At 50.4% G+C, this 280543-nt stretch overlaps 6 protein-coding genes, 2 long non-coding RNA genes and 3 other non-coding genes across 18 annotated transcripts in view; 5 read left to right on the top strand and 6 right to left on the bottom strand.

Annotated features, from left to right (window-relative positions):
* FAF2 (Fas associated factor family member 2) overlaps nucleotides 1-46836 on the bottom strand; it is a 49712-nt gene extending 2876 nt beyond the window's left edge. Inside the window, exons 1-9 of one of the 4 annotated variants that reach the window (XM_053663413.1) lie at nucleotides 46719-46836; nucleotides 15218-15286; nucleotides 10549-10683; nucleotides 9467-9543; nucleotides 7094-7220; nucleotides 5333-5418; nucleotides 5134-5225; nucleotides 2642-2819; nucleotides 571-781 (exon numbers count right to left, since the gene is read on the bottom strand). In XM_053663413.1, coding sequence (XP_053519388.1) covers nucleotides 571-781; nucleotides 2642-2819; nucleotides 5134-5225; nucleotides 5333-5418; nucleotides 7094-7220; nucleotides 9467-9543; nucleotides 10549-10683; nucleotides 15218-15286; nucleotides 46719-46781 — 1038 coding nt within the window. In that variant the 5' untranslated portion in view covers nucleotides 46782-46836. Of the gene's footprint in view, nucleotides 1-570; nucleotides 782-2641; nucleotides 2820-5133; nucleotides 5226-5332; nucleotides 5419-6915; nucleotides 7055-7093; nucleotides 7221-9466; nucleotides 9544-10548; nucleotides 10684-15217; nucleotides 15287-46718 lie in introns of all 4 variants that reach the window. The other 3 variants (XM_037164010.2, XM_037164011.2, XM_037164012.2) reach the window with 3 other exon arrangements.
* A 13921-nt stretch (nucleotides 46837-60757) lies between these two features.
* On the top strand, nucleotides 60758-60864 carry LOC119062979 (U6 spliceosomal RNA). Its single transcript, XR_005085079.2, has one exon. It is a non-coding gene; the product is annotated as a U6 spliceosomal RNA (small nuclear RNA).
* A 2604-nt stretch (nucleotides 60865-63468) lies between these two features.
* Nucleotides 63469-81491, top strand: CLTB (clathrin light chain B). 2 transcript variants are annotated; one of them, XM_037164017.2, is made up of 6 exons: nucleotides 63469-63857; nucleotides 68779-68825; nucleotides 75721-75838; nucleotides 76029-76140; nucleotides 77898-77951; nucleotides 80999-81491. In XM_037164017.2, the coding sequence occupies exons 1-6, from the start codon at nucleotides 63686-63688 to the stop codon at nucleotides 81168-81170; spliced, it is 675 nt and encodes a 224-aa protein (XP_037019912.1). In that variant the 5' UTR covers nucleotides 63469-63685; the 3' UTR covers nucleotides 81171-81491. The 2 variants fall into 2 exon arrangements, with proteins under 2 accessions (XP_037019912.1, XP_037019913.1); XM_037164018.2 differs by lacking the exon at nucleotides 77898-77951 and having other exon boundaries at nucleotides 63476-63857.
* LOC128627103 (uncharacterized) lies at nucleotides 68030-71211 on the bottom strand. Its single transcript, XR_008391222.1, has 3 exons — nucleotides 71126-71211; nucleotides 70647-70719; nucleotides 68030-68942 (listed from the first exon to the last, which is right to left on the bottom strand). It is a non-coding gene; the product is annotated as an uncharacterized LOC128627103 (long non-coding RNA).
* Nucleotides 81492-83600: 2109 nt separating the features above from the next.
* Nucleotides 83601-84570, bottom strand: HIGD2A (HIG1 hypoxia inducible domain family member 2A). The gene is made up of 2 exons (XM_037164021.2): nucleotides 84360-84570; nucleotides 83601-84017 (listed from the first exon to the last, which is right to left on the bottom strand). The coding sequence occupies exons 1-2, from the start codon at nucleotides 84511-84513 to the stop codon at nucleotides 83851-83853; spliced, it is 321 nt and encodes a 106-aa protein (XP_037019916.1). The 5' UTR covers nucleotides 84514-84570; the 3' UTR covers nucleotides 83601-83850.
* A 7362-nt stretch (nucleotides 84571-91932) lies between these two features.
* Nucleotides 91933-92331, bottom strand: LOC119052713 (60S ribosomal protein L36a-like). Its single transcript, XM_053663409.1, has one exon. The coding sequence runs from the start codon at nucleotides 92307-92309 to the stop codon at nucleotides 91989-91991; it is 321 nt and encodes a 106-aa protein (XP_053519384.1). The 5' UTR covers nucleotides 92310-92331; the 3' UTR covers nucleotides 91933-91988.
* Nucleotides 92332-99528: 7197 nt separating this feature from the next.
* On the top strand, nucleotides 99529-223967 carry TRRAP (transformation/transcription domain associated protein). 4 transcript variants are annotated; one of them, XM_037164016.2, is made up of 71 exons: nucleotides 99529-99833; nucleotides 103489-103649; nucleotides 104054-104103; nucleotides 114681-114791; nucleotides 116241-116345; nucleotides 117307-117390; nucleotides 118709-118765; nucleotides 120070-120195; nucleotides 120892-120969; nucleotides 121150-121238; nucleotides 122267-122363; nucleotides 123101-123239; nucleotides 125998-126076; nucleotides 127664-127898; nucleotides 129198-129564; nucleotides 129654-129751; nucleotides 130381-130575; nucleotides 131442-131633; nucleotides 134345-134510; nucleotides 136111-136367; nucleotides 138176-138376; nucleotides 142422-142573; nucleotides 146667-146866; nucleotides 148307-148524; nucleotides 148627-148824; nucleotides 149406-149666; nucleotides 150122-150283; nucleotides 152358-152454; nucleotides 153774-153895; nucleotides 154202-154372; nucleotides 158629-158697; nucleotides 162715-162834; nucleotides 163038-163157; nucleotides 163667-163831; nucleotides 163925-164106; nucleotides 164307-164505; nucleotides 165000-165128; nucleotides 167902-168168; nucleotides 169372-169578; nucleotides 170301-170459; nucleotides 170578-170712; nucleotides 171603-171713; nucleotides 173040-173186; nucleotides 174999-175212; nucleotides 175768-175893; nucleotides 177111-177257; nucleotides 177960-178159; nucleotides 178718-178839; nucleotides 179159-179372; nucleotides 183926-184105; nucleotides 185812-185958; nucleotides 187098-187217; nucleotides 187651-187938; nucleotides 188068-188205; nucleotides 188841-188953; nucleotides 189377-189512; nucleotides 192589-192780; nucleotides 198007-198202; nucleotides 198795-199060; nucleotides 199632-199732; nucleotides 205856-206057; nucleotides 207269-207433; nucleotides 208825-208915; nucleotides 210155-210354; nucleotides 211026-211287; nucleotides 212621-212846; nucleotides 213624-213841; nucleotides 215042-215226; nucleotides 219175-219378; nucleotides 219465-219659; nucleotides 222905-223967. In XM_037164016.2, the coding sequence occupies exons 2-71, from the start codon at nucleotides 103550-103552 to the stop codon at nucleotides 223187-223189; spliced, it is 11550 nt and encodes a 3849-aa protein (XP_037019911.1). In that variant the 5' UTR covers nucleotides 99529-99833; nucleotides 103489-103549; the 3' UTR covers nucleotides 223190-223967. The 4 variants fall into 4 exon arrangements, with proteins under 4 accessions (XP_037019911.1, XP_037019908.1, XP_037019910.1 ...); XM_037164013.2 differs by lacking the exon at nucleotides 99529-99833 and adding an exon at nucleotides 100868-101092; XM_037164015.2 differs by lacking the exon at nucleotides 99529-99833 and adding an exon at nucleotides 101421-101510.
* On the top strand, nucleotides 103772-103975 carry LOC128627176 (small nucleolar RNA ZL1). The gene has a single exon (XR_008391337.1). It is a non-coding gene; the product is annotated as a small nucleolar RNA ZL1 (small nucleolar RNA).
* On the bottom strand, nucleotides 139862-139998 carry LOC119062981 (small nucleolar RNA SNORA21). Its single transcript, XR_005085081.2, has one exon. It is a non-coding gene; the product is annotated as a small nucleolar RNA SNORA21 (small nucleolar RNA).
* Nucleotides 223968-244906: 20939 nt separating the features above from the next.
* On the bottom strand, nucleotides 244907-246506 carry LOC128627093 (uncharacterized). The gene is made up of 3 exons (XR_008391193.1): nucleotides 246050-246506; nucleotides 245065-245203; nucleotides 244907-244965 (listed from the first exon to the last, which is right to left on the bottom strand). It is a non-coding gene; the product is annotated as an uncharacterized LOC128627093 (long non-coding RNA).
* A 7054-nt stretch (nucleotides 246507-253560) lies between these two features.
* Nucleotides 253561-276688, top strand: KPNA7 (karyopherin subunit alpha 7). Its single transcript, XM_053663267.1, has 10 exons — nucleotides 253561-253626; nucleotides 255427-255555; nucleotides 261371-261453; nucleotides 261876-262144; nucleotides 263489-263571; nucleotides 267518-267781; nucleotides 269167-269400; nucleotides 270832-271014; nucleotides 274124-274270; nucleotides 276615-276688. Exons 1-10 carry the CDS (start codon nucleotides 253561-253563, stop codon nucleotides 276666-276668), a joined length of 1512 nt encoding a protein of 503 aa, XP_053519242.1. The 3' UTR covers nucleotides 276669-276688.
* The last annotated feature ends 3855 nt before the right edge of the window (nucleotides 276689-280543 follow it).

The raw sequence follows: 280543 nt of genomic DNA, 5'->3' as shown, positions 1-280543 counted from the left end.
CAAGAATCAGGAACGAGCGAGTTCGAAGCACTGTCACTGCATCACACGCACTACTTATCGACTGCACTGGGGTAGCTCTCTGTTTGGAATAAAGGGAATGGCAGGACACTGCTCCGACCAGGTGCTAACACGTCACGAAGGAGACCGCGAATGCCATGCCGAGTGGGCCGACCCTGCTACTAAGAATGAAGAGTCAGAAATCGCTGCTGTGAATGAACAGCACTGTGAACTGTTGATTACCTAGACTTACTTTTCACGAAACGGACCACCTGTCTTGCCTTTTATTCACTGTTGTAATTTTTTTATTAAAACTTTAAAATAGTTTAACGAAAATGTAGTAAATACAGCCCTGGCTGGTGTGGCTCAGGCACCATCCTACAAACCGAAAGGTCACCAGACCAGTTCAGTTCTGGGGTGGGGCAAGTACCTGGGCTGCAGGTTCAGTCCCCAGTAGGGGCGCGTATGGAAGACAACAGTTGACGTTTCTAACATCACGGTTTCTCTCCCGGTGCCCCGTCAATAAAGATATCCTCGGGTGAGGGTTAGAAAAAAAAAAGGGAACAAAAGGACCTGTTTGGGAGTGGTCAGGAGTAGAGACAGGCGCATTACCCGCCGCCGCCTCTCCTCCGCCAGCTTCTGCTGCTTCACCTCCTCCTCCTCCCGCCGCTTCTGCTCGCGCTCCTCCCGCTTCTTTCTCTCCTTCTCCTGGTCGGCCCTGAGGGAGGCCAGGTAGGCCTCGTCCTGCTGCTGCCGCAGCACCTGGGTCTGGTTCCGCTCCTCCCTGCAGACAGACGGGAAGCACAGGAAAGAAGGGCGGTCTGAGTGAGCTCTGGGTTCCTCAGACCCAGAGGTCTGGGGTTTGGGGGCCAGGCAGTCCAGGCAGAGGAGCGGCCCCCACGCCCTGGAGGGCGGGCTCTGGAGTGGAGTGCGGCAGAGCTGGGCCCAGTCCTCTCTTCTCCCAGTTTAAGTGACAGAAAAGGAAATGGTAAGGTTTTCCTTCCCTTCTAACTTCGTTGTTGAAATCAAACTTTTTCCCAAATTCTAACTCTAACAAAAGAAACATTATTATTGTTATAGCATGATCATCAGATCATATTTTACAGAAAAATAACCCTTTGGGCTACTACATTTTTGTGTATGTTGCTTTCATAAAACCAAATGCCACCCACACCTTAGAAGATTTGAAAAATGTAAAAACTTCTTATTCAGAGTTCCACCAACCAGAGAAAAACTAACATTTTTCTGTATTTCCTATTTTTTTTCCAAAACAATTGTGTACAGCCCTGGCTGGCTGGGTGGATCGGGTGTTCTACAAACTGAAAGGTCGCTGGTTCGATTCCCAGTCAGGGCACATGCCTGGGTTGTGTACCTGGCCCTCTGTTGGGGGAGTGTGAGAGACAACCAACTGATGTTTCTCTCACACATCTCTCTCCCTCTTTCTCCCTCTCCTCCCCTCTCTCTAAAAATAAAATCTAAAAAAAAAATTATGTACGTAGGAGTGTATGCGCCTATATAGTTAATATCACTATTTTTTAAAGAGCTTACATTTTTTAAATTTCTATTTATTTAGTCCTGGCTGGTGTAGCTTAGCAGATTGAATGCGGGCGTGTAAACCAAAGGATTGCTGGTTTGATTCCCAGTCAGGGCACACGCCTGGGTTGTAGGCCAGGTCCCCCGTAGGGGGCACATGGAGGCAACAACACACTGATGTTTCTCTCCCTTTCTCCCTCCCTTCCCCCCTCTCTAAAAATAAATAAATAAAATTAAAAACAATCCTTTAAAATTTCTTCTATTTATTTGGGGGGGGGGGAAGGAGAGGGGAGAGACATCGATGTGGAAGAGAGACTGATCGGTTGCCTCTCACATGCCCCCAACTGGGAACCTGGTCTGCAACTCAGGCATGTGCCCTGACTGGGAATCGAACCAGCAACCTCTAGGTTTACGGGCTGGCACTCAATTCGCTGAGCCACACCACCAAGGCTATTTAATTTTTGTATTGTCTTTTTTTAATCTGCACCTAAGGATATGTTTATTGATTTGAGAGAGAGGGAGAAAGAGAAACATCGATGTGAGAGAGAAACGTCAGCTGCCTCCTGTAGGCGTCCCGTCTGGGGACTGCACTTGCAACCCAGGCATGTGCCCTGACTGGGAATTGAACCCGCAACCTTTCAGTTTACTGGACGATGCTCCAATCAACTGAGCCACACGACCTGGACATGTCTATGTAATTAAAAGAAAAGATAACAGAATGTTAAAAGTGGTGGTAGGATTATGGGTGATTTTAAATTTCTTTTCTATGAAATTTTCCACCATTAATGTACATTACTTACGTATTGGGGAGAAGAGTTACAATCATTCCTCAGTTTTTACATTTCAGCTCTTCTTATCAAGGCTCATTCTAAATGACTACACACACACGTAAACATATACATATATATATATTCATTCTTGAGCACAGAACCCTCTCTGTATTTTGATTCATATTGCTAAGAATGAGAGTCAGATGGAGTTATTTATGTCAAAATATATAAACATTTTAACACTAAATGGACAAGGGCTTTTAAAGTTGCCCAAGAGAGAAAAGCCATGACTGTGGAGCCCCAGGCCAGCTGGTCTCTCGGACAGAGAGGACGCCCCGTACCTTTCCAGGCGCTCGGACACCAGGTAGGTCTGGTTTGCATCCATGATAAACGTCAGCTGGTTAATGAGGTCGTCGGGCTGAATGAGGCCTTCCAGCCGCCCCACCACAGTCATCCTTCGGTCCTTCAGCATGATCATGGCCAGGAACGGGTAGGTGTTCTCCCGTAAAGCCTGTGAAACTGTCAGGAAAAGACCCGACCGGTCAAAGGCAGGACTTTGGGAAAAACAGGTCAAGTCTCTGACTTTCCACCACAAGCGAGAAAGAACTGCTTTGACCCCAGCTGGGACAGAGGGAGGTGTCATTTCTCCTCTGCCTCTTTTCTGATTAGTCTCTTAATCTTCTGTCACTGCTGCTGATCTTACACATCTGTGTCCATGCTCCCAGGTAATGACAATAGAACAGAAGGGGCTTTTCCAGTGGGGGGGCAGTTGTCATGATGGTGCTAGGGAAGGCCGTGGAGTTCAAGGACAATGTCTATTCGATGGGTAGGAAAGGTTCGGCAAGACTCTGGCCACCGCTCAGGACAGCCCTTCGCTGTGTAAGGGGCCTAGCCAACAGGGTACGAGGCCGTGAGTCTCAGCCTTATGCCGCTGGTACTGACCTCCAGCGCCACCCCCCCCCGCCCCCCGTCTTCTTCCGCTCTCATCCTGGCCCCACCTTTTACCAGGTCTTCTTTTAGCCAACAACAACAACAACAACAAAAAGAGCTAGCTTTTCGGTTTCAAAGGCATTTATTTAGAAAGCAGGTCTTCTCCCTGGCTGGTGTGGCTCAGTGGACTGAGCGCCAGCCTATCATGGGTTCAATTTACAGTCAGGGCACATGCATGGGTTGTGAACCAGGTCCCCAGTAGGGGGTGCACAAGAAGCAACCACACACTGATGTTTCCCTCTCTTTCTCCCTCCCTTCCCTTCTTTAAAAATAAATAAATAAATAAAAATTTTTTTAAAAAGCAGCCCTGGCTGGCACAGCTCAGTGGATTGCGCGTGGGCTTGCAAACTAAATGCTTGCAGTTCGATTCCCAGTCAGGGCACATGCCTGGGTTGCAGGCCAGTTCCCAGCAGGGGGCGCATGGGAGGCAACCATACATTGATATTTCTCTCCCTCTCTCCCCTTCCCCTCTAAAGCTAAATAAATAAAATCCTAAAAAAAAAGCAGGCCTTCTAAATAACCAAGACTTTACCACAACAAACTTTTACTTATGATTTTCCTAAAGTTTGAAAGAAGAGATTTTATAGATTTCTGTAAAAAATATCCTTAGTCTCTGCCCTGGCTGGTGTAGCTCAGTGGATTGAGCGCGGGCCTGCGAACCAGACAATCGCGGTTCAACTCCCAGTCGGGGCACATGCCTGGGTTGCAGGCCAGTTCCCAGCAGGGGACGCACGAAAGGCAACCATACATTGATGTTTCTCTCCCTCTCTCCTTCCCTTCCCCTCTAAAGATAAATAAATAAAATCTTAAAAAAATATATATATATCCTTAGTCTCCTTCTGTCCTCCACCCACCACCCCAAAGCCATATCGGAAGTGCAAGTGTAGTGCTGCAGGGACTAACTCACCACCAGGCAGAACCTCTGCCGCAGCTTTGGTTTTCGGGACCCAGCCCGGCCACTGGTGGCCTGGTATATACACTCGGAAGCTGCTGAGCAGAAGCAGCTGCAAAGTGACTGCGCTTCCCTCCCGGGGAGCCTTTGTGTCGCACACTGACTCTCACACTACACACCTCTGGGGAGAGTTATTATCGGCCAAGAGCCAAACTTTCTGAATTCCTATCAAGGTCTCAAACAACTGGGCGTTGTGCAAGAAGCTCCATTAAAATTACCGGTGGTGATAAACCTAATAAACCTTTAACAAACCTTCAGTAAAAGCCCATTAAGATGAAAGGCAAGCTGCTGGCCAGGATGGGGTGTTTCTGAAACTAAAACAGGCTCTGGCAGTGGTTAACTGTAAGGAATGAGCTAGGTTGGGGGCTGCGATGAACAAAGTGTGGGGATCACGAGGTCCAAGTCAGCAGCTGTACAGCACTCACGGGGTGCAGAGCACAGCACAGGGAGCACAGCCAATTTTAGTAACTGTACGGTGCCAGGTGGGACAAGACTGATTGGGGATCACAAGTCATGTGCATGTCTCACCACTGTGCTGCATACCTAAAACTAATATAATATTAAATGTCAACTATAAGTGAAAAAACATTTTTAATTACAAATAAATAGACAGACACAGAATGGGCCAGAGTCTGAAAGACCCGAGCTGGTCCCAGCACCTGCTAAGTGGTGACCTGGGGCCTGAACTCTCTGAGCCTGTTTCCCACGCCACCAAGTGGAGGCAGGACCACTGGGTGGCTCGGGACTGCGGAGAGGGCGAAAAGAGACAATGTGCAGATAGCAGCCAGCACTGTGTGCCGCAGACCCAGCATGAGGTAATTGGCAAGTCTTTCCAGATTATTCCAAAGACACCCCAACCACCACACCATGAGGAAGAGAGCCGCCACTTACCCCTGTATCCCTCGGGCTTGTTTGTGGAGCACGCCCAGAAGAGCATCCTGGTGTTGATGAGAGAGATCACTTCGGGGGCACAGAGGGTGTTGCTGCAGGGAGGGATGGAAAGGCCGTGAGCAGGGCCTGCTGACCTCGAACCCCCAACCGGCAAGGGAGGGACTGAGGCAGAGAGGCAGAGCGCGGCCGGCCCACTCACCGACAGAAGCCATCGGAGTCCTGGTGGTCGTCCCCGTGGAGGTAAACCAAGAGAAAGCGGAGCTCCCGCTTGGCGTCGTTAAGTGCCTGCAGGACACACAAGACCATAACGGTGACCACTGGGCGTTTAACTAGGCTAAGGGGCCTAACAGGCACATTGAGGAACAAAGGAGAAATGAGGAAAAATGGTGAGCCAGACACCAGAGTTGGGTCCCAGCTTCATACCCATGGGGCTCACCTCCCCGTCAAAGCCCAGAGCAGCACGCTTTAACGAGAACAGTTTAGTGTTGTTAGGGTTTAAATCATAGCAGGCACCTGAGAGCAGACAGCCTGACAGACAAAGGTCCCGACAGACCAGAGTCAGCTGTTCCCGGTGTAAAGGAAGATGGAAATGGGAGTGTCTGACCGCGTGAGAAAGGAGGCAGAGTTCTGCCACTTTACAGCTTTGACAGCCTCGTAAAGGAAAAGAAATGCTGTGAAGATGACCCAGGCCACACACCAAGCAGGGTGGAGGGATCTCCAAAGTCAAGGCTGTAGCGTCCAAGATCCTGTGTGCGCGCCTGCGTAATCCTGAGCCCCACTCCACTCCACTAAGACTTCCCGAATGGCCAACGGTGGCCTGCCTTCAGCATTGCAGCAAGAGAGGGCACGAGAGGTGCCTGTCCCATTCAGCTTCCCTGACCCTGAGCACAATGCCTGGCACACAGTAGGTGCTTCATACTTGTCGAGTGGGGTGGGAGCAGCCAGTGCGGGAGAGTGCCCGCGAGAAAAAGCAGACAGGAGAGAATCAAACCAAGAAGTGAGAGTGAGCATTTTTCTCTTTCTCTCGCTAGAGTCGGGAACCCTGGCAGCTACAGAATACAACCACCCCCTGGCCTGTGCCCTCAGCGTTATTCCTGCATTTTCTCCAACAAACCGGACACGTGCTCAACACCCAGAGAACCTTCACTTTCACCCCGAGATGACGAGTGAAAAGTCGGGTGGCGTGGGCTAATGAGACGCACTGCCCTGAGTCTACGGCCTGTGATGCCCTCAGTCAGCTATGAGGGTCAAAGGAGAGACTTCAGGCTCTGCCTTCAAGGGTCTTCCCGCCTGGCGCAGGGGAGGGGACACAAACGGCTGATACACGGGGAAGAACAGGACGTTACTGTAAGAGTAAAGTCAACGCTCTGAGAGCACAAAAGGGAAAGACTGCTGTTGTGAACTGCAAGGCAGGCCAGGGGGGGCACAGCAGTTAGGAAAGAGCGTACGGAGGGAGTGATGGGAGCTGCTGAAGGATGGGTAAGACTCCAACAAGCAGAAGTGGGAGGGCAGCACTGCAGGTGGAGGGCACGGCCGAAGCAAAGGCAGAGGGGAAAGTAGAGATCTGTTCAGGAAATGGCTTGGCTGGCACACCAGGCACTGGGGAGATGAGTGACACAGGGCAGATCTTGAAAGGAGGCGTGCAGAAAGGGCCTCTGTGCAGGCAGGGAAAAGCCACTGAGGGTTTCTCGGGCAAGAATAACGCGATCAGGGCGGGGCTACCCTCTCCCTGTGGACAGAGTCGTGTCAACAAAAGGCATCTCCGTCGTTTGTGGCACTGACCTGGCTGTACGTTCCCTGGTAGAAGACAGGGTGTGCCCTCCCATATTTCTCTTCAAAAGAGTGCATAAATGAAACAATGTCCCCAACGGGGTCAGTGACCCGGCTGCGAGGGTCGGGCCGTATAAAACGAAGAGCAAACCTGGGGAGGAAGGAATAAAGGTCACGTGAATCGGCTTACTGTAGTGCACACGGAGCGGCCCGTCTGCAGAGATCCCCGTCCCGGCATGGCAGCAGGGGGGCGGACCATCACACCTGCGAGGACAGCCCGGCTCGGAGCTGCCCAGCAGCAAGTGTTGCTCCATCTCCTATTCAAGAAGAATGTGAACTACGAGGGTTATCAGTTTCAACACTGGCCTAGACCAGTCCTGAGCGCTTTCTGCACAAACACTTAAGTCAGCAGACTCGGGAAGGTTAGACACAGTATCCGAAACGCTCCGAGGCCAAGCTGTGTTCCAGACTCTCTGGACCGACGCTGTCTAATATGGGAGATGAGGGGCTGCATGCATTTAGATTAATCAAATACAGCACAATGAAGAAGTCAGTCACTGCAGTCACACTAAGTGCCCAGCAGCCACACGTGGTTGCTGACTGCCACACTGGGGGTTCAGTGACAGAACGTTTCCTCCATCTCGGAAGTCCTGCTGGATGGTGCTGGCCAGGACAGAACTGTCTCTTGGTCTTCCTACTTGCCTCTCCCCCTCCATCTCCTGGAATTTTGAATTTTTAGGGCACTTGCCCAAACTATTCCAATTACTGATGGGAACTTGAGACCCAACTTGCAGACATGACTTACTTGCTCTTTCAAACGGCAAGTAAGTTCTGCTTGGGGCTGCACGGCCGGCAGGCCTGGGGCCCGGCAGCCACTGTCCCGTCGCTGTGCTGTGTGCACTGAGCATGCGCCTGGAGGATAGCTGCACTAGAATGAGCAGCACACGCCACGCGTACTTTCCCCCCAGGAGGACAAGCAACACCCACACACCTGAGGTGACTGAACTGTGACACAGGCCTTATCAAATCTCGAGCCAATCCCGACTCCCGTGCCCTCCAGCTCCCTGCGTGTATTCAACTTCACCTGGAATTTCTCCTGACTAACCAAATCAAACTGGTTGGCACAAACATTCCAGAGCAAATGAAAAGCAAATGCGAGAATCGGTGTAGGGGCAAATGAACAGCGAGGAACGGAGTCTAAACTGTGGATGGGGAGCGCACAGACAACGGGTCACAGAATGGTGCACCTGAAACTTACACGTCTTGTTAAGCACTGTCACCCCAACAGCTCTAATTACAAACGAAGCTGTGTATGTGGGTAGAAACCCTTTGGAAGATGAATGTTTGATAACCTTCTTTCAAGTTAGGCATTTTAAGGATTATCTTTCTAGCCTTTAAGTTTCATTTTGATGAATGAATGGTTAAGGCTTTAACTTTTTTGTTCCTCACTACAATGTATTCCCTGGCCTAAATAATTCAGGACAATCAACTTAAAAAACAAAACAAAAACTGGGGGTGGGGGGGTGACAGGTCAACTCAGTCTTCATGGGGATTTTGAAGGTTTTTATGTGTCCGTTCTTAAATGAAACAGGGAGGGAGAGAGGACCTACTAGTTAACTGCAGACAGGTCAGGACTCTGCTGAAGCAAGAAGCCGCTGAGCGAGCAGCTCCAGCCACACCCAGTGGCCGAGGCACGGGGTGCCGGTCTTACCCTGCGCTTCTGCAGCTGCTGGGCCCTTGCCTCTCAGGCCTCCGCTCCCTATAGCGAGGCAAAGGCCCTTCCACATCTGAGGGCGGTGCAGGCTGCCCTGTGGGCCAGGCCAGACCACAGATTTTAGCTGTATCTGTTGGCCTGGATTCTCATAAACATTTTAGGTCCCCTGAAAAGGGATCATCTACTACTCAGCTCTAGACCAGACACCCCAAGCCTGACGTGCCAGCAATCTGGAACCCTGGACAACTGACCCCTCTGCAGCGCCCAGTGCTGATCTCTCTACATGGCACATGAAGGAAGCGGGAAGGAAGGTGAAGGTGTGAAGCAGGGGTGTCTGTGCACATGGAAAGGCTCCACCATCAGCAGCCGTGGGTCACCTGGACAGAGGGGGTCATATAGCAACGTCCCCCTATATGGGAGGTGAAGTTCGTGAAAGAATCTGGGGAAAGAGAATAATCTCAGAATAGGAGACTCAGCTGGGATTATCAGCAGTCAGGTGGAGTTACAGACGGTTCAGGGTTGAGGTTACGAGGAGGGGGAGGCTCACAGATAATGGTGGTTAGAAAGCAAGGGTGTGAGGATCACCTAAATGCTGAGGTGACAAGAAAATGTAGGTAAACTGACTCTTGAAAATGACACGCAAGACTACTTTAAAACAATCTAATTTCACATTTGTGGCTTTGTCTGAATAATTTAAACCATGCCCATGCTATTTAAAAAGGCTGGTGAGGACGAGTCCTCGGCCCAGTGACAGACTGGTGAGTCACGCCGAGAGCACCTGCCCTGCTCTGCTTGCTTCGGCTGCACATCTACCTGCTGCTGCCACCACAGAAGCACAGAGGTACGTACCTAAATATATCCAGTATCGTGTAATAGGTGAACCGGAATGGCAGCATTATCAAGTAATAACCCCATCCGAGCAGCCCCTGAAATTGAAAAGCGAAGGTAAACACGATTCACTCATTCCCTATCGCCTTACAAAACGGCCAGTCCCACTTTTCACCCCGTTCTGCCCTTCCCCAGACGTCTCTCTCTGCAACGTCGTCCCCTCTTCCTGGCCAATGACCTGCCACCTTTCCTCTCATTTCCTCTGACACTGTCATATTTTTCTTTTATCACAGTTTTCGTACTAAATCTGCTTCAACATTTTTTCCTGCAGCTACTTGTATCAGTGGTCAAGCTCAACTGCAAGTTCTCCTCCAGAATCACAGTCTCCCCTTTTTTAGGCTTACACACGCAAATGCGGCACACAGAAACAGCAAGGAAGATCACCACTATTACTACCTTGGATATCTGTGTACAACTGAAAATTACATTTGCCACAGTTTTAAATCTCTATATAGCTGCTAATCTTAGTAATAACACTAACTATTGTTTTAACAACACTGACTACTGCTGCTGCTATTAACTAGTATACGTGGAGAGCTCCGCCCAGTACACAGAGCCTTCCTCACACATCACGCTGTGTTAACCTGGACCCTCCCAGTGTCGGGCAGGGAGCTCTGGAGCCTCAGGGCTGACCTCAGGGCTCCAAACACTGAGCCCAGCCGAAAACAAACTGGGAGCCCCTAGGCATATAGGGTGCACACAACTGCTACAGCAGTCTGCCCTTCCCCTTCAGAATACCCCCAACAACTCCTTAGAGACAACATTTAAAAACACTGTCAATTATTCCACGAAAAGATATCATGATGAAGGTGCAGAAAATGCTTCAAATAACTGGCAACGGATGCCCCCGCCCCCAAAATGGGTAGTTACTGTATCAATTCATTGAAGAATCAAGGAAAATAAACAACCCAACAAATCTACCAAGGCACCAGGTCTAGCTATACATTCTGAGTATTTCTTCCACTCCATCACACACAGATCAGTGTAACCAAGTGAACGGACTTAAGAATAAAAGGGGAAGTTCCCGTTAGGAAACAACTTGCCCTTGGCTGTGGTCTTGAGACCACGTAGCTGTAGATCCTGTGGTCGGCGGTGTTCACCTGCAGGGGTCGAGATGGAGGGGGGTTGAAAACACTGGGTACGCCCTCTTGCTCATTCAGTCTGTCCTGCACAGCAGCCTGGGAAGGGAAAAAAGAGCAGGAAGAATTCCAGTGATGATCCAATACACTAAGATGAGGAGATAAGGCAACTGTGCCCGGTGTTATAAAACAGGGGACTCGGGTAGGGCATCTTCTTGGGCCTTTAACTCGCTCTGGAGGGAGGCAATGTGTGGCCCCCGCTCCAGATTTCATGCCCAACAAGAGTGAAAGGGACTTTCCAGAGGCCCCATGGATACAGCATGCACACTGTCTGTTCAGACAGCATGTGTTTGTGGGTGGCTGGGACACGCGTGCTGCACTGGGGCGCCTGTAGAGAGCCACCCCCGAGAACATGATGCAGACCATGTCCCTGGGGCTGTGCCTGGAATGGCTGCCTGGTGCTGTCTGGTGCAGGGCTTGGCTTTGGGGCAGGGAAACGGCTGGACCCCCGCTCTACAATCTTGTTTCTGGGCCTGTTTGCTCAGGCGCAAAATGAAAAAATGTTATTTTTCAGGGTTGATTTGAAAATTTAATGAGATGACCATACATAAGGATCCTTCTTAATTCTACCCCTGAAAATGAATACTTGTCCCAGTGTACTAGAATGCTGGCCTGAGCCAAAGGCAAGTCTGGCCTTTGCTTTTGGCTTCTGGGAGGTGATCTATGTCCTACCTGATCAGACTGACTCTGATACTGAATCTTAGGGTGGAGACTTTGGATATGCAGTACCAGGCAACCTGGACCCAGAGCCAAATCACACAGGCACCCGAGCAAATCAGTGATGCCGATGTAATCGCACCCCAATGCAAACTCCGGACACTGGAGCCGAGGTGAGCTTCCCTGCCTGCCAGCACTCAATGAGCACTTCACACATTTGTGCCAGAAGGGTAACGTGTCCTCATGCCATGAGAGAGGAGCAAAAGACTGTGTTTAGAAGTCAAGGCTCTGCCATGTGTCTCTTTAGCCGACTCTAAGCCACATCTGTTCCCTGTAATGAACTGTAACTGCAAGTGTGACAGCTTTCGCTGAGCTCTTCTAGAGAGTCACCAACCCGAGAGGGCTGGGGGGCTCCCTGAACTTGCAGATGCCATCTGAGTGAGGGTGGTCTTTTGGAGGACTTCTGTGCCCTCTGACCTTGGCTTTAAACTTACAGTGTGGCTAACTCCAAGTAGTCCTACAGTTTGTTTTCGAGTATTAAGGAACAATCCAGTGGTGAAAAAAGTCTTCTGATAAATGGTACTGGGACAAATGTATATCCACAGGAAAAGGAATCAAGTTGAAGCCCTAAATGGCACTACAGCGGTACCTCGGTACTTGCATTAATTCGTTCTGGAGCTCACAACGAGTGCCCAAAACGACAAGCACCGAACTGTCCGCGAGCTGTGTGGGACTGGCACGTGGGCCTGTTTCATCTCGAGAGGGGCACCGAGTGCTGGAACCTATTTTTCTTGTCAAAATGTAACCCGTACAGGGTTGACGAATTCTTAAGTTGACCAGTACCAAAGTATGACTGCGTAAGAAATTAACTCAAAATATATCAAAGACCTAAATAAATATAAGGGCAGACACTAAACTCTTAAAAGAAAATATAAGTGACGATCTTCATGACCTTTGACTAGGCGATGTTTTCTTAGATGTCGCCCCAAAAAGAGAGCCAACAGAGGGAGAAGCAAACTGGACCTCAGAGACAAACACTGTCACGCACCGAAGGACACTGTCAAGACAGTCAAAAAATAACCCAGAAAATGGGAGAAAGTATTTACAGATCGTGAATCTGATATGGGTCTGGTGTCTAGAATACATAAAGAACTCTCACAACTGATCATCAAAGACGACCCAATTTTAAAATGGGAGAAGAACCAGAACAGTCATTTCTGCAAAGAAAATAAACAAATGACCAACAAGCAACATGAAAAGATGCTCTACATTGTCAGCCATCAGAAAAATGCAAATCCAACTCAGAAAATATACTTTAACACCCTCCACAAATACTGGTGAGGCTGTGAAAAAACTGGAATCCTCATGCACTACTGTTAGGAATGTAAACTAGTGTGGCCTCTTCGGAAACCGTCTGGCAGTTCTTCAAAAGCTTAAACAGTTACCATAACTCCCACACTAGCTACGTACCCACAAGAAATGAAAGCATATGTTTCTGTGAAGCAAAATGCCAGCACAGAAACTTGCAACATGACACTCACTGCAACACTGTTGATAATCACCTAAAGGGGGAACAATCAAATAAATGTCTATCCACTGAGGAAAGAACACAGATATATTCATACGAGGGAATATTACTTGGCAATAAAAAGATATGAAGTACTAATACATACTAGGACATGAATAAATCTTTTACTTATGTTTTTTGATACATCTTGAAAACAGTATGCCAAGTGAAATAAAGCAGACACAAAAGGACAGATACTCTCTGACTCCATGTACAAGAGGTATTTAAGAAAAGTTGTATCTTGCCCTGGCTGGTGTGACTCAGTGGACTGAGCACCAGCCTGTAAACCAAAGGGTCGCTGGTTCAAGTCCCAGTCAGGGCACATGCCTGGGTTGCAGGCCAGGTCCCCAGTAGGGGGCATGTGAGAGGTACCCACACATTGATGTTTCCCTCTGTCTCATCTTTCCCCTGTCTAAAAATAAATAAAATCCTAAAAAAAAAAATCGACACGAGCAACATCAGTTGGTTGTTTCCCATATGCACCCTAACCAGGGATCATACCCACAATGCTCTGGTGCACGGGATGGCACGCCAACCAACCACGCCACGCAGCCAGAGCAAAAGTCGACTTTTAAAATGTACTTTCAGGGATGGGAGTAAAAGACAGGAAACTACTTGAACAACAATTACAAAAATAAAATTTTAAAAATAAAGAAATCATGATAAAAATTCAGTCTTAAATGTAAGAAAGAGAATAATTAACCAAGTTGTAAAAAATCAAGAAGCTAAAAAAAGAACATAAACATACAAAAACATGAAAATATATTAAAGATAGATTTTAATAAGTAAAAATACAAAAAAGGAACTGATAAATATGAGGTTTTTTCCATTAAAAAAAAACCCAAATAAACAACAAAAAAAATAAACCAGTCTCCAGCAAGAGTTCTTCAAAAAAAGTAAAATGACCATTAAAACACAGAGGAGGGGTGACAGAGCAGGCAGGAAGAGACAGGCTACGATGTACAGTCGATCCTAAAGACCTTGGAAACCTCCAAAAGGAAAGTATTTTCTATGAAAGCTTATCAAGAAGATGGAGGAAACAGATTAGGAACGATGAGGGAACATGAAAAAGCAAAAGGCAGAAACGAGTGTTCGAATGCTTTCTTCCATATCTATGCTATTTACACATCTCAGCTCATTTTACCAAGTCACTTTATAAAGCCAGCATATGCCTGAAATGAAAATCTAACAGGAAAGTATCGGACAGAGCAACATCATTTCCTCTGCCTGCAACTTATTTCACCCCAAAGTTTTGCATTTAAGCATCAGCTCAAATATAACCTCCTCATGAAGTCCTGTAATTGACTACCCTATTTAAAATAACTTCCCAGACCCTGCTACACGTCTTACACCATCTTACTCACAGCATTTGTTACAAACTGAAACGATCTAGGGTTCAGATCTAGGGTTCAGTTCCACGTGAGAAAGGATTCAGTCTCATTCACTGATATGATGCCAGAGACTAAAATTTAATTGCTCAAACCACTAATGACTACTCAAATAACTAAATGTCACTTAGGAATTTATATATTTCCATAAATCTAGCACCCTATTCAAGCAACATACCATAACTGAAACAGTAATTTCAATAGAGATCAAAGGGTGTTTGGTAAAATTCAACATCCACTCTTAATATAAACTACTGATATGCCACCGATGAACGAACAGCGCACAGATATTTACTGGGCGCTTCCAAGGTACTAGTATCAGCTAATTTAGACGCAGAATGTACGCCAGTGAGTAAACCCAGAAAAGGAGGCCTCTGCCCCCGTGACGCTTGCTCTCCAGTGGGTCTCCCTCAGAACAACCTCCGTCACAGTGACAATGAGACACACAAGACGTTACAGTGAAGATAAGATGTTTGTTATCATCCTTACTGACTGACATTGCTCTGAAGATCTGGTCAGTCAATATTCAAATAAAAGAAAAGATCCATATGCTGGGGAAAAAATCGCCGTGTTTCAGATGACACAGTTACCTAGAAAATACAAACACACTAAAAAATATGTTTAAGAAAAGGTTTACATTAAGGTATCTGGTTAAGACGAAATGTGTGTGTGTGTGTGTGCGTGCACACATATACATAAGTTTCCTTAAAGAGCCATGTAAAAAAAAACCACAAAACACAACAGAGAGCGGCACTATATTGAGGAATTTGGTCCTTACCTTTTCCATGATTTTATTGCATGAATTCTGGTCATAAACCTTCACCTTTCTCATGTTTTCATTTTTATAGACTTAGCTGTAAATCTTAAAAATGAACCCACTGGGAGAAGAGACCCCAGGAGAAAACGCAGGTCTGGGAGCCGCACCAGACCTGGAGGGAACGCGCCGAGCGCCCCGCCTCACCTCGATGTTCCAGCTGTGCTGCTCCAGGGCGCGGCGGCACTGGTCCATGGACTCGATGCCCGTCAGGTCCTGCAAAGGACAGACACAGAGGGTCACTCGGGGAGAAGCCGGCGGTGCCCTGCAGGTGCTTTACCCTCTCGGAGTGCTCACGAGGACCCCTGGGAATGACACTGAGAAGGGCCAAGTGCAGCAAAGCCTCGCTGTCCAGAGCTCCTCCACCCAGTCCCAGAAGAGGTCATCCCACAGAACAAAAACACGAAAAGCCCTTGTCTTTCTAAAATTCCTTCTCTTTTAAAACTTCAAGGCTGATTAAGCCCTGGCTGGTGTAGCTCAGTGGGCTGAGCTCGGGCCTGTGAGCTAAGGGATCACGGTTCGATTCCGAGTCAGGGCACATGCCTGGGTTTCAGGCCAGTTCCCAGTGGGGGACACATGAGAGGCAACCACACATTGATATTTCTCTCCCTCTCCTTCCCTTCCCCTCTAAAGATAAATAAAGTCTTTTAAAAAAGGCTGATTAAAATTAATATTCTCTCAAATTCATGTTTAAAATTATAGATTTCTTCAACCTCCAGGTCCAGCAAAATATTCTTCAATGCTAAGCAACTGTTCTGTTTATAATACATAATGATATAACAATGCTGGTTTCCTGCAAAAACAGAGTGACTTTGACTTGCGTCGACCTTGGGGTGTCTGACCCAAGGCCGCATGCAGCCCAGGATGGCTATCAATGCAGCCCAACACAAAATCATAAATTTACTTTAAACCTTGTCTTTGCTCATCAGTTTTCATTAGTGTTTGTGTATTTAACGTATTGCCCAACACAACTCTTCTTCCAGTGCAGCCCAGAGACACGAAAGCTTGGACATCCTGTACCTTAGAATATGAACTGTGCATAACTTTTCATTAAAAAGTCTGCAATTCAGGTGCTTCCCTACAATAAGTATCTTCTCCACTCTTCTCCTTGGACTGTTCTCAGCTTTCACTTTGTATCTGACCCAAGCTCCTTCTCTGGCTCTTCGGGCGTCCCCACCAACCCAGGAAGTTCCCGAAGGACTGTCCCTGGTTTCTGACTCTCTCCGCCTCTGTCCCCGGCGATCTCATTTACTCCTCAGCCTTCAGCCACCCTCTCTACTCAGACGAGCCCTCACTTAATTCCTCGACCCACCATCTCTTCTGAAGTTTAGGAGCACTCCGACAGCCTATTCAATATTTCCACCAACTGTGGCGTCAGTACCTCAAGCGTATCATTAAAATCACTGTGTGTTAACACACAGCCACCTCCCCGAATACACAGGCTAAGACGACACCTGAGGTCTCAGCCTCAGCTCTGAGTGCCATCCCTCCAATTCCACACTTCAGCAGTGATCAAGTTCTGACCTTTTTTGTAGTACATCTGTAACCACATTTCCATCTCCACAGCTACCATCCTTTTTTTTTTTTTTAAGACTTTTACTTATTTATTTTTAGAGAGAGTAAAAGGAAGGGAGAAAGCGAGGGAAAGATACATCCAACAGCTGCCTCTCGCACGCCCCCTACTGGGGAACTGGCCCACAACCCAGCCATGCGTCCTGACTCGGAATTGAACCAGTGACGCTTTGGTTTGCAGGCCAGTGCTGAATCCACTGAGCCACACCAGGCAGGGCTAAAAGAAAACTTTTTTAAAAAGAGGTTATAAACACTGTAGGAGATATCAGGGTAATTGCACATCTTCAATATACTGAAATACTTAACCAAATTGGAAAGCAAAACCCTTGTGTGAGTCGTGAGTCAGGGTGAGCTGGGAGCCTGACCGAACAAGCCTGCTTCCAGTTGCTGCTGAGGAGTGTTCCAAACACACACTGGGAACACGTCGGTAAACGCTCGCTGACCCGGTATCCCGCATATCTGGGATAGAGATACAGTCCCTGCGCTCATTCAGTTTGCGTCCTACTGGGGAGAGACCGACCAAATAAACCACACACCCAGGAGCAGACACATGAACACAGTCGGAGGCTAAGGGATTCCTTTGAACTGGGTGCTCAAGGAAGGCCTCTCCGAGGAGAAAATGTTTCAGCAGAGGCCGAGATGATGAAAGACACAGGTCTGGACACTAGAAAACATGCAGGGAGAGCGTTTGAGACAGAAGGACAAAGACGCAAGCACACTAGATAAATGGATATACAGCACCATGCCTCTGTTAAAACCCACTGAACTTTATAGCAGAGTGAACCTTAAAGTCTATAGATTTTTTAAACCTTTCAGAAATTCATATGATCCCAGGCAGACCATTACGAAAGAACCTAATTGTATTACAAATATATGAGGGAACCGCACTGAAGGTGCTGGTGCTGGTAGGGTTGCTGGCCTGAGTAACCTGGGAAATGTGTGGGGTTCGCAAGAGTGCAAGCCAAAGAAGCACTGTTCTCTAGCTGTGAGTTTGTTTCCGATGGGTTAACCTGTAAGCTACTCTATCAGTCATCCATCTATCCAACTATGGGAACTGAGTGATTGAGTAAGCAGAGAGCGGCCAGTTTTCTCACTGTGGAAAGTTACAGGTAACCCACGAGAGGCTAGAATGATGCATGTGGTGATGGGTTAGGGCTGGAGACATCTCGATTAACACGTTAAGCTTAAAATAAATGGTTACATACAGAACTAGTGAGCTTAGTAACACACGTTAGGTCCTTGCTGCCAGCTGAGAGGGCTTATAAAACAACATGGACCTGCAGCAAATAAACGTAATGCCCACACCTCGGTTTGTAATACCACTGTCCAAAACAAGGAACCAGGTTCCTGGGAGAAGTGGCCACTTCTAGGGCTGGGGCAGGAACCAGACGAGACAAGTGTGGAGAACCTTGTAGCGCCAGAACTGCCCACAGGAACAGAGCAGTGGTGAATTATAATTGGAGCACAAAGAAACACCCGTGGGCCACACTGGTGCGACTTGACAGTGCGGAGACCTGGCGAACTAGCTCAGCCAAGCAATCAATCAACACCACAGGCACAAATCACACTGACGGCAGGGCCCTTCTTCAGGCGGAGGTAAAAGCACTTCACCTCTGTGGTCCTCCTCCCTGAAGCCATCACCTGGCCTAACCACGGGAAAAACGATGCACAAAACCCAACCACAGGGCCTTCTATGAAACACCTGACTGGCACCCCCAAAGCTGCCCAGGCTGGCGGGAACAAGGGAGCCTGAGGAGCCTTGACCACTAAATGGGACGTGGTGTCCCAGAACAGAGGAAGGCCACTAGACGACACAAAGGAAATCTGAACAAAGCATGGACCTCAGTTAATATTAACACATCGATATTGGCTCATGAACTGCGGCAAATGCACTGAACTAAAAACGCAGAATGTTAGTAAGACTGGCTGTAGGGTACATAGGGAGTCTGTGCACTACTTCTGCAGCTTTCCTATAAATCTGAATCTATTATAACATAAAGAGTTTATTTAAAAAGTAAACAAAAAAAATCAAGGGAGGGGAACTACTTCTGAGACAAGCCTGGCACGCTGCTGGACAAGGTCTGAGAAGTGGGCAGGGAGAAAAACCTACTGCCTGCAGGGAACCTGCCGCTGTCCACCCAGAACCCCGCCCTGAACGGTTTAATCAAGTTCTCTGAATGTGCAGCCCAGGCCCAGGCAAATTTCCTCCTGGGGGACAGGAAGTGACACCATTGTGAATTTGGGTTTTTTTTTGGGGGGGGGAGGTGCAAGTCTCAATTTTATTTGACCTTTTTTTAACCTTATTTTTATCTTTGCTGCTATGACAGTTATCATGACCATGAGGTTTTCTTTTCTTTCTTTCTTTTTTTTAAGTCACTCTGGTTCCTTTGCGAGGAATTAGCATGAAAAAGAGCAAGACACCAGCAAGGAGACTGTAGGAAAGAAAAAAGAGAAAAGAGTGGTGGTTGGGAACAGGGCGGGAGCAGTGAAGCGGGAAGACCAGCATAGATCTGGGGTGCACTCTGAAGGCAGGGCCAACAGGATCAGACGGCAATTTAAATACACAGGGGTGGAAGAGAAATATGAAGACGGACTCATTGGCTTGAGCAAATGGAATGAGAAAACCCACTGAAATAACTTTGCTTATCTCTGTGGGAAAACTCTGTTTCTGGTTAAGGAAAGTGCTGTAAAAGACGGGGCTGAGATGAGTGCATGATTATGTCATAAGGCTGAAGGCACTGAGTGGGCACCGGAGGCCCGACCTCAATGCTGGCCCGCAGGATGGCCAGTGATCCATTCAAATGGTCAAACGGAAATCGCGGCCCATCAGGCACTGTCTCCAACAGCTGTACTCTTGAGAGCTTGTTCAGAGGTTCTAGCAGGGGAGCGCAGCTGCTCTGTACCCCTAACTGAAGGCCGTCCTCTTTGATTGAGCTTCGACCGGGATGCGCATGGATAGGTGAGGGAAGAAGGGGACATCTGCCTAGCCGGCCCAATCAGCCGAATCAACCCTGGCATCAGAGGGGTGACAGATGTTGCAGCCTGATTGACCTCACATCCAAAACAGCTGTACTCTTAACTCTGATAGGGTTGGCTACCCAGGTTTTCTTTAATTTTTGTGTTTTTTAAAAAACCTAGTGTAAACTAGGTAAAGAAAGTTTGAATACTAGAGAAAGGGCAGAGAAGGGGGAGGTTTCCTTGTGATCTCAAACAGGGTCGGCCAAGATTTCATCTGTCTTCTCCCACCGATGGTTCTGGCAGGGCTAGGTGGGCTTCAGCATCACCCGAAACAACTTTGTTAGATTGTGCTCTGACCACTGTCATATCCATGTGCAAAAACTTAACAAAATTGAGCAATTTTTGTGCAGCTATTTTAATATTAATGGAAGACAATAAGCAACATTCTTGGCATATTATGCTTTCTTATTTCAAGAAAGGTAAAAACACAAAAAGATTTGCGCAGCGTGTGGAGGTGCTGGGACTGATCAAGCGTGTGAAGTGGTCTGCGAGGTTCCTGCTGCAGAGTTCTCACCGGATGGAGCTCCAGTCGGGCAGACCAGATGCAAAGGGCGATCAGGCCAAGACACTGAGGACAACTCACACTGTACTACGGGGAAGATGCTGCCACGTGCAGAAGACCCAAATCAATGTTACCAGTGAAAAATGAAGAATGTGTCTTCTATTTCACAGAAAACACCAGACAGACTTTCTGGCCAGCCCAGGACAACTAGTTCACACCTCAGTGTGTCTTTTCCGGCTCCCTGCAATCCAAGGAAAGTCCAAGAAAAGGATTTAGGTTGTTGATTCAACCTCCTTTCCAACATTCCTTTTTTAACTTTGTTCTAAAAAAATATATTTTATTGATTATGCCATTACAGTTGTCCTATTCCTCCCCTTCATTCCCCTCCCCACTGCATACCCCCCCACCATTCCCCCCTTTAGTTTATGTCCACATGTCTTAAGTTCTTTAGATTCTATATTTCCCATACTATTCTTTTTTTTTTTTTTTTTTTTTAAAGATTTTATTTATTTATCTTTAGAGGGGAAAGGAAGGAGAGAGGGAGAGAACTGGCCTGCAACTCAGGCATGTGCCCTGACTGGGAATCGAACCGTGGTTGCTTGGTTCCCAGGCCCGCACTCAATCCACTGAGCTACACCAGCCAGGGCTATATTTCCCATACTATTCTTGCCTTCCCACCTACTTTCTACCTACCGTCTATGCTACTTATTCTCTGTACCTTCTCCCCCTTTCTCCTCCTCCTACTCCCCGGTTGCTAACCCTCCATGTGATCTTCTATGGTTCTGCTCCTGATCTAGCTGTCCTCTTAGTTTGCTTTTGTTTTAGGTGTGGTTGTTAATAACTGTGAGTTGGCTGTCCTTTTACTATACATGTTTTTTTATCTTCTTTTTCTTAGATAAGTCCCTTTAATATTTCATATAATAAGGGCTTGGTGATGATGAACTCCTTGAATTTGATCTTATCTGAGAAGCACTTTATCTGCCCTTCCATTCTAAATGAAAGCTTTGCTGGATAGAGCAATCTTGGATGTAGGTCTTTAAATTTCATGACCTGGAATACTTCTTTCCAGCTCCTTCTTACCTGGTAAGGTCTCTTTTGAGAAATCAGCTGACAGTCTGATGGGAGCTCCTTTGTACGTGACTGTCCCCTTAGGTCTTGCTGCTTCTAGGATTCTTGCCTTCATTTTCATCTTGGCTAATGTAATGATGATGTGCCTTGGTGTGTTCCTCCTTGGGTCCAACTTCTTTGGGACTCTCTGAGCTTCCTGGATTTCCTGGAAGTCTATTTCCTTTGCTAGATTGGGGAAGTTCTCCTTTATTATTTGTTCAAATAAGTTTTCCACTGGTGGCTGTTCCTCTTCCCCTTCTGGTACCCCTATAATTCGGATGTTGGAACGTTTAAAGATGTCCTGAAGGTTCTTAAGCCTCTTCTCATTTTTTTGAATTCTTGTTTCTTCATATTTTTCTTTTTGGTCATTTATTTCTTCCTTTATTTCACTCCCTTGATTTGAGTCCCAGTTTCCTTTCCATCACTATTGCTTTCCTGTGCATTTCCCTTCATTTCAATTAGTTTAGCCTTCATTTGTTCCTCTAATTTGTTAGTAAAACCAGCCAGTTCTGTGAGCATCCTGATCACCAGTGTTTTGAACTATGCATCTGAAAGTTTGGCTATTTCTTCGTTGCTTAGAGTTATTGGCTCTGGGGCTTTGAGTTCTTGAGCCATAATGTTTTGATCTCTTTGTGCCTGTTACTTATGAGGCGCAACTCAGTTGCTGGGTTGTGACACTGTATGTGGGGGCGGGGTCAAAGAGGAGCAATGGCGGTCCCCTTTGCTGCTTCCCGCCGCTGGGGCCTGCGTGGTCCGTCTCACTGCTCACTCCTTTGCCTGGTTTACCAGTCTGGGTGAATGATTCGTTGTTATCGGACTTCCATATAGTTCAATTTTCTGTGTTTTGATTGCGTTTTTTTTACTAAAATTTTGTTGTCTTTATACTTGGTTGTGCGGGGAGGCACAGTGTTTCCACCTATACCTCCATCTTGGCCGGAAGTTTAACTTTGATTTTTTAGGAAACATTTTATTTACTTTTAGAGAGAGGGAGAGAAACATGGATCCGTTGCCTCATGTGCCCCCCACTGGGGACCTACTAGGCACATGCCCTGACTGGGAATGGAACCCGAGACCTGTCGGTTTGCAAAGATCTGTGGGGTGATGCCAAACCCACTGATTTACACTAGTCAGGGCTCCAAACCTTTTTTTTTTTTCTTTTTTAACTATAAGGGGAAATGGATATTAGGCTCAGCTTCTCCTTTCTAGACTGTAAGCGCTGTAAGATTCCATTCACCTCTGCTTTTTGATCTCCGTGGGACCTCCGGTGTTTTCTGGCCTGGCATGGGAGCCCCCCTCCACAGTGAAGGTGTGGGGAGCTTCATTTTCTCTGGGAGGCTCCTCTCTCCTGGATACGTACAGTTTAAGCACTCTTGGTATATCGAGTACTCGTTTCTGCAACGGTTTTTATAAGCATCTACTGGCTATATAACATTCCAGTCAGCTAAAATAATGTGTGTATATAAATGTTACAACTGCTTATTTTCCTGTATTAAAATGCCACTTTGATGAACATTTCTGTTTATAACATTTCTCTACATATAGGATTATCCTCCTCAGGATTCAGTTAAAATTATCGGCCAAGGAATACACATATTTTTAAAGTTCCTGATACATAGTGACAAAATGTACTTCAGAAGACTATTCCAGTTTACAGTGGATAGGGCTGGTTTGGATGGAAGTTAGAAGCTACGTGTCTTAATACCCAGCCCCACGTTAGTGCCGACGGGTTTTGCGATGCTGACTTTGTTCGGAAAGGACATAGCACTCTGGCTGGAGATGCTGCCCTCATGTCACTGCCCACTATCCTCAGCAGTCACACACTGAGCTCATCAGTACGAGGGAAGAGTCGCAGAACAGGCAAGACGAGATGTTTGTGAGATGTTTGCTTCGGTGCCCCAGTGCTGGTTTCACGCTCCTCCCAAATGCATTTCTCCAGGCCATCAGCCTCTTCTAAAAGGACATCTCTTCCAAGAGGGTCTGTTCACCCCACACCTCCAGGACCAGTGCAGCGCCTCAGCATGCGGCACAAAGATGTCTGAATAGATGAGTCTGCCCTGCCTCACACCAACCCCAGTGTGTGTTTAACTCTTGCTCTTTTCACCATTGCTCAAGCCTTCCTGTTTGGTGTCCAGAACGATGCTGTTCATCCGCACCACATGTTCCTCAATGATGCTGAGATGTGCCAACATGCCCATTATCAATTCAGAGTACCGCCACCCTGAAAAGGGGTGCCATGGGAGCACCCGTGCCAATTCAGGTGCACACAGCGAGTGCTCGATGGCGGCTACCTGATCCGCAGCTCTCCTTACAGCCAGGGCTGCTGCACTGAAGTCCTCTGAGATGGCATCAGGCAAAACAGCGGGGTCTGCCTCCTTCCAGGCAAGTGCGTCCAGCACAGTCTCACTGAGAAATACTGCCTGCTCCACGATGACGTGACCTCTCCTCTCCCCTGAACTGCTCTCCCAAGGAGTCAGGTAATACTGCCTTAGTTACAGCAATTTACACAAAGGGCAACTGGCAGCATTGTCAGTGGGCAGTACTTACCTTTAGGGGAAAAAGTGCCCCGAACCCCAATCGACCTTGAACGGGTGAGATGCACAGGGGGGGAACTGGAGGAAGTGCATGAACGTCTGTCTCCATGGCCTTCTCTTCCTCCAGCCTTGGTCTCCTTTCCTCCTCTCCCAACTTAGAGATGAAGATGTCAAACCACGTGACCACCCACCATTGATCTCCTTTGCTAGAGTACGGTTCATGGACAGCATGACAGACAATACGGTGCTGTAACCGGATGTCTCAGTCGACTCTTGGGACAGGGATGGGTGAGCAGAGGGATCACCAGACTGCTTCACTAGGAGCGCTTGTCTTCCCAGGCCTCATCGGTTCACACCAGCACTGCAGGAGTCTGGTGTGAAGTCTCGGCTGAGGTCTGAGCACTCCCTACGTTCTAGTTGCTCTGTGGACTCCAGCCTGTTGAGAACGCACATTTTTACTTGTTTTCAGTCACTCCCAGAGGGACAGCTGGCAAAACCAAGGATTTCTGTTCTCTCCTGCCACAAAGGCAGCTTTGCCTAATGCAGTCAGCAGCGCGCCCTCTCTGGTAGTGCCAGGGAAATGAAAGCTGAAGTCCCTTCAGGAAGGAAAGAAATCACACCTGGGCTCTGACCTGTAATTAAAACTCTTAGACTCAGATCTTTACTATTCACATTTAATTACTGATTTACCAAATCAAATACTAGCAGCTCTCATTCATTAACTACCCATCACTATGTAACAGACACAGTAAATAATACAGCATTTATGCTCACAACTAAGAAAGCCAAGGATTCGGGAGGCTTTGCACCTTGTGTAAGAATATCTCTGTCCAGAATAGTAAGTGGTAGAATGAGACTGAAACCTACAACAACCACCTCTGAAGTCCAGGCTGTTTCCACTGCCACATTGTGTTGTGTTATTATTTGGTTCATTCACATTAGAAAACAAAAGTTTTCAATAGATTTTCAATAAAGAATATTTCAGACTTCCACCAAGATGGAGGCGTAGGTGGAAACATTGTGCCTTCTCACACAACCAAGTTTAAAGACAACAAAGTTTTAGTAACAAAAAACACAGCAAAACACAGAAAATTGAACTATACTGAAGTTCGACACAACAAACCCTTCAGCCAGACTGGTAAGAGGGGCGGAGCCAGAGGCTGGCGGAGCAGAGTTGCACAGGAAAACTCGGCCAGACCAACACAGGTGCACAGGTGGCAGTTGGCAGATCCCAGGTGTGGGGTTGCGACAGGCAGACCCAGTGAGGGTGCAAGGTGGCTGGCTGACTGAGGTCACACATTCGCGTGCAGATAAACCAGGAAAAGGAACAAGCAGTGAGACAGACCACACAGGCCCCAGCAGCAGGAAGCAGCACAGGGGAACCCCACTGCCCGTCTCTGACCCCGCCCCCACATACACCGTCACAACCCAGCGACCTGGGCGGCCCCTCCCTGGTGAACCATCTAAGGCTCCCCTCCTCATACTTAACCAGCTCGAACAGACCAAAACATGGCTCAAGAAGAACTCAAAGCCCTAGAGCCAATAACTCTAAGCAACGAAGAAACAGCCAAACTTTCAGATGCATAGTTCACAACACTGGTGATCAGGATGCCCACAGAACTGGTTGATTTTAGTCACAAATTAGAACATATGGAACATTAGGGACATATGAACTTTAAACTAATTGAAATGAAGGGAAATGCACAGGAAAGCAATAGTGATGGAAAGGAAACTGGGACTCAAATCAAGGGAGTGGACCAGAAGGAAGAAATAAATGACCAAAAAGAAAAATATGAAGAAACGAGAATTCAAAAAAAATGAGAAGAGGCTTAGGAACCTCCAGAACATCTTTAAATGTTCCAACATCCGAATTATAGGGGTACCAGAAGGAGGAGAGGAACAGTCACCAGTGGAAAACTTATTTGAACAAATAATAAAGGAGAACTTCCCCAATCTAGCAAAGGAAATAGACTTCCAGGAAATCCAGGAAGCTCAGAGAGTCCCAAAGAAGTTGGACCCAAGAAGGAACACACCAAGGTACATCATCATTACATTAGCCAAGATGAAAATGAAGGAGAGAATCCTAGAAGCAGCAAGACCTAAGGGGACAGTCACCTACAAAGGAGTTCCCATCAGACTGTCAGCTGATTTCTCAAAGGAGACCTTACAGGCAAGAAGGGGCTGGAAAGAAGTATTCCAAGTCATGAAATCCAAAGACCTACAACCATGATAGCTCTATTCAGCAAAGCTTTCATTTAGAATGGAAGGGCAGATAAAGTGCTTCTCAGATAAGATCAAATTCAAGGAGTTCATCATCACCAAGTTCTCATTATATGAAATGTTAAAGGGACTTATCTAAGAAAAAGAAGATAAAAAAACATGTATAGTAAAAGGACAGCCAACTCACAGTTATTAACAACCACACCTAAAACAAAAGCAAACTAAGAGGACAGCTAGATCAGGAGTGGAACCGCAGAAATAAAGATCTCATGGAGGGTTAGCAACAGGGGAGTGGGAGGAGGAGAAGGTACAGAAAATAAGTAGCATAGATGGTAGGTAGAAAATAGATGGGGAGGGCAAGAATAGTGTGGGAAATATAGAATCTAAAGAACCTGAGACATGTGGTCATAAACTAAAGGGGGGGAATGGTGGGGTAGGGTGGAGGGGAATGAAGGGGGGAATAGAACTGTAATGACATAATCAATAAAATTAATTTAAAAAAAAAAGGAAAATTTCAGCCCTGGCTGGTGTAGCTCAGTGGATCGAGCGCGGGCCTGCGAACCACACGATCACGGTTCGATTCCCAGTCAGGGCACATGCCTGGGTTTTGGGCCAGTTCCCAGCAGGGGACTCATGGGAGGCAACCATGCATTGATGTTTCTATCCTTCTCTCCTTCCCTTCCCCTCCAAAGATAAATAAATAAAATATTTTTTAAAAAAAGAAAATTTTAAAGGACTCTTGGTCAAGACGGTGGCATAGGAAGCCAGGGCTTACCACATCAGAATTACAACTAAAATATAGAATTGTCACAAAGAACCATCAGAAATCGAGTTGAACAAAAGTCTGATAACTACAGAATTAAAGAAACTACATCCATTCAGACTGTTGGAGGGGTGCAGACATGGACCAGACTGGTCCCACGCCCAGGTGTGATGGGTAAAAATTCAGGAGGGATGTCTTGGGAGCAAGGACCCCCAGTCCAGGATTCCAGTGCCAGGAAGAGAAGACCCCAAAACTTCTGGCTGCAAAAACCAGGGGGGATTCAGTCGGTGGACGAAACTGCTGGAGCCCAAAGCAGTTCCTCCTAAATAACCCACACACAGTCTCCCCTACTCAAGACTCACTCCCTCTGAGCTCCAGCACTGGGGTAACAGCTTGAAAGGCATCAGTGGGTATAGGGAGAGAAACTGAAGTGTATTAGGGCAAGCAGAGGCCACTGCCCCTTTTCTAAACCCTCCACACACAGAGCCAGTAGACTGGTGCCACATCTGAGACTCCATCAACCTGGCTAACACTGACCCACCCTGGAGAGCCCCAGAGACGCTGCCCCACCCAACTTACAGGCCCACCTGAGCTCCTTTCCCAAATGAATGGCTGGTCTGGGCTCTTGCTTCATAGCTTCCTAAATCCTCTCAAACAAGCAACAGCTGGCTTCAGTGAGCCCCAGGCCCAGCACTAGCAGCAGCCAGCCTAGATGCACAGCTTAACTTTTCCTGGGAATCTCCAAGCCCAGCACAAGTAGCAGCCACCTCAGACTGGCTTACAGCTCAGGCAGGGTGGCCTTAAGACAGAACACAGGTCGGGGCTGACCTTGGCCTGCACCACCCAGGAAACCCCAGGGCCAGCACAGCCAGTGGACAACTACAGACCATGTTGGAGTGCCTCTACCCTGCCCCTGCACAGCTGATCCTCCAAGGAGAGTGGGGGTTGGTGGTCAGTGGTCACAATCAGTCCTTGCAGCTGACTGGTTTGGGTAAATCCCTCCCATTGATCTGCCAACAGAAACCAAGGTTCAACTACAAGAGGAGGAAGTACTCAGCCCACACAAAAAAGGTGCATCTCGAGTACCCAGCCTGGGTGATAGGGGAGCCTGTGCCACTGGACCCTACAGGACACCTACTACATTAGGCCATGCTACCAAGACATGGAGTCAAAGCAGGTCTACCTAAGACATAGAAACAAACCCAGGGAGGCTGCCAGAATGAGGAGACAAAGAAACATGGCTCAAATGAAAGATGAAAACTCCAGAAAAAGAACTAAACAAAATGGAGATAAGCAAGCTATCAGATGCAGAGTTCAAAACACTGGTTATAAGGATGCTCAAGGAACTTAGTGAGGACATCAGCAGCACAAAAAGCACAAAAAGATGCAGTCAGAAATGAAGGATACACTAGGTAAAATAAAGAACAATTTACAGGGAAATAACAATAGAGTGGATGAAGCTGAGAATCAAAGCAATGATTTGGAACATAAGGAAGCAAACAACAACCAATCAGAACAACAAGAAGAAAAAAGAATCCAAAAAACCCCTGAGGATAGTGTAAGCAGCCTCTAGGACAACTTCAAGAATTCCAACATTTGCATCCTAGGAGTGCCAGAAAGACAAGAGTGACAACAAAAAATTGGAAATCTATTTTAAAAAATAATTATGGAAAGAAAACTTTCCTAATTTGGTTAAGGAAACAGGCACGTAAGTCCAGGAAGCACAGAATTACTAAAATTCTAGGTATACCAAAAATTTTATTTTTACTGATCTGAGAAAAAAATGTGTAATTTTGAGTCACTCACACCAGATGGCTACTGTTGTGCTGGCCATGGCTGTTTTTCAACTGGCCAATCTAAGGGAAAGCAGGCTGTGACCCTGACTGAACAGTCAGGTGTTGCACGATTTAAAAATTCTTGTGGCGCACTGGTTTAAAAATTGCTGTTTTAAATGTTTGGAAAGGTCCTGTCTTCAGCTAAAAAGAAAAGTTAAGTTCACAACTTCACACAGCAGGAGGTCTTTTAAGAAAGTACACTATTTACTGGGTTGGCCAAAAAGTCCATTTAGTTTTATTTTCCATGAAATAGAAGACACATTTTTCATTTTCACCAATAACTTTATTGATTTGAATATCTTGAGTACATTGGCTATTTCCCGCTATTGGCTTCCAGTGGGCAGAGCCAGGGATGCTGCTAAACATCTTCCAATGTATAAGACCTATACACTGCCCTACAGCAAAGAATTATTTGGTCAAAATGTCAATAGAAACTTCACAAATCACTTTTGACATGTTCGATCAGTCACAGCAACTTCTCCATACACCAAACAAATCAGTTTAGCTCAGATAACTCATAAAGAGTTGCGGCACCCTGGCTGGTGTGGTTCAGTGGCTTGAGCATGGACTGCCAACCAAAGGGTTGCCTGTTCGATTCCCAGTCAGGGCACATGCCTGGGATGCAGACCAGGTCCCCCAGTAGGGGGCATGTGAGAGGCAACCCAATGATCTATGTCTGGCACATCAGTGTTTCTGTCTCTCTCTCTCTCCCCTGCTTCCCCTCTCTCAACAAACAAACAGAGTGGTGGGCACACAAAGCAATGATACAGATCATGTACCGCAGAAATGTACACTTGAAACCTATGTGATCTTAGCAACCAGTGTTACCCCAAGAAATTTAATTAAAAACTGTAATTTTTAATTAGGTCAATAAATACCATTTCTCATAAAAAAGAAGTGAGGCTTCATGGAGCCACGCTGACTCCAGAGCTCAGGGGAAAACGCACAGGACGAGTCTGACATCACGTCAGAAGCGAAAGCAACGTGAGAGTCCACTGGCGCCATGAACGCAAGCAAAACCCCTGGGAGGGATAATAGGAGGCTCTTACAGATTCGAAAGACAAATCTGTTCTGTATCAGGAAGAATAAACTGTGTAAATATTAGAGTGTTTGAAAACAAACAAACGAACAAGGTCATGGGGAACTGACCTAGAGAAAACCATGACTGCCGGTCTGAGGGTCAGTGAGAACCGCAGCAACGAGTTCCAACACACCCATGAAATGTGTGTGAGTTCAAGCGATCACAGCAATATTCGAGATTCTAAGAACTTAACTGGTTAGTTATGGAGGACGCTAGGAAACCAACTCATTGTTTAAAAACTAGTCATTGAAAGCATCAAATGTTTATCTGGCCTTTACTATACAAACTATAATTCAGTGTAACTTAACAGGTGAGGGAACATGTATCTTTATAAAGGAATCTGTGTTAGTAAATAAAGAAAGAGCCCTCGCCAGTGTGGCTAGGTGGACTGACCGCCAGCCTAGGAACCAAAGGGTTGCTGGTTTGCTTCCTAGTCAGGGCACATGCCTGGGTGGCAGACCAGGTCCCCGGTTTGGGGGCAAGCAAGAGGCAACTGCACACTGATGTTCCTCTCCCTTTTTCTCCATCCCTCTCTAAAAATATAGAAATAAAATCTTAAAAAATAAATAAATACAGTATTTTTTAAAAAAAGGAAATGTTTAAAAAAGAAAAAGACAAAAGAGAAAGAAAGCCATCATTTTATATGTGAAAGGGCTAGGAAAAGGCTAATGAAACGTAATGTATTATACTAAGCTGGTGGAAAGCATGTTTAAAGACATTACTGAACCTGCAAGCTAAATTTGAATTTTTAAGTAAGAAAACTACAAATTTTAATTGTCAACACTTTTAATTACCAAACCACAAGTTTAATTCTGTACATTGAATAATATCAGACAAATTCTCTGCATGTAAAATCTTTTCTATATATCCTTTTTGAAAAGGACTTGCAATTCTTCAAGTATATTTTAGAACACTTGGTATTTCTTATCTGCTAACCTCCAATTAAAAAAAAAAGACAGCAACATTTTTACAAATTCTCAATTCCAACTTTATTAAATGTTCCCCAGGAAAATAAAGAGAACTATAAGGGGATATGTGAACTGGTAGAGTGGTAGTTTGTATAAAGCACTTTACATGCGCTGCCTCACTTAATCCCTTAAAAAACCCAGGGTACTCTTTCATAATAAATATTTAAACTCAGAACACAAGCGACCTTCTCCACCCTGAAAAAGGGCATCTAAAACACAGCTAACATAATAATGGAGAAAAACTGAATGTTTTCCCCCTAAGATCAGGAAAAGTTAAGGGTGTTTGTTCTTGCCACTTCTACTCCACATAATAATAGAACATTTATGCAAAAAAAGAAAAGGGAAATCAGATTAAAAATAATCTACTCATAGATGACATGATCTTGCACAGAGAAAATAGTTAATCTACAAAAAAAACTGAATGAGTTGAACAAGGTTGAAGAATCCAGGGTCAATATACAGAAGTCAGTTATATATGTCTACACACTAACAATGAACAATCTGAATCTAAATTAAAAAACATTTCCTTTACATTATCATCCAAAAGAAAATATGTAGGAATAAATTTAACAAAAGAAGTGCGAGAGACTTGTATACAAAAAAACACAAAATACAAAACACAGAGAAACAAAAGATGACTTACAAAAATGGAAAGACTTCCTATGTTCATGGATAGGAACATTTAGTATTAAGATGACCACAGACCCCGTGGTGACCCAGAGTAAACAGTCTCTAGCAATATGCCAGCTGCCTCCTTGTGGAAATTTACAAGGGGACCCTGAAATTCACTTGGAAATCCAAAGGATGCAGAACAGCCAAAACTATTCTGTAGAAGCACAAAGCTGGAGGACTCTGTGCTTCCTGACTTTGCAATTACTCCACAGCTGCAACTGTCAGAGAGCACGAGGCTAGTAGGAGGACAGCCACAGACCGAGGTGGAGCAGTGAGTGCAGACACAAACCCTCGGTTAGAGCGAGACAACTTGTAACAATGGTTCCAAGGTCATTTGATAGAAAATAATCTTTTCAGTAGATGTTACTGGGAAAACATGCCCAGATTGGTCTGGGTCAGTGGACTAAGTGCCAGCCTATGAACCAAAAGGTCACTGGTTCGATTCTCTGGGCTGCGGGCCAGGTCCCCAGCTGGGGGCATGTGAGAGGCAACTGATGGATGTTTCTCTCTCTTGCTCCCTTCCTTCTAAAAACAAATGAAATCTTAAAAAATTATTCATAGCCAAATTAATAACAGTCAAACCATGGAAACAATCCAAATGGCCATTAGCTGATGAATGCATAGACATAATTGTGGTTTTATCCACATGACAGAATATTATTCAACCACAAACAGGAATGAAGTACTAATATGGGCTACAACACAGATGAACATTGAAAATACTGTGCTAAGTGAAAGAAGCAAAACACAAAAGGCTATATAGTATAGTATATGATTCCTTTGATAAGAAATGCCAAACCATAGAATAAAAAGTAGTGGTTGCCAGTGGTTAGAATGAAAGAATGGGGAGTGGCTGATAATGGCAGAGGAGGGAGGGAGGGAGGGAGGAAGGAAGGAAGGGGGAGAGGGAGGGAGAGAGGAAGGGGGAGAGGGAGGGAGGGAGGGGGAGAGGGAGGGAGAGAGGAAGGGGGAGAGGGAGGGAGGGAGGGGGAGAGGGAGGGGGAGGGAGGGAGGGAGGGGGAGAGGGAGGGAGGAAAGAGGGGAGGGAGGGAGGAAGGGGGAGAGGGAGGGAGGGAGGAAGGAGACAACAATTACGAACATAGTTTAAAAAATAAAATGGCAATTAACACATATCTATTAGTAACCACTTAAAATGTAAATGGCTTAAATGCTCCAATCAAAAGATACAGGGTAGCAGAAAAAAAAAAAGAAAACAAGACCCAATATACCTTCAAAGAGACCCACCTCAGAATGAAAAGATACACACAGACTAAAGTAAAGGGATAGAAAAAGATTTCATGCAAATGAAATGAAAAAATAAAGCTGGGGTGGCAACACTTATAACTGATGAAATAGACTTTACAACCAAGGCTATAGTAAGAGACCAAGACAGACACGATGTAATGATGAAGGGAAGGATCCAACAAGAGAATGCAAACTGAGTAAAGATTTTTGCACCCAGTGTGGGAGAACCTAAATACGTAAAGCAATTCTTGATGGACATAAAGGGAGAGACTAACAAAAATACAGGCACAGCAGGGGATTTGAATGGATAGATCGCCCAGACAAATCGACAAGAAGATGAAAGCCTTAAATGATAGACTGTATCACATGGATTTAATTGGTACCTACAGATCATTTCAACCCAAAGCAGCAGAATATGCATTCTTTTCAAGTGCACATGGAATATCTGCTAGGACAGACCACATGTTGGGACACAAAACAAGTCTCAATAAATTTAAGAAGGCTGAAATCGCATCAAGCATTTTCTCTGATCACAATGGTATGAAACTAGAAATCAATCACAAGAAGAAAACTGAAAAATACACAAAGACATGGAAGTTAAATGACATGGTATTAAACAATAAATGGGTCAACAATGAGATCAAAGAAGAAATCAAGATACCTTGACACAAATGAAGACGAGCACACAGCAATCCAAAACCGTGGGACACGGGGAAGCGGTCCTAGGAGAAAGTCAGAGTATGACAGGACCAACTCAAAAAGCACGGAAAATCTGAAATAATGTAACTTTACATTTAAAGAAGCTTGAAAAAGAACAACAAAGACTAAACTGAGTAGAAGGAAATAAGATCAGAGCATAAATAAATGAAGTAGAATCTAAAAAAAAAAAAAAAAAAATCCCAAGATTGATGAATCCAAGGGCTGGTTCTTAGGAAAGATAAAGACTGACAAACCTTTAACCAGACTCATCAAGAAAAAAAGAGGACCAGAAATGAGACAAGACAATTAACCACTGACATCAAAGAAATACAGAGGATTGTTAAGAAAATATGAACACACACATGCCAATAAACTGGAAAATTTGGACAAAATGGTTAAATTCCTAGAAATATACAATGTTCCAAAACTGAATCAGAAAGAATCAAGAGAATCTGAATAGACAGATAACAATGAGTGAAACTGATACATTTGCTACACGTCACCAATACTTCTTTCTAAAAACATGTAAAAAAATATATAGGGTCCTGGCTCAGTAGCTCAGTTGGTTAGAGCACTGTCCCAATATGCCAAGATTTTAAGTTGGATCCCTGATCAGGACACATACAAGAATCAACCAATGAATGCAAAAATAAGTGGAATAAACAAATTGACCATTTTTTCCCCTTTCGTCAATAAATAAAAATTAAAAAATTCTCTTAAAAAAAATATAAACACATCCTGGCCAGTGTGGCTCAGTTGGTCATAGCATCATCGTACACCAACAGGTTGGGGGTTCAATTCCCAGGAAGAGCACATCTCTAGGTCAGGGGTTCAAGTCCCAGTTGGGAGCTTTTGGGAGGCAACTAATTGATGTCTCTCTCCCCCCAACCCTCATCCTTCTCTCTTTAAAATCAATAAACATTAAAAAAAATTTTAAATACAAACATATAAAGAACTCCTAAAATTTGATAAGAAAGTGTCAAATAATCCAACAGAAAACAAAAAATGATAGGCAATTTACACAATAACTTAGACAAAAGCTCAATCTCCTCTCTAACCAGTCATGGAATACTTGCATTATTTTTTTAAAAACAGAGGCTGATAAGCCAACCCTCTCACTCTTATGTCTGTAATCTTCCCTATCTGGAATAGCTTAAAATGAGTGTTTGCATTAGCTGTTTGAATTCAACTGACTGCAAACCAAAGCCAAACACTGCCACTGCCAGTGGAGATGCAAATTAAAATGAGAACTTCTAAAATTTCATCAGACTGACAAAAACTGAAAAGGATACCATCCAGCACTGAAAGAGCGTGGGGAAACAGCCCCTTGAGAGCTGCCAAGAGTCCCTGGAAGGTAGTCTAGCAGTAGCTACGAAAATGCACAAGTACATGCGCTTTGACCCAGTTACGCTTCGCTCTGGGGACTCTGTCAGACAGAAACAAACCCGGCTGCGTCCTGGGATTCTCCGAACACCCTCGCCAGTTCTCACCTAAACCTAGCCTCTCCCTGAAGACGCTTCTCCCCCAAGGCCTCACTCTCCATCCTCCTCTCTCATCCGTGGGTTTGGAGTGATAGAACTGCCCTCCCTGACCATTCTCACTTCTGGGTCCTCATCTCCCCTTTTCCTTAAGAAGTCGACCTTCCCGTAGCGGAGAGTAAGGAGAAGTACCACGAGTGATGAGGTCCAGAAGTAGAATCACACCTCTGGGCTTCCTCTGCTGTGTTCTTTCTTAAAACTTCCACGAACATTGTAACAACCACGTATGGTGTCAGACGGGTACTAGATTTATCAGAGTGATCCCTTTGCAAGTTATATAATGTCTAATCACATCTTAATCACATAATAGAGTATGTCAAGAGTAATTAGAAAATTTAAAAAATGATTAAAAAAACAAAACAAAACAAAACAAAAACCCTGCTGGTGCTGGCCAAGTAACTCAGTTGGTTAGAGCATCTTCCCCAAAGTTGCAGGTTCAATGCCTGGTGAGAGCACATAACGATTAATCAATAAATGCATGAATAAGTGGAACAAAAAAATCAATGTCTCTCTCTCACCAATCCCTCTTCCTCTCTCTCTCTAAAAATCAATAAACAAACAAACCCTGCCACATAACTTTGCTGCTGGCCCCACTCACTCACCTGCGATTGAAAATAAATCAACACTTAAGAGTCAGAGAGGCAGTGCCAGGAGGCGGCAGGAACAAACCCGGAGTTCTGTGTTCAAATCGAAGCTTGTCACTATTAACCACGGGTAAGTTACCTACTGATCCTAGTTTACTCACCAATATGAGACCTACACCATTTGTTTATTGGGAGGAATCAATGATACAGTGTATCTAGAGCATTTTCCAAAAAAAGTAAACACCCAATAAATGTTTAAATGACATCAAAACTAAAAACACCCTCAAATCTCAAAATCTCATCAGCACCTTTCCTTGATGGGACCATCTACTCACTTTGAACCCCTGCCTTCCACGCTCAAGTGCGGCTCCGGGACTCCTGTTATTCTCTCCAACTCTGTAAGTGTCCTGGTGACCTCACTATTTCCACAAGTGTTCTGATACTTTGGTCTCTCAATTCCACATCTACTGCTCCCCCATTCACTCCGAGGGTCAAACCCTGGACCTCACTGTTACCAACTGCCCCTCCGCACCCGCCCTCCACACCCTTCTCTTTTTGACATCCTCCGTCTAACGCCCCCCACGCCCCCACCCCCTCAATTCTTCAGCACTGCCTGGTCCTACAACCCACCGACCCTCAGCTCGCCTCCTGCCCTCACCCCCATCTGACTCATCACAACTCCACAAAGATCAGCACCACTCCTTGCACACATCCTCAATCCCTCTGCCACGCTATCATAATCATATCCCACCAGCTGAACCACAGTCTTTGAGAATTCCGAATCTCTGCCTACCGTGCACCTGCACCCTCGCAGCCGAAGGAGGCTTGGTCTTACCCTATATGATGTACGGCCGCCAGCCTCAGGTGGATGTGTGATGCTGCCAGGCCGTCACACCAGCTGCCCAGCCCATTCGCTCCTGCTCTCCTAGAGGACCACACCTTCTCCTTCCTCGAGCTTCCAACACCGCCTCCATCCTCACACTATTCTTTTTTTTTTTTTTAAGGTTTTATTTATTTACTTTTAGAGAGGAAGGGAAGGAGAGAATCATCAATGTGTGGTTGCCTCTCGAGAGTCTCCTGCCAGGAACCGGCCTGCAACCCAGGCATGTGCCCTGACTGGGAATCGAACCATGATCTTCTGGTTCACAGGCCTGCGCTCAATCCACTGAGCTACACCAGGCAGGGCTCTCACACTATTCTTAGGTTATGATCTTGCTTCTTATTTCACAGAAAAAAATGATCTAAAGTTCCAACCCTCACATCAACTGATCTACCCGCATCTGCCTGTGAGCGCCATCCACTCACCTTTTCTTGCACTGTGGACAAACTCATCTGTGCTCCTGGCAAAGGCTAGCCCCTCTTCTTGTCTGGTACACCCGGTCCTGTCCCCTCTCACTGACTTAAGGATACCACAATAGCAATTCTCCTTCCTCTGTGTTGAATTTTCTCTTGCTCATGTGTGGGTTTTTTTTTTAAAGATTTTATTTATTTATCTTTAGAGGGGAAGGGAAGGAGAGAGGGAGAGAAATATCAATGTATGGTTGCCTCTAGTGCTTCCCCTGCTGGGAAATAGCCTGCAGGGAACTGGCCTGCAACCCAGGCATGTGCCCTGACTGGGAATCGAACTGCGATCCTCTGGTTCGCAGGCCTGTGCTCAATCCGCTGAAGTACACCAGCCAGGGCTCATGTGTGCTTCTCATCAGCACACAAACATGCTGATATTTCCTCCAAATTAAAAGAAAAAAGCAATCTCTTCCCCACTCCAGCTTCTGCCTAATCTCTTTCCTCTTTATAGAGCAAAACTGGCAGAAATCTCTAATTTCTCGTGCTAGTCTCTCTTTAACTCACTCCAATCAAGCCCTCACCTCCCTAACATTCCAACAAAACTTCTGGTCAAGGTCACCAATAACACCACCGCCCATTTAAATTGGTCCAGTGACATTCTTCGAAGTCTTTCTAGCACAAATCACACCCCTAAGACAAGATTTGATTTCTTAAAGTGGAGTGCAACCCCAAACACTTGCTAAGCACTAGGTGCACAATCCTCATCTCAATAATTTTCCCCAAAGATATCTTGTTTAAAAACTTGTATTTATTGAATTTACAGAGAGAGAGAGAAAGAGGAAGGTGGAGAGGAGAGAGGCAGGGGGAGGGGACAGAGAGAGACAGACAGACACATCAATTTGTCCCAGTAACTGTGGATTCATTGGTTATTAGAAATTCCATCCCACCCAACTTGCGTGGCCCACAAAACCTGTGACTTTTCCGTATGAATGGCTGGTCTTACCTCTTGTTTCACAAGTTCCCAAATCCTATCAAACAAGCAACAGCAGGCCTCAGGAAGCTCCGAGCTCCAGTACCTCTTGCTAAGTGGTCCCAGGCCTGGCACTAGCAGCAGCCAACCTAGATTCATAGCTTGGCTTCACTTGGGAATCTCCAAGCCCAGCACAAGTAGCAGCTACCTGCGGATTGCTTTATAGCTCATCCAGGGTGGCCTCAGAGCCTCAGACAGAACACAGGTGGGTGCTGACCTTGGCCTGCACCACCCAGCAAACTCCAGAGCCTGTCCACCCACTGGAGAGCTACAGACCATGTTGGAGCACCTTTACCCTGCCCCTGCACAGCTGATCCTCCATGGAGGGTGGAAGCTGATGTGGCCAGTGGTCACAGCCAGTCCTTACAGATGACTGGTTTGAGTAAATCCTTCCCACTGATCTACCAACAGCAACCAAGGTTCAACTACAAGAGGAGGGAGTACTCAGCCCACACAAAAAAGGTGCATCTCGAGTACCCTGCCTGGGTGACACAGGAGGCTGTGCCACTGGACCCTACAGGACACCCACTACATTAGGCCATGCTACCAAGACATGGAGTCAAAGCAGGTCTACCTAAGACATAGAAACAAACCCAGGGAGGCTGCCAAAATGAAGAGACAAAGAAACATGGCTCAAATAAAAGATCAAAACTCCAAAAAAGAACAAAATGGAGATAAACAATCTATTAGATGCAGAGTTCAAAACACTGGTTATAAAGATGCTCAAGGAACTTAGTGAGGACATCAGCAGCACAAAAAAGATGCAGTCAGAAATGAAGGATACACTAGGTAAAATAAAGAACAATTTACAGGGAAACAACAGTAGATTGGATGAAGCTGAGAATCAAAGCAATGATTTGGAACATAAGGAAGCAAACAACAACCAACATAGTGATGCCAGAAGGAGAAGACAGCAAGAAATTGGAAATCTATTTGAAAAAGTAATGAAAGAAAACTTACCTAATGTGTTGAAGGAAATAGACATGCAAGTCAGGAAGCACAGAGAGTCCAGCACGAGATGGACACAAAGAGCCCCTCTCCAAGACATGTCATAAATAATATGCCAAAGGTTAAAGTTAAAAGAGAGACTCTTAAAAGCAGCAACAGAAAAGCAGTTAGTTACCTACAGGGGAGTTCCCAGAAGAATGTCAACTGATTTCTCAAAAGAAACTTTGCCAGCTAGAAGGGATTGACAAGAAATATTCAAAGTCATGAAAGTAGAGGTGGCTGGGGTCAGGGGGAGTGGTGGGGAGAGAATGGAGACAACTGTGCCTGAAGAACAATTAAACACATAACATACATACATACATATGTATGTATGTATATACATACGAGGGGAATAAAGCAAAGTCATAAAAGGCAAGAACCTATAGCCAAGATCACTCTATCCAGCAAAACTTTCATTTAGAATCGAACAACCAGTAAAGAGCTTCCCAGACAAGAAAAAATCTAAAGGAATTGATCATCACCAAACCATTCTATATGAAATGTTAGTACTTATTTAAGAAAAAGAAGATAGAGGACTTCCGCCAAGATGGAGGCATAGGTGGAGACGCTGCGCCTTCTCACACAACCAAGTTTAGAGACAACTAAATATTAGCAACAGAAAACACAGCCAGAACACAGAAAACTGAACTTTTCGGAAGTCTGTTAACAAGAAATTCTTCAGCCTGACCAGTAAGAGGGGCGAAACCAGCAGCTGGCAGAGCGGGGTAGCACAGGAAAACTCAGTCGGAAGGACTCAGGTGCACGGAATCCAGGCACAGGGTTGGACCTAGTGAGTGACCGAGCGAGCAAGCGACCAAGCGAGCGACCGTGGGGGAAACAGCAAGGGTGCAGGGCTGCGGGTAGACTGTGGTCGCACATTTGTGCGCGGATAGACAAGCGAGGGAGTGGGCGATTGGACCGGAACCCAGCGGGTCCTCACAGCAAGCAGCAGGGAGGGCGCCGCCATTTCCCTGCTCTGACCCCACCTCCACATACAGCTGTCATACCCAGCGACCCTGAGTGGCCTGGCCCTGGTGAACCACCTAAGGTTCTGCTCCTCACCCAGTGGCACAAAACAGCAGAGGGGGTCACCATTTCCCCGCTCTGACCACACCCCCACATACAGCGTCACAACCCAGCAACCTGGGAGTCCAAGGCTCCACTCCTCACACTTAAAGGGCGCGAACAGACCAAAAATGGCTCAAGAAGATCTCAAAGCCCCAGAGCCTATAAATCTAAGCAACGAAGAAGTAGCAAAACTCTCAGACGCACAGTTTAAAACACTGGTGATCAGGATCCTCACAGAACTAGTTGATTATAGCCACAAATTAGACAAATATATGAAGTCGAAACTAATTGAAATGAATGGAATTGCACAGGACACCAATAGCAATGAAAAGGAAACTGGGACTCAAATCAATGGAGTGGACCAGAAGAAAGCAAATAATGGCCAAACAGAAAAGAGTCAAGAAGCAAGAATTCAAAGAAATGAGGAGAGTCTTAGGAACCTCCAGGACATCTTTAAACGCTCCAACATCCAAATTACAGGGGTACCAGAAGGGGGAAAGGCACAGCCACCAGTGGAAAACTGATTTGAACAAATAATAAAGGAGAATTTCCCCAATCTGGCAAAGGAAATAGACTTCCAGGAAATCCAGGAAGCTCAGAGAGTCCCAAAGAAGTTGGACCCAAGAAGGAACACACCAAGGCACATCATCATGACATTAGCCAAGATTAAAATGAAGGAGAGAATCCTAGAAGCAGCAAGAGCTAAGGGGACAGTCACCTACAAAGGAGTCCCCATCAGACTGTCAGCGGATTTCTCAAAAGAGACCTTGCAGGCAAGAAGAGGCTGGAAAGAGGTATTCCAAGTCATGAAATCTAAAGACCTACAACCAAGATTGCTCTATCCAGCAAAACTTTCATTTAGAATGGAAGGACAGATAACGTGCTTTTCAGATAAGGTCAAATTCAAGGAGTTCATCATCACCAAGCCCTTATTATATGAAATGTTAAAGGGACTTATCTAAGAAAAAGAAGTTAAAGAAACATGAACAGTGAAAGGACAACAAACTCACAGTTATTAACAACCACACCAAAAACAAAAGCAAACTAAAAGGACAGCTAGATCAGGAGTGGAAACATAGAAATGAAGATCTCCAGGAGGGTTAGCAACAGGGGAGTGGGAGAAGGAGAAGGGGGGAGAAGGTACAGAAAATAAGTAGCATAGACAGTAGATAGAAAATAGATGGGGGGGCAAGTATAGCATGGGAAATATAGAATCTAAAGGACTTGAGACACATGGTCATAAACTAAAGGGGAGGTAATGGTGGGGACGGGGGGTAGGGTGGAGGGGAATGAAGGGGGGAATAGAACAACTGTAACAGCATAATCAATAAAAAAATAAAAATAAAGAAAAAGAAGATAAAAACTATGAACAATATAATAGCAGTAAATACGTATCTATCAACAAGTGAATCTAAAAAACAAGCTAAGCAAACAAGAACAGAGACAGAATCATGGATGTGGAGAGCGTTCTGAGGGTTACCAGATGGGAGGATGGAGGGGGATAACAAGTGAAGAGGTAAGGGGATTAAGAAGTACAAATAGGTAGTTACAGAATGGGCATGGGGATGTGAAGTGCAGGACAGCAAATGCAGTAGCCGAGTAAGTATTATGCATGACCTGTGGACATGAACCATGGTGTGCATATAGCCTGAGGGAGTGGGGCATGCTAGGGAAAGCGGGGGTAAAGGGGGAAAATTCGGACAAATGTAATAGCATAATCACTAAAATATAATTTTAAAAAAATTTTTTAAAGGAAAAAAAATACATGAACAGCTCTAGCTGGTGTGGCTCAGTGGACTGAGTATTGGTCTGTGAACCGAAAGGCTGCCAGTTCGATTCCTGGTCAGGACACATGCCTGGGCTGTGGGCCAGGTCTCCAGTCAGAGGCGTGCAACAGGCAACCCAACTGATGTATCTCTTGTGCATCAATGTTTCTCTTCCTCTTTCTCCTTCCCTTCCCTTCTCTCTAAAAATAAATAAATAAAATATTTTTAAAAAATACATGAACAGAAAGCATCATGTATTTTTTCCTTTAGGTAATAAAAACTCTGATGAAACCAAGAGGGAAAATTTTCAAAATGAGTTTGATTCTACAGCCTGGAGTTCAGGCTTAATTTTCTATAATTTAAGAGACCAAAGCTCAGACCCTAATATCCATTCATAGGGAAAGAAATGTGCCCTGGCTGGTGTAGCTCAGTGGATTGAGCATGGGTCTTCGAACCAAAGAGTCACCTGTTCAATTCCCAGTCAGGGCCCAGGCCTGGGTTGCCAGGCCAGGTCCCCAGTAGGGGCTGCGCAAGAGGCAATCACACACTGATATTTTTCTCCCTCTTTCTCCCTCCCTTCCCCTCTCTCTGAAAATAAATAAATAAAATATTTTAAAAAAAGGAAAGAAATTCCTTACTCCTGTACAAGCCTCTACTGGCCACGCACAGAGCTCCTTAGTCCCTTCTCTCTGTCATGCCATCCGTCTCCAGCTGTTTAAACAGCAACCTGAAGGCAGCAAACCAAGGCTCCAGAGCAGCCTGCTGTACTTGGAAATTTGGGAAATGAACTTCAAGAAAAGAAACCTCCCCCCATACCCTCATCAGTTCTCCTTAAAACCTATTCTAGCCCTGGCTGGTGTAGCTCAGTGGATTGAGCGCAGGTCTATGAACCAAACAACCGCGGTTCCATTCCCCCAGTCAGGGCACACGCCTGGGTTGCAGGCCAGTTCAGCAGGGGGCACACGAGAGACAACCATACACTGATATTTCTCTCCCTCTCTCCTTCCCTTCCCCTCTAAAGATCAATAAATTTTAAAAAATCTTAACCCCTACAACCTATTCTAGCTCATTTGAAACAGCTTAAAACAAATGTATTCAAAACTGAATCAGTTCCAAAATAGGAGAAAAGGATAACTACAAAAATCATGAAAGGCAGAGAACAGACTAAGCATGATAAATATACTCTAGGGAATTCTAATCAAATCACATGTCATAAAGTAAAATAGAAGAAATTCTAAAATATTTTACTTTTGCTGATTTCAACACAGCAAATGCTCCCACTCATTTTCTGCTCCAGTCCCAGGCTCTTTGGGAGCATTGGGCCTTGGTGCAGATACGACCACATCTAAGAACCACACTACACACAACCAGTGGGGAAAATGGAACAGAAATGGCACCCAGAAACCCCAATCACAAAGATACAAATCTCTTAAGGGGTAGACCCCATGCCCCTGAGAACATGTGCTTTGCCAAGAAGCACAAGAGCCTGCAGGAGATGCGGGCCGACCACACCAAAGCCACGAGCGCACGTGCCGAGGCTCTCAGGCCCTCATAAAGCCTCAGATCCCAAAGGGCAGCAGCTGCGGATCCCAATCAACTTGCCTGCATCGCTCTCCCCAAGCTTGGGAACCACTCTCCCCTGGCCCTCATCACCAAGGGTCTCAGGCTCTGCTGGCCAAAGTCCGAGGCCAAGGCTCAAATCAAGTTGCAGGCTGCAGTTGCACGGCTGCAGCTCAGGCTCAGCCTCCCAGAGGTACCCAGGCCCCCACAAAGTCTCCACGATTGAGGCCTCTGTCTGCCCAAGTGAAGACATAAAGACTGGTATGACCTCTGGGCTGCTGTCTGCACAGAGCTGCTGTCCTCCTGTGCTATTTGTACAGATAAACCTAAGATGGAAAAAATCCACAAAAACACAAAAAACTAGCTCCAGCAGTACTAGCTCCCTATTCTCTCCTGACCCCTGTGGAGGTTTGAAGTACATGCTCCGTGATGTTTGTTAGTGAAGCAAACCTGAAACCTAGCGTTTATGTCACCCCCTACCTGAGAAAAATTTTGACGGCTTCCTGTGCCTACAGATTAAAATGTAAAATGCTGTGCACAGTTTTCGAAGGCTTTGGGAGGCCCCTGCTCCAATGTCTCTCTCAAATCTTGTCTTCCATTTCCAATTCTCTAAGGCCACCACAACAAACACACTCTGTCCCCCATGCCTTGATTGAGCTATCCCCTGAGCTTCTATCACCCTCCAGCCCACCCCCTGTTAAAAGTCCTATTCCTCCAAAGTAGCAAAGTACAGTGGAAAGAGGCCAGCCTGGGTGTCCAGATGCTGACCAACTAGATTTCTAACTCAACTCCACCTCCACTCCTTACTAGCTTAACGAACTAAAGCGAACACTTCAACATGTCTGTTCACCTCGGAGCAGGCACACTACCTAGGGCTCCCTGTAAGGCTACTGCTGTGGCTTAAGCAAAATGGCTGTGACCTGTCTAGCATCACGCCGAAGGCATACCAGATACTCCACGGTAACTACTGAGCCATCCTTCCCCACTCCCAGCCCCTTCCCTGAATTCCCACTACACTTGGTCTATACCACAGCACACTGTCAGCACTAATAAAACTTCGGGACACTCATTTAGATCGGTATCTGGCCTCTCCATTAGATTATAGACAAGATGGTTACAGGTGTGGCTTTCTAAATCTCGGCCACTTACTTGTGCAACTTCCTTGACCTCTCAGAACCTGTTTCTCCATCAATAAATTAAATGGAGGTTAGCACCTCACAGTATAATTAAGAGGTTTAAAAGAATTCACGTACATCAAATCCCTGGCATATTGCCTGGCACCTAGTAAGTTTCGAAGAATGTATAATGACCATCTAGATGATGAACGTGACCCAGAAACTGCTTAAAGAACACACAGATGTAAAACTTGCCTGCCTTATTAGTTCCAATTTCATTAAGCGATCTTACTACAACTTCAATCTGTCACTCCCCTCTTACCAATACAGCTGTCTGATGAAGACAAGAATGGAGGTTCCTAGCATTTGACTTGAGAAATGTACCACATATTCATGCTCTTCCAGGGTCAGACTGAGTTCAGCAGGATGCACAATCCACACCACGTCATTGCATATAAACATGGGACAACCCTGAAGAGTTGTGGGGGGTACAATGGTCTAAATAAAACTCTGAAATTAGTGGTCTACCAGTGGAAGCTGTTGATTCATTCTGATTCTGATTTGCTGTTAACCTCAAAGTCGCTACTCAAAAACTCCAAAGGTCAACTAACTTCCATTTTATCTACTTCTTTTTTTTTAAATATTTTATTATTTATTTATCTTTAGAGGGGAAGGGGGGAAGGAGAGAGGGAGAGAAACATCAATGTATGGTTGCCTTTTGTGCGTCCCCTGCTGGGAACTGGCCTGCAACCCAGGCATGTGCCCTGACTGGGAATCGAACCGCGATCGTGTGGTTCGCAGGCCCACGCTCAATCCACTGAGCTACACCAGCCAGGGCCATTTTATCTACTTCTAACCCACCGCTCAATTTTTCATGCGTTTTCCATTTTATACTTCCATTTTATACACTTCTAACCCACCACTGAATTTTTCAAGCGTTTTTCCATTTTATACACTTCTAACCCACTGCTCAATTTTTCAAGTTGATGTATAATTAACACACAAGATCTTGCCCTAGCTGGTGTAGCTCAGTAATTTGAGTATGGGCTGCAAACCAAAGCGTTGCAGGTTCGATTCCCAGTCAGGGCACAAGCTTAGGTTGCAGGTCAGGTCCCCAGTAGGGGGCAGTCTAGAGGCAACCACACATTGATGTTTCTCTCCCTCTTTCTCCTTCTCTTCCCCCTCTCTAAAAAATAAATAAAATCTTTTTAAAAAAAAGATCCTATTAGTTTCAGGTGCCACTGCTCAACTGAATAGGGACAAAACCCTCCAGAATTAATTACAGTGAAATCTAATCAAGGCAATTACAGAAAAGTGAGAACTTGCTAAAATAAAAAAGGCATACACGAGCTGTATAGCACACAAGTCAAGGGCTCCGGGAAGGTTCTGAAAAGACGAACAAAAGCGACACCACCACTTACTGTGCGACCTGCGCACCTTCCTTCTTAAGCCTCATAACTCATCTGTAACATAGGGATTGTTAACAGTATGGATTTCACAGCGTTGTATTAAATGTGATAATGAATGCTAAGTATTTACATCATACTCAATAATAAATGGTATTCTAACTAGGAGTGCCTGAGCACTAAGATTCTTAGTAAATAATTGCTGACATTAATGAACATTTAGCACATTTCATATTAGGAAATAAGTATCACTAACTTTAATTCTTAAGTTAAATAATAAGTAACAACACTGTTTGGGAGCATTTTATGTATCACAAAGCCCTTCGGGCATTTTATAAAGTCACTTGATCTCCACAATATCTTTACGGGGGGTAAACATTTAAAAAATACATATTTTAAAAACAAGGAAACTGATACCCATCAGGGCAACAAAGAGTCAAGGTTACCCACCCTAGTGGCCGCCTCCACCTAATTATCCCCGAAGTTCTTAACCCCACTTGGAGATTCCTGCAAGTTACCACCACAAGCACGGTCAAGCACGTGAGTCCTGGAATCAGCCCAGGGTCATAAACCGCGCCAGAAACCACTGACGACTTTTACGTTGCATTTGTTTCCTCACGTAGTGTCCTCCCACACCTTTAGGGCGGGGGCCGGGCCTGCACCCCCCACCCCGATCCCCCAACACAAGACCTTGCATCCAAGATGCCCCGAGTAAATGTATATGGAAATGGCAAGGGAAGCTGGTAGTTTTTCCAGAGACCTGAAATGAGCCCACTCCATGGTTGGGATTAAGCATCCAGAGTCGCTGGGTGGAGAGGGTCCAACCTGAGAAGCATGGCTGAAGACTGGCACCCATGGGGACGCCAGGGAAGCCGAACCGCCGAGGGAAGAGAGGGAGGTGGCTCTGGCAGCAGCCACCGCCGAAAAGCAGGGGACAGACAGGCTCCGGGGCAGCAGGGCAGTTGGCGTCTGGGGGGGAGGGGCCGCCAGATGGTCTGAGAAGAACCCCGGGCCCACTCTCAGGAGAGTTCGGGGTCCTCTAGAGGTCCACTCCCCAGCCCGCGGTGGCCCTTGCTGCACCGAGCACTCGCTGCTACCTGAAACTGCAGCAGCTTCTCTGTCTGCTCCTGGGTTAGATCCCGTTCCTCCGGCGCCGCCATTTTGCCGCCGCCTCTACGCTTCTGACCCGTCCGCACCGTCACCCGCCGGAACTGATCTCAGCGGCAACCACGTCCGGTCGCTGAGCGGCCGCCGGCGCGCGACCGCGTCTGCGCGTGCTGACCCCGCCGGGGGCGGTGGTTAGAGTAGCGGTGGTTGTTCGCGCCGCCAGGGGGCGCCCCTCTCGGGCAGATCGCGTACACGGTCGGAAATCGCCAAAGGCCAGTAGGTACCAGTCGCCTTGAGAATTTCGGCGAAGACTGGATCGCTAGGGAGCCAAGACTACTGAAGAGATCGCCAAGAGCTGAGCAGTCCCGAATTCCATCGAGAAGCTCCGGAAATCCCCGAAAGCCTCCCCGCTGTTTTCCGCTGTTCCCTAACCATACCCTAGTGAGTTCCGATATTCCTGAATGTTTCTTAGGAAATGGTGACCTTTACGACATATTGGCGGTTTGAGGTTTGATTCCTGCTCCGACAGTTCCAAAAGTTCCTGCCACCTCTCAAGAAGTTCCGGAAGTATCCGAATACTGGTCAGGCATTTCCGACGCCGCCTTCCAGCCAGAAGCAGCTGGAGACAGTTGCCGAGGGAAAATCTCAGCTTTGAGGTGGCTCTCGAGGACTGTTTGGACTTGGCTACCAGGATCTTTGATATTCAATGGCGCTACCAGCCTTGGGCAAAGCTTTCCGTCCAACGCCGTAGGACTCTGCTCCTGTCTTAGGCCTCCCGTCCCACTGGCCCACTGGGGGGCTTCCCTGTGACAGGCCGGCTGAAGGAAGGCCTCTGGACTGAGATCAGGAGACTTGGATTCAAGGGCTAGTGTCCACCCTGCAAAGTGGACATCCTTGGGCAAACCATCTTCTCTCTGGACTGCGTTTTGCCATTGGTGGACTCAGGTTCCCCAGTAGCCCTGACAGGCCGCCTCAGTACAGACCCTCACCCTTTGCAAGGTCCTAACCTGCCTTTTGATGCCTACCTTTCTCTGCACTGTCCTTGTGCCTTCCAACCTGCCACCTCCCTTTTTTGCATTTCTGCATCTTCTGCCATCTGTCTCCTCTGGCCACTGTCCAGAAGGCCTTGGCGAGGCAGAGGGGTCTGGGTCAGGTGCACACTTTTCCACAGACTCCTGTGTTCTGCCCCACCACTGCCCAAGTAAGAGGGTTGCCCAGGTGAGACAGGACAGGTGTTGTGAAAGCCAAAATCCTGGGATAAGCACGTTAAGGGAGGGAAGGACCTCTGTTTGGGCTACTTCTTCCTTTCAGGCCTGGATCAGGTCTTACCGGGTCTGCACAAACTTCACAACGTTTCAGAATTGTTCTCACACATTTAAGGTAAAATTGGAATTAAATAACTATGTCTTTAAAGAACTGATTATATCAGCCCAGGCTAGTGTGGCTCAGTGGATTGAACCCCAGCCCTATAACCAAAGGGTCACTGGTTCCAGTCCCAGTCAGGGCACATGCCTGGGTTGCAAGCCAGGTCCCCAGTAGGGGGCGTGGGCAACCACACATTGATGTTTCCCTCTCTTTCTCCCTTCCTTTCCCTCTCTCTAAAAAGTAAATAAATAAAAATCTTTTTAAAAAATGTATCACATCAACTCAAAGCTCAGGGGAGATGTGGTACTTTCCAACATCTCCAATAACGCAGATTCAGACGAACTTGGTGAGGCATGACCGTGAGATGCCTTCTGGAGAGGTTGCCTAAAGCTGATGATGTAAGGTGTGCTCCTTCAACAGGCCTACCTCGTTGTGATGGCAAACACCACTGGGTGTTCTTCACTTCTGCAAAGATGAACCTTCTTGGTCTACATTTCTGGTTTTTTCTTTGAGTACAGACATAATTCCAAGAAAAATTTTACTTTTTTTCACTCCACCATAGGACTTTGCCTCACTGCGAGGCATACATGATGGCAAACTTGAAAGTCCCTTTCCTGTCGAAAGGTGGTTTCTGCTTTTAGCTGCAGCCAGTGGTTTCTGGGGAAGACCAGTACTGTCAGAACCTCTCATTTTTAGAGAGCCCCTCTAAAAATCTGCAGGTGAAATCTCCCCATTTTAAAAGAGTGACAACTGAAGTTTTTAGGAGAATTGCTCTGTCATTCGGCCATTGTTGCCACTTTTCAGCCCCTGAAGCAGCTGCCATCCTCGTGGCCTCCTGTGTCATGGAAGAAGCCAGTCCTGGAAGAAACCTAAGATATAGTTGATAAATTCAGGATGAAGCATGTGGAAAATGTCATCAGTTCTTGGCTTGCCCTCTTCTTTCAGTTTTTTTTTCCTAACTTTTATTTTGCCTTTTAGGTTGGCGCTATCTAACCAAACTAGAATGTGAGCCACAAGTAATTGTAAATTATTCAAGTAGCTGCATTTAACACAGGGGAAATTAATTTTACACTTGATCTTAGCCAAAAGGCTGAGAAGTGATGGGGGAAATTAATTTTAGTAATATATTACATCCAGAAAAATTTTGTGTGCTGTTGAGCTCCAAAATGAATACACCAGTTAAAAAGGACTCCTAGTGGCTCACTGGGCTCAAGTTTTCAGAGTCTAGTAGCCTTTGCTAAACCTCTTGCGCTGTCTGCACGGAGCCACTTGCCCCCTGGATTGTTTCCTGCTGCCTGGGACAGCAGGAAATAATCCTGGGAGAAATAGTAAAGATTGGGAGCTTGTAGTCAGCCAGCAGGCCGAAGACCTGCCCCAGCAATCCAGGCTGGGCAGCTAGAGCTTCATTTGCATCTTTGTCACGCAGTCTCAGGGATTGCGTTCCCAGGAACCAAGGACTGGGGTTGGGCGCTGTTCTTTTTTTTTTTTTTTTTTTTAAGATTGTATTTATTGGACTTCCGCCAAGATGGAGGTTTGAGGTGGATGGGCCTTGCCTCCTCTCACAACCAAGTTTAAGGACAACTAAATATTAGCATCAGAAAACACAACCAGAACACGGAAAACTGAACTTTTCGGAAGTCCGCAAACAACAAATTCTTCGGCCCGACCGGTAAGGGGCGAAACCGGCGGCGGGTGAGGAGTTACAAAGGAGAACTCGATGGACCCGGGCGCGGGCGCGGAATCCAGACGCGCGAATCCAGTCCCACGGGTTCCAAACCCAGGATTGGACCTAGTGAGCAGCCCACCGGGTGAGCAACTACGGAGAAGTCAGTGGGGAGGCGGTGGCAGCGAGTTGACTGTGGGTGCCCGGTTACGCACGGGTGAGGGAGTGAGCAGTGGGACCGGCTGCGGCGGCGGTGGCGGCGCCATTTTCCCCGCTCTGACCACGCCCCCACATACAGCGTCACAACCCAGCGACCTGGGACTCCAAGGCGCCGCTTCTCTCACTTAAAGGGCCAGAACAGACCAAAAATGTCGCAGGGGGACCTCAAAGTCCCGGAGATAAATCTAAGTGACGAAGAAATAGCAAATCTCTCAGACGCACAGTTTAAAACACTGGTCATCAGCTTCCTCACAGATCTGGTTGATTATAGCCACAAATTAGAGAAACATATGAAGGCTAAATTAAGGGAAATGAATGGAATTCCACAGGAAACCCATAGAGATGAAAAAAAAACTGGGACTCAACTCAATGGAGTGAACCAGAAGGAAGAAAAAAATGATAAATCAGAAAGGAATGAAGATATTTTTAGAGAGAAGGGAAGGGAGGGGGACAGAGAGGGAGAGAAACATCAGTTGGTTGCCTCTAGCATGCTCCCAGTTGGGGACCTGGCCTGCAACCAGCCACCTTTCGGTTCGCAGGCTGGCACCCCAACCCACGGAGCCATGCCAGCCAGGGCAGGTGCTCTTCTGTATATAAGCCAGCTTCCCCTCTGCCCCAAGTGGGGGGAAGTCCATTGGATGGACTTCCAGTCTCCATCCAATCTTGTGTTGCCAGAACCATAAACACCTGGAGCCCATAACACTAGAAAAGAGTGGAGCTGTTTTCACTGAATAGAGTCTCCCCCTTGACTGTGCCCCAATTAACAACTCAAATGGTGTTGAACTCGCACCGACAACGACCTTCAGTTGCCAGCTACTTATAAGTCTTCAAAAGCTGCTGCGTGTTTTACACTTATACCACATCTCTATTTGGACTAACCACGTATGGAGTACTCAGGTGACACGTATGGATACTGTACATGGTGGATGTGCCTTTCTAGGACACTCTGAAGATTTCTTTTTTACTACTCACACAAGCGTCATAGGTGGGCACAGGCAACCAGGTTTTTGGTGATCATGGACAAAGAGTTGAACCGAACCCACAGAGAGTTTATAGCAGAGAGAGAGAGAGAGAGCAGACTTACTAAGCGATAGTGAGTAAGCACTTACTAAGCACTCCACAGAGCATGAGAGCAGGCCAACTCCGAGCTGAGACTGACCTCGGGAGCTGGAGGGATTCTATTCTTACAGAGTGGATATTTCCTGGCTAGTTTCAGTAGGCTCTTCTTGTGCATGTACAAGTGGTTGTTATTACTTTAAAACTACTGCACATGTGGTCTCCCATGATCTTCCTTGGGAAGGGGGTCACACAGTGTTAATTTATTATGATGCTATTATAACGAAGCAGGGGTCATGTAGCATCTTCTGCGCAGGTGCATTCATGACTCAGCATGATTCGGCGCTTTTCCAGAAAGCGGGAACAACCAGTCTTAGAACAGGGTCTCTGTCCTGTAAGGATGTCCTTTATCTTAGCCCTGGGGCACCTCTGGACTTTCCTCCTTCCTCTCTCCTGCCTCACAACTTATTTTTTTAGAGACAGCGGAAGATAGAAACAGTCATTCGAGCAACATCTGTCAGTTTCCTCCAGTACGTGCCCCAGCCCAACCAGGGACCCAGCCACAACCTAGGCATATGTGCTACTGGGGTTAGAACCCGGAACCTCGGGTGCACAGGACGACACTCCAACCACTGTGCCACCCAGCCAGAGCCTGGAGATGTTTTCATAAATGTATTATTTTTATCTACAGATTTTAGGAATTCATGTTTTTTGACTGGCTCTGGGCCAGATGCTACAGAGATAAAAGGGACATTCCAATGCCCTCTAAGAACAGTTTACCCGAATTTTGCTGTGTGTGATGCACTCCTACGTTTTGGGCTCAAACTTTCAGGGAAAAAATCTTCGGTTTCAATTTTCAATTCAATTTTTTATTTACCTATATTTAAATATTTGTTTTTTCATATTATAAAGGAATTTTAGCATTTATTTTTTAACGTATTATGGTGCAAGAAATTTTATGTAACAAATAATTACAGAACACAAGAACAGATACAGGCTGCGTCAGGGAGGTTGGTGACACGGGCTGTGAAGGAAATCACACAAAGAGACTGTAGAGAATCAAGCGTTTATTCACTCTCCAGGAAAGGAGAGGGGCATGGTGTGGAGAGACGAAACAGCAAGGAGGGTGGGGGCTTCACTCTTCTATTGGATGGTAAACGAATTAAAGGGGGGGCGCTGTGTTGTGGCCCCTGGGCTGTGGGGGCGTCGTGACTGAGGCTGCAGTGTGTCCCCACGTTATCTTCTGCCTGTGGCTGTGGGACGTGGTTAGTGCTGTTCTGGTTTTCCAGTCATTTCCAGTCCTGGGGGCCAGCTCAGAAGAGTGAAGTGGTGTTCCGACAACAAGGTCACGGGCCTGTTAGGCAGACGGTGCCGCAGCAGCAATGGGGCTGCCTTTGTCCTTTCAAGGTGTAAGAAATTTTAAAAGGAATTTAAAACATTCATACAGCTATGGAATTAGTACTACCCATGTATAATGTGCATCCTTCTTTTTCCCTTAAAATTTTGGGCGAAGGGCGTGTGCATTACACACGGCAAAATGTGGTAATAGGAAATCAGGTATTCCGAGGCTTCTCTGGCCATCCTGCCCCGAGTTCCTCCACAGCCCTAGGTGGGCCGCCTAACTCAGGACCCTCCCTTTCTGTCCCTCAAAGCCTCTCCTTCCCTGCTCCGCTGTCCCCTCCCACGACATAATTTACCCCACAGCCTTCCTTACCCCTAAAAGGCAAGGAAAAAAAGGAAATTAAATGACCGTTATCACTGTCTGGAAGAATGTGTGTGTGCGAGGAGGTTTGGGTCCCAGTTTCATTCCTGTAACGCACTGGGACGTGGGACTGAGAGACGCTTCGGAGGGTCCAGTGAGTGTCTGTTTCTCTAATCCCAGCACTAAGGCTTGGCGGGACACCTTGCCACTCTCTTCCTTGTAAAGGACAGATTCTGTCCTGCCGAGTCACGGAGACCCTAGAACTAGCCCTCGATTTCCGAGTACCTCAAACACCAGCTACTTCCTATCGGTTGGGGACACAGCATGTTTTTTCTTTTTCAAAGAAAGAATTACGTTGCCACCATCCCCACACTGTTGTCCACGTCCATGAGCCCATGACGTAGCGTCTTGATGGCAGAGTGGAGCAGAGTGTTGAGATGTCAGCAACACTTCCTGTTTGTTTGTTTGTTTGTTTGGCCTCCTGCCCCATCAGATTGTCCACTATAGATTCACCCAAAAAGTAAGAGGAGTAAGAAAGCGACCACTTTCTCACTCATCAGTGTATTATAGACACTCGGGCTCAGAGGCAATGTTTTGCCTTGAATGAATCACTAAGCACACCTCACGCTCTGCAGGGGGACAGACCTGAGCACAAACTCTGCGGCCGCCACGAGCTGCCCGCGTGCCCTGGTGAGGCCACCTTCCCGAGCCCCAGGACGCTCACTTCTCAGCTGTAGGCAGGCTGATAGTCCCTGCCTCCTGGGTGAGCACGTGAAAAACCAAAACCCGCAGGCGAAAGGACAAAGCCAGTGCCATTGCTGTCGTGGTGCCGTTTGCTCAAAAGGCCTGTGACCTTGGGAAACATGGCTGCGATTTTTCCCTTCTGAGTTTACGTCATCAGGACCGAAAATTACTGGAAAGCAAGAGCAGAATGTGACTCACAGCAGTCCCCTTCTCCCCCACAGGCACAGGCAGAAGATGACATTGGAGCAAACTGCAGCTGACGCAGAACCACCCCAAATCTCCTGTGCTACGGCCCCCCAACAGCCCTGGGACCACACCACGGCACCCCCACGTCCTTTTTTAATCCAGTTGCAATCCCATAAAAGCTCAAAGCCCCCACCCCTCAGGGCAGGGGCATATCTCACATCCAGCCCTTTCCCTCTCTTGGTGTTACCGAACAAGAGGTGGTCCGAGGGAGGGGCAATACAATATTTGGCCCACCTAGGGATGCCCAAAACTGCTATACAACAGGGGCCCCTCCCGAAAACCAAAATACTAATATCTACTGGGCCCTTCTGTCCGCCGCCAATTGGAAAGACATCTCTTAATGCCAGAGATTTGTGAAAAGGAAACAAAATGTTTATTTAATGCTATTCAGGCCTAATGCCACCACTAAAATATCAAAGTCCTTTATGTATACACCTACACCCACACAGCACTCCCTTCTCCCACTGTCCCAACTCCGGGTACCGTAAATCAGGAAAAGAGCACACGTCCCTTTTTCAGGCCGCTGGCACCGTCAGCTGTGTCACCGTGCAGGCAGGATCTCGAGTTAATCCAAAGTACTGTGGTACCCTCTCACGGTCCACTGGCAAGAGTCCTTTGTACCCAGTTCCAGTCAAAGTCTCTGTTGCTTTTCAGGCCATGCGGCCAAAGGGGGCACCCCAAAGCCGCGTGGGCCTCTTCTACCAAAGCTGCAGGAGTCCGCACTCCACCAAAAGCATGTGGCTGTCTTCTTCACCTGGCTGCAGGGATCTCCATTCTGGCAAAGCTGTGTGGTTTTTTCCCTTTCACCTGGGAAAGAGGGGGTCCGCACCCTGCCAAAACCACGTGGCTCCTTCTTTCACCTCACCAAGAGGGGGTCCTCACTCTGCTGAAACCGCGTGGCTCTCTCTCTCATCTGGCCAAGCGGGGACCCTTCGTCTCGGAGCCAGTCTTTTCCAAGCTCCCACACAGCAGCACCCTCCCTCAGGGGCGCAGCCCCTCATTACCTCCTGAGTCCCAGCTACTCCCTTCTCACTCAGGTGTGCAGCTCCTTAGTTACATCCTGAGTCCAAGCCCTCCTCACTCAGGAGAGCAGCCTCTCAGTTCCCATCTTGAGTCCTCCTAGTTCCATCCTCAGTCCCTGCCACAACCTTCTCATTCAGGAGTGCAGCCCCTCGTTTCTTTCTCCTGAGTCCCAGTCCACTCACTCCTTCTCCCTGGCTCCCAACTTGGCCATTGCTATTTAACATATCTATGAAACCAGTTAAAGGTTATAGATATGTTAAATAACCATTCCTCCAGAGGTTAGCTCCAAAACTGTTGCTATGCAAAATAGCTCTCAATGGCCCTGGCTCCATTCTTTCTTCCCCCCTGTGGGGGGGGGGGGTGGAGTGAGGACATCTTATATGTCTCTCCAATATTTCTATACACTTTGAATTCTGGACACCTTTCCAAATCTTTTTTTGGGGGGGCCCCCCTGGCTGCACCCTGTATCATTGGGAGAGTAAAGTAAAAACTTTGCTGTCAGCCATTTCTTTGTGAATGCTTTCCCATCGTGCGTCAGAGTTTATCTGAGCCAAACTGATGGCGTATCCCTAGGAACAAAATCTCTCTGCTCCAAAGAAGGACAATGGGCAGGGTTACTGCATTTGAAACCAAGGAAGGGACAGAGAAAGGTTACCTGGGGATGAAAGAAAACCAGGCAGGGATAGGATTACTGGAGAGTTAACAAGATTACGTGCCCTCAGGAGGGTTAATACCCCCTCGGAGGGATGTCACTTCTGGTATTTCAAAGCTGTGTTAACCTGGAACGGCCGGGGCCGGGCAGGGATGAACCTTCTACTCAAAGTGCAGGCCTAGGACGGGACCACCCACCAAGACTGGCCCAGTCAGGAGTTTATCATCGGATCACCTTGGAGGTTATTTTCCAGGGAACCAGGGTTTTTTGGGTCCATACTGTATCATAGCAAGGATTCAATTTTTTCAAAAAGATTTTATTTATTTATTTTTAGTGAGAGGGGAAGGGAGGAAGAGAGAGAAAAAATTTACACAAGTTCAAACAACACCTCAGTTGGCAGGAAAGGAGACCTATTTACAGATGGTTTAAATAACCCAGATGCATTTAAATTTTTCTCACCATCTCAGGCTCTGTTTAGGGGGAGGGAAATGTAAGCATGGAACAGGATAAGGACTAGCTCTTCTGCACCGAGTTCCTCTGCGTTTGTTGGGAATCAGTTGTTTGCATGTCTTTTCCTGTTCCTTTATCAAGATGCCAATCCCACAGTCTTGGTTACTGTGACTGTGTAGCACACCTCGAAACCGGATGTTGTTAGTCTTCCAGCTTCGCTCCCTCTCTCCTCTTCTGTCGTTTCTTTATTTCACTGGCTAGAACTGTGAGTACAATGTTGGAGAGAAGTTGTGAGAGCAGACATACTTGTCTTATTTTTATATTAAAAGAAAAACATTCAGCCCTGTGGTGATGGGATGGCGGGGATGAGTTTCTTCTTTTTCCTTCCTTCCTAAAAAAAAAGAAAAACATTCAGTCTTTCATCACTAAGTTTAATGTTAGCGGAAGGTTTCTCAGAGCTGTCCCTTATCAGGTTGAGGATGTTCCTTTCAATTTGTAGTTTGCTGAAGAGTTTTTCATTGGGAATCCATGTTGAATTTCGTCAAAGTTTTTTTCTGCATTGAGATGATCATATGGTTCTTTCTTTTTGGTTTGTTAATGTGGTGAATTACATTGACTCTTTAAAAACTGTGGTACCCTGGCTGGTGTGGTTCAGTGGATTGAGCACCAGACTGAGAATCAAAGGGTCACTGGTTTGATTCCCAGTCAGGGCATGTGCCTGGGTTGCAGGCCAGGTCCCCAGTAGGGGGCGTGTGAGAAGCAACCACACACTGATGTTTCTCTCCCTTTCTTTCTCTCTCCCTTCCCCTCTCTCTAAAAATAAAATCTTTTTAAAAAGCCCAGGAGTTTGTTATGATACCTAAAAGAAAACACACCCCCCCAAAAAAAAAGAAAAAGAAAACAACCCACAAACAAATATCTCATTATTCACTTTTGGAAATTGCCAGCACACTCTTTTCCTGAAAGCTGGTGAGTTGAGAGACACAATTAAGCATTCATGGTATCTGTCCTCTGTGAACTCCACCCGTAGGTAACCAAACTGAAAGCCAGGGGAAGTTCTTCAAGAATTTCCAGCTAACTCGGAAATACGGAGAGAAGGAGAATCCCCACAGGCATTCGATTTCAAGTAAGGCGATCCCTTTGGATAAAAACACAAAAGCTGCTGAGAGCAGAGGTAGGAAGGAAGCTGACCTGGAGCTTCATTGTCAGGAGACGAGATGGTACCACCCGAACCTGTCAATCAGTCTTTGTGTCACTAAGAGGCAACTAGACATGATGTGACATCTGATGTAACACAATGGAAGTTTCTCAATACCATCTATGAAATATTCTTGCAAAAATATTCATCTGGAATCTGATCAAGCCTCTGGACCAGCATTTCTCAACTTGGGCATTACTGACATTTGGGGCTGGATAATTTTCTTTTCAGGAGGGGCTGGCCTATGCATAGTGAGATGTTACGCAGCATCCTTGGCCACTGCCCACTGTTAGTAGCTCTCCTACAAATTGTGACAATACCAGAAGGTCTCTAAATGTTACCAAACAAGCCAGGGCCTCAAACCCAGTTTAAAACCACTACTCTAACCAGTGTAACCCCAACAAATTCAATAAAGTGAAAAAACCCACTATTCTAGAACTGACTACCAATTTATAGGAAATAATAAAGATTCCAGCCCAGGCCAGGCAGCACAGCTGGTTAGAGCATCATCCTGATAGGCCAAGGTTGCAGGTTCAATCTCCAGTCAGGTCACATACAAAGAAGCAACTAATGAATGCGTGACTAACTGGAACAGCATGCCCTGGCTGGTGTGGCTCCATGGATTGAGTGCTGCCCTGCAAACCAAAGGGTCACCAGTTCGATTCCCAGTCAGGGCACATGCCTGGATTGTGGGCTGGGTCCCCAGCGGGGAGTGTGCAAGAGGCAACCACACATCGATGTTTCTCTACCTCTGTTTCTCCCTCCCTTTCCCTCTCTCTAAAAATAAATAAAGAAAAGTTTTATTAAGAAAAACAAACCAAGGCCCTGGCTGGTGTAGCTCAGTGGATTGAGCGCGGGCCTGCAAACCAGAGGATCGCAGTTCCATTCCCAGTCAGGGCACATGCCTGGGTTGCAGGCCGGTTTTCTGCAGGCCAGTTCCCAGCAGGGGATGCACGAAAGGCAATCGTACATTGATGTTTCTCTCCCTCTCTCCTTCCCCCCTTCCCCTCTAAAGATAAATAAATAAAATCTTAAAAAAGAAAAAGAAAAACAAACCAATAGGCAGAACTGTGATCCCTAAAAGAAGAGAAACAAACAAATAAACCTTATTATTCTCCAGGCTTTCTACCCAAAGAAATGTATAAACTGCTGAGTAAGAAGGGGCAACCCTAACCGAGCCCAACGGTCTCAACAGCCAAAGAAAAATGAGTTTGTGGAGGTTTAAATGCCTAGGATTTAAAGAACAGAGTACTGGAGAGGAGGGAGCTAGGCAGAGCAAGAATTCCAGAAATATTCATAGAAGTTGCCCATGAATCTTTGGCTAAATAACAACTGCATGTGATAATATGATCTGATACATGGAAAACCCTAAAGATTTCACACACGCACACACACACACACACACGCAGCCCTGTTAGAACTGATAAATGAATTCATAAAGTAGTGTAATACAAAGTCAAAACACAAATTTCACTTGCATTTCTTTACACTACAATGAACAATTTAGAAAGGAACAATGAACAATGAACAGAAACAATGAAGAATTTCTTAATTAAGAAAAATCTTGGCCCTGGCTGGTGTAGCTCAGTGGATTGAGCACGGGTCTGGGAACCAAGCAACCATGGTTCGATTCTCAGTCAGGGCACATGCCTGGGTTGTAGGCCAGTTCCCAGCAGGGGACACACAAGAGGCAACCATACATTGATATTTTTTTTAAATAATTTTATTTAGTTATTTTTCAAGTACAGTTTTCTGTCTATTTCTCCCATCCCGGCCCCCCCCCACCCCGTGCTCCCCACCTCCCTCCCATTTCCACCCCCCTTAGTTCTTGTTCCTGTGTCCTTCACATTTGTTCCTCCAAATCCCTCCCCTTTTCCCCCCTAAATTCCCTTCCCTCTCCTCTCTGGTCACTGTCCCCTTATTCTTTATTTCAGTGTCTTTGTTTTTATTCTGCTTGCTTGTTTGTTTTGTTGTTTAGCTTCCTGTTAAAGGTGAGATCATATGGTATTTGTCTTTCAACACCTGGCCTGTTTCACTCAGCATAATGCTTTCCAGTTCCATCCATGCTGTTGCAAAGGATAGTAGCTCCTTCCTTCTCTCTGCTGCATAGAATTCCATTGTGTATATGTACCACAATTTTTTGATCCATTCATTTACTGACGGGCACCTTGGTTGCTTCCAACTCTTGGCTATTGTAAATTGTGCTGCTATGAACATTGTGGTGCATAGGTTCTTTGATATTAATGTTTTAGGATTTTTAGGATATAATCCTAGCAGTGGAATTGCTGGGTCAAAAGTCAGGTCGATTCATACATTGATATTTCTATCCCTCTCCCCTTCCCCTTTAAGATAAATAAATAAAATCTTAAAAAAAAAAAAAAAAAGAAAAATCTTCTATGTACAATAGCATCCAAAAGAACAAAATTCTTAGGAATGAACTAAGGAGAGAAAAGACTTGTACATTGAAAACTACAAAACATTGCTGAAAGAAATTAAGGAAGACCTACAAAAATGAAAAGCCATTTAGTCTTACTCAACTGGAGGACTTCATGTTAAAATGTCAATACTGCGTAAAACAATCTACAGCTTTAACTCAATCCCTATCAAATTCTCAGTGACGTGTTTGGCAGAAAATTGAAAAACATATCCTCAAACTCATATGAACCTCAAGGCACTCCAAATAGACTAAATGATCTCTAAAAAGAAGAACAAAACTGGAGGACTTATCCCTTATGACTTAAAAATCTACAGCAACCGAAATGGCATGGAACTAGCATAAAGACAGTCACGTAGAATAAAGAGCTCTGACAGAAACCCTTGCTTTTCTGGTGCAGTGACTTTTTGACGAGGGGTCTGAGATCGTGTGACGGGGAAAGGAAAGTCTTCAACAAATGGTATAGGGAAAGCTGGGTGTCTGTGTGGAAAAGAACAAAGGCGGGCCAGTAGAAAAGTATGCCATGTATGAAGGTCCACCATGTAGGAAAATTAACTCAAAACGGATCCATGATCTAAATGCTGGACTTTCAACAGTAAAACTCTTAGAGAAAAACATAGGACAGTAACGTAGCAGGGTAAAAAATTAATATTCAGAAATCGTCTGCATTTAAAAATTTTTTTATTGAAGGATATATTTATTGATTAGAGAGAGAGAGTCATCGATCAGGGATCACACCTGCAACCTAGGTATGTGTCCTGATCAGGGATCAAACCCATACATTTTTGGTGTAGGGGAATGATGCTCTAAACCAACGGAGTCACCTGGCCAGGGCAGAAATAAGTTGCATTTTTGTAAGATTTTATTTATTTTTGGAGAAAGGGGAAGGGAGGGAGAAAGAGAGGGGGTGAAACATCAGTGTGTTGTTGCCTCTAGTACACCCCTTATCTAGTGCCAGGACCTGACCCGCAACCCAGGCACGTGCCCTGACTGGGAATCGAACCAGCAGTGCTTTGGTTCACAGGCCTGCGCCGAATCCACTGAGCTATCCCTGGCTCTTCGTTACAGTTTTATACACTAATAATGAATTATCAGAAAGAAAAGTTGTAAAAAATCCTATTTATGATTGCATCAAAAATAATAAAATACCGAGGAATAAATTTAACCAAGGAAGTAAGAGATCTGTACTCAGAATACTATAAGACATTGAAGAAGACACAAATGAATGGAAGGCTCATGGGTAGGAAGAATGAACATCATTAAAGTGGCCTATTACCGTGCTTGCTTCGGCAGCACGTATACTGAAACTGGAACGATACAGAGAAGATCAGCATGGCCCCTGCGCAAGGATGACATGCAAATTAATGAAGTGTTCCATAGTTTGGGGGGGGAGGGTAAATGCAGACAACTGTAATTGAACAACAATAAAATAATTTTTAAAAATGTTTAGCCCTGGCTGGTGTAGCTCAGTGGATTGAGCACAGATCTTCGAACCATAGGATCGCAGTTCAATTCCCAGTCAGGGCACATGCCTGGGTCGCAGGCCAGTTCCCAGCAGGGGACACATTAGAGGCAACCATACACTGATGTTAAAAAAATAAAAGAAAAAAATTTTTAATGGACTCTTACCCAAAGCAATCTATAGATTCAATGAATCCTTCCTTATCAAAATACCAATGGCATTTTTCACTAACTAGAACAAATACAACTAAAGTTTATATGGAACCACAAAAGACCCTGAATAGACAAAACAATCATGGCCCTGGCATAAAAACCGACAATGCCACAATATAGAGAGCCCAGAAATAAACCCACACATATATGATCAATTAATCTATGATAAAAGAGGCAAGAATATACAATGTGGCAAAGGCAGTCTCTAATGACTGGTGTTGGGAAAACTGAACAGATTAGTGCAAAAGAATAAAACTGGGTCATTTTCTTATACCATATACAAGAATAAATTCAAAATGGTTTCAAGACTTAAATAGAAGACCCCCAAACCATAAAACTCCTAGAAGAAAACATAGGCAGTAAACTCTCCGACGTTATCCTCAGTAACATTACTTTGGATACGTCTCTGGTCAAGAGAAACGAAAAAGAAAACAAACAAGTGGGACTAGATGGAGCTGAAAAGAAGTGCTACACAGTTCAAAACATAACTCTCATCTCCTCAGCTTTTCCGCAAATCTAAACTGTCCTAAAAATAAAGTTTACTAAACATGTAACTATACACTAATATTTTTAATATTAATGCTTAAGAGTAAGAGTCATCTACAAAAGCAAGCACAGTTGCTGAATAAACTGGACCGGTAAGTTGTATGAATTAAGCATGGAGTTAAATTCTTCCGGCAGCTAAATTAGGAAGGAGCAGGAAGGAAGGAGACAATTTTGGGAGGAGTGTCTGCCGTGGATTCGTACGGTGGTATGCCGGGTCCTGTTGCCTAGTTTACCGGCTGACACCCTCGGGAATCAAATCAGAACACCCTGTGAAAATCACAGTGGACACGTAGGGAGTTCACTAGTCTTCTCTCTCCGAAAACCTGGAGTTGGTGTTTGTGGCTGGTTTGTTACACTAGCAAACTTCCCAGGTCTTTTCAGCATCCAGCCTGTGGTTGGGGAACTAGGAACAGGTGTGAGATGATGGTGGCGTGGTGTGATTGGACCAAGTTGGCAGGGCCTTACATTTCTCTTTTTTGTTTATACTACTACTAATATTCTCATCATAAGAGTGAAACCATTAAAAAGAAAAAAAAAAAAAAAAAAGAGTGAAACCTGCCCTGGCTGGTGTGGCTCAGTGGACTGAGTGCTAGACTATGAACCAAAGGGTCGCTGGTTGGATTCCCAGTCAGGGCACATGCCTGGGTTGCAGGCGAGGTCCCCAGGGGGTGTGTGAGAGGCAACCACACATGAATGTTTCTCCTCCCTCTTTCTCTCTCTCCCTTCCCCTCAATCTAAATAAATAAATGGCTTCATCAAAATAAGAAACTTAAAAAAAAAAAAGAGTGAAACCTACATCGAAGTATCACTGAGCAAAACTGAAAATGCCCATACACCCCAACTCCATACCCACTGCCCACCCACTACGGGAACCACCACCCACACCTTGGGCTTGCCTCTCCTTTCTGTATTCCTGTTCCCTGTCTTACATCGGGAAGAGAAAATCCCAAAGCACAAATCCCATGGCGGTTCTCCATGTCTCCTAGTACCCGTGTTTTAATGCCAAAGCACCTTGCACACGGTTGTGACTGCCCATTGGCTGTGTGTTGGTTTTGTAGATTGTAAGCGACCGCTGGCCAAGGCTGGGTTTCACTGCATTTTGTGGCCCTGGTGCTTGGCACTGCAGCTTCTAACGAGGAGGCAGGAGGATACTGTTGCCGAGGGCCCTGGGTGGAGGAGGGCTGGCTGCCTGGATAAACTGTCTGCCTTTCTCAGGCTGGTTCGTGCTTAAGTGACATTTAAGGGCCAGCCTCTAGGCTGTGATCCAGTCAGGTCTACGCACTCCGGCCGCCAGAACTGAAGCCCCCCCGAAGGAAGAGAAATGCATGAGTAATGTACTGAAGCAAAGGTCTTTCAGGGAAGATGCCATGGGGCCATGGGACTGTCACATCTCCGAGCCTCATTTTCCTCCTGTTACAGCGGAGGAAAAGCTCCTAAAAATGGAATTCATAAAATCTGCCCCATTTAGGTGGAGAAACTGCAGAATAGATCAGGGGTAATGTTATGTAGCAACTACCCGCTGCGTACTCCCGAGGCCTGGGCTGCCCACCCGCGGTGGCCCGGTCGCTATGACCTTTTGTCCCGTCCGTTCGGCCTCTAGACCCGGCCGGAGCCGGGCGGTGCCCTGCTGTCCTGGAAGCGAGCGCGGGTGGCAGGGAGCAGAGGCCGCCTCCTCTCCGGCCCCTCGGGCTGCGCCGCCGTCCTGTGGCCGCCGGGAGGCGACCTCCGGCCGGCCCGCGGGCCCCCTCCCTCGGCGGGTGACATCACCGCATTCCTGTCCCGGCTCCTCCCGCCCGCACCGCGGTGACAGGCGAGCCGGGCCGGTAGTGGGGAGGAAGTGCGGGCGGGCCGCGCCGAGCTCGTCCCTGCGGAGGTCGGCTCCCTGGGCTCTCGGGTGACAGCGCCGCGGCCGCCGGGCGCAGCGCCGGGCACACGCCGCGCGGAGCCGAGCGCCAGGCGGACGCCCCAGCAGAGGCGCGGGGAAAATGGCTGATGACTTTGGCTTCTTCTCGTCGTCGGAGAGCGGGGCCCCGGAGGCGGCCGAGGAGGACCCGGCGGCTGCTTTCCTGGCCCAGCAGGAGAGTGAGATCGCGGGCATAGAGAATGACGAGGGCTTCGGGGCACCTGCCCTCGGGCAGCCAGGACCCGCGAGCGGGGGTGAGTCAGCACGGTGGCCTGGGCACTGGGGGGCCCGGGCCCGGGGTGTAGGACCGGCGCAGACAGGGCCTCCAAGCCTGCGGCGGAGTGCACAGGGCCTGCTCTCTACCGGCCAGGAGCAGGCCTCGGGCTCGTTTGTGTGTGTGTGTGTGGGGGGGGGCGGTATGTGAAGAGGACCCGGGCAATGGGGAGGAACCTTGGAGATCCCTGTCGGAGTCCCCACCTGAGCTTGTGGATCTGGTGCTCCAGGGACAAAAATTCATGGTGACATTTCATCCCCAGGCCAGCTCCACCACTGCCTGGCTCTGGAATCCAGGGCAGCCCAGCCCTGGCAGTCGCCTGATCCTCCCCCAGCCTGGCTGTCTCAGGCTCCCAGCTGAGCCGGGAAGGTGTGGGCACTACGGCAGAACTCTATGCCCCTTGAAGGTAGCCTCCTCCTTCAGCGGGGAGGGCAGGGGGCGCTGGGTGCTCCACGAACTCACCAACTTTCCCTTGGGACCACCTGCCGTCCTGCACTCACAGGGCTAGGCACTTTACTTACATTTAATCATTTTACATGCAGTGTTAAACCCATTTCAGAGATGGCAAAATCGAGGCTCAAAAAGTACAGTACTAAAACAACTAGCAAGTGGCAAAGCAACACTCTAACCCTGCTTCTGTCAGACTCTGAGACCTCTCCAGCTGACCACGCTGTCTTCCACACGCCCCACTCTGGCTCGGACACACCAGGACACCAAGGGCTTCGGGTCACGCGGGGTCTGGCCCTCTGGCATCTCCTAGAGGTGGTCCGGGGCTACTGTGGTGGGCTTCAGACGCAGGGTTCAGGGGCCTGGGCCTTGTGACGATGTTCCTGCCGTGGTTCTGTCTTAACAGGAACAAGAGAACAATTTCTTAAAATGTTTAGTAAAAAATAGGGGTGTCATCTTCATGGGAGTATCCAAAACAGCTGTCGCTTCCTATTAATGTTGTCGTTTTGGGGGGGGCAGTTATGGGCCAATTGGAATAAGTGGTAGCTTCCATTTAAAAAAAAATGTACAAGTAAGGCATCTTATAGTTGTGTTTGTATTCATTCCACATTTACTGAGCCTCCGCCGGGTGCCAGGCCCGCTGGGGACACGGACGTGACTAAGACAGTTCCTGTGGCTTGAGGAGCTGGCAGCTTCTCTGTAGCCCCTCGCTGTGAGAGATGAAACAGGCCTTTTATAACATGTAAGAAACCGGAGGCCCAGAGGGCTTGACTGTCTTGCCCAAAGTCACACAGCCATAAACGACAGCTCTGGGACTCAATCCGGTCCCCGGCTTCACAAGTCTGGGCTCCGAGCTCTTTCCAAAGCTTTGGCAGTCACCCTGGGAGGCGATGGGCTGTCAGGGTGAGGAGGGGGGTGAGGAGGGGGGTGAGGAGGGGGGTGAGGCTTCTGTTCCCCACCAGCTGTGGAAGTTTCCGAGGCTGCAGCTCAGCCCAGACCCTCACGCCTCCCAGGGAATTCCCAGGAAGTGCCTGTCTGCATTCACGCACCAGTATTCATCTGTCCACACCTCCTCCTTGAGACCATCAGCCTCCCCAGTCTGGCTTGGCCTCAGGGATTCCCTGCTGAAAGGAGTCCAAGACAGAACGCTCTGAGGGAGTAGAATCGGGCACAGGGCAGCCAGAGGCCTCTGGGAGCAGAGCAGGTCCTGGCCTCTCCCAGGACGGCCTGGACAGGCGGCGCCCTCTCTGGCGGGGATGGGGCTCGGATTGGCGGCATGCCTGAGGTGGCAGGGAGATAAGCAGGGACAGGGTTCTCTGAGGGTCTCCTGGACTCACGCCCACCGAAGCGGCCAATGCTCAGCTGCCTCCTGAGTGAGGCACGGGGATTCGGGAGGTGCTGTGGGTTGGCGGCTCGGTGGGTGGCCAGGCAGGATGGACTGCATCTGTCCTCCTCAGCCTCGATGGTGCTGGGCGAGTAATGTCTCCTGACGAGCGCTGAGTGCTGGGGGCCAAGATGGATGGGGAACTAGGCTTCGGCCTGCTGGGAGCTGTGCAGATGCTGGCTCCCGCCGCCGCTGCCAGTCAGCACCTCTGAGACGATGCCTGTGCTGCATGCCCTGACGTCGGGTCCCCAGGGCCCCCGGAGGGAGAGGTGTCAGATGTAGGCCAGTGCCTGAGCCGCTCTGTGTCTCTCCTCTGGGGCCCGGGCTGGGGCCAGCCTGGGCAATGGACACTTTGTTTCCACTCATCCTCCAGGGTGGGGCCCAGAAGGTTTACTTTCTCACACCCAGATAGCCGAGCGTGACCGCGCCTGGCTCAGTCCCTGACTTGCCTAGTCAGTTCCTGGCAAGCCCGTTTCCTTTAGTGGGCCTCAGTAAGCTCCCAGGAATGTTCTGGACCCTGTCTGCCCTCGTCTCAGAGGGGGTCAGGAATCCGAGTGGAACAGCACCCACAGGCCCCCGTGTCTGCCCATTCCCGTCCTGCTGGCCTCTGACCGGGGACACGTGATTATAAAAGTGCAGCAGACGAATCGAAAAGCACTGTGGGAAGAGATGCTTGTACTTGCGCGTGAGGGTATGTGTGGGTTCCCAAGGAGGCTGCACCCCATGTCCAGAGGAACGCTGGAGACTGGAGATGGGACTGGGAGATGGCATGCAGGTCCTCTCTAAAGGGCAGGTGGGCCTCAGGCCCCTGGACCAGGGGCCTGAGCCTGGGACTGGACAGAGTGGAGGAGGCTGGTACAACTTCCACTCCAGAGAGGCCAAGCACGCAGACCACTGTCATCCTGGATGGACCCCGGTATCGTGTGGCCCTGGTAGAGGGGGGGCCCTGGGGGAAGATGCTGCCCCTTGGGCAGGAGGAGCTCTGTCTGAACACATAGGGGTGATGGCTGACATGGTTGGTCAGACTCAGCCGCTGTAGGACTCTGAAAACAGAGTGCATTATCATTTAGAGCAACCGGATTGTTTCGTGGACCGAGCGCCCCTCCTTGCCACCCGTAGCTCTGGCTGGTAAAGGGATACCTGTCCATCTGTGGGCATCTCGTGTGGCCTCCTGTGGCTTTTTGCTGGGAGGCCCTGTAGGTCCTGAGAGGCCTCAGACAGCCTTTCGGCTAACAGTGGGCCCCCAAAGAGCAACTCTCCATTTCCATTTACCCAGCACTTACTGTTCGCCCATTCTGTGCAGGAGCCTTTGGGAGCCGAGTGGGATACTGAGCCTGATAAAAGACTCCATGGCCCCTGGGAGGCCACGAGTAATTGCAAAAAGGGTGGGGGTGCTGTGAAGTATTCCGGGAAACCCCAGAGGTGAGACCATCCATCAGAGGCAAGGGAAGCAGGAACAGGAGTGGAGGGCTTCTCCGAGGAGGTGGCTTGTGGACTGAGTCCTGGAGAGGAGCAGGGTCTAAGAGCATTCTTGAGAGTGAAGCGGGAAGAATGGCATGGGGCACAGGATGGTGTGTCTGGGACGGAGGAAACCAGAATAGGGTTTGTGGGAGGGACTGGTGGGCAGTGGGGCAGCGGAAGTGGACAGGACCCCACTGGAAAGACCTGCAGGGGCTCTGGTCTGAGGGTGGAGCTACTCATGCAACAGGCATTTACTGAGCCCCAGTTGCGTGCCAGGCACTGGGTGCTGGGCCCCAGCGGTGGACGAAACAAAGCCCCTGCCCTCGTGGAGGGTCCACTCAAGGGGGGAAGACAGACAGTAAGCACATGCGCACGCACACGCACACACTGAGCTGTGTTAAGTGCTATAGAGCAAATGCCACCAGGGCGGCGGGGTGCCTGAGGGATGAACTTGTGGGGGGGGGGAAGGGCAGTAACGAGGCCCCCCAAGGGCTGAAGGGAGCCAGGGAGCGGCCCGTAGACCACTGTGGTCCATGGGAAGTGGGTTTCCTTTGGGTTCGTTTTTATTATATTTTACATCAGAGGAGTGACACAGGTAAGCATATGCATTACAGGCACGCGTTATGGGCGAGAGCTGGAGCTGCAGCAGGGCAGGGGGCAAGTGGGAGCCCTGGCATTGGTCCAAAAGGGGGTTGGTGCAGGGCGAAGCTGGAGTTGGGGGGTCCTGTGAGTGAGCAAAAGCCAGTCACTCACTCTTTCTTTCTTCAGTGCATTTATTCATTTGTTTATTCAACAAATGGCTTCTGACTCTTACTGAGTCCCAGGCACCCTGTGGGGCTCTGGGAAAGACAATGATGAGGAGAAAGGTTGCACGTGGGCCCCTCCAGGTGTTTGCTACCCACAGGGTGACTGAGGCTGGGGCCAGGCAGGGCGCAGGGAGCAGAGAGCAACTTTGAGGGTCACTGTTGCCGCAGAAGCCACAGAATTTGTGACTAATCAGATGTCAGGGAAAGGGGCCAGGAGGAGCCACAGTCAGGGCCAGACGAAGTCCTGAGAGAGGCGGGAGGAGGAAAAACAGGGCAGGTGCTTCCTGGTGGGGCTGCAGTTCCTGTTCTCGCAGGTGGGGCTGTCGCTCCAGGCGCAGCAGGGACGGGCGGGGACTGGCAGGGCCCTCTTCCTTGGCTTTTGCAGCCCCTGCCCTGAGCCTGCAGCACCTCTGCTGGCTCCCTGCTCCCCGCCCTGGCGGGCTCAGGCTCCACCACAGTTGGGCCATTCCCAGCTCAGCAGAGGGTAAATCCACTTCAGGGAGGAGAGGAGCGCTCAGGGACTGAATGGCCATGGGCAAACACATCGCCTCTTGGGGCCTCGGTTTGGGAATCTCTACAATGGGTTGGTAACAACTTCATCACAGTCACAGGTTGTGGTGAAAAATCACATGTGTTAAAGGCTGGGAGAAGGCATGGTGAACAAAGGGCTGAGTCCCAGTGCCCGTCGCGTCTGGGTGGGCAGTTGACACATGACCCTGTGTATAGGGGTTGGCTCAGGCGCTGCTGTAGGGCCTGCTGTAGGCTGAGCAATGAGTGATGCTGTCTCCTTGTTCTCTCTCCAGCTGGTTCTGAGGACATGGGGACCACGATCAATGGAGATGTGTTTCAGGTGAGCAAGACTCTGCCCTCGAGGCCGCAGGGACCAACAGCCTGGGTCTCAGACCCTCTGACCCCGTCGTGAGTGGGATTGTGGCGTCTGGCTTCCTGTTCACTCCGGTCTGATGCACTGGGGTGGAACACAGAGGTTTGACCTGTTTTCTTGTCACGCAGGACAGGGGGTGAGGGAGAAGGATCAGGAGAGGCAGGGATTGGGGGGTGTGGCCTCAGTCTGCCCACTCTGATGTCCTGCTTCTGGAGGAAGGGATGGAGTGGCCTGCAGTGGCATGGACAGAGGCATAGGGCCCTGCCCCCGCAGGCCTCCCAGGCCAACCTGAGTGGCCATCTCTAATCGGGCAGGCCTTTGACCCAGAGGCCACACTTCTCAGAACTTGCCCTCAGGAAAGAACTGGACAGGGACACCCGGACTATTTGCAGGGTGATTTATGTGCAGTACCCGGCAAGTGGAAACAACCTAGGTGTCCAGTGCGGGGGCCTGGGGGCCTGGGGGCCACACTGCTGTGAAAAGAGCAGCCGGCGCTTTCTGTGCTGGTGCATAAAGGTGCCCACTGTACAGCAAGTGGAGACGTGGCTTGCAGAATAATACACACCGTATGGTCTTGCCATTTTTTTAAAGAAATATGTTCCTGCAAAATATCGGAAAGGATGTGTACCAGCTGTTAACAGTGGTTAGCCCTGAGGTGAGGAATGTGGAGAAATATGAGGAGGGCTTTCACTTTCGTTGTGTAAAAACCCTTCTAGTGGCCCCACACTGCAAACACACCAAAACACCTAGTGCGGGCGTTTCTGGTGGAAGCCGGCCTCTCTGTGTGCCCACCCAACCCTCCTCCCCTCATACATATGCAAATTGGTTTGAAAGTACTTAGACTGATGAGTCATTATTCTGAACACTTGAAACTTAGGTAATATTGTAGGTGAACTGTACATTCATTTTAAAAAAGGTATAAAAGTATTTAGCCCTGGCTAGTGTGGCTCAGTGGATTGAGTGCGGGCCTGCAGACCAAAAGGTTGCTAGTTCTCTACCCCCAGGTGGGGCACATGCCTGGGTTCCCAGTTGCGGGCGTGTGAGAGGCAACCGATCGATGTTTCTAAACAAATAAATAATCTTAAAAACAAAATAAAACAGTATTTAGGCTGAGAGAACTTGGCCTGCAGATGGTGTCCCCAGGCCCCACAGATGCAACAGTCCTCACCCCCCACCCCCACCTTTGCCTGAGTAAAGGGGACCCTTCAGTGGCTGAGCCTTAATCCCCACCCGATTGGGTCAAAGACCCCTGCCCGCTCGGCTGCAGCTCTGGGCCCCGCGGGCCCCGCCCTGTCCCTCCCCGGCTGCCAGCCCTGTTGCCCTGTTACCCTGTGGAGGAGCTGGCCCCCGAATCCTCGGGGAGAACAAACAATACAATCTTATGTAAGAGGGATGGGCTGGTACCTTGCACAAGGAAACTGGCCAAGTCCTGTTTCTGGAAAATTACTCAACTGTCTGCCTCTAGGGCTTCAGGACTTCGAGTCTGTGTGGGCCTGAGAGCCCTACATGCCCAGCGTGCCTCCTGGTTGGTTTGGCAGACCACCGAGGCCCAGGCTGCCCCCGGCCGGGTCACACGCAGAAGGGCTCTGCTCGGCCCAGAGGTCTGGATCCTAAAGCGGGCCTGGAGCTGGAGACAACCGTGGGGCCGCACAAAAGGCTGGCATTTTCCCTTTCTGTAGATTAGGGTCTGAGCCTGCTCCCTCCGCCCTCTCCAGCCTCGCTTTGTGTGTGGTGGGTCTGAGGAAGCTGGGCCCGCTCCCCAGTCTCAGCTGGAACGCTCATTCTCACCCTCACTGGTCCCAGTGATAATCCCAGGCATGTGTCTTTGTAAGTCCTTTCACATCTGTGCCACTCTTGAAACCTGACAGGCAAGAAGGGTCACAGATGAGGCCCGTCACCCAGAAATCCAGGTCCACCAGTCCTCCTGCCCCCTCCCCCCCCCGCCCCGTGCCCTTTGCACCGTGTCACATCCTTGTAGATGAATTGTGCAGGTGGGTGGCCGGTGGGAGGCCCAGGATTGAACACAGTGCAGGTCTGGCTTGTGCTGCTGGGGAGGGAGGTGGAGCCTCACCTACCTAACACTTTCAAGGGACCCGGGCAGAGCTTTCTTGCTACTTTTGCTGTTGTTGGTGGTGGTGGCGGCAGCAGCCTGTGGGCCACTAGGGGGCCCAGCTAGGAACCTGATCCCCAGCAAGGCCTAAGGATAAGCCTGCTCACTCCCTCTGGCACTGCGGGAACTGGAATGGGAGTTCCCTCCTCCGACTTACTCTGCTTGCCACACGCCTTTGAGCTACTTAGAGGAATCAGCAGCTCAGCCCAGCTCAGCTTTAGCTGCTCAGTCCCAAAGAACCGTACGCGCCGCCCCCCCCCCCCCCGCCGTGGCTCTTGAGTCACAGCACTGCGTGGCCCGCGGAGATGCTCACGTGGAGCCCAGCAGCTGGGTCCGCAGGAGAGGGGCGCCACTGGGCCTGCCACTCCTGGCCCCTCCCCTCTCCAGCTCAGAGCGTTCCTGCAGCCGCCGGTGGGCCCGCCCAGGCTGCCCGCCCTCTCTCTGGGCAGCTGACCAGCTTTCCTCACCGGGACGTTCTGTGATTAAAGAGCCGCCTTGCTGTCCTCCCCCGGCCCCGCCCACACTACTCGCTGGCAGAGGCGGGGCTGAGAGCTGCCGGAGAAGAGGGACAGGCAAACCGTGTCTCAGGACTTCCTCTGCCCGCAGCCCCACTGCGCTCTCCCACCGGGCAGCCTGGCTCCGTGCACCTGGGCTGCCTGCTGGCCCTCTCACGTGCACACCTTATACATGGGTGGCATTTGTTACACATGGTCCCCACTGCACATCCTGATTGGGATGTCGCTCCTCCCATTTGACAGGTGATGAAGCACAAGAAGCCCCGGAAAAGGTCTGTCAAACTTCCCACATCCAGTGAGTGGCAGGACGGGACTTGAAGCCCAGTCCCTCTAATGCTGTGTCCCAGGCTGTTCCCACGCCCTCCAATTAGCTCTGCCGGCAGCCGCTGGCTCCTTGCTTGAATGAGCTCAGGGTCCCAGAGTGCTGAGTGCCGCAAGCTGTGCTGGGGCGGTGAGCACAGACAGAGGCAACCCCAGGCCGAGTCTGTCTTCAGCTTGCTTGCGGGAAGAAGTGCAGGTTGAGCGGGGCAGCAGGGGCTTGGAGCCTGCGGACTCTGAAGAGTCCACTTGGGTTCTTACCACGTGTCAGGCATCAGGAGCTTTAAGTGACTTAACTCATTTCATCCTCCCTATGATGTAGGTCTGTCATCATCCCCACTTTACAGGTGAGGAGGGGGACTCACCTGGAGTTCAAGCTTCCTCTGGTGACACAGTGGGGACTTGAACCAGGCTCAGGCCCCAGGTGCTGCCCTGAAGTCGGGAAGGCCCCCAGGAGGGGGTGCTGAAAGTGGGATAGAGGCTGCCCGAGGGGGTGTGGGTGGTCCTGGCTGAGAGGACAGCATGTGCCAAGACATGGAGGCTATGGGGCCGCTGTGGAGAGAGGGGGAGCATTGGGGAGCTTGAGGAGGCCGGAGGCCGAGGCGGCAGGACTGTGCTGCAGGCCCAGCTGCCAGCCAGAGCACTCGGTGGGCTGCACCTCTGTGGGGGGTGGTGGGGGAGGCAGGCCCAGCTCTGTGAGGGCCTGGGGCACAGCCATCTCGGGGCAGTGTGTTGGCACTGTGCCCCTGCATGTGCAGCTGCTGCAGGGGCTGAGAGAAGGTCCGGGGGCCCCAGTGCTCCTCAAGGCTGCTCCCCGACCCAGGCTGGGTCAGGCTGCAGGGGAAGAATCTGGATAGAGAGTCAGACAGCCTGGGCTTCATTTCTGGCTTTTCTCAGCCAGATGACCTTGCACTAGTCATTGCTCCAGCCAGATCTCTCAGGTCCGGGGAGAAAATCTGCAGCCCAGGAAGCTTGCTATCAATCCTGACCCAGCCACCGAGCAAGCCCAGGGGGTGTGCGTGTGAGAGAGAGATGCAGGGGGCACAGGGGCCAAGGGGTGCTGGCTCAGAGCCTGGGAAGATACATTTATCTGGGAGACAGAACGTAGGTGCACAGACCATGTGATGCAGAAATGACTTTGGTCCCTTTTGGCTACTCTGTGGCCTCTATGCCTGCACCCAGGAATCAGTGTGAGTCCTGGCTCTGCCACTTCCTGACTCGGTGACCTTGGGACTTTGGCACTAGCTAGACTGTCCCTGCCTGTAAAAACAAAGGCCATAAAGCTACCCTGCACAGTGGCGCAGGTCAAAGAGAACCGTTCGATTGCAAGTTCCCTGCCAGATGTAAAGCTCTGTAACCTGGGAGTGTTAGTTTTAGGGCAAGCTTTGAGAGATGGTGGGCCCTAAGGGACAAGGAGGGTGAGCCTGCTGCCCAGGGGACCCTGCCAGCCCCCCTCCCACCCCATGTCCTCCATACCTGGTGGCCTCTCTGTGCTCAGAGCTCCCCAAAGGGTCCTGCCCCACATAGCCCTTAGGCTGCTTTTGGCCGGAAATGCCCTCCCCCCATCTCTTCCTGTCCCACTCTGTCCTCAGGCTGGGACCAACCTGCCCCTCCTGCTTCCCAGGGTCCTTGACTGGGGTCACAGCAAGTCCCCCTGCCATGGTCGTTTTCCAGGGACAGCTCCCGTCTGATGGGCCGTGTCATTCACTCCCGTCCCCAGGCCTGAGCATGTTAATTCACCCAGTAAATGTTCTTGAACTCCGCTTGCAGCCAGGCCCTCCCATCCTGGATGCGGCTCATGAACAGGCTGTCCCCGAGGTGGGAGGAGATAAACAGTGTGCACCGAACAACAAACCTGTATTCTCAGATTGCGACAGGTGCCAAGAAGCAGGTAAAATGCAGCACCTGGATGAACATGTTCACAAGAGAAACTGTAGTCTGCAGGCAGGACTTGTCCAGGATTGGGCAGGGGACTCTGCAGCCTGGCCTCAGGGCAGGGTCGCTTTCTGAAGTGGACCAGTGCTACTTGTGTTCTCTAGATTCAGGGCCTGGAAGGGTTCCTGGGGACCTCAGGAGACTAAACTCAAGTGCAGGAAAGAGGAATGAGGGCTCCACCCAAAGTGCGCTACTCAAGGGTGGGCCTGACCTGAGGTACCAGGCTACGGCACCCCAGCCTGGGCCTTCCCGGTCCCCAGATAGCCGGAGGTTGGCGTGTGCCCATTCACCCTGGCCACCTGCACCCCTCCAGCAAGTGTACACGCACATGGCGCCTGCTCTGACCTGGCTGCCACACTGCACCAGCTGCAGGTCGAGACCAGGGCAGTGTCTGAGTGCTTGGAGGAGGGGCACGGGGAAGGGCGAAACTGGGGCTTAGAGGCTCAAACCAGGTCCCGCCCTGCCCTGCCCTCAGCCTCCAGGGGAGACTTACACAGTGGAGGGTGACACAGCGGGAAGGGGTGTGACATCTGCTTGGGGTTGGGAACTATTCCAGAGCTTGTGATTTTTAGCTGGAAACTCCGTGGGATGGAGTAAGACTTCATCAGCTGGAGAAGGGAGGAGACCATCTTAGGTCAAGAGCAGAGGCGGGCAGGAGTGGGTGGGGTATGTGCAGACAGGAATGCGCAGGGCGTGCCGAGTGCCAGGGAGGGCATCTTGGGAGGTGGGACTGACTCGTAAAAGCTCGGCTAGACCAGAGGGGAGCCGAATCCTTACTGGGCTGAGCTCTGAACCCCAACACTTGGGGTCCCTACCTCTGGCGGGTGTTGTGGAGAAGTGGGCAGAGCCCTGGTCTAGGGGTCAGAGGCTCTGCCACTATATCATGCCATCTTTCGTGGCCTCTGTTTCCTCCCCTGTAAAATGGGAATGAATAGCCCTGGCTGGTGTGGCTCAGTGAATTGAGTGCTGGCCCGTGAACCCAAGGGTCACCGGTTCAATTCCCAGTCAGGGCACACGCCTGGGTTGTGGGTCAGGTCCCCAGTAGGGGGCGTGTGAGAGGCAACCGATGGACAGCTCTCTCACACAGTGATCTTTCTCTCCCTCTTCCTCTCTCCCTCCTTTCCTGTCTCTAAAGATAAATAATAAAATCTTAAACCAATAATATAAAATGGGAATAATAATAATAATGCTAGCTACCATCCAGTCTTCTTAATGTGTTGCAAATAGTGTTGCACCAGATCCTCACAACAGCTCTTAGAGGTAGTTTTACTATTACCGCCATTTCGGATGAGAAAACAGGCCCAAGCTTACGCGCCTTGCCCCCGCTGACGTGCGCCTCCAGTCAGCAGCAGGGGTGGGGTTTGCAGCCAGACACTCTGACTGCAGAGTCCACGCCCTTTGCCGTGCTCCTAGCTGTGGTCATCCCACCTGTCCCACGTCTGCCTGCTCGCTGAGCACATACTTACGGAGCATCTGCTACGTGCCAGGCATAGTGTTGGGCACTGAGGACACAGCAGGGAACAGGACAGACAGGTCCTTGTCACCGTGAAAGTGGCATTCTGATGGAAGAGACAGACACTGGACAAGCAAAGAGTGAGGCCATTTTGGAACGTGTGCATATTATTGGGTAAATAAAACTGTCGCAGAGATGGACTTTAGTGACAGGAACACAAGGAGCTCACTGTGTGCCAAGAAGCGTTAGAAGTTCTTGACATTTGTAAAACTCATTTCATTCTGATATCAACCCTAAAGAGTGAGTACTCTTATTTAGCCCATTTTGTGACGAGGAAAGGGAAGCCGAGAGGTTGAGTGACTTGTCTGGGGTCACACAGGGAGAAGGGTTGCTGGCAGAGGGCACAGCGGGTGCAAAGGAGACAGTGGGTGTGAGGTTGTTTGAGATGTGCGGGGTCCCCCGATCCTGGGGCGGCAGAGACCAGGGAGCGGGAGGATGCCCCAGGTGCACGGCTCTGTGTGTGTGTCCTAGGAGGCTAACGGCCCAGCTGACGGCTACGCTGCCATCGCCCAGGCTGACAGGCTGACGCAGGAGCCCGAGAGCATCCGCAAGTGGAGAGAGGAGCAGAGGAAACGGTTGCAAGAGCTGGGTGAGGGCAGGGCTGAGGCCGGTTGGCTGTCTGGGGCACGGGGAGGAGTGGGGACACCAGGGCACCCATCTCCCTGTTAGTGTGGGAACTGTGTCGGGGTGGGCTCTGGGAGCCGGGACGGGAGCACCAGGCCAGCTGTGCCCTTCGTGTGTACTGGAAAGATGCCACTCATGCTCCCATCGGGTTTCAGATGCTGCCTCCAAGGTGACAGAACAGGAGTGGCGGGAGAAGGCCAAGAAGGACCTGGAGGAGTGGAACCAGCGCCAGAGTGAACAAGTCGAAAAGAACAAGATCAATAACCGGTGAGAGATGCTACAGAGACAGGAGAGGGGCTGTGGGGACAGGAGGGTGGCTATGGGGACAGGAGAGGAGCTGTGGGGACAGGAGAGGAACTGTGGGGACAGGAGAGGACTACTATGGGGACAGGAGAGGGGCTGTGGGGACAGGAGAGGACTACTATGGGGACAGGAGAGGGGCTGTGGGGACAGGAGAGGGGCTGTGGGGATGTGAGGATGCCACTGGACAAGGAGAGCAGCTGTGGTACTTGGGGACTCTCTGGAGACAGGTGGTTTGGCGCAAGACGGTGGAGGGAGGAGAGGCTGGAACAGCCATGAGTGCTGCCCCGGGGGCCTGCAGGGCAGAGTGCTGAGCTCTGCAGAGCAGGTCACTGTTGTGTTCTCACCTCCTCACTGCAGCAGAGAGAAGTGGGCTCTGCAGTCAGCGGAAGGGGTCCCACGTCCCTGGGACGTGAACCAGATAGTGCTAGGGCCCGCCCGCTGGGCCTGGGCCCACCGTGGCCTCTGTCTGTGTCACAGAGAGCTCGGCCTGCCTGGGAGCAAGGATGCACTCTGGGGACCGGGTTCGGTTGCTTGCAGCGCTTCCACCCAGAGTGGCAGGGGTGGGTGTGTGGGCCCAGGGGCTGGCACAAAGTCAGCTGGCACCCACTTCTGCTGTCTCTCAGCCCCCCTTTCCTCTGCAGAGCCTGCGCTGTTGCACCCACACCCCTGGGATGGGGGCAGAGGCCCCAGCAGCTCCAGGCTTCTGTTCTATTCACTCGGCAACCTCAGTGAACATAAAAGAGCCTCTTGCCCCAGCAGCTCCAGCATAAATCCTTGGCCTGACCCTCACTGGTGGGCATGGGTCAGGCCTGGTGACTGTCCCAGGGGCAGGGATTCCCTGATGAACCCAGCTTGGGCAGTAGTCCCTGTCCTTGGGGTGTGCACTGGGTCAGTCCTACCCAAACCACAGGGACTGAAGTGAGGGCAACCTGACAATCAGGGTGCCCTTCCTGGAAGAAGGGGGATGAATACTGAGCAGGCAAAAACAGCAGGTGCCACCTTTGTGGAAATGGTCTCAGAGCATTTCTGAGATGCTGCCCAGCAGCCCCGCCTTTGAGGCTGTGCCCTCCAAGGTACCAGGCCTGCCAGGAAGGGGAGGCCAGCTGTTGGAAGCCCTGCACTTGTGTTCAGAAGCCGCTGCATGCCACACTCTGGGCTGGGAAGACAGATGAGAGGACGCAGCCTGTATCTTCGGAGCTCAGAGCAGAGAAACCTGGGTGGCGCTGAGCTCCTCAGCAGGGCCTCCGTGCACCGGCTGTGGACACAGGGATGCTCGTGGGGAGGCGCCTCGGTGTCTGGGGAACCGGGCTTTGGAGGACGGTTAGGAGTTCATCAGAAAAAAGACGGCAGGAGTAGGGGCGGGAAACCTAGACCAGGGGACAGAACGACGGGAAAGAGAGGTCCTCGTGCCTTGGGCAGCAGGGAGTCAGGGGGTGGGGGTGGGGGAGGCACCCAGGCTGCACAGGCACAGTGGGGTTTGTGAACAGGAGTGATGTGTTCCTGTCTTAGCAAAGGCATGGTGGGGGGGGAAGGGGGCGGTCCCTGCTCTTCTCTCGGCTGTGGAGAGTTGCTGAGCCTTCCAGAACTGTGCTTCCCTAACACCTCTGGAACCGGAGGTACTAACGCTGTCTCTCTCTTTGTCTTTAACCCTCTGCCTGTCTGCCTGTCATGCCATCCCATCTCCCCCCACCCACCCACCCACCTAACCCTTTTCCCTTAAGGATCGCTGACAGAGCATTCTACCAGCAGCCGGATGCTGATGTCATCGGCTACGTGTACGTGTGTCTGGGGCTCCCTGGCTGGGCGAGCTGGAGAGGGCGAGGTCCCAGTGCGGCTGCCAGTTTCTTTCTTTTCTTTTTTAGATTATATTTATGTTTAAGAGAGGGGAAGGGAGGGAGAGAGGGAGAGAAACATTGATGTGCTAGAGAAACATGGATCGGTTGCCTCTCATATGCCCCCAACCAGGGACCTGGCCCACAACCCAAGATATGCCCTGACTGGGAATCGAACTGGTGATATTTCAGGTTAGCTAGATGATGCCAAACCCACTGACCTGCGCATTTAGGGCAAGACAGTTTCTTGAGTCTCCTGCTTATGGGGTGTAAGAGTGTGACTGGTTGGGGTGGGGGGGCAGAGGGCAGGGGTGGGGAGGGAATGACCAGAGCAGGAGGTGAATACCCAGGTAAGTGCAGCCCTGCCACACCTCCAGCAAATGCTTATTGAGGCCTCTTCTGCATGGAGGCACCGTTGCTAAATCCAGGCAGAGAAAAGAAAAGAACGCACCAGCCATGCTGTGGTGGGAGGAGCGAGTGGCAAAGCACCCCAACTCCTTCCCAAAGAGATGCCCCTTGGGGGTGGCAGGTGGGGTGAAAGAGGGCTTCTGTTGAGCAAAGCAGAGTGCTGGTCGCTGGAGATTCAGAGACAGCTGGGCGCACCCCATCCCCTTCTGTGCCCCAGGTGCACTGCTCCCCCTTGGAGCCCCGACCGGAGTCAGGCCACCAGCCCTGCCCTGGCCACTGCAGGGCCCTCACCTGTGTTCCTGGCTTGGGCTCTAGATGGTACTGACTAGTCTAGATGAGAAGGCAGAGGTTCCTTCTCATGTCACTACCGTTGGTTGACAGCGACACCTAGTGGTGTGTCGGGGATTGTGACGCTGAAGGGAAAATGTGATGAGTGCGTGAGAGGTCAGCCAAGGACTGGTGGTTTCTCACGCTGGGCACACGTGGGCAGGGCTGCGATGCTGTCTGGCTAACCCTCCTCTTGCAGGGCCAAGGACACCCCCGCGTGAGAGCCCTTCGCTCATACCTTTCATCCACTCTCTCGCTGTCCAGTCCTTATGGGCACTTACTTACCCAGTGCCAGTCTGGTCATACAAGAAGAGGGCAGGCGTGGTTCACTGCCCCGAGTTGCTCGTGGCTGGGAGTGTGTGGCAATGAGAGCTGTGGGGAAGGACACACGAAGTTCTGGAAGCCCCTTCTGTGTGGGAGCCAGGGCAGGCCTCAGAGATGCAGGACCTTCAGCTGGACCTTGGACCTTCAAGTGGGCAGAGGAATGACTAGTGGGCAGGGGGACCAGAGGGGAAGGGCACCTACGTGGAAGCAGCAGGGGGACAAAGGTGACGAGATAGGCGACACCTAGTGGTCCATGGCTGCAGGCTGTGGAGCTTGGGCCGGCTGCAAAAATGCCTGTTGAGACGACAGGCCAAGAAGCTGATACTGAAGGCAGTAGGGAGCCACGAGGTTTCAAGAAACAAAGTGGGGATGGCAGAGGGGCACTGGGACTGCAGGGGGGAGGTCAGTGCTCCTGTTGTGCCCCAGAAAATGGCCCAAGGAGTACGCGAGGGAGTCTTGAAGAGGGAGAGCGCAGACCAGGACGTCCCAGACTTTCATGTGCCTGGGAATTCTGAGGATCTTGTTAAAATGAGGGTTCTGACGCAGTGGGACTGAGCTGAGGCTGTGATTCTGCGTTGCCAGCAAGCTCCGTGGCGGTGCAGATGCGGCAGGACTGCCCACCACACATTGAGCTGCAAGGTTAGCGGGAGCCTCTTGACCCAGGACGGCTCCTAGGAAAGCCTCCTTTAGCCCCTGCACACCTGGCTCTGCACAGCAGCCTCCCTCTTCCTGAGCTTGCACACACCCGCCACCTCCTTAGGTTCTCGGGCCACTGCAAGGTGGAAACTCTGACCCTCACTCAACTGTGGAGGGGCCAGGTCACCGGTAACGGGCCAGTGGTCACGTGGGCCATGTGCCACTACCTAGTCATGCCTGAGATGCAGGGCTGCCTCGGGTGGATGAAATGTCCAGGGACCCTCGATGGGCAAACAAGACACAGCCCCAGTGCTCCCAACCTAAGAATCCTTTATTGTCTTTCTCTTATCAATGCCCACTTTTTTTTGTCTATGAAACTGTTCTACTGTTCCTTCATCTGTGGCTTCTATATCTGACAGCTGCAACTTCTAATGAAGAAGCCATCAGCTGCCAGTAATTTAATTCCAACCAAAAGCAAAGGCTTAAATGAATGGAACGGTCCCCATGCCCCACGGACGGGCTGTTCCAGGGTAAAAAGTGCTCCGCCATCAGCCATGCTTGGGATGGACAGCACTCTGTCTGCTCCACCCATGCACATTAGCACATGGAAGGCTCTGAAAGTCAGGCTTTGGAGACCCTCTTTAACTGAGCTTTCCGTGAGCATTTGACCACAGCCCTCCCCTGGAAAACACTGAGAGGGTGAGAGGACAATGAGCAATGCCGAACTAGGTACTTCAGTTCGTTTGTGTTTAGTCAATGTCCTGTGCCTGCCAAGTTAATGGAAACATTGAAAATGGCCAAGGCACCACATTACTTCCCGCGCGGACCATTAGGTGCCAGGAGCCCTGGGTCGGGAAATTCATGACAAAGAGGCAATAACCAGAGAGTGTTTAGGTTGCTGCAGGGGTGGGGGAGGGGCAGGAGGGCACTTTAACCAGGGTGGGAAGACTTCTCTGAGGAGGAGAGGCCTGTACTCGGCCCTAAATGAGAACCAAGCAGCCCTGAGCAGTCGGTCTGGGGGAACAGCATTCCCACAAGAGGTGACAAGTGCAGAGGCCCTGAGGCAGGACCAGCCTAGGCTTCGCCTGATGCCAAGGCTGCTCCTGGGGCCTGAGGTCAGAGGGCACAGGGCTGGGGAAGGCACTGCTGGATAAAGTGGCCCAGAATGGGGGGGGATGGGGGGGGAGGAGGGCAGGGCAAAGCAGCCTCGCTCAGCAGGGGCAGAGCATCACTGATGCAGGGCAATGGCAGGTGGCCCTGAGACTCTGAGACCCGTGTCCCATCTCCGCCCGCAGGGCCTCTGAGGAGGCTTTCGTGAAGGAATCCAAGGAGGACAGCCCAGGCACAGAGTGGGAGAAGGTGGCCCAGCTGTGTGACTTCAACCCCAAGAGCAGCAAGCAGTGCAAAGACGTGTCCCGCCTGCGCTCCGTGCTCATGTCCCTGAAGCAGACGCCACTGTCCCGCTAGGGGCCTGCCACCAGCACGGCCACAGAGCTTGGGCAGGCCCAGGGCAGAGGAGGAGCAGCTGCTTCTGGCAGAGGGGAGGGAAGCCTCCAGCAGCTGCTGCACAGCCCACCTACTCTCCCCACGGCCCAGGGCCGGGCAGGGAACACACTGGCCCTCTCACCCTCATTCCCTCCTGGCCCTGTGGCCCAGCCCCTCACACCGCCTCTCAGTCCACAGAGTTGTGACTGTCCCTCCCGATGTATTTTTCTCGGCTTAAAGGGTGTGTTGTTAACTCTTTTTACACTTATTTATTACCATTCTCATTTCTCTGGAAGCCACAAATGGTGTCAGGGCTCAGTTTGTGCTTAGAACTTCCTGAGCCCCATGGCCTTGAGAGAAGATGAGGCTCTTGCCCTGGAAGCCCCGGAGCTCCCAGCTGGAAGGGGCCCCGTCCTGGCTGCCTGGGTCTGCTGCCTCCACCCGCAGGAGGAAGGAACCTGTCACAGTCTCACAGAATGCTGTTGCCGCCTTGACCTCTTCTGGTCCTTGAACCGGCCTGGGAGATGGTGCTCCTGGTGTTCCCATCATGCAGTGCAGGCACAAGGCTCCCAGAGCATCAGGGGCTTGAAGTGGGGGCGGGGGGGCAGAGGCCAGAGCAGGGGCTCCCCATGGAGGCTCATCTCAGCCTGGCAGAGAGGCCGGTGAAGGTGGCCTCCGCCAGCTCCCCTTCTGTGGGACTGGCAGGGGCTGTGCCTGTGGAGGGCCCAGGGCTCCCTTTCCTTCAGCTGTGCCCCCTGTGGATTTGGGATAAAGAGCCTTGACCACACCTTCTTGCCCTGCAAAAGAGGTTGTAGACCTGGCTTCTTTCAAAGTACTGTGACCTGCACAGTGACTGAAAAGACTAGAGTCACTGCCAGCCGACTTAGTTCCACAGAACTGCTGTGACAGCATCCGACACGTGTGTCTTAGAGCCACAGAGCACCCTTCTCTCCTGGAGGAGGGACATGTGGGTGTCAGCAGGGCCCCATCCCTCTGAGGGCCCAGGGGAGGGTGGTGTAGGCTTCTTTGTCCCCCGGCCCCCTGCTCTGGCGGTTCTTGGCCTGTAGATGCATCACTACAATCCTGAGTTCACCTTCCCACAGCCTGTCCTCTATGTGCGTCTGTCTTTGTCCCGACTACCCCCTTTTTTATAAGGAAAACTAGTCATGTTGGGTTGGGGCCCACCTTAGTCTCATTTTAACTGGATTACCTCTGTAAACACCCCATTTCCAAGTAAGGTCAAATCTTATGTACTGGGGTTGGGACCCAAATGTATCATTTTTTGAGGGATGATACAATAATGTCTACAGTTTAAAAAAAAGTGACCATTTCCCTTAGAAGTGCCATAGTTTTTTACCAATCCATAACAATTTCTTGAAATTTTTAAGTAATGTTCTTTAAAAGATTTTATTTATCTGAAAGGGGTAGGGAGGGAGAAAAAGAAGCATAGATGTTTGGTTGCTTCTCACTCACCCCCTACTGGGGATCTGGCTGCAACCCAGGTATGTGCCCTGACTGGCAATCAAACTGGTGACCCTTTGGTTTGCTTCTGGTGCTCAATCCACTGAACCATACCAACCAGGGCCCATTTCTTGAATCTTGAAGCCAAGGGACTCCACAATGCACTTCTCTACACATATCACCTTTGCCTTAAGTTGAGAGACCACAGACAGGACAAGCAATGTAGCTGACCCCGGTCATGCGCTCCTCAAATCTAGACTGTGTCAGGATGATCCAGAAGTGGGTATTTTCTTTACTCCCCCTTTCCCATCCTGGCCACTTGCAGCCTATATTGGAATTAATGGAGTCACACATGAAAGGAACTAGGTCCAAATCGGTACTTCCCAGCTGACTGCAGCCGCAGACCAGGAACACCTGTTTGACAGTGCACATGAATGCAGAAGTGACAGGTGGCCTGTCTTGCAGAGTTTGCTCAGGTCCCCAGCCTCCTTTCCTCCTTTCCTCCATGACACCAGGCACACAAACCACTGGCAGTGCTCCGTACACTCCACCAGACTGCTCTCTGAGCCTGTTTCCTGTTCTGTTAAGTGCAGCAAGAACCACAGCAGGATGGTCTGGTTTTGTGGGGTCTTAGGTGCTCTCAGGAGGTGGGAGGGGTGTGAGGAATAGAAGCACAGGGGAGGGCCGAATCCCTGCCTGTCAGGACGACCACAGGCCTAGTCTTAAGGCTTGTCTACTGCAAGTTTGGAAATTATGGGAAAGATTCTTTTCCCTCTCCCAAATAGTATCATCCTAGGGAATCTCTACTCTTTACAAATGCCCTCGCTGCAGGGAAGTCTGCAAATCACTGGGTCATATCATTTCTAAGGGCCTGTGCAGTGTTTAATGCATTTACACCTAAAACCAAAGACCAGATACCTTGTGGGTGAGACTGGGAATGAACTGATAAAATTACAAGTGGATCAGAGTTTATTAAGTAGGGAGTGGCGAAGGTGAGGCAAAGTAGAAGTATGCAACACCCAAGCAGAAGGGAACCTAAGATTCCGGGGGGGGGGGGGGGGGGAGGATGATTTATTCAATTGGCCACTTCCTCCCCCATTGACACAGGGGCTTGTCAGGGAGTAAGTCCGGTGGCAGGGCTGGTGGTTGTTCCTGGGCCTGGGAATGAACTCCGAGGAGCTTTCAAGGCCAGGCCGTGGGCTTAGGGTCGAGATTTAAGAGCAGATGCTGCCAAACCCACCAAGATGGCTGCGATCGTGAAGCCCTGGGCGGCGATCCGGGTACGCATCATGAGCTGGGAGCGATGGCTCTGACCCCGGTGGAAGCAGTAGAGGCCGTAGGCGAGGGCGGTCACCGTGCCCAGACAGCCTGAGGAGGGGTACAAAGTGCGGAGTGGTAGGTCCATCCCCACAATGTGCTTTCTTTCTCACGGGTCGAGATCTCAATTCAGGAGCTTGTGTCGTCGGGTTGCGTGCGGGTGGTAGCGGGGGAAGAGGTAGGAGGTGTTGGTCCCTCAGGGTTCTGGGAGTTACAGAGTCCGCCCCATCCCATTCCTGCTCCAATCAAATTCACCTCTGACCGCCCGGCCCCTTCGCAACAAGTCTGGTCCGTGGTCATTCCGGACCCACCCGGCTCCTTGGTTCTTTCCTATTTCACTTCCCCCCGAAAGCACTGTCCTCTCCATCTACAGTTCCTTCAGTACCCGCTTACCTATGGGTACCATTGGATTCTCGCGAGTCTTGCGAAGGAACTTTTCCTTGAAGCTTTCCTGATTGCTGTACACACTGGGGCTAAAGCCCTCAATGACTGGGGGCTGCGATGGTTCAAAGGGTACCTCTGGAGTCACAGGGCCAGGAGTCGCCATGTCTAGATCAACAAGCAGCGGGAGAAAATGGGTATTCTAAGCTCCGCCTCCTGCTGAAGTCATTAAACGGGGCGGGAAAAGAAACATGCTGACCTCTGTACGCAGGCGCAAACACCCATTGCATTCAGGGAGTTGTAGTAATCAGCATTGTATCTGTACGGGATGGACTACATTTCCCAAAATGCCCGGCAACCGTGCGTGGCCCGGGCGTGGAGTTTGCTTCAGGAGGTGTTGGAATTGAAGGAGCGGAGCACTGCCAATGCGTTGCTCGGCACGATTCCCAAGTCCAAGGGCAAGGCCCGGAGGCAGAAATTCGGTTACAGTGTTAACCGGAAGCGTCTTAGCCGGAATGCTCGAATGAAGGCAGCCCCAAGGATCGAGTGGTGAGGCAGCCGGGGTTCAGGAGGCAGAGGGTCTGGCCGGAATGGCCGGGGAGTTGACAGTTCCACGATCTCCCTCTTTTTGTCCGTAGCTCACATCCGACACGCCTGGTACCACGGCAAATCTGTGCGGCTGAACCTGGCCGAGATGGGGGTTGGTTGTGGACTCCAACAAGACGGTGCCCGTCCATAAGAGAAAGGTACTGACTGGTCAGGGTCTCGGCCCTTGCCCCGCCCTTTGCCCCGCCCCCCTCGGCGGTACTTATCCAAGTTTCAGGACTTCATCCTGGCTTCCAAGTTTCTCACGCCCTTCTTGGGTGTGTGACTTCACACAGCCAACTCGGCTAGCCTGCACTGACAGGTTGAGGGTCCTTATTTATTATTCATTCATTCATTCATTCATTCATTCATTCATTCATTCATTCATTTTTAGAGAGTGGAAGGGAGGGAGCAAGAGAGGGAGAGAAACATCAATGTATTATTGCCCTGGTTGAGGGTCCCTATTAGACTTCTCTCATACTTCCTCCTCAGTTCAGATTGGACATTGGTTAAAGTTCGCCTATCCTCCATTTTTTTTTCTTGAAATTAACCTGTTTGGGTCCCTTGGCATCTTAATGGTATTTTCCAGAATTTATCTTTTCCTGCCTTTACGTTTCCTGATAAAATACTCCCCACAGTTTGGGATCTTAACTTACTCTTCCTTACACCTCTCTCCAGTCATCTAATTGACCCTGGTCTTAACTTTCCTGGGGCTAGTTTCTCCAGAATAAGCCTTTTTTGGGACAACCCTTTCAAAAATAGCACCCTTTACCACCCAGTTAATTCTTCTTGGTTTTATTTGAATTCATAGCACTTGTAAATACTTGATGGTATACTATGTATGTATTTACCTCTTTATTCCGAGTCTCTTTTCCTGAACATAATCTTTATTCCGGTTTTGTTCACTAGTAAATCCCCAGTGGTGCTTAGGATGTGACTAGTGCTTAATAAATAGTCTTGTCTAGAAATCTCAGTTATTTAGAGTGATATCTTCATATGCTGTGGTTGCAGGTTCGATCCTGGGTCAGGACACATACTAGAATCAACCAATAAATGCATAAATAAGTGGAACAACAAATCAGTGTTTTCTCTCCATCTCTCTAAAATCAGTTAAGTAAATAAATGGTTTACCTACTGTGTGGGTTTGGTGATTGAACTTGTCCCATTGCCTTTAGGCGAGTTTCTTTTTATTCTTTCACGCCAGAGGAAAATGTCAGTACTAATGTGAAGCTGTAGCCAAGCTTTATGGGGTTGCTCCTCCTTACAGAGAAGGTTTTCGCAGTCTCTCCCTAGTTGTAAATTATAAAGCACTTTCAGGTGCATTGTTTCATTTGCAGTGAGGCAGGCAAGGGGTATTATGTCAGTTTCATTAATAGGCACAGAAGAATTGCTTGCTTGGATCTCTTGAGAACTGTGAAGCCTCCAGGGCATTGGTTCTCTTTGTCATCAATTCCTGCTTGATGTTGTATGTGGATCCCTAGGGGTCACGTGGTTGTGTAGTGAAAGTCAGGAGCCTCTAGAATTTTCCTGCAACCAGGATCTTTGTCTACCAGTCTCTGCTGTCTGCAGGTGAAGGCCATGGAGGTGGATGCAGAGAATAGGCCTCGGGAACTCACGTAGAAACCCCGTGTGCTAAATGCCAGGTGCTGGCCACATTCCTGTAGGTCTCCATCCTGTACAGTCAGAGCTGGAAGGGGTCCTCAGGTGTTTTCCTTTTATGGGGGGAGACCCGAACTTCAGAGGGAAGAGGTGAGCTGGTTCAGGGCTCACAGTCCAGGAACTGTGTCCCCAGGTGGGACATTTTCACTGTACTGATGAGACTCAAGTGTGTGAAGGGAGGTCAGAGATGCCCAGGTTTCTTAAATGGTAATGGGAAAAAATACAATAAATATTAAATAGGACTTTCGCCAAGATGGAGGCGTAGGTGGGAACACTTTTCCTCCTCACACAACCAAATCTAAAAACAACAAAGTTTTAACAACAATATACATAACCAAGCCATACAGAAAATCAAATACAGAGTCCAGAAACAATAGACCACTCAGCTAAACCGGTGAGAGGGGTGAAACCAGCAGCGGAGCCGGTCGGGCAAAAAAGATCTGGGTGGTGCACAGGCAGCCGGGGGCGCAGATCCCACATGTGGGCTAGCTATGGGCTGAACCCAGGGAACAGGCACTGCTGGCTGTCTGCAGTTGGTCGTACATTTGCACGCAGATAAACCAGTGAAGAGGCGAGTGTTGAGACAGATCTCGCAGGCCCCAGCGACTGGCGCAGGGAGGCAGACTCTCACATTTGCCCTCGGATAAGCAGGTGGGGGTGAGCGGAGAGGACCGCCATTGCTCCCTCTCTGACCTTGCCCCCACATATAGCATCACAAACCTGTGACCCCGCCCCAGAGCCGAGAAATCTAAGCGATGAAGAAATAGCCAAACTTTCAGATGCACAGTTCAAAACACTGGTGATCAGGATGCTCACAGAACTGGTTGATTTTAGTCACAAATTAGAGGAATAAATGAAGGCTAACCTAATTGAAATGAATGGAAATGCACAGGAAACCAATAGTAATGGAAAGGAAACTGGGACTCAAATCAAAGGAGTGGGCCAGAAAGAGGAAAAAAATGACCAAACAGAAAATGATGAAGAAATAAGAATTCAAAAAAAAAAAAATGAGGAGAGGCTTAGGAACCTCCAGAACATCTTTAAACGTTCCAACATCCGAATTATAGGAGTACCAGAAGGGGGAAAGGAACAGCCACTAGTGGAAAACTTATTTGAACAAATAATAAAGGAGAATTTCCCTAATCTGGCAAAGGAAATAGACTTCCAGGAAATCCAGGAAGCTCAGAGAGTACCAAAGAAGGTGAACCCAAGAAGGAACACACTAAGTCACATCATAATTATATTAGCCAAGATGAAAATGGAGAGAATTCTAGAAGCAGCAAGAGATAAGGGGACAGTCACCTACAAAGGAGTTCCCATCAGATTGTCAGTGAATTTCTCTAAAGAGACCTTACAGACAAGAAGGGACTGGAAAGAAGTATTCCAAGTCATGAAAATGAAAGACCTACAACCAAGATTGCTCTATCCAGCAAAGTTTTCATTTAGAATAGAAGGACAGATAAAGTGCTTCTCAGAGAGGATCAAATTCAAGGAGTTCATCATCACCAAGTTCTCATTATATGAAATGTTAAAGGGACTTACCTAAGAAAAAGAAGATAAAAAATATGAACAGTGAAAGGACAGCAAACTCACAGTTATTAACAACCACACCTAAAACAAAAGCAAATTAAGAGGACAGCTAGTTCAGGAGTGAACCATAGAAATGAAGATCACATGAAGGGTTAGCAACAAGGGAGTGGGAGAAGGAGAAGGGAGAAGAAGGTACAGAGAATAAGTAGCATAGACAGTAGATAGAAAATAGATGGGGGGAGGGTAAGAATAGTAGGGGAAATATAGAATCTAAAGAACTTGAGACGTGTTCATGAACTAAAGTGGGGAGAATGGTGGAGGAGGGGTGTGCAGGGTGGAGGGGAACGGAGGAGAGGAAATAGAACAAATGTAATGGCATAATCAATAAAAAAAGTTAAAAAAATAAAATGAATTAAACATTCTCAAAAAAATATTAAATACATTAAAAAAACCTGCAAATAAACTTTCTGCAAATAAACTTCCAGCCCCTCCCCCGGAAATGTCCAGGTCTCTAAGAGGATAGAAAAATAAACCGTTAAGTCTTAGGCATGTATTTCAGCTTCTGAAGAATTTGAGGATGAACAGTGTTTTAGACAGTCCACCATTTCATTTAATCTTCCCAGTGACGAATCAGTTTCATGTCTATTAAGGCCATAGAGACTGAACATTGAAATGGAAGGTAGTACATTTGGCATGAAAGCAGGAGTGCTGTGGAACTCTCCATACATCCTTCCTCTCATCTGTCTGGGATTTTAGCTGTCCTCCTGAACATAAAAGGGTTTGGATGGCCACACATTCAATGTAGAATCCCTCAACTTTCTGTCTTCAGTGTATCTCAGTGATTCTCTTAAGAATTGCATATACAGCCCTGGCTGGTGTAGTTCAGTAGATTGAGCATGGGCTGGGAACCAAAGGGTCGCCAGTTTGATTCCCAGTCAGGGCACATGCCTGGGTTGTGGGCCAGGTCCCCAGTCATGTGAGAGGCAACCACACATTGATGCTTCTCTTCCTATCTTTCTCCTTCCCTTCCCCTCTCTCTAAAATAAATACATAAAATCTTTTATATATATATATATATATATATATATATATATATATATATATATATATAAATTTTTTATTTTAGAGAGCAGAAGGGGGAGGGAGAGAAACGTCAATTTGTCGTTTTTCTTGATGGAATTTTTTAGAGAGTGAGGGAGGGAGGGAGAAAGACATTGATCATTTACCTCTTATACACCCCCAACTGGGGACCTGGCCTGCACCCCAGATCTGTGCTTTAACTGGGAATCAAACCTGCAGCCTTTCAGTTCCCAGGCAGGTGCACAATCCACTGAGCCACACCAGCTAGGGTGGGGCTTGTGAGGTTCTCATTGGCACCTCTTTGCAGAGGAACTGGAGGCTGTGACTGGCTGACTTCATTCCCTCTCATCCTTATAGTTGGATCCATATCATCAGCACAGGCTGGTTTGGTTTTGTTATGGAACATAAAGTGCAGCCCTGCTGCCGGACACCACCCTCTTCCAGGGGTGTCCAACCAGAGATGCCGCCCAGCACAAAATTGTAAATTTACTTGAAACTTTCTTTTACTCATCAGTTTTTGTGTTTGTGTATTTAATGTGTGGCCCGAGACAACTCTTCTTCCAGTGTGGCCCAGAGACACCAAAAGGTTGGACACCCCCACTAGGCAAAAGTCCAGAGGCAAAGGTTTGGTGATAAAGGAAAGGAGTCTTTATTCAGAACCTTCACAGATTTGGATAACACCTTTCCACGCGCACTAGTCACTCAAGCCTGTCAATTAAAACTAAACTCTAGGACTTCCGCCAAGATGGAGGCATAGGTGGATGTGCCATGCCTTCTCACACAACCAAGTTTAGAGACAACTAAATATTAGCAATAGAAAACACAGCCAGAACACGGAAAATTGAACTTTTCGGAAGTCCGTAAACAACAAATTCTTCAGCCTGACCGGTAAGGGGCGAAACCAGCGGCTGGTGAAGCGGGATTGCACAGGAGGACTCGGTCAGACGGACTCAGGCGCGGAATCCAGGCACAGGGTTGGACCTAGTGAACGACCGCGGAGGAGACAGCAGGGGCGCGGTACTGCGTGTTGACTGTGGTCGCTCACATGTGCGCGGGCGGACAGGCGAGGGAGTGGGCGGTTGGACCAGGGCCTGCGGGTCCCCAGGGCAAGCGGCAGTCGAGGGCGCCGCCATTTCCCTGCTCTGACCCCACCTCCACATACAGCGTCATAACCCAGCAACTCTGAGTGGCCCGGCCCAGGTGAACCACCTAAGATGCTAATCCTCACCCAGCTGTGAGAAACAGCAGAGGGGGTCGCCATTTCCCCGCTCTGACCACGCCCCCACATACAGCGTCACAACCCAGCAACCTGGGAGTCCAAGGCACCGCTTCTCACACTTAAAGGGCCAGAACAGACCAAAAATGTCACAAGATCTCAAAGCCCCAGAGCCCATAGATCTAAGCGATGAAGAAATAGCAAAACTCTCAGACGCACAGTTTAAAACACTGGTCATCAGGATCCTCACAGAACTGGTTGATTATACCCACAAATTAGACAAATATATGAAGGCGAAACTAATTGAAATGAATGGAATTGCACAGGACACCAATGGCAATGAAAAGGAAACTGGGACTCAAATCAATGGAGTGGACCAGAAGAAAGCAAATAATGGCCAAACAGAAAAGAGTCAAGCAAGAATTCAAAGAAATGAGGAGAGTCTTAGGAACCTCCAGGACATCTTTAAACGCTCCAACATCCGAATTATAGGGGTACCAGAAGGGGGAAAGGCACAGCCACCAGTGGAAAACTTATTTGAACAAATAATAAAGGGAGAATTTCCCCAATCTGGCAAAGGAAATAGACTTCCAGGAAATCCAGGAAGCTCAGAGAGTCCCCCAAAGAAGTTGGACCCAAAAAGGAACACACCAAGGCACATCATAATTACATTAGCCAAAATTAAAATGAAGGAGAGAATCCTAGAAGCAGCAAGAGCTAGGGGACAGTCACCTACAAAGGAGTCCCCATCAGACTGTCAGCGGATTTCTCAAAAGAGACCTTACAGACAAGAAGGGGCTGGAAAGAGGTATTCCAAGTCATGAAATCCAAAGACCTACAACCAAGATTGCTCTATCCAGCAAAACTTTCATTTAGAATGGAAGGACAGATAAGGTGCTTCTCAGATAAGATCAAATTCAAGGAGTTCATCATCACCAAGCCCTTATTATATGAAATGTTAAAGGGACTTATCTAAGAAAAAAGAAGTTAAAGAAACATGAACAGTGAAAGGACAACAAACTCATAGTTATTAACAACCACACCTAAAACAAAAGCAAACTAAAAGGACAGCTAGATCAGGAGTGGAAACATAGAAATGAAGATCTCAAGGAGGGTTAGCAACAGGGGAGTGGGAGGAGGGGGGGGAGAAGGTACAGAAAATAAGTAGCATAGACAGTAGATAGAAAATAGATGGGGGGGGCAAGAATAGCATAGGAAATATAGAATCTAAAGGACTTGAGACACATGGTCATAAACTAAAGGGGGGGTAATGGTGGGGATGGGGGGGTAGGGTGGAAGGGAATGAAGGGGGGAATAGAACAACTGTAACAGCATAATCAATAAAAAACTAAAAAAAAAAACAAAACTAAACTCTAACACCTGACTTCTAGCATTTCCCCTATTGGTTTTAAGATTTTTTAAAACAAATAATTTAAACAAATTAAAACACTTTTCTTTGTTCTTTTTGCTCTGGGATAATTTATGTATTTTAATTAATTGATTAATTAATTATTTTTTTTTGAAGATATCCTCATGATTTTATTGTCACATAATAAAACAAAAAATGAAGCTTAGAACTGGATGACTTGGCCCTTTCTCTTCTTGTCTCCTCCCAGTTCAAAATGCTTGCATCTCTTAATAGCCAGCATTCTCTTAGATCTGCAGTTGGGCTCAACACATTCAAGCCTCAGCACAATCTTCTTCGTAGTTTTAGCCTTTTTCCGGAAAATCGGCTTAGTCTGCCCACCATAGCCACTCTGCTTCCTGTCATAACGCCGCTTCCCCTGTGCATACAGAGAATCCTTGCCCTTCTTGTACTGTGTTACTTTGTGGGGTTGATGCTTGCCATACTTCTTACAGAAAGTCCGGCGGGTTTTAGGAACGTTCACCATGTTTGCTAGAGCACTAATGGCACGGAAAAGCTGATTAATTAATTTTTTAGGATTTTATTAATTTATCTTCAGAGAGAAGGGAAGGGAGAGAAGAAGAGAGGGAAAGAAACCTCAGTGTGCGGTTGCCCCTCACATGCCCCCCACTGGGGACCCGGCCTGCAACCCAGGCACGTGCCCTGACTGGGAATCGAACTTGTGGACCTTTGGTTTGCAGGCCCGAGCTCAATCCACCGAGCCACAACAGCCAGGGCTTATTTTATTTTTAGAGAGTGGGAAAGGGAGGGAGAAAGACAGGGAGAGAGCCACCAAATGGTTGCCTCTCGCACGCCTGGAACTGGGAAGCAACCCAGGCATGCACCCTGACTGGGAATCAAACCAGTGACCTTTTGGTTCTCAAGCAGGCACTCAGTCCATTGAGCCACACCAGCCAGGGCTAATTTTAAGATTTTATTTATTTTTATTTTTAGAGAGAGAGGAAGGTAGGGAGAGAAACATCAATGTGTGAGAGCAACATTGATTAGTTGCCTCTCACACGCCCCCAGCTGGGGACCTGGTACACACCCAGGCATGTGCACTGACTGGGAATCAAACCAGCAACTTTTTGGTTCACAGGCTGGCGCTCAATCCACTGAGACACACGAGCCAGCCTGCCCCCCCCCCCCCCCCCCCCCGTTAGATTTAAATGTCTTATTTCTATAGGGTTAGTTTATAAACTAAAACAACATGAGATACAAAACCTACACAGTTTTGGAGAATGGCAGAATCTGGCTCAGAGCCTGGCCTCTCTAGAACACCCAAAGAAGAGTAACTGCCACCCTCTGCCAGGCTGCCCTGATAGTAGACTGTGCGTGGAGTTTTTTTCCATTCAAAATACCATCTGCTGGGAAACGCAGGCAACTGCAGCACCATCACCCGGCCATCACTGAGGAAGCAGAGCGAGGGCCAGCAAGCCCGCCAGCCAAGGAGCCCTAGAGCTTTTCTTTTCTTTCAAACCTTTTTGCTCATAATTGCATGTCCTGTAGAGGCATTCAACTCAGCCAGTCCTGTCCTAGACTGTTTATTGTGGCTTGGGCAAACTCCGCCTACGGCCCCGCCCTGCTCCTCCCCCGTGTTCTGATCAGATCTCTCTGATTCCAACCAAAAGCAAAGATGGAGCAGTCCCAAGGCTCTGGCCTCACAGAGATGACAGTCATCCTGGGCTGACAACACTTCCATCTTCAGACATGCTGGGGAGGTGGCTGGTTCTATCTCTATTACTGCTCCACTGATGAGCATTAGCACATGGAAGACTTTGAAAGTTTGGCTTTGAAGATCTTTATTATTTTTATTTTTTCAAGTTAATCATTTTTATTTTTCAGTCACATTCGACACATATCACAACTTACTAAGTGATTATCCCAATAAATCTGCCGTCTGTCCGACAGCATCTACTGGCATCAGGTCCCATTGACTTTTCCCCTGTGCTAAACTTCATGGCTTCAGGACGTCAGGACAGTTCTGTCACGACCACTTGGTGCTTCTTAATCCTGTCACTCTTTTCTCTCATTCTCCCGAATCCACTCCCATCTGGCAAATGTCACGACATTCTCTGTGAGTCTGTTTCTTTTCTGACTGGTGGTTTACTTTTTTAAGATTCATTTGTTGATAATGTATTTATTGCCATTTTAATGTCTTTATTTTTGATTCTTCTTAAAGAAGACCCTTTAACATTTATATAATACTGGTTTGGTGGTGATGAACTCCTTTAGCTTTTTCTTGTCTGGGAAGTTCTTTATCTGTCCTTTGATTCTAAATAATAGCCTTGCTGAGTAGAGTAATCTTGGTTGTAGGTCTCTGCTTTTCATCATTTTGGATATTTCTTGCTAGTTCCCTCAAGCCTGCAGTCTTTGTTGAGAATCTAGCTGACAGTCTTATGGGAACTCCCTTGTAGGTAACTGATTGCTTTTCTCTTGTTGCTTTTAAGATTCTCTGTTTGTCTTTAACTTTTTGCATTTCATCTATGATGTATCTTGGAGTGGGCCTCCTTGGGTTCATCTTGTCTGGGACCGTCTGTGCTTCCTGGACTTGTCTGTCTCTTTCCTTCACCAGGTTAGGGACGTCTTCTGCCATTACTTTTTCAAGTAGGTTTCCAGTTTCTTGCTCTCTCTCTCGTCCCTGAGGCGTGGCCACAATGTGAGTGTTGGAGGGCTTGAAGTCATCCCAGAGGGTTCCTACACTGTCTTCGTTGTTTTTGTTTTTCCATTTTTGCTGTTCTGATTGGGTATTTTTTGCTTCCTTATATTCCAAATTGCTGTTTTGACTGTCAGCTTCATCTACTCTGTTACCGATTCCCTATAAATTAGTTTTTATTTCAGTTTGTGCATCTTCATCTCTCACTCGGCCTTTTTTGTGCTGCTGAGGCTCTCGCTGAGTTCATTGAGCACCCTTATGAACAGTTTTGAAATCTGTAGTAGATTGCTCGTCTCCTTAGTGTTTAGTTCTGTTTCTGGAGTTGTGTTCTGTTTTTTCATTTGGGAGCTATCTCTTTGTTTCCTTAGTTGGGCAGGCTCTGTGTGTTTTCTTCTATGTGTTAGGTAGACCTGCTGTGGAGTAGGGGTTCTGTAGGGCCCAGGGGCACAGCTACCCCGATCACCAAGGCAGGGTACTCGGGTGTGCTGCACCCCTGCAAACCAACATGGGCTGCGTATGCCCAGCTCTCATAGTTGAGCCTTGATTGCTGTTTACCCCAATGTTGATCAGCTGCAAGGACTGGCTGCCACCACCACCCTCTGACCACAGTGGAGGATCAGCTATGCTGGGGTGACGCCACAGAGCAGGGGACACTTGATCCCCAATGATGAGAAACAACAGGCTGTGAGCAGTCGGTCTGGGGGAACAGCATTCCCACAAGAGGTGACAAGTGCAGAGGCCCTGAGGCAGGACTAGCCTAGGCTTCGCCTGATGCCAAGGCTGCTCCTGGGGCCTGAGGTCAGAGGGCACAGGGCTGGGGAAGGCACCTCTGGATAAAGTGGCCCAGAGTAGGGGGGGGGCAGGGCAAAGCAGCCTCGCTCAGCAGGGGCAGAGCATCACTGATGCAGGGCAATGGCAGGTGGCCCTGAGGCTCTGAGACCCGTGTCCCATCTCCACCCGCAGGGCCTCCGAGGAGGCTTTCGTGAAGGAATCCAAGGAGGACAGCCCAGGCACAGAGTGGGAGAAGGTGGCCCAGCTGTGTGTCTTCAACCCCAAGAGCAGCAAGCAGTGCAAAGACGTGTCCCGCCTGCGCTCCGTGCTCATGTCCCTGAAGCAGACGCCACTGTCCCGCTAGGGGCCTGCCACCAGCACGGCCACAGAGCTTGGGCAGGCCCAGGGCAGAGGAGGAGCAGCTGCTTCTGGCAGAGGGGAGGGAAGCCTCCAGCAGCTGCTGCACAGCCCACCTACTCTCCCCACGGCCCAGGGCCGGGCAGGGAACACACTGGCCCTCTCACCCTCATTCCCTCCTGGCCCTGTGGCCCAGCCCCTCACACCGCCTCTCAGTCCACAGAGTTGTGACTGTCCCTCCCGATGTATTTTTTCTCGGCTTAAAGGGTGTGTTGTTAACTCTTTTTACACTTATTTATTACCATTCTCGTTTCTCTGGAAGCCACAAATGGTGTCAGGGCTCAGTTTGTGCTTAGAACTTCCTGAGCCCCATGGCCTTGAGAGAAGAGGAGGCTCTTGCCCTGGAAGCCCGGGAGCTCCCAGCTGGAAGGGGCCCCGTCCTGGCTGCCTGGGTCTGCTGCCTCCACCCGCAGGAGGAAGGAACCTGTCACAGTCTCACAGAATGCTGTTGCCATTTGACCTCTTCTGGTCCTTGAACCGGCCTGTGAGATGGTGCTCCTGGTGTTCCCATCATGCAGTGCAGGCACAAGGCTCCCAGAGCATCAGGGGCTTGAAGTGGGGGGGGGGGGGGGGGCAGAGGCCAGAGCAGGGGCTCCCCATGGAGGCTCATCTCAGCCTGGCAGAGAGGCCGGTGAAGGTGGCCTCCGCCAGCTCCCCTTCTGTGGGACTGGCAGGGGCTGTGCCTGTGGAGGGCCCAGGGCTCCCTTTCCTTCAGCTGCGCCCCCTGTGGATTTGGGATAAAGAGCCTTGACCACACCTTCTTGCCCTGCAAAAGAGGTTGTAGACCTGGCTTCTTTCAAAGTACTGTGACCTACACAGTGACTGAAAAGACTAGAGTCACTGCCAGCCGACTTAGTTCCACAGAACTGCTGTGACAGCGTCTGACACGTGTGTCTTAGAGCCACAGAGCACCCTTCTCTCCTGGAGGAGTGACATGTGGGTGTCAGCAGGGCCCCATCCCTCTGAGGGCCCAGGGGAGGGTGGTGTAGGCTTCTCTGTCTCCCGGCCCCCTGCTCTGGCGGTTCTTGGCCTGTAGATGCATCACTACAGTCCTGAGTTCACCTTCCCACAGCCTGTCCTCTATGTGCGTCTGTCTTTGTCCCGATTACCCCCTTTTAATAAGGAAAACTAGTCATGTTGGGTTGGGGCCCACCTTAGTCTCATTTTAACTGGATTACCTCTGTAAACACCCCATTTCCAAGTAAGGTCAAATCTGAGTTTTATGATTGAATTCAACATAGCTTTTCTAGGGTGCTGTGGGGGCGACCTCTTTTGCGAGGTCCCTCCGGTGCCACGGACACGTGTGAATGAATAAATATGGCTGAGACAAGACGAGATCTGTTTGGGGATGGAGGAGTGGGCTGTGGCCAGTTTCTCTGGGGAGAAAGAGGCCAGTAACGGCCAGTTTCTCCGAAGAGAAAAAGGCCCCGAGCACCCTCTTCCATAGCCTCTTATTGGGTTGTAATACACAGGAATACAGGGCGGCAAGGATCAAACAGTAGATAACATTTCAAATAGGTCTGAGGGTTTCAGTCTGAGTCAGTGTCTGTCAGGAAGAGAGTTGCAGAAACTTTGCGAGACATACTCATTTCCTCTTGGACCTTTATCATATGAATGAAAGCACTCTGAGCAGAGCAGATTTCACAGGTTTATCAGCATTTTGTGATGCTAGATTTTCCCTCAGGACATGCTCTAGCAAAGCAAGAAGCTGCACTTCTCCCCAACAGGTATTTAGGCTTAAGGGGATTAGAGCCAGGAAGCCCTTCTTCCAGAGAACATGGGGACTCAGGCTTTGACAAAGCTGGGGGCCAAGAGTCCATTGCTGTCTGTTGCAGCCCTGGAGTCCTTCCATGAAGGCCTCCCAGGTGATCAAGTCTGGCTTAGGTTGCCCCCCGCTGTGAGGGGTCTTACCCGTCATTGACTTCCAACCAAGCTCTGGGGGCAGGGAGAGGAACTGAGGCAGCATTTGCTACCAGAGACAGGCTTTGTCTCCTGTGGCTGGCATTCCAGAGGTCCTCTCTCATCTTTAGCTACGAGGGGTAGAGATACAATTCCTAAAATCAGGCAGAGCGGTCTACAACAGGGTGCACAGTAATGGTAACAGTTAAAAAATACTACTGAGGAATATAAAGTACAGCATAGGGAATATAGTCAATAATGTAATAAGCATGTATGGTGTCAGATGCGTACTAACTGGGGTATTTGTAAGGTATGTAAATGTCTAATCAGTATGTTATATACCTGAAACATGAAATTTTATGTCAACTAATTAAAAATAATTGTATTAAAATCATTTTAATTATTTTAATAATTTTTTTTTTTAGAGAGAGGGGACAATAGGGAGAAAGAGGGAGAGAAACATCAATGTGGGAGAGAAACAGATTTGTTGCCTCTTGCAGGCCCCCCAACCGGGAACCTGGTTCTCAACCCAGGCATGTCCCAGACTGGGAATCTAACCAGTGATCTTTTGGCTTGCAGGCCTGCACATTGTTTTGGCCTGGCTGGGTAGTTCAGTAGCTAGAGCTTTGTCCTGATACAACAAGGTTGTTGCTTCAAAATCTGGTCAGTGTACATACAAGAAGTAACCAGTGAATGCATAAGTAAGTGGAACAACAAGGTGATGTTTTTCTTGCTCCTTTCCTCTCTAAATCCATTGAAAACATTCAGAAAATTGTAACCATCCTCTTTAGTTGTGACATAGTCCTTATCAATCTATGTTCTTGAGTCTTGAAGCAAGGGACACCACAATGACTGTTCTACACACATTAGCTTTGCCTTAAGCTGAGAGACCACAGACAGGACAAGCAATGTAGCTGACCCTGGTCGTGCACTTCTCAAATCTAGACTGTGTCAGGATGATCCAGAAGTGGGTATTTTCTTTACTCCCCCTTTCCCATCCTGGCCACTTGCAGCTTGTATTGGAATTAATGGAGTCACACATGAAAGGAACTAGGTCCAAATCAGCACTTCCCAGATGACTGTAGCCACAGACTAGAATGCTTGTTTAACAGTGCACGACTACAAAAGTGACAGGTGGCCAGTCTTGCAGAGTTTGCTCAGGTCCCCAGCCTCCTTTCCTCCTTAACTCCAAGACACCAGGCACACAAACCACTGACAGTGCTCCGTACACTCCACCAGATTGTTCTCTGAGCCCATTTCCTGTTAAGTGCAGCAAGAACCACAGCAGGATGGTCTGGATTTGAGGTGCTCTCAGGAGGTGGGAGGGGTGTGAGGAACAGAAGCACAGGGGAGGGCTGAACCCCTGCCTCTGTCAGGACAACCACAGGCCTAGTCTTAAGGCTTGTCTACTCCAAGTTTGGAAATTATTGGAAAGATCCTCTTCCCTCTCCCAAATAGTATCATCCTAGGGAATCTCTGCTGTTTACAGAGTGTCCTCACTGCAGGGAAATTGGGAATCACTGGGTCATATCATTTCTAAGGGCCCGTGCAGTGTTTAATGCATTTACACCTAAAACCAAAGACCAGACACCTTGTGGCTGAGAGTGGGAATGAACTGATAAAATTACAAGTGGATCAGAGTTTATTAAGTGGTGAGGCAAAATAGACATATGCAACGCCCAAATGGAGGGGACTTGTCAGGGCTGGTGGGTGCTCCTGGGCCTGGAAATGAACTATGTGGAGCTTTCTTTCCTTTTTTTTTTTTTTTACTTTTATTTAGTTATTTTTCAAGTACAGTTTTTTGTCTATTTTTCCCATCCCAGCCTCCCCCGCCCCTTGCTCCCCACCTCCCTCCCATTTCCACCCCCCTTAGTTCTCGTCCCTGTGTCCTTCCTATTTGTTCCTCCAAATCCCTCCCCCATTTTCCCCTTAACTTCCCTTCCTTCTCCCCTCTGGTCACTATCCCTTGTTCTCTATTTCATCTTTCCTTTTTTAAAAAAAAGATTTTATTTATTTATCTTTAGAGGGGAAGGGGAGAGGGAGAAATATCAATGTATGGTTGCCTCTCGTGGGTCCCCTGCTGGGAACTGGCATGTTCCCTGACTGGGAGTCCAACCGCAATCCTTTGGTTCACAGGCCCACACTCAATCCACTGCGCTACACCAGCCAGGACTTAAGCGGAGCTTTCAAGGCCAGGCCACAGACGCAACCAAACCCAGCAAGATGGCTGCGACTGTGAAGCCCTGGGCGGCGATCTGGGTGCGCATTGTGAGTTGGGGTCGCTGCCTTTGTCTCTGGTGGAAGCAACATAAGTCGTAGGTGAGGGCGGCCGCCGTTCCCAGTAAGCCTGTGGAAGGGACAAGGCAGGTGGCGAGAATAACCGCTGAGATCCCTTGGAGCTTTGGGCCTTTCTTCCCCAGGTTCAGTATCTCAGAACAGTAGGGGTCGATCTAGGGGGTCGGCCCAGGTGGGAGGGGTTAGTTGATGCCGGATGTCTGGTGCCGAAAGTCTGGAAGGAATCTCTACTGCATCTCAGGCCAATTTACCTGGTCCAATCACGTTCACTCCTCACGCCAGTCTCCGCCTCTGACATTTTTCTGGTCCATTTCTCTTTCCGGCCCTCCTTGGCGTCACAGGTCCTCCCCTATTTCATTCCTCTCGCCATCAACGTTCTTGCGGTTTACAGTTCCTACAGCACTCGCTTGCGTGTTGATACTATTGGGTTTTCGCGTGTCTTGTGTTGGATCCTTTCCTGAAAGGTTCCCGTTCTGGAGCGTTCTTTCAGGGTCTTCGGTGGAGTCCACGCCTTCACATCTAGGCACCAGGGCGTTCTGCCCCACTGGCTCAGGTCTCACTATCTTGGCCTAGGTCCATGCATCTGCCCGAGGGGACAGCTTTGGGGTGATGCAGCTGCAAAACAAATGACCCAGTCGGCCGCCTCCAGGCAGAACACGAGGGTTTTCCCTTGCTTACATGCTATCGGCCTTTCTCCTGCCTTCCACTCCCCAAAGACCTTCCTTCCTTCCACCCCCTCTCGGGCTAAGAGGGAGCCTGAGAAAGCAGTTTGTGTGTGGAGGGGGAGGGGGGAGAAAACCGCGCCTCGCCTGCAGTATTCAGTTCAGGGGTGGCCTCTTCCCGAACCAGACCCCCGCTATCGGATGCCCACGCGGGAAGCAGTCGCCGAGCGTCACTCCCGCACCCTCGCGGAGTCTGGCTCCGGCAAGTAGACTTAGGGCAGAAGCCCAAGGAAACAGATGTGGTAGGTGACTCCCTGCAGCTCCATCCCTGCCGGCGACTCCGCCCACGCGGACAAGGCTTAAAGGGCCGCCAGGGCCCCCAGGTGCCGCACAGCCCCTCCCGCTCCCAGCCCAGGCCGCACCCATTTGGGGGCGGTGCGCCCGGGTCTATTTCTCCCGCGGCGGCCCTGCTTTAAGAGGGGGCGGGACTGCACGCGGCGGTTCTACGGAAGCCTGTGTTTCATCGGTGGTCGCGGTTCGCGGTTGCAGAGGCCGGGCACCGAACTCGGGGTATGTGCGGGAGTGGAGCGGAACGGCCCCGGGAAGCGCGTGCAGCAGCTCCCAACGGGTGCGACGCGGTCCAGGCGTGGGGAGATCTCTGGGGCGTTGCGGCTCCGTGGGGTGGCAGAGGGAGGTCGACCTGTGCCGGGGGCCCTTAGTCTCTCGCGGGGCCCAGCTCTAGCCGCAACCTACGCTGTTGTCCGTTCCAGCAGGAGTCGCGGGAGGCGGGGGATGAGCGGCGTAGATCTTGGTCCTCGGCGCTTTCCGTAGCACGGCCTAGGAGGCGGGCGCTTGGGGTCTGGGGACGGTGACAAAAGAAGGAGGGAAGCGGAGGGCCGTTGGAGCCGGGGAAGGTGGAGCGTGGGGTTTGGGCACCGTTGCCCCGAGGTGTTCCCGCTCGGCCGGGCCCTTCCTGGCCTGCGCGCAGGTACCTGGCCCGCCTGGCCCAGCGTGCGGAGCGAAGGTAGCGGCGAGGACAGCGCCCCCTCTGGTCCGGCGGCACCGCCTCGCGGTGCGGCGGCGGTGGCGGTGGCGGGCGGTGGGGCCATTTGCCCGAGTGCGGGTGCCGCACAGGCTCAGGCCTCTCCACCTGGGTCCGGACGCAGGGACTCCATCGAAGCCAGGCCTGAACCCTGGGCCTCCCGGGTCTTCGAGCTACTCCCCATCAGATAGGCGGGATGGGTCGTTTTCGCACCTTAGGCACCCCCACCCCTTCCGGGCCGGAAAGCTGAGCCAGGCCCCTGGGGACCCTGGGAAAGGGAAGAGTTGATGAGTCCGGTGGTAACGGAGGTCCGAGCCGTTAAGAAGTTTGGGGGCGACCAGAAATTTGCTAGGCAGGGAGAGGCCATGACCTAGAGTCTTGTGTGTCTGGAATGAAGATGGGAGTGTGAGACCTTCTGCGTTTGAAGGAGGGAGTGTGACCTGAAACAGGAAGCTTTAGTCTGGTCATCATCCAGCAGAGTGGACAGAATCCCTTCCTTTGGCCTCTTTTGGGTGTTTTCCTGCCTTGAGTCAGAGGAGTGGGACTTGTGGTGGGCTGTGTGTGCTAGGGTGGTGCAGCTGTGGGTGTCCTTTCTCCATCGGAGCAGCGCTTTTGAGGCTCTGGGAGAGTGGCCAGAAGGGGCTTTGTGGAGTCAGGGTGTGGGGGCAGAAGTGTGAGCTGCAAGGCAGTGTATTCAGTAGGGCAAAGCTTTACAAAGGTCTGCAGAAGAGTTATTGGTGTTTCTGTTAAAGAAAGAAAATCAAGTCAAGAAACTGTTAAGGCAGACTGGAGTAAGGTAGATAGATATAAGGAGGGTGGTTAAGCAGTTGCCCCAGTTGCTGCAGACCCTTTGTGAAGGCTTTTAAAATAACATCTAAGTTTCCCTCTGTTTTCCAGTCTGAAGTGGCGTTTTTCAGAGTGTGGTCAACAGCCTGTTTGTGACTCACAGAGTTGTTATTTTAGATCATTTATTCATTTAGTCAATGTGCATTTTTTGAATGCCTACCATATTCCAGCTGCAAACTATTTGCAGCTTCCTGGGGTGCTCACTGAACCACTGTCTCTGGGTTATGCTTGGAAATCCATCTCCGGCACCTGGTGATTTCATGCACATTGAAGTTGGAGAACAAGTGACCTAGGGCAGAATTGGCCAGGCCCCAGCCAGCCGACCAGATGCAGCCTGGTGCCTGTTTTTATACAGCCCTTGCACCAAGAGTGGTTTCTACATGTTTTAGGTGGTTGGGGAAAAGTCAAAAGAAAAGTAATGTTTCATGACACTGGAGAATTATATGAAGTTGAAATTTCAGTGTCCAGAAGTAAAGTTGTATTGGGTCATAGCTACTGTTCATTTATGTGGTGTCTGGCTGAGTAGTTGTGATAGAATTCATGGCCACAAAGCCTAAAATATTTATTACCTATCTCTGTTTTTACAGATAGAATATGAAGAACGTAGTTGACCCCTGGCCTAGTGAAAGAAGGAAATACAGAAGGAAAGAAAAGCATTTGTCTAGAAATACCATGTTTAGAAATTAATAGGTAAAATGGATTTAGGTAAATTTTAATTTTTAAAAGGCAGAGGGAATAGCATATTCTGGATTAATGGAAAAATATTTAGATAAATGCAGGCATTTATTTAGGTAGGGTTTTTGTAGAGATTGTGAGCTTGTGCCCTTAATAAATTGGCTAATTTAGCCCTGGCTGGTGAGGCTCAATGGATTCAGCACTGGCCTGAGAACCAAAGGGTTGCTGGTTTGATCCCTAGTCAGGGCACACGCCTGGGTTGTGGGCCAGGTCCCCAGTACAGGGTGTGCGAGAGGTGACCACACATTGATGTTTCTCTCCCTCTCTTTCTCCCTTCTCCTCTCTAAAAATAAATAAATCTTAAAAATAATAAATTGGCTAATTTATACATTTCTTTTCATAGGCTGGGTGAACTCATGGACCTGATACTTTTCTCTTGAGAAGTAAACTGGATTAGAAGAAAAATGGCATTTGTTGCAACACAAGGGGCCACGGTGGTTGACCAAACCACTCTGATGAAAAAATACCTTCAGTTTGTGGCAGCTCTCACTGATGTAAATACCCGTGAGTTGATCCTTTTTTTGTCATTAAGAAATGCATTAACGTGACTCGTGCATCTCAGTTTCAAGACGTGGAGATAAATAGGAATATTAACTTTATCCTGATTTCCTCTTTCCCTGCCTTGTGGAGAAGCAGAGTGATGAGCATTACTGGCTGGAGCACCAAAGAGGCACAAGTGTGTGCGTGGGTGCATGTGTGAGTTTCTCTGTCTGGGTCTGTGCGTGCACACGTATGTCTGGGAGTGTGAATGTGTGTGACTGGCTGTAGGGAACTAGCCGTGTGCCTTCTGTGGGGCCATGACAGTCAAACTGATAAGATCTGATTGCTTCTCATATTCAATCCAGTAATTTTAGGAACATCCTTGACGTAATTGCAATGACCTGATGATTTGTTTTGTCATTTTACAGCTGATGAAACCAAGTTAAAAATGATGCAAGAAGTTAGTGAAAATTTTGAGGTATGATCTTTATATTATATGCTTTTCATTTTGAGGTAAATACTCTCATGAGCTTTCCTGTTGCTTTTCTGTCAATCTTTCACTAGTTACTCCAAAAATATTTCTGTCAATGTAATTTATTGTATTTTAAAATTGAAACCTGAAAGTTTTTACACTGTGTTGTCCAACTTTTTCATACTGTTGATAGTTGCTTTGGTTTTGGTTGTTTAACATTTTTTAAATTTATAAAAAGAACCTACTTTTAGAGAAAGGGGAAGGGAGGGAGAAAGAAAGGGAGGGAAACATCCATGTGAGAGATACATGGATTGGTTGCTGATTAGTTGTGATCCATACCCCAGGCAGGTACCCTGACTGGGGATCTTAACTGGAGACCTTTTGGTTCTCAGGTTGGCATTCAATCAATCCACTGAGCCACACCAGCCAGGGCCACTTTTTAATTTTTAAATGTGGTAACTTTTTAGGTATATACTGTGTTTTGCTGTGTATAATGTGCACCCACATTTTTGGCCCAGACTTTCAGGAAAAAAATCTTTCATTTTAACTTTTTAATTAATTAATTTATTTCTTTATATTTAGAAATAAAATCAATTATCACATTCCAGAGTAGTATTTTGCATATGGGTATTGTAATTGCTTTCTTGCTTTCATCTTCTTTTTGATTATTTGAGCCAGGGCAGGTTCATTTTTCAGTTTTTTTCCTTCTTTAAATTAAAACAATTTTTTTTACTGATTTTTTTTTTCTTTTTAAGATTTTATTTTATTTTTCGACAGGGGAAGGGAGGTGGAAAGAGAGGGAGAGAGCCCTGGCTGTGGCTCAGTGGATTGAGTGCCTGCCTGTGAACCAAGGGCTCGCTGGTTCGAGTCCCAGTCAGGGCAATGCCTGGGTTGCGGGCCAGGTCCCGGGTGGCGGGTATGTGGGGGGCAACCGCACACTGATGTTTCTCTCCCTCTCTCTCTCCTTTCCCCTCTGTCTAAAAATAAGTAAATAAAAAGTATTTTAAAAAAAGAGGGAGAGAAACATAAATGTGTGGTAATGTCACACCCCCCACTGGGTATCTGACCTGTAACCCAGGCATGTGCCCTGACTGGGAATCGAACCAGCGACTGTTTAGTTCGCAGTCTGGTGCTCAATCCACTGAACTACACCAGCCATGGTAACTGAATTTTTTTCTGTTTTGTGTTTAGTGTGACCTGCTGTCAGATTCATTGCCTAATTTTCAGCCATCTCCAGTCTGCTGGGATGTTATTTTTAAAATTCAACTTACATATATTTAGTTTTTGCATTTTAAAACTTTGTTGTAGTTTCAGTTACAGAATTTCCATTTGGCTCTTTTTTTTTTTAAAGATTTTATTTATTTATCTTTAGAGGGGAAGGAAAGGAGAGAGGGAGAGAAACATCAATGTATGGTTGCCTTTTTGCGTGTCCCCTGCTGGGAACTGGCCTGCAGGGAACCGGCCTGCAACCCAGGCATGTGCCCTGACTGCCATTTGGCTCTTGATATATTACACTTCTCTGCAGGTTTCCTGTGTATATCTATTAGGACCATATTTTCCTTTCATTCTTGAACGTGTTTGTAATGGCTGCTGTAAAGTTAAGTTAGGCACAGCATCGGTGCACTGTGAAGTTGGTTTCTGTCGGCTGTGGGTGGGGCCCACTCCTGCTGGTTTGCGTGGCTAGTGGTTTTGGTTGTGTAGTGGACGTTGCGTGTGAACTCAGGGACTCCATTCTGTTACTTCCCTTTGAAGAGTGTTGATATTTTTATTGTAGTTGGCGGTCTGGTTGCTGGCTAATCTTGGTTTTATGCTGTGGTAGGAAGGATCTGTGGGAAGCCCAAGGTGTTAAGCAAGAGGCTGAATTTAGGTAGGATGTGTTGTAAGGAGTCCTCAATAGTCCTTACTCTAGGAAATTGTCCTTCTTCAGCTGGCTGCCTGGGGTGTTACTGAGGTGTTAAGGTGTGGCTAGGTTGGACCCAGCACCGTCTAATTTTGCCAGAACTCTGGTGTCTCTGGTCATCTCTTAGCCCCAGAGCTGCCAGTGTGCGTTAAGCCTCAGGTAGTCTTACCCTACCTTACCTTACATGTAGCTCAGCCCTCATCAGTCAAGGTCTCAGGGATACATGGCAGACCATACTCACCCTCATTCTGCAGCTCCTTTTCCTCCGGGGCTCTGCCTGCAGGTTTGCTCTCTGGTACATGTTCTGCAGAACCACCACCATCTCTTTGGGCCCCAGCCTGCTGAGCCCAGGTTGGGAGATCGGACCTCGGCAGAGAAGCAAGGTGATCGTGGGCTCAGCTTGTGAGTTCTCCTTCTCTTGGAGGTCACAGTCTTCCACTGCCTCTTGTCTAGCACCTGAAAATTGTTCTCTGGAGTTTTGTGAACTGTATAGTTAACATGGTGCCGTTTAGTCTCCTAGGCAGATTCGACAGTCACATGTCTTATTTTTAATGTGGGAATTATAAAACCTTTCTCGATATGATTAAGAACAATAGGTAAAATATTTCCCAGCCTCTGGCATAGTCATTTGAATTAGTAAACATTAAATAAATGCTAGTGGGATTCAACCAGATACCCTAGTATCTGTAGTAATGGACAGTATTCTCATTAAAAAAAAAGATTTTATTTATTTAGTTTTAGAGAGAGGAGAAGGGAGGGAGAAAAACCACAGTGTGGGAGAGATACAGTGATCAGTTACCTCTCACGCCCCCAACTGGGGACCTGGCCAGCAACCTAGGCAGGTGCCCTGACTGAGAATCAAACCAGTGACCTTTTGATTTGTAGGTGGGTGGGGTGCTCAGTTGACTGAGCCACAGCAGCCAGGGCTTATTTTCTTTTTTTTTAAATAGTTGTTTTCAAAGACTTTTAAATAGTTGTTTTGAAAGACTTGCTGACTTAAACTGAGCTAGAAAAAAAAATCCTCAGATATTTAGAGATTAAGCTGTAGAGTTTCTCTTTTGCCCAAGCTGCTAATGCAAATTTGTTAAACACACACAAAAAAACGAAACAAGAAAAAAGAGGTGGGGTGTAGAAAAAGATAGCCCTGCATTCTGCGTTTTTTTAAAATAGATTATTCATTTGAGAGAGAGAGAAACTTTGATTTTTGAGTCTTATGTGTCCATGCATTTATTACTCGATTCTTTCATATGCCCTGACTGAGGGTAGAACCTGCACACTTGGCCTCTCAGGACAACGTGCTGACTGACGGAGATTCCTGCTGGGCTGCATTCCATGTTTTACCTGCAGGAAGAACCTGTAGTAGGGAACCAGAGCCCTGATGGGGCTAAGGGCCATGGGAGAGGCACGGGGCTCTCAGAGTCGAGTGTCTGACAGTCAGCACGTTAGTTCCTGGCTTTGGTCTCAGATGTATTGATTAAATTAGCAGAATTAGAAGTTACTGAAGCAGGATACTTGGGCTTTTCCAAAAAGTGACTTTTGAAATCTGTACGGCATAGACATTTACCTTAAATTCAGATGACGAAGTCCCTCAAAGAATTAAATACTGGAATGGCCATCACTAGGTGATTTTAAATTACCATTGTTACCATCCTGGAAAAAACATTTAAATGAAGTGAGTGAAACTGAAACAAAATACTGATGATTTCAGGAGTCTTAGAAATTCATTTCACTAAACACTCTGATTAAGATTTTAGGCTGAGTAAATATCATATGGGCCACCTTTTAGGACAGGAAATAGGAAACCGTTGCGTTAGAAGTCACTGAAAATTTTGCATGGATCAAAAAGTTCAGGGCTGAGTTAAAATACTGGCAGGTTAACTGGACAGTTCGTTCAATGTGTCATCTTCACGGGGGAGTTTGGTGCTCAGGTGTGTTGAAGGCTGTGGAATCCTGGGTTGGCAGGGCTGCTGTGCAGGTGAGCCTGGTTCCTGGACGACCCTGATGGTATTTCAGTGCGAGGCTTCTCCCTGTCCCCTAAGTCCTTGAGTGTGTTTTGTAAGGTTTTAGGCTTTGGCAATAAAAGGTGATGAGCAGTTTTTAAAAATATTTTTTTATTTTTCTGTTATAGTTGCCATGCAATATTATATTAGTTTCAGGTATATAACATCGTGATTGGGCATTTATATAATTTACCAAGTGATCACCCCAGTAAGTCTAGTACCCATTGGGTATCACACAGTTATCACAGTATTATTATGTTTCTTACGCTGTACTCTACATCCCCGTGACTGCTTTTATAACTGGCAGTTCATACATCTTAATACTGTTTCTTTTTTCACCTGTCCTCCTAACCCACTTCCATCTGGCAACCATTAACATATTCTCTGTATCTATGAGTTTGTTTTATTTGTGGGTTTAATTTATTTTCTAGATTCCATGTACAAGTGAAGTCATGTGGTATATGTCTTTCTGTTTCTGCTTATTTCACTTAGCATAATACCCTCTAGGTCCATCCATGTTGTTGCAGATGGCGAGATTTCTTTGTTTCTTTCTTCTTTTTTATGGCTGAGTAATATTCCATTGCAGATGTGTACCACAACTGTATCAGATTGCTTCCAAATTTTGGCTATTGGAAATGATGCTGCAATGAACTTTTTGGTCTAGTGTTTTGGGTTTTATTGGGTAAATACCCAGAAGTAGAATTGCAGAGTCCTTCTTTGTCTCTTGTTGTAGTCTTTGTTTCAAAATCTATTTTGTCTGATAGTAAATATTGCTACTCATCTTTTGCTTGTTTACATTTTCATGAAATATATTTTTCTTTTTAAAATTATTTTTACTGTTTATGCTACTACAGTTGTCCCAGTGTTTCCCCATTTACTCCCTTCAGGGAGTCCCCACACTGTTGTTCAGGTCATGGGTCATGCCTGTAAGTTCTGTGGCTATTTCCTGTGCTGTACTTTACATCCCCATGGCTATTCTGTAACTACCTGTTTGTACTTCTTAATCCCCTTACCCTACTTGCATCTGGCGACCATGAAAATGGTCTCCATATCTATAATTCTGACTGTTCTTCTTGTTTGCTCAGTTTTTCAGATTAATTTGTTGATAGATATGTAGGTACTGGCAGTTTATTGTTCATAGTTCTGATCTTGTTTTTTCTTAGTAAGTCCCTTAACATTGCATATAATAATGGTTTGGTGATGATGAACTCCTTTAGTTTTTTCTTGTCTTGGAAGCTTTTTCTTTGCCCTTCAATTTTAAATAATAGCTTTGCTGGGTAGAGCAGTCTTGGCTGAAGGTCCCTGCTTTTCATAACTTTGAATATTTCTTGCCCGTCCCTTCTAGCTGGCCAAAGTTTTTTTGGGAAATCAGTTGATGGTCTTATGGGGACGCCCCTGTAGATAATTTACTGCTTTTCTCTCGCTGCTTTTAAGATTCTCCTTTTATCTTTTAACCTTTGGCATTTTAATTATGACATGCCTTGGAGAGGGGTCTTTGCATCTGCCTTGTTTGGGATCCTCTGTACTTCTTGGACTTGCATGTCTATTTCCTTCACTAAATTAGGGAAATTTTCTTTCATTATTTTTCAAATAGATTTTCAGTTTCTTGCTCTTTCTCTTCTCTTTCTGGTGCCCCTGTGATGGGAATGTTGGAACATGTAAAGTTGTCCCAGAGCTGCTTATACTACCCCTGTTTTTTTGGACTTAAAAAAAGATTTTATTTATTTATTTTTAGAGAGGGGGAAGGGAGGGAGAAAGAGAAGGAGAGAAACATCAGTGTGTGGTTGCCTCTTGCATGCTCTCTACTGGGGACCTGGCCCACAACCCAGGCACGTGCCCAGACTGGGAATTGAACTCGCGACACTATGGTTTGCGGGCTGGCACTCAATCCACTGAGCAACACCAGCCAGGGCATGGATCCTTTGTTCTTGTTGTTCTGATTGGTTGTTTTTTGCTTCCTTATGTTAGAAATCATTGATTTGATTTTCATCTTTAACCTCTTTACTGTTGTTTCCCTGTAAGTTGTTATTTCAATTAGTACATTCTTCTTTTTTTAAATATATTTTATTGATTATGCCATTACAGGTGTCCTATTTCACCCTCTTCATTCCCCTCCACCCTGCACACCCTCCCCCACCATTCCCCCCTTTCATTTATGACCATGTGTCTCAAGTTCTTTAGATTCTATATTTCCCATACTATTCTTGCCCTCCCCCCTATCTATTTTCTACCTATTGTCTATGCTACTTATTCTCTGTACCTTCTCTCCCCTTCTCCTCCTCCCACTCCCCTCTTGTTAACCCTCCATGTGATCTCCATTTCTATGGTTCCTCTCCTGATCTAGCTGTCCTCTTAGTTTGCTTTTGTTTTAGGTGTGGTTGTTAATAACTGTGAGTTTGTTTGTCCTTTCACTGTTCATCTTTTTTAACATTTCATATAATAAGGGCTTGGTGATGTTGAACTCCTTGACTTTGACCTTATCTGAGAAGTACTTTATCTGCCCTTCCATTCTAAACAAAAGCTTTGCTGGATAGAGCAATCTTGGATGTAGGTCTTTGCCTTTCATGACTTGGAATACCTCTTTCCAGCCCCTTCTTGCCTGTAAGGTCTCTTTTGAGAAATCAGCTGACAGTCTGATGGGGACTCCTTTGTAGGTGACTGTCCCCTTATGTCTTGCTGCTTCTAGGATTCTCTCCTTCATTTTAATCTTGGCTAATGTAATGATGATGTGCCTTGGTGTGTTCCTTCTTGGGTCCAACTTCTTTGGGACTCTCTGAGCTTCCTGGATTTCCTGGAAGTCTATTTCCTTTGCCAGATTGGGGAAATTCTCCTTTATTATTTATTCAAATGAGTTTTCTACTTGTCGCTCTTCCTCTTTCCCTTCTGGTACCCCTACAATTTGGATGTTAGAACATTTAAAGATGTCCTGGAGGTTCCTAAGCCTCTCCTCATTTTTTTGAATTCTTGTTTCTTCATATTTTTCTTTTTGGTCATTTTTTTCTTCCTTCTGGTCCACTCCCTTGATTTGAGTCCCAGTTTCCTTTCCATCAATGTTGGTTTCCTGTGCATTTCCCTACATTTCACTTAGTGTAGCCTTCATTTGTTGTTCTAATTTGTGACTAAAATCAACCATTTCTATGAGCATCCTGATCACCAGTGTTTTGAACTGTGCGTATGATAGGTTGTCTATCTCTTGGTTGCTTAGAATTATTGGCTCTGTGGCTTTGACCTGTTTTTGAACCATAATGTTTTGGTTTGTTCAGTCCTATTCTGTATGAGGGGCGGAGCCTTAGGTGTTCACCAGGGCGAGGCAACCCAGGTTGCTGGGTTGTGATGCTGTATGTGGGGTCGGGGTCAAAGAGGGGCAATGGCGTTTGTTTCACTCTCAGATTTCGGTCCCTTCTGCTGCTTCCTGCAAGCAAGCTGGGCCCCCCTGGTCCTGGCTCTTGGGTGTGTGGGCCTTTGCACCCTCCAGGACCCTGTGGGTCTCTCCAACAAACTCTCTGTGAGCCTGGGAGCTTCTGCCGGCACCTCGACCCTGAAAGTTTTTCCAATTGGTGCTTTTAGGCTTTATTTTCCGGCGTTGGGGCCCTGGTTTGCGTGGTCTGTCTCACTGCTTGTTCCTTTGCCTGGTTTATCTGCGGGTGAATGTGTGACCTCAGTCAGCCAGCTGCCCTGTGCCCTCACTGGGTCTGCTCATTTCCACCCCAGGCCTGGGATCTGCCAACTGCTGCCTGCGCGCCTGGGTTGGTCAGGCCACCTTTTCCTGTGTGACCCCGCTCCACCAGCTGCTGACTCCGCCCCTCTTACTGGTCTGGCTGAATGGTTCGTTGTTGTCGGACTTCCGTACAGTTCAATTTTCTGTGTTTTGGTTGCGTTTTTTTACTAAAACTTTGTTATTTTTAAACTTGGTTGTGTGAGGAGGCACAGTGTTTCTACCTACGCCTCCATCTTGGCCGGAAGTCCACATTCTTCATTTTTGACTGCATCTTTTCTATGCTGCTGAGTCCTCACTGAGTTCGTTGAGCATCCTTATAAACAGTGTTTTGAACTCTATCTGATAGATTGTTTATCTCTATTTTGTTTAGTTCTTTTTCTGGAGATTCCATCTTTCTTTCATTTGGGCTATGTTTCTTTGTCTTCTTAATTTGGCGGCCTCCCTGTGTGTGTTTCTGTGTATGAGGTAGAGCGGCTCTGACTCCATGTGTTGGTAGTGTGGCCTAATGTAGTAGGTGTCCAATAGGGACAGTGGCACAGCCTCCCCTATCACTGAAGCTTAGCACTGGAGATGTGCCCTCCATGTGGACTGACTACTTCCTCCTCTTGTAGTTGAGCTTTAGTCGCTATTGGCAGGTCAATGGGAGGGATTTACCCAGGCCAGTCAGCTGCAAGGACTGGCTGTGACCACTGACCACCAACCTCTGCCCTCCTTGGAGGGGGTTAGAGGGGTGGTGCTTCGATGTGGTCTGTAGCTGTCTGCTGAGTGCACAGGATCTGGGGTTTTCTGGGTGGTGCGGGCCAAGGTCAACCCCCACCTTAGTTCTGCCCCGGTCCACCTGGCATGAGCTATAAAGGAATGTGAGATGGCTGCTGCTTGTGCTGGACCTGGAGATTCCCAGGCAAAGCCAAGCTGTGAATCTAGGCTGGCTGCTGCTAGTGCTGGGCCTGTTCGATGGGATTTAGGAGTCGTGAAGCTTGAGCCACGACTTGCCATTCATGTGGAAAAGTCATGTTAACAGTTTGGGTGGGCCCCTCAGTTGGGTGGAATGGAGTTTCTGGAGATCTCCAGGGTGGGGTAAAGTGTTAGCCAGGTTGATGGAGTCTCAGATACGACTCTTGTGTTTTGGCTTTTGGCTCTGTGGGGGAGGGCTCAGAAATGGACAGTGGCCTCTGCTCACTTTGGTTTTTGACACTTCAGTTCCTCCCTGTGTGCCACTGGTGCCTTTCAAGCCATTACCCTGGTGCTGGAGCCCAGAGAGAGTGAGTCTGAGGAAGTCCATGTTCGGGGTCTTTGAGAGGAACGGTGTCTGTGTCTCCTGCTGGTTCTCTGTCTAGTCCTTTATGGACCGCTCTTCTCACATTGTCTTCCCGTCATCCCCAGCTCCGAGTGCAAAGCTCCAAGTCCAGACCAGTGGCGCCTGCGCTCCAGACACGGGTTTTGCTGCCCAGCTGCTGTGTCTCGTTGGCTTCTCTGACTCAGGACGTTTTAGTGCCTTTTACACTCACACTTTCTCATAATTTCAGGCCTTTGCATTCTCTTTCCTTAGAACCTTGTTCTTTTTCCAGTTTTTCACATGGTTTAAGTCCTACTGGCCTTCCATGTTTTCCTGTAAATGTCACTGCTTCAGGAAGATGGTCTCTGCTATTGGTTCTGTCCATGGATTACGTTCCATTGGTAGATTTTGTTACGCTCATACTGTTAGTTTTTCTCTTGATATCTGTCTTCTGCAGCACACTGCTGCCTCCCTCATCCCTGAAGGTGTGAACGTCATACTGTCTTTATGATTTTATCTCTATTGAGCACCTGACAGGAGCTTTTAGTGTCTTTGTTAAATAGGCTGGTGAGACTTTAGAAGGAGTAAAGGAGTTGGGTGTCACACTGAATTTGAATCCACTTCCAAAACTTACCGATTCTGACATTCTGAAAAGTTTTAACCTCTCTGAGCCCTTCTTTATCTGTGAAATGGGCAGAATATTCCCGAGGGTTGTGGTGAGGCCTGATGGGACAGAGCAGAAAGCGCGCAGCACAGCCTTCATTGAGCGCGCAGGTGCACTGCGGACACTGCACACGCCATCGGGAGCTTTCTATATACTGATTCGTGTAATGTTCACGTGATCACATGAGGCAGGAAATACCCTTCCTTTTCATTTTTAATCTTCACCTGAGGATATGTTCATTGATTTTAGAGGGAGAAGAAGGAGGTGGGGTGGGGGAGAGAGAGAAAGATTGAGGGGGAGAGACATCGATCGGTGGCCTCTTGCTTGTGCCCCTATGGAGGGGTGGGACCTGCGACCTTTTGGTGTTTGGGACGATGTTCAGGCAGTGGAATCCCCCCTGCGTCCCCCCCCGCCCAGGGGAGATGGGAAGGACCCTTTCTTAACTGGTGGCGTCGCTGCGGTGCAGAGGTTTATAATCCTAAGTGGGATCCATAAACTGCCCAAGTAGCCGTTTTACTAAAAAGTTTAGTTTCATTTTCTATTTTCCTTTCGTAATGGGAGCTAGGATAGATCATGGATTAGGTTAGATTTTAATCTAACTTATCTAGACCTAATTAACAGTTCCAGTTTCGGGTTGGAAGAGGGTGTCAGTGTGTTTCAGCTCCGCTTCTCCGGGGAGGAATCTCAGGTCTGGAAGCTGAACGCCGTCTCCGCGGTGTTGCCCTTGGGGTGGCGGGGCCAGCCTGGAACTGGCCTCGGGTTCGCCGTTTCCCTCGGCGCTTGCCTTTCTGGTTCCAGCAGCAAATTTCAGCATTCAGTTCTCTCAGACTGGATTTCAGAGGCAACAGTCATCCTGATTTATTTAAAACTGCATTATCACCAGAGCATCTAAAAGTATTACAAATTACTGTTGACTCTGGTACAGTGTTTTATGTTCTTTTTAGGTGATTGTGATGCTATGTAAATTTGAAATGAAAGTGTGTACACAGACTTACCGGGGATATCTTTTATTTTTGCATAATTAGAATGTAACGTCCTCTCCTCAATATTCTACATTCCTGGAGCATATCATCCCTCGATTTCTTACATTTCTGCAAGATGGAGAAGTTCAGTTTCTTCAGGAGAAACCAGCCCAGGTAATCTGGTTAAAAATATCCATGAGCGTGTGGTGGGATTAAAACGACCGGAGGAGCCCTGTGCTTCCGCTTAGAGATGGAAGAGGTTTCGTCACCCGTGGGTGGCTGTGCCCAAGGCCTTTGCCTTCTCCCTTCAATGTCTCGGCGTTAGTTTGTCAAGTTCATCTCTTCCACATTTTTAACTTCTCACGTTTGCGGACGTGCCGATGGGTGGTGCAGTACTTACTATGAGTGAGTAGGAAAGTGTACAAAGGGAGGAACAGTAGTCCTTTGTCCCCATACCTGTTGGCCAAACTCCACTCTTCCTCATTTTTTTCTTGTAATTCATGGCCAGTGTTGTTTTCCTTCCAGCCCCACCTGCTCTTTATACCCTCTCCTCTTCGTGATTTTTTTTTTAAGATTTTATTAATTTATCTTTAGAGGAGAAGGGAAGGAGAGAGGGAGAGAATATCAATGTATGGTTGCCTCTCGTGTGTCCCCCACTGGGAACTGGCCTGCATCCCAGGCATGTGCCCTGATTGGGAATCGAACCACGATCATCTGGTTCACAGGCCCGCGCTCAAATCCACTGAGCTATGCCTGCCAGGGCTTCGTGATTTTTTTGAAGTAGTCCCATCACATCATTTTTTCTTTTTAAATATTTTATTTATTTTTAGAGAGAGAAAGAGGGGGAAAGAAACATGAATTTGTGGTCTCCTCTTCTGTACCCCCTACAGGGGACCTAGTTCTCCAGCCTGGCATGTGCCCAGGCTGGAGGATAGAACCGGCGACCCTTTGGTTCACAGGCCGGTGCTCAATCCACTGGGCCACACCAGCCAGGGCCATTGGTTGATTCATGTGCCCTGAAAGATCAGACTCGCAACCTTGGCATATCCAGTTGATGCTTTAACCAACTGAGCTCCTCAGCCAGGGCTGAATGAAGCGTTTTTATGTTGCACCATTTCAAGATGTGTGTATATATTTACATAGTTGGTCTGCCTTTCACTGGCGAGCTCCATAAGCAGAATTATGAAAGCTCAGTGCAGCTCAGGATGACATCAGCCCTGGGTCTGGAGCAGTTGGAGAGAACACGGTAGGAGCTGAACTGAGGTTGCACACGGAGATCTCCGTGAAGTTCCCGTGCTGTCTTGCTCTTTCCTCGTAAATCTACTGCACACTCATGCCCTAGTGCCCTGTCCGCCTGGGGTAAGGTGTGAACCAGGGAAAATCCGATGTGCTTGATTGGTCCAGTACACTGCTGCAGAAGTATTGGAAGCGGTGATTTGCAGTGTGCGCATTGGATTACAGTGAAATAGTTTGTAGGGGCGTTCCTAAGCAGGACCCCCCGTGGTAAGAGGGTCACCAATGCCGGGCCCAGATGGCGGTGTGACACTTGGAGAGTGCAGGAGGGTGACTTTGGAACTCCTGGAAGGGTTTTATATTTACGTTTCTAATTTGTTTTTCCACCAGCAACTGCGGAAACTAGTTCTTGAAATAATTCACAGAATACCAACCAATGAACATCTTCGTCCTCATACGAAAAATGTTTTGTCTGTGATGTTTCGCTTTTTAGAGGTAACCTTTGGAGAATTCTTGTTATTTTGCCATATTCAAAACTTTTAGTGATTTTCTTAATGTATAATCCAGTGTTATACAGCCCTATCCCTTCCACTGAAGTTCTGATTCACATGTCTATTTTCCCCTGTTTTGCCCACCAAATTACTCTGAAAGGTTATTAATTTTAATTGCACATTCTTTTTTTTCCCGAGTCACTGAAGAGTTGACTCTGCATGGTGGAAGTCTCTGAGAATGACTGGCATGGTGGCCGACGCACGCGGTGCAGGGCTCCTTGGCTTTGTGCTTTCTGGTTCTGTGTGTGTGAGGCAGCGGTAGAGGCTTGCAAAGGAGTTCCTCAGATTCTTGGGGCTAATCTGCCCGGTACCTGTAAAGTTAACCTGTAAAATTATGTTCTTAGTCTTGATGTGTTTAGAATTCTCTTGTGTCTCTGGGCCCCTTGGGAAGGTGAACTTGGGAGCAGGGAGAGAGTTGGACGCAGGTCCCAGCTGTCACGTGTAGCTGTGTCTTGTTAGCCCCGGGGCTGGTCTTCTCTGAGCCTCAGCCTCCTGGAGGGTGCAGTGCAGGTGGAGCCTCCCACTTAGAGTGTGTGAAGCGTTTAGCTCAGTCCAGTACGGGGGTGGGGAGGGCGGTGCTCAGTAATTGCTCATTCTTTTGGCAATACCTCCAGACCTTAGTTCGTGGGGTGACTTGCCACAAATGCCAGTTACTGCGTCTTTCCGAGTGTTACTGCCAGGAACTTACGGCGGGCTGCCCTTCAGGTAGTCGATCCACCACAGACCACGGGAGCTTCCTTTTTGGGCAGTTGTGTTCTGTGGCTCAAGGAATCTTCAACCAATCAAATCTGAGTTGTCTGATGGAGCGTGTGCATACAGAAAAATGCTTAGAAAATAGTCTTTAATCCTTAGGTTAAAATAAGTCTTCAGAATTGTAACTCGTTAAATGCCTTTTCTTTTTTAAGACGGAAAATGAAGAAAACGTTCTTATTTGTCTGAGAATAATTATTGAGCTGCACAAACAGTTCAGGCCAGCCATCACACAAGAAGTAAGTGTTTCTCTTGAGAGCATTTGTAAACAGTGCTGACAACAGTTTTTATTCTCTGGGAGTGTTGATGGAGAGCGTGCTGCTTGCAAGTGCAGAAAACACAGCCTGTTTGGGGGCGGTCCTGAGCGGGGTTAGCAGTTGCCTGTTCTGTTCTGAGTGTGTACACGGTATCTAAGTGTACCTGTCAGGGGCTGCTATGTGATCCCCACTGCGTTGGCCCGGCTCTCTGCGTGCTCCCGGCTCTCAGGAACGTCTGATGGGCCGGGAGGCGCCAGGCGGGCCATGCTGTACAGGGGCTGAGATGCAGGTTCCGAAGGCAGAGCCGGGATTGAACCTCAGCTCTGCAGCTCGGTAGCTACTTGACGCTGGGTAAACTTCAGCCTTTCAGAGCCTTCTCTGCAAAATGCGGACACTCACAGTGTGTCCTCAAAGATTGCTTGAAGAATTTAAATGTAAAAGTTGCAGTTCTTTAGCACAGTGCTTAGCACCTATGGAGTAAATATTAAATACTCTCTGTTAGCAATAATTAACAGTGTCTTCTGTGGTGGTAAGCTTAGTAAATGCCTGTTGCAGATTATTTGAAAATTGGAAGCATAACAATGAAATACAGTTCTTTCCATCTTAAAGACACCATGGATTTCCTTCCTTTCCCCCACCCCGTGTATGGGGTGTTCTCTACACAGTGACTGTCACACTGTGCATGACACCTGATGTCTTGACTGCTTCCCTTCACATGTTAAACATTTTTCAATAGAATTTTTTTATAAAGTTCTTTATAAAGTTAATTTTTAATGAATGTATAGTATTCTTAGATACCGGTTCCCTTGGTTTTAGATATTTAAAGTTATTTCAGAAAATTTTATTTTTTGACTGTTATTGAATATCTGTTTCTAGTTCACATTACTTCATAGACTAGGTTTGTCGACCTAGAATTACTAGGTCGAAAGTGTTAATATTTAAAAAAATTTTTTTAAAGATTTATTCATAGACAGAAGGGAAGGGAGTGAGAAAGAAAGAAAGGGAAGCATCACTGTGTGGTTGTGTCTCACGCCTCCCACTGGGGATGTGGCCGGAAACCCAGGCATGTGCCCTGACTGGGAATCGAACCAGCGACCTTTCGTTTCACAGGCTGGTGCTTGGTCCACTGAGCCACACCAGCCTGGGCATCTATTTTGTTCACATTCATTGCCAGTTTGTATTTTGGGTCTGACATTTTTCTTAACGTGAAGAGTTGTTGTGTATTAAGACAACTAACATTTTTCTTATTGTAAGCATTTTCTGTTTATAAATAACTTCCTTATACTTTCTTTTCCTTTAGATTCATCATTTTTTGGATTTTGTGAAGCAGATTTACAAGGAGCTTCCAAAAGTAGTGGTATGGTTTTAATATCACTTGAATTCATTACTTATGTTTAATTTGGAGCACCCAGGTTGAAGGAGTAATTGGGGGTGCTAATTGTAGAACAGGTCATGTTTATTGACGATCAGAATTTAGGTTGATAAATCAATCATTTAAAAAACAAGAATTCTTTTGGTTTTACTGTTTAGATTAAATACTTTATTTAATGTATTCTTACTGTAGAAATTTTGCCAAAAAACTCAGAAGATACATCCGCAACTTTATCACTTGCAAGCAGCCGTTACATTTTTGGTTCGTCTTGTGTTTCCCTCGGTGCTTTTTAAAGATGGTTGTGCTCACGGCCATGAAGCCCTTTGGGGAGGTGGTGTGTACTCCTGCATTTTTCTGTATCATTGCAACTCTTCCCTGTATTGAAAGAGCTCTTTCCAGGCGACGTGGAGAGTGTAGACGTGCGTGGGGTAGTGGAGGGAAGTCTCTCCTTCTTACCCTTTCTAATAAGAGGAGTCGCTGTTAACAGTTTGGGACATCTTCGGGGACTCTCTGTCCAGCAGCCGTGACCTCTGCTGGCCCCATAGTTCCCTGTTGCATATGTGCACCTCAGCCATCGTCTCCCTGTGCTGACTTCCCCGGTTTTCAGGTCCTCGTCACAAGTGGCGTTTCCGTAAAAATCATTGCCCCTAAGTCTCTTTGTGTGTTATTTTAAAGATTTTTCTTAAGGTTAAAAAAATTAAGTGAACATACGCTAAAGTTGACTTTTGGTATTTTTGAGGATTATAATCTGCTAATTACATATAAAATTTAAAATTAATTACATTCTGTGTTACATCACCGGCAGTTTAATCAGAGGTTGTCATAAGAAGCTGTGTTGTTTGACATGGAGCCCAGAGCCCCTTGAGAACCACAGGTGTTAAAAAATACCTTCTGTTCTTTGCTTCTGGTCCCGTCTTTGACCTCTACTTAGGAGACTCTTTGGAGAGTCAGTTCAGTAGGGACACACTCCGAGTTTCTTGTTGCTGGAGGGGCGGGTCCGTTCTTCCTGCCTCACCGAGGAGCAGTGTAGTCCGGCGTGCATTTCAGCTCTTCTCAGGCAGGAGCAGGCAGTACTCAGGACAAGTATTTGTTTTCTCTTGGGAGGTGGAAAAATGTTGTCTGTGCCATGTTGTCTTTATGGTGTTGGAGAAAGAGGAACCCAAATACTGCGTGACTGAGCAAGAGAGTCCCACAGGGCGTCGGGTTTCTTCCACCTGTCTGGACGCCCGTCTCATTAAGGAGTGTTGTGTTGGACCTGAGGACAAAAGGCTTTCTCTTGTTTTTATTAGAACCGCTATTTTGAGAACCCTCAGGTGATCCCTGAGAACACAGTCCCGCCCCCGGAAATGGTTGGGATGATCACCACGATCGCTGTGAAAGTCAGTCCTGAGCGCGAGGACAGCGAGACGAGGACAGTGAGTTTCTTCGGTCGTTTTGCTTCGTTTTTATCCACGTCTTTCTACTTGGCAGAGGAAAATATGAGATAGTGACTTAAAAAAATTTTTAGAGAGATTATTTATTTATTTTAGGGGGGGAGGGGGGTCGAAAGAGAAGGACAGAAACATCAATGTGTGGTTGCCTCTCGCTTACCTGCCACTGGGGACCTGGCATGTGCCCTGACTGGGAGTTGAACCGGTGACCCTCTGGTTTGCAGGCTGGCACTCAGTCCACAGAGCCACACCAGCCAGGCCTGTTTTATGAATTCTTATATATTAACACTATTAATTTTTTCTTACATTTATTGTAACCATTTTCTGTTTCTAAGTATTTTGGAATAAAACTTGGTTAATGTGCCATTTTTGCTATTGTTCTTTTAAGTAAAATAATAGACATTAACTTGAAATTTTTCTTGCATGATTTGAATTTCTAAGTTTTGAAAAATTTTCCCAAAGTTATGTACTATGGAGGACTACACTGGAAAATATAAAAACCTCCCTATTAAGTCTTCTGTGTACTGGGCTTTAAGGCTGGTGTGGCTCTTCCCCTGCAGATAGGCCCAAAGGTGCGCCAGCGGTTCCGCTCTTTCTGCTCCAGCGGGCGATGCTCAGGGGTGGGCCCTGGCGGGGCTGCCACCACGGGTGACGGCAGCCCTGCTGGTTGCTCTCTTACAGCACTCCATTATCCCAAGAGGATCCCTCTCTCTGAAAGTGTTGGCGGAGCTGCCCATTATCGTTGTTCTGATGTACCAGGTACGTTTCCTGGGCTTTGGCGGCTGCTTTTAGGGCAGAGCTCACTTATGACAGCGCATCAGTGTGCAGGGTCCCCACGGGCCTGCAGATGTGACGGCCCCTGCAGTGTCTCTGCTGCCCCAGGTTATTTGGCTGTGGCAGAACGTGTGAAAGCATGGAAATCTGGTTGTTTGCTTGTAGCTCTACAAACTAAACATCCACAATGTCGTCGCCGAGTTTGTGCCCTTGATCATGAACACCATCGCCATCCAGGTGTCTGCACAAGCCAGGTAAGGCCCCTGTGGACGGCGCCGTGGCCACCTGTCATGGTGCTGTGTTCCAGGTCAGAACACACGCTTTGCTGTTGTTTGTAAACCATAAAAATTTCAAGCGGTAAGATTTTGGTAAAAGTATATGTATTTTTTACTTTTTGAACTTGTGTTTCAGTGATGACAGTGATAGTTTCTTAATTGAAAAAGACAAGCTAATGCCTTGGCTTGTGGTGTCTCGTAAATTTGGAACCACCGTTAGGCATTGCTCACTCACTTCTCCCTGGGGTCTCCGGGCCTTTCTCACCTTCAAGCCGTTCTTTGTCTCTGCTGTTCCTTTCTGCGTGAGTGCTGGAATATTTTTCTTCTTTTTTTAAGGATTTTATTTATTTATTTTTAGAGAGAGGGGGAATGGAGAGAGAGAGAGACAGGGAAACATCAGTGTGTGGCTGCCTCTCGAGTGCCCCCCACTGGGGACCTGACCTGCAACCCAGGAATGTGCCTTGACTGGGAATTGAACTGGTGACCCTCTGGTTTGCAGGCTGGCACTCAATCCACTGAGCTGTACCAGCCGGGGCTGGAATGTTCTTGACCCTCTTTTTATTTCCTCTGTTCCCCCACCCATCGTCCTCAGTTACAGACGAGGTGAACTGCGGTGCTTCTTCCAGTGAAGCTTTTTCTCCGAGTTGACAGCATTCCTCCCAAGACCTTTGTTACTTGCTTTCTCGACCTGTAGACTAAGTGGCTTTGAGTCAGTTGAGGGCGGGATCTGAGGGCGAATCAGCTGGAATGGCCCCGGTGGCCTTAGCCCAGGCTCCCTCATTGGGCAGATAGCTGCCCCGATGCTGTCTGCTGGGTGAGGGGTTGGGGTTCTGTGGGGTGCCCCCGGGCCGCTGTGGGGCGGCTGCAGCAGCCCTCGTGCTGCTCGGAGCTGCGTGGGGGTGTAGGGCATGCGTCGTTGCCGCCGTGCTGTTCTGGTCTGCGTGGAAATCGGACTTTTGGGCTCAGTTGTTCTAGGCTAATGTAAATTTTATTCATTTCTCATTCAGGCAACATAAGCTTTACAACAAGGAGTTGTATGCTGACTTTATTGCTGCTCAGATTAAAACATTGTCGTTTTTAGCTTATATCATCAGAATTTACCAGGTGAGTTCTTCAACCTTGTCTTAAGTCAGGTTTACTGAGATAAAATTTTCATGAGGTAAAGTCCCCCTTTTGTAGGTGAACGGTACTAGGTCAGTTGACACATACAGTTGGTAACCAGCAACACATCAAAATACAGAATGTTTCTTCACCCTGCAAAATTCTCCTTCGTGTGTTTGCGGTCCACTTCCTCCTCCCACCCCCAGCCCCCGTCAGGCCCTGGAGTTGGGACACTGGGTTGTGGAAGTCTGAATTGGGAACCGCTGACTCAGATTCCCAGTCGGCTCGAGCCTCTGTGGCCAGTCGCCTTCCTGCAGCAGCTCACAAGAGGTCGTGTCCAGAACTCACCGAGTGGACCAAACGTGTCCTCCGTGTCATTCGGACCTCGCCGAGGTGGCGTGGCGGAGTGAGGAGTCTGCGTTCCATCTTAGCTTCAGCATCCCTCTGCCCCCTTGATGTGCAGGCCGTCAGCGTGCGTGGTTGAGAGCGGAGAAGACCCGGGGAAGACACCGTAGTCCCGCTGTGTCGAAGGGCCTGCGTTTGTGCAGCACACCCCCTTCTGGTGTGGCTGTGTGCACACTCACGCCATTCACACCCTGCGTGTGATGCTTGTTCATCAAGTCTGTTGCTTTCAGGGAGTCCTTTGAGCCAAGCTTAGTTTCATTGAGTTTAGTTTACAGACTTGGGGTTTTCTTAATACGCTCCTGTCCATGTGACTTGTTCTCGTCTTATTTTTGTAGGAGCTGGTGACGAAGTACTCTCAGCAGATGGTGAAAGGGATGTTACAGCTGCTCTCAAACTGCCCAGCGGAGACTGCGCACCTCAGGAAGGAGCTTCTGATTGCGGCGAAGCACATCCTCACGACCGAGCTCAGAAACCGTACGTCTCCCGCCCGGGGTGCTGGTGTGCGCGCGGCCCGCGTCTCTGGGGCCGGGGCTGGCCGACAGCCTGTCGTTCCCACACTGAGGGTGTGCGGAGGGAACGTAGGCCCGAGTCGTGTCTTGGGTGGCAGAAGGCAGCACAGCGTCCTCTTTCTGCCTGACGTCACCTTGTCTTAGGGAGTCGTTCTCTCTCCAGTGCTCAGATATTTTTAGGCTTCCCTTGTCGTTTCTTCGTGGCCAGCGCGAGTACGCCCTCCTCCCTTCCTTCTCCGCCTGTCTGCCTCTGCCCTGTGCCCCCGAGCCTGCCACCGCGGTGCTCCCTTTGTCCTCTCAGTGGCCTCACCATGACCGTGATGGTTTCCTCCGCGTAGCTGATTTACGTTCTGAGTCGCCCTTGGCACTTTTCTGCCTTTTGACTGTAACGTTTGAAATTCCAAATGGCCATTTGCTCTCTGACTTTAATAGGTAAGGAGGAAACAGTGATTTTGTTCTTTATGCTGTGTAGTCACGGATTGGTTGTTTTTATGCACAAGATTGATACTTGCTTTTGGCTAATCTGATAATTATACTTTTTCTGTCAATTATTGAATTCTAATTTTTAAATGCTTTTTATATTTGGTATGTCCTAATCTTAGGTTGAAATTCCATTCCTGATATATCACTTGCTCCAGTAATTTTTCAGTATTGTTTCATTTGCTAGTAATTCAGAGCTTATGTCAAACTGAGATTGGGCTTCTTTTCATGGTTTTTAAACATGAAAAGGTGTGTACAATTGAGAGTTTACACTCTAGTTAGCACCGAAGCTCAGATATTTTTGTGCTATTAAAATACAATTATGGTGTGACTCTTGCATGTGGATATTGTTGAAGGAAGATTTAAAACATTTTTTGAAATGTAGCACATATAGGTAAGTGCACAGAAATATATGATTTCACCAAAAACACGGAACACACGCATGTGCGAGCCACATCCAGGCTGAGCAGTGGAGCGCTTGCAGCCGGTTCCGCACCGCTGCTCGCCCTCGCCCCCTTGAGGGGCTTCCCCTCTGAGCAGCGTCCAAGCAGCGCCGTGCCCACCGGGATGTTTCAGATCTGCTGAAGGTGCCGGGCTGCGCCTGGGGTGCCGGTCCCATATCCTCGTTCGTGTTCTTGCCGTGCACGCAGTGTGGGCCCGGGGTGCACCCAGGGAGGTTTGCAGCAGGAGGCCTGTGCTTGCCGGAGAGCGGGCGGATTGCAGACTTCCCACGCCCCCAGCACGCAGCCAGGCCCTCCTTCGGGCCCCGCGATGCTGCTCTCCAGGGGCTGATCACGTTAGACATGTTCATTTTTTTGTACATTTAGACTTGTTGAATTTAGCTTTTAGGATGGTTTACTTTGAAGCCCATAACAGCTCCTGGAGTTAAATAAGTAACAGCATCACATCTCAAAAGTTTTTTTTGAAAGAAATACTGAAGGATCATGTTAAATATTAAGCACGTTATAGAATACGAAAATGTCTGCCCATAGTTCACACTAACACTAAATGGTAGTGTGTTCACACTTACACATCCACGAACATTTTTCACATAGCCTTACTTTCTTGGCATCTCAGATGGCATCACACGATAACCCGGTTGCCCGATTCTGAAGAGCAGCATTTGCGAAAACCTGATGGTTTCCTGGAGTGCTCACCCATCTCCTCTGACACCCAGTGCTGTACAGCTTCGTATCTTACCCTTCCCTCTGAACTTGTCCCTTGGCCAGCTGGCCAGCTTCAGTGTTCACATTCTCTGCCGCTGTCCTTCTGTGCCTCCGTCCTCCTGGCCACTGCGCGGAGGGTGGTGTGGGGATGTGGCCTCCGGCCCTCCTGCTGCGGGTGTGTGCCGCTGTGCTGCCGTGCGGTGTCTGTCGCCCACAGGTGGTGCTGCATCTCCAGTGCACACGGTTCTTTTCTGTCTTTGACCCTCCGCAGCTGTTTGCTGGGCAGAGGGTGCTTCATCTGGCTCACTGAAGCTGGCTGTGATGTCGGGCTTGTTCCAGAACCTAGATGTCCTTTGATGAATGAGGCCTGAGTCCCCCAAGGGGCGCAGGGTATAGAGGCTTAGAATGTGTAGGCTGCCACCCGTCTGCACGTCCTGAGCGGAGACCAGATCTCTCTGGTGCTGTTGGGTCCTCAGGCCCCTGGGGACGGGGTGGGTGGTGGTTCCACGTGCAGGACTAGGCGAACAGAGGAGCTCCCCCAGCTTCTGGTCGGTTTCCTCCAGGCAGTCGGGACCCCTCACCTGAGGCCCATGCCTTTGTGAAGACTAAAATTCCCAGACCTTTGTAATTTATATGCAGAAACGTTCTTAGTTCTCCATAAGGACTGACTATAAAGTGTGTCAGGAGGGTGACTCCAGGGCGGTGACTGAAGGGGCATGAGGAGATACTGCCCCCTTCTCCAGACAGGTTTGGGTGGACGGCTGCAGCTTTCTCAGGGTGATGGAACACGCCTCCAGTGAAGGACTGGGTGGGGGCACGTTCTCTGGCACGGGCGGTGGAGCTTGCCTTTCCCTGGTTTATTCTCTGACGCTGACTGTGGTTCTGCCTGCCTCCGGCAGCAGAGGGCGTCCGAGGCCAGCGAAGCCCGTGTCTCTGAGTAGGACACAGCGTGCGTGCTGCTCTCTTCCCCTTCAGGTCTGGATTGCCGATTGGCGGCACCGGCCACTGTGAAAGTGCTGTTGGGCGATGTATACCTGGTTTAGTTGGTGACATGTGCCGTGGATATTTGTTTTCTAGAGTTCATTCCTTGCATGGACAAGCTGTTTGATGAATCCATACTGATCGGCTCAGGATACACTGCTCGGGAGACTCTCAGGTAAGCAGTTAAACTTGTGATGTCTGGCAGATGAAGTGTGAGGGGCAGTGACTCCTGGCACTTGGTATTGGGAGCCTTTCAAACCCTGGCTGCTGGACCCTCATTCCCATGGGATCCAGAACTGCAGGGCTTTCTTGAAATGCCCGAGGTTGCTGCGTGTGCCTTAGCTTAAAGGGGAAAATCAGAGCAGTCCTGCTTTCAACTGTGGGTGATACTGTCCGGCTGGCTTTAGGTCTGTCTTTTGCTTCCTGTGTGAGTGAATCTCTTCGTTGTGAAAGAGTGTTTGATAACCCACCAAGAGGAGCAAAGGAGGACAACTTCCGGTCCTGCACAGGGAGCTCAACGAACACAGCTAAAACTCTAGTGTGTTCAAGTTTTCATTATTAGGTGTTTTATAGGACAGATGTATTTGTGAGCATGTTTTTGTTTCTCAAGGAGAAAATTAACATTTGATCATCTTTACAACATAAAATGAATCAACATCAGTAATTCCTTTGACTTAAATAAAAAGGGAGTATAGTAGATCTTCTGAAAATAGGCAGAATGCTTTGAATGTGGTGTAGACGGTTTACTGTTTTCTACATAAAAGATATAAAATAGTAAGAAAGACACTGCTCATCACCTGCAGTGCACCTGCTTGGGTTTGGACGTCGGCCCATCTCACTCCTGCTGGAAACCCTCCAGTGGCTTCATGTCCCCGACCCCCAGGACAGAGGCCACCCCTAGACTCCCTGGGGGCCGGGCTCTTCCCCCACCTGCTGCCCCGAAGCTCCTCCAGCCAGCTCCCCCTCTGGGCTCTCCTGCCTCCTCCACCTGGGAATTTCCCTGGCTTTTTGCCCCACACCCCTTTTTGTCCTAAGGCCTCCGTGTTGATGCCACCTGAGAGGGACTTTGCCAGCCTCCCTGTTTCAGACCCCTCTCCCACTTGTCTGTCCCAGCGCCCTTTTCACAGCTCCCAAGCACTAACCAGCGTACACACTTTATTCTCTGCTAGTGCATTTCCCCTTCTGTCCTTAAGCTTCCTGAGGGCAGGAGCTCTGTTTGCCTCGGTCACCGTGGCTTCCTGGTGTCTAGCCCGGTATCTGGCTGGTGTCTGATTGTTGTGGGAGTGAAAGCGCCTGATAACCCAGACATTATGCTGCCAAGTGCCTCCAACACAGGGTGGGCAAAAGCAGCTTTACCGTTGTTGTTAGGAAAACAGTGCAGTAACCAACCAATAACACAAGAACAAACTCTCGAGTGCTCACAGGTGCAAACCTGCCTCTTCCTCACCCTGTACACACGGTATTAACTGACGCATCCTGTTTGTCTCTGAGCAACAAGACCCATTCAGGGCGAGGTTGGGCTCCTAGTTATCTCTGCTCATGCCGGTGAGCCTGTGTGCCAGTGTCACTGTGACGTGCACAAACTTGGAAAGTCAGGAACTCCAGCACTGACGTTAGAGTTTTGTTGGGTAGCTGGGGAAACCGCAGCCCTGCGAAGCGTGCCACAGGCACTCAGCGAAGTGCCGATGCCCTGGGTGGGCTGCAGTGGGGGGCGGCCTGCGGGTATGGGCCCGTGACACACCAGCGCTGCTCTCGCCTGCAGGCCCCTCGCCTACAGCACACTGGCCGACCTTGTGCACCACGTGCGGCAGCACCTGCCACTCAGCGACCTCTCCCTCGCCGTCCAGCTCTTCGCCAAGAACATCGATGATGAGTCTCTGCCCAGCAGCATCCAAACCATGTCCTGCAAGCTCCTGCTGAACCTGGTGGACTGCATCCGCTCCAAGAGCGAGCAGGAGAGCGGCAATGGCAGAGACGTCCTGATGCGGATGCTGGAGGTACCATCGGGGGGAGGCCGGCGCCCTTTCACCCCACACGCTGCGGACCTTGCACCAGTGCTTTACTGGCGAGTCTGTGGGGCCGCCAGGTAGCCAAGCGTGGTCCCAGGCGTCAGCCCACTTTGGTTCAGTTCCCGCACCTCCATGAACTAGCCGAGCGTCTGTGGGCGGGGTCTGAAGGTCCCTGACCAGGGATGAGCACAGCGTCCGCCTCATGGGCTGCTGTGGGGGAGGAGACACCACACTCTGCCTCTGAGTGCAGACCCTGGCATGGTCCCAGCACACCTGCAGCCTGGTGTGGAATGGGCTGTGCACACTGCTGAGCAATGTCCAGCTGACGATGTGGGGAGGGGGTAACGTGTGGCTCCTGCAGCCAGGGGGCTGCTGTGTGGGCCACAGGGCAGTGCTAGGTCACAGCTAGTCCCCCAGTTCCCCAGACTTCCTGAGCAGATTCTTTACGGGGGCAGTGGAGGTAGCGAAAGGTCTGTAGCCACCACAGGGGAATGACAGCACACTATTCTTTTTCTAATTTTTTTAAAAAATATTTTCTTTATTTATTTTTGGAGAGAGGGGAAGGGAAGGAGAAAGAGTGGGAGAGAAACATCAATGTGTGGTTGCCTCTCATGCGTCCCCTGCCGGGAACTGGCCTGCAACCCAGGCATGTGCCCTGATCGGGAATCGAACCGTGATACTCTGGTTCGCAGGCCCGTGCTCAATCCACTGAGCTACGCCAGCCAGGGCTCTTTTTCTAATTTTAAAAGACTTGACTGATCTTTATTTTACTTTTTATTTTATTGATTTTTTTTTAGAGGAGGGGATAAACAATTTGTTCTGCTTATGTGTTCATTAGTTAACTCATTTAAAAAAGTTTTTGATTTTTATTTGTATTTAAAGAGAGGAGAAGAGAGGGAGAAAGAGGGAGAGAAACATTGATGTGCAGGAGACACATCTGTTGGCTGCCTTTTGCACACCTCCAACCGGGGACCTACCCCGCAGCCTAGGCATGTGCCCTGCCCAGGAATGGAACCAGCAGCATTTTGGTTTGCAGGACAGTGCCCAACCCACTGAACCACATCAGGCCAGGCCAGTGGTTGACTCTTGTATATGCCCTGACCAGGGGTCGAACCTGCAGCCTTGGAGTGTTGGGACGATGCTCTAACCTACCAGGCCAGGACATGCTCTTTTTTAATACGAAGCAGGTGGTTTCAGAGAGCTGTTCTTGTCCTGGCTTCTGACGGGGTTGTTGACCTGTTGAACGGAGTGATTTCTCTCTTCTCCTCCACTTTCTCGTCCTGTCAGGTTTTTGTCCTCAAGTTCCACACCATTGCTCGGTACCAGCTCTCGGCCATTTTTAAGAAGTGCAAGCCTCAGTCAGAACTCGGAGCCGTGGAAGCAGCTCTGCCCGGGGTGCCCGCTGCCCCTGCAGCTCCAGGGCCTGCCCCCTCCCCAGCCCCAGTTCCTACCCCAGCCCCACCCCCGCCGCCGCCCCCTACCCCCGCCACCCCTGTGACCCCAGCCCCTGTGCCTCCCTTTGAGAAGCAAGGAGAAAAGGACAAGGAGGACAAGCAGACATTTCAAGTCACGGATTGTCGAAGTCTGGTGAAGACCTTGGTCTGTGGGGTCAAGACCATCACCTGGGGCATCACGTCGTGCAAAGCACCTGGTGGTAATTCCCCTCTTGAGTGTTTCGACAAACAGTGGTTTTCGCAGGGTGGGTTTTATTTGTGTTGACCGACCGTGCTGCCTCTTTTCCAGAAGCTCAGTTCGTTCCCAACAAGCAGTTGCAGCCCAAAGAGACTCAGATCTACATAAAACTCGTCAAATATGCAATGCAGGCTTTAGACATTTACCAGGTGAGGAGGCGTCCTCGCACCAGTCTGTCCAGTGTGCAGATTACCCCTCAGGGTTAGAGGCACTGCCGACCGAACGGCTCGTGAGGGCCTGTCACTTGTGGAAGGTCTACCGCACGGGTGCCCAGTCTTGGGGCGTCTCTGCGCCACCCTGGAATGACAGTTGTCTTGGGCCCCACATCAAAACCTTGTGATAAGCAACCACAAAAAAAATCTCACAGTGTTTTAGGTAAATTTAGGGCACCGTTGGGCCACAGGGTGAACACCCCTGGCAGTGTCTGTGTCTGCAGGTTTGCTTGTGGCCTGTGGCACAGCAGTGTCTGTAGGCGAGAGTTCTTACTTAGAGTGTCCACACGTGTATTTCGGGGCGGCGGTGTCAATGAGTGTAATAAAAACAGGATTTAAGTTTATCAAATTTGTAGTTTGTTCCTTTTGGACCAGTTAACCAAAAATATTTTCAAGTGTTTTCTGAAATTAAGCTAAGAATAGAGAAATCGAAAGGTTTTAGGGGTTGGCATTCAGTGTCTAATTCAAGTGTTGTCTTTGAAAAGCGCAGCCATCTGATTAGGCGACGGAATGTGTTCAGAGGTTGGGTTTTAACGACCACGCTGGGTGTGTTTCTCCTGCACTAGGTCCAGATAGCAGGGAATGGACAGACATATATCCGGGTGGCGAACTGCCAGACGGTCAGAATGAAGGAGGAGAAGGAGGTGTTAGAGCACTTCGCTGGGGTGTTCACCATGATGAACCCCTTAACCTTTAAAGAAATCTTTCAGACTACCGTCCCCTATATGGTGGAAAGAATCTCAAAGAATTATGCTCTTCAGGTATAAAATTCCTTTTTTATGTTCATGTGTTTTGTTTATGTGTTGAATCATTGGTGTTGTTTATTTTGAGGATTTCCTATAAATACTAAGCAAAACTTAGAGAAATGTTAAAATATTTTCCCCAAATCTCAAGATGCTTTGAACAAAAGTATTTTTCTTTCTCTTCCTCCTCCTTTTTCTTAAAAGTCTTCATTTATTTATTTTTAGAGGGGGGAGGGGAAGAGAAAAAGGAGAAAAACACTGACGGGTTGCCTCTCCAACACCCCAAATGGGGACCTGCCACCAGGCTTGTGCCGTGACGGGGAATCAAACTGGTGACATTTCAGTTCGCAGGAGGACACCCAACCCACTGAGCCACAGGGTTAGGGCTGGACAGGTTCCTGGGTTCGTAGGAACCCAGTGTGTGTTAGGCCTACGTTCTTGGTATTTCATGGTCAGAATAGAAAGCCAGCTTAAGTACTCAACTCAAGACTGTTCAACTCAAGACTCAGTAAATCGGTTTCATTATTTTTTCCTTTGATGAATAATTTGTTGGACAGGTTTGATTTTGCATCTTTGGAGAACTTATTTCTCTTAAAGATGCTGTGAGGGAGGGATTCTTTTTTGTGACTTTTTTTTTTTTTTTTAAGATTTTATTTATTTATCTTTTAGAGGGGAAGGGAAGGAGAGAGGGAGAGAAACATCAATGTATGGTTGCCTTTCGTGCGTCCCCTGCTGGGAACTGGCTGAGGGAACCAGCCTGCAACCTAGGCATGTGCCCTGACTGGGAATCGAATTGCAAATGTCTGGTTCGCAGGCCCGCGCTCAATCCACTGAGCTACACCAGCCAGGCTCTTTTTTGTGACATTCATTTCTTGTTTTGACAGATTGTTGCCAACTCCTTCTTGGCAAACCCCACTACCTCTGCTCTGTTTGCTACAATTCTGGTGGAGTACCTGCTCGACCGCCTGCCAGAAATGGGCTCCAACGTGGAGCTCTCCAACCTGTACCTCAAGCTGTTCAAGTTGGTCTTTGGCTCAGTCTCCCTCTTTGCAGCTGAAAACGAACAAATGCTGAAGGTCAGCTCGCGTCGGTCCGAGTAGGGCTTCGTTTTAGGGTTTACGGTTCCTTAATTTTCGTTTTCGCTTTTGAACAAAAACTAGAATGGCTCTTTTTATATTTGTAAAGTGCTTTTTGAGTTTGTAAAATATTTGTAACAAGGGCCAGGTACAAAAACCGTTTTGTGTATTTCTGAACAAAGCTTGATTTATCTGGTGATTTAAGATGAGAACTTCAGAACACTTAGAACGGTAGGAGGGTGGTTATTAATATTGCTGCCAGTAATTTTCCTTTCCAAATTTTAATGTTTATTGATTTTAGAGAAAGGGGAGGGGGAGAGAGAAACATTGATTTGTTGTTCCACTTACTTGTGCACTCTCCAGTCGCTTCTTGTATGTGCCCTGCCTGGGGATCGAACCCATAACTGTGGCGTATCAGATGGATGTTCTAACAAACTGAGCTACACGAAGGGCCTACTTTTCTTTTTTAAACTCAGTGTTTTTTTCTGGATTACAAAAGTGAAATTAGAAGCACATCATCCTTATTTTAAAAATTAAGTGATGCAAAGAAATATAGAAGGAAAAAAATATCTTCACTTCTGTCTTATCTGATGAGGTACATCAGCCATTTTCCCTTTTTTAAAAAAATTAATTTATTTTAATGGTTCAAGTACAGTTTTCTGTCTTTTACTCCCATCCCAGCCCACCTACCCAGCCTTCGCCAGCCATTTTCCCTTTAATTTTGTTTCCTCTGTGTGTTCATTTTCTCTATGGCAGTACATAAACATTCCATTCCAGGACTGTTTCTTTTTTCCCCTTTAAGTCAAGAATTCTAATCATTTTTTGTTCCTTAATTCAGATCCTCTTGGAGTGTGATTCCAACATTTTTTACAAATGACTAATCCTGTGTGATTTGATTCTATCAATTGTTTGATTCTAGAAAATGGGTAGAAGCTCACTTATGGTTCTGTCCCCCCCTCAAAAGTGGCAGATGGCAGAGCAGAAACCCTGGAATCTCCCCCTCAGAAACTCGGTGAAACTTGAGCTCTTGTAGGAAGTTGGATGTTGCCACCAGTTGAGTCTGAAGAGAGACATTTCTCAGGGAAAGTCTGAAGCTGTAAACAAGACCCATGTTTGTTAGCAACCTTAACATTACTTTTGTGTTAATATGAAAGAAAAATACCTGTTTTTCTTTTAAAGATTTTATTTATTTATCTTTAGAGGGGAAGGGAAGGAGAGAGGGAGAGAATATCAATGTATGGTTGCCTCTCATGAGTCCCCTGCTGGGAACTGACCTGCAACCCAGGCATGTACTGTGACTGGGAATCAAACCTCGATTGTTTGGTTCGCAGGCCCGCACTCAATCCACTGAGCTACACCAGCCAGGACAGAAAAATACCTGTGTGTTTTTTTTTAAGTGAAAGGTACATAATGGTGCATCCACATGACTTGATGTAGTCACATAATTCAGTTTGCACTCATACTAGACACAGCTGTACAGAACCATAGCAGCACAAACAGAACCTAACACGGTGGGTAGTTCAGCTGGTTGGAGCACTGTCCCAACACACCAAGGTTGTGGGTTTGATCCCCGGTCAGGGAACATATAAGAAGCAACCAATGGATGCATAAGTGAGTGGAACCACAAACTGACGTTTCTCACTCTTTCTGCCTCTGCCCCCCATCTCCCCGCCCCCCCGCCCAAAGCAGTAAATAAAAATTGAACATCTTCCCATTAGGTTATTTTTTAAAGAATGTATTAAAGACTAGATTCATAGAACTTCTGGTCTAGAAGACATACACGTAGTCTGTCTATTTTGTAAAGGGAACACATCACGCCACATACAGGAACGAGTTTAGAATTGCACCGGTGACCATACCAACAGTTCACAGTTCTCGGTGCACTCTGAGTGAACCCGCGAGACAGTGTCGTGTTAAATTTAACTTGTCACATGTCAAAACCAGGATTCGAAGTACAAGATTAAAAGCTTAGTGTGGATTACAATGCTAATTAAAATTAGTATAAGCTAATAAAAGTGCTTTTTTTGTTAAAGAAATACCTATTTTTTGATAAAGACTTCCAAAACCTTACCTTAAGTGTCTTCTGAGGCTCTTTCAAACTTGAGGTATTTTTTAAAAAGATTTTATTTGTTTATTTTTAGAGAGAGAGAGGGGCCAGGGGAGAAAGCAAGAGAAACATGGATGATGTACAAGAGAAAGTTGTATTGGTTGCCTCCCGCATGCCAACAACTGGGGGCCTGGCCTGCAGCCCAGGCACGTGCCCTGACCGGGAATAGAACCAGTGATCTTTCAGTCCATAGTCTGGCACTCACTCCAGCAAGCCACGGCCTCCAGGGCCAAACTTGACATTTCTGACTGGTGGGGAAGTTTAGTTTTTTTAGGTTGCTTGTTGCATTTAGACTGGCATGGAAAGCAGGGCTCTTTCCTCTTGTTTGATTGCTTAGTGACCATGTTCACAGGAGCGGCAGAGCCTACAGGTGGGGACCTATTAAATGCTTCTTCCACAGCCAGTGTGGTAGAAAGCATCGTACATGTTGAGAGAAGTGAATTCGAGTCGAATAAATGTAGGTCGGACAGTGCTGTTCTTGTTTTCCTCTTGGAGTGCATTCGTTCCACCACTTTTGGTCTCTATGTGATCGAGCGAATGTTTGGCGTCGCTCCCGTGGGTGCGGACCCTCCACGTTAACTTGTGCCTCCCCCTCCCCCCACAGCCCCACCTGCACAAGATCGTGAACAGCTCCATGGAGCTCGCGCAGACGGCCAAAGAGCCCTACAACTACTTCCTGCTGCTGCGGGCGCTCTTCCGCTCCATCGGCGGGGGCAGCCACGACCTGCTGTACCAGGAGTTCCTGCCCCTCCTACCAAACCTCCTGCAAGGTCAGCTGTCTGTTGGCCTCGGTTGCGCCGGGTCTGACTGCTTTGGTTGCAGGGTTCCTCTTCTGCGCCTGTCAGAGGTCATGGTGTGGGTGTCTGTGTGCATGCTCCCTGGGGGCGGGGGGAGAGTGTGCTCACGCCCAGTCCCAGTGTCCCACTCTTTTGTTTCGAGTCAGTGGGACTTGGAGAGGAGCCGCCGTTCAGGCCCGGCTCCTCCCCTCTCTGCAGAGCTGCACGAGAGCCGGACGGTTTTAGTGTCTCCTCCAGTCAGGACTTGGTTGTGTTCATAGCGCTTGGTGAGCAAGTCTACGAAGAAAGTTGTTTCTGGTGGTTTTGTGAGACCAGCAATCCCTAGATTTGAAAAAGAATCAGAACAAGAAGGGGAAAGACAAGTTACAAAGCTGAATTGTAAATTTATATTTTTATTCACTTGCCACCTTACACAACTGTAATTTTATAATTCCTGTATAATTAGGAGTGCTTTTAGGGTACAGAGCTAAAGGGCATCTAGAGTCCATTCAGTGTTCATGGGTGTGAACTGATTGGAAGCACCCAGGGGTTTGTAGTGTTGTTAAGTGTGCGAGCCCCTTGCACTCTGGCCAGGGGAAGCCATTTACACAGCACAGTGTGCCTGGGAAAAAGCTAGGAAATGTCTGTGTACGTTGCCTGTGACGTGCGCACGAGCACACCAGACGAGGCGCTGAGCCGCGGTCAGGCCCCACTGTCGGTCTTCGGCCCCATCTCCAGGCAGCCTCGACCTGAGCCCTCTGCTCTCAGGTTCGCCCGATTGCTCCCTGCACGCCCTCGGCTGTCCCAGGCTCCCCTCTCCCACCCACGTGTGTTCAAGCGGAGCCCCTTCTGGGCTCTTAGCCCCTCTCCTTCTCCTCATCCTCCTCCTACCCCTACCTCATGGCGCCTTCTGTCAGCTGCTCTTCTCTGAGCTCTCTGTAACCTGGGAGGTGCCTCGGGTTGGGTCTGCTGTCACACGCTGTCCTCTTCCCACCCCTCTCTCAGGGCACTGCAAGGCTCTCTTCACTGCCCCGTGCCAGTGAGGAAGGAGCTTGGCACGTGCTTGGTCGCCCTCCTGCAGAGTGGGGAGGTTGGCTGTGTAAGGAGGAGCTGCTCTGCTCTTTGAAAATCAGAAGGGGTGCCTTGGAAAAATATTTCCATTTTAGAGCGTAGACATCAGTTTGTCTGTTAGAGGCTTGAAAAAGGATGTAAAATTATAAATCTCAAACTTGAGATGAACATGTCATATCAGAAGCTCATGTCTTTAGATTGGGTTTATAAATAGTATAATATTAAAAGGTTGATGTGTAATGTTTTATTACAAGAGCATAATAGTACAATTACAACTTAATCTCTGATTATGTGCGGCCTGCCGTTGCTATGACTAGTGTAGACAAAGGGATTCACGATGCAATTATGGAGCTGATGACTGCAGGTTCACCATGCATGCTGAGCTAATGAATATAGTGGCTTATACGAAAGGTGTAAAGCATGTTCCCTCGTCGTGTGGATGTGCGGGGCAGAGTAGTTGCGTGTGGTGCAGCCACTGAGGCTGGTGCCTGTGTGGTGACCCCCCCCCCCATGTCCCTCACAGGGCTGAACATGCTGCAGAGCGGCCTGCACAAGCAGCACATGAAGGACCTCTTCGTGGAGCTGTGCCTCACTGTGCCCGTGCGGCTGAGCTCCCTCCTGCCCTACCTGCCCATGCTCATGGACCCCCTGGTGTCTGCTCTCAATGGCTCGCAGACGTTGGTCAGCCAGGGCCTGAGGACGCTGGAGTTGTGTGTGGACAACCTGCAGCCCGATTTCCTGTACGACCACATTCAGCCGGTACGCGCAGAGCTCATGCAGGTGAGTCTGGTTCTCCTCGGCGCCAGCAGAGGGCGCCAGGTGCTCACGGGTCTGGTCTTCGCTGGAGATGTAGGCGGGCAGGCAGTTTCCGCCCGGCGCCCCTGTTGAGCTCTCCACGCTCGTTGGTGGACTGTGTGCGGGAGGTGCAGCCAAGCTGTGAGGGACTTTGGGCATCTTCCGGCTCGTCAGCAGGCGTGAAGAAAATTGTAAGTACTGAGGGGTGCTGGCTTTGCAGTGCCGCCCCTTCTGGAGGCTGTTATGGGCGCCGTCTTCTTGCTGAGTTGATGGAGTGCGAAGGCAGGTGTGTGGCCACTGGGCAGGTCCTTTCTTTATTCACAGAAGCTCTTGGGTCACCCAGTGAGGAGATGCAGATTCCCAAGGGAAGGGTTAGCTGTCTGCACACATTTCATGTTTTTTTGTTCATGAGAGCTCAAACGTCAGATACCAGGTTTTCCCTTCCTATTTTGCTGCTGTTACTGATTTGTAACGTGGTCAGTAGTTGTTAGAGGTTTGTCTTTTACTTGCCTACATGCCCGTTAGTGCGGAGTGTGTGCCCCAGGCTGGGGCCAGAGTGCTGCAGCTGTGTGCGGCGGAGCCCCAGCAGCCCTGGAGGGCAGGAGTCTTGGGGCGGAGTGGATTGGGGGTGGCAACGCGGAAGCCCTGAGCCCAGCAGGGTTGAGCACCCCATTGGAGGAAGAGGCAGGGAAGGCTTTCCCGGCTGCCTGCCAGCCTGTCAGGCGGGCAGCCCGCCCTGGGGAGAGACAGGGCCCAGGCTGCTTTTGGGGGCACACAGCCAGCCCATCCACTGAACAGGGGCTCGAGCTGTCTCACTGCAGCCCGTCAACCAGCTCAGTCCCCGTGGGTGCCAGGACACCAGCCCCTCCTGCGGAGTTCAGCAGCAGTGTGAGGAGTGGGTGGGCCGGGGGATGGGTGGTGATGAGGGGACACCTCACCAGGGGAGCAGTGGGGCAACACTGCGCAGCAGTCCTTGAGGGAAGCCTGTTACGACCTATTGGAAAGGAAGAGAGATTTTTGCTTTAGAGGAAAGCACCAAGGTTTTATGTTAATTATTGCTAGATATTAATATTAGGCACTGTACCAGGAGGTGACTTAAGAAAATATACTTGAATAGTGAGCTATGGTAATTTTCCAGAGATGCTTATTTAGCTAGGAAAATGTGGGAAACTTGACAGTTTTTTGGAACAGCTGAGTGTGTGTACTCCCCTTAGTAATTGTAAGTACGAGGTGCACACTATTTAGTCCCACAGTGCAGGTCCTGGCATGATCCACATTTTTCCCCTTTGCCATCCTTTCTAATGTGAGGTTTGAAATGCATAATTTCTGCATCATGTTTTGAAGTTACAGAACCTAACAATACAAGTTAGGTTGTAAAAAAAAAAACTGAGAACTCACCAGCTAATCCCATGATGAGAATTTACCAGTAAGTTACAGGTCCCTCTGTGCTCTTCCCTGTCCCATTTTGTAGAGATGCCTAAACCCTCCATTGCCCAGTTTTCTTTCTTTTGAGCTCTGCAGCATTTACTGGATGCCACTGTTTGTGTTTCAAGAACATGGAGGAGTGTTTGCATTTGCATTTCTGTAAAGACGTAAAACTTCTCCGGGAAGATACGCAAGACCATTCATGTGTTTTTCTCCAAGAAGAGGCACTAGGGTTTTCAGGGGGCGGGGGCAGGTGTGGAAGGAAGAGTTTCTGTTGCGCAGTCTTTTCTAACTTCTGAGTTTTGACTCACGGGCTGTGTGAGTGCATGACCTTGAAAGGGCTTTAATGGGAGTGTGTTGATTTCCAGGCCCTGTGGCGCACTTTGCGCAACCCTGCTGACAGCATCTCTCACGTGGCCTACCGCGTGCTGGGCAAATTTGGTGGCAGCAACAGGAAGATGTTGAAGGAATCGCAGAAGCTACACTACGTTGTGACTGAGGTTCAGGGCCCCAGCATTACCGTGGAGTTTTCCGATTGTAAAGCGTCTCTTCAGCTCCCGATGGAGAAGGTAAGTGTGGGAGTCTCTGGGAGCTCCTTAAAGACACTACAAGTTTCATTTTAACAAAGTTAATTTCTATTTGAAAATATGTGAGTAAAACATGTACTTCTTTGGGGATGGAATTTCTGGCTCAAAGAAGAACAAGATTTATTTGGGGAGCAGCTTGGTTGGCGAGGAGGCTTTTGTATCGCAGGGAGGCCGGTGGGGGGTTGCCCCTGAGGCTTTGGACCCTTGAGCAGCTCCATCTTCCTGAGGGACGAGAAGGCGAGACCCAGCCCGCCCGGCACTGGACTGCGTTTTGATGTGCAGTGGGCTTTACCTTGAATGGCCCTTAGTACCCAGGTTCCTTCCGTTCTTGCTTCTCGTCCCCAGGCCTCCAGAGGACCTTGTTCTCTCCCAGCCTCCTTCGGAGCAGCCCCTGCTGCCTTCCCAGCTCCTCAGCCAGCTGCGGGCGGCTCCGCTCTGCGGCTTCTCTCTGCATGCCCTTTGGAGCACTTTTCATCGCATAGGAAATGAACAAACTATGCCCCCAGGACCTTGCAGTGTCCCATCCAACTACCTTTGCTTCATTCTCATTGAAAAAACTGTTCTGCCCTGGCTGGGTGGCTCAGTGGGTTGGAATGTTGTGCTGTACACCAAAAGGTTGTGGGTGCCATCTCTGGTCAGGGCGCATGCCTAGGTTGCGGCTGGGGCATGTGCAGGAGGCAAACTGTCTCTCTCGTGTCGCTCTGTCTGTCTGTCTCTTTTCTCCCTTGCTCTCTAAAATCAGTAAACATATCTTTGAGGAAGATTAAAAAAAGAAAACTTTCCCCTTCGTGACTGCTCTTGGTCCTTTATTCCACGTGTATTGTTCTGCTTGTTCATGCAGTCGGAGTCTACATTGTTGCATTTGGGTTTTCCTCCTCATTGTGTAACCAGCTACTTATTCACTGTGCATTTTACCTAACCTTTGTTAGCACATCTTTTCATAAGGTTCCTGTATTCCTTGTGTCCTGGGCATTTTTAAAAGAGTCAGCGTACGCTTTCATGCTTTCACACTTTCACATGTAACTGAGGAGCCGAGTCTGCTTATTAAACCCCAGTGGGCGAAACTCCTGCGTGACTCGCATATCTGGCCTCACACCAGTGTTCTGTGAACCGGGGCGACTCAGAGCCCCCCTCTGCTTAGGCCAGCTCTGTTCTGTCCTGCTGTTCGATCTTGTAGGGCTTGGCCTGTTTACCTGTCTGGGTAAGAATTCACCCACGCAGTGAGTTCTGTGATTTTTTTTGTGGTGCATTGAGGTAGTGTTGGTGAATAACACAGAAGTTTCACTGCACAACTTTGTGACACACTGTACACTCTGTTGCGTGCTTGCCATCCCAAGTCCAGTCTCCTCCCATCGCTGTACGTCTGCCCCTTAACCTTTCTCATTCCCCCTCCGCCCCCTTCCTGTCTGGTGGTTCCTGTTCTGTTTCTGTGGCTGTGAGATTTCTATTTGTTTTTTTTCTTTTCCCCCTTGTCACACCACTGATTGAAGTGGAACAGCAACGACATGCTGCCACTTCACCCACAAGCAGTGTTTTTATTTTGCCCTTTCTTGACCGGTCAGTGGGTCATTAGCAAAAGGCCCAACGAGTGCTTTTCAAAGGGGCTATTTGTTTTTGTTTTATCTCCACGAGTGAAAGCGTACAGTTCTTAGCCTTCTATCTTGACTTATTTCACTTACCATAGTACTTTCAAGGTCCTTTTATGTTGTAAACGGCAGGGGTTCATCTTTTTTATGGCTGAGTAATATTCCATCGTATACATGTGCCACATCTTTATCCACTCATCCATCAAAGGGTACTGAGGTTGTTTTTATGTCTTGAGTGTTGTAAATAATGCTGCAATGCAGGGGTGCATATACCTTTTTAAAAAATTTTTATTTGTTTACTTATTTATTCATAGAGAGAGGAGATGAGAAAGAGAGTGAGAAAAACATCAATGTGTGGATGCGTCTCATGCACCCTCTACTGGGGACCCGGTTCGCAACCCAGGCACGTGCGTGCCCTGATTGGGCATCGAAAGGGGTGCATATATCTTTACATATAAGTATTTTCGAATTTTTTGTGTAGATACCAGGAGAGGAATCGATGGTCGTGTATTTTTCGAGCAGTCTCCGTGCTGTTTTCTACCGTGGGTGCACCAGTTTACGCTCCCGCCAGGATTCCCTTTCTCCCCACGTCCTCTCCAACGCTCGTTTCTTGCCTTAGTGGTAAAAGCCATTCTAACAGGTGTGAAGTGGCGTCTCGTGGTTTTGATTTGCATTTTCCTGATAGATTAGTGATAGTAACCACCTTTTCATGTACCTGTTGGCCATCTGTGTGTCTTCCATGGAACAGTGTCTGTTGAGGTCCTCTGCCCACTCCCTCCCTCCCTCCCCACCTGGGGATATGTTTATTGATCTGAGAGAGAGAGAGAAACATTGGTTTGAGAGGGAAACGTTAATGGGTTGCCTCCTGTGTGCTCCCTGACTGGGGATTGAACCCACAACCCCGGTTTGTGCCCTGGCTTGGGATCGAACCTTGAGCCTGTGGTGTATGGAACAGCGTGCCACCCACGGAGCCACCCAGCCGGGGCTGCTCCCTTTTTAATCAGGTTGGCGTTTTCATCGCTGAGTCGTGTGTGTTCTGTGCGTGTTGTGGGATTGCCACGCACTGGGGGTGGTGTCTGCAGATCGCGTCTCCCGTCAGCCTGTGTGTCCTGGTGGTGGTTTTCTTCGACTGTGCAGTCCTGTCCATTTTCCCTTCTGTCTCACTTACCTTTGGGATCAGCTCACGAAAGTCCTCTCGGACCAAGGCCCATACATTTTGTGTCCGTGTTCTCTCTGTATTTTATTGTTTCAAGTCTTACAGTCAAGTCTTGGTCCATTTTGAGGTAAGTTTTGTGTGGTGTGTCAGGCGGCCGTCTGCTTTCACCCCGCACGTGTGCGGGGGCCCACGCTGCCCACTGTCCTGGCAGCAGCGCCCCTGGGCTGGGCCAGACCCTGGCTGATGGCACGTGCGGGGCGCAGAGCCCCCTGCTGGTGGGGCCTCGTTGGCCAGCCCTGCTGCACACAGGCCTCCACTCCCGGCAGTGGGTCGTCGCCTCCTCACTTACACTGGTTCTTCAAATTAAAGTTGGGGACGTCACCCTCACGTGATTTATTACCTGTCGATGACCAGACCAGAGGCCACAGGAGAAGCAATAGCTCTGCTGTGGCCCGAAGAATGCGGGCACACAGCTGGACCATGCAGCGAGAGGCCGCGTCACCTCCGTGTGGCAGAGCGTCACCTCCGTGTGGCAGAGCGTCACCTCCGTGTGGCAGAGTGTCACCTCCGTGTGGCAGAGCGTGCCTTGTTGCCTGGCAGGCCCTCCAGTGCGGAGCTGTCTGTCCGCTCCTTCCTGCTGCTCACACGGAGCCTGGGCCGACCTTTGATCTTCCACACAGATTGGTTCTCTGCTGTGTGTGTCTAGTTGTCATCAAGGTGTCATCCTAGTGGTCACAGGCTTCAGACTGTTTGAGAGTGTGAGACCGTATGTCCCCTGCCCGCCCCCCCCCCAGCCTTGTTGAGAAGGGAGGGTGAAGGCAGGAGCGTGTGTTGCTGTGTAGGTTTCCTGGGAAAACGACGTGAAACGTTTTCTCTTCTAAAGAGCAACGTAGTGAAAGCGCAGGACAGTGGTCTTCCAGTTCCGAGGTCAGGCCCGGGGAGTCTGCAGGAAGTCCGTCACTCTCCTGAGGACCGTGGCCCGAGCGGCGACGACCCAGTGTCTGGCCTGTGGTCCTGAGCTCCCTGTTTTCCTGGGACCTCCCGTTGACTGTTTGAACGCGGAGTTAGTGGTCTCCGTTTTACCTGTTCTTGTGAACTGTGCGGTCCCCTCCTTGCTGATGCGCCCCCACGGGGCGTACCCGCTGGCCCGTGTAGGCCCGTGCACTCACTTCAGGAGGGAGTGCTTGCGAAGACCCTCCTGGGCACCGCCCGTGTGGTCGGTGCTGGTCTCAGAGCCGTGCGGTTCGGCACGTGCTGTAGTCTCCCTGCCTTCTTGTTGCCGTAGGCCATCGAGACTGCGCTGGACTGCCTGAAGAGCGCCAACACGGAGCCCTACTACCGCCGGCAGGCGTGGGAGGTGATCAAGTGCTTCCTGGTGGCCATGATGAGCCTGGAGGACAACAAGCACGCGCTCTACCAGCTCCTCGCACACCCCAAGTACGTCGGCGTCGGTGGTCTGCTCCTCTGTTGCACACCGTGTTTCGGGAGTGAGGGGTGGTGGGGCTGGGAGGGGCACCCGCCCAGGTTCCTTCGTGCCGTGGGCACGCTCCTGCAGACTGGGAGAAGGGCGCGCCGGTTGCCGCGCGATGCTCGTGTCGGCCGTTAGAGGAAACAGGGAGGAGAGCTCGGGTGCTTGCGGGCTGGCGTTCACCTCTGTGGTGGCTGCCTCTGTGACCGCCTCCGTGTTAGGTTGGGAGTCTCAGGAACCCAGGGCCTTGTTCTTCTCCCCCGTCTGCCCGCCCCTCTGGCCGCAGCGCAGGTCGCGTGGCGCGCACTCAGTGGTCTTTTGCTTTTCCAGTCCTTGGGGACACTTCTTTCCCCAGTTATTTGTTGCGTGACATTTGTCCCAGGTCAGGTTGTGGTCAGTGGTTGCCCTGGGGGTGGGGTGGGGCTGACTTTTCAGGGTGGCGGTTTCCAGGGTTGGATTGTGGTGATGGTTGTGCAGTTGTGGAAATGTAAAGCTCATTGAGCTAATTAAATGAGTTCTATGCATGTGAATTCTGCCTCAATAAAGCACTTAAAAATTGTAATGGAAAAGAACAAATGTCAAATTGAGCTAAATACTTCCTTTAAAAACAAGGAAAAAATAAAACAAAGTAAACGAAAAGAGGAAAGGATGAAAAGAAATGAACAAAAGGAAGACATGTAATAGAATGTAATAAAGCCAAAAGCTGATTCTTTAGCATTGCAGTGAAGTGGGAAAGCTTCTGGCAAGGGGGGAGGAAGAGGGTCGCGTTCCATCCCTTCCGTCCTCAGTGCGAGGTCGGGAGGGCGCTAGTGGTGGTGCCCGGCATCTGTGACACTGACCACCTGTCACGAGTAACCAGTTTGTTGGGTAAGGTTTTAGGTTTCAGTTAGATAGGTGAATTTGTAGAAAAACAGGGTAATTACTTGGCCTTATGAAATCTTTTTTGACATTGGCATTTTGGGAAGATGTAGGCCAGTCACTCGCAGCGTGTCTGTCCCCAGTGCACGTTTGCCCGAGTCTCCGTGATCAGATTCCAACCAGATTCCGACCGTGCATGTCTGCCGGAACCTGCAACTGCCCTTGCAGCCCCCAGAGGTGTTCTCCGCACAGTCCCGCCAGGGGCCGCGTGGTGCTGGCCTGTCCGTCGGTGGGAGTGTCGCTGCCCTGTCCCCGCTGCCAGGCTGAGATTTCACTGTGTGTGGTTCGTAAGCAGTTGGCGGGGAGATGGTCTGAGAGAGCGCGAGCGCCCCACTGTCATCAGGGTGCTAGTTGCCAGCTGCAGCGTTTACTGACGATGCTTCCCCGATTCAGCTATTGGCATGATGATTACAAAAAGGTTTTCTACTAACTTTTTTGAGGTGTATTTTATATATCCAAAATTTATCTACCTCAGGTGTTCCAATTTAATGATTTTTAGTAGAGTGTTGCAAAGATAAATCAGAATGAGAACGTTTCCATCCCCCTGGGAAGATTCCTCAATGCCCACTGACGTGAACCCCCCCTTCCCAGCCCCAAGCAGCCCGTGGTCCACTCCGAGTCTCCGTGCGTCCGCCCCTTCTGGACACTGTGCGGTTGGACACTGTGTGGCGCCTCGTGTGCGGCTGCCTTCACCTGGCGCGGTGCCTTTGGGGCCCACTTGTGATGTAGTTGTTGGGTTCGTTCCTGTCCGTTGCTGTTGCAGACGCCACGTGCTGGTTTCCCGACCTCAGTTTCTGTTTCCTGTGAAGTGAGGAAGCGCGTTCCCTCCTCCTCCTCCTTTGGTGTTTGTAGCAGTCCGGGCTCTCGGATGCTTACTTCACTTAGCGTCTGACAGCTGGTCATTTACTTCGATGGCCAGATTGTCCAGATTCGATCAGTGAGAGCCCCTCCTGCCTGGCCCCTGCCTTGTGACCTGTCCCCATCTCTGTGAGGCGCTTCCTTTCTCGCTCCACAAGGTGCTGCTGGCTCACCTGGTCCCTTTGCTCCCCGGCCTGGGCCGCACCACTCGCTGCCCCTGAGAGGAGGGGGCGCCGTGCAGATGCGAACAGGGGTCCGGGCCCCTCTGCTGCCCGTGCTTGCTGCTGTTGGGGCCTCATTGTTTCTCAGTCTTTCAGTCTCATTTTATTTTTGACCTTCTAATTTATTTTTTATTGTAGTTTGTCCGTTACCACTTACCCCTTTATACCTTCTTCTTCCTATACTCACCCTCCTCCTTTCAGTTGAATTTTTGATAAACAGAAGTCCATGGTTGATACATTTCTTAATTTTGCGTAATATTTTTTGTACCGTTTGTGAGGAATTTTTCCCACGTACTGGCCATGAAGATACTTGTTTGTATTATCTTCCAAAAGGTGTATAATCTGTTCTTCACAATTTGGCCTTGAATCTCTTTGGAGTTGATTTCTGTGAATAGTGTGGAGCAGGGGTCTGCTTTTGTTCTTGGCCCCTGGATGTCTGCTGTCCGTTTACCGTGGAGACCGCCTTGGCTCCGCCTCTGCATTCCCGCTGCTCTCACAGGCCGAGTGTGTTCTGGTGCAAGGTGTCCTTCTGGGCTTGTGCACGAGGCTGCCTCCTGGCGTTCAGGGAACTCGCGTTCCAGTGGGGGAGGACCCCGTGCAGAAGGGACGGAGGTACACTGGTTCAGTAGCAGTAGTGCTGTGGTGTGTGTCAGGCTGAAGTGGCGACTTCAGCCGGTGTGATGCGGTGCTGCAGGGTTTTTCAGAACATGCAGCACCTGGTCACCTGGTCGGGGAGGCTGACCTCTTTCCCCTGAGACTGGCAGTGAAAAGGGACAGCAGCCACACAGCAATAGCCCTCCAGTGTGAATGAATGTAAATGATCCCGTTTTTTGGTCAGATCAGCAAAAAGTACATTGTATGGTGTGCTGCTGAACTGCAGTAATTTATGTGCACCACGAGGTGACAAAGGGTGAAAGTGCCTGGGCTAAGGGGGTGGGTGTCAAAAGGGCAATTTAATAAATCGGGTGGTCAGGGAAGTCCTCTTGGAGTGGTAGGTGGTACTGCCCAGAGACCATGGTGCGGTCTGGAGGAGGAAGTGGGGGGGGTGCAAGGGCAGAGGGCCCCCCCCAAGGCGCCCCATGGAGCAGAGGTGCTGGGGGGCAGGGCCCAGGAGGACTCAGTGAGGACCTTGGGTTTTGTTCTGAGTGTGACGGGAAGTGGAAGAAAGGATCAGACTAACTCGGTCCGGCTGACTGCAGGTCTTCTTGCTCTAAACTGAAGCTGCCACTCTCTGGGGGTGTTGGGTCTTCGGGGAAGAGCAGGGTGGGGAGGCTACTGGAGTCAGGTGTCTGTACTGGGCACCTCGACCCCAGCGGCGTCTTCAGGAGCTGAGCTGGGAAGACCTGAGAAGACTTCTGGAGACTCGGTGTGAAGCTGTCGTGGGTGGTAGTGAAGGGCCTTAAGGCTTCAGAGGCAGAAACCGGAGTCAATGTGGAAAATTAAGAGGTGGATTTCTTGTCCCAGGAAGACAGTTCTGTTAGCCGGAGCTGTTCAAATTTCAAAGGAACGGATAATTTTAAAAACACTTCTGACTGTTTCTGATCCTCGTGTGTGATGTCTGCTCGCCTGCCTCAGCCTGTTTGGGTTCTAGCTCATTTCATGTCACTGACTGGGCAGCGAGTGCTTTCGTCAGTGAACACCAGTTTGACTCAGCACCTGAGGTTTGATTGTTAACGTGTGGCAGCTGTGTGCTGCCTTTAGGTAACAGCTTTTTTTGTCTCTATGTGATTGTTACTTTTTCGAATTGGGCTTATTTAATTATGAAAGATCAAACACCAACCTGAAATTTAAATGATAGAAGCATTGAGTCTGCTGCCGTTTTATAAATCACCTGAGTCTTTGCTGTGCTCACACCAGGCGGGACACGCGTGGTGTCTGAACCGCTGGCTGTGAGTGTTCGTGGTGAGACCACGTGTTCGAGGCCCAGCGTTGCGGGAGTCACAGCAGAGGGGCTGCTCACTCGGGCCTTCCCGGGCGAAGGGGAGGGGGGCGGGTCGGAGATCATTGCTCACGGTGGAAGCTCAGGACCTCGGTGTGTGACCGTGGACTTAACTTTGTCTTCCAGCTTCACGGAGAAGGCCATACCTAACGTCATCATCTCACACCGCTACAAAGCACAGGACACTCCTGCTCGCAAGACGTTCGAGCAGGCTCTGACCGGGGCCTTCATGTCTGCGGTCATCAAAGACCTCCGGCCCAGTGCCCTGCCCTTCGTGGCCAGCTTGATCCGCCACTACACCATGGTGGCCGTCGCCCAGCAGTGTGGTGAGTGGGGCCGAGGCAGTGGCTGTGTGGCTTCTTCAGGGTGCCTCAAAAACTGGGTCAGGATTTGGTGGTGTTTCAGAGAAGCTGAGTTTGGCTGACTGAGTTTGGGCGTTTGTTTTCTGATTTTCGCTTCATTACGTTGAAAAAAGATCGTTGGTGTTTCAGTGCTGGGTGCTGTGTTGTGAAAACTGGGGTGTAACACAGAGGCGGTTTGCAGTCACACTCATTGTGGCCCCCACCCTGTGTCATTTTCCATGTCCCCTCCTCTGCCCTGCCAGCTCCTCCAAGGCTCCCTCGCCGCCTGGCTCTGCTCCTGGGTGGCCTCCAGGTCCTTTCCCCGTCGGGAATGGCTGCTGGCTGCGCTGCAGGCGTTCTTAGGCTCTGGTGGCGAAGGACCACTTTCGTGTCTCTGGTTGTATTTCTAACCAGTTGCAGAGGTGCTTCTGTGAAAAACAGCAAGACCATCAGGGCTCTGCCCAGTGCTTTGTAAATTTCTGAACACACCCAGTGTTTGTAGCTCCTCCTGGCCAGCGCTGGTCAGTGCACATGCTGGGGCAACACTGCTCTGGCCTGTGTCCTCAGAGCCCTCACCCTTGGGGACGCAGCAGAGCCCTCTCGGGCACCGCAGGGTGTGGGCGTGCTCTGCCCTGGAACGGTCCTTGGCCTCAGCAGTCAGCACTGTGTGGTTTCACACGGGGTGGTTTCTCAGAGCTTCCTCTGTGTTAACGTCCCAGCACACCAGGAGGCCTCCCAGGGTGCCTCTCGGCAGCCCCCTTCTGGCTGGTGCTGGGCGCCCTGGAGGCGTTAGTTATAACAGTGCTGGCAGACTGGTCTCTTGGTGAGTGTTGGGTGTCGTAGCTAGATGCTGTTGCTTTTCATTGTTATAAAGGGGGAGGGAGAGAGAAGGAAAGAGAGAGAAACAATGTGCAGTTGCCTCTTGTGTGCCCCCAGCTGGGGACCTGGCCTGCAACCCAGGCATGTGCCCTGACTGGGAACGGAACCAGCGACCCTTTGGTTTGCAGTCCGGCGCTCTATCTAATGAGCCACACCAGCCAGAGCTTTTTATTGTTATTTTATGTCAGGAATGTCCAGAGGGTAACCCATAGTCATTCCTGCCCTCTGCCCCTTGGCCTGTGTAGTGATTTTTTTGAAAAAGAAGGTACCCGGTAGTGGGTTTCATTTTAAATTAATACATGTTGTTTTACGATTGAGAGAATCTGAAAAGAATACATTCAGGTTATGCAGTATAATGGAAAACATTCAGAAAAATTACCTTCATGCTGATCAGACTGCTTAGTTTACAAATAATTGCAGTTCAACAGAAGTTGGTCTGTTGAGTTCCTGACCCCAAAGGAGAGAATGAGGTACTTGGGCAGTTTGAGGGACAGAAGGTTGCGTGTACACCCGCACTCTCCCTCACGCACCCGCACTCTCCCTCAGGTCCGTTCCTGCTACCTTGCTACCAGGCGGGCAGCCAGCCCAGCACAGCCATGTTCCACAGCGAGGAGAACGGGTCCAAGGGGATGGACCCCTTGGTTCTCATTGACGCCATAGCCATCTGCATGGCGTATGAGGAGAAGGAGCTCTGTAAGATCGGGGAGGTGGCCCTGGCGGTGATTTTCGATGTCGCGAGCATCATCCTGGGCTCCAAGGAGAGGGTGAGGACGGACTGCGGAGGGAGGGCCTCGTCCCGGGCCGGGGCGGTGCCCGGCGAGACCCGCGGTGACTCAGGGAGGGTCGTGTGCTTTGCTTCTCCGCAGGCGTGCCAGCTGCCCCTGTTTTCTTACATCGTGGAGCGCCTGTGTGCGTGCTGCTACGAGCAGGCCTGGTACGCGAAGCTAGGGGGCGTGGTGTCCATTAAGTTCCTCATGGAGCGGCTGCCCCTCACGTGGGTCCTGCAGAACCAGCAGACGTTCCTCAAAGCTCTTCTCTTTGTCATGATGGACTTAACTGGAGAGGTAGGTGACGGGAGGCACCCAGCCCCCTGGGCTGTCCACGAAGCAGATTTGCCTAGAGAAGAATAGTCAGCTCGAGCCAGTTCTGCACATTTGCTCTCCTAAAAGCCTAAGTTCGTTCTGTAAGGCACCTTTAATAAAAGGGTGAGTCGGGACTCCTCTAGCTCTTTCTCTGGCTGGCTGGCAGCCGCCTGCGCTCATGAGGGGTAGGCGGAAGCCAAACCACCTTGGGGGGGGGGTGCAGTGTTCGCTCCAGACGCGCCTGCAGAAGCCGCCCTCTCTGGGTGGGACCCTGCACTCAGCTGTAGTGAGACAAACAGTACGGTGGGCGCTGCCGCTGGTCCTTTTGGTAAAGACGAAGATCATGTCTGCGTCCGTATTCTCTTCCGAATGACCAACAGGAATTAGGTATAAGAAGGTGATTTAGTTGAAGTACCTGGTGTAGGTTATGACGTCATCTTAATGAATTAGCTGGCCCGAGGGGCATGCCCTCCCCACCCCTGTGGGAGTGTTTGTGGCGGGCGGCTGTGCAGGAGCCGTGGGGGCCCTGGACCTGTTCTATCTAAGGAGGCCCTGGCCCGCAGGTCTCCAATGGGGCGGTTGCCATGGCCAAGACCACCCTGGAGCAGCTTCTGATGCGGTGTGCGACCCCTTTAAAAGACGAGGAGAGGGCAGAAGAGATTGTGGCCGCTCAGGAAAAGTCTTTTCACCACGTGACACATGACTTGGTGCGAGAAGTCACCTCTCCCAATTCTACTGTGAGAAAACAAGCGATGCATTCCCTGCAAGTGTTGGCCCAGGTCACCGGGAAGAGTGTGACGGTGATCATGGAACCCCACAAAGAGGTGAGATTTCTGTTGCTGGAGCAGGGTGACTTGAGCAGAACCTGTGAGACTTTCTTCCCTTTAAACCTGAGGTGTAGAGGATGCGTGGTTTACAGTTTTGCGTCCACAGAGCACTGTGTGCACATGCTGGTTTTGACCTCGGGTATGTGAAAGGCAGAGTGTTCGTGTCAGCAGTGGCTGTGTCGGCGACTCGGTGTCAGGGGACAGCAGGCTGTTTCCCCGCGCCTGTGTTTTAGGAACGGTGACTCCGGAGCCTTGGGAATGAAACGTGTCAGGCACTCATGGCCCAGGTTTAGCACATGAAGCGTCCTCTGTCACCTAACTAAAAGACATTTGTCATAACCTGTCATCTCTTAGGGTGCTCAGGTTGGTCACTGTTTCCGAGTATTGCGATGAGAGGCATTTGCTCCTTAAGGGCCAAGCGGTCAGTGGTGCTTCCGCCTTGCCTTTTCTAGGTCCTCCAGGACATGGTCCCGCCCAAGAAGCATCTGCTCCGGCACCAGCCCGCCAACGCGCAGATTGGCCTGATGGAGGGGAACACGTTCTGCACCACGCTGCAGCCCCGGCTCTTCACGATGGACCTCAACGTGGTGGAGCATAAGGTGTTCTACACAGAGGTAGGGGGGTGGTGGTGCGCACGGCGTGGGTGGCCATGGCGTGGGTCTGGTCGCCTGTCTGTGTGTGCGGAAACTGGTCGGGCAGCATTCGGAGAAGGCCGGGGAGGTGCCACATCTGTAGCCCGGCCCGGCGCTCTGCACCCGTATGTCACATCTGGGACCGGGGGGAAGTGGGCACGTAGACTGCAGGTAGGTAGATGTCCTGCATCCTTCGCAGCCTGCACGCCCTCTCCCGGCACCTTGCTTTTCGGGGTCTGCAGGTTGTAATCCAGAGGTACGACTGCCATCTGTGTGAGTTGTGGTCCCATCAGCTGCTGCCCAGACTAACATGGGACAGAGCAAGTGCCAGCTCACGGCATGTAGTAATCGTTTGGACGCGCTGTGCGTGGTGAACACTCACTTCACACGAATGCCCTCTGCAGCTCCGACATTGCGAAGTTGTAGACACTGAGCCTGGGGGTTTGTTGTCCCCTGAGGCCACGGCAGAGGCGCCCTGGGCCAGAGGTGGGCACCTTGATGGTGGCTTTAGAGCCTGCGTCCTGACCATCCCCGGCCCTGTTGGCCTCTCCTGTTGTTCAGCGGACTGGACTTTCCCTTTGACTTCAGATGATGGGCAGAGGCAGATGGTATCTCACAGGTGATTGTCACTGTTAACTTTCCAGTGTGTGGTGATGCCGGTCAGTGACAGGCAGAGGTTAAACTTCAGGTACTGTCAAATTGCAGGTGTTAATTCTGAGACTGTTGGACTGCTCGGGTGGTCAGTCCCAACCTGTGGTTCTTGTGAGATGCCGCTCATGCTCCTGGGGCGTTGCCCTGCGGAAGCAGCACTGTTCTGAGCCGCACTCAGTTGGAATTCCCCGACAGCCTGCCTCCTGGTTTTCCGAGTCCTGTGTGTCTGCTTGGGCGTAGGACCATTTGATCATGGGGTTTGGTTCTGAACTTCTGTGCCTTACGTTCCTTGTGTGAGAGTCATCGCTTCTGGGACTTGACTGAGGGTCCAGCAGAACCACCAGCAGTGGGAGGACAGTTCCTCTGGTGGTTCTGGGGGCAGACGCATTGCCACCTGCATCGAAATCTCCTCACTGAGCTCCAGACCAGAACCTGGTAGTCTTGAATGACAAATCTCGGGGAAGGAAACTCGTTTTGTAAGTGTTGTCAGTGTGCCAGCTGCAGCAAAACATGGGAAGGTCTTTTGGAAAATAGAGACTCTGGAGTCTGCTCTCTGGTGATTCAGGTTCAGTAGGTCTGGGGTCAGGCCTGGGAACTGACCTTCTGAAAGCTTCCCAGGGGACTCTGGTGAATGGCCACCCTGGGAACCCTGGCTTTATAGTGCGGCCACTCAGATACAGGCATGGGTGTCCATGTCTGTGCACACGTACGCACACTGGCCTGTGTGAGGGGAGGAGAGGACATGGTGGCTCTTTTCCATACTTAAAAAAAAAAAAAAGCATGGCCACTCAGACTTACAGCACGTACACGTGCCCAGCGCTGGCCTAGTTCTGAACAAGGAGGAGGAGGTACTTGCCATCCTGGAATTCGCAGGGAGATAAAGTGACTCTCTGTGTAAAGAAAAAATGTCGTGGTCTCAGTTGATGAGAAGGGGTGGGGATTCATTTCACTAATGAGGCTGACTGAGTTTGCTTAGAATTAGGAAGCTTAGTCACATTTTCATATGTAAATTCTTTAGAGTTTGAGCCCTGGCTGGTATAGCTCAGTGGATTAAGCATGGGCTGTGAACCAGAGGCTCACCAGTTCTATTCCCAGTCAGGGCACACGCCTGGGGGTGCCTACAAGGCAACCACACATTGATGTTTCTCTCTCTCTCATTCTCCTTCTTTTCCCCCCTCTCTAAAAAATGAATAAATAAAATCTTTTAAAAAGCCCCAGAAAACTGATCTTATGTTAAGTAAAGAAATAAACTAACTAACTAAATAAATTCTCTCGGGTTTGCGTTCTGCCTGCCTGTTGCGTGTGTTGTGGGGTGTGCGGAGGATCGCTGTGTTCTCGTATTTGCTGGGTCACTTTGTCTCTACAGCCGAGTGTGGGCTGAACTGACACGCTCCACCTTTTGCAGCTCTTGAACCTGTGCGAGGCGGAAGACTCGGCCTTGACGAAGCTGCCCTGCTACAAAAGCCTCCCGTCGCTCGTGCCCTTGCGCATCGCCGCCCTGAGTAAGTGTGTGGGAATCAGAGAGGGGCTGCCGGGCACCAAAGTGAAAGGGGACAGGGGCCTCTTTTGTCGTCTGGGTTTTTTGTTTTTTGTTTTTGGCTTCTTATGTTGTTTTTAAGGTTGGGTGAAAAATTATGTTTGTATGTTTATCAAACTAGATAATGAGATGTCAGTGGTTTTTATAGATTGTTGGGATTTAAATTATTTTTTGCTCTGTGGTAAACCTGATTTTGCTCTGTAATAAACTCTTTACCGTTCTCTTACGCATCTAGTACTCAGGTTTAAGAGAGTTGCTGTGCCGTTTGCGTAGCCATTTCTGTCCGACTCTGAGTGTGTGGCACGAGGCGCCACAGTCTGTAGACACGGTGGCGACTCAGTGGCGTCTGAGGCCCTTCCTGTCTCAAGGTTTTCACAGGTGTCAGTTATCAGGGTTCAGCACAGGAGTTGTGCTAAGTTGAGGAAAAGACATTAGATCAGTACTCCCCCTTGCTCTTGGAAACAGTCATTTCCCTCTTTCTTTTAATAAGTCCCAGCACAGATTTTCTCAGGTGACTGTCTCTTGCTTTCCGGATGTTCACCCCTCAGTGAACCACCGTCAGACGTGCCCCCCCAAATTAGCGGCAGAGGAGCTGAGAGGCAGAGGCGTAACACGGAGCCCGAGGATGGGACTGGGGTGCTCAGGACGCAGCGAGCCTGCAGAGCAGGGGTGTCTGCCAGCTTCTCACTCATCTGATGGGTTTTCTTTCCTTTGGGGTGCCCCTCATACGTTCCTGTGAGCCAGTGTGGGCACCCCCTTGGCGGAATATTATCTCTAACTACCATGGGATTGAGCGGCCTGGTCCCCTTTCTTAAGAGTATTTGTATTTTCAAAGCCTTGATCTCCCAAGTTGGGAGGAGGCTGCCCGATTGGACCCGAATGCTGAAGGGAAACCAGGCTGCCAGTGTCTCTTCCCTCCATCTCCGAGCACCGGGCTGGGCCCTTTTCACAGGTCCGTCCCGAGGCTGCCTGTAGGTCAGCCACGCTCGCCCTGTATGCGGGTGTCTTGGGCCCAGTAGTGTCAGTGGGGACCCCTTTGCTCCCATGTCAGCCTTTCTCCCTCCTGTCTTGAGCAGTGGGAGATTGACTGTGGCCTTTCAGGCAGGCCGTTGACTCCACCTTTAGATAATGTGAGCAGGTATGCGTTCTTTTGTCTTTCTCGAGGTCAGATGTTAGGAAAGAGGCTTAGCGATGCATATTTTTCTTGGTAAGAGTCTCTAGACAAGGAACTTGTTCATGTGTTTTTCAGGTGAATAATGAGATTGTATATTTCTCTCCCTAAAGATGCGCTTGCTGCCTGCAATTACCTCCCTCAGTCCAGGGAGAAGATCATTGCCGCACTCTTCAAAGCACTCAACTCCACGAACAGTGAGCTCCAGGAGGCGGGGGAGGCCTGTATGAGAAAGGTGAGGGGTGCGTGTGAGAACTCTGCGTTAGGAGCTCTGTGTGCCTGGCAGTCTGTCTGGGGTTATTAGTATACAGTGATCGTAATAATGTCTCTACCTGGCCCACAGTCATACGGAACCTTTTAAAATATTAAAACAGTGATGATTAGTGTTCCTCATGGCATAGAAACTTCTGGAATGTACATGTTTAACGTTTCACTTTCCCAAGAAAGAAAAAACTTGCTGATAGAGGTGCATATGAGTTCTGTTCTATTATAAAGTATATTCTGTTACCTATTTTCATTTGTGACCTTTCTTTTAAAATAGTTTTTAGAAGGGGCTACGATAGAAGTTGATCAAATCCACACACACATGCGGCCGTTACTGATGATGCTGGGTGACTATCGGAGCTTGACACTGAATGTTGTGAACCGTCTGACTTCAGTCACCAGACTCTTCCCGAACTCCTTCAATGATAAGTTTTGTGATCAGATGATGGTAAGCCAAACATATGTGAACACACTTCAATAAACAGAAAACTTCGTAGTTTTAAAAATGAGTAGCATACGAGGTCTGTCCAGTAGGTGTCCAGCCATATAATATGAGAAAGAGAGATACTGAATGAAGAAGATACATGAAACATTGTACATGAGACAGTGACGCCTCCGTCCCCTTCAGAGCAGGCACCTTGGGACCTCACACAGTTCTCCCAATCACCATCAGCTGCCCTGTCATATTTTCCTGAATCTAATCTATGTTCTGAGATCTCTTCCCTCTCAAAAGTGATTTTAGTTTTGGGAGCAGCCAGAAATCATAGGGTGCCAAGTCTGGACTGTAGAAGGGCTGAATCACCGGAGTGATTTGATAGTTTGGTCAGAAAACTCTTCACGAGATGTGATATGTGATAAGGCTGCCAGTTACCAGTTGCCCACACCAGTGGCCTTTGAATCATCTGAATGGTTTCCATGGAGGCATGTTCAAGCTTAATGCCAAATTTGATGCAGATTCACTACTCACTCAGTCACTGTGAATGTGACAGCCACACAGCACACATGCTCACTCAACAGTGTCTACCGGGAGCCCCCACTGACTAATACAGTGAAGTTGTCATTACTCACACATGTGCATTCCACTCCTCTCTCCTTGGCTGCCAGGTTACATTGATGTTGAGCAAACTGCTCTCGCTATGTTAACAATGGCTGCACTTTCCTGGACAGACCTTGTATTTATGTGGTTTAACTTCAGAGGGTGCAGAAGGGTGTGCTGCGAAAAGTCTCTCTCTCTCCCACCCCCTTTCCAGAGACATCGGGTGTAGCATCCTGTGTGTTTTACTTTTGCAGTGGGGCGTGTGTATGCTTTTGCTTCCCACAAAAGGAAGCCTAACGTACGCTCAGTTCTTACCTTCCCTCTTTACCACCCCACCGTTTCGTGTCCGAACACCAAGTGCTCCTTCTCTTGTGATGCTTGATTCTGTGCACATGCCCTTGTTTAGTTCTCCATTCCCCTGCTGACGGTCACCTGGGTTCCCAGCCTTCTGCCACTGCAGACAGTGGGACAGTGGAAAACTTGTAAGAACTTTAGAAGTCCTTTGGGTTTTAAGAATTACCAAGGAAATGATGATGCAAATAAGATCTGTTTGGGAAAAAGAAGAGAAAAAAACCCAATCTGTTGGCAATTTTTAAAAAAAGATTTTATTTATTTATTTTTTTAGAGAAGGGGAAGGGAGGGAGAAAAAGAGGGAGAGAAACATCACTGTGTGGTTGCCTCTCATGTGTCCCCCACTGGGGACCTGGCCCACAACCCAGACATGTGCCCTGACTGGGAATCCAACCGGCGACCCTTTGGTTCACAGGCCTGCGCTCAGTCCACTGTGCCATACAAGCCAGGGCCTGTTTGGCAGTTTTTTTGTCAAAGATTTTGTTTATTTATTTTTAAAGATAGAGATGGAGAGAAAGATCGATGTGAGAGCGACACATCAGTTGGCTGCCATTCTTACACCCTGATGGGAACTGAACCCACAACCCAGGCCTGTGCCCTGACTGGGAATTGAACTGGTGATCTTTTGATTTGTGGGGTGATGCCCACCAGCTGAGCCGCACTGGTTTGGGCTGTTTGGCAGTATTTAAATGAGGTGTGTAAACAGATGAAGGAGATTTTGCTATTAACTTTCTTATGTATTTGATTTTGCTTTTGGTAAATGCTTATAAATGATTTAATTTACACTTTCATGGAATGTTACTGCAAATATGCATGTATTTTTCACGAGTAGCCTTTGGCCACTTAGATATTTTAAGACACTGGAGGTGGGTGGTGTTTTTTTTTTTAATATACCTTCTCTCAGCTGTAAACAGGAGTGAGCAGATAGATGACTACATTTAGATACAGATATACTAGTTTCTCTATATAAGTAGACACCTAAAAAATGAACAGTGGCCCGAGCACCTGACAGTTGACAGTGTTAGGATTGGCCCTAAAAGTTGTGACACCCTAATCGAAGAGTGGGGTTGGAAGCAGTGTTTTATGCAAGTGAATTTTCCAAATTGTAAGACTCCTTCTCTTGGAGATTCTGTATGTCCGTAATACGCGTGCGTACCGGCCGTTTACACCCGTACACTTACAAGTGTGGCGCAGGTAAGCAGCCGTGAGCACTTCCTCCTGGGGCACAAGCACACGCGCTGTCCCGCAGGCCCTCCCCCCGCGGTGCTTTGACACGTGAGGTTTGTGCGTGTCTTCTCTGTGTCCTACAGCTTCTGTACTTGTCTCCTTTTCAAAATTTGTCTCTTCCTTCTGGCAGCTGCCATTTCTCACAGCCTTTGCTTGCCAGCCTAAAGCAACTTTGTTGGTTTTTTTGCACTTTTTGTGTTTTTTACCCCAGTCCAAACCCTTCAGATCTGCTGTGAGCCAGTCCCTTCAGTGAGCTTTGTTAGCCAGTCTCTTGAGAGCAGTGTGCTGAGGGCTGCCTTACAGCCCGTGGCTTCTGAGACCCAGAGATGTCTCCCTGAAATAAGGTTACGTGAGTTTGGGGGGCTTTTTCTCTGGCAGGGTAGGTGCTTCCTGAGCAGTTGACAAGCCTCTGAAAGCAGAGCGTGTTGACGTGCGTGGGTGAAGAAGAGCTGGCGTTGCTGTGTGTTTGGCCAGCTCCACTGGGGCCCGTGTGGGTGTGTCTTGTGTTGGAGGCTTGGGTCCGCCCGACGGGCCCGGGCCGCTGTGCTCTGCCAGGGGTGGGGCTGAGGACACGCTTGCCCGTGCCTCGTCAGGGCCTTCTCGGCCGAGCTCGTTGCTGGGCCTTTGTCCTCCCTCGTGGCGTGCCTTGGAGGGTAACGGCTCAAACCTTCGCGTGGTTTTGAGAGGCAGGACACCTTACAGTGGAGAGTGGTCGTGCGTGGAAACAACCCAGGAATTTTCCTGGTTTGTCTTAAAGTTTGAATCCTGCAGTTCCTTACGTGGTGAGTTGTTCTGGACCCTTCTCTGTTGAACTGGACATGGGTTCCGTATACCAGTGGCCTTCTTCTCCTGTGGGGCCTCGAATAGCAGAATGGCATCGTCAGCCCCTTTGTGTGTCTTTAATTGGTTACTTTCCCATCTTTGTTACAAATAGCAGTTCTGGTAAGATAGATTTTAGGACTATATATTCTGGTGATTTCCTTGAAGGAGTTTTACTGATAGAACACAGTTAGCTTAGTTTACTTAGTTTCTTGAAGAAATATGTGTTTAGTGTTTCTCGGAACATCGGCCCTGCAAGATGTAGGCTTTCTTTGAAAATCTGCACTGGCTAAATCTAAGAGACACAGCTCACTGTGTTCCTCTTAAAGTTTGCACAGAGGGCTCTGAGAAGAGTGTTGGATGTATTTAAACAGTATGTCCCCAAGCCTGTTGAGCCCTGAAGTCCTTTCTGAGCCACACACTGCTGCTGTCCTAGGGGCGTGCGTGCCTTGGAGGATGCGTCTGTCAGTGTGGGGTAGTGAAGGGAGATGCTTCTGGGATCTGGGTGCTCCTGTGCTTTCAGCTGCAGGTGCTGCGCGCTAGTCTGCCTGGTTTCTCGGGTCACCGTGGATGCAGTGGGTGGGACCCTGATTGCCACACACCCACACCGGGCCACAGTGGCTTCCAGCGCAGGGGCTCTCTCCTGTCACTCTGGCAGTGGGCTCAGAGTCTGCACAGAGCGATGGCCAGCGTTCTGCACAGAAGGGCCTGGCTGCCTGCCCGCCTTCACCTGCATGGCCTCTGCCCAGGCAGGGCCCTGCACGTTCTCACGGCCCCTCCCTGGCCCCTCCTAGCCCTCTCCCCTCCTTCCTCTTCTCTCTCCCGGCAGTGTTGGTCCCTGGGTCCCTGTGCTCCTACCCTGGGTGCCGCTCCCCCCCCCCAGCTAAAGGGGGCTCCTGTCACTCGGGCACAGGCTTGTTTCTGTGTGTTGGCGCCCTCTCCCCACTGGAGCCCCAACTCTGGGAGCACAGGGGACGCCGAGGGCACAGCTGCAGCGCCGAGTTCAAGCCCCAGATGGGTGACAACGGCAGACTGCAGCCGCATCCTGGTGTGGGAATGGCGCAGTTTTGGGACGTTTTCAACCTCTCCGACCCAGTCGCTCCCAGCTAGTTGGCTGGCTGGGCTGTTTCACACACGGAAACACCTTCGCCCACGTTACGTTGGAAGGGAATGGACAGTTGACCATGTGTTTTCTCCGAAAAGCAGCATGTTGGACTTGAAATGCTCCTGTTGCCGGGAAGCTTGTCTAAGGGTGTCTTTTTTCCCCACAGCAACACCTGCGGAAGTGGATGGAGGTGGTGGTCCTCACCCACAAAGGGGGCCAGAGGAGCGACGGAAACGTGAGTGGCGTGGTGGCTGCTGGGAGGGCCGCTGTGGGCTCTGCCTCAGGCCGGGGTCTCGTTGGCCGGGGTCCGAGCCCATTGAGTTACTGCACAGGTTCTATTGGCATCAGCTTTAAAAGTTTCTCTTGCGTGTTAAGTCTTTTATATGTTTCTTTCAAATCTCCCTTTGTTCATTTTAACATGACATTTTTGTTGATGAGACTTTGGGGAAGCTCGAAATGTTTGTGTTTTCGTGTTACTAGTTTTGCTTTTAAAGTGTACGAGTGTACTTTCTGGATGTTCTGGCTGCTGCTGTTCCCACGGTGGCGACTTCTCCTTCACTCTCTGTCCCCATCACCTCATAACCTAACAGCGGTTTTAGGAGAACGAAACAAAGAATTATGTAAGAATAAAAGAATTTATGTTTTCTAGGTCTGCACCCCCACCCCAGTTGTTTGCCAGAAGTCAAATGGCCAGTACTGGAAAACACAGATTGCTGGTTTTGAGGGAGGACCACTCGAAGTCTTTGCACTTGATAGTGGTTATTGAAGATGAGCAGCTCTTGCTGCCTCGTCTCTCGTCTTACTTGTACATGTCAATGTGATTTGAAAATATTTCTGAAGTCAACGCCTGTCCTGTCAGTGAGGTGGTGTTTCCCGAGTCCCCATGTGGCCAGCTGCCACCGTGTCCTGGGGAGGGACCCCTGTAGCTCTTCAGAGGCGCAGTCCCTGTGGTTTTTGTCCTGCTGTGCCTGTGTGTCAGATGCCGTGTTTCATCCCGACTTGGTTTTTTTATTTTGGCTTCGTTATGCTTTGTTTCAACCATTCCACGTCACATGTTTTATTTATGTAAGTCTTGTTTCTTGTTGCTTCTAAAGAAACTCTGAGCAAAGCTAAACTAGGGTTTTTAACTTTGAGGATTGGTATACCATCCATGACCTCTTTGAAGGTTTGTTATTGATGAAAACAGGAAAGAAGCCACGGAGTCTCGGTGGGCAGAGCAGAGTGTGTTTTAAAAAGCCTGAGCTCTGGGGAGCAGGTACAAGTGCTGTCTCTGTGCTTTTCCTCCCCTTCTTCCACCCCTTAGGTTTCATTGCTCTAAATTTCACACTTGCTTTTATAGTAAGTGGTTAATTATCTGAAACACCCAGCAGTTCCAGAATAAACCGTTAAAAACCTGTGGGTAGATGAATGCCTCCCCTTAGATCCCATTGTTTCTCCAGGGGTCGTGGGTGGGGGCAGTGGCACAGGTCCCGCGCGGTGGACACGGGGAGCCCTTGAGCTCCTGCCCATGGAAACACGCTGGTGGTCATGGCGTGTGTCCCTCGAGTGGCTCGGGGACGCCCGGCTGCGTGAGGGAGGCCGCAGGCCTGAACCCAGGACAGGGTGTGTGGCGTCCTGGGCCGCGTGTCTGTGGCTCCACTGCCTCCTTCCAGGGCCAAGCCTTGCCTTCCTGCTCCTGGGCCCCGGTCACTTTCCATGCATGGCGTCCAGGATTGGGAGGGGGGCTCGAAAGCAGTTTCTTCCTTGTTGGTCAAGTCCCTGAATAACACTGTTTTGTTGGGAAGCCATTGAAGACTTCAGGCCACTAAATAGTTGCCTGGAAATCAACAAAAGCCTATGTAAAGTTGGGCACCCCTGCCGATGGGAAATTTGCCCATCATCTTGTTCAGGAAGGCTTGCCCATGTAGCACTGGACTTACAGGGCAGAATTCAGGACCACCCGTGATGCCATGTCTCTGTACACACCCAGCACACAACACACTCCTGACATACGTGCACACATGTGCATATGCACAGCTCTACTTGACAGGATGTTCAGGTGTCTCAAGTGCCCAGCCGTGGCCGTGAGCTCTTCTGAGCTTTGGGGCCTCAGACGTGCCTCACTGGTGGGGCTTAAGCCCCTTGGTGATCTTGACTTTGGCTGGGATAGAGATTTTTAAAAGTGTCTTAGTACTTCACAAAAAAGCTTGAAGTATTCACTCTAAACAAAACAGTTACTTGAATGTATTTGCCTACAACAAAGTTCTGCAGTCTCTGCCCTCCACAGGAATCGTGGAGTCTCTGTGTTTGAGAACGTGGCGTGTGGGCGGGAGGCACTCCACTGGACGCCATCAGCGGGGTGTGCGTGATGCCTGAGGGGGGAGGTGCTATTTTTTTTGCTGCTGAGCATTTATTAATTATTGTGTGCTTTCTGATAATTGTGTCTTTACTGTCTTGTTTACTCCAATAACCCTCGCTGTGTACGAGTATGCGGGAACTTTTTATGTAAATAACGTGAATAGAAAAAAGATGATTTTCCTCCCCACCCTCAGGAGAGCATTTCAGAGTGCGGGAGATGCTCCTTGTCTCCATTCTGTCAGTTCGAGGTGAGAACAACCTATTAAAAGTCAGTTTGTGACTTGCAATGTGAAGAACAGTTTATATTTTCTTTTCTTTTCTTTTGTTACCTTTCTGTTGCCTTTTTTCATGCTGTGATTTTTGTTTTGGTTCAGCCTGCCATGGAAGGGGTGGAGGTGAGAACTCCAGTGGAGGTGCAGGAGGGTTGTGGCCGCACCCGGTTTGGCTGTGACTTGTGGTTCTGTGGTGGACAGAGTGCGTTGTGCCTTTGAGTGCAGTGAGCCGTACTGTCTGTCTGTGGCAGAGTCGTGTCAGTGCCGTTGCTGTGACCTGTCCGGGTGCCACGCATGTTCTCACCCAGGATGTTCAACACGAGATTTTAAGTTCTCTGGTTTCCTACATGTCAGAGTTGCAGTATCTCAGCCTTTGAGATTTCCCTGGATTTTGCCGTCATAGTTCGAATGTAGTCGTACATCTTAACAGCTGTGGAGGGGATACTCCACAGAGACTGTAAAATTCCTGCTAGAAAACGGGGACAGTTAGTTACGCTGACGGGCTGCCTTGAACTTTAGACCCTCACAGCTACCCCGCACCGAGCCCCCCCCATGTGGCCACCACACTGGGACTGTGACAGCCCAGCCCAACTCTGAGGCTTCCCCCTTCTGTAAAATGGGGACGATAACACACCATTTCTGTCCTCGGGTGGTTTTGCGACACAGCTTTGGAAACGGAGACCTGTGCCCCGAAAGCACTGTTACCAGAACGGCGCTCTGATTCTGAACTAGAGCCCCCTCCCTCTGCCCAGAGCCCCCAGAACGCCGGAGACGAGAACCCCGGAGATGGCGTGGAGTTGGCAGCCGGCCGGCATTTCCCAGTGCTTACCCATCTCCTCGTTCTGCCGTTTGGTTTAAAGAGGGTTTTGGAGACGTACCTCACAAGCTGTGGTCCCTCACAACTGTTGTTCATCATCCCCATCTTACCGAGCCGAGGGTGAGGGACGTCCTGCCGCACACCGCCCAGGGCGTGGGTGCGTACGCGCGTGCGTGCGTCAGGACGTCCTCGTGGCCTGTGGTCATGGGGGATTCCCTTCAACGGCAGATGCAGCCCTGGGGGGCTGAAACTGAGAACTACACTCAGCAATTGGCCACTGAGCTATTGGCACATTTGAAAAGTGCGAAATTCTTGGTGTTTTTCCATTTTCCAGTGTGATTCAGTAAAGCAGTTGTCAGCCTTATTTTTGGGCCTGGCTCAAATAATCAGAATCATGGTCAGTCATGTATTGATGTTGCTATTTCCAGGGCAACACTTGTGTTTTTTGAGGACTTTGTGTTAAATTTTGAGGACAAAATGAGTCTTTGCCTTCAGAGCTTAGCACACTGGGAAGACCCCATGATGCCACAGGAAACCGAGGGAATCCTGCCACTCTCAACGAACACACCCTCCCGAGGGGCCAGCTCCGGCCACTCCCCCTCCCCCTCCCCCTGAGAGGGTCTGCAGGCCAAGGGGCATTAGCCTCCTTAGGCCACAGCTGTACGTGGGGTTGGCGAGTTGTGCGTTTTACATGTTATCTCTTTGCTTCTGGCGGCTAGCCTTGTGAATGCAGCTAGACTGTAGTAGGGCCTGTAGTGATGTGGGCGTCTCTATCTGGTGAAGTTAGTCGGCCTATTTTGTAAGTTCTGTTTTTTTTTTTCAACAGGAAATGAAAATTTGTTCGGCAATCATAAACCTCTTTCACCTGATCCCAGCCGCCCCTCAGACCCTGGTCAAACCTTTGCTGGAGGTCGTGATGAAGACCGAGAGAGCCATGCTGATCGAGGTAACGGTCGGACGTGGGGTGAGTGCGGAGCCGTCTCCGTCTCTTGCTCGTAACGCTCTCCCGTGGTTATGCTTTAGGGGGAGTAGTCTGACAGCGTAAAGGGACCAGATACTGATAGTTGCTTGTGGTGTTAGCACACGAACAGTCATGGGGGGGGAAGAAGCGCATGCTTCTCCTGTGAGTTTGTGCTGTGTGTTTCCTAGGCTGGCAGCCCCTTCCGGGAGCCGCTGATCCGGTTCCTGACCCGGCACCCCTCACAGACGGTGGAGCTGTTCATGATGGAGGCCACGCTGAACGACCCGCAGTGGAGCCGGATGTTCATGGTAGGGGTGCGTGGGCAGGGCGTCCCTGCCGCCCGAGGTGCCCATTTCAGCGCTCGGTGGCTGGCTTCCTGTTTCCCTAATGTGCAGGGCCCGGCACCAGTCACACCCCTTTTTTGTTACAAAATCTTGTAGTATAAGGTCACGAGCATCTAGTTCTGTGACAGCAGCATCACAGTCAGGCACACCATACGACGTTTTAGATGAAAAGTTCAGGTTAGAAGTGTAAGTCGTTACCCCCATGTCACTGCCCGACCGACCGCCCTGAGGCAGGCCTCAGTGCGCAGACCCTGTGTGTGTGGGTTAGAAACATCGCTATGGTGTGTGGAAGGGCTTCGTGTCCACGGGTCCCTCCCTGCAGGAGATGGTGGTAACCAATGAAAAAGAGTGTTCACTGTGTTCTTATTTTTTTCCAGTTTGCTTAGATTTAAAAGAACCGTAAGAGTTTATGTCATCTGAACTTTTGGGGATTTTTTTTTTACTTGGCTTACAGTGGCTTGCTTTGTTTTTAGAGTTTCCTAAAGCACAGGGACGCCAGGCCTCTGCGTGACGTGCTGGCAGCCAACCCCAACAGGTTCGTCGCCCTGCTGCTGCCCGGCGGCACGCAGACGGCTGTGCGCCCCGGCTCGCCCAGCACCAGCACCATGCGCCTGGACCTGCAGTTTCAGGCCGTCAAGGTAACGTCCCTTTGTTAGACACCTGAACTCTTACAAGCGTAGTTGAGATACAGCAGAACCCTGCTGGGACCCTAATTGTATCGCCTTTGACAGATCATAAGTATTATAGTGAAAAACAACGACTCCTGGCTGGCCAATCAGCACTCTCTGGTGAACCAGCTGAAACGCGTGTGGGTCAGTGAGAATTTTCAAGAAAGACACCGGAAGGAGAACATGGCCGCCACAAACTGGAAGGAGCCCAAGCTGCTGGCCTACTGTCTGCTGAATTACTGCAAGTGCGTGCACCTCTCGGGTTTACGTCACGTGACCCGTCTCGTCCAGTGTGCGGCCTTTTCTGGTCCGAGCATGGCTGTGGTTCATCGGGCACGGGCAGTCAGTCCCCTGTGGTGTGGAGAATGGGTCATGGTGTAGCTGTTCAAAGGCGATGCGTGGTCAGGAACCCGCCATGACGCACCCGTGCTCTCCCCTGCTGCAGGCGGAACTACGCAGACATAGAATTGCTGTTCCAGCTGCTCCGAGCCTTTACTGGTCGTTTTCTCTGCAACATGACGTTCCTGAAAGAGTACATGGAGGAAGAGATTCCCAAAAATTACAGCATTGCTCAGAAACGTGCCCTGTTTTTTTACTTTGTGGATTTCAATGACCCCAGCTTTGGAGATGAACTGAAAGCCAAGGTCAGCCCCACTGTCGCACAGCAGAAGCCGATGGCATTTGAGCTGGTTTTTTGGGGAGCAGAGCTGCTGCCTGTGCTCCGCTCTGCTGGTGCTGGCGCTCAGGCAGCCGCGTGGGGGGCGAGGGGCCGTGCTGTTGTCGGGGACCCAGGGCAGTCCAGTAGCGAGCCGGTGTTGGAAATAGCTTGTTAGTTTCCTCGTTTTCACTTTTTCTAAGTGGAATTTATTGGGGTGATACTGGTTAATAAGATTATGTAGGTTTGAGTTACGGTTTCCTTCTCCTTAGAAAATCACTCGTTTTGAAGTGAGAAGCGTAAACCAATGTCTCTTTTCCTCCGTGTTCAGCCTGACTGTCCAGTGGGCCTTCCAGTGCAAGTCGGGGTTGCCAGTCACACCCGTGACTGAGGTCTGCCTTGGGGCTGCAGTGTGACCGTGCATGGGCCTGCCCACTGTGTCAGCAAGACACAGAGCATGGCTCTGTCCCCTTCCTTTTGCAGGTTCTGCAGCACATCCTGAATCCTGCCTTCCTGTACAGCTTCGAGAAGGGGGAGGGAGAGCAGCTCCTAGGACCCCCGAATCCAGAAGGCGACAACCCAGAAAGCATCACCAGCGTGTTCATAAGCAAGGTGGCTGACTAACCGTGCCAGGGCTTGAAAAGTCACTGGGTAGCGAGTGTGTGCGCGTGTGTGTGAGTTAAGTGGGCTCACTGAAGTAGGCTCAGTGCCCCAAGGCTTTTATTTTCCAGGACTGCGTGAGTTTGTAGCTGAGCAGTGGACAGCAGTCTCCCTTGTTCGTGGAGGGACGTGTTCTGAGGCCCCGAGGGTGAAAACCACGGGCGGCACCGACCCTGCTTGTGCTGCCTTTTCCTGCACATGCAGACAGGCCTGTGGTAAAGTTGGGTTACCAGTTAGGCACAGTTAGCGGTTCACAGCAGTGGTGGAGCGGTTACAGCAGTGCGCTGTCTGAAACTCGTGTGAACGTGGCCGTCTCTCAAAGTAGCTCTCACTGTGCTGTGCTCCCTTCTTCTCCCAACGTTGTGAGGTGGTCCAGTGCCGGCCCTACACCCGGGCCTGTGCATCGCCCCCTCACCGCAGGGCCTTCCTGCTGCCGTCTCTGGAGGCCCAGTGCTCACTCGCAGAACACGCTTCTGTCCGTGTCTTCCACCCACAGATTCAATGCCTTTTCCATCCTAAGTACATGCTTATGCGCCCTGTGGTCCTAATTTTTGCAACAGCAAAACCAGCACAAATTTCTTTTGCCTTATTCACAGTTTCACAGATAGAAGCCTCGTTCTTTCTGAAAGATCCTAGCAACCTCTCCAGACTCTCAGCTTGCTTTTTTTCTCTCCTTGTTGAGAATTTTACCTTTCCACTTAAAGAACGCACTTCGTGGCCTCTCCATGACACATCCGAATTGCCAGCACCACCACTCTGCAGGTCTGAGGGTGTCGTCCAGTAAATCCAGGGTTGCTTGACCTCCGTGCTGTGGCGTCCCAGCAGCCAGTCAGATGCCGAGACAGCTCTGGTGTGAAATGGGCAGGTGCTGCGTGCACAGAGGGACGACCCAAGTCCTGGGCGGGACGAGGTGGGATGGCGAGAGATTTCATCCTGCGTGTCGGGAAGGCCATTTAAATTTAGGAAGTATTTCTGGACTTTTCCATGGACTACTTTCGGACCATGGTGGACTGTAGGTAACAAAATGGGGAAAGTGAAACCGTGAGGGGAGGGCAGACACTACTGTGTGATTCTCAATAGTGAATTTTTAAAGGCAGCCTCACTTTGGAATGAATTAACTTTTCTTTGTTAATAGATTGCAGTGAGAAACGATTATCATGGCGACAGTTTCTGTAGAAGCCCCTGTTGCTGGTCAGTAGACTTTGGACATTTTGTTCCTTTAGCTTTGCAGAGGAATCTCCTACCAGCCAGTGAGGGCGCTGGACTGGATCCAGGGGCTGCCCTGACCTTTGGTGACCACACAGCTTTGCGGCAGGGCAGTGTCTGAACATGGCTTAGGTTTCAAGGTCTTTGCATTTTCACAGGAGTGTTTCCCGTTGGCACTAAAGGGTTTTTTCCACTTGTGTTTCCTTGGGCAGTGCCTGCGTTGTGTCTTCCCCAAAGCCTGGCTGGCCGTCCCATGCAGGTCTGACTGCCGGACGTCCTGGCAGGTGCTGTCAGACTGAGTGCTCTGCACACGGATGGCTCGTTGGGGTGCTGTGAGTGGTGGGCGGCCCAGGCCTGCAGCACACCCTGGGCACGGCGACGCTCGCTGGAAGCAGGCCATTTTCTCGCCTGTCTGTTGCCTTTCCTTTCGGGGCCCCATGCGGAGTGGGCTGTTGTTCCCGCTGACAGGTTGCTGGCCCTCACGTAGTCGTCCTTTCTGCAGTTCCGACCCCACCCTCGCCTCCCGAAAGAGTGAGAGTTGAGCCCGAGGAAGTATGTTTGGTCTCCATTACTGACTCAGCCCAAGTGAGGAGTTGGGATTTGAGTGTCAGGTGAAGATAAATGGCTCTGGGCTGGCTGAAGGGACCCCTTCAGATACACTGTTGCGATGGAAGGCGTCAGCCTTTCAGGTGCTTGGGCCGGCAGAAAGTAGTTAGTATACTAAGTAGCTGAATCGGGTGGTGCTGTTTAATGCTTGATTCAGTAGAGGCATACAGAATGTTGATCAGAGAGTATACATCTTCTTTTCTTATATCCATGAAACACATACGAAAATCTATCAGATACTTGATTACAGAGAAAACCAGAACAGTTTTCTTAAAAGTTGAGATAACGTTTTTTCAGGTAACATTCTTTTTTCTTTTAAGATTTTATTCATTTATCTTTAGAGGGGAAGGGAAGGAGAGAGAGAGAGAAAAATCAGTGTGTGGTTGCCTCTCGTGTGTCCGCCACTGGGAACTGGCCTGCAACCCAGGCATGTGCCCTGACTGAGAATCGAACCGTGATCTCTTAGTTCATAGGCCTGCACTCAATCCACTGAGCTACACCAGCCAGGGCTCAGGTAACATTTTCTGAGCCTAACACCAAAAAATAAGGACTGGGTAATTAATGGTTGACCAGGAAAGAAGTCTCAACTACTTGGAAATTAAGAGACTGTCCTGAAGCACCTTGTATCAAAGAAGTCCTTCTCTTCCACGTCAAGCCCCCATGCCCACTGCATTCTGACTGTGCGTCTGCTGTTTGTCTCCAAAGTGTTGGAATAAATTCAGTGAATTGCTATCGTAAATATTAAAGGAAACTTGATAAGACGCTATGGAGACCGTCAGTGTGAAACTTACATAATTCCGTAGATGGGGTTTGTGTGTGTGTATCTTTTTTAAGGTTTAACCTCGTGTGACTGTGGGTAGGCCACACATTTCACGACCAGAGGTGAGCTCCTTTCCGCCGGCCTTCCCCGCAGGCCCTGGACCCCGAGAAGCAGGCGGACATGCTGGACTCCCTGCGGATCCACCTCCTGCAGTACGCCACGCTGCTGGTGGAGCACGCTCCCCACCACATCCACGACAACAACAAGAACCGCAACAGCAAGCTGCGCCGCCTGATGACCTTCGCCTGGCCCTGCCTGCTCTCCAAGGCCTGCGTCGACCCGGCCTGCAAATACAGTGGACACCTGCTTCTGGCGCACATCATTGCCAAGTTCGCGATACACAAGAAGATTGTGCTTCAGGTACGTTGTGAGGCTCCCTCCCGTCCACCTGCCAGTCACGAGCACTTCCGCACCCACGCCATCGCCCCTCCCCTTCCGCCGTCCTTCCCGATGCCGTGCAGTGATGCCGGTCTCCGCCAGTCACGAGTACCCATTCCCCGCTTCTCCCAGCCACTGCTCGGTCACGTTGCCCTGCAGCCTTGCTCTTGAAATGACATGATGTCCCTGTTGTCCACCTGGCCCTCCTCTGCCCATTTCGTTCTGGCTTCCAGTTGTTTTTTCTGTTGAAAATGTTTTGGTCAAGGGCCCTGGCCACCCCTTTGCTGTGGACCGTGGGTGCTTGTGGCCCTCACTTCAGCAGCCCCTGCTTTGCTGACAGTCCCGAGCACGTCCTCCCTGACTCCCTCCATGGCTTGGCTTGGACGTCCGACAGCCCGGGGTTTGAGTCTTTTCTCCTGCTCTGGAGTCCACGGCCCTGCGTGGGTTGGTCACTGTCTCTGTGTGGGAGTTCAGTGCTCAGTCTGACTTTCCCATTAAGCATTTGGGAAGTCGTCCCTCTTGTCCTGTTCTATGAGGTCACTTTGTTTCCCCGTGACCATCCCCTTGTGAATGTTTGTGGTGTTAAATCCCTGGCCCTGAAAGGCCTGTGGCCTCTTAGATGTCACCTGTCGTGGGCACTTGAGCTTTTGCAAATACAGCCTCTGTCGTTGGCACTGCTCACCCCAGTCGTCCCGTCCCCTCTTCCTGTCCCTCCACCCTCAGTACCACTGGGCAGTCTTGGTGTCCCCTGAACTTAGGTACCTGAGCACCTCGCCACTCACACGAATGTTGTGAGGTCACCCCTGATCGTGGCCCCTTCCACTCCATTTTTCCTGCTGTGGCCAGAGTGGAAGGGTCTGGTCACCTGGCCGACATCCCACAAGTAAAGCCAGACATTGGCGTCAGCAAGGAGCCAGTCTCATTCCTCTTGGTGCGCGTGCCCCTCCCCCCCCCCCCACCCCAGCCAGGCCTGGGCACACGGGGAGCGCGTGGGGGGCGCTGGTGTGCGTGTGCTTGTTGGTCAGGATTGACGGGGGAGGGAGCAGCCGTGTCGTTCTCAGGAAGTGAGCCTGGAGGGATTTTGTGAAAATTGTTTTGCATCAGTCTGCCTGGGTTCTGAGAGATGCTTTTGTTGTTTTAAAGCCTTCATTCTCACCTTAGGGAAACCCTTCTCTCCTGCCTCAGGTCTTCCACAGTCTTCTCAAGGCCCACGCGATGGAGGCCCGAGCCATTGTCAGACAGGCAATGGCCATTCTGACCCCGGCCGTGCCGGCCCGGATGGAGGATGGGCACCAGATGCTGACCCACTGGACTCGCAAGATCATCGTGGAGGAGGGGCACACGGTCCCCCAGCTGGTGCACATTCTGCACTTGATAGTGCAGCATTTTAAGGTTCGTAGGGAAGTGCTGCAGGTGGACGTGCGGGGCACTTTCAGTGTCTGCAGGAATGGGGGTCTCTCGTCTTTCAGTAGAGGGGTTTCAGGTCCATTGGGGTGTGTGTGTGTGTGCACGCGTGTGTGGCCCTGTCAACATGGGAGTTGCTGTCGTGTAGAGAACAGGGCCGTGTCTTCTTGCCCTGTGGACTGCATGTTTCTTGTAAACGCTCAGTGAGCAGTGGACACAGATGGAGTGTTACTTTGGGCGGGGTCATTGTTAACTGTAGGTTCTGGTGACTTGGCCCAAAAAGTTCTTGTTGCTGCCATCTCCTCTCTATAGCCATTGCTCACTTTGTTGCGTTTATATAAATTCCATAAATGTAAATATTGTTAATAGGTAAGTATTTCTCATAGATTTTGGGTTGAGGAGAAAGGAATTCATGGTGTGGAGTTGAAAGCCAACTCTGTTAGCACTGGGAATTTGCTTCTCGGCATGGCCAAACTTCAGTACCAGCGAGTCTGAAGTTCCATTCATGTGACTAGACCGTCTGCCTAAAGAGAACTCAGTGACCGGTATTTCTAAGACAGTGCTAGAACGTGGAAGCACACATGCTGTTGTGTCAGGGCTCCGCCAGGGACGGGGGATGTTGTGGGCGCAAGGCAGGTTGTGTATGCGCTCGTGTGCCTGTGTGCTGGGGCCACGGCGTCCCCGGTGTGACAGAAGCCCCCTGCCCACAGGTGTACTACCCGGTGCGGCACCACCTGGTCCAGCACATGGTCAGTGCCATGCAGAGGTTGGGCTTCACCCCCAGCGTCACCATTGAGCAGAGGAGGCTGGCTGTGGACCTGTCGGAAGTCGTCATCAAGTGGGAGCTGCAGAGGATCAAGGACCAGCAGGTAGGGCGGTGGCGCCCTCCCGGCGGCCCTCTCCCCCGGCCCTGTCACTGCAGCCCCGCCTGCCTTCCCTGCGCTGCGCAGGCAGAACCAGCAAAGTCAGATGCGTGTTCTTTCTAAGCCGGATTCTGACATGGACCCGAACTCCAGTGGAGAAGGAGTCAACTCCGTCTCGTCCTCCATTAAAAGAGGCCTGTCGGTGGACTCTGCCCAGGAGGTGAAACGCTTCAGGACGGCCGCGGGAGCCATCAGCGCGGTAAGCCCACGTGCGCGCCCTCCCTCGGGCGTGTGCCCGGTGGCACGAGCCCTCCCGAGGGGCTTCCCGCCCCTCCAGGCACATTTTCCTTTGTGCCCTCACTTCTTGTTGGAGGCTGGTGCCGTGATTCGCTCCTCACAGAAGGGCGTCAGGAGAAGCTCTTTGGGGCAAGAAAACTGGCTTGAGCCCATGTGCCCGGGGCCTGCTCTGCTACCGCTGTTGTGGTGCAGGCAGGCGCCCCATTGCCTCTCACTGGGGTCGCCAACACCGCCTGACAGTGGCCTCGCTCCTTCCTCCCTCTGCATCACACTTGTCACAAGGCCGAGTACCAAAAAACTCTTTTCTCCCCAACTTAAGCCAGGGGAAGCTGGGCGAAGTGTGCATAGGGCCTCTGTACTGTCTTTGCACATTCTTGTGAATGTTCTAGTCATTTCAAATAAAAATCTTAAAAGATGAAGACAGTCTTTTCCCTCAGCCAGCCTTGCCCTTGGCCCTGGCCTCCAGAGCCTGCGTCACCGGGCCCTCTGGTGGGGTCTCTGCCCTGCGCCTGGTCACACTGCCCCAGCCCCCCTGTCCTTCACCCCCCTCCGGAAGCACACCGGTTCGGTGCTGTTTCGGGGCTTATGTGCTGGGCCAGCCCCCCCACGGCCGGGTCTTCCCAGTCTTGAGTGCCGCCTCGGTGGCAGCCTTTCTCTTCCACACCACGCCCCTTCCTATCCCGAGCATGTGACCCATCACTTTCTCTGCGGCTGCTTTGTTTATTAGTCGTGTTGGGGGTGGCTGCCCCGGGTGTCCCCAGTGCCTGGAGCGGCATCTGTGCCCTGTTGCGGGCTGCGCGGGTGAGCGCCGCGCACGGGAGAGCGTCACTGAGGCCCGTGCTGCCGTTGCAGGTGTTCGGGAGGAGCCAGTCCCTGCCCGGCGCGGACTCCCTGCTGGCCAAGCCCATCGACAAGCAGCACACCGACACCGTGGTGAACTTCCTCATCCGCGTGGCCTGCCAGGTGCGCGTTCCGAGTGTCCTGTGTCCTGGGATCTTTGAGACAGAGGCTGTTGGTCACCTCTAGCATGTCGTCTGCGGCAGTTTAATCAGAAAGGGATAGACAAACCGAGGCCTGACAGCTAGTCCTGTCACTTCCGTCCCGAGTTTCATTTATTTCACGACAAGCTGATAATTCTGAAATCGGCCTTGTCTTCATCTTGTGTGATTTCTAAGAAATATGTTTTCTTTTGGCTGTGATGTGCGTCTTGTAATGGATGCAGTCACAGTGTTGGTGAAGCGCACGGCCTGACCGTGTGGTGATCTTGGGCAGACGACTGAACTGCTGGGCGCCAGGTTCACACAGGGGTTGGGGCGGCGCTGGTGGCTGGGAGCAGCTCGTGTGCGTTCACGGCTTGAGTTTACTTAGGCTTTCATGTCGGTGTGTGTTTTCATGGAGTTACTGGGAATCTGTTTCTAAAACTTCATTTTTATATCTCTCTCATAAAAACGTTGTGAGTGGGATTTTCCTAAGTAGTTTTTTTAAATTTGGTTTTTAGCCTGGATGGTGTACCTCAGTGGATTGAGCGCGGGCCTTCGAACCAGAGGGTCACGGTTTGATTCCCAGTCAGGGCACATGCCTGGGTTGTAGGCTGGTTCCCTGCAGGGGACTCACTCACTAGAGGCAACCATACGTTGATATTTCTCTCCCTCTCTCCTTCCCCTCTAAAGATAAATAAATAAAATCTAAAAAAAAAGTAACAAACAAAATTTGGTTTATATAATTACTGACAAAAAAAAGTGTCATGTGATACTATTGAGGCTTCCGAGCACTGAAAATAACCTACCACAGCAGCGATCTTCAACCTTTTTCATCTCATGGCACATAAAGTAATTACTGAAATTCTGTGGCACTCCAGAAAGTGTGTGTTTGCCGATCTGACAAAACAAGTCATTATAATTCTGATTCATTCACACTGGACGGCTACTATGTTGGCTGTTGTCATTTTTTTATTTGACAATCTAAGGGAAAGGAGGTCAGCGTCCCTGACTTACGTGGTCAGAACTTTTGTGTTTTACAAACTCTTGCAGCGCACGGGCTGAAACACCTACTCAGCCAGGACCTTGTTGCCCGCTCTCGACATTAACCAGTCAATCACACACACGATTGTGTATCACCACGACCCACTGCAAGGGGCAGGGAGGCCTGGAGCCTGAGGGCTGAGTTGAGGCAGCTGCACGAGGGGGTGGCTGTGAGGGAGCTGGGGAGCCGGGGCGTGGGGCGTGGGCAGGGAGCAGTGTCCCAGAACGATTGTGAACGTGTGGTGACGCTGAGTGACTGCACTTCCAGGTCAACGACAACACCAGCGCCGCAGGGTCTCCCGGGGAGGTGCTGTCCCGCCGGTGTGTGGCCCTCCTAAAGACCGCCCTGCGCCCAGACATGTGGTCCAAGTCGGAGCTGAAGCTGCAGTGGTTCGACAAGCTGCTGATGAGTGTGGTAGGTGTGTGGGCTGTGGCCGGGTGTGGCCTCCTCCACTTTCTCCTCTGGCCACTGCTGACCTTAAAACCAAATAGCCAGATGGTTTATCAGCAAAATGGGACTAGTAAAGGGAATCTAAGCTGTAGCAGAAAACCACAGGGCCAGTCAGCAAGCAAAGGAGGGGAACGTTATTTCCTAGAGGAAAAGCGGGAAGGTGGGCAGGGTTGTTTTAGACTGAAGGGCTTTGGAGCAGTGGAGGAAATGGGGAGTTCAGAGCGGTGACAGTTTCTGGTGGCTGTGTTGCTGGGAGTGATGGGGTGGTGTGCGTTTTCTTTCCTGTTGGGTCTGTGATTGACAGTTCTCACCCGTGGGGTCCGTAATTGACCGAGTGGCAGTTCCCGAAGGCTTCCCCTCTTGCCTCTGTAAACAGGCTTCACTTTGTTAATTGTCATACTGCTAATGAAGTGGGGGAAAGTTACTCCCTGAATGTGGCTGTGAAACCTCAGCTCTCACAGCATCAGATGCGGTTAGTTTTGAAAATTAGGAGAGTCCTCCTGCCTTTCAAAGTGTCATTTTTTAAGTTGACATACTAACTGGCATGAAATAAACATTTTTAGCTGAGTTTTGCAACAGCCTTTAAAATAGACTTGAATTTTTAGAGTAGGTGGACGCAGAATTTGTTATCGAACACTGCGTCATCAGGTGACAGAGAAATAACTGCCTAATGCTGACCATTTGTTTTGTGTTTGTAAAAACCTCGGTCCCGTGACTGTCTTGGGGTTGCGAGCCTGCTGCGAGCTCCCGTCGTTGTGTGTGCGGTGGGGGGAGGGGGGGCTCCTGCGGAAACATTCCGGTGGGTGGCCGCAGTGATCGGGTTGTGAGCACAGTGGGACCACAGGCCTCAGCCTCAGTGTGTGCTTTGGCCCCAGCCCGGGAAGCAGCTCGTAGACGTAGTGCCCTTCTTTCTTCTCCCTGTGGAAGGTCGGGTGTCTTTCCTGTTACAAGTGGTCACGGTTCAGTCTGGCTCGGCTGCCAGCGGGCAGCTTCTGACTGTGAGGAGGCTGCTCTCCTGACACCACGGGCGGTGCCCGCAGTGCCGGGCTGCCTTTCCCTCAGGCAGCGAGCGCCTGGCCCCCACCCAGCGCACACCGTGTACGAGGGAGCCACAGTGGGGGCTTCACACAGTGTCACTTCACTGCAAACCATGGGGCTCTGTTTTTCCTGTCACTGTTTTCTTGTTTTAAAATCCTGACATCTGTTATATTGATTTCATGATACAAAGTTCTATAGATACTTCCTTTTGGAAGAGTATCTGTATTTTAACTAAAAAGGTGGAAGGAGCCTGGCTGGTGTAGCTCGGTGGGTTGAGCATGGGCTGCGAACCAACCGTCAGTGGTTCGATCCCCAGTCAGGGCACATGCCTGGGTTGTGGGCCAGGCCCCCAGTGGGGGGCACGTGAGAAGCAATCACACACTGATGTTTCTCTTCCTTTCTTCTTCCTTCCCCTCTCTATAAAAATAAAAAAATAAGAAGGTGGAAGGAGACAAGCAAACTGCATTGCACTAATTGCCTTTTTAGACCAGAGTATAGTGATTTCAAAATTTTAACATTAAATGTTGAGTATTTTTCATGAGTTTTTTAGAAAGGTTTGACTAAATATTTAAAGCAAACTTTATCAAAAGAGACGTGAACTCCTACTGCGTTAATAAAGTAGGGCGGCCACGTGTTTTTGCGTGTGTCGTGTTTCTCCTTCGGTGGTTTTTCACGCGGTTTGTAAGCACGCAGGAGCATGTCGTTCTGCGTCGAGGCTGACACTGTTCCCCGTTCCAGGAGCAGCCCAACCAGGTGAACTACGGGAACATCTGCACCGGACTGGAGGTGCTGAGCTTCCTGCTCACCGTGCTCCCGTCCCCGGCCATCCTCAGCAGCTTCAAGCCGCTGCAGCGCGGGGTCGCCGCCTGCATGACGTGCGGGAACACCAAAGTCCTGCGGGCCGTGCACAGCCTCCTCTCTCGCCTGATGAGCGTTTTCCCCACGGAGCCAAGTACGGGCCTTTGCCGTTGTCGGTGCCTTTCCTTCCACGTAGGTGGGCGTGCACAGAGCCGGGACTGCAGAGTTCTGTTCCCGCTGGTTCTCTAGTTACCACATGGAGTGTTCTGCTCCCTCCCTTGTCTTCCTACTGGCGACCTTTGAAAACCCCGACATAAGCCTTAAGGGCAGTAGTCAGAGCAGTCTGTCTGTCGTCTGCTTTGGAAACACACTTGCTCCTCCACTGAGTGTTTCTGCTTTCTTAAGGCCTCAAAGGGGCATCAGGTGAGAGTAAAATCTGTCAGGTGTCGAACAGTTGACGAGATAAATGCTGGAAGAGTATTTAGGGTGAGTTCAGGAGAGACAAAAGTCCAGCACATACCTCAGTGAGGTAGGAGGGCTGCCTGGAGGCGGCACCAGTGGGGGCGCTCAGTGGGGGCTGGGAGCGCTCAGCCCAGCTGGCAGACCCTGGAACCACTGAAGCTCAGCCCTGCAGGGCAGGGGAGGCGCCTGTGGCCTGAGCAGGCCCAGGAGTGAGAACCGCAGGGCCCAGCTCTCACTTCCGTTTCAGGCACCTCCAGTGTGGCCTCCAAGTACGAGGAGCTGGAGTGCCTCTATGCAGCCGTCGGGAAGGTCATCTATGAGGGGCTCACCAACTACGAGAAGGCCACCAGCGCAAATCCCTCCCAGCTCTTCGGTGAGTGCGTGCCAGCTCCTTACTTCTATGAAGTGAGCTCACACAGTGGGTCCGCCTTGCGTCCTGGCTTCCCCTGCAGCACAGCGTGAGCATCTCGTTAACTGAGTCTCCAGGGGACTCCTCGGGAGGAGCCGACCACCGTTGGCCCTGCCCCCTCCCTCGCTGGGGAGGCAGTGGGCCGTGGCAGCCTCAGGCCCGTCCAGTTGGCCCCTCTGCTAGACCCAGGGCGCCAGCTCTGATGGCTGCGCAGGAGAGGCGAGCACAGCAGCCAGGACGCGTCCCCGTGCCCATCCTCCTCATGCTGCAGCGTCGTGGTACCTGGTGCAGACTCAGATTGGTCGCGTGTTCACCGCTGGACCAAGGGCCAGCCCTTTACCAAAGCAGGCCTGAAATTGCCCCAACCTGCGCTGATTGCACCTGCAAGTAGCAAATCAATAGCCTTTTATTTTCCTATGATGTGAGCTGTGAATACAAAGTCAAAATTTCAACAGTAGGGCAAGGTCAAGATGTTTATAAAAATGCCAGTTATGAAAGATACAATTTTTTCATATACTCAGGGTTCATGTTCTGGTGTTCATTGTACAGTTTTTCAGAGTTTGGTGCAAATTTAGTTTTTTTGTTATTTTTTTAAAGATGTTTGTTTATTTTTAGAGAGAGGGGAAGGGAGGGAGAAAGAGAGGGAGAGAAACATGAATGTGTGATTACCCCCCGCACACCCCCTACTGGGGACCCGGCCTGCAACCCAGGCGCGTGACCGGGAGTCAAAACTGGCAGCCCTTTGGTTCACAGCCCAGCGCTCAATCCACTGAGCCACACCAGCCAGGGAACAAACTTAGTTTAAAACATTGGTCACACCCAGGTAGTCTCGATAAAAAAAGGTCCTTTCTCCATCTTAGACACAGCGTGGGACAGAAGTTTTACTGTGGGTGGTTTGCTGTACAGAGATGAAATGCAGAACTGAAGGCAGCAGCGTGTCCCCTGCAGTGCAGGAGTCGGTGTTGTGCCCGAAGGTGTCGCTCGTGTGCACATGCAGCCTCAGAGTGTGGTCTCGACCGCACAGACGCTGAAACCGTTGATGCTGGGATTAGTCCATACATTTGTTGGAAACAGCACATTTGTGTTTAGCACATTATGAAATGTTTCGATTGGCCCATTTTTGGTTAATTGCTCCAGTTTGAGACCTCTCTAAAAGACAGCTGGCCCTTCCCGCCCCCCAGGGACCCTCATGATCCTGAAGGCGGCCTGCAGCAACAACCCGAGCTACATCGACCGGCTGATCTCCGTCTTCATGCGCTCCCTGCAGAAGATGGTGCGGGAGCACCTCAGCCCCCAGGCGGCCTCCGGTGGCACAGAAGCGACCTCAGGTGACAGGCGTGGCCTGGTCCCCCGGTTTCCCCTCAGACTTTGTGTGGCTCCTGGACAGTGTGCGCTTGTGGCTGAGCTCTGGCGGGAACCCTAATGCCCGTTGTTCATGTGTAGTTCACTGTCAGCTGCTGTAACAAAGGGTCTAAGTGGCCCATTTCAAACCAGAATGAGACTCCTTTTTAGAATGAATTGCTCTCGACATCTGTGACTGGGGGAGTGAAGATAGTTGAGAGCAGTCAGACACTTCCGTGGAGCCCACACCCTCGATGAGAGCTTTCTAATTGACAGTTTTGCCGTAACATGGAGGTTGCCCAGTCAGGGCTCACGTTCGACGAGGATTCAAGTTGCAAGTTGCGGACCTGAGGAGTGGGCTCCAGGAGCCGGGGAGATGTGTGGTGTGGGGGAGGGAGTGGGGGGTTGTGGGCAGTACGCCGCTCAGTGCGCCTTGGAGCACAGTGCCACGGATGTGACCTCAGGACATGGCCGTCCCCCAGAGTCCCCGCACCTGTTGTCCCCTCCCCCTGGGAAGCCTGTTACCGGGCCACCCTGGCAAGGTTGTGGAATAGCAAGAAATGATGTGGCTGGAGAAAATATTCTGGGGGAAAATGGGCAGAGTCAACATGCCACACAGAGCAGAGTGGTTGCCTGTTGGCGTGTGTTTGTAGAAATTGCTGAGCTGTGCACTTTCTCGGCCTGAGCAGGAACCAGTGAGCTGGTGATGCTGAGTCTGGAGCTGGTGAAAACGCGCCTGGCTGTGATGAGCATGGAGATGAGGAAGAACTTCATTCAGGCCATCCTGACCTCGCTTGTCGAAAAGTCCCCCGATGCCAAGATCCTCCGGGCCGTGGTGAAAATCGTGGAAGAGTGGGTCAAAAATAACTCCCCAATGGCAGCCAATCAGGTGAGCTGGGAAGAGGGGCTGCACTCTTGCAGGTAAAAGAAAATCCTGGCCTCGCGTTCAGTCCAGCAAAATACTTTTTTCCTCCTGTATTTGCATTCACAGTATCTTCTTGTTCAGGCAGATTTTTCTCACTTAATGGGTTTTAAATAGAAAGTTGAGATAATTGGCCACTCACCTTAATGTGGTTTTACTTGTTAAAATGTTAAACCTCTTCTAGTCTTTTATAGTGGTGAAGATAAGCCCAGAAAAGCCTAATGAGGGACTATGATTCAACACAATAAGATGCTTGCAAGCTCCTAATTTGTTTTATAATTTAGTTACTTTCTCTGCAAAGTGAGTTGTAGTTCTGAGGAAAATTAACTGGGGTCTGTCTTGATTTTGAGTGTCCAAAGATAACCAGGGCCGTCTTTCATTTTCTTTTTCTTTCATGTATAAACAACCATCTGATTTTATTTGACTGAATTGTAGGAGTTTAAACAGTAGCAGAACAGAAGTACTTTGAGACATACCTTCTCTCAGATAGAAGTAATTGACTTTTTGTTTTAAAAACTCATACAGACACCTACACTCCGGGAGAAGTCCATTTTGCTTGTGAAAATGATGACCTACATTGAAAAGCGTTTTCCAGATGACCTTGAGTTAAATGCACAGTTCTTAGACCTGGTTAACTATGTCTACAGGTAAGTACAGCAATTATCATACATTTCGCACGTCAGTCCATAATATGTTCTCTGACCAACCAACATTACGTGACATTAATTTTTTTGTCATACTGAGTTTTACACATTCATTTATACTCTGAATCACGTGACATGTTTGGGTGTCATTACTGAACTCTGGGTGCAAATGCCCGTCAGCCTGTGATGCTCCGTAACACTCTTGGTTGTCCCCAAGCTCTTTCAGGAGCGGCACCCACTTGTCTTGTGCTCGTTGGCTTATGGGTGAGGAGCCTGCCCCTGGGTGCAGCTCTTTCATCTTGGTGTCACTCTTCGGTCGCAGGGACGAGACCCTGTGTGGCAGTGAGCTGACGGCGAAGCTGGAGCCCGCCTTCCTCTCTGGGCTGCGGTGTGCCCAGCCGCTCATCAGGGCCAAGTTCTTCGAGGTGTTTGACAACTCCATGAAACGCCGGGTCTATGAGCGCCTGCTCTACGTGACCTGCTCCCAGAACTGGGAGGCCATGGGCAGCCATTTCTGGATTAAGCAGTGCATCGAGGTAGGCCGCACGCAGCTCGCCCTCTCTGGCCGGGGACACGGAGGACAGCGGGTGCTGGTGCTGAGATGAATAGAAGTCTCCACCCTTCAGTTGCTTTTAACCTCTGCCTAGTGGGAAGAAAAAGACTTAAATTTAGCGCTTTTTTTTTTGAAGTTTCTTTATTTTTAGAGGTGGGGAGGGTGAAAGAGAGGGAGAGAAACATGGATACAGATGCGTTGCCTCTCGTGCGCCCCCTACTGGGGACCTGGCCTACAACCCAGGCATGTTCCCCAACTGGGGATTGAACCAGCAACCCTTCAGTCCTCAGGCTGGCACTCACTCCACTGAGCCACACCAGCCAGGGCTGTCTAAAAGCTTTTAGGGGTGATTTTAAGTGCTTTAATTATTTAGAAAGTTGGATAATACTCCTTAATTAGTAGCTTAGAATTTATTCCCCCCAAATATAAAAATTCTGAATTCTGTGTACATGCCCTAGAATATGGCATGTGCTATAACTGTCAGCTCTCATAATTTTTTTTTTAAAGGAAAAACTTTTTTAAAAAAAGATTTTACTTATTTTCGTGACAAGGGAAGGGAGGGAGAGACACCAGTATGCAAGAGACACATTGATCAGTTGCCCCTTGTGCTCCTGGCCCAGAACCTAGGCATGTACCCTGATGGGGAATTGAACTAGTGACCTTTCTGTGTGCAGCCTGGTGATCAACCCTCCGAGTCACACCACCCAGCTCATAATTCTTTTTTTTAAATATATTTTATTGATTATGTCATTATAGTTGTCCCATTTTGCCCCCTTCATTCCCCTCCATCCTGCATCCCCCTCCCCCACCATTCCCCCATTTAGTTTATGACGTGTTTCAAGTTCTTTAGATTCTATATCTCCCATACTATTCTTGCCCTCCCCCTATCTATTTTCTGCCTATCGTCTATGCTACTTATTCTCTGTACCTTCTCCCCCCTTCTCCTCTTCCCACTCCCCTGTTGCTAACCTTCCATGTGATCTCCATTTCTATGGTTCTGCTCCTGGTCTAGCTGTCCTCTTAGTTTGCTTTTGTTTTAGGTGTGGTTCTTAAGAACTGTGAGTTTGCTGTCCTTTCACTGTTCATCTTTTTTATTTTCTTTTTCTTAGATAAGTCCCTTTAACATTTCATATAATAAAGGTTTGGTCATGATGAACTCCTTGAATTTGATCTTTTCTGAGAAGCACTTTATCTGTCCTTCCTTATCTGTCCTTCCATTCTAAATGAAAGCTTTGCTGGATAGAGTAGTCTTGGATGTAGGTCTTTAAATTTCATGACTTGGAATACTTCTTTCCAGCCCCTTCTTGTCTGTAAGGTCTCCTTTGAGAAATCTGCTGACAGTCTGATGGGAACTCCTTTGTAGGTGACTGTCCCCTTGTCTCTTGCTGCTTCTAGGATTCTCTCCTTCATTTTAATCTTGGCTAATGTAATGATGATGTGCCTTGGTGTGTTCCTCCTTGGGTCCAACTTCTTTGGTACTCTCTGAGCTTCCTGGATTTCCTGGAAGTCTATTTCCTTTGCCACATTGGGGAAGTTCTCCTTTATTATTTGTTCAGATGAGTTTTCTACTTGTCGCTCTTCCTCTTTCCCTTTTGGCACCCCTACAATTTGGATGTTGGAACATTTAAAGATGTCCTGGAGGTTCCTAAGCCTCTCCTCATTTTTTTGAATTCTTGTTTCTTCATCCTTTTCTGTTTGGTCATTTTTTTTTCCTTCTGGTCCACTGCCTTGATTTGAGTCCCAGTTTCCTTTCCATCACTATTGGTTTCCTGTGCATTTCCCTTCATTTCACTTAGTTTAGCCTTTGTATGTTCCTCTAATTTGTGACTAAAATCAACCAGTTCTGTGAGCATCCTGATCACCAGTGTTTTAAACTGTGTATCTGATAGGTTGACTATCTCTTGGTTGCTTAGAATTATTGGCTCTGGGGCTTTGAGCTGTCCTTGAACCATAATGTTTTGGTCTGTTCACACCTGTTCTGTATGAGGGATGGAGCCTTAGGTGTTCACCAGGATAGGGCAACCCAGGTGGCTGGGTTGTGACGCTGTATGTGGGGGCGGGGTCAGAGAGGGGCAATGGTGGTCCCCACTGCTGCTTCCTGCAAGCCACTGGGGCCTGCATGGTCCATCTCACTGCTTGCTCCTTCGCCTGGTTTATCTGCTTGTGAATGTGTGACCGCGGTCAGCCAGCTGCCCTGTGCCCTCACTGGGTGTGCCGTTGCCACCCCACGCCTGGGATCTGCCAACTGCCGTCTGCATGCCTGGGTCGGCCAGGCCACTTTTTCCTGCATGACCCTGCTCCACCAGCTGCTGGCTCCGCCCCTCTTACTGGTCTGGCTGAACGGTTCATCGTTGTCAGACTTCTCATCGTTGTCAGACTTCTGTACGGTTCAATTTTCTGTGTTTTGGCTGCATTTTTGTTACTAAAACTTTGTTGTCTTTAAACTTGGTTGTGCGAGGAGGTATAGTGTTACCACCTACGCCTCCAACTTGGCTGGAAGTCTCATAATTCTTATTTTTTTAAGTTACTTATTTTTTATTCTTACCTGAGGATGAGCTTACTGATAAAGATGGGGGGGAGGGAGAGGAACACTGACTGTGGGAGAGAAACACCAGTCAGTTGCCTTTCTTACATCAGTCAGTTGCCCTGATTGAGGAGTGAACCTGTGACCTTTTGGTTTTTTGGATGTTTATTGATTGATTGATTGACTTGAGAGAGAGGGAGGACGGGGAGGGAGGGACACATTAGTTTTATATGTGCCTCAACCGGAGATCGAACCTGCAACCTTGGCGTGTTGGGACCATGCTCTGACCATCTGAGCTGCTCAGATGAGGGGGAAGGTGGGGCATCCAGGCCCGGCCACGGGCTCCGACCCCCGGTGTGGGAAGCCAGGGCCCCGGGGTCGAAGGCCTGTGTGAAGCAGACCGGTTCCCTGGGGAATGGGTTAGATGTTTTGGGGTGTTTCTCGTAGGGTTGCAGTGAGACTTCTTGTTTTCTTATTTCCCCGTTATTTTAATTGGCTGCCCTTCATTTTTTGTCCATCAGTTCACTGCACCAGGCAATCTAGGTTTCCTGTAGCACCTGCTCTGTTGCGAGTAATTGCGGTCTCTTGTCCAGAATGCATAAGACTAGGAGATTTTCGGATTACTTTTTTTGGGAGGATTTTATTTATATATTTTTAGAGAGAGGGAAAGGGAGGGAGAAAGAGAGGGAGAGAAACATCAGTGTGTGGTTGTCTCTCTCACGCCCCTACTGGGAACCTGGCCCGCAACCCAGGCATGTGCTCTGACTGGGAATTGAACCAGCAACCCTTTGGTTCACAGGCTGGCACTTGGTCCACTGAGCTACACCAGCCAGGGCCCAGATTACTTTTTTAAATGAGACGGAAGGTTGTGAAATTCTCTTTGAGGCAAAAGAAGGGAACTCTGGCCTTGGGTTTCAGTGAGAACTTGTTAACGTGTTTCTGCGTGTTGAATGTACGTTTTCTTAGTGCTGGGTATGGCATGTGTTTGGAATTTTGCAATGGCAGTAGAGTGGGCCAAGTTCCTTAGCGTGTTCTTCCCTCACTAAGAGACCTACCGGTTGCTGTTGAGTGCTGGGCCCTGGTCAGGCACTGCAGGTGTGGGGGGACGGGTGACGCTGCTCGTGGCTGGGGCACGGGACCTGACAGGGGACAGAGGACGAGACGGGCAGCAGGGCACAAGCCAGGAGTCCTCCTGGCCACGTGCGTGCTCTCAGGCCACATTCCCGATGCTGGGCTGGAGTGGCTGCCTGTCTCTGTCCGTCTGCCGTTCCTCGGCTGCTGTCACAAGTGTGCGTCTCTTTACGTGTCGAGGTTGGTCTGTCCTTCCGACACTCTAGCATCACGAGGGTGGGGACACCACCTCAGTGAGGTGGACATGTGAGTGTCCAGGGTCTCACACCTACTGGGTGGGCAGTGGATGTTTGCTGAGCACACTCGGGGGCGGCTCAGTGAGGGGCAGGTCGGGTGGGAGGAGAAGTCTCAGACGCGTGGCGTGTGAGCGGGGAGTGTCACCGTTCACGGGTCTCATGAGCTGCTCCGGGGGGAGCTGGCGCTGCCCCTGAGGCCTCAGGAGCTGCTGGTGGGTGAAGGAGGGGCCTGGGTGGGGGGTGGGGAGGAGGAGTTTGTCGGGAAAAGTCAGGGCCGTGCATCCGGGCAGGAGGGGACAGCTGCCTACGTGCTCAGGAGGTGGAGGTGGCGAGATTCGGGGATGCGGTGTGAGTGATGAGAGAGGAGAAGATGGGCAGGCCAGGCAGGGGAAGCTGGCCCACCCGAGAGCACAGGAGAACAGGCCTGGCTGGCAGGGAGACGCTGAGCCAGCCGGACAGGCCCCTGGGGGAGGGGTGCGTGCAGAGGTCCGACCCTCCGTCCAGGCCGGGTGGCATGAGGGACGGAGTCGTGGATTCTGTAGCCATCAGGATGGGCTCGCCTGTTGAGGCGACCAGGTGACTGGCTCTACACACCCACGTGCAAGGCGTGTGTGCGAGGCCTGTGTTCTTGTGCCCACCCTCCAGCTCCTTTTGGCCGTGTGTGAGAAGAGCACTCCCATTGGCACCAGCTGCCACGGAGCCATGCTCCCGTCCATCACCAACGTCATCAACCTGGCGGACAGCCACGACCGCGCGGCCTTCGCCATGGTCACCCACGTCAAGCAGGAGCCGCGGGAGCGGGAGAACAGCGAGTCCAAAGAGGAGGTAGTGTCTGTGCGGCGTGGCGCCCCTCTCCCATCAGTGGGCTGTGTCTTCGACCTCATGTCTGTCTGTCTGTCTGTCTGTCTGAGACCTTTGTCTGTCTGTCTGAGGCTTGTGTCTCAGGGCACGAGCAGCGTGCTGATACCGGCCCTCTGGGGGCCCCCAGTCTGCTCAGCGACTGTTCCACTTAGCATTGTACCCCATATGGGCCGTTCACATTCCCTTTCTTTTTTTTTTTTAATTAAGGTTTTATTTATTTATTTTAAGAGGAGAAGGGAGGGAGGGAGAGAGGAAGAGAAACATCAGTGTGTGGTTGCCTCTCACATGCCCCCTGCTGGGAACTGGCCTGCAACCCAGGCATGTGCCCTGACTGGGAATTGAACCAGTGACGTGTTCTGTTTGCAGGACGACACCCAGCCCACTGAGCCACACCAGTCAGCACCCTGCCATTCAGTTTTGAATTAGAGCACTTTACTGTGAGCAAGTGGTGCTTAGAACAGGGTATTTCACACTTGGTGATTATTCTCTCTGAGTGAAAAGTAGCCCCTGTTGTACCTGAAGGCACTGCTCTGGGGAGGGATACCCGCCATTGAGGGCGTCCCTGAAGCAGGCTCGGCCGCGGAGCCAAGGCCTGGCCAGCACGGCGGCCGCCTGGGTCGTGCTGACTCTCAGCGCTGCTTGACGCAGCGGCCGACCTCACTCCCAGCACAGACCTTTCAGCTGTGTTGCCCTGAGGTGGTTGCCTCTGGGGCCTCCTCCCCGGGTGTTGGATTTTAGGTGACAGGCACCCAGCGTTGAAGAAGGAGGCGCCTTTTTTGTTGTAAAGGGATCGTTTATTTCCTCTCCTGTGTGTGAGATACGGACTCATTTTATTAATGAGTGAGAATTAAAATTTCGTTTTGCTGTGTTATAAACGGTAGGCCATTCTGGTGATAGGACCTCCTTTTCTGTCTGTAATCCTTGTCTGCAAAGTAAATCGCCAGCTTTGAAATGGTTCCTCTGCGTGGTTCAGGGCACGTGCCAGGTGGCTGGCACTTGGACCCAGAGCACCAGTGGCAAACACAAGGCCTTCGGGCCAAATCTCGCCCTCCACCTGGTTTTATCCGGCAGCAGCGCTGAGCTCCTGGCCCCTTGTGAATGAGTAGTTACTTCTGTACAGTCCTAATGTTACATTTGGCCCTTCGAAGGCGGCCATGAGGCTGATGTGGCCCCTCTAGGTTCTAGAGGCTCATTTGGGGATTGAATTTCGACTGTGCCTTCCCAGAAGCCTCAGGCAGTTTGGGGATGGGCTGGGTGAACCGTCCTGCCCTGTGGGCCTAGGCTGCGGCCCTGACACCGCCCCCACTTCCCGGGGGCCAGTTGGTGAGGCCGTGCCACTGTGTTCTGAGGGAAGGGGGGCCGTGTGCGACCCCGACAACCCCCGTTACTTTTACTGTTGGTACTTTGTTTTGCTTTCGGTAAAAACCGAGTGTGAGAGCAGTGCAGTGTCATCAGAACAAGGGGGAGGAGGTAGGGCTCGTCAGGTGGGGCTGGTCAGGTGGCTCTGTTGTTTTAGAATTTACAAACATTTTAATAATTACAAACTTCTGAAAGTCAGCTGAAATTTTACTTGCCAAGAGTGTAGTAAGAAGTTCATAAGAGTTAGGTTTGTTGCGTTTTAAGTGTTTGACTTCTGGGTTTTGCTTATCTGTGTGTGTGTTGTTTGTCAGGACGTGGAGATCGACATTGAACTGGCCCCTGGCGACCAGACCAGCACGCCCAAGACCAAGGAGCTCTCCGAGAAGGACATCGGCAACCAGCTGCACATGCTGACCAACCGGCACGACAAGTTCCTGGACACCCTCCGGGAGGTGAAGGTTCGTGTGCGGCCCCGGGGCCCCGGGGGCTTCTTCCCCCGGATGTTTTCAGTCCTGAAATTAGGACTTTCTCCACTGCAGTTGGAGGTTTTCTGTTTTGCAAGTTAACACCCTCTTTCCTTTCTCAGTGGAAACCGTGGTAAGTTCCATGAGACTCTGAAGGGGGTGTTTAAGGTGAAGACTCAGGAGAGGAGTTACATTGTCTCACGGGAGAAAATGAGAAAAGGGCTGGTTCCCCATTACTGCCCCTTGGCAGGAGTGGTACTGTTGTTTGCTAAGTAAATACGATGAGACGTCTCTGGATTATTTTTCAAGTGCAGAAAAGGAGGAGAAAATGGGAGCCATGTGGTGAATGAGGCTCCCTTTGGGGAGTGGGGGCCCACGAGGGTGTCTGTTCCGGGATGCGTGCAGGTGTCCGGCTTCCACGCATGCTCGGGTCAGTGACAGGCATGTGTGTGTGTTCAGGGGGCGACGCAGTCGCTCGTGGCTCTGCACACCAGGTTACTTTTGAGGAGCATCATGGAGAAAGGGGCGATTCTGTCTGTCAGGAGCTGGGCGGGCCCCGTGGGCTTCCAGCAGCCCGGGAGCCTGGCTGCTGATGAGAAACACTGTCAGCTGATTCCGATTCTCAAATCTACAAAGCTGAGGACCAAACCAGACGCGCGTGTGGATCTGGCAGTTCCCCGGGCCCTCGGGTCCCGACTGTGGCCGCTGTCGTAGGGCGTGCCCGTCTGCGCCGCCGGCATTCCCGCCTTGTCTGCACAGCTCTCGGTTCACTCTTCAGAACTGGGCCTGCTGCCAGGTCGCCTACCTCCTGTACGTGTGCCTTTCCCCTTTCCTATTCTCAGTGACCGCTGCTCTGTGGGCCGTTCACCTCTCACGTGTCCATTCAGCGTCAGCGTGTGTGGAAATACCCTTGGAGTTAAAAGCACAGGCGTGTCACTGCTGAGTCCTCGCCCACGCCCGTGCTTGGCTGCTAAGCCCAGAGCGGGCTGGTCTCTGATGCCCGGAGTCTGTTTCACTCGGACGTGACACTTGCTCGGCTCTTCGGGAGTTTGGCGGTGGAGCACGTCCGGCAGCTCTGGGCAGGGCTGGCGCCAGCGCAGGCCCGGTGACACTAACCCCGTCTCTCTCTCCAGACGGGGGCCCTGCTCAGCGCCTTTGTGCAGCTGTGTCATATCTCCACCGCCCTGGCCGAGAGGACCTGGGTCCAGCTTTTCCCCAGACTCTGGAAAATCCTGTCTGACAGGCAGCAGCACGTGAGTGTATTTTAAAATTCTGTTTTGGAAAACGTTGTTTTAAAGATTTTATTTACTTTTTAGAAGGAGGGGAAGGGACGGAGAAAGACAGGTAGAGAAGCATCTGCGTGTGAGAGACACGTTGATCGGCTGCCTCTCACACGCACCAACCAGAAACCTGGCCCACAGCCCAGGCATGTGCCCTGGCTGGGGATCGAACCAGTGACCTTTTGGTTCGTAGGCCAGTGCTGAATCCACTGAGCCGTACCAGCCAAGACTGCTTTAGCTTTTGGTAAGTGTTTATGGTGAAATAATTTTGATTAAGTTTCTAAGGATGAGGAAACTATTATCTGAGAGTGGAATATCAAAGTATATTGGCAGATGCGGGATGAGAGAGTGAAGAGCCATGCTGGTTTGAAGCGAAGACCTGAGTGAACACGGTGTTTGGTTGCAGGCTCTCGCCGGGGAGATCAGCCCGTTCCTGTGCAGCGGCAGCCACCAGGTGCAGCGGGACTGCCAGCCCAGCGCGCTGAACTGCTTCGTGGAGGCCATGTCGCAGTGCGTGCCGCCCATCCCCATCCGGCCCTGCGTTCTCAAGTACCTGGGGAAGACCCACAACCTGTGGCTCCGTTCCACGTTGATGCTGGAGCACCAGGCCTTTGAGAAAGGTCTGAGTCTGCAGATTAAGCCGAAGCAGACCACGGAGTTTTATGAGCAGGAGAGCATAACGCCACCCCAGCAGGTGAGCCCCTGGCTGTGAGTTCACTGTGCCGTCCGTGCCGGTGACGCCCCGTCTCCACAAACACCCCCGGTGGTTCTGCTGGGGAAAGTGTCTGTCACGGGCACTCAGAAACCGCGTCCTGCGTTTCAGGAGATACTGGACTCGCTCGCAGAGCTGTACTCTCTGTTACAAGAGGAGGACATGTGGGCTGGCTTGTGGCAGAAGCGTTGCAAGTACTCGGAGACGGCGACGGCCATCGCGTACGAGCAGCACGGGTTCTTCGAGCAGGTAGCGCTGTCCGGCGGGGCGGACGGGCCGCACGGCTGTGCCACTGTCACATGCTAACGGTACTGGCGTGTCCGAGGGAGTTCACGTTTACGTGAGTTTCCTGTTCCACTTGAAGGGTTTGTCCTGCACGTGAAGTCTTTGAAGATTATTTCAGAGAAACACACGACGGGGACGTTTTTAATGCTCAGTCCCAAGCCCTTCACTGCTAGAAGCAAACGTGGGTGGTTTTCATCTGCGCTCGTTGGTCCTGTCGGAAGTGGAAGGCAGATGGCGTTTTGTGTTGAGACTTAGTCTCTGTGCTTGTCCTTTCAGTGTTCTGCGGTCCTGCTCTCAGTCCTGTTTAGGACACTGAGCCTCAGAGACCCCGAAGCACAGGCACGAGCTGTGGTCTCTGCTCTGGTCACCGAACCCGGGGCCAGGCAGCCTCCCACCCCTGCATTCTGCGTGGGGAGTGGCGCCCCTCGGTTCTCCCCCTTTGTGCTCTGGGAACAGGGGCACCCAGGGGGCACGTGACTGCAGAAAAGGGTGTGAGGCGCTCCTGGGTTTGCCACCCAGCTTGCCCTAGACTGTTGAGGAATGGCTGTGGAAATTTTTCTAGTTAAACAGCAGTTTGAAAGCGCTATTCACCCTTTCAGGCACAAGAGTCATACGAAAAAGCCATGGATAAAGCCAAAAAAGAGCACGAGAGGAGCAACGCCTCCCCTGCGATTTTCCCTGAGTACCAGCTTTGGGAGGACCACTGGATTCGGTGAGCCGGGCGGGGCGGGAGCCAGCTGAGGGAGCCCACGGTCTCTGGGGTGTGCTTGTGGCTAGTGTCCCCAAAAGGGAACTCGGCTGCTGCCTTTACGGCACCACAGAGAAAAGAACAAACAAAAACCTGAGCACGGTTTTAAGGTCTTGAGGAGTCAGAGACGCCTGCTGGGGGAAACCGTCCCTGCCTCTCCCTGCTCCAGCACTGGGGGCGCCCCTTGCGCAGTGGGCGTTCTCGGTGTCCCGGGGAGCTGCTCCTTCCGGAGGGCAGGGGGACTTGCAGGGGAGCAGGTCGGCACCCTGCAGAAGCCCGCCCTTCTCGGGGAAGGACATCAGTCTTCCTGTGCTGGGTGGAAGCGAGCACCTGCCCCCGTGCTTTCTGACTCCGTGGGAACTGACCAGCTGGCTCTCTGGCCTCCAGGTGCTCCAAGGAGCTGAACCAGTGGGAGGCCCTGACGGAGTACGGCCAGTCCAAAGGGCACATCAACCCGTACCTCGTGCTGGAGTGTGCTTGGCGGGTGTCAAACTGGACCGCCATGAAGGAAGCGCTGGTGCAGGTGAGACCTCCCCGATCCTCGCTGACCCGTCCACTCTCGGGGCATGTTCCCTGCAGCCGCGTGCATGCCTTTCGCCGAAGTAATGGGTCTCTGGGAATTGCTCTTCACTGAGAATAGCCTGGGCGTGTGGGCAGATGAAGGTAGCTGTTGGGGAGCAAGAATGATTTGGAGTTATCTGCATTACCTTTCCTGAATTTGAATTGAACTGTAAATTAGTGTTTGTTTATACTCAGTCTAAGTGTCAGGTGTGGAGACCTTGGATCTGAGCAAACAAATGAGTCGTAGAACCTAGAGGAGAAACGCAGAGGAGCAGTCAGTTTTGCTGGTGGCTTTGGCCAGTGGAAGCACAGCCAGGAGTGAGTGCAGCAGAGGTGACTGGTGTGCCCCCAGGGGCTGGCGGAGGGGCTGCTGCCAGTGCCCGGTGGGTGCAGCAGCCGGTATCGCACTCAGCACAGTTTGTGTCACTGGAGCACTGGTGGCATTGTGCAAGGGAAGTAGTCACTAGCTTGGCTGAGCTCCCCATTTAAAGAATTCCCCGCCACCCAGAGGGGTTTGGTGCGCAGTGGGAGAGTGCACGCACCGGTCCAGTGCTCTTCCTCCCAGGGGGAGCTCCTGTTGGGGCGTCGGCAGGGCCAGACAGACCTGCCGCCTGACCCCCAGTGCGGGGCTCTCACCGCCCAGTTTCGTCTTTGGCGGGAGCCACCTGTGTTGTGCCTTGTGTCCTCCTGCCCTTGTGCCCGTCCGTGCTGCGCTCCCTCGGCCCTGGTGCTGCCACCCACCGTCTGCCTCTCCGGGTGGTGGTCACGTGAGCGGGGTCCTCAGGAAGGAAATGCGGGTATTCGTCCTCCCACCCCTGCCCCCAGTGCCTGCTTGCTCACCTTCCCGCCGGTGGTCTCCTTCCCTTAGTGTGGAGGCTGCGAAAGCATATGGAGTTCACAGTCCCCTTTCTTTGAAAAGATGAACCTCAATTGAGTTTGAAGCTCTGCTGTGGTTCCAGCACCTGGTTCGCTACTGATGCTCTTTTAGCAAAAAGCAGAAGAGTGAAGAACTGGTGCAGGAGCTGGAGTTGCTCTGAGAAATAACCAGTCACTTGTAAAGATGTGTGTGTGTGTGTCTCTCTGACAGTGCATTTACAGTTGGTTTTTCTTTCTCTTATTTTGATAAAAAATTCTGCTGAATAATGTTTATAGTTCACGCTGCCTTTTTAAATCTCTTCTCCAAGATTTCACTTAGCTGGGCATGTGCAGTACCATACCGTCAGCAGGTCTGGCAAATGAAGTTCTTTCTTCACAAAGTCTTCCTTATTTTCCAAAAGTTGTAAGGCACTTACTGATTAGAAAAGAGCTCAGTACATACAAACATTCTGAGTAATCTTTAGTAAATTAACTTCAGATGGTCTTTATAGGAGTAAATTATTTACTTATTTGCTAGTACTTAAGAGATTCAAGTTACTTTTTTATTCCTGTGCTTCATGATTATTGTGCTGCTCACAGGAGTCCACTTCTTGGTGCGATTCAATAGGCGGGACACTTTTCTTGTGGGGGAGAAATTAAAGAGACACCTTTGCTCTGAGTTCTCGGGTGGGGGTTGTGATGGACAAACACCTGTGTTAAATGGGGTTTACGTCCAGAAAATGGGAGACAGGCGTGGTTTAGAGGGTCCCGTTGGAAGCAGGTGCACTTGCAAGTTTGCCCTCCCGAATGTCGTCATCACTGGGCTGTTGAATCTACGCAGGGCCGAGAACGTGCGTGTTCTTCGAGAGCAGAGGTGCAAACAAGCCAGGCATCAGGTGCCCCACGGCGTTGTCATTACCGTCACTACTTCCACGTGTGGGCAGCTGGCACCAAGGCAGTGGAATGTGTATGATTTTTATTGTTACTTCCCAAAGGTGCTTTGGAGTGAGTGTTGATCTTGTTGTAGCAAGTCCTGTGCAGTTTCTTCAACAGAGAGATCCTTTCATCTCCATATACACAGCAAGATTATTTTTTAAAATACTGACATTTTTAATCACTTCAGTGCTCTGTGAGAGCACACTGACCTGCGATGCTTTCTCTGGCAGGCGGTGAGCAGGCACGCGGCTGGCAGGGACGCGAGGGGGCCTTTCCCCGGCTGCACCTGTGTGTGCGGGGGCAGGGGTTAGGGTTCCGGGGGGGGGGGGGGGGCTCCATGATGGAACTGGTGACCAGGATGCAAGGAGTATAGGGGAAATTGCATGACAGGTAATTGTGGCTTTTAAATGTGACAGTACAATTTATTAATGTTCACTCGCATTTTTGTGAGTCTGAATCGCTGCCCTCTGCTTCCTTGTACAATGTGGAACAAGTTAGATTGATTTCCCAGAATAATAATTGAATTGAAAACAATCCATAATTTTATTGATATTTTTCAGAGTCAAGACGAACACATACTGAATACTTTAAAACTTGGCTTGCTGGCTCTGACCCGTGTGTCTCGTTTGCTTGGGCATAATCCCAAAAGTTGCTGAGTCAGTTCCCAGTCAGGATACATCCTGGGCTTCGGGCAGGTCCCCAGTTGGGGGCGTGTGAGAGGCAGCCAGTCGATGAAACATCAGTGTGTGTGGTTGCCTCTCATGTGTCCCCTGCTGGGAACTGGCCTGCAACCAGGCATGTGCCTTGACTAGAAATCAAACCGCGATCCTCTGGTTCTCAGGCTATTGAGCTACACCAGCCAGGGCAAATAAATATCTAAAAAAACCCCCAAAAAACAACCAAGCTTTGCTGGCTGGATTTGTAGCCGAGGAAGTGATGGTTGTTAACTGGCCTGTCACGGCAGTCTGCCCATTTTTGGAACTGCCGATACCTTGGAGCAAGGAGCCTGTGGCATGGCTGGCTCCGTGGCTGGACACATCAGCCACTGGCCAGCGCTCAGCAAAGGAGGGTGTCCAGAAAAAGCACTCTAAACGTGTGGCTTCTCTGAAGGAAATAAATGTCTGTGGATGCTTAATTTCTGCTTATTGCTTTGCACAATTGACTGCAAAAAGATTGACCTGACTTTCTGACTCTCTGTGCAGAGAGGAGGACCCGCCACTTCCCGTGTAACCGTCTTTTCCTTCCAGGTGGAAGTCAGCTGTCCTAAGGAGATGGCCTGGAAGGTCAACATGTACCGGGGGTACCTGGCCATCTGCCACCCCGAGGAGCAGCAGCTCAGCTTCATCGAGCGCCTGGTGGAGATGGCCAGTGGCCTGGCCATCCGCGAATGGCGGCGGCTGCCCCACGTGGTGTCCCACGTGCACACTCCACTTCTCCAGGTGGGTGCGGCGCACGTGCGCTCGGCGGCCTCGGGCCGTTGCTGGTCTGCAGCCGAGCAGCGCAGCAGGGAGGAAGCTCCTCCCACAGGTCTCATCCTTTCCCGGCACAGCCTGTCCTCCGGGGAAGGGGGCCCGAGTGAACTCGCAGAGGGCCCAACGCTGCTTCTCGTAGTTGGAGCTTTCAGGGATTCTGGTGACGGAAGGCGTCCTTAGCAGTGGTTCTGATGGTGTGCGTTTTGCTCTAGGGATTTTCTCTAGTGATACCCTGCCACCACGAGTGGGACACTGTTGTTCAGTTCAGGAAGGTCTCTCATCCCCCGAAAGTCCCGGGTTGAACGGGCGGTGCCTCGGCCCCTTCTCTGCCTGTCGTCTTCACTGTTTCTGGCCTTTTGTTCCAGCCACACGAGCTGCCCTGAAAGGGCTCGACTCTCCCCTCGCCTCCCCACCCCTGCACGTGCGCGCACACGCACACCACACGTGCTGCTCCTCTCCACAGAGCACACTTCCCGCTCTGGTGTGCAAGTGCACACGCACTGCAGCTGTGCGGCTCCCGCGTTCCGGAGTCAGGCCGTGGGCTGACAGTGCAGCCGTAGCGCAGAATGGTCACACTTTTTCTTTGGAAAGAGAATTTTTGAGACTAAATTGGTGTGTTGATTTTTATCATAGTGTAGTTGCTTATTAATGTACTTAGAATTTTCTGTCTTTTGCAAAATGAAATAGTTCATTGTTGTTTTCAAACAAGGCCTTGTTTTGATATTTTTCATATCTGTTATTTTTTGCTCTTTCTCAAGGTATGTTAATTATGAACAATTATGTGTTACGAAGAACACAGTTGTGAGTAAGTAGAAATTATTGTGAGTTATGTATTTAAAGCAGAGTTTAAAATGCAGTATTTCAGGTAGTCCGGATTCAAGTACTCTGGAGGTGAAATTAGGGGTAGTTTTGTTTCTCACCCACTGCTTCACTTGGGGTTGATGCTTGGTAAGTATTTGCTGATTAGCTTAGTTACAAGTCTGGCTACAAAAGATGATTTGTACCACCAGTAGCACTGTCAGCTACTCCAGCTGAGACATCTTAGAGAAAACAAAACTGTCCACGCAAATGATTTTAGGGAGCCATTTAACATTTCAGTTTGATCATTTTGATAAGTATTCTTACGTAGAGGGTCCCATTCATATATAATTTGAGACAAAGGAGGGTGAGGAGAATGAGTTAGAGAAGTGCTTATTAAAAAAAAAAATCAAACCAAGTAAGTACCTTTTGCCCAAGCTTAGTAAATGTTAATGCCTAATTTAAAAAAGTTTCATACTATCATGTTTTAAAACACGCATTTCGAACTGTAGCTCGTGACACTCCCCTTCCCCCTCCACTGCCACCAAAAAAAGTCAGCGAAGGGGAGGGTCTCGGTGCTTTGGACAAGGGCGTCCCCATCTGGCTGGTTTTTGACCTTAGGCTCTGACAGGGATGTTGGGTGGCCAGCCTGTCGCTCTGACATCCCGGAAACACTGGTGCTGATCCCCGGGTCAGCTGCTGAGGCAGAAGCAGCACAGGGCTGTTTTGGAGAGAGCGAGTTGAACACCGTGGTTCGGGCAGGCTGTCTGCCATAGCAGCTGACATGTCTGCCTCTAAAGTTCTTCATAAAAGCAGTGACTACACTGGGGAAAATTGTCAAAAGCAGCTTTCAGGATTCTGGAAATTGAATACAGACTTGCAACAATTGAAGGAGCATTGAAGAAAAACAAAAGATATGTTTTAGTAAGAACAGCGAGAGCTTCGTACTGTTCAGTTGTCCTGCCCCCACTCTTCCTCTCCCCGTCTCTGCAGCGGCGGTGAACCCCGCAACCTCCAACCCCCGCAACCTCCAACCGCAGGAGCTCTGGCCTGTCTTCCCCCAGTGGGGGGTAGAACAGATTTAGAGACTCAAACAAAAACAGAAAACCCAGCCCCAGAGAACTGGTACCATTTCACTAGCATCCCAGCTCCCCAGAAAAGCCCTGTTCACAGGTTGCTTTCTGTCCGACCTGACTGAGAGTGCACTCAGTGAGGAAAGCCGTGCCTGGGGGCGGTTGTCAAGAACAGCCGGCGGCAGTCCTTTAACATCACAGCTGCCTGGCGAGGCAGTCCCCACTGGGGCACGGAAGAGACTGGTCGGGTGGAGGGAAGGTTGGGGAATAGATGTCCCAGAGATGTTGGAAAACTGTATCCTAGAAAACGGAAGGGTCATGGACCCATGCACACGCTCAGGAGATTTGAGAAGACCCTGAGCTTTCGCCACTGGCTGACTTCGAGGCCCTGGAGCAGCAGGAAGTGAAGGCACAGGCCAGGTCGAAAGGCCGCCTGGCCGAGTGCAGAAGGCGTGCGGTGCACAGCAGGCACCCACGGCCCCTCCGCAGCCCATGGGGGTCTCGCTGTTTCAGGTCTTTAAGGAGACCGCCGGCTGATTATTAGCTGGCCACCAGGCTAACTGAGCAGCAGCTTTAGTGGTTACATTCTACAAATAACACTTGCATCATAGAATTAGTCCCAGAAAGTCACTAAACAAATAGCAACAACCGAAAAAAAGGAAAACACCTTTATCAATGCCTAGCCTGGAGGAATTTGACTTGGAGAGTCGCCACAGTGTAACATCTAAAATGTTTAGTTTTCAACAAGGCCAGGTGTGAAAAGGAAGAGGCAAAAGGGGCTCCCATGGAGGGGAAGCCATCAGCAGAGTCTGCCCCCAGGGGAGGCCCGTCATCGGGCTCAGTGTCCGGAAACTTGGATCAGCGTGGGTGAGTGAGGCGTTCGAGGAGCGAAAGGGAACGTCTGTAAAGGATCATAGGGGAGGGTGGGGGTGACACCCTCACTGGCTTGATGGTGTCACTGAAAAGATGGTTTTAAGCAGCAGTTTGTGAGTGTAACTGAAGGTGGAAGCTCACTGGAGATGCCCCCCAGCGGACCCAGCAGGCCCGAGAAAAAGTCAGGCAGACGATTCCCGTCTGACGAACAGGGAGAAGAGCTACTGAAGAAACTTGGGCGGGCCTACGCAGGACGCCCACATTCACACCAGCACGCTCACAGCGGGGTCCCAGAGGGGGTGGGGAAGGGGGCGAGAAGGGATCCTTGTAGAAATAACGGCTGAAAGCGGCCCAGATTTGGTAAAATTAAGAAACCAATTCATTTACAGTAGGAGCAAAAGGAATAAAATACATAAGAATAAATTTAACTTTGTATTTCAAAGAACACCATCGAGAAAGGAGAAGGGCAGCCTACAGAACGAGAGGGTGTGTTTGCAAATCTAGGAAAGGACTCCCATCCAGACGGGTAAACGAGGAAAGACAACTCAGTCTTAAAGTGGGCGAAAGATTTGAATCAACGCTTCTCTAAGGAATACGTGTGAATGACCTGTAAGCACATGCACAGGTGCCAACATCTCTAGTCACCAGGGGAATGAGAGTCGGAACCACATGGAGATGCCACTTCACACCCACTGGCCCTCACCTGTTGCTGGTGGGAATGGAAGGAGTTCTGCCCCTTTGGAAATGGTCTGGTGGCTCCTCGGGGTATTAAACATGGAATTACTCTGTGATCTTGCGGTTTTACCCCTTGGAATAAGTCTAAGAGAAATTGAAACGTGGCCACAAAAACTTACACATTGATGTTCATAGCAGTAATATTCATAATAGCCCAAATGACCATCAGCTGATAAATGAAGAGATAAAATGTGCACCCGTGAAACGGGGCGCCACTCAACAATACAAAGGAATTAAATACCAATAACACGTCGCGTCTGGAGCGAACCTCGAGGATAGGCCGGGTGAGGACGCCAGGCACAGAAGGGCGCAGTGTTGATTCCGTGTGTGTGAAGTGCACGGACTAGGCCCATCCAGGGAGACGGGAAGCGGAGGAGTGGTTGTCACCCTCTGCAGGAGGAAGGGTGGGGGTGGCCCCCAGTGAGCACAAGACTTCTTTTGGAAGTAATGTAAAGGTTCTATGATTAGGTGGTGGTGATTCATGTAGTGGTTGATGTGACTTGGAGAATATCGTAAAAACTGTTGAACTGTGTACTTCAGGAGGTTTGATGTTTTAATTATATCTCAGTAAAGCTGTTAAAAAGGAAATACCTGCCCAGGCTGTTGTAGCTCAGTGGATTGAGCACGGGCCTGTGAACCAAACAACTGCGGTTCAATTCCCAGTCAGGGCACATGCCTGGGTTGCAGGCCAGTTCCCAGCAGGGGATGCACAAGAAGCAATCATACATTGATGTTTCTCTTCCTCTCTCCTTCCCTTCCCATCTAAAGATAAAGAAATAAAATCTTTAAAGAAAAAAAGGAAATATCCCGTTCTATATTCAGTAAGTTTTGGGTGGGAGGATTAAAGGTTTTAGAAATTACATGTAATGAACTAAACTTGAAATATAGGTAACTCAAGTAGGTAATTAAGAAAATTAAGACCCTACAACAAGACACGGAGTACTGACCTGGCTGCTGTGTTTGGGAGACTAAAAAAAACTGCAGACACAGATGTTTGCCTGAGAGGAGCACTCAGCTGGAGGGAGACAGCAGTTTCTGAGAAGCTGACCGATGCACAGTGATTAGCGGGAGACTGGGACTCGGGCTGTGCAGGGAGGGGAGCCCCCACGGAGAGGGGGACCTCTTGGGCAGGGTTTGGGCGGGCTCGGACTCGTGGCCAGGGCCTTCCCCATGAGGAAGGCTGCAGTAGGCTGCAGCAGCAATGCGCCTGCCATCTACAAGGTAGTAAACGAGGCAGACTCATCGGGGACGGGACTGAAAGTGTCTGTGCCAGTCCAGAGAGATCATCAGAACCACGTTTTAAGATTGTCGGTGTGGCTGTGGGGTTTTAATGTCGACGGAGGAAAGCCTGAGCGCAGGGCTAGGCTGCCCTCTTCTCAGACGGCGGTGGATGGCTGACCATGGCCGGAAAAGAGTTGTTCGGGGGCTGCCCGATAGCAAGTGCTGGCGTCCACACCACTCTTGGCTCCCTCTCCTGTCTCAGCGGCCACAGCTGAGGTTTTAACCCCAGCACGTGTGGGGGCTGGGCGGGCGGTGCTGGAGGTAAAGAGTGAGAGAGATGCGGACGCCCAGGTGGCCTGTGAGTTGGACCCTTCCTCCCAGGACCGGACCGTGAGGTCCTCGCAGCACACCAGGGTCCTGCAGGTCTGGCCTGCTCACACGTGTGCTCTCGGTAGAAGGCTGACCGTGGACCCTCTTGTGTCATCCCGCTCAGGCTGCCCAGCAAATCATTGAGCTCCAGGAAGCCGCACAGATAAACGCAGGCTTGCAGCCGACCAACCTGGGGCGGAGCAACAGCCTGCACGACATGAAGACAGTGGTGAAGACCTGGAGGAACAGGCTGCCGATCGTGTCGGACGACCTGTCCCACTGGAGCAGCGTCTTCATGTGGCGGCAGCACCACTACCAGGGTATGCACGCCTCCCACGCCCTGTTCTGGCTTCAGTCTTGGTTCTGTTTTGGCTTTTTTGTTTGTTTGTGTTTCTTTTTTTTTTACTAGGCTCTGTTTTCTGGTGGGTGTGGGAGATGGTGGTGGTGTGGCGTGGTGAAGATGAAGGTGGTGAAAGATGGAAGGGTTTCTTCCTGCCTGTTAAGTTTTCCCAGCTAGAGCAGAAACGCGGCCAGACACTGCTGGGTGCCCCAGGGGCTCAGGCCAGTGTGGCTGGAGCTCCAGGTCCTGGCTGTGTTTCAAAGCCGCACCCCCCACCCCCTCCCCCAAGGAGTGTGGCCTTTTCTGTTTTTCTGGCCCCCTCGGCTCACACCCTTCATGGTTTAGTTAGCTAGGATGCTAACACTCAACTCGGTCTTCGTGCTTTTTATAGCTTCCTTTTGATATAAAGTATGAGGAAAGGTAAGAGTTCATCACCGAGTTTTCCATTTTCACAAGCCGTGTGTGTGTGTGTGTGTGTGTGTGTGTGTGTGTTCACTTTTTATTTAAGCCTTATTGTGGAATACTTTGAAAACGTTTGGCCTGTGCTGTTAAGCCGTCTCTCTGCCTTCTAGCCATCGTGACTGCGTATGAAAACAGTTCTCAGCACGACCCAAGCTCCAACAATGCCATGCTCGGGGTGCACGCGTCCGCCTCGGCGATCATCCAGTACGGGAAGATCGCCCGGAAGCAGGGGCTGGTCAACGTGGCCCTGGACATCCTGAGCCGCATCCACACCATCCCCACCGTCCCCATCGTGGACTGCTTCCAGAAGATCCGGCAGCAGGTCAAATGCTACCTGCAGCTGGCGGGAGTCATGGGGAAGAATGAGTGCATGCAGGTGGGTGCTGGGGTCTGTGGAGAGGGGGCGCGCGTCCCTGTGGGAGCTGCTGGCTCAGGTGACGGGCGCGTGGCGGTGTGACACCTCCTACAGACGCAGCCTCAGTCCTACAGGCACAACCGTGGTGGGGGCACAGTCCTTCCTAAACAAGAAAAGGAAAGGCGCCCCCCAGTGTTTGAAATACGTCTTTTTATCATCTCTATTCCACCATATACTTGGTTAGTGCGTTGAAGGAAAGAGATTAAAAACTGCAGAAGTGTGAAGGTGTTGCAAGGTAGATTTTTGGCTGTGTTGGGAGGAATGTTAATAAAAGCAATGATGAGGAAATGATTAGACATATAAAGATTGGAGAAAATCACACCCTTAAGGCGTCTAGGACTGAATTTGGCATTTAGTGATTCAGCCAAGTACTTTTAGTCGGCAAATACGGTTGGCAAATCTGTTGTCAACTTAAAGTACATTTGTCCACGACCTTTAGGACTTAATTGCCTTGATAAATATTTTAATGAAGTTGGTATAGTAATATTGTCTAGAAATTTCAAGAACTTTTTTCTGCACATTTTTTAATCAGGGCCTTGAAGTTATAGAATCTACGAACTTGAAGTACTTCACAAAAGAGATGACAGCGGAGTTCTACGCGCTGAAGGGAATGTTCTTGGCTCAGATCAACAAGTACGTGTGTTGTGGGGGGCGGGGGAGGGAGCAGCCCCTGCAGGCTCACTGTGGAAGCCAGTGTGAAGGTCAGCTGGAGCCGGTGTGGTTCAGTGGGCGTCGTCAGTGTGGTATGTCGGGCGTTGCACCTCCGCAGGGAGGGGAACATATAGCCGGTGGATAATCCTGTTGGTCGGGTGGTGCTTGAAAAGCTTTTAAAAAGGAGTGGCTTGAACACAGAACAGCTGGTGACATGGGTTCATTGCCCGTTCTCTCAGAGTGCTTTGTGGGAGCAGAGTGGGTCCCTTTCATGGAGCAGAGATGCACTTTGGGGCAGGGGTTGGTCATATGGCCTGCAGGCCAGACGCCACCGGGGTCTGGGTTCCGTAGAGGGCGCATCAGAGCACTCCCCCACTGCCGCGCGTCCGCGACTCTCCGCAGCTCAGCCAGAGTGGAGTTGTGGCAGGAATCGTGTGCCCTGTGAAGCCTGCGCCGCCTTCTCCCTGGCCCGTTACAGGGAAAGGGCCGGCGGGCGAGACGCTGTGAGATGCATGGCGCTGCCCGCCGTCTGCAGGGCTCTGAAGCCCACTTCTCACATTTTCGGTTACAGGGGTGGTCTTCAAGCTTGTTTTTAAGTAAGGATGCGATTTTGTCAAGATAAAAGGGGTTTATCCTCTTAAAAATTTTTTGAATTCATATTGACACAAAACACACCATCTGAAAATGTGCCGTTCAGTGAGCTTTCATATGTTCACAGTGTGTGCAGCCGTCACCACTCGGCAGTTCTAGAACATTTCCGTCACCCCCAGAAGCAGCCACGCGCTGGTAGCATCGCTTCCCGTTCTCCCCTCCCTTTGTCCTGGGGCAGCTGCCGGTCTGCTCACTGTCACTGATTTGCCTGTTCTCCATGTTTCCTGCAAATAGAATCAGACACGTGACCTTTGGGTGTGGCTTCTCAGCATAATGTTTTCAGGGTCGTCCGTGCTGTAGCGTGTGTCGGGGCTTCGTTCCTTCTCACGCCCTGTGCTGCTCTGTGGTGCATTCACGTCTGTCTTTTCTCCCAGCAGGTGGTGGCCACCAGGTGGCTTCCACTCTCAGCTGCGATGAGCGACACTGCTGCGGGCTCTCAGCTGCACATGAGGCCGTGTGGGGGCGTGGCCTCAGTGTTCCTGGCCCCGCATCAGTGTGTGGAAGCAGCATCGCTGGGTCCCCGGGCAGTCAGTCCTTCCTTTGTCATGTTGAGAGATGGCCAGTTTCCTGCAGGAGGTGCTCACCCTCGTCCCCTGCGCGGTGCTGGCGGGTCCCAGTCTCCCCACATCCTTGCTGGCACTTGCTGTTCCCCACGTCCCAGTGAGTGAGGTGGTGTCACACTGTGGGTTTGCTTCGCCTCTTTCCAGTGGCTGAGGAAGTTTAGCATCTTTCAGGTGCTTCTGTGCCACTTTTCTTTTCTAAGGAAACACCTATTCTGTTACTTAGCCCATTTTTAAAGTGGGTTATTTGACTTGTTACCACTGAGTTCCAATTCTCAAATGTCTGGGTGTGTTTCTTTCAGCTACATCACTTGAAAATATTTTCTCACACTCTGCAGGCGATCTTTCTGCTTTTCCGTTAGAGTCCTTAGTGCACAGAGTTTATCACTTTGATGAGTTCCATTTGTTTATTTTCCTTTCATTGCTTGTGCTTCATGTCTAAGGCCCTACTGCCTCACCCAAGGTCATGTGCATTTACTCCTGTCCTTTCTCCACCGTTCCTTCCCGTGGCAGCCGAGCATCGTGCTGTCCCAGCACCACTTGTTGGAGAGACTGTTCATTCCCCACTGAACAGCCTCCACTCTGAGTCGGGACGCGGCTGCGTCTCTGGGTGCTCAGCTCTGTGCACCCGTGTGTCATGGTCCTCACGCTGCTGTCATTCCGCCCTGACGGGGAGTGGGGAAATGCGCCGAGTTTGTCCTTCCTCATGACTGTTTTGGCTTTTGGGGGTCCTTTACATTTCCACGTGGATATTAGCTTACTTATTTCTGCAGAAAAAGGCAGTTGGAATTGTGACACTGAATCTGTTGATTGATTGGGGATGTGTTGCCACGGTAAAGGTAATAGCATCGTGCCTTTAATCTGCAGGATTCATGTGTTTAGGTCATCTCCAATTTTGTGTAACAATGGTTTATGTTTTTTTTTTTTTAAGATTTTATTTATTTATCTTTAGAGGGGAAGGAGAGAGGGAGAGAAACATCAATGTATGGTTGCCTCTAGTGCTTCCCCTGCTTGGAAATAGCCTGCAGGGAACTGGCCTGCAACCCAGGCATGTGCCCTGACTGGGAATCAAACCGCGATCCTCTGGTTTGCAGGCCGAGCTCAATCCACTGAGCCACACCAGCCAGGGCTGCTTTATGGTTTTTTAAAATATATATTTTATTGATTATGTCATTACAGTTGTCCTATTTCACCCCCTTCATTTCCCTCCACTCTGCACACCCCCTCCCCCAATCCTCCCCTTTTGTTTATGTCCATGTATCACAAGTTCTTTAGATTCTATATTTCCCCTACTATTCTTGCCTTCCCCACTGTCTATTTTCTACCTACTGTCTATGCTACTTATTCTCTGTACCTTCTCCCTTCTCCTCCTCCCACTCCCCTGTTGCTAACCCTCCATGTGATCTCTGTTTCTGTGGTTCTTTTCCTGTTCTAGTTGTTTGCTTAGTTTGTTTTTGTTTTTGTTTTAAGTGTGGTGGTTAATAATTTTGAGTTTTCTGTCATTTTACTGTACATGTTTTTCATCTTTTTCTTAGATAACTCTCTTTAATGTTTCATATAATAAGGGCTTGGTGATGATGAACTCCTTGAATTTGATCTTATCTGAGAAGCACTTTATCTGCCCTTCCATTCTAAATGAAAGCTTTGCTGGATAGAGCAATCTTGGATGTAGGTCTTTGGATTTCATGACTCGGAATACTTCTTTTCAGCCCCTTCTTACCTGTAAGGTGTCTTTTGAGAAATCTGCTGACAGTCTGATGTGGACTCCTTTGTAGGTGACTGTCCCCTTATCTCTTGCTGCTTCTAGGATTCTCTCCTTCATTTTCATCTTGGCTAATGTAATGATGATGTGCCTTGGTGTGTTTCTTCTTGGGTCCAACTTCTTTGGGACTCTCTGAGCTTCCTGGATTTCCTGGAAGTCTATTGCTTTTGCCAGATTGGGGAAATTCTCCTTTATTATTTGTTCCAATAAGTGTTCTACTCGTGGCTGTTCTCTTCCCCTTCTGGTACCCCTATAATTCGGATGTTGGAATGTTTAAAGATGTCCTGGAGGTTCCTAAGCCTCTCCTCATTTTTTTGAATTCTTGTTTCTTCATTATTTTCTGATTGGTCATTCTTTTCTTCCTTCTGGTCCACTCCCTTGATCTGAGTCCCAGTTTCCTTTCCATCACTATTGGTTTCCTGTGCATTTCCCTTCATTTCAATTAGTTTAGCCTTCATTTGTTCCTCTAATTTGTGACTAAAATCAACCAGTTCTGTGAGCATCCTGATCACCAGTGTTTTAAACTGTGCATCTGTTAGGTTGTCTATCTCTTGGTTGCTTAGAATTATTGGCTCTGGGGCTTTGAGCTGTTCTTGAGCCATAATGTTTTGGTCTGTTCACACCTGTTCTGTATGAGGGGCGGAGCCTTAGGTGTTCACCAGGACAGGGCAACCCAGGTGGCTGGGTTGTGATGCTGTATGTGGGGTTGGGGTCAGAGAGAGGCAATGGCGTTTGTTCTGTCCTCTCTTGGATTTCAGTCCCCTCTTCTGCTTTCCGCAAGCAAGCTGGGCCCCCCTGGTGCTGGCTCTTGGGTGTGTGGGCCTGTGCACCCTTCAGGACCCTGTGGGTCTCTCCAACAAACTCTCTGTGAGCCTGGGAGCTTCTCCTGGCACCTTGACCCCGAAAGTCTTTCCAATTGGTGCTTTCAGGCTCTAATTCCCATCACTAGGGCCCTAGTCTGAGCAGTCTCACTGCTCACTCCTTCGCTTGTTTACATGCACGGGAATGTGTGACCGCAGTCAGCCAGCTGCCTTGTGCCCTCACTGGGTCCGCCTGTTGCCACCCCACGCCTGGGATTTGCCAGTCGCTGCCTGTGCTCCTGGGTCGGTCCAACTGCTTTTTCTTGTGTGACCCCGCTCCGCCGCTGACTCCGCTCTCTTACTGGTCTGGCTGAATGGTTCGTTGTTGTCGGACTTCCGTACGGTTCAGTTTTCTGTGTTTTAGCTGCGTTTTTGTTACTAAAACTTTGTTGTCTTGAATCTTGGTTGTACGAGTAGGAAGTGTTTCCACCTACGCCTCCATCTTGGCAGGAAGTCTTCTCAGTGCTTTATGGTTTTTATTGTACAGGTTTTGCACTTCTTTCATTAGTTCTGTTCTTAAGTATTTTATTCTTTTTGATAAATTTTATTTTTGTATTGTTTATTGCTAAGGTATGGAAATACAGCTGGGTTTTAATATTGATTTTTCAACTTTGCTGTATTGGTTTGCTACAGTAGTTCCTTTGTGAATTCTTCAGGGTTTTCTGTGTATTAGATTGTGGAATCTGCAGGTAGAGAGAGTTTGCATTTTCCTTCCAATCTGCATGCCTGATCGCTGCGGCTAAGATTCTGTGGGTAAGGATTTGAGCACGAAGTTGAAATAGCAGTGGTGACACGGGTGTTCTTGTCTCGTCCCGGATCTGAGAGGAAGGCCTCAGGCGCCGGTCACTGCGTGTGGTGGTAGCTGTGGGTCCTCATGTGACCTTTGTTGTGTGGAGGTAGTTTCCTCCGTTGTTCCTGGTTTGCTGCGTGTTTTTACCATGAAAAGGTGTCACATTTTGTCAGACGTTTTTCCTCCATCAGCCGAGATGTGTTTCTCTTTCGCTCTGCTGATGCGGTGCAGTGTGCGGATTCCTGCTCCTGGGTCGAGCCTCTCCCCGCACTGCTGGGGTGGGTCCCTGAGTCCCTGTGTGCAGCCCTTCGCATACGCCACTGGCTTTGGTTTGCTAAGACTGTTGAGGAGGCTCGTGTCTGTATCCATAGGGGATGTGGGTGCGCTGTTCTGACGTCTCGCACGTTCTCAGTGTGTGACTGACATGGTGCGACCGCTGTGGGAAGCAGTCTGGTGGCTCCTCAGAGAGCCGAACGTAGGATCAGATGCCCCAGCAGCTCCACTGTGCAGCGTGCGCCCGGAATTGAACCGGGTGCTCACTCAGGCGCTCGCTGACAGTAGCCAGAGTGTCAAGACAGCTGGGACGAACGGGTGAACGAGATGTGGCAGATGCAGGTAGTGGAATGGTCTTCAGTCACCAGAGGGTGAAGGCATCTTACACGCCGCACGCGGAGGAAGCTGGCGCTGTGCCAAGTGAAAAGCCAGACACGCACACTCGTGTAACGTGTGATTCCCTTAATGGGAAGCAGGCGGGTTGGTGGCTGCCGGGGGTCCCGGGTGGTGGAGAATGACTGCTTAGTGGCCAGGGGCTTTGAACTATTGGGGTGGCCAGAAAGTTTGCTTTTTTCCATACTGTGGCTCTAGTAGTGCTTAGTTGTCTTTAACTTCATTTGAAACAATTTTGTTAGATTCTATTGTGACCGCTGTCATATCAGCGTACATTTTAAAAAGCTTATCAAAACTGGTGAATTTTTGGGTGGCCATTTTAATATTGAAGATGGAAGAAAATATGCCACATTTTTGGCCTGTTGTGCTTTATTATTTCAAGAAAGGCAAAAAAGAGATTTGTGCAGTGTGTGGAGGAGGTGCTATGACTGATGGAACATGTCAGAGTGGTTTGAGAAGTTTCGTGCTGGAGATTTCTTGCTGGACGGTGTTCCATAGTCGGGTGGACCAGTCGATAGCGATCAATTTGAGACATTAACTGAGATCAATCAAAGTTAAACCAAGGGGAAGGTAGCCAACATACTCAAAATATCCGAATCGATAGTTATTGGTGAACATGAAAATGTCTTTTATTTTACGGAAAAGACTGAGTGGACTTCTGGACACCCCATTACATGGGGATGGTAAGTAGCTGTACAACTTACATGAATGTACCAAAGGCCACTGAATTGTTGCTCGCTTTGAAATGCTTGGTTCTGTGTATGCAAAGTTCGCCCGAGAGGGGAATCCAGTTCAGGCCTCGGTTTGTGTCCCCAGGTCTGAGGAAGCGAACAAGGCCTTCTCCGCAGCCGTGCAGATGCACGACGTGCTGGTGAAAGCGTGGGCCATGTGGGGCGACTACCTGGAGAACATCTTCGTCAAGGAGCGGCAGCTGCATCTTGGGGTGTCCGCCATCACCTGCTACCTGCACGCGTGCCGGCATCAGAATGAGAGCAAATCGAGGAAGTACTTAGCCAAGGTGAGGCCGAGAGAGTCAGCTCTGACCACAGATGGCCTGGTGGCCTTCGGGTGTGGAGGACAGGTCAGCTGTCCTACACCCGTGCTGGGCGAGAGGCTGGGTTTCGTGCCTTCAGTCTCCGCTCTCATTGCTCTTCGAAGTTCAGTGGTAACGCTGAGGAAACTGAGGTGTGGACATACTTGGGGTCCCCAGACATTTAAGCAGCAAAACTGAGCCTGAGTCTGGGTCTTAGGACGCAAGTCCAGCGTTCTCAGTGGGATGGCAGCCTGGGCAGAAGTTCCTGCGAAGTGGCGAGGGTCTGCAAGGAGGTTGTGCCAGCCAGACACCTGAGAGCTTCTGATCTCTTTCTGCAGGGCCAGTGTGCATGGTCCTAGAGCCCGTTGGCTCCAGTTGCAGGTCACGTTGCATCCTGTGGTCTGTGTGCACACTATGGGGTGGGGTCGTGGCTGCTGGCGTTCTCAGCCTGTGTTGCCGTGGCAGTGCTGGGCTCTGGACTGGCCGTTGGATGAGTGCCTGCTGCTGGTCACTGGCCTGATCCTCCTCCAGTGTTGCTCTGGCCCGTGTCCACCAAGGAGTAGACAGATACCACCCAGAGTGAATTCTTGCAGAAAACTTAAGAGTAAATTGTTCTTTACCGTTTTGTCCATTCAAGATTTGGGTGTTTTTAGCATTCCTTGATGTGATCCCCAAATTTGGAATGCACACCATCAGCACATAGTGACTACAGCTGACTGTGTGAAACAAACCGGCTGTCGTAACACAGAGAAACTGCCTGAGTATCTGACTCCACACCTGCCGTTTTAGAAGTCACTGTTTCCGCCATCCTGGGATGCTAGGCTGCCAGCCTGTGGCCGGCCCGATCCTAGGGGGGCTGCCCTGAGGTCTAGAGCTGGAGTCGTCCTGTCCCGGAGGGGGCGCGAGGTGACTCGGCAGGTGGGCTGCTGGGCTGCTGGGCCATCCGCCTGTTGCCTCCTCGGGGCCGTGGGCTGAGCTGATTAGATCATCTGGCAATTGGCAGTTCAGCTACATCTAGAAAAAAACTTTATTCAGGTGTTTGGCTTTATTTATATGTTCAGTGGAGCTGTACTGTTGGCCCTTCCGTAGACGCGTTTCCAGTAACACTGCTCTGCGTGGCATTTCAGTGTGGGGAGGAAGTCACGGGAAGGCCTCAGGATACTCAGCCGACCCCAGGACTGTCCCTCCTCTCTCAGGTGCTGTGGCTCTTGAGTTTCGATGATGACAAGAACACTCTGGCGGACGCGGTGGACAAGTACTGCATCGGCGTGCCACCCGTCCAGTGGCTGGCCTGGGTCCCCCAGCTGCTCACCTGCCTGGTCGGCTCCGAGGGGAAGCTGCTCCTGAACCTTATTAGCCAGGTTGGTGTGACAAGGTGTCTGTGTTCACAGAGAGTCGTGTCTTCCTTTCACTTTCTTTCCAGAGAGAAAAGGTGCATGTTCACAGTGTGGGAGTAGGTCAGAGAGACGGGAAAATGCACACATGTGGAGGCCACTTGATACAAGGCGTAACGACATGTGCTCGCAGACCGTATCAGGCCTGTAGTGTTAGTGTTAAAATGTGGTTTCTCTGCTTGAATACGTTGCCGTGTGAGGTGCAAGTAAAATGAACAGGCTCGTCGACGCACACGCGCTCGAGCGTGCTGGGGGCAGGAGTCACAGTTAAAGGCGGGTCTGCCGTCCGTGCTGGGCGGGCTTCGGGGCTCCCTCTAGAGTGAGGGAGGCTCGCCCTTGGTGGTGGGGGTGGCCGCCCTTGGCAGGGGGGAGACAGCTGGAGCACCGGGGGTGGGGGCACACGTCAGCAGGCAGCTCTCAGAACCATTCTTGGAACGTGGTTCCAGAATGTTCCTCTGCTGAGAGAGGACTGGGGTCAGAGGAAGGACCCAACAGCAGAAGCTGAGAGACACTTCAGTCCAGGGTCAGCATCTCTGTGCTTCCTTTTACGGAATTACAGTCGAGTGACCTACGAATGAGGTGCTTAGGCACTTAGGAACCTGCCGCACTTCTCTCTCTGGGTTTACTTGGCTTTTTACACTCGGTGCGTCATCTGCGTTGTACCCAGAGGTGGCTTTATCGCTCTCCCTAAGAGGAGGTAGCTGTGTTTCTGCACATGGGCCTTTAGCTTGGGTTGATCTGCTGGGATGTAGATTCCGCGTATTTATTTGTGTTGTCACTCACTGAACATCTCTTAATGCACATTAGCATCCACCCTGTGGCCTGTGCCAGAGTGTGGTGACACCCCCTTCGCCCTTTGGAAGGAGCCCTGTGTCCCAGTTTGGTGAAGCTGGGTTTTCCCACTGGAAACTGCAAACACTTCTCACTGTGGTTATGCAGCTTAAAGTTTCCCCGATGGGCCGTCCCACAGTTCCCAGTGAGCTGTGGCAGATACAAGGCCGGAGTTGTCTTGTGTCTTCCTGTTTGCCTGCATGAGGTCCGGGGATGTGGGCACTTCGCCTTCCTGGGATTTGCTCAGCCACGTGACAGTGTGGTTTCTGCGTTGCTGATGTCCCCAGGCAGAACCGCTGAGATGTAGGTGCTGTGTAGGTCTTTGTTGGATTTTTAAAAGCTGTACTGGATGTTTTACTGGCTGTACCTGGCCTCGGGCACTAGATCGGGATCACAGTGCTGGCTTCCTCAGTTTGAGTGCAGACGGAGGCCCATGCCTGGTTCACATCGGTTGCTTTGGTGTGAACTGACTGGGTGCAGAGGCACAGTGGGGGGCAGGCTCTTCATTGCTCCGTGTCTCTGAGCAGGTCGGACGAGTGTACCCCCAGGCGGTCTACTTCCCCATCCGGACCCTGTACCTGACCCTGAAGATAGAGCAGCGGGAACGCTACAAGAGCGGTACGTCTCGGCGGGGCCAGCGGGCCAAGCTGGGCGGGCTTGTTCCACGGGCCTCCCGTCCATGCACGCTGCCTCACAGCCGCTGACCTCCTGGCGGGGGCGGGTCTGTCTTCAGCTCTGAGAGGGCAGTTGGGGACCAGAAGGCAGAGCCTGGTCTCTTGAGTGTGACATTTATGGTTCTCCTTTGCCACTGTGTGAGTGGATGTCCCTTTGCCCATGTGATTTGTTCCTTATGTAGAAATCACTTAGGGAATTGTTAACTGTAGGTAATTACAAATGACTTCTCTTATGAGTTACAAGCACCTTCTGGTAAGCAGTGTAAATGTTAGTTACTATGTTCATGTTGTTTAGGTTATAAGGATTAGCTTCAGGTGTCAGAAGGGTCAGCATAGAAATCTATCTTACCAGCTGTCAAATTTACTCAAAATACAATATTTTAAATCTACATTGACTAAGTCCCAGCATGTAAAGAAATAACTCACCTGATGGGTTCAGCTGCCTGCTAAGCACAGCCCTTTGTAAACCCGTAAAGGACCATGTCAGGTGGTTCAGGGCACAGGCGGTCGTGCCGCAGGCCTGGGCTTCCTGCACAGGTGCCGGTGCGGCCGGTGGGGGCTCTGTCTGCTCTGCGCTGGGCGGGTTGGGAACTCGCGCGGCACTTGTCGCCTCTGACCCCCTGGGACTCCCCAGGGGGGGTTCATGTTTTGATCATTTTAAAGTTAAGACTTTTTATTCAGTGAACTGAAGCTGGAAAAATGGGGTTCAGGGGGTTTAATATAATTTTTCTCATAGCAAGTGGCCATATTGTAGACTTGCTTGTTAAATACGTTTAGGTTCTCTGAGCTACTCTATGAGGGATGTGTTGCCAAACACTTTTTCTAGACGTTTAATAAACGGTCCTGCGCAGGGTCAAGTTGAAAAAGAGAGCGCAGCGAGCACTCATGCAGCCCCTCCTGGTTCCCCGCCAGCACGCTGCTGCGTCTGCCTCCTCTGTCAGCGCAGACGCACCCGCCGAACCTGGGGCAGCCGGCTGCAGACACTCAGACCCCCGTGCCCCAGTCCCCCCGCCCCGCTCCTGGGAACTAGGCCTTCTCCCAGGCAGGCCTGGGGAACGGTCTCGTGGTGTGCTAGCGCGCCGGCAGGAACCAGCGTTCCTTTGGCCGGTGGGTCCTCTAGAGCACCAAGCTCTAGCCCCGGTCAGTTCTGCGTTGACATTGGCGTTGTGTGTATTGCTCTCAGATTCTGGACAGCAGCAGCCAAGTTCAGTGGGTAACCAGTCCCATTCTGCATCAGATCCAGGGCCCATAAGAGCAACAGCCCCCATGTGGCGCTGCAGCCGAATCATGCACATGCAGCGGGAACTGCACCCCACCCTTCTGTCTTCCCTGGAAGGCATCGTCGACCAGATGGTCTGGTTCCGAGAGAACTGGCACGAAGAGGTATTTGGGCGTAATCTCGAGAGTGTCGTTCCATGCGCTTCTGTGGCTGCGTGGTCTTCATGCAGCTGCCTGGTCCTTTCATAAGTCTGGTTGAGTTGAGCGATGGGACAGGCAAAGAGTGGATGTCTGCACACCAGTGTGGCCTTCAGTGTTCAAAGTGGGAGATTTGAAAAGAGGATGAAATTGAGAAGACCGTTCCTGCCCTTAAAGTGCTTGTTTTCTCACTCGCAGGAGCTGAGTCACTTCCACGGCACAGGCGGACGAGACGGGTGGTGTGGGTAGGAGTGGGGGCGGTGGCTGACTGCAGTGATCCCCAGGGCAGGACTTAGTTCTTCAGTGGTCTTCTCAGCCACGTGGCCACACCCTCACTGGTGTGTGTCTGACCTGATGATAGACGGTCGGCCTTTGCTGCCCCGGTGCTTACTCAGTGGCGGTCCGAGGCCCCCGTGTTGCCACCCTGCTCTCATGTGCGCATGCAGGCCTGTGACCATGGCCTAGAGCTCCCCATTACCAGGAAACACAGCTGACAGCGTGGAGCACACACTGAGCCTACCCCGCAGTGCTCCAGACACTGTCCCGGTGGTGGCGGGGCCGTGCTGTTGGAGGCTCTGGGGCCGGTGAGCTGCTGGGAGCGCGCTTGGTGGTGAACTGTGTCTGGTCCCTCCTACCAGGTGCTGAGGCAGCTCCAGCAGGGCCTGGCGAAGTGCTACTCAGTCGCGTTTGAGAAGAGCGGAGCGGTGTCCGATGCCAAAATCACCCCGCACACGCTGAACTTCGTCAAGAAGCTGGTGAGCACGTTCGGGGTTGGCCTGGAGAATGTGTCCAACGTCTCCACCATGTTCTCCAGCGCAGCCTCCGAGTCGCTGGCCCGGCGGGCACAGGCCACTGCACAGGACCCCGTCTTCCAGAAGCTGAAGGGCCAGTTCACCACCGGTGAGTCTGCCTCCACACCAGGGAGGGCACCCCGACAGTTCCTCAGGCTTTCTCACGTGACAACTGTGAAGAGCTCGATACTGAGTGGCACACAAAGCCACTCTGAAAAGGACACCTGCTGTGTGATACGTGTTTACTTGTGAAATGTCACGCTAACCGAGGTGGAGAGTGGGTCAGTGGTGGCCAGGGGGTGGAGGGTGGGGGCGGGGGTGTGTAGCTCTAAGGTGCTCCTCGAAGTGTCTGCGGATGGACCGGAGGGCGCCTTCGTGGGGGTGCTGGTCACACCGAGAACCGGCTTGTGCTGGGACAGCTGCACCCTCTGTGGCGTCTCCCGCGTCAGTGTGATTAACTTAACCAGTTTCTGGCTCCCTGTTCGCAGTGGTGACCCCTCTGCTGTTTTTTCTGCCTTTAGCTGCTGCCCAGCCTGCAGCATCTCTGGAGAAGGGGGAGGCGGGAGGCCGGAGGCAGCTATCTTTGCAGGCTGCTGGACGGCTTGGCCCCTAGCAAAGTAGTGAGAAGGGGATGGGACCCTGCCCGGGGCCCAGCCCACTCCATCTGACTCGGGGTGGGAAGAGCGCAGGGCAGCCCTCGGCCCCAGTCATGGGGCGGCCGTCTTGCCGGGCCTCGGGGTAATCGGTCCTTGTCAGCGTGAGGACAGTGCCCCCGTGGCTTCCCTGAACCCCTATCTCAAACAGAAGCAGTTGGGCTTTTCCTGACCTTTGGGCCCCAGCAAGGTAGGGGGACGAGACTCCAGTCCGCCATTGGTGCTCTTCTGGGTGGGCACTGAGGGTTTTTTAAAGAAGGACTTACCTTTTGATAAACTCTGAGAACCGCATTGACCAGAGTACTTTAAATGCTTAGTGAAAGTACACGTTTGCCTTTTTTGTCATTTTGATCACTTGCCCCAATTCCTTCTGATGAGCTGGTGTACAATTTCGTCTTCTGGACAGTTTCTTCTTGTGCTTTGCTGGATTGCTGTGTGGGCTCTCACACAGGGCCTCAGTTCCCCAGGGCAGCACCTGCTCTTGGGTGCCCTCTGCGCGTGGCCGAGGGGCTCCTGAGGTCCCTGCACCATTCCTGAAGCAAGCGGGCTTGGTGGGGGTGAGGGTCCGGGTTGGCGGCCCTCTCTGGCCCTGGGAGAGCTGCCACACCAGGACTTAGCTCTGTCCTTCAGGCCCCGCTGACACATTGAAGAGCAGGCGGGATTCTGGGAGGCGGTGCCGGGCTGGGTAGACATAGGCCTATTCCAGCCGGGAGGTGTTTGCGTGGTGATTTGGGTGAGTTAGAAATAGCCCAGGTGACTAAAAACATTTATTCATACTTTATTTTGAAGATTTCGACTTCAGTGTTCCAGGATCCATGAAGCTTCATAATCTTATTTCTAAATTGAAAAAGTGGATTAAAATTCTGGAGGCCAAAACCAAGCAACTTCCGAAGTTCTTCCTCATAGAAGAGAAGTGTCGGTTTCTGAGCAATTTCTCGGCACAGACGGCAGAGGTGGAAATCCCAGGGGAGTTTCTGATGCCAAAGCCGACACACTATTACATCAAGATCGCTCGGTGAGTGGGCCCGGAGCTGCCTGAGCAGTTAGTTGAGTGGCGGGGCCCTTAAGGGTCTGGTCTGACTGGTGGGTTAACTGTCTTGTCTGAGTCAAGTTTGTGTTTGCTTCCAAAGCACTTTTTCTAATCGCCCTCAGAAACTGGACAAAGTCAAGTGTCCTGGTCTTCCTTTATACACACAGCACAGAATTGGGGCAGATTCAGATGGTCGTAGGTGTAGTGGAGTATGTTGCATCTCGTTGGGAGTGCGAAGGGGGCGGGGAGAGGCTGCCTTGTCCAGCAGTCAGGTGTGTCTGGGTTTCTTTCTCTCTCAGGTGCAACCTGTGTGTCCCGGGTTTAATTTCCCTTCCCCCAGACCTGACCTGGCTCCTGGCTGGGGCCTCCTCCCTGACCTTTGTCAGTGGTCGAGGAGGGCGAGGGCCCATCCATCCCCATGCTGGCTCCTCGGGGCGCCTGTGAGGGGCAGGAGGGAGCGTGCTGGGCCCTCCCAGCCCTGCTGCTGTTAGGCTTGGGGCTGGGCCGGTGCCCCACGTAGCTCCTGGAGCCGGGCCCGGGCGAGTCTTCTGAAACTGCAGTTCATCCCCCGCCTTCGGTTTTCCCGCTGCTGTGGTTCCTTCTCTCCTGTTGTGACGTAACTGCACAGTCTGTGAACTAGTCAGGGCAGGGGGGTGTGCACAGCGGCCGGTTCCTCCTGCCGCTCTGGGGAGGCCCCGTCTCCCTCCGTCTCCGTTCAGAGGAGAGAAGCAGGCTGGGGACACGGCTGTGCCTGTGCTGCAGGTTTATGCCCCGGGTGGAGATCGTGCAGAAGCACAACACCGCTGCCAGGAGGCTGTACATCCGCGGGCACAACGGCAAGATCTACCCGTACCTGGTCATGAACGACGCCTGCCTGACGGAGTCGCGCAGGGAGGAGCGCGTGCTGCAGCTGCTGCGCCTGCTCAACCCCTGTCTGGAGAAGAGGAAGGAGACCACGAAGCGGCACTTGTTTTTCACAGGTGGGGGGCTGCACTGGCGGGCACCTGGTGCAGTACATTAGCCGTGAGGGCTTCAGCCCCGTCCGTCACCCCAGGCAGGTGCCGAGCTGTGCTGAGCAGGGAAGGCCTCGTAAGGAGGTCCGGCCCCTGCCTGGCCTGCAGGCTCCTCACTGCGAGGTGGGTGTTTTGATGGGCCTCTGGAAAAGGAGGCGCTGTGTCTGGGCCCACCGCCCCCCCGAGTCTTCCCTCCCACACCCCCCACACCCCCACACCCACAGGCTCTAGCAGAACCCGGGCTGAATGGAGGCTTTGTCCCGGGTCTGTTACCAGCACACCTCAGTGTGCGGAGAGGCCTCTGGACTCCTGGACCCCACACAGCCATGCGTGGGCGCTGCCCGAGCTTGCCTTCGGGGAGCAAAACACAAGGCTCGGGCAAGTCCAGGGCCCGGAAAGGCCACAGGGGTCGTGGGTGGGTGGCAGCCAGCAGCACCCAGGTGCGGGCTCCCCATAGCTGAGTTGTCCCTGGTGATTCGGGAGGGACCTGTGTCTGCCTGTAACGAGGTGGTGGATGAGACCTGTCGTCCCACCCAGAGAAGAAAACCGTTGGTAAGGAATTTGCATGTTAAATCCCTGCGTCTAGGAGCCCATCGCAGTGCAACTCTAGTCATGTGTGGGGCTTTCTTAAATTCAGTCTCACCAGAACAAGGAGTCGACTAAAAAACACGTTGGTCTGTGTGCATTTTGACATGCGTGTGACGTGATCTCTTGTGTTGGTCCCATCTGTGGATAGTAGATGGTTCTTCCAAAGCTGCACACTCGTACGGACCACCCAGTGGTGGTCCTGTGTGCGTGCCTGCCCTGGAGTCCTTGCCAATTCCTCTACCGTTTGAAGCCCGGAGACACTGCAGCAGCTGTGGTTCGCCTGGCCCTTGACCGAATGCTGACACTCCGGGCAGGCGGTCCCCGCTGCCGCTCCCCTGCGCACTGGCACCTGCACAGTGGGCGGTCCCTGTGTCGTTTTTAAGATCCTGCTAAAGAATTTCTGTCCAGCTGCATCTAAGCGCAGGGTGACAGCAGCTCGGGTTCTATCCCCAGCACACGGAGCCCTGTGCCACCTGCGCTGCCTCGGCCTGCAGAGTGTGACCGGACTTCTTCCGCCTGAGGTGTGCCGACCCCGGAGCTCCTCTCATCTGCCCACTTCTCTCACCCCTCTCTCCTCAGTCCCTCGAGTCGTGGCAGTGTCCCCACAGATGCGCCTCGTGGAGGACAACCCCTCGTCTCTCTCCCTCGTGGAGATCTACAAGCAGCGCTGTGCCAAGAAGGGCATCGAGCATGACAACCCCATCTCCCGGTACTACGACAGACTGGCCACTGTGCAGGCGCGCGGGACGCAGGCCAGCCACCAGGTGCGAGATCGGTACAGGCAGGTGCCAGCTGCGGCCTGAGGTCTCGGCCGCCTCTGCAGTGGTGCCTCCGGGCCGGGTGCTCAGGAGACGTGCGTGTGCGTGTGTGTGTTTGGGGGTGGTGAGAGTTCCATCTTGGATTGTGAGATGGTAGAAATGATGTGACCATGGACTTGGTGAAGGGACATTTGCTGCTGATCGTTGGTTCTGACAGGAAAGAGAGGTAAGTTTTACCCTCGGAGAGGTTCCCAGTTGCTTACAAAACAACCTAGAAACTACAACTTTAAATACAACTTCACGGCAAACTCTCTGGCAGCCACACCTGGTCTACATGATGCGAAGCTGTTGGCTCTGTGCTCCGTTGACCTAGGCACCCGGTGTGTGGCCTGTGCATTTTCTAAACCACAGAGGGTGACCACTGAAGCTGGGGCCGGCTGTCCCGGTCCCACAGACTCTGCCTGCACCTACTCTGGGGACAGAGCTCCCTCCTCACCTGCGGGTCTCTGCCCTCGGTGGACAGCAGGGCAGGTGTGGATTCTTGATGAGAAGGGCTCATGGGGGACCATGCGTGTCACCGAGGAGCAGCTGCCTCAGCCTGCTGCCCGGAGGCTGCAGGGGCCCTTGTCGCGCTGCTCAGGACTGCCTTGAGGGTCCTGGCAGTGACACTACAGGGCTGGAAGCGGCAGCCTCACCTTCATTCTCCTGGGGGCTCATTTCAGTCCGTCTGGGTCCCGGATGACTGGGCTCTGTGGCAGGGCTCAGTGCAGGCTGAGCCCAGATGGTTCAGGCCGCGAGTCTGGTGCAGCCTCCACCTTGGTGCTGTCAGGGCCAGTGGGGTCCCTCTGTCTGGCTGGCTCCTGGGGACAGCGCATCACCTCCTTTGGGAATCGGTGTCCAGTCCTTGTTGGGGTCCAGGTCACTCTGGACCATGGGAAGTTTTGAGGTGTTTGTGGGAGATGGATGGATGGATGGATGGTGTTCTTGAGGCCACACTCACCTTTGACAGTGTGGGGCCGGCGGCCTCAATTTACACAAACGTGCCCCTGCCAGAGCTCCACCCTTCTGCGAACCGCACGTCTGATGGACACTCTCTGGCCGAGTGCAGTGCTGGGCTGTGCTGGGTCGTGCTGGGGTCGTGCTGTGCCCACGAGAAGCCAGCCAGCAACTCAAAACAGCCCCAGCTTCACACCCTCCTCTTCCTCTGTGTGCCCCAGTTGGCCGTGTTGTTAACTCCCTTGTCCTTTGCGTTTTTACAACACGTTTATTCAGATGTAATTCCTGTGCCACAGAACTCACTCATCTTTAAAACATACAGTTCTGTGTGTGCAGAGTGTCCACAGCTGTGCGGTCCTCGCCGTGGTCTGCGCCGTGTTTCATCAGCCCCATAGGAACCTCACACCTGTCAGTGGTCACCCTGTTCCTCTGCCCCCTGCCCCTGGCAGCCAGTTTTTCAGTCCCTGCACGTGCCTGTTTGGACTCAGCATGTGAGTGGAATCGGGTAGTAGTTGGTGTTTGTGGCTGGTCTTAGTGTGCCGTTCCCGGGTTGGTCCGTTTGGTAGTAGTGCGAGTCGGTGGTTTGGTTCTTCCCGTTGCTGAGTAGCGCTCCTCTGCGTGCACATCGTGCGTTTAAACTGCCCGTCCGTCAGTCGGTTGATGTGGGGGTCGTCCGTGCTTCCCGCTAGGTCAGCCGATGCTGCTGGGCACAGCTGTGTGCGTGCGTCTGTGTGACGTGCGTTTTCACTTCGCCTGGACTCGTGGGTACTAGTAGAGCTGCCGGGTGGGCGGCGGCTCTGCCGCGTTTAGCGTTTTGATGAGCTGCCTGCGGCCTGAGGTGACCGCAGCGCGTGCGGGTGCTGGTGCCCCACGTTCTTGTCCGTGCTGCTGTCCGTCCGCTCACTGTGGCTCCCCCGTGGGCGGGAAGCGCTGGCTCTGTTTGTTCGTGAGTAGTGACATCGAGCGGCTTCTCATTTCCTAACTGGCGCTTTGTGTACTTCTTTGGAGGAAAGTCTGCGTAAGGCCTTTGCTCGATTTGGCTTGTCTTTTTATTGTTCATTCTAAGAATGCTTTGTATGTTCTGGGTATAAGTAACTTGTTGATGCAAGTAACTTTTTTTTCCTAAGTATTGGCTGTTTTCCTGATTCTTTGCATGTAATAGTATTTTTGTTGGAAACTGGACATTTTAAATAATGTGGTTATGAAACTAAGAATTATTTAAAAGCATCTAGAAGGCAGGTCCTCTCCCCCTGGGTTTGTCATCGTTGCTGGTTTTGTCAGGTGCAGCCTTCAAGGCTGCTGCTCTGTTATGAGCTGTTTGATGAAGGTCGTCTCAGGTGCCTTGAACCAGTGAGTCACCCACCTTTCTGAGGGCCCGCGCGTGTGTGGGTGTGTGTGCGTGTGCCTGTGGGTGTGTGTCACAGCACACCTGCAGCACGGTCCGGGGGTGAGCCGACACCTGGCCTCCACTTCCTGCTTGCACAGTCTCAGGGTCCACATAGAGCGAGCCCACAGGACCTGCCCAGGGTGTCCTAGTGTGGGCGTGGCCGTCTGGGCTCCATGCGAATTGGTCCTCCCAAATCGTTTTCAGCCAGGGCCACAAAAGGCTGCTCCTCCCCGAGTGAGCCCTGCGTGCACTTGGACACGGGCCTGATGGGGGATCTTTCCCAGGAGGCTGCCTGACAGGTCGGGCTGGGGACTGAGCCCCTGGGGCTGAGGCTTTCTCTGGGGTCACAGACCCATTCTGGTCACTGCTTTGCCTGCTAGTTCCTGGGGCTGCACCGCTTCCAAGGCTGTTTTGGAGCCTAGGGGTGGGATAAGTGACTAAAGCGCCCCAAAGCTCGCTCTGACCAGGCGGGCAGTAGGTTGGAGCACTGACCTGTAACCAGAAGGCTGTGGGTTTGATTCCTGGTCAGAGCGTGTACAGGAGACGGTTGATTGCTGTTTCTTTCAAATCAATAAAACATACTTGGTGAGAATTTAAAAATGGTAAAAGTAAAATGCTACGAGACGGTTGATTGCTGTTTCTCTCTCAAATCAATAAAACATCCTTGCTGAGAATTTAAAAATGGTAAAAGTAAAATGCTACAGAGCTCATCGCTCTCACCAAGATTCACCTTTACTTCATTGACTAAAAGCTGTTCGGATTATTGTAAGCTTTGGTTTGATGTCCAGAGTTCAGGAAAAGATCATTTGCATGACTTTTGCCAGTGTTCCCATTGCTTTTCCAAAGGAGCAGCCTTTGTCCCCACTCTGCTCTCCCAGAGTCGCTTCTGTGCATTTCACAGATGAGGACACGAGCAGGACAGGGACGCCAGGGCGACGGGCTGTGTGGGGCTTGTGGCCTGGGGCCCACACTCCGGTGGCCGCACAGAGAACGCGGCAGGGCTCAGCCCAGGTGGACCCGTGCCGGTCTGTGCAGCAGGACCCGAATTACTCGGCGTCCCTCTCACTGGGGCTGGCGCTCAGCTGGTGACATTCCAGATCGTCTTGTGAGCCTCCTGGCACAGGGCGCAGGTTTGGAGTACAGTGTGGCGTTTGCTCTGATGGCAGGCTGGCTCCTCAGTGCACGGAGCTTTGTGAGAGCCTTCAAGACGAGGTGGTGGTGTTGGTTTCTGACCATTGTTTTCTTTGTTCTGTTAACTGGCCTGGCGTGTTCTGTGGTTAGTTGTTGTATGCAGGTGTTTGCGTGAACGTTTGGTCACGTCACACTTAGTCGTGAACGAAGGCTTCTGTGTAGGCAGCTCCATCGTCACCTGGAGCAGGAGATGCGGACCCTGGAGGGAAACCAAGCAGTCCGTGTGTCCCGGGCCTGGTCCAAGGACACTGCACATGTGTTTGTCAACAAAAGGAGCTCTGCTGGTGCCGCATGAGATGCTAGTTTGAGAGTTTCCGTTTGAAGGAAAAGAGGGAGCGTTAGGTGGAGCACTAGAGTTCCTGCGTGACGCACCGTTTCAGGTCCTGCGGGACGTCCTCAAGGAGGTGCAGAGCAACATGGTGCCCCGCAGCATGCTGAAGGAGTGGGCCCTGCACACCTTCCCCAGCGCCACCGACTACTGGACCTTCCGGAAGATGTTCACCATCCAGCTCTCACTGATCGGCTTTGCGGAGTTCGTGCTGCATTTGAATAGACTCAACCCCGAGATGCTGCAGATCGCTCAGGTGTGTGGCGCGAGCGGGCAGACCCTCCCCTGGAGGAGAGCCTGCATTCTCTGTAAGTTGCTGACACGTCCCCTCCCGACGTTTAGGACACCGGCAAACTGAACGTGGCCTACTTCCGGTTCGACATAAACGACGCGACTGGAGACCTGGATGCCAACCGCCCCGTCCCTTTTCGCCTCACGCCCAACATTTCCGAGTTTCTGACCACCATCGGCGTCTCGGGCCCCCTGACCGCCTCCATGATCGCCGTCGCCCGGTGCTTCGCTCAGCCCAACTTCAAGGTAGGCCACGGGCTCCTCGGCGAGAAGCCCAGCTGGTGTGACCTCACAGGAAGTGAGCTCGAGGAGGGTGGGCTGCTGTGTGGCTAAAGTGTCTTGTCTTGGGAAGCGGGGTGTCGGACGAGTTCGGGGTGTCTCAGGAGCCTGCTGACAAAGGGGAACTGGCAGCCGCCACTGGGCCTCTCCCCGAGTGTCCGCATCGCACGCCCGCAGGGTGCACTGCGCTTTATAGCGCCTTCTCTCTGTCACGCTGAAAACCCCGCTGCTCCAGAGGGTGGGGGGTGGCCTGCAGTGGGGCGCTGTCTCGCTGGAGCTGTGGTGACAGGCACCGCGCCGGCTGCTGAGGTTGGTCCTCATCGAGTCCTCACAGCTCAGCAGTTGTGCAGATGGGGAAACTGAGCCCAGGGAAGGTGAGTGGCAGTCAGAGGTCATCCAGCCAGGGCAGGACACACAGGATTCAAAGCCACTTCATTCTGACTTGGAAGCTTTCTCCTCACAGTTGAGGACAGAACACAATTTACTGTTTTTTGTTTGCGTGTTTTAACTTATGAGATCAGCTGTGTCTTTTTTCCTTTTTTTTCACAGATAGGCAGTTTGTGCCTAGAGAAGTCTTTAGACACTTAATTGTTTTTCCAGAACATTCACTTGGAATAGTTTTTGAATCACTGAGTAAACTGCTAACGGGGTACAGGACTTCACAGGGCACACACGTCACGCTGCACCTGTGTGTGTCTGTTGCATCGCCCATCCCTCTCTGTGTGGTGTGCATAGGCGCATGCGTGTCTGTCGTGTGAGGCGCTGCTTGGGGTGTCAGGTGGACTCTTTTGGATGCATGTAAAAGTAAATAGCTGGTCGCCGCTTCTCGAGGGCGGGGCTTGTGCTCTGCTGCGGTGGGCACTGTTCCCTGCTGTCATTTTGTGCCGGGACCGGAAATGCATTTTCAGTTAGAGGGACATTATACTTCTGGAAATAATTGTAGAGCAATTACAATATTAGAATAGTAGAATGACATTTAATTTGAAAACTCTGAAGAAAATTAAGAAAGCGCTCCTTATTTACTTTTGAAGTTTGTTTTCCAGTTATAGCTGAAATTCAGTGTTTGTTAGTTTCAGGGGTGCAGCGTAGTGGTCATTTACGTAATGTAGGAAGTGATGGCCCTGGTGGGCCTAGTGCCCACTTGGCACTGGACAGGGTTATTTGTGCTTCCATCCCTGCGCCTGTTCTGTGACCAACAGTTTGTGCTCCTCAGTCCCTTCACCTTTCTCACCCAGTGCCCTGACCTGTGTTCCGTCTGGTTGTCGTCAGTTTGTTCTGTGTCCGTTTTGTTTTGTTCTTTAGATTCCACGTATAGGAGAAACCCTGTGTATGGTATTTGCTGTTCTGTGTCTCTTGTTTTGCTTAGCACACTACCTTCTAGGTCTGTCCGTGCTGTTGCAAATGGCAAGATTCCCTTCTTTTTTGTGACGGTCTGTTGCACGTATGACCCACAGCTTTTTATCTGCTGTCTGTCCTTGGGCACTTGGGCTGCTTCCATGTCTGGTTACTACAAATAATGCTTCAGCGAACATAGGGGTGCACATGTCTTTTTTAATTAGTGCTTTGAATTTCTTTGGGTAAATACCCTGCAGTGGACTTGGTGGATCCTGTGGTAGATCTGTTTTTGACTTTTGAGGAAACCCCACACAACCGTTTGCCATGGTGGCTGCCCCAGTCCGCGTTCCCATCAGCAGTGCAGGAGGGCTCCCCTTTCCCACGGCCTCGCCAGCACTTGTTTGCTGACTTACTGGCTCTCCTCAGTTCGAAGGCCCGTTACAGCTTGGGGCGACACCACGCACTACTCATCACGTAGACTGTGCTGGTGCAGATGGGAAGGAGTTGGGCCTGCCCCACGCTCTGGGCCAGATTTCTCCACAGCCTGACTGACCCTCCAGGTGTCGTGTGAGGTCACTTTCAAGCTGTCCTGGTCCCTGAGATGAAAGCACTCAGTGGTCTGTGAGGCGAAGGCGGGTTGTGGCTGGGTGTCTCAGTCCATGAGGATTCGGGAGATCTGTCGTCAGTCTGCCTCCTGAGTGACCCTGCGTCTCTCCCGGTGTCCTGCCCCATTCCCTTCCCCGCCCCTGCAGCCTGACCCCCTGAGGCACTTGCTCCCTGTCCAGAAGCAGCCCCTAGACCCCCCCATCTCCTGTGCCCTCCCTGGAGGACAGGGTGCCTGGGCTTCCTGACCCTGGCAGGAGTGGCGGCCCTTTATTACTCCCTCCCTGCGCCCTTCAGCTCAGGGTCCCTGGGTGGTCGGTAGTCCTGCTCTCTCTGACCTCACTTGTCAGCTAAAACCGCAGTGTTGACAAAGCCCAGCCCTTGCCTCCTCCTCGCTGCTCCCGGGAGACCGGTGAGTGCAGGAGCCCCCACCAGTGTCTGGCACCCGAAGAACAGGATGCCAAACCACGTGGTGCGCACGTGCCAGTCTCTGCCCTCCAACGTGCCCCCTTCGCATCCTCCAGCTCTGCGTCCCCGCCCTCGCTAGCCCCTTCACTGGGAAGGGCCGTGGGGGAGCCCTGCTCCCCAGCGTCAGGAGTGGCTCTCGGCAGTGGCCTGCTCTGGACTCTTACATTTGCTCCGTCTTTAACCTTCACATGTTTTGAGGAGAGAGATTCTGCGACCATGCCCTGTGCACGGAAGGGGAAGCTGCGGCACAGAGGGTGGAGCAGGTGGGAAGGGGTGGGGCCAGGAGTCTCCCAGGCCCGCTGGCGCCCCCTGGTGGACTCACACGGCTCAGGCCTCTGTGCGCGGTCCCTTGTCCGGAGACGTGTCCTGCAGCAGGCCCCTGCTTTGCACCCTTGGTGGGTCCTGTTTGTCCTGAGTGTCACCTCCTCACAGACTCCTGAGACTCCTCCTGTCCCCTCACCTGCTCTCCCCCTGCCGCACCCACTGCCGCCTGGTGCGTCCTGCACTTCAGGGTGCGCCTCCTCCACTCTGTCCACTCTTAGCCGCGGGCCCTCCCGGGAGCAGAGGGGCAGACAGGCTGGCCCCGGGAGTGGCGTGCAGCGGCAAGTTTGCATGCCCGGCCGTGGAAGACCCGACAGAAAGCAGGGCCTCGACTCTGAGGCGTGGCAGCTGTTGCTCCCTGTGGGGGAGGCTTTGCCCGAGAGGCTTCCCGAGCCCGCTCCGGGAGGGGTCGCCCTGGTTCTCCCTCAGCAGCTCTCCGGCCCTTCTTGTTTGAACACGGACTCTTCTGTTCTCCCCTCGCATAGGTGGACGGCATCCTGAAAACTGTGCTTCGAGATGAGATCATTGCCTGGCACAAGAAAACGCAGGAGGACACCTCCTCGCCGCTCTCGGCCGCCGGGCAGCCAGAGAACATGGACGGCCAGCAGCTGGTCTCCCTGGTGCAGAAGGCCGTCACGGCCATCATGACCCGCCTGCACAACCTTGCCCAGTTTGAAGGCGGTGAGAGCAAAGTGAACACCCTGGTGGCTGCCGCCAACAGCCTGGACAACCTGTGCCGCATGGACCCGGCCTGGCATCCCTGGCTGTGATGTGGCTGCCCCTGCCCCTGAAATGTGAAGGTCGCCTCCCAGGCTCCCGGCCCTTTGTGCCCAGCGGCTCCTCCCCAGGTCATGGGACCCGGAAGCCTGTGGCTTCCCCTCCACCCTCTGCATGGGGAGGAGGGAGGAGGGTGGGGGGTGATTTGGCTGAGAGGGGCTGAGCTGCGGGGAAGCGCCCGGGGAGGCCCCCAGAGAGGCGCCCCAGAAGCCAGTGCCGAGGCTACTCTGGGCTTTTAAAGGAACTTCTCAGGAAGGCGGGCCAGCCTGGCCTCGGCTCCTGTGTGGGTCCACATCCCTGCGTCTGGGTGAGCAAGCAGCCAGCCTGCGGGGTGGTTCCCTGGCATCGTTTGTAACGCACGGCAGTGACCCCCGGCAGGACCTCTGTGACAGGTGCACCGGAGGTCCATCTGGTCCGAGAAATGGGAACTGGGGGGCGAACCGCGCTGGCCCGGCCCCGAGCACAGGCCCCTGCTGCGTGACCCGGCGTCCGTCCGGGCGGTGCTGTGCCTGTGTGGTCGGGTGGGTCCCACCGGAGAGCCGGCAGGGGCTGGAGCCTCTTACCGGCTGGCTTTCTGAATGTCTGCTAGCCGTTTACTATCATTCTACCCCCAAATCACCTCTTCCTTCCTAATTTAAAAAGAGAAACAGCAACAGAATTTTGTCTGTTAACTCCAGTCTGTGTTCACATTTTTATACATATGAGTATTGAGAATGTTCTATCTAAATTTGTACAGTGTGATTTTTTTAGAATAAATATTTTATAAAAGGATGCCTTGTCGCTTCTGGTTGAAATGTCTGCTCCTCCAAGGAGTTTCCTCCGCTCTTAGGGCCTAGAGGGCCCCTGGCCTATGTGGGCCGTGCCCGGGGTGACACCTGCGTCCTGCCTGGAACTCGGGTCTGAGCCAGGCGGCTTGTGACCAGTGATGAGCAGGCTGTCCGGACTTTGGTGGCATGAAAGTGAGCCCAGGAATCGGGTTCCTCTCGTCCTGACATGTTTCCACATGTCAGGGACGTTGCTGTTTAACCTGTGTGTGGATGACCTGCGTGTGCAGGTGGCCTGTGCGTGCAGGTGGCCTGTGCATGCGGGTGCCAGCAGGAGGTAGCCGGGCAGGCCGCAGCTCCACGAGGCTGGAGGCCTCCGGTGCCCCCTGCAGGGCAGCGTCCTGGGTTTGGAGTGTCCACGAGCTCACTTCCAGGCTCTTGTCCTTCCTCCCGCATGCCAGCACCTCAGGTAGGGAGTGGGCAGCACAGAGCCACTGCCCTGGGGGGCGTGGCAGGGACAGTCCTCTTGGGCAGTCTGTAACATCTCAGGATGAGAAACCATGAAGCAAGACAGAGGGCTGGTGGTGGCTGCTTGATTTCTAAGAACGGTTTTGAGTTTGAAATGACTGTCCCCTCTGGGAAGGGCCACCTCAGGAGGACAACATGGGCCGGTCGGCCAGGCCCTTGTCGGCGCCAGGGCTCTGGTGGTTTCTGGCCTGGACTCCCCTGGGCCTTGCTGCGCACACACCGGTCCCTGGCGGGTCAGCCAACGTGGGGCGAGCCTGCAGCTGGGCTCACTCAGTCCCAGCACAGCCTGGGGGCAGAGCCTCGGGTGGTCTTGGAGCTCCAGGCGGTGGGTGTGCTGGGTTGTGACCAGGCTGCCAGCCTGCCTGCCGCTGGGGCCCCTTCAGGTCTTTGTACTGATCTCCGGTCCTCAGAGGTGGGTGGGTCCATCCATACCCCCCCCCCCCCCCGCGGAGGCCCCCTTTACAGAGAACGGGTTTCTAGCCTAGGGTGAACAGCTCACCCAAGGTCCTGGAACCAGTTGTGGAGAATCGGATGGAATGTTGTCCAGCCTGTGGCCACCCACGCCACACCTTTGGGTGGCCACCCATGCCACACCTTTGGACATGGATTGAGGTCAAGGGACCAGGTTTTGTTCATCCGACCAGACTCTCTGATGACTGTACGTCATTTTATAATCCCTGGGAGGGCTGTCCATGAGACCTTTGGCCCCCGAGCCCTGAGGCGCCGTTGCGCCCTGGGAGGGAGGTGTGACTGGAGTTTGAGTAAAGGGAGCCTGGAGTCTGTGTGCTGGTGAGGAGGGCTCTCCTGCACCCTGTCCAGGCACCAGCTCTGGGTTCTCAGAACACCAGCCTTGGAACAGCCGGAGCGGGAGAGGCATCCCCATTGGAGATTCAGTGTCTCCTGAGCTCCGTCCCTAAGTGGCCACATCACGCACGGACCAGAGTCAGACCAGGCTGGTGCCTCCAAAGCCGTGCGCCGAGGCTTTCTCGCTGCTGTGAACCAGGCCCTCGGGGCCGAGGGTGTCAGGAAACGGGCTTTAAACATGATTTCAAGGTGAGTGCTATTGTTAGACATTATCGTACTTGTTTTTACTGCTCAAGGAATACATACTGATTTCAGAGGGGGAGGGGAAGAGAGAGAGAGACATGACTTGGTCACCTCCCACACCCGGAATGGGGACAGAACCTGCAGCCCCGGCATGGGCTGCCCTGACCGCTGCTCCTGAGTTAGTTCATCAGGTAGGAAACAGGCTTTGGGTCTCGTCCCCACTGGTGTCCATGGCACCAGGCACCCACAGCTGGCTGTGGTCTCACGAAGCCGTAAACGCCTCTGCCTCTAGGATGGTGCAGTTATAGGTTCCCAAAATAGCGGAACAGTCATGAAAGGAAGTGTTTCCCTTTCCTGAGAGTACATACGTGCATATATACGTGTGTGTGTACATATATGTATGTTTCTTCTTGTACAGATATAAAGAGGTATTGGAATAGGTATACGGACACATAGGGTGGGGAAAAGTAGGTTTACAGTTGTTTGTATGGAAAATAATATAATTTTTAATAATAATAAATACTGTGTTTCACAGACTGGCAACTGTAAACCTATTCTGGCCCCGCCCTGCCTGTGAGGGAGGGGCACGTGGGAGTGGGTGTCCTGCGCCCTGGTCTGTGTTTAAACTGGAAGAGGTACCAGGCTGAAGAAATCCAAGCATTATGCTTCCTAAAAGGAGACTGTGAAAGGAAAACATTTAAGTATATGTAAAGTATTATATAACTGATACTTAATAAAGTGAAAAATAACATTTAAAAGGATGGAAAAGAATACAGCTTTTATTATCATTATTTAAATTACAAAAAAATGAAAGATGTTATTTCTCATACCAAGCAAAATGTTTCAAAAGCCGCAAGTGCCCGGATTACAGGACGCCTGCGGAGAAGGTGCTAGACATTGTAAGCCTACACATATGCAGTCTGTTGATTTCCAGAACGTTGACTGAAAAAGAGTTGTCAGATTTTTCAAACTAGGAGAAGCCCATCTTGGGGGGAGCTTCCAGATGGGGGCGCCACCACACCCGCCGGGCGCCAGGCCGCCCCGCCCCCCCGCCGCACGACGTCTTCGCGGAGGAGCCCGGCCCTCGGGCGCCTCCAGGCCTCCCCAGCCAGTCTGTGGACTGGCGCCTTTAGCAAGGCGGCGGATTTGTCAAGGCTGCGCCCGAGGCCCGGGGCGGAGTACGGCAGTGAGAATCCGCACAGACGCACACGGGAGGCTGCAGAGCCCGCGCGAACTCGCGGGGACAAACACGGGGAGCAGGAAACACCCTGGGACCGCGGTTGTCCGGACTCTCCGCAGGGGCAGCAGGGCGCATTCGGGGGGTCAGGGACTGGCGCCGCCTCTTGGCGCCCCAGGGGCGGACAGGGGGCCCCCCCGCCACCTCTGTCCTCGGTGCGGGCCTTCGCGGGGAGCTTCCGGCCTGGGGCTGGGGGACAGGAGGCAAGACCGGTTCCACAGCCAACTATAGACAACCCCCACCCCCAAAAAACCCCCAAAACCCTAGAAATAATCCTCAGAAAACGGCACTCGAATATTAAGTTGCCTTCTCACCCCCGCCCCGCGTTTGTTTGGTCTTCCGGAGAAACGGCCTTTAGTTTCTCCACACGGGAAAACACGCGGGTGGTGTAGTCCCTGAACTGCATCTTTACGTTCTTTCTGTGCAAAAACGCGAATCCTCCACTGAACCCTCTGAGCGTGGAACGAGGGCTGCGGACCGGCTCCCCGCTGCCGCCGCCGCGGGAGAGCGTGGTTTTCAGCGACCACCAAACCGCTGAAACGACCCCCAGACTCACGGCCGCCCCCCTGGGCCGGCGGGAGCAGGAATCGCGGTGTGGCCTGGAGTCGGGCACGTTTTCGGTCGGCGACACACGGTCATCGCAGTCGGCTCCCTGGAAGCGGCAAAGCGCGAAACCGCTCAGCTCTGGACGGAGGCGGGTGGGCGGCTTGGGGTCCGGAGAGTGGACGCGGAGGAGGAGGGGGAGGAGGAGGAGAAGGAGGAGGGGAAGCGCCCGGGGCCCGAAGTGCGTGTTTCCCACCCGGCGGGCGCAGCTCCGGGAAGCGCCCTGAAGCCCACACTCCCCCGGTCTCTGCGCCCGCCTTTGGCAGCTCCGGACACGGCCACCGCGACACGGCCCTGCGGTCCCGCAAGGGGCCGGGACTTGCTCCTGGGACACCGGGCGCCTGCGGGAGGCTGAGGACCCCACACCTGCGCGTGACCGGCTGTGCGGCCCACGGCCCCGCCTCGCCTGGGGACAGCTTGTGACTGTCACCCTCAGACAGCACGGTCCTCCGGGCCATCCCGAGGCTGAGGACAGCGGCGCGCTCCTTCCCAGCCATCGAGGCGCGCAGGGCCCGGCTCCCGGTCACAGGGGCACCTGAAGGGCGCGGAGGGGATGGGACGCAGAAGAGGGCGGTGGGGCGCGACCCTCCCGCAGGACCCCCTGGATCTGCGGCAGCACGAGGCGACCTCGCAGCCCTCTACGTGAAGCGTCCTGTAGGTCCGCGCGCGAGTGGGCCCCACGCCTCCGCGAAGAGCGGCACCACGAACTCGCGCCGCCTGTGGAGCTGGTCGCAGGAGGTCGCCGGATGGGCAGGGGAGCCTGCGGATGAACTGCTCGCTCGTAGGCTGCACGGAGACGCGAGAAGACCGAGAGGCGGGAGAGCACGGGGACGTGACAACGGTGCTCCCGAGCCCAAGTTGGGAAGCGCCGCCTCCGCAACCTCCCCTGCCACTTCCGTCCGCAGGCTCGGAGGCCGCCAAGGCTCCCACCCCGCGCAGCAGCGCCGCCTGCCGGGCTCCAGGCACAGCCTGCGGGCTCTGGCTGGCGGTTCCCAGGGGTCCTGGCGGTGCGTCCCGGAGAACCAGCCTCCGCCCGCTCCCTGCTACCTTCCTGCGGCCCCGCGACTGCTGTCCACCCCCGCCCGCGCCCCACCGCATGCCGCGCGCCAGCCCTGGAGAACCTGGTCGTCGTGCAGACGCCGAACCCGCCGCCGCCAGGCGCCCTGTGATGCCAGGAGTCCACGGAGGGGATTCGCACCCCCTTCGCCCGGCTCCCCGCACCCGGGAAGGAGCGGTGTAGACACGGAGTTCAGAGCTGTGCTTGGGGATGCGGGACTCGTCACCTGTGGTCCAGCGGGGGGGGGGGGGGGGGAGGCAGGCGGCCCTGGAAGACGGCGGCAGTGACCTTCACAGCAATGGGACAGGCTGGAGGAGGTGCTAAGAAGAGCAGCCAAGCTGAACACGCTTCCTCGGGGCCCTCCGAGGCTCAGAGCTGTGCGCCTTTTCAAGCCTGGGGAACACGGTGCCACTAGCAATGCATGCGAGACCTTGACCCCCCTTCATCTGGGCCCAGCTTCCGAGAGAACTTCATATAAAGACGGTTAAGAGTAAAAACCAGAATTTTCCAATCGTCGCTTTCTGAACACTGCAGGGCACCATAGTTAACTGGAATTAGATCCGCAGACAATTGAGAACAAAGCCTCCTTAAGGTCAGCTCGTAGGAAGACAGGCCCGTGGGTAAGTTAAACGTAAAATTATATTTTAGAATTTAGGGGTTTCCTCTAGCTACAAATTACTAACTTTTGAGGCCGAGTTTCTCAGTGGTATTGCTGTCCTTTGAAGGGCTACTGCTTCTCCGTGGGCGCACCGAGTCCTGTATCTGTAGGATGCTCGGCCGCGTCCCCGCCCTCTCTCCGCTAGATGCCAGCAGCGCTCCACTTCTCCCGAGTCCCGACCATCTGAGGCCTTTCCAGACGCTGCCGAATACCCACCCCCAGGCAGCAAATATGCCCCCAGCTGGGAACCGCTGCTTTCAAGTGATGCTCAGAGCATCCTTTGGCCTTTATTATTCGCTTGTACCCAAGCTACGGAAAATAGTTTATTTTCTAATTTATCATGGAATGTAGAGAGATTCCATTTAAAAGCTCTTGGCTGAATGCATCAGACCCCAAATTATATTTTTGCAGCCATTACTCCATTGCGAGGTCTTCTGCGTGCAGACGTGCAAATCTGTGCTAACGAGAAAACGGTTCCTCTAAGCCGACCTGTTACAGAAGGCACTGGTCTGGGCAGACTTAATCAGAAAAGTGTTCTTCCCGCCTGTCTGGTTCCTCCCACCAGAGCCCTGGCACCCACCGCGGGGCCGCCACCCAAGACCAAACTATCACTATTCCTTCTGAACACTATCCTCAAAAACTGTGCCCATTTTTATTGTTGTGCCCCAAAGGTTCCTTGGCCACATGGCATACACGGTAGTACTTCTTTAAAAACGTAATTTCAGAGTGTGTCATTTTCTGCTCAGATTCTGCAGTGCATAGAAACAGGCCTCAAGAAAATCCGAAGGTTGGAATTAAGAGAAAAGAAGTTTATAGCACTTATTATAAGTACATTTAAGAATGTAAAAAAGGACAGCGCCATTTATGATAAAAAATCCTTAGTAAAGTGGGAATAGAGGGAGCATTCCTCAACATAATAAAGGCCACATATGAGAGACCTACAGCCAACATCATACCCAATGGGCAAAAACTTAGAGCTTTACCACTAGATCAGGAACAAGACCAGGATGTCTGCCGTCACCACTCCTATTCAACATAGTACTGGAGGTCCTGACCACAGCAATCAGACAAGAAAAGGAAATAAAAGGCATCTAAATAGGAAAGAAGGAAACAAAACTGTCATTGTTTGCAGATGACATGATAGTGTACATGGAAAATCCTATAGACTGTACCCAAAAACTACTCGACCTAGTAAGTGAATTTGGCAAAACATCAGGATACAGAGTCAATGTTCAGAAATCAAAGGCATTTTTGTACACCAGCAAGGAAATATCAGAAACAGAGATCAGGGAAAAAAAACCCCATTTTATATGGCAAAAAGAAAAATAAATTACCTAGGAATAAATCTAACCAAGGAGGTAAAAGGCCTGTATGCAGAAAACCAAACAACACTGAAGAAAGAAATCAAGGAAGACACAAACAAATGGAAACATATACCGTGTTCATGGATTGGAAGAATTAACATCATCAAAATGTCCATACTAGCCAAAGCAATTTATAGATTCAATGCAAAACCTATTAAAGTACCAATGGCATATTTCACAGACATAGAACAAACATTTCAGAAACTTATATGGAAACATAAAAGACCCCTCAAAAAGCTGCAGGAATTTTGAGAAAGAAGAACAAAGTAAAAGGGATCACAATACCTGATATCAAACTGTATTACGAGGCCACTGTAATCAAAACAGTGGCATAAGAACAGATACATGGACCAGTATCTGGTGGAACAGAACAGAGAGCCCAGAAATAAACCCAAGTCTCTAGGGTCAATTAATATTTGACAAAGAGGGAAGAAGCATAAAATGGAATAAAAATAGCTTCTTCAGTTAATGGTGTTGGGAGAGCTGGACAGCTACATGCAAAAAAAATGAAACTTGATCACCAACTTACACCATACACAAAAATAAATTCAAGTTTGATAAAAGACTTAAATATAAGTCATGACACCATAAAAGTCCTAGAGGAGAACATAGGCAGGAAAATCTCAGACATTTCATGAAGCAACGTCTTCACTGATATGTCCCCTAGAGCAAGGGACATAAAGGAATGAATGAACAAATGGGATCTCATCAAATTAAAAAGCTTCCACATGGCTAAAGAAAACAGCCTTAAAATGAAAAGAGAACCAACTATATGGAAAAACATATTTGCCAATGATATCGCGGACAAGGGTTTGACCTCCAAAATATAAAGAACTCACATGATCCCACTCCAGGAAGACAAAAAAACTCGATTTAAAAGTGGGTAAAAGTCTGCCCTGGCTAGTGTAGCTCAGTGGATTGAGCACCAGCCTGTGAAGTAAAGGGTCGCTGGTTCGATTCCCAGTCAGGGCACATGCCTGGGTTGCAGGCCAGGTCCCCAGTAGGGTACACATGAGAAGCAACCACACATTGATGTCTCTCTCCCTTCCTTCCCCTCTCTATAAAAATAAATAAATAAATAAACAAATAAATAAGTAAATAAATAAATAAAAAGAAAAATGAGTAAAAGGCCTTGGCTGGTGTGGTTAGGTGGACTGAGTGCTGATCTGTGGACCAAAAGTTTGCTGGTTCAATTCCCAGTCAGGGCATATGCCTGGGTTGGAGGCCAGGTCCCCAGTTGGGGGCATGAGAGGCAACCAATCGCTATTTCTCTCACACATCATGTTTCTCTCCCTCTCTTTCTCCCTCCTTTCCTCTCTCTCTAAAAATAAAGAAATAAAATCTTTTAAAAAAATTTTAAAAAATGGGTAAAGGACTTGAACAGACACTTCTCCAAGGAGGACATACAGAGGGCCCAGAGGCATATGAAAGGATGCTCAGCACTACTAGCCATAAGCAGCACACGGTACAGCGGGGCTATGAAATCGTCACGTTGCCCCGCCCCCTGCCCCACCCCCTGGCAGAGCCTGGTGGACACACCCGCAAGAACGCAGGGGCTGTAACCCTGAGAGAAAAGGAGGCAGGGCTGGGAGCCGGGACCACAGTTCCCCACTGCAGTGCAGTGCCCAGTAACCGTAACCGGGATGAGGGGGTCTCAGAGTGGGCCATCCCGGTCCCTGCGGATGCGGATACACAGCACTTCCCTTAGCCAAAGCCCCACTGCTCCCCTGGGACCCCGGAGGCACAAAGAAGTAAAATGAAAACTTGCCTACACCACCATCTGCTGGGAGACAGAAGTACCCTGTCTCCGTGTCTCTGAATGTGGACAGCAGAGCAGCATCTTGAGGAGAGATGGACTCCCTGCTTCAGACACGCAGGTGGACAGACCACCTGTCCAATGCCATAAACGGCGGAGGGAACACGGGGGCACGGAAGGAAAACGAGAAGTCCCCGGAAACCAATCTCGAAGTCACAGAAGACGGTGGCAACATGACAGAGAACTGCAGTCTGCCATTACGAAGCAGCTCTGGGAGACACGAGAGGACTCGGGAAGGCCGTCCGATGAGCTCAGGGAGAAAACGAGTGGGCGAAGGGAGTTACTTCACCAGAGAAATGGAAACTTTGCAAGCGAATCAAACAGAAACTCCGGAGCCGAGGACCCCGATGGACCAGGAGGCATTCCTTAGAGAGCGCTGGCATCGGGGCAGACGAGATGGAAGACAGGTGAGCAAGCTCGTGTAGATACCTAGAAATGACCCAGGAGGGGGAAGAGAGGGGACAGAAAGTTTAGGAAAAATGAAGGAGCTCTACGAGAACAGTCAGACTCCATTAGAAAGAGCAATGTGAGGGTGACGGGTCTACCAGGAGGAGGAGAAGGGGACGGGAGCCTATTCCAATAACTGGTAAGAGCTTTCCAAACCTGTGGAAAGAACTGGAGTCTCCAACTCAAGAAACTAGCAGAACGCCTCGTTACCTCAGTGCAAAAAGACCTCCAGACACATTACATTAACATTGTCAAAAGTTAGTGACAAAGAAAGAATTCTTGAGGAAGCCAGGGGGGAAAGACAGTAAAATAAACCTCAAAATAAAATAAAAGGAAACCTCATTACATTCTCATCAAGAACCTGACAAGTCAGGATGGAGTGGGATGAAATACTCAAAATATTCAAAGAGAGAAAGTGCCACACACACAAATGAACTCTAACTGGATTGCGGACTTGAATATAAGACCTGAAACAATAAAACACAAAGAAGAAAACACAGACACCAAACTTTTGAACCTTGATCTGAAAAGCCTTTTTGTGAAGTTGACCCCAAAGGCAAGGGAAATAAAAGAAAAAAATAAAGGAATGGAACTACATCAGATTAAAAAGTGTCTGCAGCGCAAAAGAAATCATCTGTAAAACAAGTTGCCAGCCAACCTGTTGGGAGAAGATATTTAAAAACAACACATCAGGCAGGGAGCAAATATCTGAAATATATAAAGAAGTCATACAATCAATAACAACAGAAACAATTCGATAAAAAAGAAATAGACAGCCCTGGCTGGTGTAGCTCAGTGGACTGAGTGCTGGCCTGTAAACCAAAAGGTTGCTGGTTCGATCCCTGGTCAAGGCACACACCTGAGTTGCAGGCCAGGTCCCCAGTAGGGGGTGCACAAGAGGCAACCACACATTGATGTTTTTCTTCTTCTCTTTCTTCTTCCCTTCCCCTCTCTAAAAATAAATAAATAAAATCTTTAAAAAAAAAAGAAAAAGAAATGGACAGAGGACCTGACTGGACACTCTCCCAAGGAGGACATACAAGTGAACAACACATATGAAGAGAAGCTCGATATCACTAGTTATAAGGAAAATGCAAATAAAAACCGCAGTGAGATACCACCTCACACCTGCGAGAATGGCCGTCATCAGCAAGACAGGAAATAATAACGTATTGGAGAGGATGGGGAGAGAGGGACCCTCGCATGCTGCTGGTGGGGATGTGAGCTGGTGCAGCTTCTGCAGAGAACTGAATGGAGGGCCCTCAGAAATGAAGAACAGGTGCTATAGAACCCAGCAACTTCCCTGCTGGGTATCTCCCCCCAAAATGTGAAAACACTCATTCGTGAAGATGTATGTACCCCTGGGCTCATTGCAGCATTATTCACAGTAGCCAAGACATGGAAACAACCTAAGTGTCCTAAAATGGATGACTGGGTGAAGAAGAAGTGACACATAGATACAGTGGAATACTACTCAGCCATGAAAAAGATGAAACAGTGTCGTTTATGGCGACATAGATGGGTCTTGAGAGCATTATGATAAGTGAAGCAAGTCAGTTGGAAAAGGATAAGAACCGTGTGATTTTAGTCCCACCTGGATGTAAAACAAAAAGCAACAAATGCACAAACAAAACAGACAAACTCCTAGATACAGCAGAACGCTGGATCCCATAGGTTTACAGGCTGGGGGAGAATAAAGGGGGGAGAGGGGTCAGAAGCCGATGACAGGGGGACACCAGACTTCGGGTGGGGAAGCACATAACAGAGTGGACAGGTGTGTTGTATCACAAAGTTGTGCCCCCGAAACTCTCAGTGTTGTTAACCAGTGTTACCCGATGACTTCGCTAAAACCGTGAATGTGTACAGTTAACGAAACAGTGAACATGCAGGATACAGCAACCCCTCCGCGTCTTTACTGACACGTCAGACAACAGGGTGGAACAGTCTGACAGCCACCGCAGATGCGAAGCAACAGGGAGAGCTAACTGTCTTCGGATTCTGGGCAACAACCGTCAGATGACAGGGAGCTCTAGCCGTCACCCACAGCCGCCGTGGTCCCTGGTGCTGCTCATGTGGCTGTGACCTGTGGCCTGTGGTAGAAGCAGGAGGAACTGGTGTGGCTCTGTTGAGGGCAGCATAGATCGAGATGGGACCAACTGCCTTCCCACCAGTGATCCCAGCCCGGGAAGCGCCCGCCCCCCAGTCCTGAGCCCAGCAGTGAGGAGCGCCGTGTCCTTGGCCTGGGTCTCCAAGCAATGTCCATGCGGTGCCCAGCAGACCTGGGTGGCACTCAGCTCTGCCACACGGCCCAGCGGGCAGCTCAGGGGACTCCTTGCGCCACCCCCACAGCCTTTCTGGATGGCACAAATGCGCGACATAAATACTTTATTTTTCTGGTCATTCGTTGTCCCTGATGCTCCCTTGCATTACGGTTTTGCTGTCTCATTTTCCTGGTTCTGTTTAACATAAATGAAATCACCAGGGAGATGAGACCAAAATCCACATGAAAAGAAAATTCAGGTATCAGCTGAGTCAGAATACAATGTGTGAGAGACTTGTCACAACCAAACGACTGCTCTGTCTGCGTGCTGGGTCCCCTTTCCATTGTTCCAACGGGGGAGAAGGGCCGGAAATAATGAAGGGCAGTCCTGGCCTGGCGGCCTGGGGCACAGACCCCGAGGACCCCGGGGGGGCCGTGCAGGCCTCTGATCCCAGGTTGTGTCCCTCTTGGTGGCCACCAGCCTCCTGCTCAGTTGTAACCCCGACTCCCTGGCCCCCTAAATCCAAACCACTCTGGTCCCCACCAACAACAGCTTTTTCCAGGCTTTTTTGATTATCAAAAAAATTTCAAACCACAAAACAGAAAAAAAAACAACCCTGGCTCAGTGAGTGCAAAAGTGAAAAGTGTCCTCAGGGGACACGAGGCAAGGCAGAGAGCAGAGAGCGAGAAGGGCAGGCTGGGATTGACGTCACGGTGACTCCAGCTCCCCCTCCGTCCCCTGGTGCAGGTGGCTGGTGCACAGGCGGGTCCAAGTTCGAATCCCAGCTTCTCCGGCTCCCTGTGGGTGCAGCAGGGTCCTGGCAGCTGTCTCCTTGCCTGTAGGCCCAGGTCCCGGGGAAGAGTGAACGAGGTGACTACTCTGTGGCCCCGGCACAGGCAGTGCTTGGCGAACAAGCCCCTCTGATGCTCGTCATCTCTGGTCATTCGCTCTGTGGCCTGGGCTGGGGGTGCCCTCCACAGCCCCCACACCCCACCCTGTTTCCCATCTCGGAGGCCTCCCACCTGTGACGGTACCGAGAGGGGCTGGGTGTCCAGCAGAGGCCGGCCCGTCCCTTTCCTGCCTGCTCCACAGCCTGAGCCAGCAAATCTGCAACAACGATGAACCCCTCAGGGCTCCAGTGGCTCCGCTGGCCTCACCCTCCAGGCCTGACTGGACGCTCTGGTCTGTCTGGGGGTGGTGGGGGGTGGTCAGCAGATGCCTGGTACTAGAATATTGGCCTTCCCCCTCGGCCCTCACTCTGGGGATGCAGAGTTGATCAGCTGGCCAGTGGTTTTTCCTCCTAAAGCTGTGACTGCTCTCACGGAGGAGGCTGCCTGTCACGGAGGCCCCGGGCTGACGCGTGCAAGGCCTTTGGCTTGGATGACCCCGGATGGCCATTTGGTTGATGACTTGGTCCATTTCAGACACTGAGGTCCAAAGGCCGGTGTGAGCTTGACCTTCTCGCATCTGATCATGGCCAGCGGCCCCCGCCAGCCTTCAGCAGAGGCCGTGCAGCATCACGGCGCAGAGCTGGCTTGGGCTGTACATCCTACCTCTAGTTCCTCCACGACTTGCGATGCATTTTGAGGCGCTGAGCAAGCCCCGGCCCTCTCTGGGCTTGCCCTCCCCGTCGGTAAAATGGGGCGATAGCCTCCAACAGTCCTTTCTGGCCTTCTCAAGCTCGGAGATGGCCTCTGGGTCAGGACAGAACAATCGCCTGGAAGAACAACCTTCCTGGCGTCCGCCATCACCCCTGTCCTCAGCCCTCGGCTCCTTAATTCATACTTTTGAGAAAAATGTGAACATATCATGAAAGTAACCATTTTGAGTGAGTCGCTGGAGGGTATTTTGTACATTCACGAGGCTGTGCAACTACTGTCTCTGTCAAGTTTCAAAACACTGTCATCGGCCTGACAGGAGAGCTCGCGCCCATTACACGGCTTCCGCCCTGCCCTGGGCAGCAACCGCCCGCCTGCTTTCTCTCTCCACGGTCTGACCTCTTCTCCGCATTTCACAGGCATGGACAATACGTGACTATGTGCGACCGGCTTCTTCCGTTTAGCGTGATGTTTTCAAGGCTCATCCATGTCGTAGGCTACACAGCACTGCCTTTCGGCGGCTGCGTGACGTTCCATTGCATGTATCTATGGTGTGGCTCCTTTGTCCACTCATTCACTGATGGCATTTGGTTCGTTCCCACCTTTCGGCTGCTGTGACTCGTGCTGCCAAGAACACAGGTGTGCATGTGTTTACCTGAGCACTGTTTTTGATTCTTTCGAATATGTACCTAGGAAGGGGGTGGCTGGGTCCCTGCTAAGTCTGTGTTTAGTGTTTTGAGGAAGCACCAGACTGTTTCCCACATCAGCCAAATCACTTCCCCTTCTCCCCAACGGCCCACGCGGGTTCCAGTCTCTCCATTTCCTCACCAACGCTTGTTTTCATTGTTTTTTTTTTAATTTTTAAATTTTTTTTATTGATTATGCCATTACAGTTGTTCTATTCCCCCTTTCATTCCCCTCCACCCTGCACACCCCTCCCCCACCATTTCCCCCTTTAGTTCATGAACACGTGTCTCAAGTTCTTTAGATTCTATATTTCCCATACTATTCTTGCCCTCCCCCTATCTATTTTCTACCTACCGTCTATGCTACTTATTTTCTGTACCTTCTCCCCCCTTCTCCTCCTCCCATTCTCCTGTTGCTAACCCTCCATGTGATCTTCATTTCTATGGTTCTGCTCCTGATCTAGCTGTCCTCTTAGTTTGCTTTTGTTTTAGGTGTGCTTGTTACTAACTGTGAGTTTGCTGTCCTTTCACTGTTCATCTTTTTTATCTTCTTTTTCTTAGGTAAGTCCCTTTAACATTTCATATAATAAGGGCTTGGTGATGATGAACTTCTTGAATTTGGTCTTATCTGAGAAGCACTTCATCTGCTTCTAAATGAAAACTTTGCTGGGTAGAGCAATCTTGGTTGTAGGTCTTTGGATTTCATGACTTGGAATACCTCTTTCCAGCCCCTTCTTGCCTGTAAGGTCTCTTTTGAGAAATCGGCTGACAGTCTGATGGGAACTCCTTTGTAGGTGACTGTCCCCTTATCTCTTGCTGCTTCTAGGATTCTCTCGTTCATTTTAATCTTGGCTAATGTAATGATGATGTGTCTTGGTGTGTTCCTTCTTGGGTCCAACTTCTTTGGGACTCTCTGAGCTTCCTGGATTTCCTGGAAGTCTATTTCCTCTGCCAGAATGGGGAAGTTCTCTGTTATTATTTGTTCAAATAAGGTTTCCACTCGTGACTCTTCCCCTTCTGGTACCCCTATAATTCGAATGTTGGAACGTTTAAAGATGTCCTGGAGGTTCCTAAGCTTCTCCTCATTTTTCTGAATTCTTATTTCTTCATTCTTTTCTGTTTGATCATTTTTTTCTTCCTTCTGGTCCACTCCCTTGATTTGAGTCCCAATCTCCTTTCCATTACTATTGGTTTCCTTTGTATTACCATTCATTTCAATTAGTTTAGCTTCCATATGTTTCTCTAATTTGTGACTAAAGTCAACCAGTTCTGTAAGGATCCTGATAACCAGTGTTTTGAACTGTGCATCTGAAAGACTGGCTATTTCTTTATCACTTAGATCTATGGGTTCTGGGGCTCTGAGTTGTCCTAGAGCCATTTTTGGTCTATTCGTGCCATTAAGTAAGCTGAGCGAAGCCTTAGTTGTTTACCAGGACGGGGCGACCCAGTCGCTGGTTTGTGATGCTGTGTGTGGGGGCGTGGTCAGAGAGGGAGCAATGGCGGTCCTCTCCGTTAGCTCAGTCCGTCCAGTCACAGCACTCCCCCCGGGCCTGTTTATCCGATCGGAATTGTGCGAGCCTGCTGCCCCACGCAGGCTTCCCTCCTCACTGGTTTATCCGCATGCAGATGCGCGACCCACCGCAGACAGCCCGCAGTGCCTCTTCCCTGTGCGCTCCCGTAGCCAGCCTGCGATCTGTGCCTTCGGCTGCTCATGCACCGCGGACCACCCGTTCGGGAATTTTTTCTTGCCAACCTGTTCCGCTGCTGGCTTCGCTCCTCTTACCGGTTTAGCTGAGCATTTTGTTGTCTTCGGACTCCGTATTGTCGATTTTCTGTGTGGCTTGGTTGTGTTTATTGTTGTTAAAAATAGTTGTTCTTAGATTTCGTTGTGCACAGAGGCAAGGTGGTTCCACCTACGTCTCCATCTTGGCGGAAGTCCTTCATTGTTTTTTATGAAGGTTGTTTTAGTGAGTATGAAGTGGTAGCTCACCGTGGTTTGGTGTTGGTAGAAAAAAAATACAAGTGCATGGCTCCCGTGTCCATTAGCTCATTTTGACCCTGCCAGCACCTGGGGAAGGTGGACTGCCACAGACGAGCAATGGCCTGCTTTTATTGTTTTTAATTTTATTGAATTTATCGGGGTGACATTGCTTAAATAAATGACAGGTCTCAGGTGTACAATTCTGTAACACGTCATCTGTGTATTGCAGTGTGCAGTCACCACTCAAGGTCAAGTCTCCGTCCTCCACCACTTATCCGCCCTTGACCCTCTCTGACCTCTCTGACCACCTCTCCCTCTGGCAGTCACCACGCTGTTGCCTGTGCCTATGAGGGTTTCTTGTTTGTCTAATCCCTTCACCTTTTTTGCCCACCCCCCAACCCCCTCACCTCCAGTACTATCAGCCTGCTCTCTGTCTCTGTGAGTCTATTTCTATCTTGCTCCTTTGCTTGGTTTCTTCATTAGATTCTACAGGTAAGGGAAATCATGTGACACTTGCCTTTGTCTGACTGGCTTACTTCACTTAACATAATACTCTCCAGTCCATCCACACTGTCCCAGAGGGTAAGATTTCCTTCTTTTTTCTAGCCGAACAGTGTTCCATTATGTAAATGTAACAGCTTTTTTACCCACTCATCCAATGATGGGCACTTGGGCTGCTTCCAAACATCAGCCGTCACACGTAACGCTGCAATGCACGTAGGGGTGCACATATTCTTTCGAATCAGGGTTTCAGGGTTCTTCAGATACATTCCCAGAAGTGGAATCACTGGGTCATAAGGCAGATCCATTTTTAATTTTTTGAGGAAACTCCATGCTGTTTTCCCCAGTGGCTGCACCAGTCCACATCCCCACCAACAGTGCACGAGTGTTCCCTTTTCTCCACACCCTTGCCAGCACTTGTTATGTGTAGATTTATTGGTGACGGCCATTCTCATAGGTGTGCAGTGATAGCTCATTGTGTTTTTAATTTGCATTTCTTTGATAATGAGTGACATTGAACATCTTTTCATGTATCTGTTGGCCATCTGCATGTCCTCTTTGGAAAAGTGTCTACTCCGGTCCTTTGCCCATTTCCTACTTGGATTGTTGGGGAGGGGATTGAGCCTTAGAAGTTCTTTATGAATTTTGGATATTAATCCCTTAATGGATGTATCATTGGCAAATATATCCTCCCATTCAGTGGGTTTTCTTTTAATTTTGTTGATGGTTTCCTTTGCTGTGCAAAACCTTTTTAGTTTGATGTAGTCCCATTTATTTATTTTTTCTTTTGTATTCCTTGCCTGATGAGACATAGGGGAAATGTTGCTATGAGAAGTGTTTGAAATTTTATGGCCTGCATTTCCTTCTGGGATTTTTATGCTTTTGAATCTTATGTTTAAGCCTTTAATCCATTTTCAGTTTATTCTTGTGTGTGGTATAAGAATAGAATGATTACACCTAATGAAATTGAAGCAGGAATCAAAAAACTCCCAACAAACAAAAGCCCTGGACCGGATGGCTTCACAGGTGAGTTTTACCAAACATTCTGAGAACATCTAACTTCTCTCCTTCTCAAACTATCCCAAAAAACTCGAGACAAGGGGAGACTCCCACACCCATTTGACGAGGCCAGCATTATCCTAATTCCAAAACCAGATAAGGACACTACAAAGAAAGAAAATTATAGGCCAATAACCCTGATGAACATAGATGCTAAAATCCTCAAAAAAATATTAGCAAACCAGATCCAGTAACACATTAAAAAGATTATACACCATAACCAAGTGGGATTTATTCTGGGGATGCAAGATTGGTATAATATTCACAAATCAATAAATGTGATATGCCTCATAAACAGAATCAAGGATAAAATCGCATGATTATTTTGATAAATGCAGAAAAAGCATTTGGTGAAATTCAGTACCTATTTATGATAAAAACTCTCAGCAAGTGAGAACAGAGGGAACATATCCCAACATAGTAAAAGCCGTATGTAACTGACCCACCACCAGCTTCATACTCAATGGGCAGAAACTGCAAACATTTCCACTAAGATCAAGAACAAGACAGGGATGTCTGCTTTTACCTCTCTCATTCTGCATAGTACTGGAAGTCCTGGCCATAGCAATCAGACAAGAAGAAGAAATAAAGGGCATCCAGATTGGAAAGGAAGAAGGAAAACAGTCATTATTTGCAGATGATATGATATTGTACATAGAAAACCCTACAGACTCCAACAAAACCACCACGACTGATCAATAAACTCAGTTACAGGACACAAAATAAATATCCAGAAGTCAGTTGCATTTTTATAAGTCCATAACAGACTATCAGAAAGGGAAACTAAGAAAATCTCATTTACAATTGCATGAAAAATAAAATAAGATAAAATAAAATCTCAAGGAATAAATTTAACCAAGAATGTAAAAGACCTGTACTCAGATAATTACAACACTGAAGGAAGAAAGTGAAGAAGTTACAAATAAGTGGAAGCATATACTATGTTCATGGATAGAAAGATGAATATCATTAGAATATCTATAATTCCCAGAAGTCTATAGATTCAAGGCAATTTCTGTCAAGATACCATTGGCATATTTCACAGAACTAGAACAAATACTCCAACAATTTATATGGAAGCACAAAAGACCCTGAAAAGGCGCAGCAACCTTGAGAAAGAACAAAGTTGAAGGAATCACACCACCTGATATCAAACTATACTACAAGGCCATAGTAAACAAAACAGCATGGAACTGGCATAAAAACAAACACATGGATCAATGGAACAGAATATAGAGAGTCCAGAAATAAACCCATGCTTTTATGGTCAGTTTTATTCAACAAAGGAGGCAAGAGCATACAAGGCAATAAAGACAGTCTAAGGCAATAAACAGTGTTGCGAAAATTGGACAGATATGTGCAAAAAAAAAAAAAGACCTACTTTTATCAGATTAAAAAACAGAGGCCCAGAAGAGTGAAGTGATTTGCCCAAAGACACAACTCAGTGTCCAAGACATGGCTTTGTTTTTCTTTCTAGCACTTATCACCATTGAACTATAATCCATCAGATGATTTCTGGGTTCCTTCCCCCATAGAATTTAAGCAAGGTGAGGGCAGGGATGTGGCTTGGTCTCTCTACTGGGAGGCAGGAGATTGTGGTGGTCAAGAACTTAGACCTTGAATCTGGATTCTCTGGGTTTGCCCTTCACTAGCGCTGTGACCTCTCCATGCTTCAGTTTTCTTGCATGTCAAATGGGGATAATCGTGGCACTTGGCAAGTAGACTCATTTTGAGAATTAAATGACTTCATGTGTGTAAACAGGCTACAGATGATCCATCAATGCTCATTGAATGAACGAGAGCCAGGTCCGTGGGGCGGGGACAAAGACTGTGAGAGCAGTGGTCTGTTCGAGTGGGAGTCCAGGTGGGAGCTGTTCTTGACGTCCACACACAGCAATGCCGGGCCCTGCCCCCAACGGCCAGCGTGAGGAACAGGCCCGCTGGGCCTGCTAGCCCGTACCTGCCGATCTCTCCCCACCCTGGTCCCTCTTCCTCCTTTTCCCAGTTCCTTGAGCTCTGTGCCAAGCTCTTTGCTAGATCCTAGCAAAAGCATGCAGCTGATTGGCCAATATCTCTGCCTCCCAGGAGTCGAGCATCGCCTCTTGGTCTCTGGCAGAGGAGCACTGTGCTGAGCACTGTGACGGGCGACAGACTGGGGAGGACAGAGGAGCTACAGGGGGCCAAGGTGGGGGAGAGGTGCCGTGGGTCATCCTGCGCCCTCCTCTCCTTCTGCCAGCCCGAAGTCCCCCATACCCTGTGCCCTTGGAGGGCCCCAGCACCAGGACCAGGGCCCGGACCCTCAGCTGGAGCCGAGTTCCCGGTCAAGGTCCATCGCAGCACCTCAAGCCCCTGTCCAAACCCAGGGCCAGGAAGCTGAAGCTGCAGCCAGGCCCTGGGCTGGGACCAGCCGTCCCTGGAACAGGCGCCCTTTCTAGGAAGCAAAGCCCCAGTCGTGGTCAGTCCACAGGGCGGGCCTCTCCCAGCCTGCAAGAACACTGCGATTTGGCCATTCAAGCACCACGTGCTCCCACTTTACTGGGCACCCATAGGGGCAGGCCCTTTGCTGGGTCCTACCACCTATGAGGCTGGTCAGGATGGTGGAGGGTGTGGGTGGGATGTGGTCTTCTCTCCTTGTTTAAAATGAAAAATATGACCTTGTCCAATTGGCTACTGAGTGTTAGGTTTCTAGAACATTCTTAGAACGCAGAAACCTCCCGAGTGGAAAAAGCTCCCTGCTTTGAGTCTCCGTTCTGACCTGGGGCAATTCACTTCAGCACCGCGAGCCTCCATTTCCTCACTATAAAATGGGAATCAATAATAACGACAACTAACCTCACAGAACTGGTAGAATGAGCAAGTGGGAAGAGGACTCGAAAGTGCTTTCTAAATTGTTGAACTCATCACCGAAGAACGATGGGGACCGTCTTCCCACATGCTTATTTGCCACTCACAGGTCTTCTTTGGTGAAGTGTCTGCTCCTTGTTTGCCCGTTTTTTATCGTCAAGTAGTTTGTTTCCTTATTGAATTGTGAGAGCTCTTTACATATTTAGGGACAGGGCTGCCGTGGGATACGTGCTTTGTCAGTACTTTTTCCTGGTCTGTGGCTTCTCTTTAAAGTGCTTCCAAGGGGTAGTATGCTGCCTACAGGTTAAGGGTCTCTCCGGAGCACTCAGAACAGAAACCCCAAGAACTCCCCCTCCATCGGCAGTGTGTTTATCCTGGGCTGCTTCCCTGGGAAACATCAGGCTTCTCTCAGCGAGGTCAAGGGTAGGAGCCCCGAGTTCCCATGGCTAGGCTTGGGGCAGGTGCAGGGAGCGAGAGAACAGAATCAGAGCTTATTCCTCGTGCTTCACTGTTCTCGGCCGGTTTCTGCCGGTGCCGGTCCGGTCTTGTCCTCAGCAGCCTGATCCCCGGGGCTCTCTGGGAGCAAGCATGTCATTGCCCCCTCTCACCCTGTCCCAGCTCCACACTTTACTCGGTCTTGGGGGGTAGGTTGTTATGAGGCTGTGGGGACAGGGACAGGCTGAACCCAACCCTCTGGGATACGTAGGCTCTGGAACCCTCTGCTCTGGCGAAGAGCAGCCGAGACCTGCCTGAGGCTTCTGGCTGCCACCAGACTCCTGCCTCAGGTCTTTGGGGGACTTGTCTAGAGGCCCCAGAGCCCTTCCTCCTCCCCACCTTCTCAGTTCCTCTCTCCTCTCTGTCCCTCCTTCCTTCAGGCTGCTCTGAGCTGGTTTCCTGTAGAAGGAAGCAGAAGGGGAAATTCTGCAGGAAGCCACTATTGGAGGGGTCACATCGTGAGAGCAAAAAGTAGGGGACAACCTAACTGTCCACCCACAGAGGTTTAGTTAATAAAGTGAGTCGAAAGTTAAATAAAGGTACAATTTTTTTTCATCGACAATGTAAATTCATGTTTGTGGGCACAGAACAAGGACCACAGCACACTGGGTCTTTTTTAAAAAAGGTTACAGAGCCTCGGCAGGTGTGGCTGAGTGGGTTGGAGTGTGGTCCTGGGCAGCGAAAGGTCCTGGTTCTATCCCGACCTGGGTGCATTCGGGAGGCAGCCGATGGATGTTTCTCTCTCGAACTGACGTCTCGCTCTCTCTCTCTCTCTCTCTCTCTGCCCCCCTTCATCCTTCTCTAACAGCAGTGAAAAAATGTCCTTGGATAAGAATAAAAAATAAAAATATAAATAAATCAATAAAGGTTTTAGAACAGCTCGAGTCCGTTTCGTGAACAGATAGATGCACTGAGAACTTACCGCAAGGTTGCTCGGCCAGCTGATCGCGTCTGCTCGTCTGGGTGGTGGGATCTCAGGTGATCTGTTGTCCAACTTTCCTTAAACTTACCAGTATTGCCTGAGGTCTTTTCAATGAGAAGAGATGTTCTAAGGATGTGAACTTACATTTTAGGAAAGAGAAGCAAATGCACGTCAGAGGCTTTCCTCCCGGCTCACTCCCCGGCCCCCCCCCCCCAGGGTAGTGGTGGAAGGTCCCTCCTGGCACATTCCAGAAGCTGCGTTTTCAGCTGTGGTTTGGCACCTTGGAGGAAGGGGGACTAGCGCCCTCCCTCCCAGGACAGGTGTGAGATGCACCCTGGCAAATTGAGCCAAGTTCCCAGCATGCTGCTTGGAGATCAGACACAGACATGGAGTCTGAGCCCAGATCGGGCCCCTGGTCCCTGAGACCCCTGGAATTATTCTGCAGGCTCTGAAATGGAACCTGGGGGCCGGAACGGGCTCCTCTGAGCAGAAGGCTCTGGAACTGCGGCAGAGACCAGCTGGGACCTGGGCAAGGAGTTCTCCGCACTCAGCCCAGCTTGAAAATGTCTGATTCCAAGCCAACTGGAGATTTTCTAGTGAATCATGCATCTGACGGGATCCTAGAAATATGGTGGCCAAGGCTGCTGAAGACAGATCTCTCCAGCTGCATTGCTTTCTTTCTCCTTCTGCATTTAAGATTATAGCTCCCTAATTTTATTTGACACTAAAGTGTCCCTTTCACATTAGGTCAAAAATTCAACTTTTCATCTCCCCCTCCACCCAGCCCCCAGCATCATCCCCTTCATTGAGAAGTATTTATTTTCCTAAAGGGAGAGTCTACTTTCTGTGTGTCTTGCAAGGGTGAGTAGAGCCCAGTGTCTGAAAAGCTCAGGCGGATTCAAACTCCAGCTCCTCTGGGTGGGCTCTCATTCATTCATCCGTCCATCATTCATCATCCCCCCGCCCTCCGGGATCATCCATTCACCTGTCCATTCATTCTTCCATCCGTCCATTCAGCGTATCCTGGGGCACTGTCCTGGGGCCAGGGGCTGGGCTGCAGCAAACCTTGGCCTTGGTCTCCTCCTATTCTCCTGCCCTCTGTGAAGACAGCGTGTCCCCACAGAGCCATCGCAGGGAGTGGCAGCGTCAGGCTGGACACACAGGGCTGTCCTGGAAGACTTGCCTCGCTCTCTCACCTGGAATGATAACCCCACCTATTTCACCAGGCCGCTGCACAGGCGAGGTGACCATCGTGGACGCAAAGGCCCGGTGTGATTGGTGGAGCCCAGGCGCTCCCGCCACGGCAGCTGTGAGTTCTGAATTCCTTGGCTGCAGGGAGCCTGCCTGGTGCAGAGGGGTGCCTGGTAGCTGTCCCCAGAGGGAGCCTTGTCCACAGCCCATGTCCTGAGGTACCTGATGTGAAGACACAGCCACCCACAACCCTAAACTCTGGGAGTGATTTCTGCTTCTGCTACTCAGAGGCCCAAACAGAAGAAAAACAGAACTTCGTTTTAGGAAGTAACGACCGTGTGCAGGATTTCGGGTTCCGATTTTACCAGAGACCCTCTGGTGAAGAATCAGCCCCTTGTTTCCTTTGCCATCTTCCCACGGTCTTTTCCTTTCCCTTGTACCCCCCTCCCTCCTCACCCCCTGGTTCTGGGCCAGAGAGCAGCTACCAAGAGTCTAAAACTGGCTCGGTGAGTGTCAGCATCTGGGAAGGTAAAGTCCCTCCAGAACCTGGAGACTTTCTGACACATGTGAGCACATGCACACACAGGTGTGCACACATAGAGAGACACGCACATGCGCTCACACACGCTCCCAGTGCAGAGGCCGAGGGTGATTACCAGCAGCTTCCGCAGGGGCCAGTGGATCCCCAAAGACTGACCTTGAGCATGAGACCTCTCTAGACCCCTGAGGAATTGTGCCAGCAACTCTCCAATTTCGGGGTTCCTTTTTAAAAACCTCTTTTATATATAGAATGCACAGGTGTGTATAAATAAGTAGTGATGTTCCAAGTTGGGGGAACGGTGAATGCATTCAGCCAGGGGTGTGGACAACAAGGGGAGCACCTCCAAACAACCACAGGAACAAGCAGAAATCAGTTCGCTTCTAGTGCCGCCCTGTGCTCTCCACCATCAGCGGCAGCGACAGCGACAGCAATGCTGAGTACTCCTCCCTGCCAGGGAACCCCCCAACGCCACGGGCCTCCGGGGCCACTGTAAACAGCAGGGAGGCCTGGGCAGTCCCCTGCAGTCGCCCTGGATCCTGCGGGGGCCCGGCCTGCTCACATCATCATGAACCCCCACTGCTGACACTACCACTTGCCAGACATTTCAGCTTAAATCTGTGGCATCAACTGTGGCTGTACTTTGTCCCCCACCACCCCCTCCAATGGTCACTAAGTCCTGCCCAACTCCAAACTGACTGGCCTTCGCTGTGTCCCCACCTCCAGGTCCATCAGGCACCTGGCCACCAGGGTCCGCCCCTGAACTCCACAGTTCACCCTCTCAGAGCCCGAGCTTCTCCACACCCCTCGCCTCCCAGAGCGGCCTGGGCTCAGACCCTCCTCTCTCCCTCCTGTCTCCCCAGCTGCCTCCTTGCTGCTGCTGCTCCTCCTCCTCCTCCCACCTCCACGAGGCTCACCTAAACATTTCAAACCGATGCACTCAGAGTGACTGGTGATTTTGAGATGTGGTCGGGGTCTCTTGGTTTCAGTTTTTAAAGTCTCGTCTGTTAGAGATTTGCCCTGAATATGGGAGCAACGATCTGATGTCTGAGATTTCCTTTAAAATACTCCAGCAAAAGTTAATCAATAGGAGATGAGGGGGGGGTGAGGAGGGGAGGAGATGGTGGTGCGTGGGACTGAGTGACAGGCACTTGGAGCTTCATTTGCACTGTTCTCTCTGCTTTTATGGATTTGGAACTTTCCAGAATTAAAAAAGTAAACAGGACACAAAGGCCGCACGACCCTGCTGAGGCCTTGGGGCTCCCTGCTGCTTCAGAACAAAGTGCAGACCCCCTTGGAAAGAGAGGGACAGGGTGGGTGAGGCTCGCCAACGCCTCAGAGTTCCTGGCTTGTGCTAAGAGAAGGCAAACAGACTCGCAGCCGGTTGATCATTGGCTTAAACCTGCTGCAGACAGGGCCACACCTTGCTGCCTGCACCAGGATGGACAGCCCTACACCAGCCCTGACCCCATCACTTCTCTGACAGTCCTGGGTGGCCTGTTTCCTGGGAACAGTGGCCATTGCCTTGCCTCAGAGTCTTTTCCCAGGCTATTCCCTCTGCCTGCATTGTCTTTCTCACAGTTTTTCACCTGCCAACTCCTACTTTTTCTGAGGACTTGGCTTCAGCAATGCCTCCTCCAGGAAGCCCTCCCTGACCTCCCCAGCCCTATGTTGTCCCAGTAGCTGTTCTGCTTCCACTGTGCTGGGAGGGCAAGGACCACGTCACCTTGCTCACGATGTCGTCCCTGGGCCCGGCACACAGTGGAGACTAAATATTTGTTCAATAAATACATGCAAGTTTGTTCCTATTTCCACTTCAATGCAAAGCAAACCCACCACCCTATCTTCTTGCCATGGGAACAAACGTTTGTTACCACTCGACATCAGCTTTAAGCCCTCTGCTGGGAAGTTAGGAAGGGGCCTCTCACTCTGGCCATCCCCAAAGCTGAACAGCCAGAACGCAACCCTTCCTGGAGGCAGATGCCCCTGCCCCTCACCTTTAATAGTTCATTTGAGGGTCTGAAAAGGCTGCAGCTGCAGAGCCTGCAGGCCCCAGCTCCGAGGCTCCTGCCTGCACCTCACGGCAGTGAGAATCACCTGGAGGCCTCCCCCACCGCCCCCGCCCCCACTGAGACCAGCTCATCTCTGGGCCAAGGCCCTGGCACGCAGCGTGTTCAGAGCTACTCACGTGATTCCAATGCGCATCCAGAATAAGAGCAATTGGCTTAAGTCAGAAAGCAACCCAGTGGGGCCGGGCTAAATGCCCCCAGACACCTGCCTCCTGCAGAGGGCAGACGGAAGCTGCACCTCCCTGCCAGGTGAGTCGCCGGCACCCTCGTGTGTGAGGGCACCAGGGCCCCTGGGGTGGCTGTGAGCTCCCCGGGCCCTCTTTCTAAGGCTTGACCAGCCCCCTTGCTCTTGTTCAGGTAATGAGCGTGAAGCTGCCTGGGGACCCCAGTGCGGCGCTGCGGTCCTCCCGGAGCCCGAGGCTCCCAGGTGGCCTCGGCGGGGTGACTCCTGGTCGGAATTGGCCTTGGTTTACGGAAACTGTGCTCGGGGCCCTTGGCTTGTTTCCAGGATGGGTGAGGACGGTGTGGCAGATGCGGGTGTCCGTTCGCTGTCCAGAGCCCGGGGGGGGGGCTCTCCCGGTGTGTGAGCCGTGTGTGACCCCACGGCAGCCTGTGTGGCCTGTGCTTGTGTCCCCTCCCCTGGACTGTCCCTCCGACACGCTCACCTGGGGGAGCTTTCCACCCAGTTTGACCCCCTCACAAAGCCTCCCCGAGCCTGGGAGGTGGGGTCACCGGGGAGAGGGCCTGGTCTCCTGCCCCCTCCTTTGTTGTGACAGCGGCCTCCCCTCCCGGCCAGTGTGCGCCCTGAGGGTGACCCGCCTTTGTGCCTCCCTACATGGAACGTGGCATCTGGACTTGTCTTACCCACGTCGGCAGAGGCCTGCGGGGACCCAAAGTATGCTGAGACGGGCCCGCTTCTCGGGGTCCAGCGACCCCTGACGGTGCCCCTAGCTCAGCCCCTCAGCGTCTGCGTGCTGACCTGTGGCCTCGGAGCAGCGTCGGCTCAGGCCTTCCCGGGGAATAAGCCCCAGTCCCACATGCAGTTTTAGCTTCAAACAAATCCCATTTTGTTTGAAAATGTCTGTTAGTGACGTAGATCTCAACATACTGACATCGAAGATGCCCACCGTACAGGCGCGGGGCAGAAACGTGTCCCCAAACCATGTGGCTAGTCCCCCCTCTGTAATTAGCTGTGTCCCTCCGTGCATGAGCGCTGGGGCGTGCAGACGGTGGTGGAGGGTTCAGAGCCTGGTGGACAAGTGGGGTCATTGGGAGTTCATGCTCAGCACATTTCTGAAGGCTATGTTAACTGAAAATAGAAAAATGCTGCTTTAGAGAAGCCAAATCTTGGATGTTGAAATAGATCTTAATTTCACGCAGTTCTTGGTTCATGAAAGATGCTCACAGTCAAAGCTTGGCTACCTCGAGCCAAACATAGAAAAACCCCCCAAATGTCCTGTAATGTCCCAACCAGAAAAAGTGGTGGGACCATGAACAAGACTTAGCCACCCTCGGCCTGGTTTTGCCTCCTGACACCCAGGGCAGGGGTCTGTGTGGGGAGCAGCAGAGCCAGCCCGTGGCCGGGGCGGGGTGTAGGTACAGCCCTGCAGTTTGGCGGCATTGGCTAAACAACAGCTTGGCTTTCCTGGGAGCTGAAATCCGGAGGCTGCGGGTGAAGGATGACAGGGTTGCGCGATGTCCTAGCTGCTGCCAATAGCAGCGAGAGGGAGGAGACCCCTTCGGGAGGCCTGGGAGAGCCAGAAGGGCTCTTTTCGCAGCTGGCTTTGCAGACTGTCTCCAGATGAAGTGGTCTGGCCAAATCTGTGATCTTTAAACTGCTCCCTCAAAACGCCTCAGGGAGAGGAGAGGACCCCCCACCCCGCCCCGCTCATGCTGCCTCATGCTCGATATTGGATTTGAAGGAAAGCAGCTGCCTTCTGGAACCCTGACTCCATGCCGAGGCTCCTTGCGGCCATACCCCCTGGACTGTGGCAGAAGGATGAAAGGTTCCGATGGCAGAGGTCCTAGAGGTAGGCGTTTTCTCTCCTTGCACCGAACTCCTTTCCGATGCACGTCCAGTCTCAGGAACTGAGCCGGCAGGTTGCTGACAGCGGGTGAGACGGCAACAAGGGGGCCTCCACGGCTGCCGTTGCCTAAAACGTGCGCTTTCCTGCTTTCCAGCGTCTCGCCCCACATGTTAAGTGCCATGCGTGGTGGCGACTTGGTGTTTTCCTCACCGGACCTCTTTTTCAGAGTGTTTGCTGCAAAGCTAAGTGACCTGAGCCTCACGCCGGGGCCAGGCGCGTGGAGGCTGGAGGCCCGGCTCTGGTGCGCAGTAGTGAGGGGCTCTGGGTTTCTGTGGGGAGTGACGTCAGATGTTTTCCCACCCGCAAACTGCGACCGTCTCCACCTGACTGCTGATGTCTTTTCATCTACTCCTCGGTGCCCAGCGCTCCGGCAGGCAGGCAGCGTGTCTGGCCCTCGATCTCTGAAATAGGCCCCTAAGCTAGTCTACTCCCGACCAATAAAATGCCACATCTTCTCTCTTGGAGGTGGAGGTTATGGTGCCTCATTGAACCCAAACCTCAGGCTGCCCCTGATAACCCTCCTCAAACTGGTGATCACAGCAGCTGGAGAACTTTTGAGGTGGTGTTTTCTGGGGGGTCAGAATTCATAGCAACGATTTACCTTTCGGTCACGAAGAGCGAGTCTTTTCTTCTTTCTGGGGCAGCACTGAGATTACCTGGAAGTGTAGAGGGAAGGAGAGGTCACGGTCACCCTCTGGCCTGAGCTTCCGGGCTGAGATGGTCCCACAACACAGTCCCCCTCGCCTGACCTGCTGGCTACTGACGTGTTGCTGCAGGTAAAGCTGCCTCCAGCTCCAACTTTGAGTTGAAATCAAATAAAGCCTGAGACTGTTTTAAGCCAATTCCTGTGAGGTGCTTCTCCTGCTCAATATACAGCTGCTGAGGGCCCCTGTGCTCTGGGGGCGGGTGGGGATGGGGCAGGGGGCCAGCATGGCCTCTTCAGGTCAGCAGAGGAGTTGAGAGCTTCCTTGCTGTTCCTTTGAAAGGTTCTCACCCTCCACTTCCTCAGCCCCAGCTGTTCTGGGGCCTGTGTTGGGGGAGGGGTCAGCTCCAGGAAGTCATGTGCATGTTCATTTGCATATTTCATTCGCAACTTTGCAGACTGGGGTGTAGGCTATCCTTGCTCAAGCTCCTAAGGAGACTCTAAAACCGGCCCTGTCACCCCAACAAAGCACAGCTGACATGCTGTGGCTGGTGGTGTTTTGGTCTTGGGACCTGTCCCTGGCCTAGCAGCCAGCTGTTCCCAGCAGGGCCCGTTCTGTCGTTCTGTCTCCAGTTCCGTTTGTCCTCCTGGTCTCTCGCTGGTTCTCGGTTCTCTTGGACGCTAATGTGAATGTCGCCAAGACTCAGTTCTTGGCCCGTTCTCATAGAGAGTTCATCCCTCTTCCTAAGACATGAGTCTTGGCTCTCTCCTCACTCATGGAATTCTCCAAGTTGTCCACACTCTCCCTTCCAAACTGGTGTGTCTAAATTTGTCTCCCCCACCAAACTTACTCTCAGCTGTTATCCACTCGAGAATAGAGTCGGTAGACTCTGGTCTTCTTCACCCAACTTCCTCTTAAGAAAGCTCCTTCCCTGTGTCCTTGTAGAAAGTTCAAACTTGGTATGATTTTAATAACGTCCGCTCATTGAGGGACAATTCCCTTTGTGACCTTACCACCCACCACCATCCCCCAACAAGTATTTGAGAACCTGCTTGCTGTCCACCGTGCATTGTCACGGGCCTGAGGAATCGTACGTGAGACACACAGTCCCGTTGCTGTCGGGAGCAGTGGACATGCACGAGAAACAAGAAAACACTGGGCTGTGGTAAAGAGCGATGGAGCAAATGAAACGAACAGAGTGGGGAGAACCCAGACTCTCGGGTGGGACGGTGGACCGGGCCCGGCTCACGCAGGGCGTCCTGGGGACCTTGAGTTGGCTCCTATCAATGGGCAGCCAGTAGAGGGTTTGTAAGTGGGAGAAATCACATGATCAGATTCTTGCCTTTCAAAGATCACATGGCTTCTGTGTAGAGAACAGATTCGAATAAGGCAGTGGCGGAAGCAGGGAGAAAAGTTGGGAGGTGACTGCCGCAGTGTGACTGAAAGATGGCGGTGGGCTGGTGGGTTGGCGGTGGGCTGGTGGCGGTGGGCTAGTTGCTAAAGAATTAAAAGGCGTGGGTCACACTTGGGACTGTCCTGACCCAGTGGGCCAGGTAAATGGGGTGTGTGGAGGGGAGGGCCCTCTCCTCCCGCCGGCCAGTGGGACCCCTCGCCATCCTGCACCTGTGCTCTGTAGAGAACTCCCTGGACGCAGCCGCATGGAAGGGGTTGGGGCTTCATTTTCAGCCCACCCTAGACATCAAAGGGCCTGTTCAAGCCTCTGAAAGGTTTCCCTTCTATGTGCAGCTGAGGACTGGTGCCCTGTGAGCCCCCATGGTGCTCCTCGCCTGCCAAGCTGGCGTGGCGACACCCCAGGAAGCAGACCCCCTGAGCCTGCCCTCTGTTCCACTGGGAGCCCTTTAAGGGCTTGGGGCCTGGGTGGGTTTAACAAGGTGACCCACACACTGGGCACTGAAAATCTCCTTGTGACTGTCCTACCTACAGGTGGTTTACTTCTTCCAGTCAGTATGTCGGCTTTGGAAGCTCCAGGAGAGAGGCTGAGAAAATTTAAATACCGAGGCAAAGACACGGCTGTGAGTATGAGGCAACCGCCCTGCCCCATCAAAGACGAGCGCAGTGAAAAGCACATGGTTGAAGTGCATCAGAAATAGAGTGGCCCTGGCTGGGGGGCTCAGCTGGCTGGAGCATCTTCCCATACACCAGAAGGCTGCAGGTTCGATTCCCGGTCAGGACACATGCCCGGGTCAGGACACATGCCCGGGTCTGGTCGGGGCATGTGTGGGAGGCAATGGATGGATGTCTGTCACATCAGTGTTCCTCTCCCTTCCCCTCTCTGTCTCAAATCAATAAATGAAAAAAAAAGTGTATCCTCAGGTGAATAGTAAAAGAAAACTAGTGGAGAGTTAGGGGAAAAAGCAAATATAGCACAATGTTCATTGTGGACAGGTGAGTGGCGTTCACCAAATAATCCTTTCAACTTCCCCGTCTGTTTGACATTTTCATCGTAAAATGTCGAGAGTGAGGAGGACGAGAGCTCAAGGACTCGAGGAGTCACGCAGCCGAGGCCCGAAGTCAAGGCCTCCATGTGAACTTGGAGCCGTTGGCTCCAGAGCTTCAGCTTCTCCGTGTGAAGAGCAGGCGGTGCCTCCCTTGCAGGGACCGGAGAGTAGCCTGCATGCCTGGCACGGAGATGCTCACCTGCAGCCCTGACGTCAGGGAGGCTTAGCCAGGAGCCGCGGCCGACCGGAGCGCCGTGCAGAAGCAGGGCTTGGAGCTGGACTGCTGGGCTGAGCCCAAGGGCCTGGGGCAGGGTGCCTGAGTCCTGTGTGGATTCGAACCCCCACTCTGCCTCTCTGGGTTCAGTTTGGGGCTGGAGCTCTGAGTCCCACACCCATGTATTTTGAGTGTGATGGACAACAAACACCTGGGGAGTCCGGAAGGCCCCTGGTTAGGGCACCGTCTGGAGCCGCCTCACTCTCACGCCCTGTCCAGTGGGCCTGGCTGTCCGGCTTCCACAACCACTGCAGACTACGGGAACCAAACGAAGGGGTCGAACCCTCCTGGTGGGGAGCAGCAGGAAGGGCCAGGAGATGAGAAAGGAGGATGCAGGGGGCGGGGCCGCAAGCACGCTCCTGCCTTGCCCAGTAACACCGAGTGACCCTGTTTCCTAGCAAGAACCACATGGCTCATTGGAGGAGCCAGAAGTATCTAATACACATAAACTTTCTTAAATTAATCCTCAAGTCTTCAGCCTAAAACTCCTCTGTCAACACAGGGGAGATCATTTCTCCGGGACTCTCCGTACTACAAAGCCTGAGTGTTGCGCCACATGAGAAAAGGCTTGTTTTTATTTTAAATTTTAATCTCCCTCCGTCTGGTGTCCCAAGTAAAACCTCGTGAGACTGGACTAAGATTTGAATGACCGGAGAGGGGATGCAATCCCAGCGGACATGGTTGGGGACACCTGGGCCTGGGAGGTCCGTTCGCAGCCGCACCTGGATCCCCAGAGTTGGAAGGTCCAGGCCTGCTCTTCAAGAACCAATGGGCGCCAGTGAAGGTGCCCTTGACTCGGGGCCACAGGACACTCTGCTCAGAGGTCTCTGCAGCTGAGGGTCCTGGCCCGTCGGGCGTGTGCCTGATCTTCCTGGACTTTGGGAGGAAGGCTGCTTATTCTCCTAGACGTGGGGTAGTAGGAGAAAGCAGAGGCAAGAGAGGGAGCTGGGACTACTTGCTAGTGGTGCCATCTTATTAACTCTTCCGGCCTGTTGAACCAGGAAAGTGAAGTCAGAGGTTGTTAGCGTGCGTGGAAGGCTGACGTGGCAACACCCCAAGCTCCCAGCTGTCATACTCCAGTTCTGTCCCTCCCTTGCCAGGTGCAGCGACGGCAGCGGAGAGCAGCCAGCGTGCAGCTCCGGAAGGCCAAGAAGGATGAGCAGGTCTCCAAGAGGAGAAACATCATTGGTCTCTCCACTGACCCAGCTTCTCAAGAAGAGACCAACCGGGTACGTTGGGAATGTGTGTTTTCTGCAGCAGTCATGTGTCAGCTATGGCCTTGGGAACTTTCTCCAGCTTGAAATGTTTGATTCAGAACCTGCCAGCTCTGATGGGGGCCTGGAAGGAGGAGTGGAGAGATCGTAGTCAGGGCCATACCGGTGTCGTCAGAAAGCCACGGGCCACCACCTCTGGGGCTGTGAGTCTGGGATGTTGCTTCTCCTACAGGGAAAGTGCGGCTTCAGATCCAGAAGACCCCACTTGCCGTCCCTCAGCCAGAAGCAGGGGATGAAGGTCAGGCAGGGAGAGTCCCAGCAGAGGCGGCCAGTTACTCACCGTGGAAGGTCTTGCCTAGGCCTTGAGTGCTGCCTGCCCCTCCCGGCCTTCCCCTCTCTGCTCCCCCCCTGCCCCCCAGCCTCGCTGGTACAGACCCAAGGGGTGGCTTGCAGGCCCTTGGTTTTTGTGATCCTTTGTGGAATGGCCTGACCTGGAGGTTTCCCTTCTCCACCTCCAGTGGCATTATATCTACTGGCCATTGTGTCTACCTGCCTTTTGCGACCCCGGGGAGCGAAGACGGCTCTAGCCTGGACTGGTAGACTCGATGGTGGGCGCTGGGCCATCACGCAGAGTGGCCGCGACCACTCTGAATGATCGAGGGGCTCAGAGCCGTGTCTTGACATGCCTTCCTTTACCTAGAATAGTCCCTAAAATTCCCCCCATCCGAGAAAGATGAAACTATGGAAGAGTCATTTCCCTTTTTGTCCTATAGTACCATGACTAAAAATACTGAAATATAGTTTACGTCCTTTGGAATTCTCCTTCTGTCTATAATCGCTGTTCTCTGGTACATTCACCAGGTGGCACCACCATCCCCATTAGATCATTTCAGAACAGACTCTGCACCTCAAATGGAGACGCCACACCCAGTCAGCAGTCGCTCCTGGGTCCTTCTTCCTTTCCCCCGAGCTTCTGCTGACCATGCGTCCACTTTCTGTCTCTGAATTGACCTATTTGGGTATTTCATATGTATGGAACCATACAATACACGCCCTTTGATGACTGGCTTCTTTCACTTAGCATCATGTTTTTAAGGTTCAGGGGCGTCATAGCTGGGGTCGGCCTTTCATTTCTTTTAGGGCTGAATAGCATCTCCTTGTGTGGAGAGACCACTTCTGGTTTGTCCACTTACTAGCTGGTGGACATTTAATGTGGTTCCCACATTTTGGCTGTTATGGACAGCGCCGCTATAAACATTTGCGCACTGGTTGTTAGGAGACCGTGTTCCCAAGTCTCCTGGGCACATACCTACAGGTGGCATTGCTGGGCCATATGGTGACTCCCTTTAACCCTTTGAGGAACTGCCTATGGTAGGCTGAGTAATCGCCCCCACCGCCTGAAGGTCTCCATCTCCTAATCCACAGAACCTGTGGGTGTTACCTTGTATGATGAAGGGGACTTTGTGCATATGTTTACAGGAAGGATCTCAAGATTGGGGAGATCGTCCTGGGTTATCTGATGGGCCCAATGTAATTGCATCAATCCTTCATCCATCAGCTGAAGGATGAAGGGCAAGTCCGAGCAGAAGGAGACAGGTGACAGAAGCAGACACTAGTGTGCTGTGCTTTGAAAATGGAGGAAAGGGTCACAAGCCAAGGGACACTGGCAGCCCTACTAGAAGCTTCCTCTGGAGGAAGCGCGGCTTTAATCCAGGGAAATGGATCATGACTTTCCGGCCTCCAGAACTGTGAGAAGGGTTTGAAGCCACTAGATTTGTGGCAACTTTTACAGTAGCAATAGGAAGTAATGCTGCCAGACTGTTTTTCCCAAGTAGCTGCACCGTTGTACATTCGGATGTTCTTACCAACACTTGTTTTGGTAACATTCGTGGATTACAGCCGCCCAGGGCGGGCATGGGTCTGTGCTGTTGTGGTTCTGACATGTGTTTCTAATGACCAAGGAGCATGGTTTCATGAGCTTATTGGGTATTTGTTTCTTCAGAGTTTTGTCTATTTTAAACCCTTTGCCCTTTTTTAAAGTCACGTAATTTGTCTTTTTAGTCTTGAGTTTTGAGAGTTCTTCAGGTATTCTGGATACCAGACTCTTACCAGGTATACAATTGATTTGCAAATATTTGCTCCCACTCTTCTGGTCGTCTTTCCACTTTTCTGCTAGAATCCTTGAAGCCTAAAAGTTTTTAATTTTGAAACAGTCCAGTTTATCTACTTTTTTCTTTGTTTCAGTCGCATGCGCTTCGGGTATCAAATCTAAGATTCCCTGGCCTCATCCAAGGTCCTGAGACCTATGCTTTGCTTTTTTTCCCATAAGAGTTTTATGGTTTTAGCTCTTCTATTTAGGTAACTGGCCCATTTTCAGTTTCTGTAAGTGTGAGTAGGGTCTAATTTAATGGTTCTGCGTGCAGCTATCCAGTCATCCCCACATCATGTGTTGAAAAAACTGCTCTTCCCCCATTGAACTGTCTCAACGCCTTGTCATGCATCAACTGGCCGTAAATTTGATGGTTTATTTGTGGACTCTGGATTCTCTCCCATCAATTTACGTGTCCACCCTCATGCCAGCACAGCACAGATGTGATTACTAGAGTTTTAGAGTAGATTTCGAAACAGGGAATTGTGAGTCTCCCAACTGTTTCTTTTTGAAGATTATTTCGGCTATTCCAGATGCCTTGCATTTCCATGTGAATTTTAGAACCAGCTTGTCAATTTCTTCAATGAACCCAAATTTCAATGGAAATTGCATTGAATCTATAGGTCAGTTTGTGGAGTATTGCCATCTTAACCATGTTAAGGCTTCCCATTCATAAACATGGGATATTTTGAAATTTGCTTAGGTCCTCTTTACATTTGTTTACAATTTTTAGCATATTTGTTATACTTTTGTTAAAGTTATTCCCAAATATTTTTTGGTGCTACAATAAATAAAATAGTCTTTTTTTAAATTTGGGGTTGTTCATTGCTAATGTATAGAAATGAAATTGATTTTTGTATGTTAATCCTGCAACCTAGCTAAACCTTGTTCATTAGGGCCAAATTTTTTTGTGTGTGTAGGATTTTCTACATCCAAAGTCGTGACATCTGGAAATAGAGATGATTTTACTTCTTCCTTTCCTTTTATTTCTTTTTCCTGCAGAATTAGCCTGTCTACAACTTCCAATACTAGGCTGAGGAAAAGTAATGGGCATGGACATCCTTGTTCTGTCCCTGATTCTCAGGGAGAAAGCTTTTGGTCTCTCACCATTAAGTATGACGCCAGCTGTGGGGTTTTCATAGCTGCTTTTATCGGTTTAAGGAAGTTCCCTTTTATTCTTAGCTTGTCGATTTTTTTTTAATCACAGAAGGGTGCCGGATTGTCAGATGCTTTTTCTGCACTTGTTGAGACAATAGTGTGGTGTTTTTCCTCTATAGTCTATTAATATTGTATACTATATCAATTTCCCTGTGTTGGATGACCATTGCATTCCCGAGTTAAATCCCGTTTGGTCATGGTGGGCGATCCTGTTCATATGCTGGTGCGTTCTGTCTCCTAGAAGAGGTTAAGGATATTTGCAAAAATATTTAGGGGAGACATTGGTCTCTACTTTTTCTTGTAATGTCTTTGTCTGGTTTGATATCAAGGTAATGCCAGACTCATAGAATGAGCAAGAAAGTTTCATCATCTTTTATTTTTTGGAAGAGTTTATGACAGATTGCTTTAACCCCCCTTCAAATATTTGGGAAAATTTAGCAGTGAAGACAGTCTGGGCCTAGGCTTCTTTTTATGGAAGTCTCTTTTTTTTACATTAATAATTCACCTGTTACAGGTCTATTAAGATTTTCTATTTCTTCTTGAGTCACTGTTGGTGGTTTGTGTATTCCTAGGAATTTGTCCCTTATTAAATAATCTAATTTGTTGGCATACTTTGTTTATCTAGTTTCTAATCTTTTTTATTTCTCTAAGTTTAGTAGTAATGACCCTGGTCATTTCATTCCTGGTTTTAATAACTTGAGCCTTCTCTTTTTCTCTTGGTCAGTCTAGCTAAAGATTTATCATTTTGTTGATCATTTGAACCAACTTCTGGTGTCACTGATTGCCTCTCCCATTTTGCTATTCTCTATTTCATTGATTTCCAGTGTAGTATTTCATGTTTTCTTTCTTCTGCTAGTTTTGGGTTTAGTTTGCTCTTATTTTTCTAGTTTTTCAAGGTGTAGAGCTAGATTATGGATTGGAGCTCTTTCTACTTTTTTAATATATAGATTTATGGCTATTCCCCCGAAGCTGCACTTTAGCTATATCTTATTGGCTTTCTATGTTGTTTGTTTCATTTATCTCAAAGTATTTCCTACCCTCCCTTGTGACTTCTCCTTTGAGTTGTCGTTTAACTTCTACAAATAAGTGAATTTCCCAATTTTCCTTCTGTTACTGGTTTCTAATTTATCTCACTGTGGTTGGAGAACATACTTTGTATGATTTCAGTCCTTATAAATTTGCTGACCTGTTTCATGTCACATGATCTATCATGCAGAACATTCCACGCGCCCTTGAAGAGAACGTGCATTTTTCTGTCCTTTAGTGTAAATGTGTGTTAGGTCTGGCTGGTCCGTAGTGCTGTTCAAGTCTCCTGCTAACTTGCTGATATTCTATCTAGCTGTTCTGTCTATTATTGAGTAGGAAGTTTGATGTTTTTTAAATTACTGTTGGCTTTTCTATTTCTCTCTCTAATACCACTCATTTTTGTTATGTGTGATTTAGAGGTTGTTGGCAGGTGTGTATTTGTTTATAATATTTTCTGATGGCTGAGCTATTATAAAATGTCACTGCCTTCAGTAACAACTTCTGCCTTAAAGTTTGATCGGTCTAACATTAGTTTACCCACTGCAGCTCTCTTTGGGCATATTGTTTTCAGTCCTTCTATTGCCAATCCACTCGTGCCTTTGAATTGAAAGTGTGTCTCTCGTAGACAGCTGACAGGCAGATCATGATTTTTAAATCCATTCTGTCAACCCCTGCTTTTAGTTGGGAACATCTAATGTATTTACACATGCAATGACTGATAAAAATGGGATTATGTCTGCCATTATGCTAGGATGTCCTTTTTGTGCCTCTGCTCCTTCATCACTGTCATGTTCTGTGCTGAATAGTTTAATATCTTAATTTTCCTGTTTCTTTCCCTACAGTTTTAATTTTTAAAAACATTTTTGTGCTCTTACTGCGATGAAAGTTACCTCTTTATACACGTGTGCCCATCATTTTAACTATGGCTTTATGCATTGTCTTTTAAATTATGTAAAAAAGAGTTATAATCAAACATCTTCATATTTTTGTCTTTAGTACTTACCGATATGCATCTTTACTGGTGTTCTTGATTTCTTAAAGCGATTTTAATTATTGTCTACTTTTTAGTACCTGAGGAACTCTTTTTGTCCAGTCGACTTGCTAACAATGGATTCTCTGTTTTCCTTTACCAGGTGTGTCTTAACTTCCTCTTCATTATAGCTGGCTGGATACAGAACTCTTGCTCAGTAGTCTCCCAGCATTTAAAATAGGCCATCCTGCTGCTCTCTGGTCTCCCTGCTTTCTGGTGATGGATCAGCTCTTATTCTGACCGAGGAGGCCTCATGCACGACAATTTGCTCGTCTTTTTTTTTTTGAGGTTTTCAAGTTTCTCTCTTTGGTTTGGGCGTTCAACAGTTTGATTACGATGTGTCTTATGTGTGGGTCTCTTGTTTTTTTTTTTTTTTCTACTTGGGGTTCATCAAGCTACTCAAATGTATAGATTATTTTTTAATCAAATTTGGAAAGTTTTTGGAAGTCATTTTTGTGTCCTCGCAGGTCAGCCTCACCGTGCCAGAAATAATCAGCGGCGTGAGTGCCTCAGATACGGAATCCTGTTACCGGGCCGCCCAGGCCGCCAGGTATTGCCACATGGGCTGCTGCTGTTTACAGGTTCATGGTCAGAAATGAGGTCCAATGGCCTTTTTGGTTTCTTGCCCGTGGCAGAATGCTCACCCAACATAAGGACAGGCTAGTCCCTCCAAAAGTGAGAGTGACTACCTCCTCTACACTGTCCTTGAGAACCGCTTAAGATATATAAGGGTTGTCAGAGACACGTTGCTTCATTTAAATCGGCCTCTCCGAGAATCTCTGTGGTAGTGAATACCAGATGGGGGAATGTCGCTTCTCCCTGCGAAGTGCTCTAGGCTAAAGCTGGGCTGTTAAGTAGCTCTGCCCCAGCTGTTTGTCTCGGGCGATAGGAATGCCAAGGACGTGGCTCCAGGAGGCTCTTGGTTCCGGCTCCACGTGCCCTGTTTCTTTGTTTACCCCCTTCACTGCACAGGAGAATACTGTCCGAGCAGAGGGACCCTCCCGTGAAGCTGATGGTCAAAGCGGGGCTCATCCCCAGGCTGGTGGAGTTCCTGGGGTCCTCCCGTCCCCGCTGCCTGCAGTTTGAGGCGGCCTGGGCTCTGACGAACATCGCCGCGGGGCCCTCGGAGCAGACGCGAGCCGTGGTGGAAGAGGGCGCTGTCCCGCCCTTGGTGGAGCTCCTGTCTTCCCCAGATGCCAATGTGCGCATGCACGCCGTGTGGGCCCTCGGAAACATCGCAGGTGCGACCCTCCCCTCAGGGGCCAAGGAAATAGCGGGCAGACTGTGGGGCGTGCTATGGGAGTGCTTTGGGTGGTATCCTGGCCTTGATACTTTAAGTATAAATGCCTAGAAATGCTGGGGAAAGCACAGTAGGCATTTCCAAAATTCAGCGTCAAGTTCAGAGGCCCTACAGACATGGAAGCTGAAATCAAAGATAACACAGCGTGTCCCCAAACTATACACTACCTGGGGGCCTGCCGATACCAGGTACTATCCCCTTGGGTCTTAGTGGCTTTAGAAACAAAGGACAAGCTTTGGGCTCAGACAGACCCTTATGTAACCCAGACCCTAAAAAAAAAAAATTCTACCTCCAGAGAAAGTTGCCAAGGGAACATACAAAAAACCTGTTGCCTCCGCTTTGGGGAAAAAGCCTCCCCTGAAAACACAATCCTAAAATTGTCCTCTGGAGCTGGGACTTGAGGCTGTGTCCGTTGTGGTCCAGGACAGCGCAGCCGAGGACAGTGCCGCAGGGCTGGAAGTGGCCCGATTCGTGGCTGATTATGAATACAGTGCTCATTGGGGCAAGTGAGGTCCACTGAGCCCCTCAGCAATATGACCAAGTAAGATCAGCCAAACAATAGCGATTTCAAGTTCAGAGAATCAACAACCTACCCTGACCATGAGTCAGCAGAAACAAAGTGTGATGAGACCTCCAAGGCCTTCAGATGCTGGGATCAGCAAACGCAGAATGTCAACTAAGCCTGCTTTTGAAACACTTGCAGAAATGAAGCACCTGGGGCAGATAAAGCAACCTCTCGTTTTGAGGGGTTCAGTAAGGACCAGGCAAAACTGGGTGGTACCATATAACTTATGTCTTGCCCAAGGGTTAAGAATTAGACATGGAGACTCCTGGGGTCCAGGAATAAGGGATCTAGCCCAAGTCACGGACAGCTGCTACCTGCCCGTCTCCCAGCTGCTGTTCTGAGCTGCATCTGGAAGCTCCTGCCCTGGGCCTTCTGGGAAGACAGTCTGGTCTGCAGTGGCCTGGTCTTCCTGAGAGCCATGCTGTCAGCACTGGTAGCACTGAGAAAGCCCTGCCTGGGCCCAGCTGGCTGGCTCCTGTGTGCACCCGCAGGCTATGCCGAGGGCAGCCGCTGCTGTGTGGCGCCCGGTCCCCCACCAGGCCCGTCCACACACCCACAGGCTGGAGGCTCCGGATCTAGCTCGGGACTGCGCTCTCTAGGTGCCCAGCCCAGGAATGAGTTGTGGCCTCTCATGCTTTGCACAGACTGTTAAACATTAGTCACCTGTCCCAGGATCCTCTCTGTCCCCTCTTTTGATGTCCTGTTCTTATTCGTCTGTAGGTGACTGCCCAGAATCCAGAGACGTCGTCATCTCAAGCGATGCCATCCCACGCCTGCTGGCCCTGATCTCATCCACCACGCCAGTGAGTGTCTGTCTGTCTGTTTGTTTATTGTTTTTTTTAAATTTATTTATTTTTTAAAATTGATTATGCTGTTACAGTTGTTCTATTCCCCCCTTCATTCCCCTCCACCCTGCCCCCCCAACCCCACCATTACCCCCCTTTAGTTTATGTCCATGTGTCTCAAGTCCTTTAGGTTCTATATTTCCCATGCTATTCTTGCCCCCCCCAATCTATTTTCTATCTACTGTCTATGCTACTTATTTTCTGTACCTTCTCCCCCCATCTCCTCCTCCCACTCCCCTGTTGCTAACCCTCCTTGAGATCTTCATTTCTATATTTCCACTCCTGATCTAGCTGTTCTTTTAGTTTGCTTTCGTTTTAGGTGTGGTTGTTAATAACTGTGAGCTTGTTGTTCTTTCACTGTTCATGTTTCTTTAACTTCTTTTTCTTCGATAAGTCCCTTTGAACATTTCATATAATAAGGGCTTGGTGATGATGAACTCCTTGAATTTAGTCTTATCTGAGAAGCACCTTATCTGTCCTTCCATTCTAAATGAAAGTTTTGCTGGATAGAGCAATCTTGGTTGTAGGTCTTTAGATTTCATGACTTGGAATATTTCTTTCCAGCCCCTTCTTGCCTGTAAGGTCTCTTTTGAGAAATCTGCTGACAGTCTGATGGGGACTCCTTTGTAGGTGATTGTCCCCTTAGCTCTTGCTGCTTCTAGGATTCTCTCCTTCATTTTAATTTTGGCTAATGTAATGATGATATGCCTTGGTGTGTTTCTTCTTGAGTCCAACTTTTTTGGTACTCTCTGGGCTTCTTGGATTTCTTGGAAGTCTATTTCCTTTGCCAGATTGGGGAAATTTTCTTTTATTATTTGTTCAAATAGTTTTTCCACTGGTGGTTGTGTCTTTCCCCCTTCTGGTACGCCTATAATTTGGATATTGGAGCGTTTAAAGATGTCCTGGAGGTTCCTAAGACTCTCCTCATTTCTTTGAATTCTTGCTCCTTGACTCTTTTCTGTTTGGCCATTATTTGGTTTCTTCTGGTCCACTCCATTGATTTGAGTCCCAGTTTCCTTTTCATCTCTATGGGTTTCCTGTGGAATTCCATTCATTTCCCTTAATTTAGCCTTCATATGTTTCTCTAATTTGTGGCTATAATCAACCAGATCTGTGAGGAAGCTGATGACCAGTGTTTTAAACTGTGCGTCTGAGAGTTTTGCTATTTCTTCGTCGCTTAGATTTATCTCTGGGGCTTTGAGGTCTTCCTGCGACATTTTTGGTCTGTTCTGGCCCTTTAAATGTGAGAAACTGCGCCTTGGACTCCCAGGTCGCTGGGTTGTGATGCTGTATGTGGGGGCGTGGTCAGAGCGGGGAAATGGCGGCGCCCTCTATCACCGCCGCAGCCGGTCCAACCGCCCACTCCCTTGCTCGCAGTTAGGCAACCGCAGTCAACTCGCTGCACCGCCTCCCCACTGTCTCCTCTGCAGTTGCTCACCCGGTGGGTTGCTTGGTCGCTCACTAGGTCCAATCCTGGGTTTGGAACCCGTGCGTCTGGATTCGCGCGTCTGGATTCCGTGCCCGGGTCCGACCGAGCCCTCCTTTGCAACTCCTCACCAGACGCCGGTTTCGCCCCTTACCGGTCGGGCTGAAGAATTTGTTGTTAGCGGACTTCCGAAAAGTTCAGTTTTCCGTGTTCTGGTTGTGTTTTCTGATGCTAATATTTAGTTGTCCCTAAACTTGGTTGTGTGAGGAGGCACGGCACATCCACCTAAACCTCCATCTTGGCGGAAGTCTCTTGTTTATTGTTTATCGTATTTTTTCCGCCACCATTTAACCCCCTCCCCACTGCAGTGACCACACGATCACACGGTTGTCCATGGGGCCACAAGTCCTTTTTTTTTGGCTTGACCCCTCTACCCACTCACCAATAGCTGCACCAGGGATCGTCTTTAAATTAGAAAACCTAGCTGGTAACAAGTTCCCAGAGTTGGAAAATTGAGGAAGTATTTCCAAATCGAAGCTAAGTCACATGGTCACTGCATGGCCCCTTAGGGCGGCGATTATGAATGAGGCCTAGGACTGAACACCACTTTGGGCAGAAATTCGGCCCTCCTTGTCCTTAGGGAGCAGTGGGGCTGTTTCCTGTCAAGAGCATTGGAAAACGTCCATTAAGATTTTCCTCTGCTTACAGTCCTGCAACATTGGACGGCTGGGCTCTGCCGTTCGAGGGCACAGACAGAAGTAGTAGCTCCCCCATCCCGGTCCCAGGTCACAGGTTTCGGTTTGAAGATGAGTCAAAGTCGATCAATGTGGCGACAATAGAGGGCCCTTGGATTAGAAATTAAATTTGCTTTCTGGCTTTGCATCAAATAAAAGTGAAGAGAAGATAGCCCCCAAAGCCAAGGGAACAGGCACCCTGCCTTCGAGGTGGGGGAAAACCTGATGTGGCTGAACCAGAAAATGGCTGTTATGGCCAGGAGAGTTTGCAAGGAGAAAGCAGTGGGACGCGGCACGTGGGACAAGGCACTTGGCCTTCATCCTGGTGGCAAAGGAAAGCCTTTGGAGGACCTTCAGGCTGGAAGTGCAGTGGTCTGACCTCTCAGAGGGCCTTTCTGGCTGCTTGGGGGAGGATCGCAGCAGAGGGAGATGGGGAAGCCAATGCACCTGGGAGGCTGCTGTGCCAGACATGGAAGGGACAGCAGGAAGGGATGGATGCCCAGGTTCTGGTTAGGTCACTTTAGATGACTGTCCCCCTAGGGAAACGGGGAAGGGGGGGGAGGAAGAATCAGATATGTCCTTAGTTGGACATATTAACTTGGAGGGAGTGAGGGGAACCATGGTGGCAGGGTCTGGCGGGTGGGTATACAAGTCTAGATACCTGTGCACCCGTATGTCATCCAGCTGAGCAAGATCAACCTATGGCAGGGGTCAGCAGCTTGCTTTTGTAAATAAAGTTTTATTGGAACACAGTCATGCCCACCCCTTTACATGCATAATTGTCAGTGTGTTACAAGGGCAGCACTGGCTAGGTGTAACAGAGACCTCGTGGGCCCACAAAGCTGAAGGCGTTTACTGTCTAGCCCTGTACAAAGAACTTGGCCAATCCCTGACCTGGAGTGTAGGGCGAGTCCAAGGCCAGGTTCCAGGGGCCCTGACACTCAGGAGTCGGGCAGAGCCTGCCGAGGACCCTGGAAAGAAACAGCCCATTCGGCAATGAAAAACCGGGTTCTGTGTCACAGATGCCAAAGTGGGAATGACTGGTGATGACTACAACTGACAGGGACAGAAAGAAAGCAGCCGTGGGGTTTAGTGACTTGGAAGGAGCCTATTTCATCACTAACTACCAAGAGGCAGGGTCAGAGGGCAGACTAGGAGGGGCAGAGGCTCAGACAGGAAGCTGCCAGGTAGAGTGCATGCAGACGCCTTCTCGAGGGTGCACTCTGGAAAGCAGAAGTGGGGCGATGGCTGGAGGGGTGAGGGGCGAAGGCCACGGCGTGTGTTTCCATACTGGCAGGAGTGATCCCGGTTGGGGGCACAGTGAGGTGGTCCTGGGGATGGAATCTTTCGAGATGAAAAGTGCTGGACTTCAGAGGCAGGGTAGGAAGACGAATCCTCGAACAGGAAATCCGAAATGCGGTTCTGACTCGTTGGTTGTAGATTGGCAGGAGGACAGGAAGTCCTGCCTCCTCTTGGTTTTGCCAGTGAAAACTGAGATGTGGTTGTCAGTGGAGCCGAGCAGGGAAGGGCACTTTGGAGAATATCAGGAAACCTCCATCTAGCACTGGAGTAGGAAACGTGAAGCTCATTTTCTGTGTCCCTGTCAGAGATACATCACTACCGAGGACAAATTCCTGTTTGGAGCTCCAATTCTTTGGTTCACGCTGATCAATAATGTTGATCAAAGGTGGCAAGGACATACTGCCATTTGCACCTGACGCTAGAAAGCAGTCTCTCGTTACAGGTTGCATTTCTGCAGAACGTCACGTGGACCCTGTCCAACCTGTGCCGAAACCATGACACACACCCCTGCCAAACGGCAGTGAATCAAATGCTGCCCAGCCTCTGCCACCTCCTGCAGCACCAAGACAGCGAGGTGCTCTCCCACACCTGCTGGGCCCTGTCCTACCTCACCGAGGGCTGCAGCGAGCACATCGACCAAGTGGTGGACATGCTGGTGCTGCCCAGGCTGGTGGAGCTCATGACCAGCCCCGAGCTCAATATCTTGGTACGTGTCCCAGGTCCTACCTGTCTCTGTGTGGGGCAGACTCCAATCAGAGTCCTGAGTTGTGCGGACTTCAGCGAGTTCTGTTCTGTCCTCACCCCCTGGTCCCCTCACTCAGCTCTCCTGCTTTACCTAGAGCAAAGCGTATGGTCTGCATTGCCCTGGTCTCTGCTGCTCTCTCGTCAAACACTTGAATCCATGTTCATCTAAAATCCTAGTGGGTATTAAGTGACATACTTTCTCTGCATCTGATCATTAGAAATTATGGAAGGCACCAAATCAAAGCTGCCTGTAATCCCAGATGTTAACAAGTTGTCCAACACAGGGCGTGCATGTGTGTGTGTGTGAGTGTGTGTATTCATGGAAAGCTCATGTAACACTTGAGTTCCAGGCTCAAGTATAAGAGAAAATTCCCTCTTATCCTTTCCCCAGTTTGTTCTTCAAGACTACTTCAGATGTAGATGAAAAAGTAAGTCACACCAAAATCCAATACTTTGCTATGTTATGAAACATGTTACTTCTATAATATACTTTTCGAAAATGTCATTTAAAATGCGGGCGCCCCTTTTGATGTCTATGGCTAATCCTGTGTGTTATGCCATCTTAGGGGGGTCCTCTGTTCCGAGATTAGCACGGTATCCCTCAGATGTCCAGGTCAGTTTGAGGACAGTGCTGGTGGTGGGGTGGGGTGGGGAATGAAGAGAGTATCTGTAAGAAGTCGCTTATCCTGGGGACTTGGGGGACCAACCGCCAAACTGAGCAAGGCTGCGATCAGCCCATAGCACACTTCCACCTCTCACTTAAGTAGCAGACACTCAGCATAATAGGCCAGGAAAATTCTAGAACTCTTGTCTCTCACTAAAGTGCAGAGAAACCAAAATAAATCCAAAATCAGCCCTCCACGGACGGCTGTCTGGAACCAGTTGTAGACCCAGCCTGCAAACGGTCAGAGTTATTGTGAGGGGCGTGAATGGACCCACAATTGCCATTGGGAGCTCACTGGCCAATAACATACACAACAGAAGCCCGGCTCCGGCGCTCAATATGATTGACTAGACATGATTACATCATAAACACTGCAGTCAGTTTGACCGTATTCCTGATGTACAGATAGAAGAGGGAGAGCATCCTTTCCTGGCAAAGGTGTCCCTTCGCTCCATGTCCCTAGAGCCACTGCTGCCGGGAAGCTGCCCAGTGGCCTCAGTATAAGCAGCCATCGCTGTGCTGAATCAGTAAGGGTGAGGATGCCATCATCGTCCACAGGCTTCCAGAGAGCCATCGGCATAGCAGGACCAATGTCGGGGAGGGCACAGATCTCAGCGTGTTTGCCACCTTCCACAGCAACCAACTCGTGACACTTGGTTCCACTTTGAGCCTTGTTCTTGCAGATTCCCGCCCTCCGCACTGTGGGCAACATCGTCACGGGAACGGACGGCCAGACCCAAGCGGCCATCGACGCGGGCATGATGGGTGCGCTGCCCCAGCTCCTGCTGCACCCCAAGCCCTTCGTCCAGAAGGTGGCAGCCTGGGCCCTGGGCAATGTGGCCGCCGGGCCACCCGAGCACCTCCAGCAGGTCATTGCTTACAACATCTTGCCTGCCCTGGTGGCTCTCCTGAAAAATGTAAGTGGCGCCTTCAGTTTCCTTGACAGAAAAGGCGCCTTTCTCATGGGCTCGGTGCTGAGCTCCCTCAGGGATGCAGATATGGGCTCAGAAGCAAATGAACTGAGGTGACAACAAAACTATGAAATATCAGTTTCCAAAAAAAAAAAAAACCACAAAGGAAGCGGCCTCCCATTTAGGATAATCCATGGAAAATCTAAAAACTAAACAAGCAGTATTCAATAAAACAATAGCCCCACAGCTCAGATATCCAGAAAAACCTTAGCTGGTAAAGAGTCTGAAAGGAAAGTGCCATCTACTCTCTACTTGAGAGTAGAAAGAGGAGGGAGGTTTGGTTTGTTTTGTTTTAGGAGGGAAAATGTCAGGTTGCGCTGATCTTGTGCACTGAAGAGGGTGGCCTCTTCAGAATAAAAAGTCACATTGATTAAAGTGGCACTACACACGCAGGTCCATGTGCAAAAGTGGAAATGCAGTAAATCTCCCCCCCACCCCCCTGGCCAAGTCCCACGTCCCCTCCCCGGGGCAACTGTCACCAGCGTTTCTTTTTATCACCTTTAATGTCTGAGTTCTGGTTTTCTGCTTAGGCGCTTCCACCTTGAGGTTGGGTGGTGGGGTCCCAGGTTGTTGTGAGGAATGACAGCGGGGCCAGCTGTGCAGCCCAAAGCAGAGCACCTTCCAGTCTATCGGACGCTTCCTGTCCTGAGTTCCACGGTGCGTCTGCACCTATTCCATTAAGAAACATCCAGTCGATAATCAAGATGGAATCTGATTTCAAACCGCGCCTTCTGAATGATAGCTTGCTTGGAATCATAGGTTGTTTGGGTTTTGACTTTGGTTTTGAACTGAGGCCAGTTTTCCCTGGCCACGAAATGGGAATGACCCCTTCCGCCCAGGGACAGAAGGATGCGTGGTAAATCAGTCCCATGTCTCTGGGCCTGGTGTTTTTATAAACGCAAGGAATGCGTTGAGCGGTATTTCAGTGGCCTTCCTCTGTAACCGCTGGGCCGTCTCAGTTGCCAAGGTCACATCTGTGTGCTCAGCTTTGTCGTTATGGAGCTTCTTATCCAAAGTGTCACCAGGGCAGAAAGAGTAGAAAAGTACGCTCAGGCCACTAGAGTCTCACATTGCAAGCGTAGCTCCCAACCTGTGTTAATTGCCTGGATTGGTTCAGGTTGGCTGTTTTTCCCTACTCTGAGTTAATGAAATGGGTTTGAATGTAGAACCCCCCTCTAAAGCCCCCCACGAGTCTGCCAGCCTCCTCCTTGGCTTCTCAAAGATGCTGTCTTCTGCTCAAGAATTAGAGGCCAGTCCACAAGGTATGGTGTGTCAATTGCACAGAGAGTCCCAGCTGTCCCCAGCCAACCCAGAACCTGACCTAAGATCCATATAGATCAGGATCTGTAAAGAACGTAAGCAGCTCTCTTTCTCCAGGGACACTTTAAAGTCCAAAAGGAGGCTATCTGGACAGTGGCCAACTTCATCACGGGGGGCACCATAAACCAGATGATCCAGCTCATCCGCTCAGGAGTCCTCGAGCCGCTGGTGAACCTGCTCACCGTCCCAGACACCAAGTTTGTCATTCACATCCTTGACATCATCTTTTTACTCCTCCAGGTGAGCTGTTCCGGGCAGGCTGGCTTCTAAATTGGCAGTCTCCGAGCTTGAGACATTTAGTCTCACTCTTAAAACCCAAGTGGGATTCTCTTCCCTCCCCACTCTCTCATCTCCGCCCTCCGAGCGCACACCCTGTGGCTGGCAGTAACAAAAGGGCTTTCAAAGAGGGGCGTTACCTTCCTTTCCTCAAATGAGGGTCTTTGTGCCCAGCACTGCCTTAGGGTCTCAGGATATGGCAGAGCCGAGTTCCTGCTCTCACAGAGCTCTTGTCGTAGTGAGGAGGGTTGCGGACAGTCCAGCCAGGGCGTTGTGGGTGAATGTGTCTGACGAGAGGTAGTCACCGATGGCTCGGGGCAGGGAGGGAAGGCGATCTCTCATATGCAGTAGTCAGGAGAAACCTCTGTGAGGAACAGCATGTGAGTGAAGGCCTCAGAGAGGTGAGTGAGCCTTGTGCGTGTCTGGGGAAGAATATTCTGGGAAGAGCAAGCAGAGGGTGTGGCCAGAGCAGAGCGAAGGGATGGAAGGTGGCGGGAGACCAAGCTCCGGGCCTGCAGGGGCAGGTCACGTAAGTCTGTGAGGACTTGGACTATCTGAGTGAGATGGAGCACCCAGGTGATGGTCTGAAGGAGGGAACTGGTCAGGGAGCCGCACAGTTGGCTGTTTCCCGGTGGCTAAAGCCCAGGGTACAGCGGAAGGAGCAGCAAGAAGTTAGCAGGGACGTATGTTAAGAGGTCAGACTAGGGGACTAGGGTTCCTTTTTTTTTTTTTTTTTTGGTAAAGATTTTATTTATCTTTAGAGAGCAGGGAGGGAAGGGAGAAAGAGAAGGATAGCAACACTGATGTGCAGAAGAAACATCGATTGGTTGCTTCTGGCCCGCAACCCAGGCATGTGCCCTGACTGGGAATCGACCCGGTGACCCTTTGGTTCGCAGGCCAGTAGTGCTCAGTCCACTGAGCCACACCAGCCCGGGCTGCAGTTCCTTTTCCATCCAACTATATGGCTGGGAATATAGACTGCAAAACCTCGAATTGGAACTCTAGAATAAAGTCTTCTTTCTGATAGAAAGGGAAGTTAAGGCAATATTTTTATATGACTGTTTGTCTCAGTTCTATATTGCTGCAAGAAAAATGACCCCGTAGGGACTTAAACAGACACTCACTGGCGTGTGCAGGGCCGGGAATCTGGGCACGGCTCGGCCGGACGCTTCTGGCTCAGGGTCTCTCGTGAGGCTCGAGATGTCAGGTGGGGGTTTCAGTCCCATCTGAACGTTCGATGGAGGTTGGACGATCGGCTTCCAGGACGGCTCACTCGTGTGTCTGCTGGGCTTTTCTCACCGCCTGGACACCTCCAGACGACAGCTTGAGTGTCCTCACAGCATGGCAGCTGGCTTCCTCAGGGGCTCGCAATCTGAGAAAGAAAGGTGGAAGCCCCCATGTCTTTCAGGACCTACAAAGGAGGTGACTTCAACAGCATCCTGTTGGCCACACAGACCAGCCCTTGGTAACCCTCACACCAACACAGGGGCATGGACCCCGGGGCCATCTCGGTTCAGGTCCTTTTCCATACAACTCAGCCATTTGAAAAGTTTTGAAGTGACACCAGGGAGCTCCTTCTGAAAACTCACTTTAAGCACCCTTTTCGTGCCACTGTCTCGGGAAGAACTGATCTGAGTCAAGGACAGATCGGACCCACTGCCCAGCTGGACACAGAGACTTTGAGTCTCTGTGAATCACCCAGAGGGTAGAGTCCAGGTGACCAGCGGCCTAAGTTCGATGTAACCAGCCTGTAAAAGCAAATGTGGGCTTTTATGGGAATTCAACTTCACCTGCTTCGATTAAACACTTGGGCTTCTTTCTTGGGAGAGTCTGGGCAAATCACATCTGGCGGGTCAGTGAAGCCCCCGTCTCAGACAGAAGTACTTGGGACAGAAGATTAGAAGCTCAACATGAGACAGGAAAAACTTTGAATGGGCAGCAGAGTTGAGTTGAGGTTCTTTGAAGTAGCTTTGGGGCCATTTGCTGTCAGGAGCCAGAAATCCTCGGCCAGGGCTCCTGCTGCCCCCGGCCCAGCCTCCTTGCCGAGGCTGACCCTCGCATGCTCATTCTGGCTTCATTCACTCAAATCCAGTAGCTCACAGGGCCGGAGGCGACCAGGGCTCAGACACGCAGTGTGAACTGTCATCGGGGGAAATCGCGTGGCCCAAAGGTCTGTAATTTCGCCCACGGGAGGTTTTCTGCCACTGCTCACAAAACGGCGAGCAGAGCCCTTCGGGACATGTCCGTGAGGTTTTTCCGTCTTTCTCCGCTTCCCCGGATACGTTGTTCGGCTGAACTAGTCCCTCTTCCCATAACGCGCAGCCCTCGTTCCTTCAGAGCTTGGTCCTCGCTGCTGCCTGCTCTGGGGAGGTCACTGCTCCGACGGACCCGCCCAGCCTTGCTCAGTAAGAACTCCGGTCACTTTTGCGGCTCCTGGGCACATCCTCTGTAACGTAACCTCGGATCGTTTAGTGTACTTGGCCTTCTGTGCTTAACAGTTATCCACGTGTCTCCCCTGACTGTGTGAGTGACGCAGCTCAGTTGCGTGTGCCCCATCCATCGTGCGTGGACCCACGTGAGTGAGTGAGTAGCTCTGGTGACAAACCGGTGACCAGCATTGGATGAAGTCTTCTCATGTCATTTGTCTCCGGCAACTTTGTTGTTGGCCACAGCATCGCTTTTGCTCCTGAGGGTCCCCAGTCTCACTTTCCAGGCCTTCCAAGCACAGGGCCAGGACATCAGCACTGACGTGGGGTGTTGCTCGAACGTTCTGTGAACTGTCACTTAAAACAGCGTCTACCCATCAGAGGTGGGGTGGCTGCTACACAGTGGCAGCGACGTTGTTCATGGACGGCCGTATACTCCGCAGAGGACACACAGTGATTTCACAATGAGGAGAAACCTAAGTGCATATGACATAAAGTCCCAAGTGGGAGGAGGCCATGCAGGTTTCCATCCACGTGGGGGACGTGAATCTCCGACTCTGAGTTCTGGCCCTGACGTGAAGCCCCCTGGCGAATCCCCCTCGGGCTTTGGTCCAGCCTCACTCTCTCCCTTCCTCCCTGCGCCCCAGGCAGCAAAGAAGCTCCCCGAGGTGGAATCCCTGTGTGTCTCGATCGAGGAACATGGTGGGCTTGACAGAATCAAGGCTCTTCAGTTCCACGAGAACCATCAGGTGGCTCTGACGGCTCAGAGCATCATCGAGAACCACTTTTCTGAGGTAGGTGACTGCAGGTGCACGGGAGTGTCCATACCCCTGGTGGGCCACCTCCGCAGGCAGGTGGTCACCTGGCAGGTGGCTTTGCTGTGGGGCAGGCGAGTGGAAGTTGGGGTTTGGGGAGACGCTCCTTCAGGATTTAGCTCTGAGCCCCTAGCCATGGCATATGGGCCGCCTTTGAGTAGCAGCTTTTGGGTTCCTGGAAGCTGTTTGACTCCCATAGTGTCTGGTTCTGCTGCCTCTGGCTTCCAGTTTTACTTTTTTTCCTGCTTGACTCTTCTGGGGGCAGGGCAGGAGTATGGGAAGGGGTAAGATGCTCAACTGGATTTTTTTTATTGAAAAATGCAGACAACTAAGGCAGGCCCAGCTTTTGAAAACCAATTTCGCTACTCACTGCGTTTTGCCTCTTTCTCAACTGTGGTGTTTGGGGATGGATTCTGCAAAAGGCTTCCAAGTTTTCTGCAGGAGCCAGGAACAATGGTCAGATAACATCAGACCTTTTGTAAAACTTTACTGTGGTAAAATATGCATAACATACCATTTAGCATTTTAGCCAGTGTTTAAGGGAATATTTTAGTGGCATTACACACACTTGCATCGCTGTGCCTCCCCCCCATGGTCCGTGGGGGAACTTTCTCACCCTCCCAAACCACAGCTCAGGGTCTGTTAAGCGCTGACCCCTGTCCCTCCCCCAAGCCCTGGTAACCGCCATTTTCCTTTCTGCCTCTGCTAAGCACATCCCCCAAGTGGAATTGCACGGTATGTGTCCTTTTGTCACGGGCTTATTTCACTTGGCATAATGTCTTCAGGTTCACCATGTTGTTGTCCACGTCAGAACATCTTCCCTTTGTGAGGCCAGAGAATGTTCTCGTGCACAGAGGTACCATGTTCTGTGCTACGAGTCCATCAGGGGACGCGTGGGTGGTTTCGCTCTTTGCTGCTGTGAAGACTTGCTGTGGGCGGGGGGTGGACGTATCCACTCAAGTTCCGGCTTTCAGTGCCTTTGGGTGCGCAGCTGGACGGGCCATTGCTGGGTCATCTGGTGATTCTATTTTGTTTTTATCCTCACCTGAGAACATTTTTTGTTGTCATTGTAGCTCTTTTCAAAGAGACAAGAAGGGGGGCAGGGGAGAGAGAGAGAGAAACATCGATGTAAGAAACATCGATTAGTTGCCTTTTCCTAAATGACCACCAACGAGGGGTAGAACCCACGACCCACTGGTCTGGGGACGAAGCTCCCAAAGACTGAGCCACACCGGCCAGGGTGGTAATTCTATTTTTAATTTTTGATGAGCCACCTACTGGTACCCGTAGTGGCTGCACCATTTTATATTCCCACCAGCCGTGCACAAGGGTTCCTATTTCTCAACATCTTCACCAATACTCGTTATTTCCTTTTTATTTTTATCACAGCCGTGCTAATGTGTGTGAGGTGGTATCTAATTGTGGTCTTGATTTGCATTTTTGTTAGATAGTTTTCAAATAAGGAGGGTCAGCTTGGCGTTCTTAAGTGGCTGGGCAAACCTGGGCCTAAGGGTGCACAGACTGAACGCTGCTCTGTTGGGTGTTAAAATCGATTCATCGGCAAACCCAGAGCCGTACGAGAAATGTGACCAGGGTGGTGGGTGTTGCTGCCAGAGGCAGCTCGTCTTGGTTTGGGACCAAGAGGGTGCTCTCAAAACAGAGAAGACCCAGAACAGTCATTAGCAACTTTTGAATTTCAATCTCTTATGAACACACCTTGGAGTGAGGAGACTTGTCCCCTACAGAGGGTTCAGATCCAGGGATTCAGCTGAGGCTCCGGGCTGAAGACTCATGACCTAGAAGTAACGGCTGCACCCATTGTCTCCTTCCTCACAGTAAAGCTGGGACCCTCTGTATCAAAACTGCATTTACAACTAAGCCAGACACGAAGGGACAACTACTGTGTGATTCCACCTGTGTGAGAGACCCAGAGGAGTCAAACTCCCAGAGACAGAAAGGAGAGTGCTGGGGTCCGGGGGCTGAGAAGGTGGGGCGGGTGGGGTTTGGAAAGATACCGTGGTGGCTGCGCAGCGGGGGTGATGTGCTCAGTGCCACTGAACTCTCCACATAACAATGACCCAACATGTTAGATTTTAGGATAGGTGTGTTCTCTCTCTCTCTCTCTCTCACACACACACACACCTGCATTTAAGATCCATCTCAAGAAATATTTCAATGCTATCCTCCTTCAGATTCTCCTCTGAGGGAGCCTCCTGCCTAATTTAGAGTGAATTCTAACCCACGGAAGACGTCAGGGAGCCCCCCGTGTGGGAATAATGTGTCGAGAGCCCAGAGGTGTAACACTGTCTCTTCTCCCCTGAAGGAGGAAGACAAGGACACGTCACGCCCATGCCCGGACAAAATCGGGGATGCTTAAAGCACCTCATGTAGAAGTGCATGTAGAAGTGCCAGAGCTCCACCACCTCTAGACCAAGGGCCGAGCCTTGAAGCGTGGCCCCTTTAAGAAGCAGCGCTCCCTTGTCCAGGCGTGCCCGGGTATAAAGCTTTTAACCTGAATGCTAATAAAACTTTCGAAGCTTTCGCCTCTATCAAAAATGCCGTTCAACCACTTGTGTCTGAAAGCCATGCGGAATTCCTCTCCTGAGGACATGTGGTTTAAGGGTCACCTTTAAGGATCTTAAAGTAAGATCTTTGAAACAGAGCAGAATGCTGGTCTGCTAGCTAGCTAGACAGACTCGGACTTGTCGATTGGGTTTCACCAGTTTTGCCGAAACATGTAAGTTCCCTTCCCTTTGCATATTTATGCAACCCCTGTTGTTACCAGACCCAAACAGGGTCCGATTAGTCAGGGGTTTCAGCCAGAGACGACTCTAAGATTTTATGAGAAGGAGGTTTATTGCGAGCCGGCAAGCCAGGAGCACGCTGGGAGCTGCTCGCAGAGAAGCGCGTGCCCGGAACAGAGCGCTGGATCTGTCTTTACTCAGGGAGATCACGCACAGACATAAATGTGTGCTTCGTCATCGCATGTATGGGTGGGGGCATTCCTGAGCCTGGGCGGTCAGTAAACATGCCTCTACATGCATCGCATGTTCAAAACTGGCGGAAACTCCCCACCCTGGGGAGGAGATGTTAGCATTAATGAAGGCGTAATGAGAAAAGTTCATGGTCAGGTCGGTAGAGGGTCTTTCAGTCTCTGTTCTCTGTCAGCCAGTTGCTCTACATCACCCTCAGAAGACAGTTCACGCTCTCACCAGCTTCTGGTCCGGTGGTGAGAACAGTTCTGCAGCTTAGTGGACAGTGGGCCTCCCGGTCAGTGTTCTCCTCTCCCTGTGGGGTGGCTCCCTGCCTGCTGCTGAGGGCCGCATTTAGAGGTGGGGCGGGGTCCTCAGCGTGTTCTGTTCTTCCACGTGGAAGTGCAAGGGACTGTTCCTTCCAGCTCCCTCTTCAGTCCATCAGCTCAGGACCTTCTAGCTTGGCACGTCTTTGGCCAGGCAAAAAAAGCCCACCCCCCTCATCCTGCCAGGACTTTGCATCTTAGACGCAGGGACCAAACACAGAGGAAGCAGAAATGGTTGGTGCGTGCTCACTTACGCAGTGCAGGGCCTTGGGCTCCGTGGGGGGGTGCTGGGGGGGGTGGCCGCTGGCTGCCTGCTGCCCGAAGGCCCCCTGCAGGTCCTGGACTCTCTCCCACGGTCTTCCACAACATTTTCTTCCTGTCCAGTCAGAGTGGACTTCTGTTGCTCGCAGCCAAAGAATCCTAGCGGACATGCGTGAAGAGTGAGAAACTGCACCATCACTGGTTATTTTGTAAATCCTCCAAAAATCGATTCAATCCCATTCTGTCACAACAGACACTGTAAAATTTGAATCTTTAAACTAAAAATATCATGCAAATATGTAAGTTATATATAAAATATGTCACCACATAGTGTATATATACTATTTTATATACTATTTGTAAACCTATTTTTTAAAAATTAAAAACGAAACTAGGAATGGACCAAAAAATGATCCTACCACTCCAACTCAACTACTTTATGTTTGCATTTTCCCTTGCAATTTGAGACAACACACACGTTTTAATTTATCGGATTCTTTTCAATATTTTACATCTCCACTTTCTGTCTTGGCTGGTGTGGCTCAGTGGATTGAGTGCTGGCCTGTAAACCAAAGGGTTGCTGGTTCAATTCCCAGTCAGGGCACATGCCTGGGTTGCAGGCCAGTTCCCAGTAGGGGACACGTGAGAGGCAACCACACATTGATGTTTCGCTCCCTCTCTTTCTCCCTCTCTTCCCCCTCTCTAAAAATAAATAAATCTTACAAATAAAACAACTTTCTCCCCTATCAGTAGACTGAAGTCGAGGGAAAGCACACGGTGCGGTGGTTTACAAAAATAATTCTTTGAGAAAAAAAATTTTCATTAAAGAATTTGAGCTCCATTGAGATGAATCATTGTTGCCCAAATGGTCTGCCCTTGTTGGTTCAAAATACTGTTATCGTCTTTTCTCTCCTCTCAGTCAACTATTTTTTTTACTAAGATTGCATAACAAAAGAGTATTTGTAGTTTAAAGACACTGATATCAACTTGCCTAGCAAGCTTTTAAAGAAAGGAGCCATTTGCCTAATGCCCGTGGTTTGGGTGCAAAGAGATGGTGTTCGTCAGCTGGCTGGGTGCCCGTGTGCTTGAAACTCATCACGTCGGAGCAACTGGCTGTGTCTGCACGGCCTTGCCATGCAGGGGCCGAAGGGGAGCAACTCTGACGCTCTTGCATTCATTCCTCATTTGTCATGGGCTGTAGAGGAAATGCAGTTCTCTTAGTTTACCACGAACAGTCCCCGATTTACCTGCTGCCTGCTTTCACAGAGTGGCCATTTAACAAGCGCACAGGACACTTTGGTCCTTGCCCCTTTTCTGGAGAGTGGGAGCCTGGAAAAGCTGTGCGGCTCCTCCGCACGTCGATGCCTTGTCGGTCTGTTCTTCTCACTCCTGTTGGCCGCCCAGTTTTCATCTGTAACATAGGGGGACCAGGCTTGAAAGATCAATAATAACTGTATCATGTTTTGTCTTCTGCGAGACTCAGAACCACCCTGAAAAGTAGGGGAGGCAAGAATGGTCATCGATTTCCGAGTGAAGAAACTGGTGCTAAATGAGCTCATCCAACTTGTCCTGAGTCTTTTAGAAAGCAGTTGAGCAGGGACTCAGGTACAAACCCTGATGTATCAGTTACCTGCTGCACAGCAAATTTCCTCTAAACTAAACAGCTTTCAAAGAACTTACCCTGTTGGCCTGGCTGGGTGGCTCAGTTGGTTGGAGCGTTGTCCTGTACACCAAAAGGTTGCAGGTTCGATCCCCAGTCAGGGGTAACACAGGAGGCAACTGATCTATGTTTCTCTCTCTCCCATTCCCCCTTCCTGTCTCTCTAAAACCAATAGACATTTCCTCAGATGAGGATTAAAAGGAAAACTCGTAGTTTCTGTGCGCCAGAATCTGGAGCCAGCTGGAGGTTCTGCTTCAGAGCCTCTCATGCTTTGCCGGCACTTCAGACTCCTGTGGAGGCTCCGTGGAGGAGGACTCGCCTCTGGAGACACTCGTGTTGTAGGTGCGGATTTCAGTGCCCCCGTGGCTGTTGGCTGGGGACCAGTTTCTCACCACATGGGCACCTCTGAAGACTGCGCGGGCCTCCTGACCACAGGGCAGCCCACTGCCCCCAGAGCAAGTGGCCTGAGCATGCGTGCTGGGGAGGAGGACTGTGCCCATGATGGAAGCTTCAGTGTTCTGTCACCTGGTCTCAGAAGGGACGCGCCATCACTCCTGCCGGGCGCCACTGCTTCACACAGACAGCCCGGTGGAATGTCAGAGGGTGGGACGATGAGGAGACGGGGGTCACTGGGAGCCACCTTGGAGGCTGACTACCACATTCTACCGTGCTACCGTATGTGCACCGTTTTTTAAAAATATTTTATTTCTAGAGAGGGGAAAGAAGGGAGAAAAATAAATGTTGCTGTAAGAGAGAAACATCAATCAGTTGCCTCTGGTACCAGCCCTGACGAGGAACCGAACCTGCAACCCAGACACATGCCCCATCTGGGAATCAACCTGCTGACCTTCACTTTGCAGAGTGACACCCCACCTGCTGAGCCACACTGGTCAGGGCCGTGCATTCACATATTAAAACATATCATTTTGATCAGGGGTGTCAAAGTCATTTCACCGGGGGCCACATCAGCCTCGAGGTTGCCTTCAGAGGGCCAACGTAATTTTAGGACTGTATAAATGTATCTACTCCTTAA

Source organism: Artibeus jamaicensis, unplaced genomic scaffold (genome assembly GCF_021234435.1).
Source record: "Artibeus jamaicensis isolate MK-2021 breed Jamaican fruit bat unplaced genomic scaffold, CSHL_Jam_final contig_1085, whole genome shotgun sequence".
In the NCBI taxonomy this organism is placed as follows: Eukaryota; Metazoa; Chordata; class Mammalia; order Chiroptera; family Phyllostomidae; genus Artibeus; species Artibeus jamaicensis.
Note: the sequence above shows the minus strand (reverse complement) of the source record. Positions and strands in the feature narration are given on the sequence as shown.

What these genes read in the sequence shown, in the direction of transcription:
- HIGD2A (XM_037164021.2), bottom strand. Translation starts at nt 84,513, where the DNA reads ATGGCGACTCCTGGCCCTGTGACTCCAGAGGTACCCTTTGAACCATCG. An exon ending in GAATCCAATGGTACCCATAG is followed by an intron (nt 84,018 to 84,359) that starts GTAAGCGGGTAC and finishes ACCCCTCCTCAG; the next exon opens with GCTGTCTGGGCACGGTGACC.
- LOC119052713 (XM_053663409.1), bottom strand. Translation starts at nt 92,309, where the DNA reads ATGGTGAACGTTCCTAAAACCCGCCGGACTTTCTGTAAGAAGTATGGC.
- CLTB (XM_037164017.2), top strand. Translation starts at nt 63,686, where the DNA reads ATGGCTGATGACTTTGGCTTCTTCTCGTCGTCGGAGAGCGGGGCCCCG. An exon ending in GCCAGGACCCGCGAGCGGGG is followed by an intron (nt 63,858 to 68,778) that starts GTGAGTCAGCAC and finishes TTCTCTCTCCAG; the next exon opens with CTGGTTCTGAGGACATGGGG. An exon ending in AAGAACAAGATCAATAACCG is followed by an intron (nt 76,141 to 77,897) that starts GTGAGAGATGCT and finishes TTTTCCCTTAAG; the next exon opens with GATCGCTGACAGAGCATTCT.
- KPNA7 (XM_053663267.1), top strand. Translation starts at nt 253,561, where the DNA reads ATGTCGGCTTTGGAAGCTCCAGGAGAGAGGCTGAGAAAATTTAAATAC. An exon ending in TGGTGGCTCTCCTGAAAAAT is followed by an intron (nt 269,401 to 270,831) that starts GTAAGTGGCGCC and finishes CTCTTTCTCCAG; the next exon opens with GGACACTTTAAAGTCCAAAA. An exon ending in TCATCTTTTTACTCCTCCAG is followed by an intron (nt 271,015 to 274,123) that starts GTGAGCTGTTCC and finishes CCTGCGCCCCAG; the next exon opens with GCAGCAAAGAAGCTCCCCGA.
- TRRAP (XM_037164016.2), top strand. Translation starts at nt 103,550, where the DNA reads ATGGCATTTGTTGCAACACAAGGGGCCACGGTGGTTGACCAAACCACT. An exon ending in ACAAGAAGATTGTGCTTCAG is followed by an intron (nt 168,169 to 169,371) that starts GTACGTTGTGAG and finishes CTCCTGCCTCAG; the next exon opens with GTCTTCCACAGTCTTCTCAA. An exon ending in TCCTGAACCTTATTAGCCAG is followed by an intron (nt 207,434 to 208,824) that starts GTTGGTGTGACA and finishes GTCTCTGAGCAG; the next exon opens with GTCGGACGAGTGTACCCCCA.